At 42.9% G+C, this 233775-nt stretch overlaps 6 protein-coding genes and 1 long non-coding RNA gene across 20 annotated transcripts; 5 read left to right on the forward strand and 2 right to left on the reverse strand.

Annotated features, from left to right (window-relative positions):
• Positions 1 to 13149: 13149 nt before the first annotated feature.
• Positions 13150 to 153252, forward strand: raraa (retinoic acid receptor, alpha a). Of its 10 annotated transcripts, none has more exons than XM_069517096.1 (11): positions 13150 to 13591; positions 31060 to 31129; positions 51690 to 51811; positions 75538 to 76361; positions 137552 to 137700; positions 143923 to 144070; positions 149320 to 149480; positions 149562 to 149738; positions 149854 to 150058; positions 150273 to 150431; positions 150646 to 153252. In XM_069517096.1, exons 4-11 carry the CDS (start codon positions 76208 to 76210, stop codon positions 150840 to 150842), a joined length of 1350 nt encoding a protein of 449 aa, XP_069373197.1. In that variant the 5' UTR covers positions 13150 to 13591; positions 31060 to 31129; positions 51690 to 51811; positions 75538 to 76207; the 3' UTR covers positions 150843 to 153252. The 10 variants fall into 10 exon arrangements, with proteins under 10 accessions (XP_069373197.1, XP_069373201.1, XP_069373199.1 ...); XM_069517100.1 differs by having other exon boundaries at positions 143923 to 144064; XM_069517101.1 differs by having other exon boundaries at positions 13200 to 13591; positions 31060 to 31163; positions 143923 to 144064.
• On the reverse strand, positions 113021 to 114519 carry LOC109644346 (uncharacterized). Its single transcript, XR_002203804.2, has 3 exons — positions 114386 to 114519; positions 114175 to 114266; positions 113021 to 113151 (listed from the first exon to the last, which is right to left on the reverse strand). It is a non-coding gene; the product is annotated as an uncharacterized lncRNA (long non-coding RNA).
• A 1585-nt stretch (positions 153253 to 154837) lies between the features above and the next one.
• mki67 (marker of proliferation Ki-67) lies at positions 154838 to 164774 on the forward strand. Of its 2 annotated transcripts, XM_069517091.1 has the most exons (15): positions 154838 to 155026; positions 155410 to 155512; positions 156068 to 156149; positions 156363 to 156478; positions 156942 to 157011; positions 157138 to 157213; positions 157498 to 158148; positions 158275 to 158507; positions 158613 to 159027; positions 159273 to 159388; positions 159891 to 160068; positions 160153 to 160275; positions 160589 to 161086; positions 161207 to 161290; positions 161737 to 164774. In XM_069517091.1, exons 2-15 carry the CDS (start codon positions 155424 to 155426, stop codon positions 164511 to 164513), a joined length of 5508 nt encoding a protein of 1835 aa, XP_069373192.1. In that variant the 5' UTR covers positions 154838 to 155026; positions 155410 to 155423; the 3' UTR covers positions 164514 to 164774. The 2 variants fall into 2 exon arrangements, with proteins under 2 accessions (XP_069373192.1, XP_069373193.1); XM_069517092.1 differs by lacking the exons at positions 155410 to 155512; positions 156068 to 156149; positions 156363 to 156478 and having other exon boundaries at positions 154855 to 155026.
• A 520-nt stretch (positions 164775 to 165294) lies between these two features.
• tut1 (terminal uridylyl transferase 1, U6 snRNA-specific) lies at positions 165295 to 171136 on the forward strand. The gene is made up of 10 exons (XM_020083560.2): positions 165295 to 165516; positions 165970 to 166160; positions 166530 to 166736; positions 167213 to 167327; positions 167443 to 167570; positions 167664 to 167890; positions 168008 to 168117; positions 169016 to 169138; positions 169439 to 169531; positions 169652 to 171136. The coding sequence occupies exons 1-10, from the start codon at positions 165441 to 165443 to the stop codon at positions 170758 to 170760; spliced, it is 2379 nt and encodes a 792-aa protein (XP_019939119.2). The 5' UTR covers positions 165295 to 165440; the 3' UTR covers positions 170761 to 171136.
• A 7321-nt stretch (positions 171137 to 178457) lies between these two features.
• On the forward strand, positions 178458 to 181469 carry pyyb (peptide YYb). The gene is made up of 4 exons (XM_020083466.2): positions 178458 to 178573; positions 178830 to 179017; positions 180407 to 180487; positions 181205 to 181469. Exons 2-4 carry the CDS (start codon positions 178830 to 178832, stop codon positions 181227 to 181229), a joined length of 294 nt encoding a protein of 97 aa, XP_019939025.2. The 5' UTR covers positions 178458 to 178573; the 3' UTR covers positions 181230 to 181469.
• A 113-nt stretch (positions 181470 to 181582) lies between these two features.
• Positions 181583 to 219624, forward strand: mpp2b (MAGUK p55 scaffold protein 2b). 4 transcript variants are annotated; one of them, XM_020083463.2, is made up of 13 exons: positions 181583 to 181868; positions 189661 to 189740; positions 200990 to 201090; positions 209005 to 209157; positions 209423 to 209578; positions 210830 to 211057; positions 214790 to 214921; positions 215360 to 215462; positions 216497 to 216565; positions 216665 to 216826; positions 217173 to 217375; positions 217758 to 217886; positions 218121 to 219624. In XM_020083463.2, the coding sequence occupies exons 2-13, from the start codon at positions 189710 to 189712 to the stop codon at positions 218295 to 218297; spliced, it is 1644 nt and encodes a 547-aa protein (XP_019939022.2). In that variant the 5' UTR covers positions 181583 to 181868; positions 189661 to 189709; the 3' UTR covers positions 218298 to 219624. The 4 variants fall into 4 exon arrangements, with proteins under 4 accessions (XP_019939022.2, XP_019939023.2, XP_069373706.1 ...); XM_020083464.2 differs by having other exon boundaries at positions 181611 to 181868; positions 189664 to 189740; XM_069517605.1 differs by lacking the exon at positions 181583 to 181868 and adding an exon at positions 182283 to 182317.
• A 4963-nt stretch (positions 219625 to 224587) lies between these two features.
• On the reverse strand, positions 224588 to 228040 carry abi3b (ABI family, member 3b). Its single transcript, XM_020082932.2, has 5 exons — positions 227685 to 228040; positions 227406 to 227573; positions 225902 to 226081; positions 225755 to 225816; positions 224588 to 225227 (listed from the first exon to the last, which is right to left on the reverse strand). The coding sequence occupies exons 1-5, from the start codon at positions 227829 to 227831 to the stop codon at positions 224753 to 224755; spliced, it is 1032 nt and encodes a 343-aa protein (XP_019938491.2). The 5' UTR covers positions 227832 to 228040; the 3' UTR covers positions 224588 to 224752.
• Positions 228041 to 233775: the final 5735 nt, after the last annotated feature.

Below are 233775 nucleotides of genomic sequence, written 5' to 3' on the forward strand. Positions count from 1 at the left end.
AAGTTCACAGAAAAGGTATGGCCTCGCAGGCTGAATCGGTGCTTATCTGATGCAGTTTTAACAAAAACTCAGCAGAATAATCTTCACAGAGGCTGTGTTTATTGCAGGGCTGCTGCGGTGAATCACAATAGCTTTGTGCAGGTGTTTGTTCCGCCCATGTGTATATCTTTTTATAGCACCCAGCAGGTAATGGTACCTCTGTGTTCTTGCAGATCCTTGTTTGAGAATATTTATTTCTGAAGTTAGAGGAGGAGACGTAAAAAGTGACAGAGATGTAGGGCTCACAATGAAAGAAGGCCATCTCTCAATCCACATTTAGAGCAAAGGGGTTGGGACCTTCAGGTGGTGCGGACTCTTTCCTAACCTTGCCTGCTGCTACCAAACCTCTTATATCATCGCTCATCTGCTTGGGCAGGGTGAAGTTGGCTTGCGGATGGGAGGAGGGGGAGGAGGAGGGGGGTGGCCGTGAGAAGGGAGGGCCCGGGCAAAGACATAAAAGCCTTGTGTTGACATCTGCCGGCCTACCTATGCCTCCGCCCCGCCTGGCACTGCCAGCCCATTAGCATCATGTTGCGCCTGGCGCTAATCCAGCCAGGACAGTGCGACCTTAATCTCTGTCACTGAGCCCCTAACACATCTGGCTATCTCTGGATACAACAGTCAGGCCGGATGGCCGGCTGCTCCTGTGTGCCCTGTGGTCGGCGTCATAATCCCTGACTGTTTTCACAGCCTCCTCACAACATCACTATAGGTTAGCCCTCATTAAACTGCACTTCCTAATCAGCTCTGACATAATGAGTGGCTCAGACTTGTTGTGGATTAACATGGACACACGGTGTTGTTCCAACCTGATGATACTCGCTCACTCTGCCACTCCCTGCCTCTGTCAGGTGCATCTTCTATTCATCCATCTCAGCATCTGCACTTTTATAAATCTGTGCCCTTTTTGCCACATACAGTATCTTGCCACTCTTTGCCACTTTGCCTCTTTACCACTCTGACTGTAGAGTTACAGGAAACACAGACATCTTTGAAAGGTAACTCATGCACAGAACCTTGTAAACAGAATTTCTGTTTTATTTTCCTGCCGTCGTTCATTGGCTTAAGTACAATGTCATTAAGCTCAGTGAGTAATCCATTTACAAGTACTGTCACCTTGGCTATCAAACTGTAATGCCAGACAGACGCTGCAAGGATTTGGTTCCATTTTAGTCCCGAACCTGTCGCCCCTGGCTAACTTTAAAAACAGACACAAAGTGTAAGCCAAACAATTTAGATTTTGTCATGTCAAAAATGTTGTCATTTGTCTGGTGTGAGCATTTCCATGGTCAGAGTCCCCACATTTATATGCTGTGACTAAAACTGTAGTGTTGAGTTTTACTTATACAGCTGACCTTCACAGGGGAGCGGACTATATTCCCTGTATCTTCCTGCCACATGCTTTTCATTCTTGCTCTATTTTAATCGAAGAATCCCACAAAGTAATGCTGCCCTTCTCTTTTCCTGTCAACACTGTGGATGCGGATGTCTTCGGAACACGACAAAACAGACTTTGAGCTCTGTGTTTGGTGTGAGCTCTCGATCGCTTCAGCCGTGCGTGAGCTGAGAAGTTTATTTGTGCAGCACGGCCGATTAAAATGGGATGTGTGAGATAACACAATCAATAAAAATCTCACAGGGTCTGCCCAGTTTTAGAAAATTAACTGTCTGCCCACAGGGGACATTTTCGTTTAGAGTCTAATTGGGATAATTGCTCGGCCACAGCCCTCGGTGGTATTCTGCCAGCTTTGGATGCTTCATATTGACATGTCTGATAAAGAATTAGCTATGCAAAGAGAAACATGATGTTACCTTATGTATGAATGTGTTTTCATTTTACATTTTTGACAATTTAAATTGTCTACAAACAGTGTATGATACTGAGAAAGTCAGCAAGTATAGATAAGAAACTCTCGTCACCCTTAGACAGCCACAAACCACACGGCCAGAGAGACAAGACCAACAGAGTCTTCTGTAATTAGCCTTCATGGGTATTTCATGGGTATCACCAAAAAATTCTATAATTAGATGTGATTTATTTATGTTCTTATACTCCAGAAAATATCTTAAAGACACCTTTTTTTTCCTTTTATCTACACAGGAACATAATTAATCAGTAATTTACTGCGTTGTCCTTGGTGACAAGAGATAAGGTTAGGCAACAATATGCATTCATGCTGCAGTAGTTCTCTTGATGCCCTTGAGTTGTGTTTTATTTTTTACACAGCGAGTCAGCTTCCTCTCGACGACATACAGATTAGGATTAAATCAATTGGAGGCGATGAATTGACCGTAGATGTGAATGTGAGTATGAGTGGTTGTTTCTCAGCCCTGTGATATGCTAGAGACCAGTCAAGGGTGCACACTGCCTCTCACCCAATGTCAGCTGGGATGCTCCAGTTCCCCTACTGCCCTCAAAGGATAAGCAGTATTGATAATAGATGGATAATAGATAAACATAAAGCGTTCTCACAATAGTAAATCATTACTTTTACAAGTTTTAACTCTGGATTGACAGTGTGACTGATTGAGCTGCGAGACGTCAGGGGCACATTATGGGGAGTCTTACACAGGAAACCTAAAGAGCGAGAGAGAGCGCAAGAAATTTGGGTGCTGATAAACGCTCAAACCTCAAACTTCCGTCACCGAGTTCAAATAGTTTCTCACAAAGGAAAAACCCCCTTGATGCCCTGCTTGGCAGCCAGAGGACAAGTTTTCTCAGTTGCCTTCATCCGTCCTTAGTTTCTTAACATTTTTAGAAGCCTAAATTAAACAAAAAAATGTTCTTGCTTTAAGGCTGGACCCCTTCTGTGAGCGAGTGCAGGGCAGTTGTTTTAAAAGATCTGTTTTATTTACTCTCCAGCAGAGTTTACTTTACATTCACCGCTCTCTGAGACGGTCTCCTGCTCAGCCATGCGTCTCACCCCTCAATACTCATCACTCGCAGGTTTTCCTGTTTGTTCCTGTTGTTTCCCTTTTTTTTGTCTCAGCATGACACAGTAATCAATACGCAATTAAAAAAGGCAACATGGCAGAGGGATTACACTGTTTAGCCTCCTTAGTTGCAGTGTATGTTTAGCCTTCTCTGGGATGTGTTGCACTGTGTGTAACACATATAAGGGCCTTATATTCACATTATTGGACAAAACGCTCACCACACAGATTTTAGCTTTGGTTTCTATCATCACAGGTGGGATAAGGGAGTGCTTTTATTGACAGTGTCATATTATTCACCATTTTCCTGACATTTGAAGAAGTTGACAACTTCTTTGAGTAAGTTTAAAGCTGCAGCTCACGATCAGTCTTGCAGGAGGAGGAAGACGAGCCAGCTCAAGGTCAGTTGATTCTCGGTGGTAATCTTAACCAGGAAGAGGTGTTGAAACCACCCATCCTGTGTGTGAGGGGATAGCTGCTGCTGGTTTACAAGGAATTCAAACACACACACAGAGTGTGCACCATGCAGTCACAGTTTTCAAGCCTTCACAACATTAACAGAGTTGCAGCTCATTGCATGACATGAGCACTCGCCCACCATTACCTGAGGAGCAGAAGCATGTGTCACCTAGCGGTTTAGACTGTGTTGTCTGTTTGGTGGGATTGAGAAGTGTTTATGCAGTGAGTGCTCCCCCTCCCTGCACGATGTGTGTGAACTGTTTTATCACAATGCTGACACTTCATCACACAGACCTTTGACCCTAGTAGATAGCCAACCAGAGGACAGATGTCCTCCTTCAGTCTGATCTGGTCCAAACCCAGAACCTCTGATATGACAGAGCTGCCATCTTGGATATCTGCTGGGAGAAGCTTCAGAGGGTGGAGGTGTGTATGAGGTGAATGTTTGTATAAAGACACTTTTCCACTTTTCCACTAATACCTATTAAATCTGGCTTTTGGTTACAATGGGGATGTTTACCATCAGCATTCACCCCTGGTTTAAATGACTCTGCAGTAGACGCAGGTTTTTATCGGCTCCAGCTCCAGTGACGCAAACATGACACCTGGGTGAAAGAGCTTATTTCGCTCTCTTTATTTTGCCAGTCTAGACGCTGATTCTGCACTTTTTCTATGCCATGTTATGATGCAAATTGAACTTCTGGGCGTTTGTCCGTAAATAGCCATGAACGTTTGTGTACTTCTTGTTTGTTTTTTTACATCTTGGGGACAACATGCAACAGGGATCATATCATGCAAGATGCCACAAAAATAAACATAAAGGCAAACTCCTCTGGCAATGGGAAAGGAGTCATTCACTTTTTTTCAGCAGCTTGACCCACGTTTATAAAACCTGTGCGATACCCATTCATTTTGGTGTAAGTAAAAGTGTAGAAAGAAAAGGGAGAGAATATCTTCATGGGATATTTTGTGTGTCCTTGGAATGACTGGTGATATTTTATGCTGTTAAAATTCATGGTAAGGGTGTGTGTAAAATTCTACACTTCCCTGCATTAGAGCGAGTTGCTGGGTGTCTCTGTTTTTGCATGTGTGTGGTACAAGCCAGGAAAAGTATGAGTGTGGTATGTTTTGCATTAATGCGAGGGATGAAAAAAGAAAGAAAGAAAAAATCACTTCTGGCGAAGTCCAGAAACTTCCACTTCTCCCCTCTCTGCCTCTCTCTCTCCTCCTTTCTCTAACACTATTCCCATTTTACAGGCTGCCATTTCCACTAAATTAGTGCCCAGGGTTTTAATTGCAGTTTATGAAGCTCATTTATTGGCATGAGAGTCAGTGTTTGTGTGATCTGGCATCAAGCGAGGCAGGCCTAGTCCTCTCCAAGCCTCCCTGCGGTTTTGCATTTCTTCCCCCCTCTGTTGTTTTTTTCTCCCCCTTCTTCTTTTCTTTTTAACACCAGAATGTTGCTGGGCTTAACCGTACATGCTGCTGTTTTTATAGAGAATTAGCACTTCTCTACCCAGCACAGGCTGTGCGGCTCCACACTGGAAGTGTTGCCTTTAAATCAGCCCATCCCCTTTAAAACCGCACAGGCACGTGCCAAGAGTCGCACATTTACCATGCGCAGGCTAGCGTTTCTCGTTTCATCAAAGTACTGACACCGTTAAGTAATGTTGTGGTAGCAAAACATGATACACAATAAATGTAGCATGTCGTTTATGATGGTTACGCATGCCGTAGGTTATAGCGCTGGTGATCCTTATAGAAAGAGTCGTGGTTGTGATGACCCGTGACAATCTCGCTCTCTCCGAATTTCTCTTTCACTTCCCCACTCTCTCTCTCCTCCACAACGTCCCCTCCATGGCATTCCAGTGACACCCTGGAGGCTAATTAAGCCTTAATTACATTTGTTGGAATTGATTTGTGATTTAGACTTTCCTCTGTTGTTCCAGCTCATTGGCCCCCATAGAAATGTCATTAATGCACCATTATTTTCACGGGCGGTCTAATTAAAGGGACATACTCTCTGGGCTTCCTCTGATGAGATGCTGGGATGGGAAACATGATGGCAACTGGCACCCCGATGATTCCAAAATGGAAGACGCAGTGGGAGGCAGAGGATGTAACATAACCGTATGTGTGGGTATGAAGGCACTGTGCGGATGAAGGCTGCCAGGTGGTTAGTTCAGGATGGAAATCTAATTCATGGTGCATGACATGTCATTATCATATGATGTGTTTGTTTGGATTAGATGATGAGGAGAAGGAGATGCATGGATGAGATTTTATTTTGGTAACAGCATTGCCAGCTGTGAAGGAATAATTTTGAGAAATACGTTGGTATTTTGCAGAGAAATAGGAAGACCAATACATCATTCATCTATGGTAAACATGAAACAGGAAGAATTTGTCAAACTGAAAGAGTTTGTGTGTTTCTCCTTTTTTCTAAGGCAAGGCTCGTCTAATGACGAATTATCTTCTTCCATTCATTGTATTCCATTAACAGTCCGACTGGTTTCTTGTATGACACATGTAGAATGTTTAGTAACCCCTAACCCTTTTTGGTGGTGTTTGAGGTCCATACAACATTTTGGCTATTCTACATTCACTATCTGCATTTGAATGCAGCTTCAATTAAAATGCAGATAGCCGATGCATTTCGGTCGATGTGGTCCAACTGTTTTGCTCCCGACACGGACTGTTAACCTGCAGGCATCCAAAGGCTGCCCAAACTCATACTTAACAAAGACTTGGCAAAGGTATCAAACTTTCAGGCTCTCAACAAGAGAGTAGATGGGGGACATTCCCAAAATGAAGATAACTCCTGACCTTGAAATCCCAGTAATCTTGATCTTATTTTTCCACATGCAGCACTTGGTGCTGAATGTAATCTTATGCATTTTCAGTTTTTTTCTATATTAGATAATAAGAGCAGCGGAAATTTGATGGGAAGAGGTGGAAATGAAAGACATACAAATATGACCCTGTCGCACATTTAGCTGTATTCCCCTCTGGATACATTCCCAGGCCTTAAAAAACCCTGTCTCAATGGGCAACCCGAGCAACTGAGCATCAGACCACTTGCTAAGAAAGCGAACGCACGCTTGATTCCCCTTTGCAGAAATAAAAAGCAGAATTTGGAGTTGATGATTGTTTGTGCTTCTTTTAAAACACTGGTCTTTCCTCAGGGAGGCTTGTGGGAGGGGGAGGGGGGGTTCTGCGGTGCATTCACATGTGGAAGCTCAAAGCGGTAACAATCTTTCCCAGCCTGCTCTGGCCTCATATGGCCTATGGTATCCTGATCAGAGCCTCACAGCACAAGACTATTCCCTGTCTCTCTCTATTTCTCTGGCTGCTCCTCTCTCTGTGTCTCTGCCCACGAACACACCGCCTGCCACTCTCCCCTGCCCTCGATTTTTAGTGCACTTCTATCAGCATGTACCCTCTCTGTCTGCTATGATTGTGTATAATGAGACCCGGGCCAAAATGCTGGCTGGCAGGCGGACGGGTGTGTCAGACAACTGCTTCACAGTTGGCCAGGCTGGTGAGAGAGGGGGAAGTATAGAGGGAAGGAGAGAGACTAAAAGGCAGAGGGAGGGAATGACAGAGCTGGAGATAGAGAGGGAGAACAGGGAATGGGGTCACTTGAGTTTGTTGCTCATAGGATATCAAGCGGCTCACTCCCTCCAGCCCATTTGGTAGCTTGGCTGCGCTGTTGCCTCCCTCCCTATCTCATCAAAACCGCCATCTTTGGGAGTTTTACTACAACAACAATGTCCTTCATAAAACGATCCAGCAGCCCCGCTTCAGAATCCCGGCTTAATCATGCCATGTAAACAACGATGATGAAGTTCAAGCGAAGCATTAAGTAAGCTAAGACTTGTATTTCTTTTATATGGCATTGGCAGAGCTCAGCAGACGATATTAAATGCCCCGAGAGATGCGGCTGATAAACAAGAAATGTTCTGCTTTGTTACAGGTTGCTTTGCAGGGGATGAAAACCGCCAAGAAAACGGTCTGTTGAGCAACGCAGAGAGAAGTTAACCATGTCAGCAGTATGAACTGCCCCTCATAAAGGTGTTTTCCTTAACTTTGTCAGTTCCCTGCGATTGCTGAGTCATCTGGAAAAAGCAGCGCTCTCACATTCTTTATTCTTGGGTAATGCAGCATAAGAGGACTTCCATTTTTAGCCTTAAGGCAAATTACATTAAGCCACAGTTCAGTGAGCCCTAATGCTTTGAAAGTAACAAAAATCGACAGAGAGGGATGAAAGTTTTTTGATACTGCTCAGACATTCTCCCGGCGAGGCCTCATTTATACCTCCTCCCTGCCGCTGAGCGGGAAAAGAATGGGTTAAACCTGTCTGCGGCCCACATCTGGGAATCATTTGAAACATTCCACAAGGCTTACCACATGTTTTCAGATGGACTTAGTCCTGCGAAAGGCTCGGCTGTCAGAGGTTTGAAAAATCATCTTTTTTTTTCGCTGGGAGGGGAAAAAATGAGAAAGAAAATTAAACTGTATAATGGGTTTTCTCTCTCGCAGGTGAGATTAGGCAGGGATATGAGTGCGTTGGCAGGGCGGTCCCTGTGTGGAGTGGCTGCATTGTTGGTGGTGGCGTGTTGTGTCTGGAAACATGTGTTGTCCCGCGTGTTGGTGGCATGTTAATCGAATGTGTTCTGAGTGAAAGCTGTTTCTTAACAGCCATTCGCAGTTCAAAGGAGGCTGTGGGGCTCGGCTAAACGTTTCCATGCGGCTGATACAATCTCGTTGGCTCTCTCTTTCCTCCCCCTCACTCATTTCTGCTTTATTCTTCACAACCTAGCACCATAAAGCGAACCAACGTGAGAGCCGTGTCGCCTTTCACCACCCTTGTCCCGACACACATATGACATTCAAGTACTCCCAGGGTAGCTACTTTTGAGTCCAAAAACTTTGTGATAGGATTTTATTGGCACATATATAGAAAGTCTCTTTAAGACCAATCATGCAGCTTCCAGCCTTCAATGGTGGCAGCTTGGTGATTTCACCATTATGCTCTGGACCATGAATGACAAACTATTAAAGGAGAGTTGCAAAGTGCATGATGAATAGTTGGTCACTGGGCGTTCCAAATAAACACAAGGTTTTAAGAGGGCGGCAGCAGAATGGATAAGAGTCTCTATGGATGGTGACGGACCCCCAGGCCTTGGTACCTTCACGGTTCTCTCTCTGCTGGATTGCTGGCCTGTCTGACGTCAGGCCCCATGGTTGCATTAGACGCCCCGCTCTAATTGTCCGCTGACATTTGGGCAACTTGAAATGTTTCTCTTGGGTGCAGAGGAGCCCCCCCTCACCCTTCCTTACCCGCTTGTGTCTGCCACCCTCTTTTTTTTTTTCTCTGCGAACCAGGCCGTGACATGTGGTATGTGGCCCCACGCTGGGGGTGAAAGCATTCATCCTGCCGGCTAATGTTACCGCACTTTAGAAATAGCACTGTATTTCCACACTGGACAGTAAATAGGCACCCGATGTTTTGGAGGCAGAAACCGAGCACCTGTTTGGGGGCTCAGTGTGGGCTTTGTAAAAAAACGAAACATGAGAGAGACACTCCACTGCGGTGCTGTAACAATAACCATCAAGTGGGACTATTTAACCGTATGCTATGTGTTTTCAAAGGAGGGAATCACATGATTAAGCTCTGCAAGGCAACTGAGAACACTTAATGTTCTCCCTCTCATGGTATCTCAGAGCTCAGAGTCTGTATCAAGTAATGCTCTCAACCCTGTGAGCCAGTGACGTCTGAAAGAAATAGGAACATTATGGAAAATGGGCTGAGTACGATATCTGTACATTACTGAGCCACAGCCTGCAGCCCGTTAGTTTACTGAGAACAGAGGGGAAACCGCTGCCCTGGCTCCGTCCAAACCGTAACAAAATCTGCCAGCATCACCGGCTGAAACTCCACAAAGTATCTGCTCTCAGCCAAGAAATAGTCCAGCACAATTAGTTTATCAATTAGTGAGCTTTAACGGCAACGGTAGCCAAATTTTAGTAACCGCGGGATAGAACCAAGGGCAGCTGTTTACACCTGTTTCCAATCTTAATGCAAAGCCGAGGTAACCAGCTGCTAGTGGTGATACACAGGCATGGGGGTAGTTTCAACTTTTACAACAAACATTAAAGGAAGTACAATCCCCAAAACTTTGCAACGTCATCCCAGGTTGTTTATATTTACAGGCTGTGAAACTATTATTTAGTGTTAAAGTACTCTTGTGATTCTGTTATGTAAAAATGATGAGTTTTGTATATATACGTATTTAACTTAGTATTAACTTTAAACTGTCAACAGTTAATGTGTTAAATTTTAACTTCCAATTTGCCTCAGCAATAAAAACAAGTATATCAAAATATTGATATATGCACTCACCACATTGTGGGAATATATGCACAAAATGTAAAAGTACCTGAAAATAAATCTACCTAAGTAAAGTAAAGGTATATGAAAAGGTTAACAAAGTACAGTAGCATAGTAAATGTACTTGGTTACAACCCTCCTCTGGTATTAGACATCTTTGAAGGTTTTCCAAACTGATTATCTGTCCGTACACTCTCCACACACATACCTCATGCATGAGCCTTACAAGCCAACACTGTGTCCGACGTTTGCTTGCGTACATGGAGGGTATGTAAAGGGTTAGGAAAACGCATCACAAGACTTTTCACTATGCTTGGCATGTCCTCATGGCTGTACAGTACACGCTGAAACGCTGTCTATATCTGTATCTGTATCTAAGAGTGCAGGGGAGCTGCACCAGACTGGAGAGCCATTAAGATTCAACTCCAGTAACTTCCAGAGCAAACCAGGCTACAAGTGGAGGATGCAGCTGGGCCAGGGAGACCCCAGAGGCCTTTGCTATCCAACCTTGAGATATGTAGAGGAAACCCAACGCTACACAATACAAATCCCTGCACTGAAGGAGAGTAAACCAAGGCGAGCCAACCCAGTCTACATGAACACATGCTTTGCACACACGCATGCCGGGCCCCGCTTCCACCTGTCACGAGTCAGTGAAATAAGACAGCCCCACATCTTCAACCAGTCTGTTATGACAGCAACTATATCCACCAGTACATGCTTTTAGCGATTGACGACTCCCTCAGTCCATGGTTACTCGCATGCCTGTGCGCCTCATGCACCCCTCCAGCCCCCGACGCCCGCCCCCAGAACTGCATTCCTCACTTGTGTGGTGATGTGTGACAACTGACACAGCTTAGTGCCAGTCAGAGCTTTTGTACAAGAACGCCTTAAAGGCAGCGGGAGGAAACAAGGAGGATACTGTCACTCGCACTCTCTGTCGCAGTGTCAATGCTCCCAGGGAAAGTTGAAAAAGCAACTGAGAAGGTGACATGGAGGTAAAGTATGTCACTTGGTGTCTTGTTGGCTTTTGTCCAATCATGTGGGACTCCGGGTTTCACATCTAGCACCTGTCACAAAACTTTGCTTTCTGGGGCGGAAAGCTATTGAGTGTAGCTGCTATTTCTGAGAGACCGGAGAGAACCTGAGCGCTCCCCTGGCACACAAATCGCTCGCACGCAAACACCACTCACAGGTGCATGCACTCCTTTGCACTGACTTCTGTATGCACACGAACACGCACACACACACACACTTGAGTATACATGGGAGCATTAGGGCTGCAAATAACAGTTGTTTGAGTTATTGATCCATTTGTACTCTGATGAACTATTTATTTGTAAAGTCAATAAACTGTTGAAAATATGGAGAAATACAAATCAACAGGAGTTTCAAGTTTCTCAAAATAAACTTTCATGGGTCAGTAATGAAAAATTTGAAGGGTTTTCTCAAATATAAATAAAGTATATTTTTGAAACTGTAAATTATTTATTACCAAATGTGCAGCTAATTGATTTACAGTTTAATAACTACATATACAGACCCATATGCATACATGCACATAAAATCACCTATTTCTCTATTCTATACATCTATTTTATACAAGTATTTATACTATTTAATACACATATTCCACTACTCTTGTGAACCTAGCACTTTGGTAAACCCAATTTAAGCTTCCAAACTATTTATCCACATGAGTAAAGGTATATTTTCACAAGAGATTTGAACAATTTCTACAAACATTACAAGTCTGGTCTTAAACTAATAATTACATATTACAGAAGCAATCTAGCTTTATTTGTTTATTTTCCAGTTTTTTTTTGCGATATCATTGAACTGCATCTGATGTTTAAACAATAACCCAACGATTAGTCGAGAGCAAATGTTCACACACTGTCTCATTTTGGGCCGAATTAAAAACATGTTATGACATCCCTCAGAGAAAAAGAGGAGAGCTTTCAGACATGGACTGAACTGCTGATATTCTCCTGAAATTATCTGGAGGGACGGTATGTGAGAACGCAAATGTTCAAGTCAGTTGCTTCAGGGCGATCTCTGATCTCTGGAGTATTTTTTGCCAACCCCCTAAAATGTCTGGGAGCTGAATATTGTCTGAAAAACCCCAAAAAGAATTCAACTATCTCAGGATGAAGAGATGGGATGATGCGGGCGTCGATAGCATAAAATAAAATAATGGAAGTTCATGACTGAGAATTGCTACACAGCAGAAGATCACATATAACATATTGCAGCTCTGTTAACATGTAGATAACAAAAACTGTGATATAAAAAAAGCATTTTATTTTAAAAACAAAAACCAGCATCAACACAGTTAGGTTGCGCTTATGTATAATTTGGTGATGGAGCTGCAGCTCTTGGTGGCGTCTTTGACAAGAGACGCTGACTTCCTAAATGCAGTGTGACAAAAGGGGACAGTTCAGTCTGTGATGGAAGATATTTTAGAGGCTCTAATGGTGCTCTCAGCAGGACAGGGAGGCATAGTCACGCAACGGAGAGGGGGGCATATTGTTTAAATTTTCATACAAAGGATACATATTTGAATATTTGAAAGATCTTCAGAAACGCCCTCTGAGACGCATGATGGTGAGGTAGAATTTTGCAGTGTGTGATAAACTGTGCAAGGGACATCTGATTGTTCATAATATTACATATTTGAAACAAATCTTTGCAAACATTACAGTCCACAAATTTTAAGGGGTTGTGAAAATGGTGTAATTAAACCAAAATTATAGCAGTGTTACACCACTCACAAATCTGATTACACACACACAGAGTTTCTTAACACACATTCGCAGATTCCTGTACGCATTCGTAAGATTCTTTTACACGTTTACAAATCTGATTACACACACACGCAGATTTTAAATACACATTTGCAGGTTTCAGTGCACATTAGCAACTATCAGAACCCATCTGCAGATTATTTTACACATATACAAATTCTATACTCTCCACACACGTATACAAACGTTATTGCTACAATACGTTATAGCCTCATATATTATATTTCTCTTTGCCCATTCCTCTTCAACCCTGGTAAATAATGTCAGGGCAGGGCTGAGTTTAACCTCACATGAAAGGTTAAGCATCAGGCTGGTTCTTCCACAACACCAGCAGCTGGAGTTTTTGTGCATCTCTCTAGTGAAGCTCCGAGGAGCTGAGAGGATGAGATGCACGGTGAAAGTGCAGTAAAACGGATGTTGTTCTGCTCCTGTCGCCTCTCATCGCTCCAGCAGAGAGCACATCTGGAGGAGAGCGGGGACACCAGCCACTTTTTCTTTTCTCTTTTCTTATGTGAGGGACTGGCCCCCCCCATAAAAGGAGAGGGGCGGGGTCGGGGCTGGTGTTGGATTTCACAGCCAGAGGACGTGACTGCAATGGTTCCCTCCGCTGCCTCTGAGCAAAGCTGTGCCAAACTTGTCCCTGCGCCCTGAGACGCGGCTCTTCACCTCCGCGTTAGACCAGGAGGAGGGAGGAGGAGGTGGAGGAGGACGAGGAGAACGCTAATTTCACTCGGCGGCTCGCGAGAGGAGAGGTTTTGAAGAGCCGACGGGAAACTTTGAGGAGAAATAACAGAGAAATACAGCTGCGCGGCTGCAACTTCCAGCAGCAGCGAAGAAGAAGAAGAAGAAGAAGAAGCAGGAGGAGGAGGAAGAGGAAGAGGAGGAGAAGAAGTTTCCAGCAGCAGGAGCAGAGACAGTCCGAGCAGGGCACCGGGGAGGAGGAGTCAACAGGTCCCAGGTATTATCCACATCCACTTGTCAGTGACAGCTTGTCAACATTTGACAGCCTCGCTCCAGGTGTTAGCCTGTGGCGGAGATTAACCGTGTGAACCCCTCTGTTCACCTGGAGGATTTTAAATGCGTCGTGCTTGGTTGTGTCATGTTATCTTTTTTTTAACGCTGACAGAAACCTCAAACATCTGGAGGGAACTCCCGTGAAGTTCACGACCACTTCTAGCATTGTAAAAAAAGAAGAAACAAGCTAATGTTTGGTTCGAGCGACGTTATAATCGCTTGTTAGCACGCGAAGCTAACGAGTCTCCTGCCCTTGTAAACACACGTCCACGCTGACACTTTGTTGGGGCCAATTAGCTAAAGAACAAGCTGCTAACCACAGGGAAAGGCTGCTTCACTAAAGTTTAAATCTATGGAGTTAAAGGCGTGTGATAATGTGTCTGAGCGTGTCCCTGTTTCTGCAGCGTCAGGACAAGGGAATGTGCAGGAATTGGATTTCCACATCGTGCATTTTGCAGATTTGGGTCTGCGTTAGTTCCTTGCAGATAACGTGATGAACTTTGCTCTATTGCATGATTCAAGTGGCTGTAGATATGATATCAGGATTCCTTTCAGTCAGTGTGAGATTCAAGATAACTTTATCGTTCTACAAAGTGGACATTTTTTTCTTGGGCTCTCCACCCATGCTGCAGCCTTAAAATTACATATATGTATATGTACACATGCACAAATCCCCACCGTAAAACAAACATGGCAATCCATGACATGGTACTGTAAGGTGCATACCTGACCATATTGCACATGCATGTACATATGCATACAAGATGAATAAATAGATAAGCAACAACAAGCGAGCAAATGAGATATCACCATCCTCCAGTGCCAGTTCTGGCTTTATCAGCCACTATTTAAAGTCTTTCTCAGAACAGAGGGCAGCAGCTCACACTCTGTGTGCAGAATATGAGATGTGCCATTGACGATCTCATTGGCTTGTCTTAGGGTAGCCTGTTCATAAATAGTCTGCAGGGATATGTGCTCTTTAATGCCAATGATTTTCCATGTAGTATAAATCAACCCGGTACATTTTGGTTTGAGTGAATGAGCAAGCAGTAGCTCGCTCCACCAAGGGGGCAACCACAGCCTGCATTCTTCTCATGTGCTCTAATAAAGAGCTGCAAACTTGTTGACCCGAGACACGCATGCATTCCTCTGTTGCATCAACAACACACGTTCCTGCAGAAAAACTGCCAAACTGACAGACATCTGAACCAATTTGTTAACACCTGTGATTAACCCCTGTCAAGATAATGTGCCAACTGGAGGTGTGTGGATCCCAGCAAATAAAATGTCAGTACTGTGTTATAACATTTAATTTACATATACCCTGCAGCGCTACAGACCTGCGGTGTTATCTTGTAAAATGTTGTCTTGTAAAAACCACAGATTACAGTGCTCATTACCCTTCATTTAAGGCTGTTACAAGCACTTTACAGAAGTTTACTTTTGTTTGAGTAATCCTTTATGTCGATGCACTGCACAAATATGCTGATTGATACTTCAGAATACCACAGATTCCTCTAACCGCATCTCTGATTCTGGCTGCAGACATGACAGTGTCTGTGTGTGTGTGGCGATGGAGGAGGAACATGCTCTTTCCTGTGAAAACTTGTGACATACAGAGCAACATTCATTAGAGGCCAAGTTACTCTGGGAGATTTGGTGTTTCTCAGGATTTTCCCTCTTTGTCACATCATCTTTTGATATGATTCAACTTACTTTTACTTTTACTGAGGTCACATTGTCTGATAACCTCAATAAGTTCATACCCAGAATAAACATTATCTAGTAAAGACTTACTGAGAATTACAACTTTAATCATATTATATAGACATGTGTACATCTCAATCAGAGTATAACATCCTTAGGGAGTTTTCACAGCACACGTCATACTGCTTCACGGTACATGTCCTCGGTTTGAATGTACACAAGTTATAGGACATAATGTTGACAAGATTCATGAATGCACTATGCTGTATACTATGTAAAAGAAAATATGAATGGAATATTCAGTGAGCAACTCATGTAAACATCATGATCAAAATTATGTCTTATTGAGAATAAGGTCAATAGTTGAAGTATTGCTGTCCAACTAATTCTAGTCAATGATTAAAGGTTGTGCCATCACTGTAATTGCTTTGGTTAAATGTCAGATTTGTTTACCTGCCTGGTAAACTGTCACATTAGATATTCATTTTAATACTAACCTGTATTTCATAAGTGTTTCAATGTAATGCCTGATCCCATGTCATGCCCTTAATGAATTCTAAAATGTTTGTTTCTTTCTCAGTGGTGGAGGTGGTGATCTATCTAAAGTAAATCTGATATATTAATTTGTGGTCTGACGAAATGAGAGAAATGATATCGCCAAATCATCATTGACAGCAGCTCTAGTGACACGTTCTTCGATGCTGCCTACTCCTACAGTATAGAGAAAACTTTAGAAGAGTTTTTTTGCAACAATGTATTCAAAACCAAACAACTAATGTAAATGATATGTGTCTTTTCAAGGCGAACCACTGTTCTTCTCTGTAGCAGATTTAACGTGATTCAGTCAAACACTCTCTGTCGAGTGTCAACGGGAAGTCGGCTTTCTCTCCTCGTGCGAACAGCGCCAGTTAAAAGCCTCACAAGTTTCACATGGTACTAAATGTGTCATCGTAGGGGAGGCAGTGGCACACTTACATCCCCCGTCCCCTCTCCTTCCTCTGCAGAATGTAAAAAGTCAAGTGTGAATGACACTGGAAAGGAAATTTCTTTTTTTTCTTTCTTTGTTGAACTGTAGTTGTGAGTCAGTAGCTCCAAGCTTTGTCAGGTTTATTTGTCACATTTAATGACAGTTTTTTGTTTGTTTGCTCATCTCATGTGGAACAAATTACTTTATCTAATGAAAGACAATGACTGATGATAGGCAAGATGTATCATTTTGGATCAAATTTGTGCAGGGAATTTAAAGGTTCAATCTAATTGCATTTAGTAGACACATTCAAATTATGTTCTTTTCTTCCCTGTAATGAAATTATATAAAGTCCACTTTTTGTGTTGAGTTTTGGGTCACTTGTAATCATTTTTACAAATAAGAGAGTGAGTGCAGTTTTTCCTTCCTCCTATTATAATCAGTTCTGAATACAGGTTGTCATTTGTGCAGGTCACCATATTGAGTCTTATTAATCTTGCTCTGGACCCAGGGTCCTCTGAGAAAGCCTAGAGTGTGTCAGGTGGTGTTGTTTGGTGCAGTCTGTCGTGATAGAGGCAGCCTCACCACAGTGGCCTGCTCCCCCGTTGTTGATGAGCCAGTCTGACTCACGGCACAAACTGATCAGGCACTGACAGATGAGACATGGTCCCCACGATGGCAGGGCACCTCGGAGGTGTCATCCAGCTCTTGCTTAATAGTAAACACCTCTACCCAGTCCCACATGCTCAGTCTGCAGTAGCTTTGTTTCAGTGAAAACAACCCTGCAGAATTAAGAGTTTCACTCTGCTGTAAATAAGAAAAAACACAACGGGCTTGGTTGTTAAGGGTCTGTGCCGATTTGTTCATGTTTTGGTCCGCCAATTTACTGATGTTGCATATAAAATCCATTCGGTTTCAGCAAATAATGTTTTTGGCCTAATAGAGAAACAGTCCCACAAACGGAGTCCAGTGAAACCAAGCAGTGTAGCTGTGCACTAATAAAACCAGTCTTGACCTAAATGAAACAGGCCCCGACTCTGTCAGAATAAGTAGAAATAAATTGGGATATTACAGTGGTTTGGCAGTTGTGCCCGATGACGTAGTCATTGCCTCAGGGACTCGGGCGAGTGTGGGAAAAGGAGGAGAGAAGAAGGGTGGGAGCCGATACCAGGAGAGTGTAGTGGAGTCTGGGTAGATTTCTTTTTTTTGGGGGGGGGGGGGGGCTACTGCTGTGATGTGGGAGCTACACTCACATCGGCCAGCGGCATTTTATTAGGCAGGCTTTTGCATACTGATCTCTTATACCGCCGCTCTCCACGTGGCAAACTGGCCTGCACGGCCCTGTCAGCCACATGAGAGTTAACCCGCCCTTTCCTTTTCACACCACTTCCCTTTATTCCTCTTTTTATGGCTTTGATGGTATTAAATAATCTTTACATGTCAGAGTGCACTGCTCCCAGTGTTCATGTCGGGAGTGTGAGAGAGCAATTAGGTCAGAGTGGTAGAATAACTTGGTTTCATCCCAGTCTTAAAGTGGCAGGGTACCTCACTTCAACTTGCGCTTTTATATTCACCTCAAACCTGCGGAGTAAGACTTTCAAAGAGGTCCAAGGCCAGTGGGGTTATCAAAGCACTCAGAGAGAGAACTTTGTCTTTCCGTTTATAGCCTCATAATAAAATGTCCCAGAATGGATTATCAGTTGTGTTATTTTAGGTTTCACACTACGTTAATTTGCCTGAAGAATCAGGCCACATTTGTCTCCTTTTCTCTAATTAGGCTGAGCTAAAGACCAATATAACCTTTTATCCTGGTTATTGATTTGGGGTGTGTTTCAAGCTTCGGATTGTTTTGCCAGACCTTGAAATTATCGACATCCGTAACTGCAGTTTTTTTGAGAAGAAGATCAAGATGAAGATACCGTACAATAATAAATGGAAAGCCCTGTGTTTATTTTCGCTGTTTGTGTTTCACATAATCTGTGCTGTAAAGTTTCCCATAGCATGTTGTCCCATGTTCAAGATCTACCATTTGGCATGGGAATGTTCTGGCCCCTGTTTACAGCGTTTCATTGCCCTCTTCACAGAGTTTCATATTATTTTCCACGCTCATTTTGTACCTTGGCTTTTTATGAAAGTGTCTCTGCCCGGTCGGACTGTCCCCCAGCGTGACGGCTGACATTTCTAGTGAAAGAGGCCTATTGTTGGATCTTAATCCCCCTCCACCCTCCTCTCCATAAAACAATGGTATCAATTGCTTCCACTGAGTACATCCACAGCTCTGAGTGAGAGACAGGCTGGCCGGGCTCATTGGTGAGCCTGCCAGCCGTCCTACCAGGCAGCCAGGCCGACCTCTTAATTTCCAGTGATAGCTCTGTGCTCGGGCCCACAGATTCCTCTTCAGGCATGTGTGCTAATATTATCTCTGTAGCATTACAACTAGCCCTTGATCGTGACTGCGCTGCCACCTCATAAAGCCACAAATAATGGCTTGTGTATATATTTATTTTCCCAGGGAGACAGTGGAGCAGACCTGTGGCTTCGACACTCCCCCATTCCCCCTTCGTCTTAATGAATGGTCTCCATTCTATTTTCCTTCATTTTCCCCAGGATACTGCCATTAACTTTTGACAGATGATATGTTCTTTGACTGAAACAGTGATCCTGAGCACACTGTCACTGGAAATTGGATTCGCACACCCACCCCTTTGCTCGTTGCCTTTTCTCCATCTCTCTTTTTCTCTCTGTCCTCCTTTTTTCCTGTTGGTCTCTCTTTGTCAGAACTGGAGGACATGCTGCTAATATTCCTTTTAGAACAGCGCCATACTGCTGAGCTGCCAAGTTAACCCTCTGCTGCCATGAGTCAGACAGCGGGCCAGATAGCCGGTGTCACTTACACAGATGCCTGACTAGTCAATCTGTCCTTAAGCGCTCTTTAAAACACCAGTACTACTTCGGGCCAAGTGTGTGTCTGCAGTCAGTTATGACATCGTCTCGATTTTTGTTTAAAACCCTCCGTCTGCTCTGTTGACATTGGTGTAATTTCAGATTCTCTTTTTTTAGTAACTTGAATCTTTGACAATAGAATATATATTCAAAAGAATACAGCTCAGGTGCCAGATAGAAAATATCCAAGTAGGCAAAAAGATTAGACTTGTCACTCTGAATGGCTCCAGATTATGTCTGCAATTAATGGTTATTTTCATTATCGATTCATCCGCTGATTATTTTCCCTATAAAGAGTCCAAGTTGATGTCATCAAATGCGTTGGTGTTTCCCGCGTACAGCTGAAAATGTTCAATTTGAAGTGATACAAAAACAGAGAAAGCAGAAAATACTCACAATGGAAAAGCCTGAGAATGTTTTTTGTGGTTTTGCTTGTAAAAAGAAAATTACTTGAATGAAAAAATGATTATCAAACAAATCCACCAGTGCAGGGGTGGGTAACCTTTTTCCTAACAAGGGCCATTTTAGTTTTTATAACATCCTTAGAGGGCCATACAGAATTACACATATTACAATTACCCGTCTAATGCGATGCCTGGAACTGCTTCTCTTTAGTGAGGCGATGTCTGATGGCGATGATGTCAGTCACAGCTGTTTTGTGACAAAATATCTTGTTCAAACAAATCCTCACCTTTGGTAGAGCCCTGCATGGCTCACAAAGATAGTCATTCCTCCCTTGTATCAAATTCAACAGTAATCCTCACAGAAACATGTCTAATGGGGTCATATTTTTTGTTTATTGTTTCATCCTAGGCCAGACAGAATACTGGAATTTATAACAAATGCATCTCACCCAGTGTAACTGCATGTTTCCAGCTGTTATGATGCTCAAACTTGGCTTATTTCATCACTGCAAGCACATCCCCGAAAATCTAGGCACAGTGGCTTCTCTATGACTTCAACAAATAAATATGTTTGTATGGTGCCAAATTCTGCATCTACTTTTTGGGACCATAATGCCTGTCAGTGAAGACACATAATATCCTTGTGTGTGTGTCTTCTTCAACCTCACTGTGACCTGAATGGCATACAGCTGGAGGTGACCTGGTGGGCATGTCAGTTTAATTTACTATTTTATGTTTATTTTATTGCTGAATAAAATAATATATTTACTTTTTTCTACTTAAATAAATCTTGGGCTGGATCAAACTGTCTTGTGGGCAGGAGGTTTCCGACCCCTGCTCCGGTAGTTACTTACCACTTGGACTGCTCTTCATCGTACCAGACCTCAGCGTCCTAATTAAGACTCTTGACAGGCTCTGTGTCATTCTCATAGGCAACATAACACGTGAGTCTCCTGTGCAGTGGCCATGTCCACTTCCAAAGCACTGCACAAGGCAAAGCATCTTAACACTGATTTGAGTGGAACAAATCCTCTCCATTGTCCCTCCTGTGTGGGCGAATGTGGCAGTTGACAGTGTATTCTGCATCTACTTTGGTTGCAGCTGCCTGCATATTAGCTTGAGTTGCTAAAGGCCACATTTATCAGTGTGAAGTGAACACCAGAGTGAAGACAAAATGGTCCTGAACAAGGATGATTCAGCTATTGCTGCTGCTAGCTTGAACGGCTAGCTGGCCATAAGTGGCTCTGCACATAGCATCGTTATTGTGCTGCTCTGCTGCCTTGGCTTGTGCAAGCAAAGTCTATGCAGCTAGTGAGCCGCTGCTACTTATTCCGTCTCGACTGGCTGTCATCACAGTGCAGCCAGAAACAGTGAAGAGCCATCACACCAGATCACTGTCATGCTGCAATGTTGAAGTACAGAGTCTGTTAGATGAAGCTAAAATGACAACTAAAAGCAGTGCTGCAAAAGTTATTGGCTAATCACATTTACCCTTATGTTTGTTTTTAAAATGGTAATTAATCTCCCCTGTCTTGTTTCTATAAAAGCTACAGAAATGTTTGTTGTTTGTATTTTTTGCAGTTGACTCGTAACAAAAACAAACTTTACATAATTGTAAGGAAGTATTAGATATGCACCCAGCAAACTCAGCCTGCAGATGTTTGCCAGCAAGAAAGCATAACCCATGGGTATAAACGATACTCTTTCAGTCAGTGAGACAGTGAGACACTATCAATAATGGCACATATTTTGATTTGTTTTTTTTTTAAATTTGTGTCAACATAATTTTAATTTTCTTGGCTTTTTGTGTCGCAGTAATAATTCTGTAATATGGCGCACCAGGCAGCATATGGCTGCCATTTATGATCAACAGCCTCAGTAAAGAGGTGACTGGAATATGCAAATGCCTGCATGCTAATGAAATAGTAATGTAATGAGGCACGCTGTATATGGCCAATAATGAGCTCTGGTTATTGAGTGTTGATGGCTTCTTCTCAGCCTTTGTTGTTTCACAAGCTGCAGCTTTCTTATTTGTTCTTCATGGCACACGTACACACCATCACCCAAAACACACATGAACACAAACACATACAAACACAGACTTGGATACATGAATATTGTGTTCTAATTGATGCATGGCGTCAGGTGAAAAGCATATTGATAAATACCTGGAACGCCTATTGAAATCATGAAACTAAATTGGCCAGAACTGAGACAGATGCAGTGCAGTAAATTAAACAAGCAATCTTCGATGTTGGGTGACAGCACAATGGTGATTAGGGTTTCATGTGAGCTGCCCTACATTATTTATGGCTGTGCTGTGGGCTGCCTGCAGTTGAATAGACCCACAGTCCATTGACTGGGCACATTACAGGAGGCCGACTCGTAGCGAGAGGGGGAGTTAAAAATTACTCTATTTCTTCTTGAGGAGGTCCATTTTCATCTAAATGAAGGTGGAAGCCCCAAGCGTATTGTTTCCAGGCTCTGTGTGAGTGAAATGTGTCGATTGTGTTCCACAAGGCTTCTGTGCACAGCTCTGCTCTGTGTCCCAGGGTGATTTCTGCACAACCTCCCATTTGTTCCATCACTAGTTCTCTTAGTCACTGCCTACTCAACTGCCCATTGCCAACTCACAAATTGACTGTTTTTTGTTCACAGTCGGACTTATGGATGTTTGTTTGATCCCAGATGTTGTTGAATATATATTTGTATTTCCTACATGATATTAGATAATACTGGTGCAATGCCTGCACAGACCTGGTTGGAATGGGCTGTTTGTTCAGACTGAAGCTATGATGTCAACCTTCTATGTGAAACTGTAAAAGTGACCTGCACTAATTGAGCAAGTAAAGCCCAGCACAAAGAGTCGTTCACTTGTTTATATGACTCATTACACATTTTTGAGCGTTGGTCAGGTGTTTTTACTGATACTGGACATAACGTGAGACGATAAGTTAAATGGTTCTCGCAATATGGGTTTCACAGACAGATAGAGATTTCTGGAATAATAGATGGATATGCTAGATCACAGCCTGTTCTAGATATTCTATATCTAGATATTTTCTTCCCAGCTAGATGAGAATAATGGATATTTTAGTTCAAATTCAGCTGCTTTGCAGTTCACTCAACAGTTTGCATTAAGGAACAGATTTGAGTGTTTAGATTATAGCAAAAAAGAAGGATTGGAAGGAGATTGAGTTTTAGCTCATTAAAAATGCCTTGATGGCCTCAATCCCTGCTGGATCACTCCGGGACACACCTAGTTTGAGCTTGCTAAGCACAACAGGATCTGGTTCGTAATCCAAAAAAGATCCGCACAGTCAACAGGATTAAGGCTTGAAAACTCCTTGAGTGTATTGTGCTGTATCCACAACAAGTCGAGTTCCTGCAGCCGACAGTGACCGTCTTTGTCAAGAGAGTGATCTTTACCACATCAAGGACTTTTAGTGACTCAAAAATTACAATGTCCAAACTCAGCAACAGAGATAAGAGAGATGTGGAAGACATATACAAATATCATCCTATATGACCTTAACAAGCATGTTGTACATACATCAACACTTCCGTCGCACCCCAGTAGCAAAGTATAAAGCGTCAGTGATCATTAGTGTGAGATCCATGAAAAGGAAATAGATATTGCCCCCAGTGTTTGAGTTGTGTAACATTGGGGTAGAGATGTAGTTCAGCCGTGAGCTCAGACAGTGGAAGCAAGAATATGAAAGTTGATGAGAAAATGGTTTGCAGAGCATTTGGAGTTCTTCTCATTTTCACACCAATGAGTGAACACACTGCTTCCTTGGCTTTTGTTGCAGCACTGATCCCTAACATTACTGGGTTGGGATTAAGGGTAAAATAGTTAAACATGCAAACTTGATGCATTCACATGTGCTCATACTTGAATTTAAATATCAAACATCAATAACAAGGATCCTTTGTATGCTTCTGTGTTTTACATAAGACCTTTTTAGACATGACCTCCGGGTAATCCGGAGAATTGGCTACAGACTTTACTCAGAGTCTGCCTTTACAACAAAGCGGAAGATTTTCTGTTCACACGTTCACAACAGCATTATTCAGGCAAGAGGTGGATTAGCCTGTGCGGCAGACAGAGGCAGGAAGTGACATATTAACCCCGTTGCGGAGATCATGTGTTTCATTTTGATTACAGCACCCCGACACCTTCGTCAGCTCTTATCGCCACAAACTCTCTAGACATCTTCATCTGTGTCTTCTACGTGGGTGTCACCGCTTTTTCACCGGGAGATGTTTGTTTTGTTTTGTTTTTTCATTTTTGCGTCTATCGCATGTAAGAGGATCATCAGCTTCATCACTTTCAGTTCAGCACTGCACCTTCTGTGTGAATGCCTGAAAATAACTTCTCGGCTTTTGGACCATGTGCCTTGAGTGATTTGCCTGAGGGACTTGGAAGCTTGTGTTGCAACTGAAAACGTTTAATTTTCTCAGTGCGTGTAGGATATTAATATGGTATGCCATCTCTAATTTGTGTTTTGTTTGTACATTTCACGTCTAGTAGCATCATTGTAGATTTTCTGCCCATGCACAAGTTATTAAGTGGCTAACAAGAAGGCTATGTTTGTTTTGTTTATGAAATTAACTGTCATCTTCACTTTGATGGATGTCTTCTGCGTGAGTGTGTGTCCTAATTGTCCTTCCACACAACAGCGTGTTTTCATTTTCAGTTGGCCCCTGGCCCAGGATACCCACTGGAACTCAAGTCCACTTGTCCAGAGCAGCGACACAACACTGAGCTGTCATGGTTCTTCAGAGACAGTCCCCTGGGGGTGGGGTGTCTTCTGATAAGTCTGTGCCAAATTCAGTCCCGACATTCAATTGCTTCTTTGTGATTTCCACCATGCGAATGTCAGTGTGGCTGAGCTGTGGCTCCATGGATTCCCTGCTTTCAGATACCTTGCATGACTCTGTTCAGGACTTAGACAGCGCGGCTTGCCTCCCCCTCAACCACAACCACAGCCCCTTCATCCTCCAACCATTGTTTTCCTATCGAGTGAAACTTACTTTTTAGCCTCTTTCATGAAGCATGAAATACAAGCTTTTATATTGGCACTGGCAGGTATTTAAACTTCTGATCTAATCCAGGCTGTGCTCATTAAATCGTCAAAATGATGTAACGTTTCGCTGCCGCTTCTGTGTGCCAGCATGGCATGTTGTTCCACTTAGGGATTCCAGTATTTGTCTCTGTCATAAACACATGGCATCTGGTTGCCTGCAGTGGGCCCAGCCTTCATTTGGACTTTGACATCGAAATGTGGCTCAATTCTGTATAGAGAAGCTGCCTGGCTTCTCATTTAGCAGTTCGCGGAGGTATGATAAATGTTACTAATCACCTATTGACCTACAAGGGTCAAGCCTTTGCCCTGTTGCCCATCACCCTCCTCCTTCTCGCTGTCTTCTTCCTGCCCCTGTACACTGTGGATATCCTTTATCTTGCTCAGGCCTTAGTTCTCTCTCTCTTTACACTGCTTTTCCACTGGCAGCTACCAGGCAACATAACTATTCGCTTTCCCTGTTTGCAGTCAAATATGAAATTATTTTTCCCCTTCTAGATTTATCTCTCCAAAAATATGAAATAGATTTATGTTGTGAATGTGATTAGATAAAGCGAGTCGGAAGAGATATGCTTTCCTCTCAGTGTTCTCAGCTTTAGTTTTGACCTTTGCACTTCTAATATCACAGCCAGTTTTTAGGACCTTACTGAAGAGATAAGTAAGAAGAGGAAAGTGTGAGATTATCAGAGCAATAATCTTCTGAAAGGAATGAATTTGGACAAAATACCAAAGACTGGGAGCTATAAATGTGTATGTGCACACACAGACTGAGTGTGTGTGCTTGATGGGGTTTCTGTTCCGCTTTTTTCCACTGGCAGAGTATACAATCGAAGAAGAGCTTTTGTTCTTTTGAAAATCCACCTGATAATGTTGGTAGCTGGCTCTTTGCCTGAGCTGGTTGGATTTAAAAGACGAAATAGAAAAAAACCTTCAGCACGAAGCCCAGTATTACACACTTTACACACCCAACACAGTGGCCCAGATTTCCCACAATCCCCTAGTGGAACAACTCTTCTCTTTTGGCACCTTTCATTTTCAAGGGAGAACCCTCAGAGTTGAAGAGTGCACCACAGGTAGGAATAATAATGCTGGCAACACAATAATGGCATCAACACAATGCTAAATTTTCTGGGTTCACAGCTAGGCCCTTACTCCATCCTCCCCCTTCCACGTTCTGACTTTAATGTTCCACATGAGACTGATTGAGCCATTTCGTATATTGCTAAGCTGCGTGAAGAGTGCTACTTTTATAATGAAAGAATAATGCTAAATCAAGGCTTGACAAATCTACTTTCTCCTTGTCCCCACATGAAGAGTTGGGCGGATTAGGCTCTAATTTTAGTGCCATTTATCTCTTCCGCTGCTTTTAAGAATTAGTTCCAAATAACAAAAAAGTGTGAAAATGTGAAGCGTTATGGGGTAGTTGGATTGGAGGATGGTTGGAGTTGGGTATTGTCAGGGAAGCGAGGCTGTGAAAAAGAGATTGTCTAGTGGTTGTGAGGGCCTTTAGCATAAGAGTTCAAATTTACATACAAATCTCCAGGGAAAAAAGTGTTTGTGGTGGTTAGGAAGCTGGCAGCTTTTGGAACAGAAATGTTTGAAGGATTTTTCAGTTGCCATTGGTCCCACCACGCAGTGTCTGGAGTGGCTTCATGAGATCACAAACCCTGATGGACTTTTCAAACAACTCAGACTGTGAAAAATGTAACATCACTTTTTTTCCATCTCTTTCTCTTGTTCAGTTCTCCATAACACAAATTCACATTCTTTTTGTTTTTGAAGTAGAATGTGTGATTAAACTGTTTGTCACAAAGTTCATAGTATAGACCTGTAGTAAGTAGACTGCTGAAACAAACACAAAGTTCATCTTAGTCAAAATCACTTCTCACTTAGAAACTAAGGCCTTGATAGTTTGGACCTTTCCATACCACATGTATTTGGCTACTGGGACACATCGTCGATACCAAATACCATCAATACCTCACTGGAGGCAATTGCATTTAAAACAACAGAGGACACAGTGTTGGTGTGCATTCAGCACTTTTGAATAGCTGTCAACATATTGATTCTCCTCCAAGGTCAGCATCAATTCCTCTCTGCCCTGTTTTTTTCTGTTAGCGACAGGGAGGGCAAACATGTCCAAAAAAAAAGATAACTTGCTAAATTGACTCGGGAGGGGAAGAGCTATTAAAAAAGATCTACCATGGCATTTTCCACTCATATTCTCTTCGCTGGGAGAGGAGCCTTTGTCATTGCGGGCAGTGTTTGGGTGTGATTATGTAATCTATCAGGGTATTACCATAAAGGGGAGGGGGGTGGGGTGTCGAGAGGTTGGAAGGTAATAGCGGTGCTACTGATGATCATCGTCTAGCAACTGCCCAAGGGCAGGAATGTTTTGTGCGCCGATGTGTCCGACAGGTGGCTAGGAGACGCTAATTGATTAATGATCAGAGTGATATATGAGCCCCCGCGGCCAGCCTAAACATAAAAGCTCAGAGCATCGGTGTCGCTCTAAATCATTTCCAACCAGGCCAGTAAACCCAAAACAGTTCCCCCATTAGCATATGAAAGACCAATCAGAAGGGGGACTGTGCCTTCCAAGCCCTTTTGTGGACCGCCTATTGTCAACATCCTGAGTCTGAATTAACAGGCAAGCATTTTATGCCAGATGAATAATGACAACAAAGATGGTTTTATAATAAGGGTCACTCAGCACTAATGAATCATTAACATCTCCACAATCTAAGCCTTTGATATAGTTGGGTTTTAGCCCCTTTTTCTGCCTCTGCAGAGCTTTGAGAAGAGCAACACGTTCACACAGATGACTGTATACCGTAAGAGGAACTCTTGTCTCCTCAACTGTAGGACATGCAACCTGCTATTGTACTACAGAGCATAAGATATTGTTTGAAACCTCAAAGTGAATTCATGTCTTCTCAGTGTTTGTTATAGCAACTATAATTCCTCATGCTGAGAGGTGAGATCATTTACATTGCGGTTTTTGCTCTGTACATCACACAGCTGACATATTTTCAATTCAAGTGGTGTCAGATTCTTCCTGAATGATTGAACATTAGTGGAATTCACCTGCTCCCAGTTGGTCATATTTTGCACTTGGTGTTTCATGTCACAATGTCGAGGTGGATTAGTTTCTCTGTCTCGCTTCTTCTCTGCTTCTGTCTCGCTGAATCTCCCTCTGTCTCTTCCTCTCACTCTCTCTGGTTATTTACCATTCCACGGGGGGCCTTTCGTGACCCTCTTCATTGTTTTGTTTGGATGACTCTGAAGGACAATGGCAGTCTGGAGCCTTGGCCGGCACTCAGCGTGTGTGAATCTACGTCTTTCCATTGGGAGTGCTGTCCTCCGATGTCAAGAAAGGTTATGTGATCTATGTGCGACTGAAGGGGGTTTCCACCGCTGAGCATCAGAGCCTCAAAGAGAAGGATTTATATTGTGTCAGTGCGCGTGTGTGTGTGCGTGCGTGCATACGGCCGGTGGAATTTTATACAACCAAGTGAGTTAAAACAACACATTGTGTCTGTTTTAATGTGAGCTCATGACTCTCGCCACAGGGCTGCCATTCCCAAGTAACCACACACTTGGAGACTGCTGGTCGTACTCTCAATCAGTTTTTTACACATTTGTAGTGAGCAGCAGTGGAGGGGCACTGCTGTCACAGCGAGGAAGCAAATGTCCCAGTGCGGATGAATGATTTCACTTGAGAGTTGGACCGCCTCCCATCAAACATTTTTAACCATCAGTGCTACAGAAACTAAAATCCCAGTGTTAGTTGCCGATGCTAGGTGACCCCGCTGTATTATCCTTCCAGGCTCTCTGCTCGGTCAGACTGTGTGTCCCCGAGCAATTGAGGAATTCTAGGTGCAGTAAATTGGGTTCAATTTAAAAAGCAGATGGACTTGTCTGGCCAGGCTCCAGCAGTAAGGGCCCCTTCTTCACTCTCTGTGTGTGTGTGTGTGTGTGTGTGTGTTTGTGTGTGTTAAAGGTGAGCGTCTGCATTGAGTTGCTTTTGCCCATCAGCAAAGATAAAGATGCGATTACTCCAGGCTACTCCTGTCCACTCTCATCAGTGTATGGGCTCCAGGCTCGCACAGACACACACACACACACACACAAACACATATACAAACATTGTCCTCATTACATCCTGACTGCTGTCAAGAAATTAAGCTGTTCCTGGTCCGGTGGACTGACAAAACCTCGGCGTTCAAACACCACCCAGGTTCACAACAGGAAATGAGGGCGTGTAACAAGACAGGAAGTGAGATGAGGAGTCGTTCAGGGCCTGGGCACTGGCCAACTGATTGTCACGTTGGAGTGGATGCCAGAGGGAGCAGTATTACACATTAAAGTGCAGCCAGCTGTAATAACAAACACCATCTCATTATATCATATAGTGGACTGGGTCACTGTCAGCTAGTTTGTCTATGAATTGTCATCATACAAAGCGATGCACCAAAGTCACACCTTCACTGAATGGAGGTATTGTCTTATGCAATGAAATGAGTATTACTGTACATGTCAAGGAACAAATGCAGTTGCATTAATCACTTGGCTTTTGTTGACCTCTGTCACTGATGAATGAAATGCAACACAATGGATGAGAATTGTCAGATGATTTTAAATCTATGTTGAGAAATTGTGTTGGATATACATACAATATTAAAAAAGCCACGCATGCCAATGCAGACAACACACTAGTAAAACATGTAATGTTCAGTTTGTGGTGTTGACACAGATCTTTGTATGAAATTGAAGGATGTGGTTTGGCATTGTTATCATAATCTGGGCAGGGATACACATTAAATATTAGGTTGTGTTTAGTACAGGATATTTGTAATTGATTGGGCTGAGTTGCAGCTATTCATGGCGTATTTGTTCATACCCAGTGGTTAAACAAACTTACGAACAAAGCCATAAATGAAACATTCATCTGGCTAAAAACACACTGGAAGTGTGTCACATGGAAATGGAAACCAGTCTTTATAGTAAAGATTAATGCTTTTTATTATAATTTTTAAAAAAATACTATTTTTAAGTTTGACTACCCGCGGGAGCTTGTGATAACAAATTAGTGTGAAATTCATTTGCTCCTTGTAAAATGGCACCGAGGCCACTATGACCTGTAGGGAGGGGATTTTTTTCTGTGGTGGTATCATGACACATCTTAAGAGCAACCATTACCATGGTTGTCAGAAAAGCTCTGTCCTGATATAACTTGCCGCATTCTTTTGAACGAACTAGTAAAGAGCCTGGTGAAGTGAAATAAACTCAAATAGACCATAGTTGAACATGCGTTTGGAAAAACTTGGCCCGCTCTAAAGTTCTGCAGTTAATGGCAGCTGGAGGGATCCTGTTGCCAGAATCAGCTAAAAGGAGATGGTCTGTATTCTCTGTTTTACTCAAACAGAAAGACAGTGTGCACTCACTGCTCTTGAATGCTTTTGACATAAACCAATTTTCTATTCCAATATTATTGACAATGATTGTGTAGCTTGGCATTCATGTTGAATGCATGACATCCAACAAAGTGCCTTTTTACATGTGCAAACCACCACCCTGTAATTGCATTCCAGTTGTTTTTGCTTTAAAACAATCCCACAAAGAATTTTCCATGCTTTCTGCAGCACAAAGGTGGCGTTTATCAGAGATGCTAAGTACCATGTGACTCTTTAGACTCTGAATTTAGAACTGCAAGCGTACATGTTGGTAAATACTTCTGATATTTTCGCAGCATGCATAAACAAGATGACATTGCTCATACACTTACTCCAAACCAGTGTTGCTAGATCCTTGAGTGCAGCAGCCATTCATCTGTACAGCATCAGCCAAGCTGTCCTTCTATGAAAAGATGACACGCCACTTTAGTTGGTCTCCATCTTGGCAATGAAGGCGCCTCTGTGTCCCTATTTGTGCATCAGGCTGAGGGGATTTCTAGGCAGCCACCTGATTCACATTGCTGTAATTGAGTTGTGGCCATAAGCACTACTGTGCCTGCTTGGGCCCTAGGTAATTCTCACACCACAAAAGCACTGTTTTACTCCAGTTTTCACATGATGTCTGAGGCACAAACATAGTGAGTGAGAAAGTCCAATCTATCGGAAAAGGGCGTGGAGATTACAGGCAGTAAGAGAGCGAAGGAAGGAAAAAGAGTGTAAGAGGTTTTGTGTAGTGAAAGAGTTCTGAGCCAGAGAGGCTAGGGAGTCACTGAGTCTGCAGCACGTGGATAAGGACCACAAAGCTCTCGGTTTCAAATATCTCTCTCTCTTTCTTTCTCTCTCCTCAGAGCTTAGGAGCTGCAATCGATTCAAGGGGAGATTTCCTTGGACAACGACAGGGAGATTGACGTTTTTGGGGTAAGCCCGAATTTGTCACTCCTCTCATCTCTGGGTAATTGGACTTCTTCACACTCCACACGTGTGTGTGTGTGTGGGTACCAAACACCATCTTGCTCTCTGTACAGTAGCATTGTTCCTCATCATGTGACTGCCATGTTGGGTTTGAGGTCAGATTCACACAATGTGTGGATCATGACTGAGCATTTTGTCTGTTGTGTCAAACGTTTTGCTTTTCACTTGTAAAACTTACTGTTTGTGTTCAGCTGAACGTCTTCGCAAACCTGTGGAATCATTTTCAATCATGTGTACACACATACGCCGTGTACTGTTTAGAGGACGTACTGAATCTTGTGGCCTGCGTGCTGCCAGTGGTGGGATCAAGTCTAATCCCAGATCTGTTGCATTAGAGCTGGAGCTGGCAGCTTGGAGATTTGCTCCGTCATGTTAAAGTGACAAAGACCAAACAAAAACAGCCGTTCATTGTTAAGAACTGGCTTGAAGAACTAGGACCATCACTCAGTGTGTATAGACGTATTTATTGTGTCTGATCATCTTACTTGTATCAGCTGCAAAACATTATGGCAGCTGAAATAATAACACTATTGATTTTATTCTGTCATTTCCCTGTATTTCATTTCATGCTGATTTGCCAGGATGTTGACACAATAATGACTGACAGAAAGGAGCAGAAAAAGGTCGGTCAGTTCCTTTCGGCCGATCATAGCACAATGTCCCCAGGACTGAAGACATAATTTCTCCTGTCCTGTCCTGTCTGGTCTTCTCCTGTCTGTACAAACTTGCATTTATCCTTTCCTGTCCTGCTCTGTCATGTCAGAGTTTGACCTGTCCAATCCTGTCCTGTCCTTTCCTTGTTGATCTCTTACCCCAGAGAAACAACAACCACCCCCATACCAGCCTTCAAGCTAAAACAAATAGGATGGTATGTGCACCAAAACCCCAGCCAATACTCGGAAGTATCAGCGGATTGCCATGCCAGTGAGGTTTTGTGTTTTTTGCGCACAAACGTTTATTCACACCCCTACAAGACATCCATGTGTCGTAACTGGGAATGACAAGTGGTCTGGCAGATACACCGCTGTTAGCAACCGGTCTGGCATACAGCTGTCCTGATGGACTAAGGCTGACACTTTGGTCATATATGCATACAACTCTGATTTCCTGTCTCTTCTTTTGTCTTTCTACACCCTTTGATTTGTGCTCTTGGAAAAAGTAAAACTACTGTGTTGACTTAGCTCTTGTGAGGTTAGAAGTTGGCAAATGCAGCCAGAAAGACATGGAGGAATAAAAGTAGGGCAGCTTTCGTTCCAGTTTCACATTTCCTTTTTAACTTTAGCTGCTCGTGATAAAACATAATGGTTTTTTTTTCCAGAATCAAGCAATTATTCAATTCATTTCTTCATTTATTTATTGCTGTCTTATTTTGTGAACGGGCAGGAGGTATATGCAGTACTTCTAGGCAGTGCGTTTCCAATTTCTCTTCCTCTCCGTCTCTGAGTTTGCAGGTTTAGGTTTATATCTCCAAGTTAAGCACTATTTAACCCCCCCCCCCCCATCATAATTTAGATCCAGTCTCATAAGTGGGTTGGGAAGCGGCCCCAGCAGTTGATGTGGAACACATGCCTTTAATGATTCACACTCTGCGTGCGGTAGGTCGGTGGTGGCTGCCGGGCCCGCAGCCTCTCCCTCTGTCTAGAATGGAACTCCTGTGTTTTCCTTTTTTTTTTAAGTGTTGTGTTTTTCTCTACTCCACACATGGAAACTTCAGGGAAGTTGATATGTGTTGTTTATGCACAGTTGTTCGTGTGTAATGGGGCTTCTTACTCCCTGTAGAAGCTGGACAGAGTTGAATAATCAGTATTCGACACCTTAGCTGCTGCAGCTTTCCTTCAGTTTTTGTACATTTCCCCAAGTTAGATTAAACTGCCTTCCTTGTGTGGCCGTGCCAATTTCTCTGAAACTCCAGTGGCTCCTTAGGCATTTCTGTTGTGACAAATGTTACTGTGGTGTTTGGTGTGATTCTGTTCGTCATGGGGGCTTTCCAACACTCACATCCTGAATAACCAATTTGATTTGTTTGATTTACACGAACCTTCAAATCTGGAGAGTTAACAGTTGAATAAACTACTGAAAGCTCAGTTGGTGTTAGTTTATATATGTGCTGTTGAGCTCATTTATTGTGAGGCTTTTAAATAGCAAGATATTGTGTGGCATCTTACTTCCTCTGCCTCAGCGGAATAGCAGAAGTGTGCTGCAAGTACTGATGCTCAATTGATTTTGAGTTTTCAGTAATGTGCTCTCCACCTACTGGGAAAAAATAGGGAAGTTTACTAGAACAACAAGAGTCTCATTCAAACAAATGCGTTTCCACTGTGCCCTCTCAACCATTGGTGTTGATCTCATATCGTGCGTAAATAGGAAGTTTCTGTCTGCATGGTTAAGTAGCAGTGAAATGTGCCTGCATGTGAGGAGGAGAGAGAACTGTCCATCCAAGTTGATGGATAAATTGCTTCCTGTTTTTGCCTTCACACAGTCCCCCCCAAAACTCTTTCCATCCACGCTTCCATCTTTTGTTCTTCTCCCCTTCTTCTCTCCAACTCTTCCTCTGTCTCGCCATCCTGGGTCCCACGCCCCTTTGTTAGGCCTCGTCTGACCTCTCCTTCCTCCGCTCACACATATGTACATCTCTCAATTTCCTACACACACTCCACATCACACATGCATGGTGTGAGTGTGGACAATTTCTTGTCCTTGACTTAACTGCATATGTGGAGTACTTTCCTTTTTGTGCAGAGCGAAACTTTCGGGTGGCTGCAGCACTCAAAAACTATACTAACGCACTTGCTGACCTTGCTTGACAGAAGAGCTGCTCATGTGCAGTGAGATGACTCAGGAAATGGCATGTTCTGTAAATGCCAGGCTGAGGCATTGTGTTGCTGTGCAAATGTGATGCAGTCATTGTTTCTCTGGCTACAACAGATCATATTTTTGTCACGATTCAAAGACATGTTTGTGTGTGTCGTTGGAAGCGGGGAATGCTTTGCTCATTTTGATTGTAGCTCTTTTTCCCCCCTCAAGTGGTTGGTTTGATGCCCATGAGTTTACCAATTTTGTTTATTGTGTTTTTATGTGGTGGTGCTCAGTTTTTACAATACCCATAATCCAAAGCAACAAAGTGCCACTCGTAAAGTGTTGCTTTTATAAAACTATGCCTTTGTGCTTTTTTATGTACTGTGTTTTGAATAAATTGGTGTTAATCTGTTTGGGGTCATAAATTAAGCTTTCTGTTAGAACTTGTTTTATGAAATTTAGTGTTCCCAAAGCTTATTTTGGAGCAACAGTGTAGGTGCTTGAAGTGTGTGTGTGTGTGTGTGTGTGTGTGTGTGTGTGTGTGTGTGTGTGTGTGTGTGTGTGTGTGTGTGTGTGTGTGTGTGTGTGTGTGTGTGTGTGTGTGTGTGTGTGTGTGTGTGTGTGCTGAAATTGATGAAGAGACCTCCCTGGATTTGAGTGTTGCTATAAAGCACCACCCGATACAGCCTGTAGAAAACCCCAGCCACTCTAGGCGAGAGGGCGTAGCTAACTGTACTGAGCAGTCTGTAGTTCCTCTTCGGGGCGCCTCCTGACAGGAACTTGGCAGTAAGGAAACATAAACAAATTCCCTGTGGTGGGCAGGCAAGCTGGGCGGCGCGGTTCCCCCCGCTACCATACATGCACAGCTCAGCACGGCCCGGCTCGGACTAGCCCGCTCAGCTCAACAGCCACAGGCTGTGCGAAATACATCTTAAAGGGACAGTTGCCGTCTGCGCTTTTTCAGGGGGCACAGGCCCACTGCATCTGCAGTCTGATTTCCCTGTAGTTGTCACGGTTGCATTGGCCGACCCTTTTGCTTTCCACTGTATTGTTTCAGACTGACAGTGATGTGTGTTACTCCTGGTGCAATAACTTCTCAGAGGTTTCCTACAACACCATTCAAATGCTGCCTGGAGGTGGGAAACTGCTGCCAGGGGTCCCAAAATGGTTGTTTGTGCTGAGACAGCAAAAAACTGTCGCAATGATGTAACGATGGAGGTTGGGGAGATGGGAGGGAGGCCTCTCAAGCCACTATGGTAGAGGGTTGTGGGGGGCCCTAATAGTCATAATACACACACATGCACATGCTCACACAAAACATACATGCTTGCACATACACTTCTTTATACCCGTGTGTGTGACCATACTCATGTGCTTACAGTTTTCTCTTTCCCTCTCTCTCTACCTCTTTCTCTCTTGCTCTCCAAACACAGTAGTGTATTGTGCAGCCTGACCTGGTCCCTGTCCAAAGGCAAAGAGAACCCAGATTGCTGAAACAGAGCACCCACTACTAACATGCCGGCCAGGCTGTAGTTGTTATAGCCTGCTATGGCCTTCCAAACCAATGGGGACTGCTAACTGCGGCCCAGAAAATGTGTGTGCATATGTGTGTGTGTGTGTGAATGTGCACACACATACACTTTCTTTTTGATCAGCCACAGAAGGGTTTTTTGGACAGCGCATGCAGGAGCCGACATGGCACCTCAGTGCAGTTTCATGAGCACTGGTAAAGGCATTTGCCTGACTTTTAATAGTCCTTAGTCTCCACAACATCATCCAAATGCACTATTTTCAGCCGTCGTTTAAATGCGCTGCTGGTGGAGATGGGCCGCAGATTCTGCAATTCTTACAAGATGGTGATTCAATGTCAATAGTGAATCTCTTTTTTTCGCTTTTTCCTTCCAGAGTAGTGATGGAAGCTTGAGCCAATTCACAGTCTGCCTCATTTGCTTCAGTCGTCTGGTTGACTGGCTCATCTGTGTGAACTTTACGTAATGGAGAAGGGAAATTTGGCGATGGATACCAGAGATTTAGTATTTTGGGTGTAAATAGATCCTCAAAATAATTTTCTTTTCAACATGAACTTAACACATTTGTGTGACCCACCTAATCTCAATACACCTCAATAACACGTCATTTCAGGCATGTAATTGCATTGGACCATGAGTAAACCTTTATGCAAAAATCATTGCCGACGTCTTAAGAACATGTAAAACTAGAAGCGGGGGGGGATTATGTCACTGCCACACAATTTGTGGAAGTAACTGTCGTTTCCCCAGCACTGTCTATGTGTGTTAGAGATAGAATAGAACAGTCAGTGCTTTCTCTGTGAGCAGCAGAGAGGTGGAGGAGGAAAAGGGGGTGACAGAAAGTCTTAGGATCAAGCCGTTCCACTGACAGAGCACAGCACAGGCAGCTCTGGTGACACTGCAGTGCACAGGAGGAAGGAAAGCTGAGGAGGAAGTAGAGGAGAAGATGGCACCAAAAGTGAGTTAGAGAGATAGAGTGAAGAAAACTGCAGACGAGGATGATGAAACGGGCGATTTAGAGACAAAGGTGAAGGTGAGCGCTCCTAGTGTGGCAGCAGGTCTCCTGGGATGCCATTAGTTGCTGTGTGTGTGAGCAAGCGATCAAATGCGTGCACAGTGCGTAACGTTCTCTATTGAACTCTTAATGTAAGTCTTCCTAATGCACGTAAATCTATGTTCTACTGCTTGTATATGTGTCCTAGCACTCACCCGCCCACCGATGAGGGAAAGAAGAAGGCATCAAGGGCCCAGATGTATCTTCACCCCACCTACACCTCCTCTCCAAGGTCCCACTAGGCACATCTCTGTAATGGCTCCTTATCGATCCTGAGTCCTCCTTGTCCACACTCAATGCCCATCGATCGGCACCTCTCAAAGAGTCTCACAGGGCTGCTTCATATTCTGTGGCTTGCAGGGTAGATAGATAGTAGATAGTCTGGTGTGCATGTGTGTAAAACAGTACCTGTTAATATTTTAGAAAAGAGAGACAGGTGTCTGATGCCTGGGCCTTCATTCATCTGTGCACTTCTTTGTGTGAGAGAGCGGGAATGTGCGTCTCCATACCTCTCCGACAACCTTCCTGTACCCTATTAATGTAGCCGGAGACCTCCAGTGACATAAAACATGAACAATGCAGGCCTCCATGTCTAGAAACTTTGCAGCATAAAGACATAAACACCCGACATAAAAAGACTTGCTCTGCCTCTCTCTGTAGTCTCCCACAACAGGGACAAGACAGAGAAGGAAGAAAAGACTCCCTCGCTTCCCATGTCAAAAAAAAGCCTGATTAATCAGTCAAGCCACATGAAAACTTTGCTTGTTATTGTTGCTGCTTGATTTATTAAAGGCCTGGATCTGGGTCAAGCATCCCCCTTCTCTCCCTCTCTCCCTCTCCTCTCTGTCTTACCCTCTTTGCCTTTTTTTTTTGTACCTAAACAAGGGCCCACCCCCCACGTCTCTTCCCTTTGTCTCTCATCTGGTTTTCTGTTTTTGTTAAAGGACAGTTGATTAATGATGCCACAGACAAAGCCCACAGTCTGCTCTCAGCCCGGGCTCAGATAGAGCTCCGCTCTAGGTAAACCAAAACACATGTGCTCTGGACAGCCACTGGGAACCCCTGAGGAGCGAGCGGGAGAATGGGAAAGAGAGGAGAAATTAACGACAGTAGTCACTGATGTATTATATACAGGCATATACTTTAGGCTCCTCCCTGCACTGGAAAATGTGCAGCAAGAGGAAAGAGAGGAAGGATGATGGAGTTGTGTGTAATACGCTCAGGGTGTGGCCTTTCTACAGCGTTTGTGGTTAAGTAAGATTTAGTTGCACCATTCTGGTCCATACGTGTTCATTAAAGTGTAAAGTTATCCTTTGTCTCAGGCTCAGTTTCACCTCTCGTGGTTTGAAATTGCACATATTTACTGATTTTAATGTAGCAAAGAGACACTTCAGTACCTTAGTATTGTTACCTGCCCGCAGGCTCCTGAGAGTCTTGTAGAGGAGAAGTGCCTTATTCAGTTATAAGGGAGCATATTATTCCCGTGACTGAATTGAGAGCTTTATTGTCAGTTGTCTTCATAATGGCGGGGCTTGACATTCATGTCATACTCTATCGCTACATACAGCCCTAAGTTTGTGTATGTGGGTGCATTTATGTTTGAGTGCTGACATGCTCTAATTGGCTGTGCTTGCCGCCTACGGTAAACATGTCATGTTGGGAATTATTACCCAGAAGGTCTACCGGCTAATGACAATTATGTGTTCACTTTTACTACATGGTATTAACCTCTCCTTCAGTTCAGACCCCTTCATGTAACCATAAGCCCATAGCATGTCGATTGTATTGTGTTATGGCGATGTGCCTCAGGGCCTCTCTTAACCAGAGCAGTTTGTGAAGTGCTGTTTCATTTGAACAATGTCTATAATCCATATTTGGAGTGATTTTCTTCCATATACAAACAAACTATGCAGCTCCTTTTAAAATTAGTTGACTTGATAAGTGTTCGTATTGGATTTTATTTGTCTACTTATTGACAGTAATGTTTGCTTAAAAGCTGCTTTGGTTAGTCGACACTTTTTTGTATTTGATTTCTCAGAGAGAGAGAGATATTTTTTCAGCATTTATCGCAGACATGCAGTTACAATTTTTTTTACTCTGTTGCTTAGGTCTCTCATTACATATATGCAGTGTAAACAAAAAAAACTAATGTGGAGTAACACATTGTTCCAAGGTGTTAACCTTAGTGCTAACCCTTTAGCTGCTTTTGTTGTTTCATACACTGCATTTATAGTTTACAGTTTGTTGCCTCTGCCAATGGGGGTTATGTTTTCACCCCTGACTTTTTGTTCGTTGATTGGTTTGTTTGCAAGGAAGATGAAACAAAAACAATGGACTTGGTGGAACAATGCAGTGTGGATCAGGGAAGAACCCATTACATTTTTGGTGCAGATCCAGAATTTTCTTTTTCTCTTTTTAAACATTGTGAGATCAATTTATACCATTTATCCAGGAAGTGTTTAATGGATTGATGCTATATACTGAGTGTTTGTGCAATTTGATGCAGCTTAATTGAATATAAGGGACTGGCGAAGGTATGCCCTCTACTGAGTGCTGTTCTAAATCTGAGGTGAAACCAGATTTCAAACAAACACTGTGTAGCTCCTATAACATGAGCTGGATTAATGGTAGTGTAGTATAGTAGTGTTAATATAGACAGTGCATTAGCAGACAACAGTTTGATGACATGTCTGCAGAGCAAATGTATCTCTGTCAGAAATTCCCAATGCCGCAGACTTGGAATTAAGTCAGATGCTTATGAGAAGGAAGCGGTTTTTACCACTGCTCATTATTATGGTTGAACATGGTATTGAATGATGATATTCTGCAGCAAGTATTACAGAATGGCCACTGGCATGCTAATCTAAATTATTTTGCCCATCAACTAATTCAAACATTATTTTCTTTAGATTTTTAACTTCAATAGAAATGACCTTGCTCTGACACCACCCAGACTGTAAAAATAAGCCGTTCTTGAATGTTGGTTTTGAGGCAGAGAGATCCAGGAGGAGTCTATCTGGTCAGCAAGGTCACCATCCAACAGCAACATCAGCAGCACTTTACATAGCTGTGGACACCCAGGGGATGGATGGAGCTCTCCTGACAAGTCTATCGCAGTCATCCACTGCCTCTCACCCAGACGATATATGCCTACCAGCTTCCTGTCTTTTCCAGCTCACACATGGGATGATCCCAAAGGCTTCCTGGGGGTCTATGAGGGATTAGCAGTGGCATGTGGACAACCGGAAGAGGAGGCAGGCTGAGAGCGGCTGAGCACCGACTGTGGCCCCAGAGCGACATTGTGGCAGAAAAATGAATCTCCATCTCCTCTACCTTGTCTTCTGTCCCTTGGTCTGAATTTTGACAATAAAGAATCATCGGAGAGAAGTGCTGGTTAAACAACACTTCCACCACTGCTACTGTATGTAACAATGAAGAAAAGTTTGTTAACCACTGTGTTAAGGCTTGCTAAAGATCAAGGTTAGGCAGTGTGAAAAAATATGTCTCCCCTACTTCAGGTCCCCAGATTGGCATGATTTTACATTTACACTGGGGAATGTTCACAGGGTAATTGGGACTCACTGTGAAATGGGGCTGAGTTGGGTCATATATTCGCTTCAGAAAAAAGGGCCCTGCACTATAGATCAATGCCATAAATTGTGGTCAGCAGGTCAGCTGAGCCTCTGCTGATGGGTCGAAACAAGCTAATGAAAATGTGTGTTTTTCCTCCTTTTCATTGCGCTTCTTTATTTGACCAGGACGCCACTAAAATCCATTAAACGCATGGTTGACATTGTCATGTGTGGACATGGGGGGGTTATGCATGACATCTAAAAAAATGACACACATCCTGGTAAAGTAAATTTTTCCTAGATAACCAGAGGTATTCAGAGCACAGCGTAGGCGACATGTCAGTCTCCTGCTGTGGGGCCTGAGCACGACCGTGATTGTCCGCTCTGATCATCGTGGAGCCAAGCTCATCTCCACTTTATGAGACTGAGCACCTGTTAATAATTTATGCCCCCACTTTACCTAGAAACCAAACCATAGGCTCAGCTGTGCCTGTCTGTCCGCTTCCTTGTCACCAGACATTTAAGCCTTTTACCCCGTTTTGGACTTGGAGCTATTTACTCAGCCATCCCCACCCCCTCCCCTAACCTGCAATATGCACCAGCCTGAATGAGCTGATGATGCTATAGTGCTAGAGGTGCAGGTAGAGCAGTTTTGACGTGTATATATATATAAACTGCTTATTTTTATCTTGATTTTTGGGGGCTTGTTTTTTTGTGTCTGTCACAATCTCTCTTCTCCAGTATTGTTTCTCGAAGAGGATGTGTACCCAGTACCCGATGTACTGTCTTCCTCTCTCCCTCCATCCTGAGGGAGTATCTGTTCCCTTTTTATTTCAGTGTTTTTTGCCCCCACCCCACTCCCTCCTTGCTCATCGTCTCGTGTTGCACGGCGGTGTCAGATTCAGTTATGTATGCACCCCATGTCTTTGATCCCCCCCGCACTCTTCTGTTGTGTACATTGCATAACCCCCTGCTGCTAAACCTAGAGGTGTACCTCTGCTCTCTCTCCTCTCTCTCTCTCTCCTCTCTCTCTCTCACACACATTCTCTCATACCTCTTTTCCTGAAACCCCTTCTTCATCTTCCTTTTGCCTTTTTGGCAGCAATCCAGGTCATCCCTCCTTCCCTCTCCCCTTCATCCTGCCTCCCCTTCCTCCGATCCCAAAACCTTGAAAGTTTGCTCTCTCTCACTCTCTCCGTGTATTTGTCTTTTTCTTGCTATCGCTGTTCCTCTCATTTTCCCTATCCCTTCCATCCCATCCTCTCTCTCTCCTCTCTGCACTCATCTCCCTCTCCCTGCCTCCTCCTGCTCTCCACTCTCCCAGTGGTCTCATTAGGCGTGAAGGAAGTTGCCTAGTGTTTGTGTGTGTGTGTATGTGTGTATCTGTGTGTATGTGTGTGAATGTGTGTTCTCTTAGGCAAGGTCTCACTTGACTGAGCATGCCACTTGCTCTAGCAGAGGGCCAGGCTCCATTATTACCACAAAGCTGTCACAAACAGTATATAAAGTAGCCTCCTGTTGCTGAGTTGTGGGTGAACACAGGGCACTCTCTTAACAACAGTATAGCAACCACTGGTCTGCCTCACCCGTCCTATAGCTGCAGAATGTGCATGTGAAGAATGTAAACAGAACTGTCAGAAATATATGCATAACCATGACCTGCAATAATGTTACCAGCACATACTGATCCTGACACTGAAAATCACATACCAGACACATCTGTCTCGTCTCCGTAATGACACCCCACCTATGTGGTCCAACCTGTGGGATGTCTGATGCCCCTCTGTCTCCCTCTGTACTGAGTCAGTGAGTAATTGTGTGTGCGTGTGCGTGTGTGTGTGTGTGTGTGCGTGTGTGTGTGTGTGTGTTTTGCTAGTGTCTAGTTACAGGTATGGGGCCATCCACAGGAATGAGCCCCCGTGCTGCCTCGCTGGCAGGCCTGACCCCGATAGGTCATCGTCCATTACCACATGAAACCTAAATGTCAAGCAGGGCCCCCTGCTTCAGCCATTTGTCTTTCTCTGTGGGTCAGCCGGTCTGGATACACACACACAGGCAAATACACTCACCTGCTCTCCTCCACAGCATGGAAATATCCCTTTGTCATGATTTTCCCGATGCATAAATAAAACAAGTAGTAACAGGCGATCTTTCTTTTTCCTTTACTCCTCGAAAACACCAGAGATTCTTTTTTTCTAACAAGTTTTTTTTCTTCTGTTGGCTGACAGTGGTTGACTGGACCCAGCTGGTGGCCAAGTTATATTTAGCTTATCTGTGAGTAGGCAGAATAACCTTTGTTGCTGATTCTGGCCACGATGGACACAGAAAGCAGTAAACCATAGACATGGGGGCTCAGATGTAGTTCGAAATGTATTTTATTTTATTTTATCTGCTGTCTGATGATTATTTTAAACTGCTGAAAACCATAAAAAGGCAAAAAAAAAAGTAGCTGAAGCATCCTCGAAAAAAACGCAACACTTTCATATCTCACTAGCTCTTCATGGTCTTTGTCTATTGAACTTTTGTTGCAAGGTCACATCATGAGAGCGGTGCATTTATTATTCAAGGGTGTGTTATCATCTTGAAAACATCTTGAATAACTGAACGTTAAACCTAATTTGTTCCCAGTCACCTTGTGCATTAAGACTTCTTCACCAGTGGAGAGAAAAGCACTTCTCCTCCTGTGTTAAACAACCTCAATCTCTGGATTCAGTGATGAGTCCTTACCGCTGTTATCAGAAAGAACACTGGCCAACTCCATCACTCGGTCCCCACATTACTGAGCCGCAGCCATCCATTTTAATAGATAAAGGACAGAGAGACCACGCACTTGGGTGTGTGTGTGTGTGTGTGTGTGTGTGTGTGTTATGAAAGCTGTTATAAATGCTACAGTGAGTGTACGTACACACACATGCACATACATAAACACACGACTTGTTTACAGGAAGCTGTCAGCCATGTGTCCTTATGATAAATAAACAGGGAAGCGTCCCCTTTTTAATGATGGCATATACAGGCCTGCACGCCGAATATTGACGGAAAGATTGAAAGCATTCTCAAGGGCCTTTCCAACATGACGTATGGCTCTTGCTCTGTATTTTTTCTCCGCTGCCCTTCATTTTTAACCCCCTCCCCCCCACCACCACGTTCAGCTCTTCTTTTATTTATCTTAAGACGGCGGCTTGCACAGGCGTTTGTTGACATGAAGGATGCTATAAACACATTTATCAAGGGGGAGACTGTCAATGGGGGAAACTTCAGGTTTGTGAATGAAAGAATGTGATAATAAATGCATAACAATGAGCTCCTCGGGGATAGCAGAGGGGCGTCCACGTAGTACAGTGCCGAGAGGGAACAGGTTGTTTGCAAGTTTTGTACAAACACGAAGCACCGTAGCTCATTGTCTTTGAGCAGTGGCAGCTCAGGATACCACAACAACAATGCCACCTGCATTAGCAGTCTGCCCGTGCAGCGAGGAAGATGCCGCGCTCCTGGCTTTGATAAATGTTTCATTGTTTAGGCTGTCTCCGTCTCTCTCCTTTCTTCTCTCGTCTGTCTTTCTCTCTCCTCCTCTCCATCCTACATGCACACCGGCGAGTCTGTTCGAGAGACTTGAGACAAGCTTTTTGCCAAGTGTTGTTTCAGTGTTAGTCAGCCGTTTGATGTCTGTCTCAATTGTTGTTCATCGGCCTCCCTGAGCTGAGATCACAAGGCACATTTATTAATCTGCAGGTTCAGACTCACAGCCGAGGGGCCGCAAGCAGCAGGTCCTCCACATGCCTGCTTTTTTTTTCTACTTAAAAACTGTACGCCACCCCCACTTTTTGACTGTTGGCAATTGACCTACTTTTTGTATCTAAACTTAGCTTCACTCAACACAGGGCAATGGAGTTTTACTTGTGAAAAGGAAAGTGGGGGGGGGTCAGTGTGTTTTGTACACTTCACAAAGACGCAGGGTTAATTGATGCACGCTGGTGTCACTGTGCTGATTGCTCACTTTTGTGCCTCTTTTTTTAAACTGTTAAACTCCTTTATTTGATTATCTGTATGTGTGGAGGGCCGATGGTATTTTTGAGCATGCGTGTGTGGTTGTCTCACAAAAATGAAGAGCTCTCTCTTTACCTAAGGGGGATGGGGTTTGACAGTACTGTAGCGCCCCTAGCCAACCTCCATCCTTCTAACAAAGACCCCACCTCCCCTCCTCACCCACCACCACTCCACTGCTGATAAATGTGTTTTTCTTAAAGGAAGGAGGTGGTTGGTTGAGAGGAGTCTCTTTCAATGTGTGTGTGTGTGTGTGTGTGTGTGCTTGTGTGTGGCTTGCTAATGCAGTGCAGGGCCGACGTGGCGCGACTACAGGCAGGCTGACTCGAAGGCAGGCCCGCAACCTCGACCCCAGCATCATTTGTTTGGACGAGGGCCGTCAGCGCCTGTCGCGCAGCCCATGATGAAGTGTCAGTCGGTAATTGTCCCCACGAAGCATCCACATCTCAGGGGGTGATGGGGGAGGGAGGGAGGACGGGGGAGGCAGGGAGCTGACAGAGAGAGAAATGGCACCCTGGGCTCCTCCTGTTCTCCCTCTCTCTCTCTCCCTCTCTGTCCTTTTCACTCCCCCCTTTCTTTCCAGCTTTTCCCTCCAGTCCTACAGCAGCAGCTTATTTCGAGGTCTGCCTCAGACCAGTGGCCCCCGTGGAGCTTCAGCTGGGGCCCAGTGGCAACATAATGTGTGCTTGTGCATCTGCTGTACATTTGTGTGTGTGTGTGTGTAAAGTTGCTCAGAGCAGGACGGAGTACCTCTGTGTATGCACATTATCCACAGTGTTTAAACCTTGCGTATGTTTCTTCCTCCATTATCCATGAACCACTCCTCCTCCTCATTCAGCCCTCCATTTTTCCTATCTTTATGCTCCCCACATTCCAATTAGCTCATGTGCCTTGTACTTTAAATGGGCCATTTATTTTGGTAGGCATCCTTTTGAAACCTCTTAGGTCAAAACAGTGGCTGCCTGCGCTTCCCTAACCATCCAAATACATAGATATTTTTTAGCCCTGGTCGTTTTGGTAATTAGATTTAGTGTGGGGCTTATATTGATTGAACGATGTCTCTATGTAATGAAAAGCTTTTACAGGACACACAGTGGCTATATATAGTGAGATCCATAAAGTGTTACCATACAGTGGGGGCCCTAATGCTCTTGCCTGGGCTCTTGTACATAAATTGCCAGCGGAGGTTTGACTTCAGAGCCAAATATAAGTGGCTCCATGATGGAGGAGTGGGGGTTGAATAGACAGATAAGACAAGAGAAAGAAGATATGTCGTAGCAGAGGAGATTAAAGGAAAAAGGATGAAAAAGGGCAGAACATGACGAACAAATGAATACTGAAAGGTGGGCAGGGCAGGAAATGGACGTGAAAAAAGGTGAAGAGAAACGAGGATATGAAGGAAACCACCTTGAGATACGAGTTCTTTATTTCCTTTTTCCTCCATAAGACACCTCCACCCCTCCCACCATCACCATCTCTTCGGTGATGGGATGAATACTGTAATGCATGCTAGATCACTGATAAGGCTCCCTATAGAGGGACGGTGGTAAAGCGAGGAAAAAAGGCTGGAGGATAGGAGGGTAAAAAAATAAATAATGAAATATGGGACAGAAGCAGGAGAAGAGGAGCGGAAATATGATGCAGAATGACAGAAGAGGGAGACTCCATTGTTTTGGCGTGTGGCTCCCGATGACACCCTGAGGACAGCAGGTGATTTGGGAGGAGGCAGACGAGGGGGGGGGCCTCGTGAGTCTTCGTGCCACTGTCTGTCTGTCTGTTGGTGGCAGGTGGAACACAGCCTGCCACTCCTGCTGTCTAAATGAGGAGCCACGCTTCTATCTCTCCTTCTCACACTCTGTGCCTCCCGCCTCTCCCTCCCTCCTCTCTCTCTCTCTCTCTCTCTCTCTCTCTCTCTCTCTCTCTCTCTCTCTCTCTCTCTCTTTCTCTTTAATGGGGTACTGGCCTGAGGCGCTGAAACAGCTCCCTCCGGAGTGACACACACACAGCATGCACACACACTGATCATACATTACAGACACTCCTGGATGCCCTTGCACATGGTGTGATGTGCACATGCACACACATACACACACACACACACAAGGGAGAATCAGGAGCAGGGGAACCACAGCCCCCCCAAATTATGCCAGAGATGATGAATCTGGTTGGTGATTAGTTACTTGAGGAGAGAAGCTCACTGCTTAGGCCCTTTAATGGGCCATAATTTGGAAGATAACTGTATCGTACTATCTCTCTTGACATTTAAATCTAATCAGACCCTGCTGGTTAGCACTGTGGTCCAAGACGAGGGAGCCAGGGACGGATGAAAGCCTGCTAGCGGAGAGGGATTGGCCCATAGAAGAGCATTCATCCTCATGGGCTGGGGATAAGCAATTAGAAAACAAGTCCCACCCGACAACACGCACACACACACTAACACACTACTTCCTGCATTTCTATTTTATTAATTTTTTTAGTTACTGACAATCAGTTTGTGGAGCCTTAAATTTAGTAACTGAGTAGCATAACAGATACACACAGCCACTCTCATATCACTAGGGAGCCACTCCAAGGCCTCTCATGCGCTCCTTATTACCACAGATGAGATGTTCAGTTTGATTAACACTTCTCTTTCATCCTCTTCATTAGCAGAGGAAAAGCCACTGCAGCAGCCGCTGCCCATGAAAACGGGGCATGAATTAGAATCCACTTATTCCATACAATGGTGGTTAATGGTGGGGAGTAATAGGAAAAGGGTGTTTCTAATTGTTTCTTTGGACGGTGCCGCGCGCGCTGCAGCAGCTGTTTCCGTACAGCGGACCCAGTTGCTCAAAGGGCCTGAACAAAGGCCAACGCCGGCATTGGAGGGCCCAAACGACTCTATTCGATAGAGCTCACAAGCAATAAATGCGTGTGGAGGAGCCAATTTCCTCTGGCAAAGCATCCTGCTGAGTGGAGGAGCTGGGCCCCAGTCAATGAGAACCACCTGGTGCTGAGGGAAGTGATTAGGGTTGGCACCACAGTGAGCAGAGCTGTTTTGTTAAGGAGGAATGAGAGGGGGCGCTCACCCGAGTTTGGTTTGTTGGAGAAATATTGACGCAAGTTTTTTTTTTTTTGTCAGAGTGAGATCTGAGATACAGTGTTGTTTTGTTGGTGCTCAATTAGAGAGAATTATTTTGGTTACAGCACATGTTTTGGGTTGTGACGCTGGTGCTGATTGCCAAGTTGGTAGGAGTGAATTGGACATGCCACAACAGTGGCGTTGTGGGTTCACCCCCCATGCAGACTACACACATACCAAGCAAGAAGTCAGACTGGCTATAACCATGGAGAGGATGATCACTTTGTCTACTGTGATTGCAATTTTACTGCAACCATAAAAATTATAATATCTACGTGGTAAAACGTTCAGCTGCAGCAAGCCCAAAGCAAACAGACTCTACTGAAAACCACCAAATGGAATATCCTGTCCTTTATCACACTATGTCACTGCTAAAATTAAGGCCTTGTCTAGATATTCTTCTCAAGGCTTCTGCAAACTAGAGGATTTTCAACTCTTGACCGATTTTAAAAAAACGTGGGAGTCCACAGACTTAGTGACAGATTTAACCGATTTTTAATCTTTTAATCTTCAGAACGCACATACTAGATGATTTTGCCAGAACGTAAGACCACACACTGTGATGTCATCATATCCCAAATGTTCAGTGTACACAGATAAACAGAAAACCAGACGGCGTTTGCGTGACGATGAGAGATCCAAACACAGAGGAATAAGTTTGTCTTGCAAATATTTGCATTAGTGTGAATATGTTGTGAATAAAGAGCCATAATGAATGTTTATATACTGCATAGATACATCTTTTTGTTTTTATTTATATAGTTTTGTTCATAGTTTATGTCTGTTACATAATTACTGTACTCACCAAAGTAGCAAGAACATGGCAGCAGTGCTTTACCAAATTAGATGATGTTTGCAAAGAAACCAAAAGGACAGTTTGGGTAGTAATTTTACTGCTTCCCTACATTTCATCATCTGAATAAATTTGACCACCATGGGGGTTTGTTTTAAAGCCAGATAATCATCTGACTGCTTGTGTTTCCTGCTCTGTCTGATTTCTTTTAAGTGATGTGGCCGCGTTCCCAGATCTCAACAATTAACTCGGTGAGCACAGTTTTGTTATTACCCATAGAAACAGCAGCCAAAACTATAAAAACGAGACCCAAGTTGTAATAAAGTGGAATTATCCTTTAAATTATACAATAAATTATATTCTAGTGCTGCTCATTTTCGTAGAGACAACCCCCTAGAGCTCAGCCTCTGAGGCGCTGCACGGCTCACTTTGATGTTTATTTAATTTATTTGACCTTTTAATTTAACCAGGCATGTTACATCCTTCTCTGCTACCTATGCTGCTCACACAGCGCTCACCCCCTGTGTGTGTGTGTGTGTGCCGTGGGAGCGTTATCACAGTTGAGTGAATCTTGGCTCGTGGATCGTAGCGTTGATCACATTTGATGATGGAAATGCATACCACAGGGGATTGTGTATGTGTTTTTGTGTTTTTGCATGTGTGTGTGTATATGTGTGTATACAAAGGCAGAGTGATGGCAGTGACATGAAGGAGGTCATGGCAGCCCTGGTTGTATCTCTGGCTGGCATTTATCTATTGTCTCTGCTGGATCTACCATTCTTGTACCACAACCTCCATATCCTTTATTTTTATTTTTGCATTTCATCGTCCAGTTCCCAGTTTTCCATTTCTATTAGGAGATCTCCGTATTGTCCACATCGCTCATTTCTCAATTTTGGCCTACTTGTCTTCTACTGTCCTCCTATCAGCCTCTGTTCTGTGTCCTCTTTGTTCCCCTCTCTGTCTGTTTCTCTTTTAATCGCTGTTCATCTCTGTATCTTGGCATTTAGGCCTCTAATTGAGCTGGCGTCATTTGAATACTTGGTAAAGCAGGAACAGCAGAGAATCGCATCATTGTTTTCTGTGTCCTGCACTCAGAGAGAGGGCAGGGCTCCTCTCTCTCTATGTGTGTTTGTGTGAGAGAGAATTTTACTGAGAGGGAAATATAGAATATAAATTGAATTTAAGACTGCAGCTTTATGGAGATGAATTGCATGCCTATGTGCGTTTTGCATGTGCATATTCATTCCACAATGGCAGTTTATAGCTTTGATTTTCTTTTACATTTTCACAGAGCTACCCTGTGAACTGAATGCACTTTTGCGGGGGACAATACACCCACAGTAACCTTTATAAACAGATAATCGCCATAATACATTTTAAAGTTTTGAAAATTGTGAAATACATTGCTGCTGGGTTAAAACCATCAGCAGATTAACTGATTAGTAGATCGACAGAAAATTCAATAATCTGCCTTAAAAATAAAAGAGAAATGTTTTGGAGTTGTAAAACTACAAACAAGACAAACGTGGAACCGCACTACACTCTGTGATGTCTGAATGGAGATGGAGAGAAAGTGGAAATTAAAAAAATAAACAGAAAATCAAATCCATACCTGCGTTTGTTCAAAATTCATCAAAATCATTAATCGCAACTCACTTTCTCCTGCTTCAGATAATAATTCAACGTCCGTGTAACATTTCTTGTGATAAAGTAGCTCAGAGCACAAAAACCCTGAAAGTGCCAACCTTCACTGTTAAATCACTGGTTGTTCCGTCTCTCAGCTGACAAATCATCCCCAACCCTGTTTCCAAAACGTGGAATGAAGCAATAGCCTCCTTCTTTTCCAAAATGTGTTTGACAGCTACCTCTCTCCACTAACAAATCCCAGCACACACACATTGGAACACAACCTTGGCTCGCTCCAGTGTGCTGCCGAGTCACTGATCAATCAGGGTGAGGTTGTGGGCTGTTTATTGATGCAGGGCATATTGTAGCCAAATCTTCACTGTTCGCTTTCAGCCTGCAACACCTTGGGTTAGTGTGTGCGTGTGTGTGTGTGTGTGAGAGGTAGGGGTTGCTGTACTTGGGGCTCTCAATCTTTCAATGTGTTTGGAGAGGGAGAGGAGAAGAGAACGAGTGTGACTGAGAGAGAAAGATGGAGAGAGAGAGAAATGGCCTGAGTTCTCAAGTTGCAAACAGAAAAAGGAGCCACTGCAGGATGCCCTACAGGCAATTAATGTAGCCAACACACACACACACACACACACACACACACACACACACACACACACACACACACACACACACACACACACACACACACACACATTGAAAAACCTGGTGGAAAAAAATAGAAATATGAAACAGTGACAGCACACGTCAGCACATAAAGTAAGAGATCACGTGCATGTACACGCACGTTCACAAAGCTGTGTGTGTGTGTGTGTACATGTCTTTGTTCTGTCTGGCTGTCCTCTTGGCACGTAAATCATAATGGATCTCATTATCCAGCTGGGTCGCTTGGTGGGGCCTGTCTGGCGGGAGATGATAGCTGGATGGCTGAAGGGCTGCCACCACACACACACACACATGCACACATACTCAGCATGCGTGTTATTTAGCTCCTATTGCTGTAGGTGTATGCACTGCTCATTCTCACTCTACACACACGTGCACATTCAACCGCACCCGCACACTCGCAGCCCATCCAGACACAATGGACATTAGTGGCTCAGCGTGCCGTCAGACAGAAGGCGAAGTGATGCAGAGCAGAGGGTGTGACGGATGAAAAATGGAACTTATCGTCTTACTCCCGCACTCTTGTCACCCCCCCCTTTCTTTCTTTTTTGCTTTCCTTCTTGCTTTTCTCCCCATCTCCTCTCTGTCACACGTTTGGAGGACAGCGGCAGATGTTGGTTTGTCCCTCGAGGTGAGCGGAGTTTGTGTGCTGCCATCTTTTTCCTCCTTATCGCAGCGCAGTCTCCCACACAGGACACCAGCAAGTCATGAATCACTCATACAGAACTCATCGGTTGTGCGTCTGGGGTAAAAAAAAAAGTCTTGCCGCAGTAAATCACATGTGTTGTAAGTGTTGTGCACAAACACATATGTGCACTGCAGCCATTTGGTATCCGAGCTGCGCTGGCTCTTATACTGTGAGCACAGGCGGAGCAGTTGGTTGCTCGTAACACGGTTAGGGCCTACACCATTTGTCTGGACATGACCATTACCCAAGCCAATTACTGACTGGTGTACAGGCGACTCGCCAACAGTCTAATGTTTTCCCGTCATGCCTGCCCCCCCCAAACACACACACACACAAACAGAAGGAGGGGTTGTAGCTGGGAGAAATGGATAGAGCGGAAGGATGGAGGGCCTAAGGCAAAACCCCCCCGCCCCACGCGACTGACTGACTGACTGACTGATACAGCTAATAAACTTTCATTTAAGCTAATGTTTTTTTGTTTTCTCTCCCCTCCTTCCCCCCCTTTCTCTCTCTCCTTCCCTACTTTTCTCTCTCTGCTCTATTTTTATACCTATAATTCCCACTTTCCTCCCCCTCAATGTCTCTCTGTATTTTTATCTGTGGACCAGAAAAGGGGCTCGACCGAGCAATCGATGCGGGCGGTCCACCTGCTGAAAGCCCAGTCGGCCAAACAGCACACCACTCAATCAGTCTGAACTGCAACACAAGGGGCTGCTGGCGACCAACAGAGGTAGATGCACTCCACATACACAGCAGTAGATCCTGAGCTGAACTCACGTTATAAACGATGCACACACCTTGCAGCGGCAGTAAAAGTGATGCACTGGTTTTATAAATCAAAACAAAACCGACTTAGTCAACAGCAGCACATTAAAGATTCAAACCCATCTTTAAAACAGCGCTGACAGGCGGGAACATTTTGGCTCACGTCTCCTTGCCACTGCCAACACTTCTATCTTTGCATACTGTAGGTGCTGTGCTAATTAAACTTCCAGACAAAGCAACCGCCATGTTTCTCCTCTGTTTATAGCAGCTGAATGGGCTTTGTCTGAGACCACAGTGAGTACACGAGTGGTTTTCCCTGCCCTGGTTTCCGTGTCGGCATGTGTCGACAGTGATCACGCTCCGTACAACCACACTGCTTCTAATTTCCCTGGTTTGGTTGAAGTGTGTTTGCAGCAGATGTAGTATGTGTGCTGTCTAGGATTTGTGTAGGGTTTCATTTCTTTGTGTATATGCTATTGTCATAATACATGTGATGCCTATGTACACCAGTTGCACCCATAAACCGCAAAGCGGTTTTCTGACATGAACTCCTGAAAATGTCAGGGGTCTGGACCTTTTCCAGCAGATTATCACAGTCAGATGCGTTCACAACAATAGGAAAATATCCAGAACATTCAGACGAGGGGTTACACCTGGCTACAGCATGCAGCAGTGAGGACATTACATGTCAATTCTGATGGGGAGATCCTGTGTTGTTGTTTTCAGCACATCGACACCAGCTTTGGCTCTTATGGCCAAAAGCTCTCAAATGTTGTTTTCTCTCCGAGTTGACATCTTTGTCTTCTATTTATATTTTAGCTTTTTTTCATCCTGAGGCTTTTTATTTTATTATGTTTTTTTTTTGTTTTTTTTAGTTTTGCATCAAAATACATCATCAACACGCCCAATGATTTACTTTGGGTTTTCCGGACATTTTCCTGCAATATTCTGGTCTCACTCAGACATTTTACCAGGGGTCTGACAGGAAAAGTTCCAGAACATGTATTTCTCACGTACATCCCCTCCGCAAACTGCCAGAAAAATGCCTGGACAACAGAGCATGTCTGAAAGCAGATTTAAAAAATCTTCCCTTAATTATTGTGTGGTGTATCACCCTGCAGGTTCATCTCTGCCTTTTTCCAACACCCAACTTTTTTTTTTGTCAGAAGAGCATCTTAAACCAAATCACAATTGATCTTCCCCCATAATCTGATAACAAGTGGTTCTCCAAGACCTGAGTGTTTAACAACGTGCAGGAGTATCCATTTAGAAAAACAACAACATCCTAAGTCTCACTAATTTAAATCATCTCCTCATTTGCCCCAAGTCCGGATCCGTTAAGACCGATTATGCAGCAGTGGACGGTAAACTTAGGCAAATTAGGATCATCCTATGGCGTGGCCAGTCGGAGAGTAAAAATCCCTCTGCACGTGCTCTCTGTGGCAGAAGGACAGCAGAGATGTGTTGTCAGGGAGCGAGTGGCACCAGTGTGGCTGTTAAGTACGCTGTCGAGTTCACTCCTGTCAAGAGCCGTAACGTTTGATATGTGAAAGGAGAGTGTTTGAGTGCACAGCAGCCTGGAGTAGAATTGCCTCTTTTCCCTCCTTACCCACTGACCTACCGGCGACGCTCGCCCCTGTCACTCCATGTGCTCTATTCCTCTCCCTGAACTGCTCCTGATGGTTGAAGTGAGAAAACAGAAATGCCACACTGTGTCCTTCCTGGAGAAGAGAGGAGAGAGAGAGATGTCCCTGTTGGGAAGTCGTATGTTTTTGTTCTGTTTTGCAATTTTGCATCCAAGTTTCCTCCCTGCAACATTCATGTGGTGCCACCCTGCTGAGTCCTCATCCACCCAGAAGTGTGAGAGCCCTATAGAACTCAACAGTGTGGTTCTGGAAACAAAAATCCAATTATTGATTATTGGCTGTAATATTGCAACCATTCAGTGTAGAACTACCACAAGCTACCGTGCAACAATGTTTTTGCTGTTGTTGAAGCCACAAGCGTGTATGTTATCAAGAAGGACTGCACTACCCACAATCCTCAGATGTGGTAGGGATATCTCTGATTGGTTGAACTTGCTGTTGCTATGGAAATGTTTACTACAACTGCGAAAAATAACGACTGCTACATTAGGTTACTATACTATACACTATGAAACGCCATATACACACATACAAGATACAAAGTACAATATATTGCAACACTATAACAACAACAAGGTAAAATTTAAGAAGAAACTCTGGAAGTTGTTGGAAAGGGATCATTAGCAATGGTTCCTTCACTCTTGAAATATTTATGTGCACAGTCTTTATTTTCTGATATTTTTTAATCTGAATCAAATGTTGAATGATTCATCTTGTAGCTGGTTGTCGTGGTTCAATGCTTGAAACTCTTTTTATAAGGATTTTCTGAAATGTCAATAGAGAAAATTAATGGGAAATTTACTTTCGATACCAGAAAAGTGGGCGGTCACTGTTACACTGGTGTGCTACAGTAGTCGAGGCAGACAGTCTTAGTATTTTTTAATAAGACAGGCAATAACAATAAATCCTACAGGCTAATCACCCACTCACCACCCCCCCCCCCCAACCCAGAGCAATGCAGCATTACCCTGCCGCTGCGTTCAATTACGCCATTCATCATGCGTCTTATCTGGCCGCCGCTTTGATTGAGTATGCAATGGGAGGCGTCGCAATCCCCACATTCTCTACACAAGCGTGTGTGTGTGTGTGTTGGGAGCACTGACGGGAATGGAAAACTGCATTGAGGGAGGGTAGGGGGAGGTAGTGGGCAGTGAGTGTATGTATCGGGATGTATGGGTGTGTGAAGAGAGGTTGAAATATAGAAGTGTGTGTGTGTGTGTGTGTGTGTGTGTGTGTGTGGCCACATCTACAGGAGTGTATAAATCAAACCAGATGATCGTCCCTGACTCTGATCTGCTCCGTCTCAGCAAGAGCGCCCCCCCCCCCCCTCCTACTGTCCCTGTACTTCCTTTCCTCCCTCCTCCCCCTCCTCTCCTTCTTCTCCTCCTCCTCCTCTGGAACAGATTTGTCTGGGGGCCCCTGTCTAATCTCCAGCAGTGCCGGGTGTTGGGAGACGGGCGACAAATTTTAATAAGCAACTGGGCGCTGTAATTTAGCAGCCTGGGAGGGAGATTAGGCTGATTGATGCCGGGCTTGCCTAATGGTCCAGCCTACGGCTTCTGGCCCAAATTGGTGGTAATGAAAGTTTTGTGCAAATTGAGATGGAGGAAAATAAGGCATCCTCTCATCTTCCCTCACACCCTCTATCTTTATTCATTCTCTGCATAGCTCTCACTGCTTTCTGTCTCCCTGCTCATTTTCTCCTCTGCTCTTTCAATCTTGTTGACAAGGTATGACTTCCTCTCTGTCTCCCTCAATCCCATCCTCTTTCTTTCCTCCCCACTCCTTCTGTTCTTCATCTATTTCGCGTCCTCTCTTTCATGTAGTTCTCTATTTTATCCATCCTTGTTCATGCTCTCTTGCCTCTTAATCTTTCTTTCTTTTATTCGTTTCTAGTTTTTGTCAGGCACTGAGAGTCTGTCAGCCCCTGTTGAACTTAATGGAGAAGGTTATTTACCTTCACCCCACCACCCCTTTCTTAGCCCTGCCTGTAGGAGGTGTATATGTGTGTGTATGTGTGTGTACAGATGGTGCAGGAGGTGTTGTCTGAGTCACTTCTGTGTTGTCAGGACAAATTAATCTCGATCTACAGAGAGATGGGACAATGGGGCTGATGACTTGTCTCCCTTTACCTCCAACCTCTTTTTCCTTGTATTCCCCCTGATTCACTCTCACTTTCTCTCTCTCTGCTTTTTCTCTTCATCTCACCAAATTGTTTTCAGCAGGGCTGCCACTCTGACAAGCTCCGCCTGCCAGGTGTTATTAGGCTGTGGAGATTTTCAGGACACCTCAGGATGTGGCAATTGCATGTTGATGTTCAACTAAACTTTGTATTATTCCGTGCATCTGCTGCTCTCTCTTCTTGTAACAACGGCCTGCTTTGAATGAAAGGATAACATGGCATCAGAAAAAAAAGTTCCTGCAAAAACACAAACATTATTGAAGGGAGAAATCATTGTATCACAAGATACGGCTATTGATCGTTGTGCTACACTGCAGCAAATGCTCTGCAGCACAGACATCAAAATAAAATCAGTGGAGATTTCTCGCTTGCGGCACAGGAAGCTGAGATTTCTCGCATGAGCAAATGAGCATCCTTACTGAATATCCTACTTCCTTTGACCACTGATACGTCAAGAAAGACAGAAACAGACAAAACAAATCTCATGAGTACAGAATGCAGCGAAGCCAAGAAAGTGACTTTAAGGAACAATAAGATTTAGTTTGTAGAGTGGGTAGGGCTGGTCGTCATTCAAAAACATGCGATACCTTCACCTTGATACTAGTTCCTGAATTGAATGATACTATTTTCAATCCCAAATCTTTAAATAACATTCGGGATATAAATCAAAATGATAAAAATACATTGCTCAATACGGTACATATTTACTCTTGACGTGACCTGCATGCCTCTGACATGTTTGGGTAATGTTATGTTAGACAGCCAGCACTGTTAGATCTTAGTAGAAGCATGCTGCATGCTTCCTGGCATCCCAACACTGATGAGATGTACTTGTTACCTATTAGGTTTTGAAATGTGTTAGCGAATGACAAGGCATTTTTTGACACTCAAGCAGTTTGGTTAGTGGCATAAAAAAGTTTGCTACTCATCCATAGGGGTGGGCAATGCTTAGCCAGGGGTAATAGAAGACAGCACTCTGTGTAGCATTTGATATTCCGACTATTTTAAAATCCCCTGAGAATGGATTTGATGGTGTAAACTCGAGAGATTTCTGGCCCTCTAGGAGTTCCGCTTATGCATGTACTGAATAAGTTTGTGTGTGATGTGTGCACTTGCATATTGGCTCATTTGTGTCTCACATTTCCCTGTGTGGGTGCGTAAAGTGTGTTAGCCAGCTATCCAGCTCTGATTCCCTAACAACAGAGCGAATGTCTTCCGGCACTTTTCAGTCCCCTTTTCTCTTAACTCCCACACAGCTCTCGCTCTGGTGTTTTTTTTGTGTTTTTTTTTTAAAGACGATGCTGCTGACTTGTCCTCCTCCTCCCTTGCTGCCACCTTGAGTTATGCACTGATCTATCATTAATAGCTTCATTAACATTTTTATCCCTCTGAGGTGCTGGTGTATATAGTTCCAACCGCTGCATGGATGTTCACATCATTAAACGAGCTGAATTCTTTCTATAACTAAAGCGGAGGTGGATGATAACACCAATACGCTTGGAATGTTTCCAGTATTCTGTGTGTACACGCTCCCCAAATAAGCTTTCCCTCCTCTGTTCCTCTTCAAGGCCTCCTGTAAAGTGTGTTTCCTAACTCATATTGCACAACCTGTGTCTTTTTGCAATATCTTGGACAAAATGTGAACAAGAGGAGCGATTATTTCAAACCCAGTCTGCACTCCAACCCAGGCTGAAGAGAAAACCATGTACAGAAAACCAGTTTGATGCTCATCAGCAACAGTGCAGCAGAGTTGAACAGCCGAGCCTGCAAATGAATGGCAGCCGCCTGTGAAGTTTATCTTGGCGAGAGGCGGCCCTTGTTGATTGCTCACCAAAGTCTGTGGTTGAAATCCCAGACAACACAATACAGTCTTGCCTCCGGAGTCTCAACAACTGTCGAAATGCAGTTTGGTCAGAAAGCTGGTGTTGGTAATTTTAGATTGGATGTGGCCTCTTTCCTCGGGAGCTGTTAAGCCTTTGTATGGTTCACACTTGGCTGGCCAAAGTGGTTTGTCAGAGTTGATTGTTTATTTTTTTAGGGAGAGAGGGAGAGAGAGATGGAGGGAGGGAGGTTTGTATGTACCAGATGGATGACGGAAACATCGAGTGTGGTTTGGACTGTAAACTCGTGGGAATATTTATTTCCTGGTTTCCCCTTTTTACAGTTGTTGTTTGCTCAAAATGTCCGGTGGTCAGGCATGCAGTAATTTGGCTCCGTTCAGCATGTTGCACAAGTGTCTCTGCAGGCCAGTGTGCCGAGCTGTTTCTGGGAGAGGCAGCAAGACGGGGCCATTTTAATAAATATACCCATGGGGCAGCAGGAACAATGGATAATGCTTGGCTGCTCACTCTTCTATTTTCTCCTGCCTTTGCCTCACTGGATCTGGATTTCTGCATGGTGCGCTTGAAGGTTTTTAAAGATATGGAGCCATAATAGATAATCTACCTCCCATGATACAGGCTAGTGGAGGGGCAATAATGCAAGAAACCGAGAGCGTATGAATCGCCTCAGTTTGCTGAATGCTCTCCTCCCACCTCATAGTTATATGGTGGGTGATGCTGTGAGATATTAAATGGGCTGACAGAGTGCCCTGATGTTCAAGTTCCCCTTCATATGATAGTGGGATATGTCTGATGGTATGAGGTGCAGGGGAGGGGGGTTGTCTGCTCTCCTCGCTGGTTGCGGAGATGTGAAGCATGGGTAGGGGAAAAATGAGGGCTGTATGGTGGAGGAGGGAAGGAGCAGGGCGAGGTGCTGATGGGAAAGAGACAAATGGCGTGCCAGTGTCAGAAGTGGTCATGTGCCGAGGAAAGAGTGGGGGAGAATGAGAGGGAGGATGGAAGGAGGGCTTGACTGATTAACCTGTTTACCTCCCTGAAAATGCTCCAGGCGCCATTCTGATTAAAGTTCAGTCTTTCATCTATCATCGCCATGGCTGGCTTGAACCTTCAGAGCTGCCGATACCAAACACTGTCAAAACGATCGAGCCTCCGACCTGAGCCACCACCACCACACCCTCCCAACAGCAAACCCCATGCTCTCGACCAACACCCTTCATTTGCATCTCAACCTTCTTTGTCACTTCTGGATTTTTCGGAAACCCACCTCCCCATAATTGTTTTTCTTCCTGCCTCACATGCTGAGTTTGTATGTATGTATGTATGAGTTTTGCATTGTCTCCTCCCACTCTGCTTCTAAGCATCTTGCTCTCAAGACTCAGTGGGAACAGTGCTTGTGTGTCAGTCTGTTTCATCCAGTGACGTGCTTTCCCAACTCAAGGCTTTTAGCACCTCCAGCATAATACGATTACACCCGTTTGGGGACGTGATATTGTCAACGGCTTTCTATAAATATCCCTCCAGTCCAGTTGCAGAGGCACAGCAGCACTGTGAGTGGACTGGAAGCAGCGACGAGCAGAGGCAGCGCTGCACACAATGTTCTGGCCACTCAAGCACAAATGTTTGCCCTTTTAAAAGCTTTTTGTAACGTCAGAAGTCCATTGTGCGTGTGTGTGTGCGCGTGCGTGTGTGTGTGTGTGTGTGTGTGTGTGCGGGTGTGTGTGCGTGTGCGTGTGCGGGAGGACAGCCATATGGGAAAGTAGAAGACAGGAGTTGGCAATTAGATTGAAAGGGGCAAGTGAAAGTGTACAGGTGCAGTGGAAAGGCAGGCTTCGTTCTTTCAAGAAAAACAACAGCAACAGTTATTTCTGCAAAAACTCAAAAGCAACAAAACTGTATGTTTTAAGTTCAAGTGACAAAGCTCGCTAGCATCCGTGGTAATTATGACTCTCAGGAAGAGAAAAACAGCATTTAAAATGCTTCAGATACATCCCATCCTCACCCATCAGCCCTGTCGTCAAAGCTACGCCCCAAAAACACATGAATTCCATAAAATTTTGTCAAAGGGTAGGGCATGACCCAACATATAACCCAATACATTTTGGTGTGCATCAGGATTAGGGGGCACATTCAGGAATTGGTTTTCTTATAAATGGCGTTTTTAAAAATTGTGATTGATTTTTTTCGGAGAATAATTCATAGATAATTCATGGATCTTGAATTATTCATGTTAAGGGGACAGATATTTATGAGCATGTGAAATTTGGTGTAGATCCAAATAAAATGTTTTCATTTCAGATGGGGTGATTGATTGATTTTGATGACGTTGATTACGTTGACACGTCGTCCCAGTCCTAGTTCACTTCTGCATTTCAGCACCAGTCTAGACTACTGCTGAACTGTCATGTGGTGCAGAACAACGTGTTAGTTTGTTTCTATATGGGGCTATTGATTATTAAATGGTAATTTCATGTTACTTTTATTGGTTTTTATATTGGCTCCATAATGTAAATGTACAGAGGATGTTAGAAACAAGCCCAGTTTGGTTACAGCCCAATAAGAGAGTAATTCAAATTTCACTGGGGTTCTAAAAAATGTAGTGTAGGGTTGGGTTTTCCTCCACCACCTCTGTTGGAAACGTTTGCTAATGTCCACCCTCCTGTGTAAAACTGTGAAATGTTGGCCTCCTCCAATTTCAGCTCCCTCTCTCCAGTGTTGAGCTTCTTGGATCCCTTTCTCTTCTCCCTGCTTCTCTGCGATGGCAGAAAATTAGGTCAATGCTGTGTTTGATCATGCTTTCGCTCATTCCGTGGGAGCCTTCCCTGCATCCCTTGCCCAACGATCTTATATTAAAACTGCCTCTTTGTTTCCTTGCTCATTCTCCGTCTTTTTCCCTAAGCTTTGTCTCACTTTACTTTCCATGTTCTGTCTCTGCTTCTCCCAAGGAAAGTTTACTGAAAACACATGGGCATGGGTCCGCCTCGCCATGCCTCAACACACAAGCCTTCAGTCAAGCCAAACAGCAAAACAGAACCACTAAAGTCATGCTTCTTGCTCAGTTTTTCCCAAATGCAGTGGTTTTTGTTGTCTGTGCTACAGTTAGAGAGTTTCTGATACCGATACCAGTAACGGAAATGCTTCTGAAACTGCCAAAAATGCTGGGTTGGGCATTGATGAATCTATGTAGGCTACTGATCCGATAACACGTCATTAAAGTGTATGAGTTTCGCCCAGATTAAAGTGCAGTTTTCTTTTTCCGCTTATTCTTCTCCACTCCAAAAGAGCAGGGTTTAACCTGAGCCCGGCTATACAACAATGATAGCAATCATCACTTCCATACAGGGTTAGTAGCATACAGCTGTAAAAACACGTTATATAAGTTGTTGTTTTTTAAATGCACTGGTATCTGATTGGTACTCAGTATTGGCCAATTCGTAAAATCCAGGAATTTGAATCTTTATCAGGAAGAGAAAATGGTATCAGAACATCTCTAGCTACAGGGAATGAATTACATTTTCAAATAGTTGGATATGAGAAGCAGAATTTAGTTGTTTGTTTTGTTTGTAACATACAGTTTTTCCGAAGTGATTTAATAAGTAGGTTGTATAAATGTTGTTCAATTATATTTGGCTGGGATTTTGACTTGTGTTGTTGTAGATTTCTCTATTTATCTCTTTATTTTCTCTGACTTCCATAACCACACACAAATGTGGCTGTGCTGTGCATGGCTTTTGTTCCATCCCGAGCCAAAAAGCACATATGTCCACGCGTATCCACATCTGTGTACACAAAATTAGCTTAGATAGTGCTATTACTGGTCTACGTGGACCCTAACCCTGGGGGCAACTGGAAAGGTTTAGGTGATTTCACTTCAGCCCAGACAGCCTATATGGTGTTATAGCAGCCTGTGATGGACTGATTTAATCCCACTGATGGTGCTCATAAGACACAGGAAGAGGGATAGACACGCGCACACACACACACGCATACATACACACACAAAGTCACCCTTCAGTCATACATGTGAACATAAAAGGGGTTTTGGACGTGTGTGTGTGTGTGTGTGTGTGTGTGTGTGTGTGTGTGTGTGTGTGGGTGTGTGGGTGTGTGTGTGACAGAAAAAGAGAGGTCAGCAGGGCTAACACAGTCCCCTGGCTGTTCTCAAGGTTAATGTGAGACTGACAGCGGCTGCTATTAGCGGCCTTCAGATGGCTTCCACCCCCATCTGCGGAGCTGATTCATCCCGGTGGCAGCGGTGCATTAAGATGTAACAGCTCCACTCTCAGGTGTCACTCACCCCTTTAGACAGTGCCCTTCATCATAATTTTACATTTCCTATTAACTCCCATTGTCTACCGCTGTGCACTAAAAGGATAGGTGCTGCCGTTACCACCTCACTCTCACATGTCACTCAACACTTTCTTAATGTCATTATATCATGTCACACCATTGTGTGTTAATTGAAATACCTCAGACATTGTCTATATGGTCCATTAAAGGGACAGGAGCCTTGTTCTTACGTGTCACCAGTGCTTTGCATGTTCATTTATATAGTCAGTGTTTCACTTCTACTCGCAGTGTAGCTCAGGAGATGGGGGGAAAAATACCATCAAGAAGAATTGCACTCTGGCATGTTGACGTCTGCACCCAAACCATCTAAACCTCATTTACATTTTAATTCAAAGACATTAAGCAGATGCTCTTATCAAGTGCAGGTTGATGTTTAGTGTCTTGCTCAAGGACGCTTAGGTGAGGAGGGTTGTGCAAGTTAAATGAAAGCAATCAAATAGAGCTGTTGTCTGTTTTCATGCATAGTCGCGTTTTTATTTTTATTTTTTATGAAAGTACCCAATTTGTCGTTATTTCATTTTATCTAATGACCAAAGTGGAAGCTTTAGAACAAATAAGGATTAAGCCTTGGTGGGAAAGACGGAAATAATAATTATACTGTATTTAGAAAATACCAGCCAACAGCACACAGGCCTAACCATTAAATGAATGTATAAACACTATTTAGATGGATTATTGTGGGTCATTTGGAGATACTGAGGAGTATGTGTCAGAAATGCCGCTGTTTCTTAAATAACTAGGTCCACACTACTACACTTTTGTTTAAAAACACATCAACTGTGCATCAGGGGATTAAAACTAATGGAGGACAGAGATTGTTTGAGTTTGGAAACGCCGTTTACAGACAAAAACGTAGTGGTATGGATGAAGCCTAAGTGTTTGAATTTAGTAAAGCATCCTGATGAGCAGGGCTGGCAGAGAGTGGAGATGAGGTGGGTGGGGGGGTTGCCTGGGCCCATATGAAGAGTGATGATGTTGTTGACTCACTGTCGGCCAGATGCCAATCAATCAATTAACCAATCAATAGTCATCTGGTGAGCGCCTAAGGACTCTGGGGAAAATCTCCCAGAAACACTGGAATCAATTACTTTTCGCCGCAGCCACAGGCTCACACACAGGTGCACGGACCCATACACACATTAACACATTTCTACACTTATGCTGGTTTACGTGTTAAGGCCACTGCCTACCGCCTTTTCTCAAGAAATATGAGAAAATTCTGTCTTTTCCCTCGTTCCTAATCACTCATCCCTTTTTGCCTCCCCCATCTCCTCTTCTCTGTCTCCCTCCCCTTAATGGAAAGCAGCATACCCCGGCTGTCGTCAGCAGCTATATCCAGCTACACTATAACACAGTTAATAGATAGGCCTGGCAGCTTATGGACCCCATGCATTTTTAAATGTGAGTTTTATGACTCCTGGAGAGCAAGTGAGTGAAGAGAGGGAGGACTATGCTTGATATTTGTTCCTTGAGCGTCTATATGTGAAAGTGTGCCTGAAAAGAAAGAGGGAATATGGAGGACAGAAGCAGCGGAGAAGTAAAGCATCAGTTTTGCTTTTGTTTGCTTTCTCTCTTTCTCTCTCTGGGGGGAGGGAGGAGAGATTTTTTCTTTTCTTTCCACAGTTTTATTTTTACCTCTCCCATTACTTATTTGAAATACTCTCTTTCTCTTTCATTCTTATTTAAGGTGTAGGACGCACACATGCACTCAAACATACAGGCCTATCTATAAGGTCATTGTGGTCATGAACCCTGTTACTAAGCAGTATATAGCTGAATCCATCCAGCTGTTGTTTTCATTTTTTTATATTGTCTCGCATGCTTCCAGATGTCACATGGATTTACATGCGTTCATATACTGCATGTATGTAGCGTATGCATTTGGCTAATGTGAGTTTTTTAATCTTGCAGCTCTAGATTAATACAGTGACCTTTGGGAATCTGCAGGCAGCTCAATCTCACACACACACACACACACACACACACACACACACACACACACACACACACACACACATGTTGTATGCTGACATATGCGTGTGTCCTAGAGAGGTCATAGCATGTTGACCACCAGTCTGTAGCGTTCATCTGTCTGGCCTGACCCACAAACCCCTGCCTCCACTCTGGTGTTGCACATAAGCACAAACACACATGACTACACACACACACACACACACACACACACACACACACACACACACACACACACACACACACACGACTACACACACACGACTACACACACACACACACACACACGGCATCATCTTTGAGTGATCTCACTGTGCCCCACATTCTGACTCTGTTGGCGTGCTTGTCTTGCTCATGGCACCACTGGTGAGCTGTGAAGATATGCGTTTCCCCTCCGGGGGGGAGAATGGCATGCGGAGTGAGGCGCAGTTTGCTCGGGGGTGTTAAACACAGACCAGTACACTGCAATAGGTGATGGCAATTCCATTCCATATTGACATGTGGGTACAATCATTACTGACGGCTGAATGACTGCACTGTACTGAGATGGGTGTGTTTGATCGCTGACATGTTCTCGTTCACAGCCACACAGCTGCAAATGATGCTGAAGTTGTGACCCTCAGAGTTAACAATGTCAGAGCTTCATTCTGTTGTATTATTCATCGTAAACTGCTGAGTGTGATAAAGGTTATAAACATGAAATGCACTGTGAGGCCTATGAGGTGATATAAGGTAAACTATGCCTTATGCATAAACTACCTGCAATGTAGTAGGGACTGCAGTATCAATTTTTAAACAGTGTAGCATAAATATCTATGGTATAACTTCTTCTTTCCAAGGGCCCTGATACGATATGAATCTCCACTTTGTTTACACTAAGTGCCTTTATAAGTGATAGCTAGTCATTTAATTTAGAACAAAAAGTTTATTGCTATTTTTATTTTTAGTTACGATGAACTGTATGTATGTACCTGACTGGTTCCATTTTGCTGGTGTTGCAGGACACTGTAAGGCATCCCCTGTATCCTGCTCATTAGGGCTAGGGTGGAGGAGGTGGCTGGTCAAGTAGGGTATTTCAGACGGCCCTCTCCACAGTCATGCTTGCCAGCTCTTCCTGGGGCGTCCCCTGGCCAGATGGGATATGTAGTCCCTCCTGCAAACACTGGGTCTAACCCAGGATCTCCTCCTGGTTTGGTGTGCCCAGTAAATCTGCAACGACAGGTGCGTAGGAGGCATCCTGACTAGATACTCGCACCACCTCAACCGTCCCCTTTCTGCTCTAAGTTCCCTCCAGATGTCTGAACTCATTTCGGCAGCTTGTGTTCGCAATCGCAATTCTTTCGGTCACTACCGTCAGCTCATGATCATTGGTGATGGTTGGTTGATCATCAGATAAATTGAGAACTTTATCTTGTAGCTCAGCTCCTTCTTTGCCAAAATGATCCTTTACAACACCCTCATCACTGCTGTGTCGCAGTCGGATACACGCAAGTAGACATTTCTGGCAGAGCACTTCGTAACACAAACACAATATTTCTTCTGTTTACCCGGTTATTTTCCCAAAGAAAGATAAAAAAATTTATTTGTCCAGAGTTGTTATTAACTTCTGTGGATTGGTATTTGAGTAAGATTCATTATGTGAAAAGCTTATCAAATCATGGCTTTCCTGAACTGACACCACTTGTGTTGCCCCATGTGTAGTCGTGCTGGTCTTTTATTGTTCTGAACGAAGGACACCAGTGCCAATAGATGTAACATTTGTGAGTCCACTGCTTCACTGTGCTGCTCATAACTGCATGTATTTTTCACATCTTGCGCATTGTAGCTCTAAGTCTATAACAGTAAGTTTGCAAAGGTCATGTTTGAACAAATGAGCCCCTGGTTTGGTAATGTGGTGTGAGGTGAGTTATCACTTATCACATGCAATAGTACCTTTTTATCCAATTGCTCCTGTCAATGAGAAACACAGAATATGCAGATTTACACAGTTACGGTGGATGATTCAACTTATTTGATTTAGCCTTCTAAAAACAAGACACTGACGAGCCCTCTGGAAATGAAGTGACATTTAGGCTGGTGACACACACAGTAACATACATACACACAATGGTTAATACAAACACATCCACACTTCCACAATCATGGCTGCAGCAAACATCAATTCATATCTTGAGGGGCTCATATGGGAACACACTGCTGCACAGAATAGTTGTCACACACTTGTCCACACATACTTACAGATACACACTTGAACAGAGGAAAACATCAACCCATACATACATAGACAAAAAAAATCCTACCAAAACAGACATTTAGTTTTACTTAGTTTCGTAGTATAACTATGTGTTAATGTATTCTTAGTAATACTGGTATTATCAGCAGGGGCTGCCTGGAGGAACCACACACTGTCCTTGTTAAGAAGGCACACCCGCTCAAAGGAGCAGATCTTGTCTGATCCTCTGGCGGGCGAGTGGCGGCATAAACAGGAAGGGGCCCTGCACTTCAGTACGTCATTCGCTCTCGTGTCATTGGATCTTCTGTGTTGAAATGTGCTGAAGTGTTTCGCATAACATTGTTAGCCCGATATCCTGAGTCGGTACACAAAGGTGACACTACCTTGGATGTAGACACACATGCACAGTTAGTTATTGTGTTGGCTGCGGAAAAAAAGAAATGTCCTCTTGAGCCAGTTGTGTCCTGTTCCCTTTGTGAGGATAGAGAGTGACGCACATAACCTGGTACAGGTTTGCATGCACCCATCGAATATGACAGCGTAAGTGTTCTGTGCATTTGTGTTAGCTGGTGGGGGTTGTTGAGTCTTTTGGAGGCTCTCTGACCAGAAATATGGACTTCATTTGTGCCGGGCCTCTCCCAGTAACGGGAACAGAGTTAGGGGTGGACTGAGGAAGACACGCACACACACACACACACACACACACACACACACACACACACACACACACACACACACACACAGACACACACACGCATTGACGCATTCATGACACATGAGTTTGGGCACACTCAGCTCCTTATCCTTGTACAAAACTGTATTTTTACCAGCTTGTATGGAGTGGACCCTCTAGTTTTGCAGTAATTAAAAACCCCATTTTCAATTTTCAGATGCCCTCCATTCTCTCTATTTCTGAATGGGATCTAATTTATTTTATACACACAAACATTATTGACAATGGAGAGTGTCCTTTGCTCTCATAGAGGAGTGCTACTTCGTGAAGCAGTAGTTGAGGATAAGGCCTCAGCTATAGATGAGTATGTCCTGTGTAGAGTATCCATAGTTACGTATTATTGTTCGGTGACCCCCAGCAGCTCTAGTAATTATCATGGCTGTAAAGGAGGAAGTCTGTGTTCGGAGAGATTGGATGGATTTAAACCCAAACCATTGACCTAACTGTTTATTTAATAAACAGTGTCAATCTTGGCATCCTAGTGTGCGCTTTCTTATTTGGATTGATCCTGCACCAGTTGGAATTTGTTTTTCAGAAGAATTTGGAAATTTGGCCTTCAGGAAATTGTAATGGACATTTTATCAATTGACAGACTGAAGAACTTATCAAGAAAATCATCTTTAGATCTTTAAAATCAGAAATAGCACACATAGGTCGTGCACAGGCCGATTTTCACAGTAATATTGGGAAAACTAGAGTGTAGTTGTGTGGTGCTTGTCTGATGATTGTCGGGCCGCTTCCCTTCAAAGAGAACACAAGTCTTGCCACTGTGATACTGTAAATCGTCATCCCTGGGCTCTGTTGCTGCTTTTGTGAAAAAACTCATGAACCCACCACTACTGGTTTTTAGAACAAGTCCAAATAACACATCAAAGAAACTTTATAGCCTGAGGTTTTGTCGGATAAATTATTAAAGTGGGCAAGTGAAAGACTTAAGGAAGCGAGGGATCATCAGGACAGCACCAGAGGGCTGGTGGAAGGAGCAGAAACGGTGTGTGACTGTTGGAGAATGAATAAAATGCACTACAGACCCCAGACCGCAGGAGGCATGACTCCTTTACCACCAGGAAACCTCAGGGCTTTCTGCTCCATGCTCGGTTTTCTGTCACTTTACTTCTCATTTAGTTTAACTCTTCTCTTCCTCCCACATTTAGTGCTTCCATGTTATTTCCCTCTTGCTCACTGCATTGTTTCCTCTAGAGTTTTTACCACCTTCTCTCCCAGCATGCTTCTCTTATTCTATAGCCCCCTTTCCACCACGAACTTCTGGCTTTTCTCTAGAATGGGAATGGATACAAACAGCATTCACTCCTGGGTCAAACGATTCTGCAGTAGACACAGGTTTTTATCAGCTCTGACTCCGGTCGCAAATTTCTCCTTCTTCTTTGTCTTTAATTTGGCAATCTAGAAACTGACCTTTCGTGACACTACGTCATAACGCACATTCAACTTCAAGGTGTTGGTGCATAGCCATTTAAGTTTGTTTGCTTATTGGTTGTTTTTTATTTACACCCTTTTTTTTGTATTGTGCAAGATGCAGCACTGGCAAGACAGGGAGGTTAGAGAGCTTCTCAGTTTGTATGACATCAAACATGACTCACTGAGGGAAAAACCAACAGAAAAAACACAAACTCATTGGAAAGGGAATTGAGTCAACCACCTTTATTTAGTGTGTTTAAGCATGTTCAGAAAACCTGCTTATACCTGATAATGCTGGTGTGAAAGAGTTACTGTACATCTTTATTGCTTACTTCCAATGTCGCCCAATCCAGAGCATGTTCAGCCTTTAACTCCCTCTCTGCGTTGGCCCTTTTATCTCCTCCCACCCCACCCCTCTCTCTTGGCTCCCTCGGTTTTTTTCTTTCCAGCTCTCTTGCTCTCACCTCTCCACTCTCTTCATATTTCATATTAAGCAATCCTTTCCATGGAGCCAGCTGTGTAAACAATAGGGACCGGCCCTCCATGTTTTCTCAGAATGAGAGAAAAATGCCAGAAAGACCTGGATGCAAGGAGCTCGCCACACGCCGTCCACACCGATGATCTATAGTCCTTTGTCTCCTCGACCTCCTTTGAGCACGAGTGGGACTTTCTGGGCAGAGTGTTGGTTTTTGTGTGTGTGTGGGGCTGAGCGTTAAGCATACAGGGCAGTGTGTTTATGCGGGTGTGGGAGCTTATCTGTTACCATAGCCCCCTGCAAATATTGACCAAGCTGAATAGCTACAGTGAGCAGCTCGAAAGCAAATGCTGCATGTCGTGCTCTGCCAGAGACGCCTGCAGTTTTTTTCAACAAGGCATTCTCACCGGAAATAAACTGGCTTGCTTCATGGAGAATTTTGCAAGAACACCCCTATACCCCCATTACTGATAAATAAAGCAATCTCAGCTGTGCTTCACATTCTGCAGCTGACCCATATTTAGCAGAAGCACTGGTTCATGCTCCTCGTCTATGTATAGGTCTATAAACCGTCTACCTATGCTGCAGGCAGCCTATTTGTACACGGATGTTCCTAGAAGCTGCTGGTGTTCCTGGGATTTAACACTCTTCATCTGATACTCTTTATTTAATTGGTGGGTTGGCAGACTTACTTTGGTGGACACGGTTAGCTATAGTGTGGGTGAGCATCTGTCAGGGGTGTGCTGTGTGTGTGCGTGGGTGTGTTTATGGGTCTACACACATGCATGCGGGTGGGCAGATGGTCCAGTTCTGCACCGACAGCCACAGCAGCGCTCATTTTGTGTGTGGGAAGAAGGTTACCATCTTACCCTGACACACATACACCACTCATCCCTGGGTTTATTTTTTGCAGGTGCAGTGCTTGTTGGCATTTGAGATCATTAAAGGCTGACCTTTCTGAGGTGAGGCAGAAATGTCACCTAGCCTGCTTTGCTGACAAGTGGACTCACCCCATAGGGGGCCTTGGCAAAACGGCTGAGGATTCTCACCTCCCTGGATGTGCACTTAGCACCCTTTAGCCCTCTAGCACCACACTGTCTGGCTGTCATCGAGAAGTAGCTCCCACCTCCGGCTCTCTCACCCGCAATGCCTCAACTCATGAGGATTCTGACCATCTCGGAGCAACGCAGGTGGAAGGAGCATCGAAGTGGAAGTATTGTTGGCTCAGGTAGTTGCAAGGTTACCTTGCGAGGCAGCTGCATTATCCGACATTGGCAAGATCATGTGAGAATAACCCACACCCCATATAACCCACCCCATCTGAACTAGTAACTTACAGTAAATGCAGTGCTCTTCTTTAAGTCTCTCCCCCAGGCACATAGATGACATGCACATGTGGTTTAGGATATGACACACACAAGAACACACAAAGGCTGCATGCACGGCTACACACACCACCCATTAACTCAGACACTTGTTGATACACAGTTTACAAACTATACAAACAGTATACACATATGCATATGCACACATGCTCATTCACTCTTGCCATGTCCTGTCTCAATTGTGAGGTACAGTATATGTCCACCCACGCTGCTGTGCTCATAAAAGGTTTAGTGCATCGTGCTTCAGCGACTAGCATCATGTGTACCACTGCAAATCCAGCCAGAGTCAGAGCTCAGTCTGTGCTGTTAAAGACTGACAACCCACTGCGGGTAGCAACTTTTGGTCTTACCTGTGGAGAGATCTTTGTACAAATCCATGAGTTTTCTCCTCAGGACATTACAGTGAAATTCTTAGGTCATAGTGAAATGGTGAAATACTGTCTATTGCAGGTTTTTCAGTGTACCGTCTGGGTTTATAACATCGCATGATGCTGTTACAGAGCAATAACATTTCCTTAAATAACAAACAGTGACTGTATTGTTTAAGCAGCTTAGCTTCTCTTATCAGCAGCTAACGGACTCCACAGTCACGCTTTGTGTAGCATTAACATCACCATGTGACTAGTTTTACTGAACTCATTAGCACTGAGGTGAAGAGCTGCTGCCACGGACCGCCAGCTGCACACATCGGTGATATGTAGCACTGGCAGCACCTATATCAGTAATAATTGATTATATAGAAGAGATGTGTGTGTGTGTGTCTGTTGTTTTTATGTCATGCATTGCGTTGTGCTTTTTCAAGCTATTGAGTGTGTGTTAAACTTTCTGCCACTGACCTCTCTAAAACTTTGACAGTATGTGTGCACACCTGTGTACATGTATGCATATGTTTGTGAGTTGAACTGCGTGGACATGTGTGCGTTTGTGCTTTTTGAAGCGTGTGCACATCCAAACATGCACGTCTTGTCCATTTACGTGCACGCTGGAATGTGTATGCCACGCGTTGCATCTCCCGTCCCCTGTGGCTGTGTTCGCCGCGTTATCTGCCCATCCACCGCGACCTCATGCTGCCATTTGCTGCTTTTCCCGATTATTAATTCAGCGTTTGCTGTCACAATCAATTACAGTCTCTCGTGCCTCGCGACCTCTGACTCTCCCTTCTCTCGGCCCGTTACATGCCAAACACAGAGTTAAGACCAAGTGACCCAGATTGTTTGTTTATTTTTTCCTCCTGCTGTAAGTGATCACATACATTCCCTCAGGAGGTGCCCTCTGTACAGCACCTTGCCTGTTTGCTCTTGAGTATGTTGAAATGAATTTGGCAGATATGGGCTAGCTGTATAATGGTAAAGGGGATGAATAAAGCTATACAAGTAAAGGCTGTAGAGGAATCATTAGGAACTCTTTGAAAAGATATACATTAATGGCTCCATTCCAGGCCCCAGGGTCCCTGAGCACTTCTATAGGCTAGGCTATTGCATCACCTCGTCATCTCAGACTCGTGTCTGTTTTTAGTCTCCAGTGTGTGCATAAAGCAAGTCCGTGAGTAAATTTTTTAGACGTACATGTATCACAGGCGTTCAGAAAGTGAACATTCCTGTTGGTTACGCATGTCTTACCATCTTCAGTGTTTGTACTCATGCATGTTCATATGAGATGTATCATGTCGGCCTCGACAGCACTCAGGGACATCTATACAACAAGGGAGACCAGCAGCTGCACAGCATTATACACACAACTGCTCCAGTTTGTTCTTCTCCATAACAACGACCTTGTGTGTCAGCCGCACCATATAGAACACATACATCATACAGTGGGAGGCACCTGCTGCAGAGATTCGAGTGCGCCCTGTCAGAGGAAGTGATGAGAGATTAGTGTGTTTGCGTGAATGCAGTTGTATGAGTGGGTGTGTGCTTTTGCATGTGCTAGTGTGGGTTAAGGACAACAGGAGAATAGAGATGTGTGCACAGTGAAAGGTGGAAAATATTAGATGTCTGCTCTTGTGTGTGTGTGTCGGTGTGTGTGTGTGCATGCATATGCTCTTTATTTATGCACATATAAACATGTGTATGTACAAACTTAAAGTGCGTGTGTGTATGTGTGATTTGACATGTTGCATGTTTACGGTTGTGTGCCAGCGGACCCTGTCAAATGCAGGATCAGAACATCCAGCTGTTTGTGGGAATTGTGATTGGTTTGTGTGCGTTGACAGGAAGGAGGATGTGAAGTGCGTGTCAGCAGCTTTACCAGCTTTGGTGTTGCATGTGCGGTTTTCACAGCAGATTATATTGACCCCCCAGTTGTGCCATGATTCCTCATATAGTGGTGTGTGTCTGATCTTTGTGCCTCTTATGTGAGTGTGTGGTTTGTCCTTAATGCAGGTAAAGGGATTATACAGGTGCTCAGTTACACGTTTGTGTGTGTATGTGTGTGTGTGTGTGTGTGTGTGTGTGTGTGTGTGTGTGTGTCCGCACGCCTCTGTGCATGTGCAAAAAGTACTTCTGTTTGTACGCCGTGTTTGAAATGCTTCAGCTGTACCACTTAAACATTGTTTACATCATGCATCAGAAAATGTTTGTCTTTTCCCAGCTGCGGACACTGGGCCTCATTCATGAAAATCTCTGATGCAACAGATTCAGTTTGAACTCATACAGATGTTTTGTGGAATAAATCAATATTTAAAAATGTTTAAAGGTAATAAAATAATAAATGGGCCCACAGATGCAATGTATGCGCCAATATATAATAAATAATACAAGATCAAATTTAGAAAAATGCAACACACTTACAACATTGTTTTACAAATATTTGCTCATGATATGGGAAAGATAGATATTAGATGTGATTAATTTAATCTTACCTGCCGGGTGCTTTCCCACACAGACATAATGTTGATGTTCTGTCTTCATGCAGCAATTTTGTTGGCAGTGTGGACATTTTTGGGGGATGATTTTCTGATTCTAAGTGCAGGGTGAAATTAAAATGAACCTGGTCAATTGTAAACAATGTAACAATGATGCCAACTTTGGTTCTGACCATGGTCCCTACTTTCAGGTTTGAAAACACCCTAAATTTAAATCAAAATGTGAGTTGGAACTTTGGCTTCCTTTAAGTCCGATGTGTCTGCACCCATCCCTCACAAAATATAAGAGAAGCTGCAACAGTATCCCTCTATCTCTATCTATGCACTCTGACACCAGTAAAAAGAATCCGTTATGGATGCCCCACAACAAAGTTACTGCTGGTGTAAGTGCATGGTAATGTGTGATGCTGCTTATCATTCAGAGTAGCCTCTCATGGTGCCCGCACTAGATGCTGTAATGATAATGATGAAGGAAGTGGCCCATTTCCAGCCAGTCGGTCCTCTTGGTGTCCCAGTGAGTGGTATAGTTCCTCATTAAAAGACCCAGTTCACCATCTGTAGCCTCTGGCTGGTGCATTCAAATACATTTTATATGGTTTTACATCACTTCACTTCTCTATATTTTTGACAATGCTAATGCATTTTACATGATCGTGCAAGTGTACAATGTGGAGTGTGTCCAGGCTTAAGTTCATAATGCTAATGATTGTGTATCACTTTGTATTGTATAGAACCAGAAATAATATTGTTATATATCCTCTTCGACTCTTAACTCTCTTCTGGTTTAATGGGGAGGCTGTTCAGGAGAGAGAGAGAGAGAAGGGAGGGGCTTTAAAAGCAAATAAAAATATACCCAACTCCTGTGGGCTTTAAAAACGCTAGTAAAGCTTTCGCACTAATACAAACTCATGCAGCTCTCAGTCCTGATCACCACACACACCAGCTCTCTGTGACAGGGTGACGACAGAGCAACAATCAATAAAAACTAGCGTCTAATAGAAGGCCAAGCCAATAAAATCCACTCTTCGTCTGATAAAGAGACATATTGGGGCTCCACATCCACTACCTGCACTGTACACACACCTACAAGCACAAACTCACAACTCTACTGCAGTTTGGTGCCTCAGTCCCATAAGTAGTTACTCATTCTCCTATGTGTAGGTGTATAGTTACACACACATGCACACACATGCTCACGTCTTGCACTGAGTCTCTATGGAATCAGCTTTCAGACAGTTCCAAAGAATGTCCCTGCAATCAAAGATGGTTATGATGAACCTGTGCCACTGCTTAGACAAAGACTCACACCACCAACTTTGTTTGTTGAAGGACAATGGTTTCATTTATAGCTTCTGAATGTTTTATAACACATCAAATGCTCTAGTGAAGATGGTGTTCAGTGACAAATAATGTCCACCCTGTTAAGTAAAGATTTCCAAGTAACCACAAACAATGATGCCTGATCAGATGAGAAAGTTGTTCCTCTTGGTGATATTGAGTTATTTCAGGGCTTTTAATGTTTTTTGGTCTTGTGATTTTGGACCTGCCCTCTCCATCACATTATTCAAGCACCAAATGATGCAATATATTTTGTAAGAACGGTGTTAATCTCTCCAGTAGAGTTTCAGAGGCTTTTAGAGGCAGAGATAAATCAGGCTTTTTCCTTTCATTTGTCACCCATCTACACAATGCTGCCACCAGCGCTCCCCACTCCCCTGTCATACCCTGATGCTTTATGTACATCACACAAGTGGGAACAGGCACACAAACATATCTGACTTGACCCCTCACTCTTTGCAAGAGTTCATCCATGATGTCCTGGTGTGATTCATGTTAGAGTAGCACATTCCTGAGCAGCAACACTGCTTGTGCAAAGACACATTCCCCCTGCTTATTCAGTGTGTGTGTGTGTGCAATGAAATGCTTCTTAGTTTTACTGCTGTGCATTGCATCCACTGACTCTTAAAAGGGTCATTACAGTAAAATATAAGTTATGCTCATGTTATGACAAGCTGTTCGGAGAAATAGCTTCTCTCTTACTACTGCTTATGTTGCGGTGCTTGCGATGGGCTTTATGATAATTGTGCTCTCAGGGTGTTTGTCAGTGCTGTTGTGTGAGCTCATGCTTTCTCTGATGATTACAGGTCTGTTTGTACATGTCTTGGTCTTAATTTGGAAGTAAACTCTGCTGCAGAAATCTCTAGTGGTCCCAGAACGGCGCTTTGGGTCTCACCTCTGGCTCCTGCAACTGGTGTAATTAGCAAAGTTTTCTTTCGTGTTGCTCCCTTCATTTATGTTTTGGCTTGTCTCCTGCAGTATTTGTAGTCTGTTACCGTTAATGAGCGCACGTATGAGCACACAAAGCGGCGCTGAGACATCAGACGCCCGCTGCTCTCCTCACAGTTTTAACACTCCATTAGATAATTAAGGCGGATGGGGTGTTTTTGTAACATTTCTGATGAGACATTACCATTAATTAGCATCAAAAGAAAAGAGCTGCTTTGCTCAAGTGCTTCAGTACAAAGGCAAGTGATCTCTTTACCTTGTCACTGCAGCACCAAGTGATCTCTCTCTCTCTTTCTCTTTTTTTCCATAGGCAGAGGCTGTGCAACTGCAAAGAGGAAGCCCGTCCAAAGAGAAGAGCTTTGTTTTGGCATCATGTGATCTTCGCATTCCGTACAAGCACGCTGCAGTGGAAGAGTAAACCTACGCTCCTGTGGAAGCATCGCAACCACTAGCGCCCCTATCACCACTATCACCCCGCCTCACTGCAGTCATCAAAGTCACCTGTTCTTGACTCAACTTGCCTTCTGTCTCTCTCTGCTCCTTCATCTTGAAGATAAGGAATGGCCGTGCTGCTTTCCAGCCTCCCCAGCGCCTCTCGCAAATAAGGCCTTTCAGCTTGTTTCACAATACCAGAGAAAGGAAGGTTAAAACTCTCTACAGTCCCCTTTCATACCTCTACCCTGGGTCTCTTTTTTTGAAATCTTTGTGTCCTTAGTAACTCAAGCCTGAACACACAGTCAGTAAACCAGCAGGATTTTGGACATCTTCAACAGCCGTTTTTAAGGACCCGCTTCCAGACCATAAGGGGATTTTTACAAACTTCATCTGACAAGTCTTTTGGAATACCTACTCATGCCGCCTCCCTATGGGGGATTAAATCTGTACAGGAATACACACTGACTCCTCTTTGGCGCTTTTGGTATTGTTAAGGTGTTTTTTTTGTGAGGTCTGTTTGTGACTGGAGGGTGGACTGAGCCATCATGGCTGGGAAGGGCAACCCGCTGCCGGGCCCCCACCTCAACGGCTTCCCTATGCCCACCTACTCCTACTTCTTTCCCCATATGTTGGGGAGCCTATCGCCTCCAGCCCTGCCAGGACTGTCCCTCAGTGGGTATAGCACCCCTTCGCCAGCCAGTAAGTAAACTCTGTCTTTTCCCTTTTATTGCTGGTTCATGTCCTTGCTGTCGTTATTGTGCAGAAGTTTTACTTTCCCTTGTATGTGTCCTCATTTGCTTGTGAGACTGTGGCTCATGTTCCCTGCATAACTCCCTGACAATGAGTGTGCACGTATATGCGTGAGTCTGCTTGTAAAAAGACACTTTCATCTCATCCTGTTTGGATCATTTCTAAGTAAAAATGTGTCTGTTGGTAACAGAGAGTGGTACACGCACATCGCCTCCAGCACTGTCCTTAATTTACACGCCCACACACATCAACACACACATACACGCTCAGAAACATCACATGCAAATGAGGCAGGACAGCCAGAAAGGAGCGTTGTTTATTTGGGTAGCACAAATTTGGCAAGTGCTGCTAAAATAAATCTCACAAATGCTGTCTCTGAATCCAACCTTCATGGTGCAACTCCTTTGCACAATCAATCAAAAGCTCCCTTGCAAAGTTACTTATTTTGTATTCAAAGGAAAGAGAAGCTGCTCTGTCATCTATTATTTATACTCCAGAACATTTGTTTAACCATGAACAGTTGTGGAAGAAGAATTCAGATCAGATTGGCTCAGGTAAAAACCGCAGAACCCGAAGTGTTTATTAAGCAGAATGGTCCTTTTCAGAGTTGTATTATTGAAAAGTATATCACATATTATTTCCATTATTGATGTTATGATCTATGAGCATTATGTTGATATTATGGCTGGTCGAGCTTTGTAATAAGCAATTGTATCTACCTTATTGTATAGTGTACATGGTGCAGCATGGCTTTAGAACTACTGCATTATAAGAAAATGTTTAAATAATTGTTTCTAGTTTGATGAATTTTCTGGAGATTGATTTTCATCCCATGAATGACAGACTGAGAGATTACCTAATAATCTTGCTGCTCTGCCACATCTTAATGTGTAAAAATGATGTTGTGCTGTCCACAAAATTTTTCAAAAAGTTGAAACTCTGCAAAGCAGCTCTTAATTATAGATAACACAAGTAGTGGATAATTAATTCAAATATTGCAATTTAAAATGCAGTGGAGTGGAAGTATGAATGAATCCAGTATAATATGAATAGCACCACTGCCACTGACTGCAAATCAGAATACCAAAAGTGCTTTGGAACTCGCTGGTACAATCCCTGCCTCTCACAGCACACTGAGTAACACCGACAAACAGGCAGATAATCAATTAAACGGCACTGGCAGCAGCAGAAATATGAACTAAGGGAATGCAGTTAGTGGTGCAGATGTACAATCAGGTGGTGTGTATTGGCGTGGACAGGCCTGGCAGACTGCTGCCGCACTCTCACAGGTTCAGATGGGGTCAGTGTATTGACTTTCTATCTGCTGGAGTTTGTGTTGGCAGCCAACGTGGAGGGAAGTGAAGAACAGTTAGGGCCCAGCCCAGTCACTCCCACTTCCCCAATAGCATATACCCAGCCTCACTCACAAAGACTGGAATTCCCATCAGGTTCCTCTTTTTACACTGCTGCAAGAGTGTGTGTGCTTCTGTTTATGTCTCTGTGTGTGTGCGTGTGCGTGTGTGTTCACTCTCCCAGTGTTTGCCATGCAGGGCGGCAAGGTTCCTTCCCTCTTGCCTGGACAAACATTTCCTGTCTGTAAACATTGGAGAGCCATGGACACCACAGCTTCCTGACGAGCACGAGTACACACACACTTACACACTTACACATACACACACGTGGAAAACTCCTGCTGGCTCGTTTTATCTCACTCCTGCTCCTCCTCGCATGCAGATAACTGCAAACATAACTCACATATGCTCTCTCTCTCACACACACACACACACACAAAGCAACAGAACCACATGTGTCTTCCTCCACTCACTGTGACACGGACACACCACCTTCGCCACTTTCTCTTCCTCCTCCACCTATCCACTTTTCTGGCAGATCATTTCTCTCAGCCTCCCTCTTGCTCAAACACCTCGTTTTTTTCTTTTCTTTTTTCTTTTTCGCTCACATTTTCACACACTCACACTTGAAGCCAAGCCATTACCCACTCCGTTCAATGCCGAGCAGTGACGAAAGAGAGAAAGACAGAGAGTGAGTATGTGCTGAGGGAGGGGGGAGAAGAGAGAGAGCGAGAGCCAGTTTGTGTGGATCTTACAGAATGTCAGATTAGAGTCAAGAAAGCCAAGTGTCTTGATGGATGTTAATGTGGCAGAGTTTTCAGTTCGGGTAAATCCACATGACTACCTGCATGTGTTTGTGCAGAATGAATAATGTAGCTTGACCTTGTGATTGTTGTTTCTTCCTGTGCAGTTAAAAAAAAGAGGATGATTAAATTAGAATGAAATTTAAGTTACGGGCTTGGGATATGTAGGAGACGGTGATGGGGAAGAATGGAGCACGTAGTTGGGACAACTCATGAAGGCCTCTGATGGTTGAAGGGAGATGACCGGTTATCGAGAGTTGAGGTCAAATTTGTTTGATTGCTTCCGTTACTTCAAGAAACGTTGAGCTCTGCAACACGCCCCAATGGAACAACAAGGCATGTACAAGAAGAAAGTCTTCCTCACTGAACTTTCTTTCAGCTTTATTTTTGCTCTAAGTGAGCGAGACGTATAATGGATAATGGAGTTGAGATGCTGAAATCCTTTTCCATCAATATCAGTAGAAGACCCCTTTTTTCTGTCTTCTTCTCTTTCTGGGCTCTCTCTTTTGTTCATACTTATCTTCCTCCAATGTGTTCTCAGAGTCGTCCACCTCTTCTTCCTCAGCTTCTTTTAGCAAACCACAATAGACCAATTATTTGGACCAAGCAGAGCAGAAGGGTTCATGTCAGCGTACAACACACTCTCTTTCTGTGTGTGTGTGTCTCCAGCTAGAGCCTCCTGGGTTATGTCTTCACATCACATTATCTGGAAATCATAAGGTTAGGTTACGCACCAGAGCAGATCAGTTTCAGATATTGATATTACATTTATTGCCTGCAGCTTTATTAGTTAACTGAATATTATCACTATGGATTGATCTCACACACACACATACAAACGCGCACGGTGCTGCATTGCACAAATATCCACATCCAGCATCCGACAATATGGGCTCATTACGCCCACACGTAGATATGCACAAATTTCATTAGCGTTTTTGAATAAATCCTTGACACCACGCGCCTGTGTGAATACAAAACTATCTGGCCATGACAGCCTAACTATTGATCGTGTTATTATCACTAAAGCCCTCTGCTGTCTGTCACCAGCTCGAACACTGTGCTATTACATTAGCATGGTGTTATGAGGGATCATAATGAATGGAGCCAGCTTGCTACCTGCTGCCACAGCGGACTAATTGGCTTTTCCCCACAGAGCGCTCTTGTTTCAGCAGCCACAGTAATTGCTTGGTACAGGAGCGTTTCCTAGTGTGGCTAACACACATAAGCACCATCGCCTTTGACTTATTAGGGGGCACAAAATGGCATTTATGAATGTACTTTTGGACCAGTAGGAGAGATATGAAGGGATATTTTCAGACCTCAAGGAAGCTTGTGTGGGTGCGTGTCACCTATCCCGTATCCCATTAAGCAGCCGGTGGTGGAATGCATTGACCATTGGTAAATATGGATATGCTAATGTTGGGCAAAGTGTGTGTTTGTGAGCGTGTGTGCGCTGGTTTCTGGACAGACAGGTGGTTCCTCTCTGCCCCGGTGGTCTGCAGGAATCAAGGGTGCATGTCAGTACACGCCATGGGTGGCAAAAACACACACACACACTCACACTTACTTCAACATACACACACAAGGCTCGTGGATAAGGATAATGACATGAGGAACACTTGCGATGTGCTCCCCTTTGGCAGCAATCCAAAGTGTGTGTGAATACCACGCAAACATGCACTCTATTGACTGAGGCACTTTTTTTTTTCAATCAGGCTACCAGGTACCAGCCGTTTAGCCACTTCAGAAGGACGCACACACACTCACACACAGAAACAGCACCTCTGGGGAGCTGCTTGTCATTATTGGAAAGTCATTTGAGGGGTGCCGATACTCTTGATGGCGAGGATGCAGGCTTATTAAACATGGCATGTAAAACACATCTAGCATGGCAGCGTAGCACTCATTCACCCGAGCTTAATGACCTTGTTAATTAACTGCAGAGCACTGGGAGGCTGTGAAATGAGCACAAGGACTATCCTATTCTTAAATTTTCAAAGAAGTAATTGTCTCTGATGCTACTTTGAGATAATTGCCAAATCACAAGTAGCTGAAGCAGTTTTATCCTTTGTGTTGAACCAGATAACAAATAAGTTAGTTTCAAAAGGTTAAATGCATGTCTTCATTGTAATGAATCAAACAGTGGTTACATAAAGGGTACAACTTTCTCCACCAACTATTTAAATAATTCTGTTCCTGTTTCTCTGAAAGCACATACAACTATTTCCTTTTAATGTGACCTCTAATTTTTTTTTCAATATGTAGTTTTGAAATAAATTGATTTAAGAAGAACATGATTATTATTACCATATTTCAGTTAAGTTATTGTGACTTATTGTAGATGTATTAGAGACATTTTTGTACACTTATGCACTACACATGTAATTGCAGGCTCAACCACCGGGAAATTATAGCAGTTAGGCAATTAAGTGAATTATTTACAAATAATTAACAATGTCGAGACAATGTTTGCATTTTAAAGCCGACGCGATACAATACGCTTTCAAAGTCGGCTGATGAGTGTGCAATTGTCATTGGCGTGCTTGCAGTCGTGCGTTTATATTGCATGAATTACAGACGTGCAGTTCAAAAAGAGCTCCGAAATAACGCATTTTAAGTCGTTAAAAAATCACGTAGTGTGAATGAGGCTTAAGAGAGCACTGTTCCAAAACATTGTCGTTCTTTTGCATATGGCTTCTAGATTATAGTTACAGTCATTATAGAAGCAAACTTTAATTAAAGGTCTGTATCATTTAAGTCTGACTCAATCCCTGTCCATCCACCTGCCCAAACTCTGTGCCCCTACTTCCTAACTTGTGCATACAGGGCACATTGCTCAAAACGGATGTAATTATAGAGGACACAAGGCTGAGGCAGGAAAACACACTCCATCTTGTGCAGATATTGAAAAAAGATGCAAAGTGAATTAGACAATAACTCAGTGCTGCTCTAATCAATACTGATGCTCGAGTAATTACAAACTATGTTATGCTCCTGGCCTCACATCTTACTGGCAGCAACAGTCCACCAGGATACACCGGTGTCACTATACATTAGGTGGAGCGGGTTTATGTGTACATCTGATTGTGTGTGGCCAAGATGGGGATTCTGTTGTGGATCAAAGTGTGTATGTAGGAACACGCCTGGCAGAGTGAAGAAATAGGGTGAAAGCAAAGCGGTGAACAGAAATATGAGAGAGGCCGACAGAGAAGCAAGATAGAGATGCAAGCCTTCTGTGCAGATGTGACAGAAGTGAGAGCCCTGGGCGCACACACACACACACACACACACAAACACACACACAGGCTTGGCAGCACCCGTGTGCTGTGCCAGCCTCGTGCCAGCAAGCTCTGCCAAAAGGGGCTCCCTCAAGAAAACACATCACCTTTTCCACAGGCCCTCTGGTCTTCCCCCATATCTATCCCTCCTCACTCTTTCTCTTTTGGCCTCTATTCTTCTCTTGTTCCTCCTCATTTTTTCAGCTCCACTCTTCTTCCCTCCCTTCATCACTCCTCTCTTTTCTTGCCTCATTCATCCACACTTATCTTTCTTTCATCCTGTATGCCCAGATTACGTCTTATACTTTCAGCACCAGTACACACACGAAGGTACAGAGGTTTTCTCCAGGTACTCTGGATTTCTCCTAAGACTTACAGATATGTGTTTTAGGTCAATTGGAGAACATCGGTAGGAATATGAGAGTGAATGGTTGTTTGTCTCTGAATGTCAGCCCTGCATTGCAAAGTCAACCTATCCAGGATGGAATGGATAGACGGAAAGGACAAAGCTTTAGCTGTCACCGTACATTCTGATTAGATTTCCATTACAAAGGTTCCAGTTGCACATGAGCTGAAAAACAAAAAAGGACGCTGAAACTGAAGTGAACCCATGTGAGGAGATCTTTCACTTCCCTCAACAATTCATCTTTAATAGAATATAAAGACATCAATGTCTTGGCAGGTGCACTGGTTTTTGGCCATGCTTTGATCGAAACTTGACTTGATTCATAGTGTGTATGCTTAGAATATATACTGTCCAGTAGACTCTGAACTCCACATGTGTCATGATGTCCATGAAGTCAGCAGCTGTTTGTTTACACGTCTGCAATGGAGTATAACCCAGGCCTTACTCCCCACCTCTCTCTCTCATTTACTATGATCCCTCTTTCTTCCCACCCTCCCTTTCTCCACCTTAGGACTTGACAGAGCTATCATTACCCTGCCACCTATTTACTCGCAGCCTGTTATTTTCCATTTGCTTTGAGGAGACCCAGGGCCAAATCGCTGCCCAGAATACTAGATCCCTGCCACAGGATTTATCCCAAAGTGGCTTGGCAAGTGTGGTCCACTATCCCTTCAGCCCCCAACCCCCTTTTTTCTCATCCCCTCTCTCTCTCTCACTGCCTGTCTTTCTTTCTATAGGCTTTTCCCTTCCATGGCTGCTTATGCAAATACAGTCCTTCCTTTTTTAAAGAGCTGTCTACTCATAATCCGATGGATGGCTCCATTTTCAGAGTACTACACACACACACACACACACACACACACACTCAAAAACAGGCAGATTGCACCACTCGCTCTATTAGGAATACAAGGACACACGCTATCTCTCATAAACATTCACACTAACTGGCATGTACATGCACACATGTGTTACATACACACACGCTGACACAAGAGCACAGACAGAAAACCCTCCTCTGCAGCTTGGGTGTTATGTTTGGAGCGGCGAGCTCTTTAAGCTGTGGTTGGGCCATAACAGCTTCAAAACTAGCAGACTGTCGCCAGCAGCCATGCAGCACTCAGTTGGGTAAACACTGGCATAATCTAAATCTCTCTCTGATGTGCCAGCGTATCTCTATTCCGGCTCTCTTCAAAGGCCCTGCAAGGAAGTCAAGACAAGGGTAAAACGATAAGAACCCCCCCCCCCGTTTTTTCCCCCCTCTCTCTTTCTCTATGGCTTTCCTATCCTTTGCTTCAACCCACTCTCGCACTGACCCTCTTCTCCTCCCTTTTATCTCTTTTATTCCCTACCCCAAAATACACACACACACACACACATGCAGGCATACAGGCACACATGCACACACACAAATATATCTATCTTCTTATGCCCTTTTTGCAGCACCCATTGCACACAGCCATAATTCACATTGCTGCATACATTCAAATGTCAATGGCTCTCTCACAAGCATCATTCCTCTATTGTCCTTTGATAAGCAGCAGGAATGACAGCATCTGTAAAATATAGGGCAGTTACCTAATGGAAGGAGATGAACAAGGGAAGGAAAGGAGGGAGCTGAGGAAGTTTCTCAGAGGTTATGCAGTTTTGCTCTGCACAGCTCAAAAGAGTGATTGAATTATCAAGCAGAGCTTTGCTTGTTGTCCGAGGGGGTTTCAGAGGAAAAGCCCTTTTCTCTGCGGCTAATGTGCTTTTTCAGCCTAGCACAATGGCTAGCTGTGTTGCGCAAAGGGGCTAAGAGAGCTCTGTTCAGCGAAGGCTTATGGGGCCACCAGCTCTCTTTTGGCACCTCTCTAAGGGGCCCCTGGCTACACTTAACCTCAGGCTTGTTTGCTAGCATTAGCACATAGCCACCTTGGAGTGCAAAGATAATGCACTTGAGGCAGCATTAGCACATTGCAGGGCTAAGCGTACCACCGAACCAATGCAAAATGAATTGTGCTGTGTTTAGATCATCATTAGTATTCCAGAGACTACAGAACACATACACATGTAAAGCCGTGGAACCTTCTGAATTAGGCTGGTTTACTCATTAATCTTTTCAGTTTTGGGAAAGACAAGTCTTTGTTACGGCACCTTTTCACACAGCCTCGGGCTCCTGCTGCCTTTTTCCGTCAGGATGTGAAGCATCACATCAAGTTGAGTAGTGAACACCTCGATACAGAGTGCTTCAAATTTGTTCTACTGTGTTTCATTATACTGGGTTAAAGGAAACCCTCAAAGCAAATAAAATGTCAACTTTAGAAACATTTCTCATTCGATGTTAAGAAAACACATCACTGTCCTCATACCGTCCATTCCTGCACCTCTCTTTTTAGTCTGAAATGCTCTATTCTAGCTCCTGTCTCTTTAAGGATATATATTTGTTTCCTTTTTTTTTCATTTTTGCGTCTGTCACACGTTAGAAGCCTAATCAACCCCCACCCCCATTCTCGATCGCTGTGTTCACACATCAAATTCTACAGAATTTCTACGGACTTATAATGGGGGCCAGGCGGAGAACGCGGGTAGAAACACGCATACAGGCAGGATGTGATTAGTTACACATCTTTACTCTCCATTTGAAATTGCCTTCGAAACAACTGGTTTGCATTATGCCTTGATTAGTCCCCTAATTTGGCCTGTCCCATGCAACAAACAGATGCTCACACACTCTCACGGTCGCAGCAGCTTCAGAACTGTGTACCATGAGCATGCTGTTACTGTGGCCTTTTAAGTCCTAGGGCTGTTTTTATTACTGTCATAACCTAGTTATTCTGAGCTATATAACAAAAGTGAAGTGAGCATGATATACTGGACAGCACAGAGCTACCAGTCATCTTCAGTGGTAGCCTCCCTGCCATGGATTATATCTTGATTATCTTCTGTTTTTATCCCAGTGTTATGTTAGATGGATTAGACTGTGAGGGATTTACAGTGTAGCTCTCGCACACAAACTGTTGATGGTTGTGAAACTGATCCGATCCGGTGGAGCTGCCGAGGAATTCCTCAGACATTGAAAGAGATTGATCACTGACTACCAAACATTTCTTTTGTCTTTTAACTCAGACAAACCTGCGGGAATAGTCAATAACAGATTGTCCAACTTGGAATTGCTGCAGAAAACCAGCACGTGGTTTTTGCATATTTTTTTATTGTTGAAGCTTACAAAATACCCATTGACGAAGCACCAGCACCACATAGTTACACAACAGCAGCAATAAGCCTTTTGATCAGCCGCTTGTTTTGTGTACACTGTGCACCCAAGAAAAACCATAAACAGGCAAAATATCCCATAGCAAGGCATTTAAGGAAAGCTGCAGTTTGTCATCGGAAACACTCTTCTGAGGGTTCAGGAGAAGCCAAACCAGCCGCACTTGGTCATCCGTCAGGGGTCAGCATGCTTCAAATGAAGTGCTTGTTGGAGGATTCGAACAGCATCTGAAACCTCTTCCCCTTGAAAGAGAACGAAACAGTGTCTCAATGTTTGCTCAACTCCCCAATTTTAAATGATTATTGCTTCACACCACCTCCAAATGTGGCTGTTTGAAAAAGCCATAAACACATTATCGTTAACCAAACTTATTTGGAAGAGAAAACAGATTATCTTTATAGTTTTGATCCAAGCTCTCTAATAAACATTCATGCTTTACAGTACAACTGGCTAATGCTACACAAAAAAACCCCACTTATTCTTCACTGCTCTAAAAACAGTACTTACTAGAGACAGTGCAGCACAACTGCTGTTTTAGAGCGGTGAAGAAAGTAAATCATTTCTGGGAAAATAAGAAAATAATGTACTTTAAAGACTTGTATCAGATTGATACATAGATGTGCATACTCGCTGGCATTTTCGGAGTGCTGGTATCGGTATCAGAACATCTCTACTTGAAATCTGACTGATGGAAAGAATAATAGAAATGATGGCTAGAATAAACAAAGGTCCAAGTTATATTAAGTGAGCGCTTGCTCTCAGGCTCTGACTCACACATTCTCATGTTTGTGAGTCTGTGGTGTGAGAGGACATCTGAAAGGTGACTGATCACAGAGAAAGTCACAGAGCAACACCGCATACCTAAGGTCAAACTCAAGACCTGCCTCTCTGACCCTGAGCCCCCTCTAATCGTTCATTCTTTGAAAGAAAGAGACAGGACTGAAGACACGGTTAGAAAGAGGGAGAGAAAGATCAAGCGCGGATGAGGGAAGTAAATGGCCCCTGCAGGCATCTTAAATCACAGCAGGCCCAGACATAGCCTTCACCAAAGAATCAGTAGCAGATTCACATGGTACACAAATGACCACTGACTTTACTGAAATACCTCCAGCCAAATGCAGGTGGGGGGGATTGCTTTTTAACTTTTATCTCTCGACACAATCCTGAATACTTCTGTTTCTTAGAAGTGCAATTGTGCATATGCAGTTTTAAATGATGCCAGCTGACTTGTTTATGCCCCAGACTGTACGTTCAATTTCTGTGTTTACAGTTAACACAGAGAAGGAGAGGAACAGAGGGAGGCAGAGGTCAGGCTCTGGTGGAGATGGGATTTCGCTGATTCAATATTTACTCATCAAACAGGACTATTTCCTGTAAGCACTTGGCCAAACTCTTGCTCTCAGCACCTCAGATCTCAATCTACCTTTGGTTTTATCCCACTCAGGTCGTCTTCCTGGCCTGTTGTAGACTTTCAAAGTACTTGTTTTCCCTCCCCAGCCTACGTATCTTCTTTCTCCTCTCTATCTCCCCACAGTAAGCCCTTCATCAGTCTCTTCCTGTATATTTTTCATTCTTTCCATCTCCATCTCCATCATCCAAAAGATATTAGAGCAGAATCCATCTTTCCACCCACCCACCTATCCAGCCAGGCATTCCTAGAGGCTGTGAGATTCAAATAGGGAGGATAGTTGAGCTGTGTACACTGTTTGTCAGGGAGTTGGTTTGACTCAGTGTACCAACTGAAGTTCTCATGGGTGTGTGCAGGACAAGTGTGTTTTAGCATTTGATTAAGTCAAGGAAAGGTCCACACCTTTATTAATTTAAAAGTTTGCTTGGGTCTATTATGTCCTTGAGGTTTGGTTGTCAAACAAAAGTGGTATATACTGTCTTTCTGTGTGCATGTGCCACAGTTGTGAACAGAGCAAAGCCAGTGAGTGCATGTTTCTGGACTGCATTAGGTGGTTTTTTGCTGGGAAGACAAGTATATGGCCTCTCGGCTCCTCCCACGCCCAATGCTGAAAAAAGAAAGCACTCAGTCCTGGCAGATGTGTTGTCAAAGCCAGCGCCTCTCAGACCTTTGAAAAATAGCCTTTATGTCAAAACCAGATCACTTGGACAGAAGGTGCACATGGAAAGTAGTGGAAGAGCTCCAGGGGAAAACGTTTTGAGGAGAATATTTTAAGTCTTTATCATGAAGGTAGTCGTCTGTCTGTCGACACATTTGCTCTGGCTGCTCATACTGTATGCCCAGAAACTGACGTAGTTTTCCTTTTTGGTGCTTTGTGTGCGCGTGTCTGTGCGCGGGCATGCACATCTGTCCATTTCTTACTTTGTGTTTGGCTGTGGACTAAAAAAAACCCATCCCGCCCAAAGTTGAGCCATGTTGCTGTAGCTGAATAAACTCCTCGAATAGGCCTCGAACAAGAAGGAGCGTCCTTGGACATTCATTTAGAGACCTCTTCTCTTTTTCTCTCTATAATCTCTACTGTTGTTGTCCTCTCTTGGGAGATCAAGAGCTCTTACTGCTCTTAGCCCCCGCTCCCTTTATAAATGTAAATATAATTACTCTATAGATAGCAAAAGCAGTTTTGTGACGCACAATTGTAGTTGTACTGGAAACAGGGAGAATCACCTGAGCTTAGTTTATGCTCACCATTCTTGCTAGTGCACAGTGGCCCACACAATTCACATAATTCACAAAAATTAGCGCAACATGGATGGAGCATGATTCTGCAAACAAGACCTGGAACATAGAGAGTCACAGGTGGTTCCTGGAGCAAGGTTGCAGAGACTGTCGATAATGACGAGGCATTCTGCTGAAAAATTTGGAAAAACAACTGCGACTGGTGTGTCTAGGCAAAGAAGCGTCCACAAGCCTGAAGCATTGCTCCTTGAGGAAACAAGCCGGTGCCAAAACATTTCTGTTTGTGTTTTTCCTCATTTTTGTCTTTTTCTGCCTGTGTGGTTTATTTTTCTCAGCGGCGACAACTATTATTTAGAAAAAGACCTCACTTAGCGCAAGTATGAAAAGGAGAGGCATTGTGTCGACATTACAGTTGGCACGTGCAATGACAAATATATCAAGCATTTCGACGGCTTCAGCCTCTGTACAAGTTCACAAAGTCCACATATTAGCACCAGAAGCTCACTAATTACTGTGTTATACTCTACACATCTGCTGACTGTAGCTTTGTATTTACCAAACAGACATGAGACTGTTATCAATCCTAACAAATAAGCATATTTCCCAAAATGTTTAATTATCCCTTTAATCGTACATAGCAATGAGTCATGCTCTTGTCTCTCTTCAGTTAAGTTATGAGTTGGTCTGAGGATTGTTATTGTTGTAGCCATGAGAAATATTGTTGAGAAGAATTTGAATGTGAGTTTGTTTGTATCGTTTTGATGTCTCCATCGGCAGCTATTTTATATGCCGGAGCTTCACGTGGCTTTTACTTTGGTCAGGAGCACCTCAGGTGTTGAGTTTCAGGACTTTGTGAAGGCAACGGAATGAATGCTTACACACAGACACACACACACACACACACACACACACACACACACTGAGGGAAGTTCGCTCCTCCCCTCGCAGACTTCAAAGCTAGCTGTCCCTTGAGAAACTTCAAACGCTGGGGAGGCCATTAAAAGACAAAAATTATTTTCTGTAAGGTCTTGATTTATTTGATTGAAAAATGAAACCCCTAACCCAACAGACATTATTTTTCCTTCCCAGAGCCTGCTTTACCAGGCACAAACTAAATTGCTACCAGGTGGGAATCCTCTTAAGAGCAGAGAGGCTTTGCCTGAGGAGCTGGAGTTTTCTTGCTTGCTCTTGTCTTCCAGCCTCTCCTTTAAATCTATGTCCCTTTCTTCTGTCCCTTTCCCTCTCCATTTTTCATTAGGATGTCATTCCCTCATAACTGAATAAAGCAGATTTAAACTGAATTTACAAACACACCGGAACTTGTAACTTTTAAGCTCTTTTGTATGGCGTAGTGTCAGTGAAGTCTTGGCCTGCAGTGCTTACAAACAGCCCCCCCTCCGCGACCATCAGTCAATGGAAGAAAGATAAAAGAGGTGGAGCAGGAGTGTGCTGAGTGTGTTTGAGAGAAATGGGGCGGCTGTGAAATTCAAGCGTGTGAGAGAGCAGTGGACTTGATGGAGTGTGTATTGTGAGACAGGTGAAAAGTTTGAGGGATTGAATTAATAGAGTGGGTGGGTGGGTGTCGAGTGTCCTCTCAAGGAGAAGAAAAAAGTTGGGAGGAAAGAGCACTTGAAAGAGATTAGAGATTGATGGGAGCAGGGATGCAAGGGGAAAGGAAAAAGGTAGATGATAATAGGCTCAGAATGTTGAACAGAATCCTTGCTAACTGAATGTTAGAAGACACTTATGCTAATAAAAATTGTAATGTATGGCTTTGGAGCTACATTTGAAATAAAAACAATTCATACTCTAAGGACATGTCTTCATCACAAGCAAATATGTGTCTTGCTTCTCTCTAAAGACTTTGTAGGCAACTGTGTTTCTAATGTTCTGGACGCCTGCTTAAGGCTTGGTTATGCTGGCTTCAGTTCTAAACCTGATATTGCATGTGTCCTTTACGTTGATTGTAAAGCAATACATGCAATAGAGGGCAGTGCAGAGGCGAGACAGAGTTTCCGACAACAAATGACGATGGAGGTGTTTGTGGTAAAAAAGCAGCCACGTTGTAAACAATGGTGGTGCGTCAAAAAATTGAATACATCCCAACACAGCATCCCAGCATGGTCAAAGTGACATCATAAATATGCATGTAGTTTCTTATCCTCTCGCAAAGTCAGTCTCTCTCTTCGTAGCCGTAAGCTTTTAGTGCACATTATGGACAAAATGAATGCAGAGTATGGACAGACGTTTTTTCACAGCACAAGAAGACATTGAACCAACGAGATGAGTTTGTAGGTGTGTGTGATCCAGCAAGACACAAGGCTAGGTTGTGCGGCCTTGTGATATATATATATATAGAGATATATATCGATAGTACAATGTAATCTATAGTATGCACACTTGCATGAACAACAAGCATAATGCCAGAAGGCTGTGCCTCATTGAAAGAGGCATATGCTCAATGCAGAACAATAGGTTAGTGATTACTTTGTGTGTTAGTTGTGGTTTGTGTTTCTGTGAATGTAGTCTTGGCTTTATTTATATGTGTGTGTTTTAAAAGGGAAAAAAAATCTCTCTTAGATCTTAAAGGCCGATATTTTAACCAGATTTCTTGCGGTCTGAGTGCACTGGCCACTCATCACATGAATCGCTTATTTTCAGTGTGCTGCTGAGTCTATTTTATCCTTCCATGTGGATGTTCCCACTGTTTGTCTGTGAGTGAGCCTGTGCGTTCCCTTGGTTTGTGTGCGTGCGCCCCACTGATGAAATTGCGTCCCCCTCCTCCCACTCCTCCTCCTCCTCCTCCTCCTCCTCCTCTTAATGTTATCTCACTTCCTCTGGGCCCCCCGACAAACCCACCAAACAGGGAGAAAATAGAGCGCTTTATTGGTGCGCCTGTCAGGACTCCCCCTGGATTTATGGCCAAGAGACAGCGTTTATCACTCAGTGGAGAGAAGTGAAGTAAAAAGGGGTGTGAGCGGTAGAAAAAAAAACTTGAGTAAGGCAGCAGAGCACTCGAATCAGCCATTTGCATATAGTCTTGCTCAAACTGAGTGGAACCAGCTCTGAGAATGGATCATTAAATGATTACACTGTTGCTGTTACACATCTTGAACACATTCACAGGACAAACCAATGCCACTGGAGATGTTTGTTGAATCTATTATGTCAACTGTTCACCATTGTTGAAAAGTAATTGCAAATTTTTGCTTGTTTGCAAAAGACAAAGCCAGGAGAATAAACATTATCTCTGTTGCTTTGATTTATCTTTACTTGAAAGTGCTAACAGAGATGGGATTCATGAGGTTTTTAATTAGCATCTGTTGGGACTTATGATCGTATCGGCAAGACTTTTGTCCACTTCACTTTGTGTATACATCCCCTCTGCTCCTGGATGTCCTAGCAAACGGCTTGGGACGTTACTAGTTAACGAGTTTCAACCGCAGTAAATCACCTTTGTAAATAACTTTGAGATGTGCTGTGACATTGTGTATATAAATTTTATTGAAACAAATTCTCCAAACCAGACTGAAATGATCATGTACTCAGAACTCTGGGTTACATTAGGTGCTTAGAAGTTGTGCTACCGCATCTCTGTCCTGCATGAGCCACTATACAAACAATGTCAGCAGTTTAGTTTCTTTATTTAAAAATTAGTTATTTAGTTCTCTGAATTACATTGATATTTTGCTCATGATCCAGTGGAAGCTGGTACTCATTTGAAATATGTGCTTACTGCTTAGCAAGCTACTGCTGACCTCTTATGCATCGGTGGCCGATTTGGATGATTGTCTCTGTAAGTTAACCTGTGTTCACCCAGTTTGCTGTTATGTGGGGTCTGTCCCCATGCAGTGCTGCTTCACTGATTTTATGTCATGTTTCTTTTTTAAAGATATTTTTTAGGCATTCCGCCTTTATTGATTGGATAGTAAGCATGAAAAGGGGAGAGAGAGAGATAGAGAGTGAGAAAGTGATGGCAAAGGGCCGGGTCGGAACAGAGAAAAAAAGTTCTTGCGTCGCACATGTAAAGAATGGGTTTCAGAGTGTAGAGGTACTACTTGTCTATGTCTAAATCAGAAATGTGTGGCTGCAAGTAAACTGTATGCATGGACCTGCTCCTCATATCAAACCTATATGAATATGCACCCAGTGTGGTGTAAACACAACTGCATGTACTTCCACTGTTTGGCTCACATTTTGCCAATTAAAATTGTCTTTCTATAAATATATTGTAGTATAATGTACATTTTTCCTATTTATATGCTTCTTATTTATATTTTATTTTTGTAATCATTATTTTTCTTAGGTCGATGTGTATATTTTTGTATTGTTTGGAGCCACTGGAGCAAATCCTAATTCCCAGAGGGATCAATAACGTACTAGGTTTCTGATTCTGATTGTCACATATCAGTACCAATATCCATCCTGCTTAACATAACAACACCATCTGCATTTCTGCTCAGTGTAGAAGACACGTCATGTTCTAACTATCCATTCACCTTGAAATATGCCAGCTAACCTAACAATACTCAATGGCACATAAGCATCAGTGAACCTGTCACCCTTCTAGTCTGTGCTACATGCTAACTAGTACCTGAGAGAAAGCAGAAATGACAGCTGAGAGTCCATAGCGGCAACACAGCGATCAACCAGAATGACTCACTCTGACATTGTAGTGAAGCTGAGATCTTATTGGCAGAAACTATTTCTAAAAGAGTCTCAGGAGAGGAGTTCACAGCCCTTCATCATCTACCTCCCTCCACCGTCTCAAACCATCCTCTTTCTCTGTCTGCCGAGAGGATGAATTAGGGATGATGGAGCCTCTGCACCGGCTTTTAGTGAAGGGGAGAGATGAGGGAGGGGGGAAAGTGAGTTAACAGAGTCATTAACACATGATGATTTAACTGGTTTGATTTAGTGCTGCGTTCTGCTTTTCTGGCATCTTACCCCATCCTCACATGGATTGGAGAGGAAAGAATTTTCTTTTCCCTCACTACATCCTTCCTCCATGCCCCTGAGGAGTTCCCCTGTGTGCACTTATGCAGCTTCTCCTCGCTTACCTTCTCTCTTCCTGCTCTTTTTTTTTAGCATCTTCATCTAACACAACTCCTCCTTTTTATCATGCGCCCCCCACACACTTTTTACTCAGACTCTCATTTTCTCTTTTTCTTCATCTCCTCCCCTGTGTTCCTGTGTATTAAGATTTAATGCCTCCAAACAAGCTTTCTGTGTCATCCCACTGAGAGTGTCAGCAGGGGCGCTCTGTTTCCCCTTCTGTCTCTGCTGTGAGAATCACTCTGAAAGCTGCTTAGGGACACACACTCACTCACAGGGCACTTGTGTTGTGGGCATGAACATATGCACTCTCAGTCATACATGCATTCAACCCCGCTGACTTCAGAGCGGTGTTTTTCTGCATACTGCGTTGGAGGATGGTGTCGTGCAGCGTCTGACCAGGCCTCCATTCCTGTGTGTGTGTGTGTGTGTGTGTGTGTGTGTGTGTGTGTGTGTGTGTGTGTGTGTGTGTGTGTGTGTGTGTGTGTGTGTGTGTGTGTGTGTGTGTGTGTGAGTTTGTGTGAGTGTGTGTGTGAGACCAATCAACTACCCCATGGTTCCCCTCTCCATGGGGGGTGGGACTCCCTGCATGATGATCAGGAATTAGATCATGCAGTCTCATGATAGGATTTGAGATTTGATACACACACACACACACACACACACACACACTCCTGCTGCCTTGGCAAGAACCTAAAGCCCCTTTTCCACTGGTCAAAAAACCCACTAACACTCACCACAACGCCACAAAAAATTGTGTACTAATTGTTTGTTTTTTTTACATCTTGGCTACAATATACAACATAATTTTTTTCTTTGCATCATGCAAGATGATGACATCGAACATGACTCTCAGAGGGAAAAACCAGAAAAGCAAACTCCACTATTGGAAAGGAGTCAATCATCTGTTTTCAGCAGGTTTATCCACGTGCATATACTCGCTACTTTTGGTTGAAAAGAGGAATAAGTCTTCGCCATGCATATCCACGTGCTGCCCTGACTACTTGCCTGTTTCTCCATGAGTTCCTAACCTCACACATACTGCTGCCCCCCCCACCACAACTACCACCACTTCCTCACACGCTAAAAAGAGAACAAGAACTAGGGCAGGAGGTGTAGCCCTAATCTCCTTCTACATCTCCTTTCTTCCTCTTTGCTTATTCTTCTTTTTCCCTTTTTGTTTTTTTTCCTTCCCAAAGCCCTTAATCAGAGGGACCCCCGTCCCTCCCGTGTTCCACCCGCGGGGCGTCCCTATTCACCAACCTGGTGAATAATTAATGCCGGCAGGGCAAGTTGATTAAAATAACACATCAGGTCTCCTTCATTCAGAAGAGGCATGGCTCCACTGTGATGTTGCCGGTGGTGTGGGCAGAGCCACTGCAGAAGGGAGAGTTATTCTTCATATTAACTTTGATTAAGATTTTATGGGTGTTAGACCATATGTAGGCCCCTGTGATTTCCTATGGGGGTTTAGGCATCTTGATATAGAGTTTAAAAAAAAACATGCTCTGGATTATTGGTAGCAGATTTAAAAAATATGATAGGAATATTTTGGCCAGTGTTCTTTTTCCACCTTAAGCGTTTGCTCATTTCTGATCCTTTAAATGTGTTTATTCAAAGTTATGAGCTCAGAAATGTGCTGAGAGGAACATTTTATAAACTTTCCAAATTAGAATGGCACTTCGAGCACATACCTCTGCTACAAGGCTGAACAATCCTAACTGTCTAGATCTTATATTAGAAATATGAAATACAGAAGAAAGTGGTCTGATAACCTAAATGATTTATAGAGTCGTATCTCTCCCTTCTCTTCCTCCTCCCTCACTGGCTCCGCCTGTGTTGTTCCTCTCTTCGTAATGTTCTAAATTGAAGCAGATGGCATTCATGGGTGACACATGATGCAAGTTCATGTTGGCTAATTATGTCTTTGCTGTGCCATTGGCCTGTCTGCTTTGATTCCCCTCGCTCTGACAGCTGTACAGATGTTCGCTCACCAGTGTCTGTTAGGGCTGATTTACAACAAATGTGAAATATGGAAGAAGGGCAATTGCGCATATGAGTGTGCGTACAGCTTTAATAAGGCATGTTCCTTTTTTTTTTTGGAATACTGTCTCATACCAACAGAGGCAGGGTGTTTGTGTGTGTGTGTGTGTGTGTGTGTGTGTGTGTGTTATTGTTGAGTGTATGCTCAAGTGAACTTGTTTACGATTCTTCGGTGCTGTGAACTGTGAGGGACTGACTGACCAAACACTCCTAATAAGATGCACACACACACATGCCTACATGCATGCACACACACGCACACGTACACACACACGCACACACACTTGTCTCTACTCCACTGACACATCAGTACATCCACTGGGGGTCATTGTTTCCCATAGCTCCTGCTCAGACTCATCTCTGCTGTTGTTCTGATGTGTGTGTGTCTGTGTGTGTGTCCGTGTGTGTGTCCATGTGCGCAGTTCACACCAGCATCAGTGCTCACCAGTCTCACACTGTTCACCCAAACAGATTAGCACTTATTATTAATACATAAAAACACACAAGGTTGTGAAAGGTCTGAATAAAGGAGTGACATGAGGTCAGAGCTTTGTTTAAATTATTTATTCATTTTTGACCTTGTTTTTCCAAAAAGCACATTCTGATTCTGAGCATCTTCACTGTTTTTATTCACAGTGGTGGTTCACTTCGATCCTCTTTTTCCAGATCATTCTCCTTCATCTGTGTGTTTTCTCTCATTGAGATGCAGCATCTGCTCTGTTCTCTTTCCTTCGTTACCTCTGCTTCACTCTTTCATGTTTCTCTCTTTTGTTCCTCTACTTTTGTCTAGTTAGCCCTCTTCGTCAGAATGGGAATTCTACTGGTGTTGACTGCCTTTGAAATGTTCTCTATATACACACGCTATATGATTTTAAGCTTGTAGTGAGACTGCCTAAAAATCTTATATTGAAAGTCTTTCATTGGTGCTTAATTAGCTCTGTATAAGTGGCAGTACCTGGTATCTATAATACTGCTCGACTGCTACTCAGAGTTACCTTTGAGTTGGACGTCCATACCACCTGTTAATGGTATTACCATTTGACCTTTGACCCCCATCGTTATCTAGCTAAGCAGAGAGCAGGCACATGATGGCTAGCGGATTAATTCTTCATCCCTGGATGTACTAAAGCTTATTTGGTCAAGAAACTAACCCTGCATTGGCATTGGTCATATAGAGTGCAAAGGCAGGCACACACAAACATGCACCCCCCACCTCTTCCTCCTCGCTCTCACTCTCTTTCTCTCTCTCTCTCTCTCTCCCTCACACACAAATAGCCAGCCAGGAAGCTAACTGACACCAAGTGACCGTGCGTTGTTTTTACTGTCAGCTTTCTCTGGATTGCAGCTCAGACAGGCCTCCTCCCCATCCTTCTCTCGCTCTCTTTTCATCTCTCCTCTTCTCCCTTGCTCCCTCTCTCTCTTATCACAAAGAGCGGCTGCTTTACGAGGGTCTGGCTGCAGTAAAAGCTAAGGGTTGTAGGGGGGCACAGAAGGCTGTCAGAGAGGATGTAAATTACACAAATAAAACTCCACACTGGCACTGAGCTTCCCCCAGGAGAGACAGACAGAGAGAGGGAAGGGGGGATGATGTAACAAGAGATATTTACTATAACTTCAGAGAGGAGGGGGGGGGGGGTCAGAAAAAAGAATGAGAGGGTATGCAGAGAAGAGGTGGCATAAGTTAAGAGAATCGAGGAGGGAGGAATGGTACCACAGAAAGATTTGAACTGTTCGAGGAGAAGAAAAGAGGTGGAAAAACCATGATTCAGCAATTAAATATTACTGTCTGAGCCCTGTGCATGTGTCTCACTGGCACAGTCGCCCGTATCTATGGCACCTGTCTTCCGATCTCTCACCTCCTCCCATCCTTCCCTCAGCATCCCTCCCTTCCGTCTTAAGGGGTTTGACTCATCTCCTTGTTGGTGCACCTTTTATGCAAGGAGGGCGTTGTCGCTTGCTTTGTAGATCTGCCGTTTTAAAAACACAACATACTTCTCCAATGCAACAGAAGCTGTCACCAAAGAGAGGATGTGACTGGTGAGGTTGAGTAGGAAACCACACGGCATGCATTTTGATATAGGCATTACTTTGTAGCTTGGCAACATTAACAGTGAGAGGAAACCTGACGTTAACCAGGGCTTCCTCTGTCTCAATGTAGGAGAGTGGAGACACACACACTATTTTGTACAGCATAGTCTAGTGGTAACGCTAATGCTACCAACTGCATTTTGTTTCTACAACAAATATAACCATTTTATTGGTGTTAAATATGAAAATAGTCACCTTTTAATTGCGTCTTACTTGCTTTAACTGTCACTGCTATAACTTCCATGTCAAACAAAGTATGACGAAATAAAAACACACTGCCTGCCAGATAGCCAGTCAGCTGCTTTTTCTGTCCTCTGTTTGTGTAGGACACTCGTAATGGATCACCATTATGCATCTCTGCCGCATGAAAACAGACCTTTAATACATTACCTCATCAATGAACATGATTTGCGCCTGAGTTGCGTCCGGTAGATTTTCATTGATAAAAAAAGAATGTGGACGTACAATGTTGAATGAAGCCCATTGTTGAGTAAGAAAATCTTTAAACTTATTATCAGAGTGATGCAGTCAAAGTGAGCATACAGATGAAAAATAATTTTAGAATTTGGTGAACTTGATGAAAGGAAAATATCTATATAATCTGTTACTAAAATACATGCATCTATTGAAAGACACTATACATAGCCACAGACGAAGTCTTCTTTTGTTAGTCACTCAGTCAGTGTAACCAGCAAAAAGGGAGAAATGAGTGGCAGCTGGCTCCCCTCACACTGTCTGCCCGGGCCTCTGGCTGCCGCACCATGCACGATAAGCTGCAGGACTACTGCCGTGTGAGCAGCTCAGCGTAGTGGCAGACGGCAAAGCGGTTAAGTTGATTATATAGAGTTGTACATTTCCTCAGGGAGCTAAGGGAGGAAGAGATCAATTGGGGGATGGGGGAAAATCGATCCAGTATAAGATATGCACAGACATGGACGAGAGAAGGAGGGGGAAATTATGTGTATATGTTTATGACAAGAGTTCATGACAAATATATAGAGAGAGGACAGTCAGGTAGAGAGAAGTAGAAAAAGCATCTAAAGCAGTGCAGATATGAGTCAGTACATTTCTGTAAAGTAGATATAAGATGAAGGAAATTTGCAAATTGGCCAACTTAAACCAGCATCTCTGCAAACCAGGCAACGAGACATGACCTGTTGTCTCTGATACAGACATGCTGCGTGGTCTGGATGACAAATTCACAGTCTTAAATCACAATACTTGTGACTTCTTGATGACTTCATCAAGAACTTTACTTTGATGTCCAGGGAAATGGTCTCTTGTAAGGCCCCATTATACCTCAAATCTCTGCTTTGTTCTGTTTTTTGGAATTAAATGCTTACTTCCTTGAAAACAGATGCTCATGCCAAGTTGTTTTCTTTTTCAATTCACTCTAAAAGCTTTTGTTACCATGCCAACAATGGTCTTTTGCAGGAAATTATTTGTTTTTATTTTTGTATTTTTGATTTTCTAAATCTAAAACCATTGACGAACATTCTAATCAGACACCGAAGGACTTACTCCTCTTGACCTAAGCTTTGGGGACGGCTGAACCCTCTCGTGACGCATCCGTGGAATGACTCATTTTCTAAAAAGGAAAACAAAAAACTCTCTATGCACAACATCTGTTATGTCAACCAATCAGAGCTAAATAAAAACAGATTTTTGTTCATGTCATTTTTTGTTTTCAACCCGGTCCATTGGTTTGTTTGTTTGTTTGTCAGCAAGATTACACAAAAACTATAAAAGGATTTCCAGGACAGGAAGGATGGGACATGGGCCAAGAATGAACCCATTACATTTTGGCATGGCTCCGGACAAAGGGGTCGATCTTTAATTACTTTGTTTAACATATAGAGCATTTTTTTTGACATTTTCACCAATTTCCCCGGATAATAATTCATGGATCTTTATGATAAAAATCTGGCACAGTTAGGAGATATCTGTAAAGATTCTCTGTCATGTAGGTCATAGTATCTTTAGAAGTTGTTAGAAGTGTACATAGGCAAATAAATAAAAGGAAGTCCAGTTGGCTATGTGCACATGTACAACTTCTGATTATATTCAAGGGCGGCTTGATTGAATTTAAGGGGACCATTCTAGTAAACTTGAATGAGCCTCATGTTCCTTGTTTTCAGTTGTGCCATCCTTTACACTGACTCTTGTCATACAACAGTTTATTTTATGAATGTTAAATGAAGTAACCTTATTATTTGTTAGGGTTAATAATTTGTGTTAGGGCCCCCAAAATTCAAATAACTTTTCACATGTATTAAAAAGTAAATAGCAATAATTTTACACTTTAATAGTAAAACTGTTGATTATGAAGAACTGCATTTTTTCACTGGGTGAAACAGGCTGCTGTGCCATTGTTGCTGCATGTGTGTGTGTCAGCCATATTGTGTGGCTCTGCTTTGGGACAACAGACATGCCCTGGATGATGTGTCCCACTCAGCTGTTTTGCCAGACGACTGGGTTGTTGGCACACACACACACACACACACACACACACACACACACACACACACACACACACACACACACACACACACACACACACACACAGAAAAAAGGGTGGTTTCCATTGTTGTTACTTGCTGGAATAATCTTGCACCTGCATGTTGCTGATGGTGGGGTTTGCTGCATGTATCTGTATGACAGTGGTGGACTGTAACAAAGAACCTAGTGTAGCTTGATGGCTGCCATTATCCTCATCGAGTTGCCAGCTCATTTCTAGGAACTGTAAATCTGTTATTAGATATGAATTAAAATTAAAAACAAGTGTAACATTCTTTCAAATTCTTTTGCTTGAAAAGTATATTGTGAATATGTGTGTTGCTCTTTTGGTAAAGGGTCAGAGCAGTTAGTTTCTAATTCACATCAATTGTTTAAGCACATCTATTGACTCAACCTGTTTAATTAGCCTGAGTCTATCTAGACACGTGGAAATGACTGTGTGTCTGTTTACAACCTGTGTGCCTCTGCGTCTGACTCAGTTTGTGTGTGTTTTTGTGTGTATTTTGCTCATTAGGTAGCATTTGCATGGTCCAAACTGTTGGCGTACCATTCACACCATCATTGGTCTCATTGCATTATTGGTCATTGTTATTCAGTCAGACACAGATTATGATTATAACTCTTGGTTCAGTCCACAGCACTCTGGCCAACTGCCTGGGTTTGACCATTGAGCCCTCGGGTGTAGTCTAGCAACTCCTTCAGCAGCTCTAGGCCTGCAGGGCATTGTACATGTGTGTGTGTGTATGTTTGTGTGGGTGTGTGTGGGTGACGCATGAGAGACAAACAGAGGTAGACAGGGAGAGAGTGTTTTGTGTACAAGCTGGCTTGTCAACCTGCGTCTTCGTATGATCATAGGAAACTGCAATAAAGTGTTCACACATGCAAATACATGTGAATCCATTGCACAAATATTGCTATAATATACGTATGCACGTTTATACATGTTCTGCGCACACGTCTTTGTTTTTAAAAGCTTGTGTATATTTCGTTTTTTTTTTTTTTTTGGCCTCCATTTGTGTGTATCTGCATGCTGCTCCATACTTAGTGTTATTTCATCTGAATTTTTGTGGGGACAGTTGAATGTTGGCAGATCCAATCTCCTCTATCTGAACTCCCTAAAGCAGAGATAGAGATAGAGAGAAAGAGAGAGAGAGAGGATGAGCCTGGTTGAGTAGATGGATGGATTGATGTCAGTGTCTTGTCGCACACTCCTGTGTTGCTCTCTGTAATTCATGAATTATTCACCCACAGTCTCTTCACTTGTGTCAAAGTTGCGATTCCCCTGCATTAGAAAAGCCTCTCTTACACACACACTACACTTATATATATATATATATATATATATATTTCTTTTTATACACTAAAGGTAGGACAGTAATTGTTATTTATATTGTGATGTATTATAGATGACGATCTCGCAGCATGTTGCATATTGCAGCACTGCCGTTATTGTGTTACTATTATTGTTGCGGTCAACATATCATAATAATACCATGCGGTACATTTCCCTGGTGTTCATAATGTGAAAAATAACAGTACAAAACATGCTGTATTAGATCCATAGAGGATTTGATTGGCCATAATCCTGGCAGGTCTCAGTTATTTGTGTGTATACTGCAGTGCCCGTTCTAAACCTACTTGTTAGGAATGGGCTGTGCTGATGGCTTTCTTTCTGAAACTGTAAAAGTGATCTGCAGTAAATGAGCCGTGGGAAGTAAAGAGCGACGGTAGGGCTCAGTCCACAGAACCCTGACGCTGAAACAGCACCAAGCCGCAACTGTTACAGGGCATTGGTCCCCTATTCAAAGTTTATTAATATTGAATGAACCACGTGTACAAATTACACCAAAATCAACGCTGTTCTTTGGACTCTAAACTATACAAATGCCAAATGTAAAGCCGAGAAGATGAACTGTTCTCAAGAAATGCAAGCAGATACAGACAAGAGTTCCTCAGTAATCAGATAGACCTGTGAAGCAAGTCCATTTGAGGCTGTAGACTAAAGTGGATGTGCAGATTGTTGCCCTTTGATATGACCGATCAGACAGTTAGACAGTTCCCGGCCTCTCGCACCAACAGAACAGTGGAAGTACATTGGGTGGAATTTCAAACAAAGGAAACATAGAGGACATTGTGGCTGACCTACTGACATTAACCATTTGGCAACTCTTACCACACACAGAGGAGTTGCATGCAAATATACGACATATCAATGTCAACCATTTTGCAACATAGAGAAGTTACATCAAAATGAGAATTTGAGAAACCTTTATCGTCACTGTTATTGCTCATGTGTTTTTTTCTCCATCACTATATTGCCTCTGGGTGATCACTGCTGTTGTGTTAACGCCGCTGCAGTTACCGGGTTGCAAAATCAATTTCAAAATGCTTTTATTAGTAAAGATCGGAACAGTCTACTCCCTTTTTACTGATGAGTTGAGCTGCGGGGATCCAGTTTAGAGGCCGAGGGGTGATGGTGCTAGGGCGGAGGAGGGAAAAGGGGGAGGGGGCAGCACCTCCCATCACAGATGTTTGGTTGAATTGGACCCCCGGCACAGACCTGCAGCAGTAGATTCTTTTATCTCTGAACTCTTAAACCTTTTCGACTAAAGTGACTGTTAAAGTACGACTAATGGTTGTGATGTTGGAAGAGAAATCTCCTGTATCCCTCGTATCAGATCGGCCCTCCTGATAGACAGATGGCTTATGCATCAGTGCTCAATTTCGGGACCATTCATCTGTCACATATAGATGCTGAAACTCAAACACAGAAAAGTCTTTATCTTGTGTCAGGTAAAGATCCCAGCATGATAACTGTTAAGAGAATAACTGTTGTCTTTTTTATGACCTTGAAACTGCAACCATCTCTTTTTTTTCTTTTCTTTTTTCTGCTGTTTAAGTCATCTCATCTTCTTTCTATAAGCAAATACTCATTTTCCTCACTCTATATAAGACAAGCTTGAATCCATCACGTAACAACCGTTATCTTTATTAACAGCTGTATTTGTGGGGCTAATAACGTAATGCTGGAAGAGAGAGGGAGTGTGTGATGCATGATCCATCCAGAGAGAGAAAGAGATGAAGAGAGAGACAGATGAAGAGAGAGACAGGCTTTTGTTCAGTGAGGTTTTGGTGTCGATGTCTGCTTGGTTGCATAGTGACTGCCTCACATATACACTCAGACCTGGGAGCATGCAAACCTTACCTGGTCAAACAGAGTCTAGACAGTCTGACGCTTAGCCTATGTGCGAACTGAAATATGTATCATCCCTTGTTTATTCACTACAAACACATCAAAGACTCAATATGCGTAGGAAATAAACTGTAGTGTGAGAGAGAAGCCACTGTGAAGTGGGAGTTTAAATGCAAAAAGCACCACGTTGTAAAAATGTATAAACTCAGTGAGGAAGCTTAGATGAATTTTATTTTAAAATCTAAATGTAAATTAGATGTGAAGCCACAACAACAATAGAGTTGAATGTTCTAGTCATGCACCGAACTCTGGTCATTTTCTTGAATTGTTCCTGAGGTGCAGTAAATGACAACACAAAAGTTAAAGTCAGTTGCTCCTGACATTTTCTGAAGCTTTTCCTGCCACTCTGGAAAATGAGTGAGCAAATGTGAGATTACAGCTTGAATATGTCCACAAAAGCGAGCGAGTTGGTGTGTTGATGACACTTCTGACACACCACGAATGCTAAACCTGTGTTGATGTGTAGTAAACAAAAACACAGCAGAAACGATCATGTCATGTCCTGCCTCCTGCAGGCTCTACCCAGGTGCCACCCCTCACCTTAATGTTCTGGACATTTTTTAAATGAGTGTGAGCCAAACAATCTTCTGCTGCTTTCTTCCAGAAAGGCCCCTGAAAATGTCTGAAAAATTGGTTCCGGAGTTCATGTCTGTAAACAGCATGTGCTATGTACAGGGTATTGAGTAAAGCATGACAGCATCTCTGCAGGTTGAGCAAATGTGCACTATTGTTCTGTTATCAGAGCTGCGAAACAGAAAGGACGACAAGTGGAAATGGTGAAAGACGGGAGAGGATAGCTAACGGAATAATGACAGGTTTTTCTGATAAGCTTTGACATGCCAGGCTTCCCAGCAGCCCCTGGCACTCCTGTTCTCACCTCTTCACATGAGCAAGCTCATCTGTCAACTCCTCCTGCACCTTTTTACACGTTTCATGATGGCACTTTCTTTTCCTGATTAAACATGCAAACGCTGATACAAAAGGATCAGTGCCAAGGACCCAAACACACACACACACACACACACACACACACACACACACACTTACATTGTCTATGAAGCTAAGCCTTCACTTTTCAGCAAGGATTTTTGGCAACAAGGAGGGAAAGACAGGAAGAGCTCCAGAGACAGAATGGAGAGAAAATAAGTAAGGGAGGCAGAACAGATCTCTCCATCATGCTGCCAGTGCAGGTGCAGCTTTTGCATTAGCAGGGAGTAAAGAATGTTTTTTAAAAGGTACTGCGAGGCGCAGCAAAAACAAGTTGGATAAATCACTTTTCTCTTTTTCATTCACCCCACAGGGTCACTCTCTGTGTGTGTGTGTTGCCTTTCTTTCTCTGTAGAAGATAAATATATATTTTTTTAAAACATGGTCAAAGTCCGTACAAACATTTTAGCTCCATATCAGAAATAAACGGTCCGCACTTACACAACTGAAAATTATGTATCACATGACCATTCACATACATCGAACTGTTTTATTGTAAACAGTCAGCTGACTTTCACTCTACTGTAGTTGTTACCTTGTTGCAGAAAACACTTGGAACATGGAACAGCAATAGTGAAAAAGAAGAACAAGGATTTCTGTTCTTGGACCAGAGTAGTGTGGTTGCCAAGCATTAACGTAGCAATAATTTTGCGTTATAAAACTAAAACACATCAGTGTGGATGTAGCCTAAGAGTGTGTGTGCAAGGCGAGAAAGTGTGTCAGAGATTGAGCTTGAGAATGCGTGCCAAACCCTGACTTTTGCCATGGCTCGCTGACGTTTTTGTTACTCCTGACACTATAACATATTATGGGGTTTTTTCTTTCCTCTGGCTGTTGCCCATCTCCTTTCACTGCTGAGTGGGAAAACTAATGTAGTTCAGGGGGAGCATGTTAGGTGGAACAATAGCTCAAAAATATTGAATACGGGGTGAAAGGGAGCCTGGGTTTGAATGACAATAGGCCAGAGCTGGGGGTGAGGACTGATGATGGTAGGAGGGGTGGCGAGTCCAGATTGATGATAGATCTCCACTAGTTAAATATTATCAGGCTTCTTTTTTCCATGTATCAACCGACCCCCTCTGCTCCCCCACCCCCTGGTATCACACAGAGAATGGTAAGATGTGGACAGCTAATGATCTGCCCCCCTGAGCCATTCACTTTTTGTATTATCCTATTTACTTACTATTGAGACAGTCTCCGCTCTACAGGCTCACAACACAGATGGTTTGCGTCACCATAGTGACTGCCGAGCTTTGTTTTTATCTGCCCAAAGCCCTTCTGTGCTTTTACTTTGAGAACATTTTCACATCAGATGGATTGCTCGGACAATTAGTCCAACTGCAAATTCAAATTAAGTATTTTTTTTCTGTTAGCTTTCCGATCGTTGACATAAGAGGTCTTTTCCTTAACTTTTTCTCTAAGAAAGTAAAAGGAAGAAAAGAGAAAAGCCTACATCCATACTGATATACTTTTAAATGTTGTTTTAAAACCAAAACAATCTCTGTCCACAGAGGTTATCTGTAGTAGTAATTATCCCCATCCAAACCAACACACTTAAAATCTCATATCATGTGACTATTCTTGGTCACATGATATTCACTGGTCATGTGCATGCCAGTGTACAGGAAGCAGATTGTCTAATCTGCAACCGGTTGCTTGGTTACAGAAAAAACTGCAAACTAGAAACAACAATGGTATGAAGTAGGACGAGGTGGAACTGTTACTGACAATAGATGTTAGCAACACTTTGTATTCAGCGAGTTGTGGCTGATAAGAACCAATCAGGAAGTGGATGCGGGTGAATGTGACATTGTCGCCAAACGTTTTCTGTTTTTGCTACATGCTAAAACACAACCCTGGCATTTCCCACATTCTCTGTTTAGGCCCTTTTGAACTCATGCGTCACCAAGATTGCAAGGAAATGTGTAACATTGTTAAGCAACAGATCTGCATACGCGTATTTTGGCAAATAAGTGATGCTGGTCATGTTTTCAGTACTTCCCTATTATCCACTGTTTGTTTTTGCATTACTTCCTAAATATCAAGGGCAGGGCAAGCCAGGGCCCGAGGGCAAAAGGTTTGATATTGACATCAGTTCACTGAGCACTCTGGGTTTGTTATCTGAGACAAAATGACGAGTCTCTTCCCTGCTGCCTGTGGCTGAGCTGAATGAATACAGAAACAACCACAGCGCAGGGAAAATCTGTGCACCAATAGGGCACTTTTTACTGTCAGGGTTGTCCTCAGCTTTCAGATGAAGCTGACCCATATGGACCTCTGGGACTTGTGGGTAAAAAGGGCTGCCTCTCATCCAATTAACTCCTCTCTTTCATACACATTAATGCACATGCACACACATACACACTGGAGCTGGCGGGTGTGTGGTGGACAGTAACAGAGAGGGTGAGAGCTTTCAGAAAAAGAGCAGCAGCTTCTCCATCTACATTCCCTGCACCCCACTCTTTTGAAATGCTGATGACTCCTCCTCCGTCACCCTCCTCACTCTGCTCCCTTCTCTTTTAATGTGGCATGAGTCATCTATTCCATTAACCCTCCTCCAGCTCCCCTCTGCAGGTTAGAAGGAGGCAGATCCTCCACCCTCGGCCTTCCCCCACCACCATATAAAAGGCAGGCCAACAGGGGCCACAGTAGTGGTGATGGCAGTGGGGGCATTTGTCATGCTCTGAGCCCTCAGTCTGTTGCTATATCCCAGGAGCCTTTGTTGTCCCCAGCTCCCAACTTGCTAAGCAGGGGATTTCACATGTTTCATTAACATTTGAACCAGCTCGGCACTTTGAAACAGCTCACATCGCTTGGCGGGACCGTGCACGAACACGGCCATGCGCGCACTTGAAACATAAAAATCAGGATACCAAAAGCACATGTGCCCAGGAGAGAGCGATCGGCCTTATTAAGATCGAGGGCAAGATCAGAAGTGTGTCACACACACGAGCACACGCGTACACAGCTGTTTCAATGAGTGTTGACATGCACATTCCCCCTGCAGTTATTCAACCTCTGCGTGGTCCGTGGCACACATTCGCTCTTTGTAGTAAGCACAACAATCAGCGTGCCCTGCCCGGCGCTGGTGTTAGGGGCACCACTCAAGTGGAGGTCACTTGCCGAGGCGTTATAATGCTTTGGGCCGGGCACAACAACACTGAGGGCAATCCACTTAAAGCGAACCACCGACCCCACCACCACCTCCTCCTCTGGTATTCCCTCCAGGCCACCCCAAGCATCACACTTCTGAATGGAAAATGGGAAATAGCCCCACTGCAGCACTTCAAAATCTGGACAGAGAAAGCAGCAAGAAGGAGGGTGGGAGAGAGGAAAATACAGTGTTTGGGGGCTGGAGGTGGGGGGAGGGGTCAAGTGAGTGATACAGAGCTGCCTTTCAAACACGGAAACTCGCCACCCAGACAGCAGTGCCCGAGATCTCTGTTAGAGGGAGATGAAACAGTTTGAAACAAGCTACATAAGCAAGAATCAAAGCTTGAAAGATGATGATATAAGATGGCTTTTTTTATTTGTCTCGTCTGTGTCTTGACACTGTCTCATCTGCCTTTACTTTTTGTAAACTCAAACCTAAAACCTTGAGGGCAAGGCTGTGGTCAAGAATATCAATATGGTCAATATGGGAAATGGAATAATAAATGGCATCATACATATAATCAGCCTTTAGCAACAGCAACAGCATCAGAATCAGAAGTACTTTATTAATCCCCGTAGGGAAATTCAAAAAACAGTGGCCCTGTTCAGACCTGGTATTAACATCTGTGATCACAAGTGGTCAGTTCTAAGTTCATCTGTTCACACCTGACATCAAAATGCATCCTGAATCTGTCTCCTGTGACAACTTGTGATTGATGTCACTTCCCCTCTCAACATGCCAGTAATCACGTACGTCATTTCTGTTTAATTTCTCAATTATGTCATTGTTACTCAAACTGAGTTTACAGATGTGTCTGATGACATTCATTTTGTGTGTGTTGGTCTGTGCCTGAGTCACAAGGGGCTAGGATAATCCATCAGCTGCACGTACATCTCTTATGAAGAAAGATTTTATGCATTTGAAAGAAGATACAAATCTTTATACAGTAATCAGTGTTGATATCATGATAAAACAAAAAAGACTGGTTCGTTTTGAAACTCTAGAGGGTTAGAGGTTAGAGGTGTTCAGAGGAGGTCAGCTGAGTAGGCGCTCTTTCATATGTGGGCCGGGACGCATTTGCAGTGAAAAGAATTAGGCCATATGTGTCCCAGACCACCACTGACTGTGTTTTGAGTGATCGGCTCTCAGGATGCATTGAGGATGCATTTTGGTGCATTCAGAACTGAACTTAGCGCTGACTCCTTGTGATCGGATAACTCAGTACGGATGTTAATACCAGGTCTGAACAGGTCAGTGATGGAGATGTGGTCCAAGCACAGAGCTCTGACAGCCTCCACCATCCTCTTCCTGCTTTCCTCTTCACATCCTGTTCTGGACTGTCCCTCCCCCCCTCCTGCAGGAGGTTATCTCAGCCCCTATCAGACTATACTCTATGTTCCCTCTCTGTCCCTCTTGTCTTTCCTAATAGAATTAGTTGAGTGTCCATCCGTATGAACTGAAAATCTCCCTGTCCCTGACAGCTAATGGGGGCCATTCCTGGTACGGGATGACTGATGTAGGGATATCCTTCCTCCAGGGTAACATCCATAGCAATTTTCCCTTGATTTGCTGAGTGATGGACTCAGTGCAAAGGAACATAGACCTAATGATCATTGCTGAGATCGGCGCTCTAACTCAAGGCCGTAGAGTGTGGATGATTACAAGCTATACAATAAGCTATGTCTCCTCCCCCCTCCTCTCTCCCTTTCTCTGCCTGTGCTGAGGTATTTCTAGAATGCCGCCGGCCATGATGGATTTATGAGCAGGCCATACTTTGGTAAACACCGACGGTGGGCAGCTTTGTCCTCCCCCCTGTGATATAGTGAAGGTCCCCATAAAAAATGGGAAAACCAGGTTACGGCCACCATAGAACTGGGCTAAACAATAAAAGGCTTTATGGGCAGATATAGGCCTATACCATAAATGCTGGAATCTGCTGTCGGAGGGACATTAAAGGGATAATGACAGGGGGGGGGAGCTTTCACAAAGATGCCTGCAGGCTCTCAGAGAGCCTTCAAGAAAAAAAAAAAAGACACACGCACAAACACAGATAGCAAAGCACTGAGATCCATAGAACAGTTTAACTTTAGGTCAGGCCGTGTGTGTTTGTGTGTTTATGTAGATCCAGCAGATTGACAGAAAGGATGTGGATGTGGTGTAGCGTTCATCGATAACTGCAGCTTGTTCTCACATCGAAGGGTCGGGCCCTCATTACACGTTGGCTCGCTGTCGGGGAGCACAGCTGTTGGGTTTGGCTGGTGCTGCCTGTACGGTCTGCACAAAACCAGCTGTGCAAACAAACACACTCATACACACACACAGAAACCGTAATGGCAGTGAGGGGAGCCGAGTGGCAACAGACAGGTCGGTAAGCGTTTCAGGTAGCAAACACGCACGTAGACACAGAAGTGAGCAGAGAGTGGTGGGAGGAAGGTGGCTGCTGGGACCATGTTAGTGGTAGAGGTGGGGATGGGAGGGATTAGGGTACTCATCATCACAGTCATGGGATAATGCTGCTAACATGCAGACAGTATGTTTTGTCCCACAGCGTGACAGAGACCTGGACAGATGCAATCGCTATCTTATCGTCCCCTGCTGCCGTTTAAAATAGAACACATTTCTAACTCCTTAAAGCACTTCCTCTCTGAATTTCTCTTCTGCGTCCGTCCCCGCTGTGCTGCGTTATTAGGTCGCTGGGAAGATTTAAGAAAGATAGAAAGCTTTGCGGAGGTTTCCAAATTCTTTATCGTCTGGGCATTAGCCATCTGCTGGCACATGTGCAGGAGAGCTCGGGGGGAGGAGTAGCTTTGTGCGCCTGTGTTTGTGTAGTAGTCGCTAAGGCAGACAGGAACTCTAAAATTAGGCCCAGGCCATTTTAACTCGAACATGTCTGCCCTTATCTTGTCAGGAGATAGCTATTAGCTGAGCCAAGTGTTGTCTGAGCGATACAGCAAGTCTGATCTCTTTTTTCCTTTGCCTCTTTAGGCTGTTTAGTGTTTCCAGGCCAACCAGTGCTCAGTCGACTTTTCCATGACTTATAGACAATTTGATTTCTTGCTGTTTTGATTTGACCGTCCACTCTGATAAAGAACACACTGTACAGAATATACTCATAACCATGGTGAAAGAAAAGATGATTTCCTGAGTCCAGGAACACAAGAATCGAGGGACAGCTGATCGCAGATGTTGGTGGATGGTGTCCAGAATCGGCCTAACATTCAACAAAAGTTCTCCCTCATTAGCTAAACCAAGATCTGCTCTGACTCTGTTTGTGTGTTTACAGAGAAGGCACTCTTCCTCCTCTCTTTTATCACGCACAATAATCCAAATGACATAATGACCTATTGTTTGTTCTAACCTGTCTGCTCATCTCCTTGGGGGAGGAATGGCAGGGGGAGCAGCGTTTACTACTTCCTAACACCCCTGATTGGGCTAAGAAAGAAGGAGAGTGAGGCAGTAAAAATAGTTTGACACCCTCAAGGTCCAGCCAGCAATCTCCTCTCCGCCCTTGCCCATAAAACTCTTTGAATTCCCTCCTAAAAATCTTCCCCTCTCTCCCTCCCCCATCTCTCTGCTAGACTCTTAAGGTCCAGCTTTGCTCCAAATCAAGGACGCGTTTACTGCTCGCTGCATCCCTCTATTGTATTTGTACTTTCATAACCATCTATAATGTGGCCTACAAATAATGTTGAACTATTTTGTAGACTATGTTGTGATACACAATATATATTTTTATTTTAAAACCTGCTCTTAAATGCTCATTTGGTGCATACAAGTGTTATAGTTCTAGTGTGTCTGCATTAAAACAGTCTTATTTTTTATTCATTACTGATTTCTATTTTATTCATTCTAAAGTTGCCTGCAAAAGAGGAAGATCTCAACCAATGTAATTGTAACAAAACAGCTCTTGATCAAATTCAATCCAGGAGTTACACATACGCTTTTAAATGAAAATATATAATGTAAATGAATAATTACATATAAGTAATTTTTTGATATCTTTCTCTGGGTTTCTTAAAAGCCATAATTGTAAATGGCTCCGTTGAGACCTGAGTGATCCCCTCATGTTGATTCTGTATTTTTACAGAATACTTAGTTGTAGGGCTGTGTGAGTCTCAGTAATTCGCTCAGCCCCTCCTGACACTGTCTTTCTCTCTCTCTCTCTCTCTCTCACACACACACACACACCAATAAACAAACACATTGAAAGCAGACCCATCTGTAGACTATAAAATCTGTATCATTTGGTCTGTGTGATCACAAATGCAGATTTATCTGTATATCGAGCAGGGGCATGACATCTGATTACAAGTTGTCACAGGAGATGCTTTCTAATGCCAGGTGTGGACTGACGTACTTGGAGCTGTCCACTTGTGATCGGATCACTTTAGATGGATGTAAATACCAGGTATTAACAGGGCCTTTGTTGAGCTTGAGCGCTATGTAACTAGGCCCACAGGCCTACATGGTGCCATTATTTATTTTTCTTTCAAAGATGTTAAAAGCCTATGTGTGCTGTTGCCTTGTTTGAAGAAATGTGTTTCGTTAACCGCTAAAGAATATAAATAAGAAGGTTTTAATGCAGTCACATGCTTATTCAACAGTTTGTGCATGAAAGGGAAATGTGGACATTGCAGGCCTTCTTTTGTAGTGGGTAGCATTTCAAACCATGAAAGAAATATGTGGTACTTCTACCTTTTGTGGCAATGACTTTGCAGTATATTTTGCATTTAACTGTTGTTCTTGCTTATGACACACAAACCACTGGCAGACGGTGGTTAAGGTGCTATGTGCACCGTTGCTGAACACAGAACAAAACAAGACAGGAACTCACAATGTCCGGAAAATTGTCCTGGTCAGACACATTCACAACAACAGAAAACTGTCCAAATCATTCAGGTGAGGGACGGTGCCTGGCATGCAGGAGGTGTAAATTCTCTTGCAGAAGTACATTGATACCAGCACTGGCCTTTATTACCACAAGTTCTCTAATCTCCAATTTTACATTTTTTTATCTCCTCTTTTTCATACTGATATTTAAATTCAGTTCTGTATCTGTCACATGTCAGCAACACACCAAATCGCTTTCCTGTTGTATTCTCACGTGGACTCACTCTGACTTGACCATTTGTGTTCTCTCAAAAAATAGCCCCTCAGGAAAATTCAGTGCATGTATGAGAGCAGCTTATATGTCACACAGGAGAGTGTAGGTGGGTGGGTGAGTGTGTGTTAAGTAAATGTATCTAAATTTTAAGTTTATGTCTGAGAGGGAAAGAGCTGTAGGAGAGAGCCAAATAGCTCAAAACCCTCATGTGACAATTTGTACTCAATGTGTGCGATGTAGTCATTTGCAACATATCACATACCTCATGCTTTTATAAATTAAATCCTGAGAGGCCTCCACATATGAATGTTGCCAAAATCAGGCCCCCGGTTGGTTTACATCAACTTTATGCAACAAAACTTAATTTTAAGTCTCGAGCCACAAAAGTAAGACTGTCCTCATGGTGACAAGTTAAGGGATTGAGACACAATCTCATTCTCTGTGGCTTTGTATGCATGCCAGAGTACTTTTCCATGTTCTCAGCAGTGTGGCGCTTATTGATGCTGGAGCAAGAACAGCCACCTGGACAAGTGTATTAATGTGGGCTGAACCTCCCGTGACTCTCGTCGTGAAAATGCAACAGAGACCTTTAGATCACACTCACTCCTCCTAAATTTACAGCACCAATTGTCATGTGTGTTGTATGTCTTGTTATGTGAGCACAGTGACGAGCAACTCTCATGTACAGACTGGACACCATCTGGCACTAAAGCAGTGCTCTTTTTTTCCACTTATGTAATGGCGTACACCTAATTCCCAAACTGTCTGGCCTGAGGAGCCCTCTGTTCCCCTTTCTCTCCTCCTGTGAAATAAAAAAAAACATTTATTTAATCTTAGGCGCCTTGATATATTAGGTTTTATTAAGCGAGACGAAGTGACTTTAAAAAAAAGCAAATGGGAGAAAGCTGATGTGGGAAAGGGACGTTTTTCAGGTCTAATCTTGTATTCTTCCCTCCCCCTCTCAATAAGCAATGATCAGCAATCCGTTATCTCTTAGCTTGTTTTATGCAATCACAGGGTATTACCCGAGGATGAATGCTCCCCCCTTGGAGAAGAAAACAGAGCCTGGAAAATTAGCATTTTCTGACAGCCATTACTCATAGGGCTAATCCTGTCAAGGAATGTGTGGCTGTGCTATCAGCGCAGGCAAGGGGTCGCCACGGCCCAGGCCTGCACACTGGGCTCTTATCAGGCAGGGTAAACACACAGGGGTCTGCATTAAATAAGTGTCACAGTCAGTGGGAGCGGAGCAGGCCAACCCCCCCTCGGCTCCACACAGATAATCCCTCTCAAAAACGGTGTTGGTCAGACCCAGCTGTGGCCTGTGGATCAGGTACAGGCAACGTGGGGGAGGAGAGGCATTCACGGAGATGGGCACATTACAACACGAGTCACACTGGTTTTTGGTCGTGTCATGCAGATGTGTTTGAAAAGGCACAATGAGATGCCACACCAGTAGAAAAATTCTTCAAATTCCACATCCATTATAGACAGCTGAACGATCATAGACACCGCCCTCTCCTCCTCTTGACCTTGTCTCAGGCTTCCGATGCAGTCATGATTAAATATACTGGATATGTTCAGATGTGGGCTTCTATTTTAAGAGGTCGAATTCAACATTTTTTTCACATAATATGTGATAAATCCTAACAAAATTACATCCAGTGGTTTGTCCTTAATCTCTACCACTGCAGGCAACTTGAGGTCAATGTTTATGGAAAGCTGCCTGTCACCACCACAACACCAGACATGATGTTTGAAAGTGTTTTCTGTGTGCCACTATATTCTCTCTGCATTGATTTTTGCATCAGTGAATCATACATACCATACGTTTGCGCTGTGTTAGCTCTGGCACGGCGTCACAGATGTCACAGCTGCATGTTGCCATAACAAGCTGCAACAATGTTGCATGGAATGCTGCAGAGTAAAGGTGGAGTAACCTTTTAAAAGAAGGCGATGCAGCTCTGAGGCAGAACAACTTCCTAGACTTTCTTGCAGCTGTAACTACACTGTGGGAAAAGTTAAGTGTCACTTACCATGACTGGGTGACTTTGCTTTTGTTGCTTTGTGTGTGCCGGGTGAACTGAGGCGCCTCTCTGGGCCGCACTGGGGTGAAATGGTGTTACACTGAGAGTGTACAAGGTGGGAAATCTTGAATAATGTGGGATGAGAGCGAGCCAGAGAGGCGAATCCGAGTCAGCCAGTGGGTCACCAGGAGGTGAGGCTGCCTACTTCCCTGGGTTCAGGAAAAGTTCAGCTGCATAGCATTAGGCAAATTAGGGAGACAGCGGCTGGGGGAGAAAAAAATCAAGGGGTAGGGACTGATGAGAGCATGGGGGAGAGGGTCGAATTAGAAGGAGGAGCCCAAATAAAGAGTGTGAACATAGAGAGAACTTCCAGGAAAAAAAGAGGGGGGGAGATACAGTGTGATGCAGCATTCATTATGCTCATGAACTCTGTGTAAAGATATGAAAGACTCATTACTGAGCTTATATAACTTAATCGTGTCCTCAAATGCATTCCTATTTAAAGTCCCCGCACCTAAATTTGAGGGAGGCCCCCCCCCCACCCCTCATCACAGTCCCATGCACGGCCTGTGTGTGGAGAGAGGGAGATCCACGGTGACGTCCCTGAAGGGGTTAAACGGAGGAGGGGCCACGCATGAAAGGAGATCGAGGGAAGGCAAGAGCAGAGGAAAAAGAGAGCCTGGTGGAGGTGGAGCTAAATCCCTCAGCTGCTGAGCCTTGTCACATTTCTGCAGAACATGATAGCCGCTCGGTTTGGTGCGGGAATGATTTAGCCTCCTCTCGCTCTCCCCCAAACACAAATATCGGCGGCGGTGCTGCGCGTTTCGTGCGGAGCTGGATGTCAGGGAGCGGGGCTGTGACCGAGGGCAGCTGCCGGTCGTTGTAGCCTGGCGCACGGAGGGAGGGAGACCGCTTACTCCGCGGAGCTGACGGGAGTCCACCCACGGCGGGCGCAAACGGGACGACCGAGCGCAACCCAAAGGAGAAACTGCAACCAGGGCGGAATTCCCTGTCTGATATCTGCGCCTTCTCATCCATCGATCGTTCGTTTTTCTTTTCGACTTTGGAGATTTCTCTTTCTCTTTTTTATTCCCTGGGATTTAATTGGCGGCTTGTAGTGGATTCCAGCCCCAAATGTTGCCGTGTGCGTGCGTCCTGAGCAAGGCCGACAGGAGCGAGATATTCTGCTGAAGTTATCCAGGGTCGTTTAAGATTTAATTTTAATATTTTTTTTATTTTTATTTCCCCGTGCAGTCGTGTCCCTGCGTCGGACACCATGCTGCAGACTGTCCCCTTGAATCATGTTTTCAAATTGAGCGCAGCAGATTAGGTTCTTTCCAGACACTGATCCTCCTCCTCCTCCTCGGTGCGCTCTTTTGATCAATACAGCTCGGTAAGAAGATGCCAAATGTTCAGATGTCCCCGCTGTGTTTGGATTTACCACTTTTCCTTCGATTTTAATGCAGTTTACCCTCCGTTTGTCCCCAGTCACTTTCTACCTCTTGCTGGCGGACAGCTGAAAACCAACCAGGCTCGTGCGTTGTCGTCCACACGCCACTGTTATAGTTGGTTGTGTTTTTTTTTTTTTTTGCAAATAACCCCCTGCTGTCGTCCTGCGTCGTATGATGTATGAGAGTGTGGACGTTGTGGGACTGAATCCCAGCCCGAACCCGTTTTTAATGATGGATTATTACAACCAGAGCAGAGGATGCTTGATCCCGGAGAAAGGACTGGTGCCCGGTGCGCCCCATCCTTACAGCACGTCCATCAGGAACCAGCACTGGAACGGCTCCAATCACTGTAGGTGCCTCCTCAACTTCATTTCACTAATTGGTGCTCGAGTTAAAACCACTATGTCCTCGCTTATAGGTGCATATTCTCCCTGCTATACAAAAAAAGATTTTGCTAATTCAACCAGGCCACAGAATCCTTCAGATAAGGCCTTTAGTTCCGTGTTATTTCAATCATTTAAAGCCCATAACGTGCTCCAAACAGCGCTGCATGTTCCCACCATCATTGAGCTTCATATCTGCATAATATATACTTGACCCACTTTCAGTTCCCCCTCTTCTCTGCGCCCAGGTTGGGTTTTTCTTCCTATTCGGAGGAAAACCTCTGTGTGACTGCGGCGCTCTGATCCAGGCCACGTTATCCAAAGCTTTTTGTGTTCCTAAAATATGCGCTAAATACAAACAAGCTTTTGCAAGCCATGCCAGCGTTAATCAGATCAAACTTTCCTGCCAGTTCTATCCCTCGGCTCCCCTGGTTAATCTGGATAGCTGAACCCACAGTTTCCTGGGCAGCCGCGGCCTTTTAAACAGAACTGTCTTGTCCATTTGATGCTCTAATCAGGTCCTTGCGCGAATTAAATGTATTTTTAAACGAGTGATTAATGTTAAGTCAAGCTGAAGAAACAATTCTAACAGTGTGTTGTGAGAATTCATTTCAAATTGTAGTGTTTAAGTCATATATTTCACCCATTTTTTTGCTGTGTCACACATTATAATATTGGAAGAAATATTTAAACTCATAAGCTTAAAATAATTTTGGGTGGCTGATGTGCCCATCAGTGATGTCTAAAAATAGCACGGTGGTTTATAAATCTCAGTAAGACTTGGATTGGATAAGTGATTTGGTGTGCACATGTCCTTCTTTGGTGTGTAGTTTTCCACCCCCTGCCCAGCCAGGGGATCTCAGGTCTCAGATCTCAGGCTCACTGTTACTGTATCTGCTGCAAAAAGCGAGAGTTTTATTGCAACAACAAAGTATCACAGAGGCCTTCCTCGTTCTTAACCTCAAAGGAGCTGCACTGCACAAAGCTCGGAGCAGGCCTTTATAGAAGAGATGGCTCTGTTGTCTTTCACAGCTGAAGGAGCGTAAAAAGGCAGGAATCTCCACAGGCTCTTAAGGGCCAATTTCCTCCTCGTCTCCAGACTATAGAAACACGTGACAAAGGGAAACTTAAACAGGAATTTCTGATGTTTGGCAGTAACAACAAAAGCGTGCAAAAAATGGTCATGTTTGCGCTGCAGTCTTTCTCTCTCTCTCTCCCTCGCTTTCTCTTTTATTACGCCGCTTGTTTTTCAAAGTCAGATGAGATTAGAAATTCCTCTCGACTAATGGGACAATTCGCATAGATATTTGTTCAAAGCAGATATCTTGCAAGCTTGATAATATTTATCAAACTGGCTCACTTAAGAGCTCTAGTGGCAGCATTGATTCAAACCATGTGAGCTCGTCCGAGAGAGACTTTGTGTGTGTTTGGTGGGGGGAGATGTAGGCCCAGGAAAAGATCTCTGATCCCTCACTCGACTCCACATTGTTTTGCTCAGCGGCAGGGTTGTAGGTTGGGAGGCTCGGTGGGTGAATGGTGGTGGCATATCTGCTCTTTGCCTTACTGCTTGAATGTAATGAAAAATTTAGTGCACAACCAGAGAGCAGTGGCAGTAGGGGGTTGTAGAGTAGAGAGAGAGGCACAACATCCGTTAGTGTCATCACGTGGCTCGGAGGCTTATTGGATCACAGGGGCAGAAAACAACACAACAGGCAAAACGGAGCAAGATTTTGGTTTTTCACCCCTTGTTCTTAAGCAGGATTCCAAACCAGCCAGGCTCAAAAGCATGAGGCAATCCCAAAAGCATCTGCTGGCTTTATCTTTTCCTGGTCTTTTTTTCCTTATAATACTAACTTCACACAGACAGTGGTCTCATGGTGTCTCATCCTCTGCACGTGGGTTTAGAAACAGATTGCTAGTGGAGTTTAAATTATTTTTATTTTAACCTCCTCAGTGCTTTTCCTTTTTGGTCCTTTTTTAACCTCTCCACGTTGGATCTAACTATTCATTATAGGCTTTGCAGACGAGCTCTCTGGCTCTTAGAGTGCACTCAGTGACATCCTCGCCTCAGTCAATCTGGCCTAAAACAGCCTCCCGAACCCATTAAATGGCCGGGCACACATCCAGATCATATGGCGGCTTCATCCCTGACTTTAGTAGCTCCTTAAAGATGCTGCAACTGTAGTTGTGTGGCTATTTTCATGCTGCTGTTTTCTGCACATTTGCTTAGCCACACGCAGTGTCAGCAAGCCACCTGTAATCCAGTTATATTCAGAGAAACAATGCTGAATCTTTATGGTGAAAAGGCCCTGGCCCTGCAGATTAAACACACTTGATTTTTCACTGAGCGCCTGTCAGAATCTTTACAGCAATTATGGGCTCATGCATGAAAGAATGTGCATGGCCTTGTTCACATGACTGTCACACACTAAAAAATGGGGGTATGAAGGAAAGAGGGATTGCATGGTGCGCTCAAACACTCACTAGCATACAGGTTTCTTGCTCTTTTGTTTTTTTCCCAGGCTCTACAGTACGCAAGAAAGTGGTCTTTTTGGGGGTCCCCAAAGAGAGAAGCAAAGAGAAGCCAGCTTTAACTGGTTTGTCTTCAGAAGACAGGGCATGCCAAGTGGGCTATTGGACATTGAGTGTCTGTGGGTTCAGCAACTGGTAGCTTAATCTGACTCATGGTATTTAAGTACATAATTCCTTTTGCCTAGCAAGAAAAACCAGATGGTATTTTATTGTTTTTCACTGCAATGGGCTGTAAAAGCAGGAGCAATTTTGGGCAATGAGTGGATTTTTGTGCAAAGAAAAAAAACATGAAAGTTTGAGCTTTCCCGGTGAAGCGTAAACCCATGTGGTTTCTCTTTTGGCCTTTTGAGAGGCTGCAGCATCCGACAGCACAACAAGAGCATGTTTATGCTGTTAGGCAGCAACATGGAAAACTGTGGGTGATGCGTTTGGACTTTGTGCAGGCCAGCAGATTGGTGTTGGCCTTGCGAAAGAACTGAGTATATCACTTCCTCCCCCTCTTTATTTATATATGCAGATCTTATTTGGCAAGTGTGTGCTGAGAATTGGGAAAAACACGAACAACGTTGAATAAACAGAGAGGGGCCTGTCCTGTCCCGGAACAGACTTGGCTTGAGTACTGTCATTTTCTGACAGTGAAGGGGGGTTGCTGTTGTAAACAGCAGGAGAAGGGTCACCTATGAGTGCAGAACATTGAGTACCACATTTATTTTCTTGATCAATCCACTCAGGATTTCTTGGCAAAGCTGCTTACAACTTCAGTAAAATTACAGCTTGTGACTTGGTTGACCTGAAGCAGTAATTCAAATCCCAGTTCTTAATACACTGCAGTGTTTGTACTTTATGTCAATTCCCTGTCCCTGAGCATTATAACATTTTTTGCATTCATGAACATCAGTGGTTTATGGACAGACGGATGAGAGATTCCTCCTGGGATTTTGTTGATCCCAACTTGATGGAACTGGCAGGATGGATGGACAGCATTTAGGCAAGGTCCCCTGTTCAAGGGAAGCGTCAAGCAGGCTTTGTATTGCACCACATCAGCCTCACCCCTTTCAGCCATTGGCGACAGTGATTTAGTACCCTGAGCGCCTGGAACGCTACAGCAAAGTGTGTTTGCGTGCGTGCGTGTGTGTGTGTGTGAGAGAGCCGTGTGTCCACAGAAACACGTCTGCTTTCACCTTCAGGTGAACATCAATAACACATTTTGTCATCAAGGTATGTTTGTAATGTCAAAGGGTGAAGGGAGTTCAGCGCCGCTGCCGCCACTCTCCCGGGAAAGGCCGCAGGGCAGCATTTCACAACCTGCCATCACTCGCTCCCAAAATGGCAGCGGGCCACCACCCGCCAGTGCAGTTGCTGCCGATTTAAATGCAATTCATCGTTTACTAAATAGAGATGCCCTCGGACATGGATGTTCACCATGGCACAAGGTTAACAGGAGCAACAGACGGACCTGTTTTTGTTTGATAGTGATCGTCGTTTCAAAGCATAATAAGTGGGTGTGGTCCATCACCTCGAACACTGGCGGAACAACTGCCTTTTGGACACACAAACAATGCTATAGCTGACTAGCACGTTTATTTTCTCCTAGGGTTGACATATTGCAATGTCATTCCATATTGAGCATGTCAGAAATTCAGCATACTTTTGTTGGGGCAGTTTTTTTTTGTGTACACATGAACACATGCTCAAACCCACTGATGGGCCCCAGCTTGTTTGTAGAGAGAATTAGCCGGAGGCATCAGTCAGAGAGTACTGTACGCTGTACAGTTTGGTTTGACGCTAAATCCCCAAACAAGGGACAGTGTACACTGCAGAGCTCAATTTGATGAACAAAGCAGGGGAGGCATAAAAGATCCAGGCGGTGTCATTGATTCATCAGGGCTTAAAGAAGGCAGCTGATTGCAGACATTGTCAAAATAGGGTCATAATCTCACTATCAATAATTGCATTCTCCTCTGTTACATAGTGTGTGCACTTGCTCACATACACACACTATGCTCACATACACACTATATATATATATATATATATATATATACACACACACACACACACAGGATTGGGGGGGAAACACTTCAGGTTAAAGGGAGGTTCTACCCTTTAAAATATTCATAGCTTCTTCATTTAAATCAATTCGGCTCTACGGGGGCAGTCAAGCATCAACTGTCAGAAATTGAGCTGGGCCTGTTGTAATCACTTCTTTACTTATCTCTACAGATGGCTTGTTCGCTATGGGCTCTGCATGGCTAGCTCAGCAGCACATTGAGAGGGGCTCTCTCTGTCTCTCCCCCCTTCCCATCTCGCAGCTCTATCTCCCATGTTTCATCCCCACTCTCTCATAATAGAGCACACATAAATTCATCTGGGTATTGAACCAGGGACATTCATCACCCTAGAATTCATCTGCGAGCCATTTTCATTCCCAAAGTGTCTCCTTTCTCTCCCCCACTTTATCTCTATCTCCCTCTCTGTTTCCCATCTCCATGGTGGCATTCTCCACATGGCAAGCCCGAGCAGGGCAGTCAGTGTCACGATTAATCTTTAATGCTCGCCTGCCCTAATTTTTCCTCATATTTTACAAGATTTCCTGCCCTCCAACCCCCCTTTTGCCAGCATCCGCTATATATAGAGTGATTACATGGAATGTTGCCTTGTTTCATCAGATGCAGAGGACCACTGGCTGCCGCTGCCTCTCCTGTGCAGTCAGCCACACTCGCTCTCAGGCCACTAGCTCTAGGCCAAAGCACAGAACCTCTGCTTTCACCGGCACACTCATCCCCAGTCTGCCTCTGGGGAACTGTGTTAACATCTCATGGAAGGCAACTGTGTACACCTCAAGTAGTCTCACACACATACACACACACACTACAATGGAATGCCCGCCTATTTACAGAGTGGGATAACCGTGAAAATAGGGTAGAGGTTAGTAGCTAAAAATACAAGAGGCTGGCAGTTCTCCTGCTGTCTGGGCAAAAAATAGCACCGTGTTGCTGCCGTCTCAGTCAGCTTTGTTAACTAAGGAAGAGAGAACACTCTGCCTTTGCGCTTGTTTGTGTCTCATGCCAGAATAAAAGAGAGGGAGCTCGAAATCACACACACCTACTTTATTTATTTTCGCACACAAAAAACACCCCTCGGCTACAACTGTGCTTTCAAAGAGGTAGCGGGCCCAGCTCCTAAGATAGAAGACATGTTACAGTGTCTCAAATGATCTAACTGTGGTTAGTAGATGGAGTCCTTATTTGCCTGGCTCTCATAATACTTGGTGTTGGTGTCTTTAAAAGGCCTCCAGGGTGCAAACAAGGCAATTATTTTGAGGGAGACAAACCCTCTCTGTTTTATTTTTGATTTATGGAAGCTTCTTTCTAAAGTAACTTTAGATATCCATATTGTGTATCCTCCCCTCTTTTATCTTTGCCCAGGCCCGCTCAGACCTGGTTCAGTCAGGTCCCATTTGATGACTCCGAGCTCAGTCTGTCTGGACGCCACTATCGTCTCTTTCCCACAGCTCCTCTGAATCATTTCATACTCATTGAGTGTCTGGCTGGAGCCTGGCCTATGACATTTGACTCTTAAAGGCCCACCTGGGACTGGGGATGGAATAGACTTCCAACAGTACGGCTGAGGTGGGAAGAGTGTCCTGCTGGATTGTGATGGATAGGACAACATGCGAGACTGAAGTAGGCAGACAAGCTCAGGTTACAGGCCACTTGTTCCCTATAACCCTGTTTGTGGTATTAGTATTGTGTGACCTGAGAGATGCCCTGTAGCTGAGCAGCTCCTAACACATGTAGGTTAAGAGAGGTGATTGAGAGGAGACTGAAACAACTGGATCCTGTTTGTTATGAAAGGAGCCTCTGTGTTTTGAAAGGGAGGTATTCTGATATCAGGAAGCCCCCTTCTATACAGAGTGGTGCATTGTCTAACCTCTGCAGCGACCTGTAGTGTCTTATCTGGGCCATTGTTGGTGAAGTACCTCGGCTGAGAGAGAGATAGTTGCTAGGTAGATATCACAATAATTAAGTGGTCGTGTCAGATTCTGAGGAGCTCTCATTGTTTTGCGACAAATAAATAGGCAACCCTCTTGGCTAGGGTAAGAGCCCTGGTAGGGTTAAATTGTTGACCTACTAGTGTTTGTTTCTGAATGTTTCAAATACGGAGATAATGCTCTGGGAGAGAGGTGGAGATAAAGCCATCAGGATGGCATGGGTCCTCTTCTCTGTATGAAACCAGACACAAAAATGTCTTAGTTGATTCTTCATTCCTAGTAATCTTTTTTAAAAGCCCTACTGGCCTGGATGTTCCCTCAGATTGGATAAGGCAGGCAGGCCGATAAGAAAATATGCAGCCATGCTGGACTTAGAGTGGAGGGAGCACATTCTGATAATCCACAGGATTTTTGACTGTAACCTGAGAGAATGCTTTTCATAGTTGGCTAAAAAGTTGAAGGGAGACTGGGAAAGAGATGTCTAAATTACTCTTATGTTACTATTTCGTATTACTTTCCCCTTCTGATTGATTTGTGCTCTGATGACAACTATGTGGCCGAGGCAGAAGCCTCTGCTGTGCTTTGTACAGATAAAAATGATAGGTACAGGGGATACATTCACAGCAGGGCTTTCTCCTCCTCTCCGTCTCTGCTCCAGTCGGAGAGCTGACTAATGGAAAAGGTGGCAACAATTTGAACCACAGTTGTCAAGTGACACAGCATGGCACCGCGTAGTAACAGTGACCAGCCCCTTCACTTGTCACGGTGCTGTTCTGTGCCACCGCCACGACGTGACACCCTTTGCCCTCGCGCCATACGTGGGAAACCTTTGCACAGTGCCGCTGCCACTGTGGCGGTTCCACAAAAGAGCTGGATTATTGTGTCTGGGCTGTCAGCACCGCTCAGCTGAAAGAAAATGAGAGAGAGAGAGAGAGAGGGGAGGGATAGGGGTGTCTCAGGCACCAGGAGAATAGAGAGGGGGGGTCTCCAGGAGAGCTGGCATTTTCAAACAATAATCTCTGTGGAGCCTTTTAGGGGGTTTAATGTCATTTTTGGCCTCTGGATTTTTGCCCTTTTCTCCTTTGAACAAAAAGCAACGGAGAGCGACTGGGGAGGAAAAGAACGAGGAAATATGTGAAAGGAGACAACAGACAGACGAGGTGGGGGGGGGGGGGGGGGGCTTGCTTGGCCGGGTGACTGATATTATTAGTGTTCTAGTGTGACTGATGGAGACTTGGCCTGCATCCAGAGGCTGCCAACAGGCCAGCATTGGCAAATTGAGTCTGTTACTGAATGACCTATATCCCCCGTCCTATTTAGTATGTTACAGCATTTTGTCGTTATCGTTTCCCTTCTCTTCACCCATTCTTCACTTCTTTCATGTCTTTATTTTGTATCAAGTGTCGTGATGAGACAAAGCTCTGTATGATCTCAGGTTTCCAACAGTTTTTTTCAGTGACCTGTGTATTGTCCAGTTGCCATGCCATCACGGCCCGGGCTCATCCGTTTTTATTTTACTCAAAACAGAGATATTTTAGCTTTGAGAGGTTAAACAATGCAAGGTAGATGTGACAGTTTATGCAAGGACACCAAGTGCTTTTTCCCTACCTTGCATGCAATCTGCATCACTGACCAATTTTTGTCTTTCCAGCTGCTGGCAAGAGTAGCAACCTTAGTCCTCTATCCCCAGTGTGAATTATGAAATGGATGTAATGCAGCAACTAGACACACGCACATATACTCATGTCCCTCTGCCGAAGTGCTGATAAATTAGGTTCCCTCTTGCACCGAGAGAGGGTTATCCTGGGTGCATGAAAAAATGTAGCCCATGCTGCCACCCAGCTCTGGCTTCCCCGCACTTCTCACCTCTAATCAACCTCCATGGCTACATACATCCTGAAGCTACCAAGAGAAGAAATCCGCTCTCGCACATATGCTCGCTAAAGCCTTTCATGGTTGTAATCCCCAACGCCAGGAGGAGATGCATGGGAATCTTGGTCAGCTGACTTTAAATATGCAGGAAAGAAAGCAAAGGAAGGAGTGAAGAAGGACTCGCAGCAAGGTTGAAGCCCCCCCCCCCCCCCCTCCCTTCCGAATTCCCTAAAGCCTGCTGGGATGCTCCTTGGGCTTGACATACCCAACCCCACCTGCCCTCACTGCTCAGCGGGATGCTTCATCACCGGCTTCTCCTGAGCTGGCCTACTTGAGACTGTTTGATCTCATTGTGGAATCAAGCGAGCTCGCCCCGCTGCCTGGCAGGCAGAGAGAGCTCCTTGATGCTGAGGGTTGAGGAGGTGGAGCAGGCTTCAGTGGAGAGGCTTAATAACTGTATTAACGTTGGTGGCTCCCCCAGGACCTACGCCTACACAGCAAAGGGAGGAGGGGGTATAGCACTGCGAAGCTGCCTTCTTTCACTTTTAATACTCTGCTCTAATTTTCTCTCCTTTCCTGCTCTCTTGAAATCAGTGTGATTTTTAAAGCTGTGTGAGAGTAATAAAATAACATGTCATCTTCATCACATTCTGTTTTTTTATACCTTTTTTTAATTCCTTCAATATGCCACATTTTTTTACAAACGTCTTGACTTCTCCTGCACTGCAGTCTCTATTTATCAGTTTGTTGTTAATACCTCCCTGTGACCCCTAATCACTTAATTTTCTTTACTCTAATTGTTCACCCTTCCCCCGAGTTGTTTATTTATTCATTACAGATTGACATTAGTATTGTTGTGCCATCCCAGCTCCCCTCTCAACACACTATGATGTGTCATGTTGCCCTGCAGATGGCAAAATTACAATGAACTTGAATTGAAAGTACCGTACTCGTTCCTTACCTGTATGTGTCACCATTCATGACAGTCCTCCAAACCCTGAATTATACATTGGAAACTGCTGAATAATTGATGAGCCCCACTTAGCGTAATGGACAGAGTTAACTGTGAGAGGCGTGCATTCCTGCTCGCAATGGAACTGGGTCGAAATATACGGCACCCAGTCACCCCGAGGGTCATAATGAGGCCCCGGTCACGAGGCCAAGAGACGGAGCAGTCGGCACAGGCCAGCCAGGGTTAAATGGACCCCAGAGGGAAAGAGGAGAGGAGGGAAGCGTTAACACCAGGCTTACCTGGGGGCTCAGCTCAGGTTACTTCCACTCATTGTTTTTGGCAGGCGTGCTTGCTAGTGTGTTCATAGGCAAGCAAGCATAGTCCTGCGCATGCATGCAAACATACATGTTGTCTTTTTATACTAGTATGTTTCACACACACGTTTGTACTTGCAGACAGTAGAGGCATGCTAAACTCTTCCACATGGACACACATGGAGTGTTTCATTCATGTTCCTTATAAATAATGACCTGCTCTGTAAGTTCACTCCTTGAAAATCAAAGTTGCAGAGTTATTTATGCATAGAGCAACACTGCCTTACATAGATTGGGGCCGTATTTGAGGTGTCATATTCAGCACATTTAAAAAACAAACTACAGTAATAAAAATCTTGACGTCACATTAATGGAGAAAATTAATCATAATTTGGAACCAGAATTGTAGTGATGAATGGCACGCATAACATAATCAATAAACCAGTGTTTTTATTCTTAGCTTTGTCAGTATATCGGAACAGGCCGCTGCTTCTGTGAACAAGCCGACCAATAAAATAGTCAACACAAATGTTTGTATCCCATTAATATAAGAGGTTTAGTTCTATGTGTAAGACCGTCTGTTTAGTTTTTTTGATGGTGGATAATCAACATAGTCTCACTAAAAGTCAGTCCAAAGACTGGTGGGTCAGCCACATCACAGGAAATGGTGTGTTTTTTGTGTGTGTATGTGTGTGTTGTGATCAAATGGCTCCCCTCAGGCCACACTGAAAGGTCAGGGATCCATGCAGGAAATTAGTGTCTGTGGAGGCATAGACAACACACACACAACACACACACATACACACACACACACACACACACACACACACACAAACACATAGAGACACAGAGAGAAGGTAGAAGCACAAATTATAGTCGAGGAAGCTAAACATATCCTTCATTAAATTCTTGATGACTCTGCCTGCTTTCATCAGCCATTTTTCCTAAGCATGGAGCAAACTTAACCTCCTGGTGTTATCGACAAGCACCCACTCCTATTTTTTTAATCTTTTTTTGCATTTGCATTTGCGCTGACACTAAAGACAAATGAGTCTGCCTCTCCCCCGCCCACCCGGTCTCCCCCTGCCCTGCCCAAATCTTCTACTAAGGAGCCCCCTGACATTACACATCAGACAGCTGAATCAAATGTGTGTCATCAGTCATCATTAGGGGGCATGAGTAGGGGAGCAGTGGCTGGCGCCGCAGTGTTGAGGCGAGGATGTTTAAAGCTACCACTATCTTTTGGTGGATTCAGCCACCTTGCAATACAGCGAGGACTCTGATCAGGTGTGCAGCCAAGTTATAGACGGCAGTTTCATATGAAGAGTTAAGTCCATATATGTTTGAGCGATGGACGGTCAGAGTGGTTTTTTAGTCAGTGACTGTCTTATCGATCTAAGCTAGCTTCTTTTCCTCTGCGATCTCGCTATGCTAAATATGTCAACTGTCTCCTAGGGGTCTTTATGCCATTTTAACCCCTGTGCTGACGTAGCAACCCCTTCGAGTGCCAGTATTACTGAGCTCTGAAACAGATTAGTGACAGGATAATCACCTCACTTGCTGCGTCTTCTTGTCGGCACGTTTGCAAATACCTCCACTTACCTCAATAATATGTTTTGAACTCCTGGCGTTGGTACTCTGAGCTAATTTACGAAGGGAACCAGTGTCATTATGGGTTTCATGTACAATAGAGGAATGCACGTCAAGCCTGTCGAGGCTTGAAGGCAGAGGTAAATTACAAGTGAGTTTTACTATTAGCTCTAACTCATTTTGACAAGTACATGAAGTGACAAACCTAAATGGAGCTCTGGATTTTAAGAGAAACAGCCCTGACGAGGAGGCACATTATTTAGCATCATTGAACACACACGCGAGTCATGCACACACGCTGCACTTGCGACCTCTCCCCCACTTCCAGTGCCATGCTCCTCCTCTGAAGTTGAGGAGATCAAACCCTTGTAATCCATTCCCCTGTGATTGACTATTGTGTTATCCACAGAGAGGGAGAGAGGTGGGGAAAGAACATGGGTCGAGAGGGGCAGTTTAACATGACAAAGCCTGTCCCTGGTGATCCCTCTCTTCTCTTCCCCAGATCCTCATGAGCCTCTTCTCTTTCTACACTTTTCTCTTGATCCCTTGTTTCCCCTTTTTTCACTCCACCACCTCCTGGCTTCTTCAAGTCCATTTCAGTGCTATAATGCAAATAGCTCTTTGCTCCCCTCCATATTTATGACCCTCTTCCTCCACTGCTGAATATGCGCTTAAGAACGGAGGGCCTTGAATGCTGGCAGTCACATTGGATTAGCGGGTATCAATGGGTAGATAACCTCTCTGTTAGAGTGAGTTAAGAGCAAACACTCCAGCATAAGCATTCATGAAGGGCCTTTGGCTTTTCAGACATTAGCTCCCTTTACATAGCCTGTTCAAGGCGGGAAGGTCGCGCCTTTATTCTGCATCAGCGTTCTGCACAAAAGGTAAGAACACACCATCCGTCATGTCACAAATTCCAGCGTACTATCTGTAATCATACCCCAGGTTGGCAATATGCCAGGTTTTTGTAAACAAGCAAAGGGAGGATGACGATTGATATTCTTAATGGCTGCGGGATCTGAGTATAAAAGGGGCTACTGAGGCCCTGTGTGTGGTACTCAGCCCATTAAAGATGAATACGGTCTGGTTAATGGGTATGGATGTCAATTCAGTGCCAGCAGAATAAGTCATGGTGTATTTAATGCACTTTCCAGTATTTCTTCACCTGTGATTGTTGAAATGCTGAGGGCAGAAATGTATTCATGATTTCTCCACTAATGCACATCATCTGTCCCAAATCAGTTAACTACGCCGTCCTTTATAGACGGACCTCACAAACCCTGTTCTCAGAACATTTTTATGTCTTGTCCAGCACCAGATTATTTGTAGACCTTTTATTCTTGGACTCCTTGTTACTGGTTGCTTGTTATGTTGTTAAACCTTGGACTTTACGGGAATAATGGGAATTGAAGTTTATTTGCTTGTTGCACTCAGTCAGACAACTAAACCTTCAACGATTTTGTTAGACCACATGGTGAGTTTCTGCCCAGGAAAAAGCATGCACACGGTAATTTTATTCACGCACAACTCTATAATTAACCAAGAGAGGCTTAATGTTTCATGAAGCCATTTTCACAGTCAGAGCAGTTAACAGTTTCACACTGTGTGTGTGTGTGTGTGTGTGTGTGTGTGTGTGTGTGTGTGTGTGTGTCCGCGTCATGATCCAATGACTTGATCCACCAACCTTGATCTTGAATTATGTGTCATGAGGTATCGCAGCTGTAAGTCACTCCAGGAAGGGTGTAGTAATTCACCCTGAGAGAGTTGACCGAGGGAGGTTATGCTTTGGTTACACTTTCTCTCTTTCTCACTCTGAACACTGTCTACGAGCAAACATGCCTGCATGCACAGCTTTTATTTGCAGCCAGCTTGCAAGTTGTTTGTCTTGTCTGTCATCGTTCTCCACCAGGCGTGTCGCTCAGCTCCTCTTTCTCCTTAGATGCCCCCCCCATCACCCCCTCTTCCTCTTGCGACTTGTCTCCTCCTGCATCTCACTGTTGCCCTCCTTCCAGCTCTTAAATTTAGCAAAAGTGATGCATTTTAAAACTAAAAGGTATGAACGTGGCCACAGCCTTAATGTGGGTCTCTTACCCCATCGTATTCAGCTGCTGTATGCGTGTGATCTGCTTCCTAACCAAAATTCATAATGGCAGGTCCACTGTGGGCAAACACTGCCTATATTCATTGTTTGGATTATTGACAGAAAACGCTTGCTAATCGTTGGCTTGCATCTCCAATTAAGTTACACTCCTGTCTATAGATATTTTGTTGTTACAAATCTTTTAGTCTGGCCTCAATGAGGACATTTATCCTTGCACAAGAAAAACACAAACTCTACAACCTGTCAGATTATCTCTCTCACACACACACACTCTTCCACCCAACTTCTAGTATAACATGTATTACAGGTTGATGATACACACAGCTGTGACTGTCCACATCCTGGCATCCTCTGGTCACCACGGATCGCCTTTTGCCCCCTTGTGCCCACCACCATGTCCCACACCATCAGCTCATGCCAAATATCTGCAGTCGCCCGGAGCAAGTGCCAGCTCGCATAGTACCACTGTCAGTCAGCAGACGCAGACAGCTGCTGGCTAAAGTTGCACCATGTTACTCTGTGTTGCAGGGGAGTGTTGTTGCTACGGGAACTTGTGGTTCTTTTCTGCAATAAAGCTGTCTTCGGGTGGATTTTTAATGTTTTTATATTAATTCATTTTTTCCCAATTAGATCCATAAACATTGGATTCCTCCTCAGACTTATGACATTTATTTGTGTTTTAGACATCCACTGCACACTGTATTTGTCAGGAAACTCATAGCTAATGACCAGCGTGTGACAGTACAGAGCAGATACTCTGGTTAAGGTAGAGTTGCCGCTCAAAGTCTCGAGCCCCCTGTAGATCTCACCTTTGCCATCTGCTTGATTATTTGCGGCCCCTCCCCCCATTCTCTAGTTTGTCCACACATGTTCTTAGTTCGGTCTCCATTTGCCAGAGTTGCGCTGATAGGAAAACCTGGTGTGTTGTTATTTCAGAGGCCTGGCAGCATAGAGAGGGAAGTTATCTTGAGCCCCTGGAGAAGGGCTGGGGAACATGTGGGGGCCGTTGGGCTGATAAAAACCAGGCCTCACCGAGACAAGAACACAAACGAGAATCCTGCACATAAACAGAGCAGATATCCCAAGACATGTGCTCAATTATATGAACAGGCAAATGTACACATTTGTTCAAACATGTTCATTTTCGTTGGTTGTTTCTTAAAGCGCTCAAGGAGAAAAATGCATTTATCGACTGCCATATCTTAACCAGATGTAAAGATGACATAAATTACTTATACTAAACACAGCCTGGTGTTTTCCCCACCTCTGGCCCAAGACAAACACCACCATTTCCTGGTGCTGAGGGGGGAATCGTCATAACAGGCAGGAAAGACTCCTTACTCTGCACCACCTTGCCCTTCGGCCTCTGCTCGGACCCTCATCTATCACTTGCGTATGTGTTTTTCTTGCTGCAACACTCTACACAGGGGAGTTATTTGGCCCCAATTTGGAGCGCTATCCATCAAAATTTTGTTTCAGACTCAGTTTAGCCTTCAAACACAGACTGCACAGCTCTTAAAGAACTCAGGCTGTCACATCCATTTCTGCTCCTCTTGCAAAATTTTAATATCTGCAATGGTTGCGAAACACTCAGCTGTCATTTTAGTGAAAAGTAGACCAAAGCATACTCCCTGAGTGTAAGTGATGTGTAATTTGCCACAGAAAATTATATTAGAATCAGATTAAATGCTCAGTTCATTTGTGCCCATATCGTCTGTAAACCAGGAAAGCCATGGTGTCAGATGTACAAATTAAAAAAATATTTTAAGATGCTCTTAAAAATTGTATGTCTAGCTGGAAATTGTTTTTTTTTCTCCAACTGCTGTTACTTTTTTACAACTCTGCAAGTATGCAACCTTCACCAAACCGCAGCATTAAGAAGGTAGACTGCACCATCGACATGGAGCAGCTTAGGTGGCATACAACCAGGCAGGGGAATCCTCTGTAATCCTCCTAACTTGCCAGCTCTGAAGCAAACACACACATTTCTGCTCTTCCATATCATGCATGGTATTAATTGAAGCAGCAACAATAAATGTCTGACATTTGCCTCTTTTAAAATCACGTGGAACATGAATCTGATATTAACAGTCGTCTTCAGAAGGACTTAGGCTTCTGGATTGATTCTTTCAATTTAGCAAGCTGAGATCGTTAAGGTTGGACGTGTAATTTCAGCTCAGTGTGATATATATGAAGACATCTGATTTGGCAACTGTAGTCAGGTCTGAAAACTCACTGCCCCTTTAAAGGGAGTAGAGGATGGAGGGAAGGATTCAAGTGCCTTTCTGCCTTGCATAGGATTTAAATTGTAGAGAGCACTAGGAATAGAAAACTGTCAGGCTCAGTAACAGGGACAGGCAGGAATAAGGGGGAGATGACGGCTGAAAGTGGCGGGAGATGGGGGTTGGAAAGCCTGGATTTAGTTACAGTGAATACTGGAGGCGTGAGGCTCGCTGTCTGCTCTCCTGCCTCATGTTAACCTCCACGGGCTCTCCTTCCCGTACGAGTGTGTGTGTGTTTTCACTTATGCCTGTTTGCCCTGCCGCCAGATTCCTCCCCCTCTCTCATCCAATAACTGTTCACACTCTGTTTGAACACAAACACACCCCACTGTCGCTCTCCTTACAGCTGTCAGTCTGTGCACGCCTGCCTTGTGTGTGATCACGCATGCCTGCCGTCACCCCGGCTCACATTCAGATGGCATGCGTTGCGTTGCTGCCAGTAATCGGTGTAAGGGCAGCGAATGGAGTCACATCCATTTTCAGCAGATAGCTGTTATGACGCTTTGTTAGAGAATGGCAGGATTTTCCTGTAAGTAAGGAAATAGTCCCATTTCCGCCTTCAGTAATTGAAGAGTGCTGACAAAGCATTCTTGTGTGTGTCTGTGTGCCTGCATCAATTTCCTTGCTGCTTACCATTTCTGACATGGAAAACAGAAATAAAGCCTGAATTTTAAGCAAAGTCATTGCACATGAAAGCACTCAAGTCGCTGCCAGTCGTTTTTATGGACATGCATGATGCATTGGCCTACAACTCCCAGGGTTTGCAAAGCGGTCTCTGTCCCTGGAGCTGTTCCATTGGCCGTCCCACTTCATTATTTTAGGTCGACTTCAAAGAGAGCCTTAATGCAGCAGTCTGTGGCATGGTGGTCTGTCTGGTGTCTCTCCTGCACACTCACTGCATGGAAAGACAAATGGACCTTTATATGCTCTTCTATGTATCATCATCATGGCAAGTGTGCGTGCGTGCGTGCGTGCGTGCGTGTGAGTTCATCCAAATAACCTAATAGAAGCCAGATGAACACAATGGCCTGTGATTGAGTAGGATTCAACAAAGTGAAAGACACTGTCAAAGCCGTCCTTCTCCTCCTTCATCCTCTCTGCCTTCATTTTCTCCAGCTCCCTTTACCACAAACCAGCCAGCCTGCTAATGTAGTTAGCCTCCCTCTAATGATGGTGAAATCTCATTAATATGCTTCACAGCTGGGCACAGTAACCAGTGGGGATGAAGGTAATCAAATCTCCGAGGACTAACCTAGAGCTGAACCTCAAAAACTACTCGGCAGCTCTGTGCCGAGGCAGCCCAGTGTCTGGAGGCTTGATAATAGCCGGTGGGCTTTTATGTGTGTGTGTGTCTTTGTGCACGCAGACACACGCGTGCACACGTGTGTCTTGGTCTATGGTCTTTTGGTTGTGATGGCTTTGAGGTGCAGATGTTTGTCAGTACTGCAGCTCCGGCTACTTTATCATCAGAATAGATTTCATTTCAGTCTTGTGCATATTTGTCCATTTAAGTCTAGCCATGCGGTAATTGCTTATAGAGGATGTGGCTGCAATAGCGCAGCTCTGCTCTAAGTGCACTTGTGGCTCATGATGTATGTAAAGTGAATCTGAAGAGCGGCATTACAGACCACTCACACTTGAGCTTAATTAAATCACCGGTGCTTTGGCTCTGAGTTTGAGAACACCACACCATGGTACATTAAGATATTAAGATATCTTGGGGCTGCACACACACACACACACACACACACACACACACACACACACACACACACACACAGACATGTTTAAAATGCTTGTGTGTAAATGTGACTATCACAGGAGAAATCTAAATAAATTAAACTTGTTTATTACACACATTTGTCAGGCAGAATTGGTTTTATGAGATAAATCTGTTGTTAATTTACTACCAACTCGTGCATTGTTTAGACCAATTAATAATAAGAACATTCAACTCCAGATGCAAAATAATTTTTGATACTTTACTACTTGAAAAAGGCCTTTCTGCCACAGTCAGTGGTCAGATGTTGCACAGACACAACTTCCTTAAAATGGACTTCTGTTGTCTGGTGTCAAGTTTGTGTTTGCTGGTTACACCTGAGGCCTGGGGACTGGACGGGTCTGACAACATACCTGGCTGACTCGTTGCTGGTTAACAACCATTGTGGTGAGAGTTTGGTTTGTGCGGTTTGGGTTTCACCTCGTCATGTAATTACGGTAGATTCCTTATCAGTAAATCCTCATTGTTTTTCAGTTCAGCGTTATTTCAAGGGTTGCGGGTTCCTGCGCTTGTATCCCTGAGCAAAGCAAGGCATTATTGTGTCTCGATGCTGGCTCTCTCTTGGCTAAAAGAATGATATTCTAGCTATAGCTCATGTATTAGTTACTGTGGGGATTTTTGCCGGCACTGGATGGGCTCTGGCCATGAAACCTGGCCCGACTCACTGATTTCCACTGTTAACATGTTGCAAGGATATCGAGAGAAGCTCTCCAGGCGAGTGTGACTCAGTTCCTCCAGTGTTTGAGCGTTTATAACTTCGTGGAGCACAAAATAGACAGTGATGGTTGGTGTTGATCAGAGTTTGGATGCAGGTTGGTGTTGAATAATGCCTGGGTGAGGGCTGCTGAAGGGCTAAGTAGCTCCGTCCTCTGCTGAGCCACGCTGCCTCTCTGTCCACAGGCCTGCCATTGTTTTGCTCCATGCCTCAGCTTGACAAGGCTCCAGAAGCCAGCCATTGTATTTAATTACAGTCGCCAGCCCCCTCACAGACTCTTGTCCCAGATTTCCATGGGTGCTCTCATTAGGAGAGTGTATGTGTGTCCAACGAGGCTCCTCTAATGGCTCTAGGAAAACCCTCAGCTTGCGTAAATGTCAATATGGATGCCATTTTTGATTTTATGTGTATGGGTGGCACATCTGTTTGTCTATGTGTTTGACTGCACCTTTAATGTGGACAAATAGGTCCGTGGTTGCCCTAATAACACAAGGCTGTAGTTGGGCTACAGCAAGAGAGGCACTGAATATTGTGAATGGTTTCTTTTTTTGCTAATGAGAAAATATGCCATGTTACGTAAAGGCTGCTCTATTTACATTTAATTTGTTTGACATGAGTGTGACGATGGCATCACCCAGGCATGAGGCAAGATGAGAATTCAAACTGATTAGAAGCGAACTGCCTACAGTGTGTCCTTGTACTCACCCTCTTGTCACGTTGAGACCAAATCACAAAATCACTCCCAATTGTTCCTCCATAATTCAGTAGTAATTTAAGTAAAACATAGGCTTTACATTGAACCCGGACAGGTGTGTGTGTGTGTGTGAGAGCTAAATACTACTCATTTCTAATTTATGTGATCCAGTTGATCCCAAACGGCTTAAACTACTCTCTGGATCTCATTCGGCAGTATCAAATCTGCTCTGAAAACATAAATGACAAGAGTTGATGTGTCGTATTTATTAGAAAACGTGACCTGATGTGCAAAGACTTGGATTTGTGTGCGTGTGTAAAATAAGTGAATATAAAAACCCGGGAGAGAAACATGAAAAAGTAATGCAGCCTTGCTTTTACTCCCTGTGTGTTCCAGTTTCATCTGTTTTGTATTTTTGTGTATTGCTCAAGCATCATAGTTCTCTCTCTCCTACGTCTTTTTTTTTGCATCCCTGTTTTCCTCCCTTCATTTCCGCCCTCCATCGTCTAAAAAAGCTTTCCCCCTGCTATTACTGTATAAAAAGCTGTTTTCACAAAACAAGTCGGTTGAATGGAAAAATAAGCTTTTGGAAATAAATAGTAAGTGGGTCTCACTCCAAGTTGTGGTCCTTATTGTTTCAATTCTCCTGTCATGCCTTTTCTCTTCAACATTATTAAAAATCCATTCTGTTACAACCCTTAATCCCCCCGTTCAACTCTTAACCCATATCAGGCCATTTACACCAAGAACTTAAAAGGCTCTAGCTGGTGTGAAAGTGACATCTGACATCTGGGCCTCATAAATGAAATGTCTTAATATCCCTGGCCTGATTGGGTGTCACTGTAAGGTGTTGCAATGTGAGCTTTATTGCTGTTCAGCTTAACTGTCCCTGTCACCTGAAACCCACTTGGATATGCGGTGTGTTTTCCTGACGGCTGAGATAGCAGGCTAGTTCATAGAGGCTAGATTTTTTTTTCTGCTGCGCATTGCTTGCCATTTATTTTTTCCAGGAAGCCTATCTGCTACCTGTGCATCAGGTTGGTTTATTTTGGTTGTTCTGAATGTTATTTTCCCCAACACCATCTGCTGCATGTGCATGAAGATTGTCAAACTGAGATCTGCATACCAACACTGCAATTGGAGCATAGTGTGTGTGAGAGAGAGACTTCATCCTTGCCTAATGTGGAGTGCGATTACCCTTGTGTGCGTTGAGTTGAGATCCAGTGCAAGAGCATGTGGAGGTTGTTCTCGTCTGTAGTACAGTCGTGCTGCACCAGCAAACTCTGCTTAAATATAGATGACATATTTACACATCAGCTCTGAGCTGCTTGTCAACCTCCCCACTCCCTCCTCTGCTGAGCTGATGATGCTGGGTGGGGCAATGGGGCTGCAAAGATGCACACAGGCATATAATGTTCTTGTATGGACATGGTCTGAAATCGCACATACAACACTTGCTGACAGAATTGTGTATAGTATCAGGTAAAGTATTGACATTGACAGATTCATGGATTTAATAGATTCAATAGATAGATAAGACACATACTATAGATAGATATATATGATGTGATACTGTAGGATATATACTATGTGATAGATACACTATGATAGATATAAACGATAGATAAGTCAGATACAGTAGATAAATACAACACAATAGACCTGATATGATACTATACTGATAGGGTAGATAGATATAATACAATAGATACACTAGGTTGATACGATTCGATGGATAGATAGAGAATACAGTAAAAGCGCATTATTCCTCATCTGTTTTCCTTCAGACCACATGGTGCTGGTCTGCTCTGTGAATGTGTGTGTTTTGTATTTGATTTAAGAGCCTTGTTTTGTAACACACAGGATATTGAGGTCAAAGTCCAATACATATTACATGAAGGCAACAGCAGCAGTTTACTTCCCCGCAATCCCAGCCCACTTTGTTTACCGTGCATAAGTGAACAAAATGCGGACACCTACAAAGTGCTTGTGTTTGTTATGTCGTGTTGTCTGTTAATTGAGGAAACGAGAACATAAGCGGCCAGTTTGTGGTCAGAGGCAGACAGAAGCTTTGCCTTCTCTGGCATATTTGCTGCTCACGATTTGTGATGATTTGTCCTTTAAATAATTTCAAGCACTCATCCTGCATGATTAAAAAAATAATAACACAACTGCAGGCGTTGTATCAGAGAAAACCTTTGAACCTTGCCAGCAAAATATCTCATATCTGTTACTCACAGACACACAACATCCACTTTCAGAAGTAAAAAAAAAACAGCAGAGGCTGCTTTCATTGCTGCTTTGATCATTGCTGGATGTATGCGTGTTATTATAGCGGATCTGAAAATGCCTGATGAAGAAGTATTCCTTGTTCTTAAAGCTTTTTCTTGCCCCGAACACATTGTTAGAAAGAGAGTTACTTCCCCTCTTGTTGTGATTGAGATGTCGTCAGCAGTGTATCTCTCTGGATATTTCTTCGCTAACTCCCCTCTTTTTTGCACCTTCCTCTCCACAGCAATAGAGACCCAGAGTACCAGCTCAGAGGAGATAGTGCCAAGCCCGCCCTCGCCTCCCCCGCCGCCCCGCGTCTACAAACCCTGCTTCGTGTGCCAGGACAAGTCCTCAGGGTACCACTATGGTGTCAGCGCCTGCGAGGGCTGCAAGGTGAGACTCCCGGCCTTTCTCTGCATCTGCCAATAAAGCAAGATGTTCGTCAATCTTGTTACACTAATGTGATTTGCACTGGGGGGAAAAATTCACAACCAAGGCATAGGTGCTGAAAATAATAAGTAATTTGCTAGTTTAATGTATTAAGTCAAAATTGTCTTTTTCTTCATGGAGAATGATTTACCAGCATTATTGATTGCTTTATTGAGCTGCCTAATCACCAGTCTGACCTTAACGAGTTGGAACAGCATCTTATGACACATATACTGTATGTACGTTTAAAAAGAAGATAACTTGTATGAGGGACCTGCCCCGTATCATGTACAGTTTGTGAAACTTAGTCGTCCGTGCAGGTTTTTTTGTCCTTTTCGAGTCTTGTTGCTACACATATCTTTGCTGACGTGTCCACAATGGTTGTCTGTTATCAATACAGCCGTGTTACACAGGTGCTGAAGAGGCCTCATAACCCCCATCTGCTCCGTTATCAGTCGATAGTTCTTTTGTGCATGCATACATGCTCTCCTGTTCATGTGAGCACACAGGCCTCTTTATCTCACTGCTCTCGACTCTCTGAGCCAGAGTTGTGTAAGTTCAGAGGAGGATAGGAATGAGATCTGTGGAATCTAATGTAATGTTACCGCCAGGTGCACACCTCATATCTCTGCAATGTCAACATTTCTGAAACCACCTTGTTTTTTCTTTGGTTCTTTCTTGGCAATCATGCATTCCTCAATCAGCCAAAGAGGATTTCCACAGTTGAAGAGTCTTAGGCCACATCCACACTTCTGCATTTCATTTGAAAACAAATAAACCCTGCTACGGATATGCATGGCGTTCACACTACGCTGGAAACGCAGACGTTTGGAAATGCTGCTCTGTTTGCTAATAATTGTTGTGCAGTTAATTCTGCATTTCACAAAGATACAACTGCTTCAATGCATAGGAGACGAGCTGTTATTCGAGCGATTCCTGTGTACACTGCCACCCACATGCTTTTCCATGATGTACAATCTATGCAAAAAAAACGATTTTCAGCCAAAACGCTTGTGTGAACAGGTTTGAAAATGCAGTAGTATGAATGTGGCCTTACCCAACAGCACAGTATGTAAATCATACTGTTCTCTGTACACCAAGATAGGGGAGGCAGTTTGTGGTTGGATAAATACGGGCAGGGTGTTGCTGATGGTGACAGGTGCCTACTAGACCCTCTGACTTATTGGCTTCAGAGCCAATACTGTGGTCTGTGTTTCGATATGTGCAGGACCAGGAGCGGTGAGGAGGAAAGGGGCAGTGGGGAGTAGAGCAGAGAGAGAAAAAGCCACAGAGAAGAAGGCAGGGGGTAGTAGCAGTAACAAACAATATGAAAGAATAAGGAAGGGCATGGACCCCAGGGGGGATGTAGAAATGCAGACAAAATGATACAGAGATGAGAGAGGCTGCAGGGAGAGGGGGAGAGGAACGAGTGAGAGGGCAGACTGAGAAAGAAAGAGAAAGAAGTGAGTAGCAGATTAGGCAGACGGGGTTACAGCTGAACCCATTGACACCAAAAGAAAGACGGTCAGTGCACCAGAACACAGGGGGGGGGGGAGAAAGGAGTAAAGAATGCACAAAGGGAGGAGAGCACGGCAAAGCTCAGAAACTGGCACACACACACACACACACACACACACACACACACACACACACACACACACACATACATACATACATACATACATAGATAGATATTATACTTAACACAAACCCTCTGAGCGCTCTGTGAAACTTAACCTGCTCCCCTAATGTGACTTTTAAAAATTTAACAAAGTAAATAAAAGCTGACCCCTGTGCTGTTTTATTGGGGCAAACCAAACTGCTGCTGGCTGCGCTGCTTAGTTTCCTCTCTGCAGTGTGTGATGGGCCACATTTTTCCTGAAAATGAAATATCCAGTTTCATAATAGTCCGTCTTTCTAAACAAGAGTTTAGCTGCTTTTACTTTAGCTTAACAATTTAGTATTTCAAAACAGTTCAAAAAGGTAAGAGAGTTGGTCATGAGAAATCTTGTAACTTTGAACATGTTTGTCTGCATGTGTGTAAGGATGTTCCCCACCTAATGCATAGTCTCAACCTGAAACCATTAAAACATGTATATTCGCTATTTTGCACAGTAACCCTAACTAGCTGTTATGCATCACGCATTCAAAAGCTTTGAAAGTCTGCAGCCATTTCAAGCTCTAATCTGCTTGTATTACTGCCACTGAACATTGCTCGTCATTATCTAAACAGGGTAATAAGTGAAATAATACGTTTAATCTCAACTCCTGATTAGAGCTTGTGTGTGATTGTTATTATGCAATACACGTATCTCACGTTGAGCGTAAATGAGCCTGTAAGCACATCTAAGCAGAAGTAAATGTTATATATTCAAATTAATATTCATCTTTTATTGATTTATAGTTTAAAAATTGAATGCATGAGGCATCACAGTTGTGAGTGGAAGGTAAAATCTCTGCAACACTGCGATAAACACAGAAGGAAAAGCAGACAATAGATGAGCCGTAAGCTTGAGTAATTAATTGTTTCTCCTTTGCGATCACGGCCTTGTTCCCTCCGACAGCACAGAAATCGTGCCAGACTTGACAGTGTAATTAGCTTTTTGAGGCTATTGTTCATCGGGGACGTCGCTGATGTTTCAATCTTTCAGCCAGTAGACAACGTGCTGCACAGATTATTTAAGAACAATGACAAACAATAATTTGATACATAGGTTTTATCACCAGTTGTTGAATCTCTCTCTCTCTGCCTTGAAACATTCACATAGTGCATCTCAGGTTTAAAATAACAATTTCAGCTACATCAGATTTCGGTTTTGATTTTATTGACATTTTTCTCCTCAAACCAACAGCGTGTTCTGCATGTCTCCCCAGCTGAATATGATTTGTTTCCAAGATATATTATGGCTGAGGTTGTTTCTCTTCAACCACAAAAAAAACTGGATTCACTTTAATGATAAACTGAATATGGAATCAGATTACACAAATTAACTGCAGAGGGAAAACGATGAATGTGAAATCAAAGTTGATTAATGCAAAACTGTCCATTGTATTTGCAGCGTGTGTGTATCTGTGATAAAGTGTTTCAGCTCAAAGATCATGTTGACCTTTCTTTTCATTGCTAAATAAATGGTTTAGATGAGTTGTTTTAAATCTCTGTCCGCACACGTCTTGCCCCACTGGACTCTGTTATCCTGGTTAGTAAATAGCTCATTAGGAGAAATCGTTAGAAAATGTTGGCTCCAATTACGAAAACATCCCCAGTCAGACATCTAGCTGCTAGTGCGCGGTCCATGAGCCGTCTGCCGGCCCACTCAACAGCCGCAGTGCTAATTTGAAAAATTCAGGATGCCTTCACCGTATCTCTGACTTCAGAGGAGATGACTGGGCATAGCATGCTCAATAATTCAACACTACAGGCATGTGAACGTATATGGTTGCCTCATCTGAGACCGGGGTAAGTCGAGGGTTAGCAGCGTCTGCTTTTGCTGCAGCATGCCAAACTACAAAGACGTTTCTTGGGGGCTGCAGCGAACAGAGGAAACAGGAGGGGGATGTTGAGCTCTGCTACTGGGAGACAGCTCATTGGTTTGTTGTTTAAGTTTTGCCGCCTGCACATACTCACAGCGTTGCATTTCTTTTGCCCCTGCAGATATTAGCACTTAAACATTAAATTTGCATGGCCACCCTGTCGTGTTTATGTTTTTGTCTTAGAGGCACAGGAGCATGAAGCAGACAAACCTCCTGCTTATCAGCTGCAATGGGAGGCAGGCAACCATATTTCCAAAACCCCTAACTACCACCTCTTACATAAATGTCTAGAAATGTTTTTCTGATGGCCCTTGTACCAACCAGCCATCTTTATGAATGTGTTGGCTGTAGCCGTTTCTGCATTGTTGCTAGTATTAGTGGAAGGGGCACAGACACACACACATGCACAGACCCAGTAGGAGGCTGGGAATGCTGTCTTAATCTGAGTGTAGTGTGAAAGTCATGTTAAGAGAGGATTCCTCCTGTGAACTCTCCAACCCCAAACCCCCCTCACCCCACCCACGCTTCCCCTTTAATAAAGCAGTTCCTTGCACACAAGCGATCAAGAACTCGCTTGCTAACAAATGCATGAGGCTCATTACGTTTTTCAGGTAGTGGGCTGAGAATTGAAGAGCAAGCGGCACATGCAATCACATATGTACTGTTATTGTTTCGTGCTCTTTTTCATCCCTCCCTCCCTCGTGCTGCCTCTCTCATCTCTGAACACTGCAGGGCGGCTGACAGGCCCGCTGAGGGCTCTTGTCGCCGGGTGGATTAAGCGGTGATACAAAAAGAGGCTTAAGGGCCGCAGGAAGCAATGACTCTTAATAGAAGGAGGTGGATCGGTGGCGAGGGGGGTGGTCAGGAACAATCAACTGGCCCACGAGCCGGCGGCAGCAGCCAATCAGGAGGTGCTTTGAGAGGGCACCTGAGCCTCATGGTGTCAGGAGGGAGTAGGTTAATCCCCTGGTGACATTGGGGTCAGGGTCGGGGCACTGTTGGATCAAAGAGGACATGATACAAACACACACAAATACACACAGGCACACACACACACACACACACACACACACACAGGCACACAAAGGCTGCAGACTTGCCCCTTAGCATCAGCAGCTGGAATTAATGTCAACCTACAGGTCTGGTTCTTTCCTCTTTATTCTCCGGGAGGTTTTCTGAAAATAGTTTGCAGGTATCTGCTGTTCTCCAACATTAATAATGAATGGAATGTGACAGCAGGTTTTTAAACAAATGTAGGACTTCAATGATGACAAGAGGAGAAGGTTAGATGAGGTGACCGTCTTAGGGCCGAAACACTTCCTCCACCAGCTGGAAACAAAGTCTGCCATGTGTGAACAGCGCCATAACACACACACTGGCAGCACCAGCTCAAACAGATGCATGAAGAAGTGTACGCACTCGGAGTTCAGCACAGGCCGCCTGAATCATCTCCACAGCTCGATGGCGAGTGGGAGGCAAGGCAAGAGGCCGGTGATCCGGGAAGGACAAATTGCGGGCTTAGGTCCACCGGCCATCTGTCGGCTAGCAGAGCTAATCCCCGGCATGGGATGGGGCTCCGTGGCAGCCACCCCACCGCACCACACTCCGCACCCACGTCCCTCCCACCCCGCAGCCGACCCCACCCACCCTCCTACCCAGCAAAACATAACCCATGTCCCAATGCGTCACATCAACACTGACATTGACCTGTATAACATTTGTCCCCGGCCTGTGCTTGCTGAGAGCTCACTCGGTTGTGGTTGATTTGCTTCAACCTCTTTTTATCTTTCTGACACACTAGGAATGTTAAACAATAAGGGCACAGAGGTCAACATTGATTTTATTGGGGTTGAATGGAATTGAGTAGAATTGTCATGAATGGTGTTCCAGCTGGTTTGTTACTGCTGTTTATATGCAACACACTTCTTAGTTCTCGATATCATAAAATCACAAAAGACAGGTTACATGATTAATTTGACGATATTGTGATTTTATTTCCTTCCTGTTAGAAACCCCACTTCAAATTTTCCTCCTCAGTTATTTTATGTCCCAATCTTCTGAGCTTATTTTTGGCAGGTGGAGCCGCTTTTAAAAGAGAGAATTTTTAAATTATTACTAAGGGATGTGGGTTTTGTGTGGAGGCATATTTTTGCTCGGATCCTGTCTCACTTTTGTGCAAAACATATTTTGTCTTCCAAAAGAATCTTTCGTTTCAGCCAAGTGACCAAACATAAGCTCATTAGAATTTATCCTTTGCTTCATATAACCAAACTTTTAAATGTATTCTCTGATTTGTTTTGATCCAGTTATATTGAAAAAGGAAATGTGGGGTTTTGGTTCTCCTTCCACATCATATGGCCTGCTATAATTTAATACATTTCAACCTCGTGAGTCAGTGAGGAGTGTTTTGTTTGGCACTGGATGAAAGGGGAGACTGTAAACATGGGCTAGATATTTGCAAAAGGTAACCAAAATACATAATGAAAGCAGTGATGTTGGTAGATAACTGGCGGTTTCAAGTGGGTAAACAGCACAATTATATTTGCAGAGTAATTTAGCAATTGGCTGCTCTGTTTGCAGTGACCGTCAATTTGCTGGCCATTTTTCTTTCTCTTTCTTCTCATCGCCTCATCTCTCCATCCTTCTCTCACACAGGGCTTCTTTCGGAGAAGCATCCAGAAGAACATGGTGTACACTTGTCACCGGGAGAAGAACTGCATCATTAACAAAGTCACCCGCAACCGCTGCCAGTACTGTCGGCTGCAGAAGTGCCTGGAAGTCGGGATGTCCAAGGAGTGTGAGTGTAAATACCCCAAGTTATCCATAATGCCCTGCTCCCAGGGCGCTCTTATGCATGATTGTTTTTGCATGATGTCATTGCATAAGCATGTCATTAACTTACAAAGGCTTTACTATTCTAGTAAATTATTTTACAATCAGATTCCATATGTCTTATTAGACACTGTTGAAAATCCCATCTTGTCATGTTTGTATTATAAAATTCCTTGACTTCTTGGTGGCTATCATAACTGGTCACAGTAAAACCAAAGCCATTACTATTAACCATCACTTGTCAGCCATCTAGGTGACTGTTGAGGTTGTGAGGTTTTAGTTTAGTTTGAAGAGAATATCTGCGGGAAAAGCAAGACAAAGGGCAGCCGCGGTGCAGACTGTCAGTAACAGTCAGGGTGTCGCCAGGGTTGGCAGGCCTCCGTGATGAATATGTTCTCACCTGCCGAGAGTGAAAGAGCAGGCGTCTGCTTCCATCATTGCACCCCGGGGGCTGTGTGAACATACACACTCGCACACACACAGACACATACGCACAAGCAGTCAGACTTGATAAAGTAATTGGTAGAGGTGTGACCGCAGAGAACTCAGAGACCAGCAGGGTTTTTTTTTTTTTTTTACGTCAGTCAGGTCACATGACACTCACTAAATATGTATGGGACACATTTGTGCCTATACGTACTTTAAAACACTCATTAATAACACATGCAGTATATTAATAATAGACATTCTACTAGAAAGTGTAGCCTCTCCTCCTCTCAATGGCTCACACATGTTAAAACACACATGCATACATCCTCCCTGGCTCCATATCTTGCTGCCTCCCGTCTTCCCAGCGCTATTTACCTCATCTTTCTGGTACGGTGAGTGCAGGGAGTGCTCCCCATGCCACAGCACTGTGGTTTACAGTAAAAGAAGTTATCCTCCAAGCTCCTTACCTTTGAATGGGGCCATTAATCATGGTTAGAAGGATCACAGCAGCCGGCTCTTTTACACACACACATACACACAGAAGCGCACACATTAGAGGAAAAGGCAAGTGTTGGGGAGCCATCTAGTGGTGAAGATGCAGTACAGCGTAAGAGAAAACAAAAAGGGGTTTCTGACAGGAGTCTAGGCTCGATATATAAAAATGGGATGGATATTTACCCTTTACTTTTTTATTTAATATTTAATTCTTTTTTCTAACTGTGGTCACATATCGTGCACAGATTGTTCATCAGCAGTGACTTTGACAAGTGAAACTGGTCTTAGCTGGTGAGGAAGGAGAGACTGACCATCTGGGGCCAGCAGGGAGTCTCTCTGCTCCCCTCACACATGCACAGACAAAAGTACACACACATTAAAATACATGCGCGTGCATTATTTCATGCACACACCAAAATTATGCGCATACAAGGTGACTGACACAAACCGGAATTTAAAAAAACTGCTTTAACCTAAATACATTGAGACAGCTCCACCGAAACACCATACACTCTCTGTCAGACACACACACACACACACACACACACACACACACACACACACAGAAGGTGGACCCCCCTGCTAGCTCTTGGGGGACGTCTGGGTGACCTTGCGTCTGCCGGCAGACAGCTCCAGACAACAGTGCCCAGGCCTGCTGCCAGGTGGCAATGCCAAGCAAGATGGCGTATAGGAGAAAGGGAAAGGGGGTGTTTGGAGTAATTGGAGGGTTACAAGGAAACGCCTGTCGTGTAGGCTGGTGCCACATTGTTATTAACCTGACAGTGTGTGGTTAGACCAATTATCTTTCCATGAATAAATCATACGTTTTTAAAACTGTGTCCATCCATTATCTATACCGCTTATTTTTAAAGTGAAGGAGAGGAGCTGGAGCCAATCCCAGCTGACATTGGGCAAGAGGCGGTGTACACCCTGGACAGGTCACCGACACACACAGACACACAACCTTTCACACCAACATTCACTTATTGATTATCCCAATCTGCATGTCTTTGGACTGTGGCAGGAAGCCGAGCACCAGGAGAAAACCCAAATAAATACTTAAAGAAAACTCAAGATTTATATCTAGATAGCAATAATTACAATAATGTTCCAAAGTAAGATTCATGCTCACTTTGCCCTCAGGCCAGTGAAGTAGTTTGCAGCATGAATGTGGTCATGGGATTAGTAACAAGTTGGGAACAAACACTTCTGCTACATAAAACAGCCAGACATTTGTTTTGATTTACATTTTACTCATCAGATAGTCTGTAATGATTTAAAATTTGAATATGTAGGAGGAATCTAATTCTGAGTGCTCATAGAAATATAAGACGTTGCAAACCAGCTTTGCTTTGATAAACACTGACCTAAGTAGACTCTGCCTATACTATGCCACATTTAATTTAAAGCACAGTCATACTATAGTTAGTTAAGTAAATTCCCCCTGCGTGCATTTCTCTATTTAAAGTTTTTTTGTGCCTGAGGAGTGATCACATGGTTCAGTTGCACAATCCTCCACAATGTGTTCATGATACAGTTCAGAGCAGCTGTCACCCCTCAGTACCTCCCTCCCTTCTTCATCCCCTCCCTGTTCGTTCTTTAAAGCTCTCAAAACTATATCCCACTAGTTCCTCGAGGACGGTGTTATCCAGCGATTGAAAAAAGTAATAAAAGTAAAATAAGATGAAGCAAAGAATGATGTAGAACTGCGCAAGGAGGAGGATAACATCAGCCAGGAAGGCAGGATAGTGGAGCGAGATGAAGGCAGAGCAGTGAGAATGAAACTGAGGAGTTGAGAGAGGGAGAGAAAAAGAGCGGAGGGAGGGAGGGAGGGAGGGAAGAGAGAGGCTGGAGGACAGAGGGAGGGAGGGAGAAAGTTTCATCACTGTCGACGGTGGCTCTGCGCTTCGAGCAGCAGGAGCGGGGGGAACATTGACATTTTTATCTTTCCATTGAATTTAATCTGTGTGATGGACGAGCTGCCAGTGCTTTAATTTTCCTCACACGAATTATCCCTTTCTGCCCACCTCTCTGTCTTGTACACAGACGCAAACACACACACAGAAATACATACACACTGAGGCACTAACAGAAATTGTCTATTAACTGCACGTTGCAGCTGAAATCCACAATGAGAACAAATGATTGAGTGGTGTGTGTGTGTGTGTGTGCATGTGTGTGTGTGCATGTGTGTGTGTGCGTGTGTGTGTGTGTGTGTACACATATCTACACTGTTACAGTATTCCGTTCACGTTACACACTGGCTCGTGTAAATCATTTTTATGCAATGAACATGTAACCACAAACAATTCAGGATGCAAGTCCCCCCATTAGCATTCATATTCTCATAATGCATTTTGAAAGATGCATTGCTTGAACTTAACACCCACACAAACATAAAAATGCGCACACACACACACTCATGCACATAATAAAAAACCAAAGGCAGTATTTCTTTCATTTGAGCTCCCCTGCCACAGTCCCCCCCCTCCTCCAAGTTATTGCATGTGGCAATTCGCCATGACAGATCGCCAGTCGTGCCTAATAGTTCTTTAATGACTTCATTAAATTGTGTTGTGCGGCTTATGATTGTGCTGCCAATTTGTCAGTGTGGGTAATGTCTGGGCACTAGGGATGCCCCACTTTTATTTGTGAATTAATTGGACATCGATTGTTTTGCGGCCCCTCCGCCCCTCCCCTCACGACAGACAGGACGCAGATTCCCAATCAGTGCCACAAGCAGAGCAGGCCCAGATATGTTCAGCAGCACTACTACCATTTTATGCAACTGGCCTCAAAAATTTATGGTTGTTTACGAGGGTGTTTTGTCACTAACTAAGTCATAATTAGCTCATTACAGTAAATGGAAGTGGAAGGCTTTGTACTGCTTGTTTTCACTGAAATGATTTATGTCCTTACATAGTGTCAAATATTGGTTATCACACTTTACTGCTGTGTTTTCCATTGTAAGTCCACATGCGTTTTCGTGACTATGGTTAAGCTAACCTACCACAGTAGCAATAAAATGCTGGAAAATAATGCATTACCATGCTCTATATGCTCAGCAGGGTCTTATCCATGTCTTGTTTTGGCGAACAGTGCTTAGCAGTAACATAGTGCAGCATCAGACTTCCAGCCCCCACCTTCCTCCTTCCTCTCATGTTCTCCCAGGCAGGGAGGCCTGTCTGTGGGCTGATGAATGAGCAGCAGCTCCAACTAGTGCATCCCTGCCTGGCCCCGGGCCAGGCCCCCCTGTCACAGACACTGATCTCCCATCAGCCTGAGCTCTCTGGCCCTTAATGGTAAAGGTTAGGATTAAGACGAGGAAAATCTGATCTGAGGTCAGCTGCTAGGGCGAAATTCAGGTACCCTGAGGGGAGGTAGAGATGAGAGAAATGATAGAGGATTTTAGGGAGGGCTGGGGTGGGGATTTTAAGCTAAGGCAATACAATTTTAAAATGGAGACATAGCGTGCTTCGGCGAGAATGGAACAAAATGAGAGTACAGCGAGAAAGGCGAGCGCTTGTTGTATAACCAAGAGAGAGGGGGAGAAATGTGTGACAGAGAGAGAGAGAAAGCTGGAAGGTTTTTTTGAGCTGAGCAGCCGAGCCCTTTAAAACCATTAGAGGCAGGATATTTGTCATATTATGTTATTAGATTAGCCGGGAACCCCTAATGAAAGCTGTGGCAATTTGTCAGCCTTATGGATAGCTCCATCCCCCACCACTATTTATCAAGTAGCACCCCATCTCACCAGACCCCCACCCCCCACCCTCAACACACACATACACAACCAAGTCATTGCTAAACTGCACCCCAGTGTGGATAGGCCGGGAGAAATGGATGGAGCCTGTAATGGGATTCCAATGCTAAACACCCCGCCTGGTGTTTTTTTGTCATTTTGGGTGAACAGACTATTCTCAGCCAGATTGCCCAGAGGCAAACACCGCTGGATTATTTCAAGTTTTTTCCACCTCCCTTCCATTACCATAGCTGTCTGACAACATTTATCTTATTGCAGTAGATAAGACACATGAAGCTGCAGTTGCTGCTGCGTTTTGACAAAGACGGAACATCCTTCCCCACTGATGACTTTGATCATGATCTCAGTTTTCCTTGAGGTGGTGTCAGGTGGTGCTAATGTCTGACACATAGTAACCAGTTTGTGGTTGCTACGCCCTTTAAAGCAATCTCATTAGCATTGCTGTTTTATTGCTTGTGATAACCACTCTTTATAAATGTAGATAATTAAAGCTTAGGTGTTTTATTTGACCGAACCTCTTTCTCTCCCTGTAGCCGTGAGGAACGACCGGAATAAAAAGAAAAAGGATGAGAAGAAGCAGGAGTGTACGGAGAGCTACGTGCTGAGTCCCGACACGGAGCAGATGATCGACAGGGTTCGCAAGGCACACAAGGAAACTTTCCCCTCTCTCTGCCAGCTGGGCAAATACACTACGGTTAGTGTTGTGACATGCACACAGTTACAGTAACCTGAAAATCTGTGGTCAGTTGTAAATATCTAAAACCCCTTCTTACAGAGTAACAGCTCAGAACGACGTGTGTCTTTGGACGTAGACCTATGGGACAAGTTCAGCGAACTCTCCACTAAGTGCATCATAAAGACAGTGGAGTTTGCGAAGCAGCTGCCCGGCTTCACGACGCTCACCATCGCTGACCAGATCACCCTGCTCAAAGCCGCCTGTCTGGACATCCTGGTAAGAACAGCCCAGCTCACAAAATGTCACCGAACACTGCCCAGATTTGAAAAAGGAAATAGCGGAGTGGTTAAAAAAGTGTCTGAACAATCTGTTCTGTCTCTGCTGCCCACAGATACTGCGGATCTGTACACGCTACACACCAGAGCAAGACACCATGACTTTCTCAGATGGACTCACGTTAAACCGAACCCAGATGCACAACGCCGGCTTTGGTCCCCTCACCGACCTGGTTTTCGCCTTCGCCAACCAGCTCCTTCCTCTGGAGATGGACGATGCAGAGACAGGGCTGCTCAGCGCCATCTGTTTGCTGTGTGGAGGTACAAAGCCCCTTAAAAACCTACACCCAACATGCTGCATGTGAATACTCTTAACACCTTGTTGGAGGACAGGATGTCACCTCTGTATGAAAATGAAATGAAGTGACCATGCTGTGCTGTACTCTTTCAGTGAGCACCACCTAGTGGTTCTTTCTGATCATGACAATAGGTAGGAAACTGACACACATTTTCTGTACTTGGTGTTCGTCCACAGATCGTCAGGACTTGGAAGAGGCAGAGAAGGTGGACGTCCTGCAGGAGCCCCTGCTGGAGGCGCTCAAAATTTATGTAAGGAAGAGGAGGCCCCACAAACCGCACATGTTCCCCAAGATGCTGATGAAGATCACTGATCTGAGAAGCATCAGTGCTAAAGGTCTGTGCTCCACACTTGTCTTTTGTGGTTTATCTGTAAACTATTGGTTTATTTCGGCTTAAACATCATTGATAATTCTGAACATGTTGACATTTTAGAAATGCATCTTTCTCTCTATCATGTTTAAATGGTGTACAATGGAAAGAATGAATTGATATTTAAAACGTGTTTGGTCTGAACTTTGGTTGCTTATATTTTCTTGTCCCTTCTACAGGCGCTGAGCGCGTCATCACCCTGAAGATGGAGATCCCCGGCTCCATGCCCCCTCTCATCCAGGAGATGCTGGAGAACTCAGAAGGTCTGGAAAGCGGGGCCACAGGCAGCCGGCCGAGCGGTGCCCCCCCAGGAAGCTGCAGCCCCAGTCTGTCCCCCAGCTCTGCCCAAAGCAGTCCAGCCACACAATCGCCATAGTAACGGCCCACCTTTTAAACGTTTTCCTCACAATGCTCTGTCTCCTCCGTCGGTGTTCTCAAGAGGAGGAGTGAAGGGAGGGGGGCCTGGACTCTGACTGCTGAACACAGGAGACTGGCAGAGCCAACCTCCTCCTCTCCTACGTCACAAAACCCCTTCACCTCCTGACCTGCTTTCCCTCACTCTGGAGCACTGTCTTGACTCGAGGGGAGGTAAGGCCGGGCCAGGGCAGGCCGGGGCGTCAGGATGCCTCCTGAGAGACCACACCGTAAACACTGCTGATGACTCCTCCGTCTCCCTCCACTCTCCTCTCCATCGCTGCTCCTCCCCTCTCCACCTCTCTCCAAAAGACTGATGAAATGGAATCTGGATGCAGTGGAGACCAGTGTTGAATGGAACTGAGACTGGGTGGGACATCATGGGACAAATATATGGACAAGGACAGTGCATACAGACTGATTTGACGAACACCAGACACTTTTTGTTGTTGTTGTACTCTGAGGCAGACTGCGAGCTCGGGACTTGTCATAAGACCCCCCCTCCTCCTCAAAGACTTTGGGTCTTTTTTTTTTCTCTTTTTCCAACTTAAAAAAAAAACAGATTTCATACAAAAGATATATAAATATATATAGAAAAGTTAAGGAACTATTGTGTTTGACATGTCCAGAAGAGAATGAATGGCAGGTTGAAATGAGGACATGTTTCCTGAGATTAGAAACTGTTGTACTGCTTCACTGTTTGAATCTTTTCATACCCATCATGAGTATTGAGAGAGATGTTTCCGTTTTATCACATTTGTACATCAATTCAAATTAACAAAAAGCAAAAGATGATGAAATGTCTCTCCAATCTACACACACAGTACAAACACACACACACACACAAACATACACAAACGTGCACAGAAAACAAGTCTCAATGAATATCACCTACTATTCCAGGTTGGATTTGTTTTCCTTTTTCTTTTTTTTTTTCTTTTTCTGTCTTTTTTGCTTCCAAGAGAATGGATAAAAATGATTGTATGAACTCGGTTGTATGATATGGTCACAGGTCCTTTCAAGAAATCAAATTAATGAAGATTCATTATTAAGGTGTATTTTAAGTAGCCTTTGAGTTTGTGTATATAAGCTGTATTCATTTCTTTAAAACTATGAAGAGTTTTAGGCTTCACCTGATTTTTTTTTTTTTTTAAAGAATACCTTTTATGTGTTTTTTTTGTTTATAGGTTTGTGATTCAAGAAAATGACATTTTGAGCACATTTTACTGAAGGAAGTTCTTTCGTGTTTTGTGTCCTACTAAATACTGGACAGACCCTTAACCAATCACTGGCTGTTCAGAATGTGGCTTTTACAAACAATTTCAACCTTTGCCCCCTTCCCCTTCACTTTTAAATCATGTTTTTACGTACAGTAGATAACAGAGTAGCACTCCACCCGGGGCAAAGCTTTTTTTTGTTTTTTTTGGCCATGTAGCAGAAAGAGATGGTGTTTCATGAAAATGGTGGCCACATGTAGCCGGCCAGATTCACGTGAGCTACAGCAGCCCAGCTTCAAACGAGAGTTAAAATGTGAAGAATGGTGTACATACACACTGTATTAAACACAAGTGATTCTCCGTAGTCTCTGAATGGATCGATAATCTGTAGTGGCTGGGGAAAGACTAGATAGTAGTGGTCCCTCTACGCTGTCAGTGGTCAGGCAAGTGAAGGTCCCAAATGTGATGTTTGTCAACCAAGTCCTCACAAATCTCCCTGTGGTAGTAACCAATATGTGACTTTTTTGCCGGATCCAGAGCAACCTCGCACCCTGTGACTCACTTTTTACGCCAAAACGCCTTCACCGTCAACACACGTCATCGAGACCATCATTACTGTACACACGCCAATGTCTCAGGAAGGAATCATTTTTTGTGCTTGGCCTGTTCTTTGTATTTGTTCTGTGCTGCACCCCGTAACCCTTCAATCACAGACACGCACACACATACAAACACAGACACACACACACACACACACACACACACACACACTCTCACACTTCTGCTACTGAGCCCCTGGTTTTTACTTCAATCACTCACTTTCGTTAGGCCTGGCAGACCAGGACTTGCACAGAGAGATTCTGACCACGCAACGTTACGACATAGGATGCCAGTGTGGAGTCTCTCTGAGTCGCTCATGTGTTACTTTAATTTGTACGGTCAAAGCTGCTTTCATCATTTAGGACTTAACATGTCCAGAACGGCGCACAACGTTTTCCCTCCACAGCTAATCTGGAATAGCAACAGACACACCGTCAGTTTGAGAAGTATGGAATATGTTGCAATTTTGTCAAGATTATCATGCGACTTTGAAAAAAAAACAACAAAAAAAAAGATAAAAAAAATAAATAAAATGAACATTTAATAATTATGAAATGTGTTTGTGTTGTCCATGTGTCCTCTGTCCTCTTGTCCTTCTCTGCACCAGGGGTGTCATCCAGGGTGCGTTTGTTGCACCATATTCATATTCAGGAGATGTTTGGAGACATTCACGTTTAACTTTCCTGACTCTTCCTGGAAGCCTTGGAACCACTTTCATCATGCGAACCTTTAGCATTGAATAGACTCATGACAAACACTGGAAGATCCACAGATGATGGATGAATTAGAAATAAAGCTGGAATCAAAGTTCAATGTTGTGAATTTTAAATATGAAATAAAACATTCTTTCTCCTAAAAGTTGAGCTCCTACACCATAAAACACCTACGCACAACTGAATAGTCTCAGAGCTTTGGAAACTACTGGTTTGGTTCAACCAAGTTTATGGCCAGCTAATACAAGCAATGTCATGGACCTCAGAGATTCAGTTTTCAATTTTTTTTTATCTCATGTTTTACAAATTGCCATTATCCTGAAATTGCGCTGTTCAGCAATTAAAAACTGGAATGGCATTCAGCACCAAGGGTGAAGAATCCTGCTCATGCCCGTCTGGTTATTGTAGAAATATAAAACAAAAGATAATTAAAGAAAGTGAAAGAAAATCCACCACCTAATTCCTATCTATAGCAAAATGTGATGGTTTCTTTCTTCACAGTTTTTGGGTGATATTGCCAACAAACAGTTAGTTGTGGGTGAAAACACAACCTCCATGTATAGAAGGTTTTTAACTGGGGTAGGTTGAGGTATTTAAAAAATATATTTGATAAATCATACAGATATATCATATAGAATTATTATAATTGGTAGTAGTAGTAGTATTAAAAGTGGTTGTAGTAGTAGTATCACTATCATTATTTGGACGATGATAAAGCTGATGATGATGATGATGATTGTTATTATTATCATTAGTAGTGAAGTATCACTATGATCATTATTATGATGATGCTGATTATTATTATTGTTATTATTATTATTATTATAAGTAGTAGTAGTAGTATAACCTTAATATTATTATTATTATTATTATTATTATTATTATTATTGGTAGTAGTAGTAGTAGTACTAGTAGTAGTAGCATCACTATTATTATTATTAGTAGTAGTAGTATTATAATTGTTAGTAGTAGTACTAGTAGTAGTAGCATCACTATCATTTATTATTATTATTATTGGTAGTAGTAGTAGTAGTAGTAGTAGTAGTAACATGATCTGTGACTTATGGCACAGATCATTGAACTCATTTTCAAGAAGAAGCCCAGTGATTGGTCTGCCCTATGACCCGCCTTCCTCAGAGATGATGACGTTTAAACCAATCACAACCCTTCGCGCGGAATTTCAAACCGTTTCAAATGACCGTCCCTCCACCGAAGCGATATCTTTCCGCCATATTCCAAAACAAAATAGTCCCTTCTATACAAATACGCGTAATGTTTCATCCAAACTCACAGATAAATATTAAAACACACAGGAGGACACAACAACACGAATACTGAATTTCAAAACACGTGTTTTTCTGAGTATTTGTGGAGTTTTTACTGCGGGTGTGTAGATCAGCGGAGTGATACCACAGTGCAGCTCAGGAAGAGGCGACGAGACTCGGCCGGTTAACGAAGCTCATGTTAGTCGTTCGTCCATGTTGCTTTTAACGTACGGTAGAATATCCACGGTGCTTTTAGTCTGACATGATATTAGAGTGAAAACCCTCTTCGACACATCCCGCTCGATGTTTATGGATGGTCCGAAGTCAACGTGTCTTTGAACGGAACTACAGGTAAGACTGCAGTGTGTGTTTATTCATACAGGATTTATCACTTTATGTCTCAGTGGGTTTTATCTCATTGTTGTTGCTAATGCTAATGAACGAGTTTTTACTCATTGACAATCTGTATGTGATGAGCTAATGTTTTATATCGTGACCACGGGGGAGACACGTGTGTTTAAACCCACAAGCTAATATGAGAAGCTAAATAACGTCGAATCACACGCACTAAACATGCAGCTAGCTAGTCAACGTTAAATACCGTCGCACACGTTTCCCTCAGTTTGTAGCGTGTTTTTGTTGTAACGATGAAATCCCATGTTTGCTGTAAGCCCACCTCTGTGCTGCAGCTCTTTAGCTAGCTGTTTTGACACGTGTGTGCTGTGTACCCATAGGTAACGTAACGAAAATGCCTTTACACGGGAAAATAGTGGTGATCAAGAGGAGTGGAGGCGACGGCACCGAGTTTCCTCTCACTGCCACATGCTTGTTTGGAAGGTGAGCTCAATTAAATGTGTTTGGTCGAGATCGTCTTGTTTTCAGCCTTTCTGTCACTGGTTTGGATTTCACATCCAGATGTTCCTCTTAAGTGTAACAGATAATTCAAGCACACGATGATGCAGTCAACATTTTACTGCGTGTGGTTTGATGAAGGGACCAAGTGTTGTAAAAGTCCTCTGTGGTTTGGAGGCGGGCCATCAGCTAGTCACGTCAGACTCCTACACACATGTCCCCTCCTGTTCAAACAGGAAGATCTGCAGACTCCTCCAGTTCACTACTTTACGTTACATGTACACATGTTGGAACATTATATTCACTTTACATAATAACAAAATGACTTGTGTATTAGGTAAGATGACCCTCATACATGAATTGTTGGACCTCACATGTTCAACAGCCACAGCAAGTAGCAGTTTTACAGTTCAGTGCCAACACACCTTTAGTGATTGTGTTGCTTGTTTCTTTTCTCCAAATAACTGATGGTTGTCAGTTGCAGGTATCATGGTGATGTTTAGATTACATGTTGCTAAATGTGTCTCTTGCATCTTACAGGAAACCTGACTGTGACATTCGTATTCAGCTTCCTCAAGTCTCCAAGGAGCACTGCAGAATTGACCTTAATGAAAATAAAGAGGTAACATTACTCAGTACTGAGCATGACAATATGAACATATGTGTTATAGCCTAAATTGTGATAGAATAGTTACAAGTCATTTAATTGTTTAATTTGTAGATATGTAAGATAATCTTAGATTGACAACTGAAAATAACTCTGATAAACAGTATTCTCCCTTTAGCTACTTTGCAGACAGTGTTTTGGAGTGACCTTCATTTTTCTGTCTTCCAGGTTGTTTTGACAAATTTGAGCTCAGTGAATCCGACCCGAATCAACGGGGAGGCTCTGCAGCAGTCTGAGCGTTTGAAGCATGGAGATGTAATAACAGTTATTGACCGTTCTTTCAGGTGAGTCTTGCAAATGGTTCATTTGCTGTCCTGTTTGAGGGACAGCAAACCCCAGAGACATATTTCCCATTGCTTTCACTGTTGAGACGTAACTCTTTAAATGACTTGTGTATTATAGTATTTGCCATTAACTAATATATGACCCTCACATCAACACAACCTCACAACAACAGCTGCAGATACTGTTTTTATTGTCACTAAAGGAGTCATGCGACAACTGTCACAGCAATTACCAGTTTTACAGTTATGTCTGAAGGTTCAACACACACATGTATGTTTTGTTGACTTGTTTCTTTTCTCCACTTACCTTCATGGTCATGGGTATTTAATCTAAGAATACAAATGTTTTTTTTTCTTAAAGAACATATTCTGGACAGAGTGGACTCTCTGCTCAGGCTTTAATTATTTTAATGACCAGTGTAAGTGGATCTTAGTTACATTTTATTGCACTTTGTTGTTTCAGGTTTGAGTATCCTCCAGCCCCAACACCAAAGAAGAGATCCACCACAGGAGGCAAAACTGAAACCCTCAAAGTAAATTACTTTTTTACTTTAACTAACAGATTATGACTTCAACTTTCAGCGGTCAGAGCGCCTCACATTGTGCCTTTTCTGTGCATAGATTGTATAAATGTGTTAAGCACAGTGTCTTTTGCCTAGGTTCTTCAAGATCAGCAAGTGGTGGACACTGTCACTGTTGAAACAGGAGAAAAGAAGATCTCTGAAGTGTTCACAGGTGAGATTGTCCGATGTTGGTTAATCTGATTTAGCACAATGAAAGTGCAACATTAGAACATAGCATGTATTGATTAGTTTACTGAAACTGAAAATTGTTGCATAATTAATGCATTTAAAGGTGAATAGCATTTAATGTTTTTTATGTACAGTGTGTCCCAAGGGCAGGGATTTGATGCCTGTTTTTTCTTTAGCCTAGGACCTCAGATTTTTGTTCCAGTTATATTTGGACTGTTAAGTGTACTGGCCATTGATGCAAAATGTTTTGGTTTATCTGTTTGTAAGATGGAACAAATCATGACAACATCCAACGAACCCTGGACAACACAGTGGAGGTGGAGTCCAAGGAGGATGCCACCCTGCAGCAAAACAAGACCAACTCCCCATTCAGTGATCTGTATCAAATGATCAAAAAGTCTCTGGATGTCAAGACCCCACGCAAGTCTTCTGTCAGTTTGCTTCAAACTCCTGCCTCAAAGTTTTGCACCCCAAAACCTGCATCTGTCAGGAAAAGTGGTGTAAAACCTGTCATTTTCAAAGAAGACAAAGACACCTCTAAGATTGAGAATGAGGCTGAAGTCATTCCTGAAGCTGAAGAAATCAAGGGGCAAGATGAGAATTGTGATACTGGGACTCCAAAGTCTGTCAAGAAGCAGAGGAAGTCCTTCCAGAAATCTTGTGAGAATCCCGGACCTGCAGCTGAAGGAGTTGATCATGCGATCAAGTCCGAAACAACTTCACCTCAGAGGAGAAACCGTGTAACCCCCCAGAGGTTTAGTGCGGCAGAGATTGTTGAGCAAGTTTGTGCTGAATCTCCAAAGTCACCATTGAGAAGAAGCAGCAGAGAGACCACACCAGTTAAATCTGCAGTGACTGCTGTCAACACTGAACAAGTTCAAAGGAAATCACCAAGAAACTCTGGGAAAGCTGAACAAGGTATTGAACACTCCCGTCAAATTTCCATTAAAGTGTTTTGACTCATTTGCAATAATTATTCATTCATGTGTGTTAAGTATTCAGTGGCTGACAACATGACCAGTAACCTTTTTTTTTTTTTTTTAGTAAATGAGGTGACCAAAAAGCGCAAAAGTGGAAAACTTGCAGCTGACTTGCCCACATCACAAATGAAGAGGAAGCGTGTTTCCTTTGGAGGTTACCTGAGCCCAGAGTTGTTTGATAAACGACTTCCTCCTGACTCTCCATTATGCAAGGGAGCCTCTCCACGGAGAAGCTTGTGTCTGCATAAGCCCAAACAGTCACTCCTGACACGAGCATCAGCCATTGGACTCTTGAAGGTAAGATTTTAACAGAGATTGTGACTCAAGTATCAAAATGTGACCATAAAATGTGCTATGACTCACATTATCTTATTTAAAATGTATCTTCTTTCAACTAAAAAGCCATCAAGCACCAAGAATGCTTCACCTAAGGGCTCTACAACTGGGAAGAAGTCACCAAACTCAAAGTCCTCTTCTCCCAAGGCAGCATCTCCTGGAAGGAAATCACCAAACTCAAGGACTTCTTCTCCCAAGGCAGCAACTCCTGCAAAGAAATCGCCCAAGACCCCATCTTCTGTAAGAGGAAGTTCTCCCTCAACTCCCACAGTGCAAGGGCGCTTCTCTGTGTCCCGCATCAGCACACCATCCCCAGTTGCAGAAGATTCTGTCACTGACCAGGTGCCTTTAGTCATGGTTACCCCCAAAATACCTCTGAAGAGGAAGAGCATGAAGAGCTGCTCAAGAAAGACCCCAACTATTGCCAAGAGCGCTGTAAAAGTGATCCGCAGGAGTGGCATCTCACGTGCCTCTATGAAAGGTACATTATACCCTGAAGTCTGTAATATCGTTTACATTAGAAGTCTTTTCTTTTGTCTTCCCATTATCAACAAAAGCAACATCTACTGTGTCAAATAGACTGACGAGTGAAGAGCAAAGTTATAAAGGAATCAAACTGCATTTATCATTCACGTATTCTTACATGACTTAAAGTATGTCACCAGTGCTGTTTATAACTATTGAAATGATAAACAAATATAAGCAGAATTTTCTTTCTCCTTTCAGTGAAAAATTCCTGGGCAGACATTGTGAAATTTGGTCAAAGTAAGCCTCAAGTGGTTGCTCCAGCTACAAAGATGGTCCCCAAAAAGAGCACAAAGAAGACTGTGTCCAAACCACAGGTAAACTGAGATACCATAGCAACAACATGGCACACAACATCATTGCTTCTTTCCAAGTCTTGCAACAACTAACTTGTTGGATATATTAGTAGTTCACAAAACACTGGCTCATTGTAGTTGATCATATTTTAACGTCAGTTTACCATGAAACACATTTTGTGAGGTGGTAATAAGAATCTCATACTGTTGCAACCCTAGTAACAAACACCAAACTCTTTGGAGATTTCTATTTTAGGATTTGATGCTGAATATTAGCGATAAACCCTGTTTTTAATGCCCGCTAATTTTTAACAACTGTTTATAGTCTCAGTTGTTTATAATCAGTTGGACACGTCTTGTGGTAGAGTGGACATGCTCACCACAGGAAGGGAGTGGGAATAAAAGGGGCACCTTTCTTCCTGTTACAAAGTGAATTAACAAAGTTATTCTCGTGGAAATTGTTGCTCTTAGTAAAAAAATTAATGAATAAAATCTCTAATAACTGTATTTATCAATTTCTTAGACACCCGCAAGAAAACTCAAGGGCCACGTCGGCACTGGACACGCAGATTCACCCGCTACCATTGTTGTGGGCAGAGCTCACAAACAAAGCATCTTACAACAAACTGGTGCGGCGCCAAGAGTGGTCACCAATATTGTACTCTTGAAAAAGAACATGAAAATGGATGAAGACTTGACTGGTATTAAGCATTTTCTGGTCCAATGAATTTGATTTGATAGACTTTGTCCTTTGTTTTGGCTTATGTTGTGCATTGTGGTTTCAGGAATTTCTGAAATGTATAAAACCCCAGTAAATGAAAGGAAGAGATCAGCCATCAATAAAAGTGTCCCCGAAACACCAGGGGGAGTGGTCGAACCATCAGTTCTGAACACACCGGAGGGGCCAGGTAAAGTGTGATAATACTGTTTCTCTTGAAACAATCTTTCCATTTCACAAAGAGGAACTGTTGTATACAAATATATTAATGATGAATTTAATGTCTGGAAAACAACTAAACCGTAGAGCTGAATTATGTTAAGTATGGGACAAGAAGACACGGTTTTAGCTTGTATTATATCTTCATTTTTATGTTTTTTGTATCTTCACATGGGCTAAATACTGCGTGAAATTAGCAATTAATCTTTATAATTACAAACACTAACAGGGTGTCGAATTAGACTAAATACATTTATAAACTAATGAAATGTGTTTTTTTACAGGGGAAATGGTTGTTTCTCCCCTGAATGTGGCATCTACAGTGAAAGACAGAAGTTACAACAGTGAAGCAGTTCAACGCCTCCTGAATGAAGATAAAGACTCCAGCTTTGTCAGTGTGATCCCTGCGTTAGAGACTTCCTCTGATGTGAAGACAAGCCCTGTAAAAACTCCCAAACAGAAACCAGAACAACCCGAGTGTCTGACTGGGGTGAAGAGGATCATGAGGACCCCCAAACAAAAACCTGAACCTGTTGAGGACCTGAGGGGGAAGATTTTGAAAACTCCAAAGCAGAAACCTGAACAACAAGAGTGCCTCACTGGAGTGAAGAGAATCATGAAGACTCCCAAACACAAGATGGAACAGCAAGAGTGCTTCACCGGAGTTAAAAACATTTTCCAGACCCCAAAACAGGAAGCTGAACCTGTTGAAGACCTTAAAGGAAATCTTGAATCTCTTGATGCTGGTGATGTCAGCTCTCCAGTGCTGTGTCTAGAAAAAGGTCAGTTGGTTAAGTTTTAATAAGAATAATGTTTGAGTCACAAATGACAGTGGTTATAAAACTGCAATACACTGATGAGATCATTATTTAAAGTTTGTATGTTTTTTTTCTTTTTCTCAGAACTAGACTCTGTCAATGAGGAGCTACAAGAAGACAAACCATCAGAGGTGATCGATGATGTTCCCCAGCTTGACTCAGCCAAAGGTAAGTTTAATGAAATCTTGTAACCTGGAAACGGCTGGGAATTAATCAATTTTAATAATAATCTCAATTTTATTTTCATCATTAGCAATACACCCAAGTTCTAATATATATTAATATATCTTTGCTCGTAAAGAATTTAAAACTACAACTTCAATTCAGAAGTCGACTGATCACATTCTTTATCATTTTTGCCATATCATCATCAATACCAACAATATTGATTTTGACAGATGTGTTTTCAGAAGCTGAGACTTGGAATGTCTGCATTGCTGTTGATCTTATGGAATTAAGTCTTGATTGGTTATCCACACCGAATATCACGTTTGAACCCCAAAATATCCAGAACTATAAAGTTGTTTCTCCCCGAATATGATCCTTGCTGTGTAAACCTGATGCATGTATATCGGCTAGAAACTCAACTTGATTTTGTGTTTGTCTTATTTTAGAAGCTGTTTCAGATGAAGTTGTCAGTGACACAAAAGAGGAGAAAAGTGAAAACTATAATGACTCATCAGAGGTCATGGAACCCATCTCTCAGGCAGCTGAAGATGAGGGTTTACCTGAGGAGCAACCCGAAGTGGACGCAGTTGTTGAGAATCTGTCTGAGGAGCAACCCCAAGTGGACGCAGTTGTTGAGAATCTGTCCAAGGAGCAACCCGAAGTGGAGGCAGTTGTTGAGAATCTGTCCGAGGAGCAACCCCAAGTGGACGCAGTTGTTGAGAATCTGTCCAAGGAGCAACCCCAAGTGGACGCAGTTGTTGAGAATCTGTCTGAGGAGCAACCCCAAGTGGACGCAGTTGTTGAGAATCTGTCCAAGGAGCAACCCCAAGTGGACGCAGTTGTTGAGAATCTGTCTGAGGAGCAACCCCAAGTGGACGCAGTTGTTGAGAATCTGTCCGAGGAGCAACCCGAAGTGGAGGCAGTTGTTGAGAATCTGTCCGAGGAGCAACCCGAAGTGGACACAGTTGTTGAGAATCTGTCTGAGGAGCAACCTGAAGTGGATGCAGTTGTTGAGAATCTGTCCAAGGAGCAACCCGAAGTGGAGGCAGTTGTTGAGAATCTGTCCAAGGAGCAACCCGAAGTGGACGCAGTTGTTGAGAATCTGTCCGAGGAGCAACCCGAGGTGATCGAGACTTCACCTGACCAAGTCACAGAAATGGAGACAGCTGCTGTGGATCCTGTTCAAAAAAAGAAACCTGTTCGAGGGCGAAGAGCAAAAACTGTGGAACCTGAGACAGCAGAAGATAAACAAGAGGCAGCAGAACATTGTGAGGAGCCTGTTGCCCCAGCTCCAGTCAGAGGAAGAAGAGGGAAGAAGACTGAAACCACAGCTCCATCTACTGTTCGACAGAAGACAAGAAACACAAAAACCACTGATGCTGATCTCACAGTGGAAGAAAGTGCCCCTCAACCTCCGAAAGATGTCCCCAAGACTAGAAGAGGAAGAAATGCCACAAAGGCTTCTGATGATCAAGCTACAAGTGCAAATGAGGTCTGCGCTGACCAGCTAGAAGGGGTGTCTAATGGAAATGATGAAAATAAAACATTTGTCGAGGAGACTGTTCCCCTGGCACCTGTAATTGAGAGTTTACCTGAGGTGGACACAGAAACAGACGCAGCTATCAGTCAGAAGAAATCTGTTCGAGGCCGTAGAGCAAAAATTGTGGAATCTAAAACAACTGAAGACAAACTTGAGGCAAAGGAGGATACTGTGGTTTCTGCTCCAGTCAGAGGAAGAAGAGGGAAGAAAACTGAAGCCACTGCAACACCTGCTGTCCGACAGACGACAAGAACCAGAAATGCCAAGTCTCAAGGAAACGCCTCTGATGATAAACTTGAAGTTGCCCCAGAGAAATCACTGGAAATGCAACCAGTGGCTGAGATTCCCTCTGAAGCTGTGAGTGACCAGACTTCTCTGATCAACACCAGCCAAGAAGAAAATGATACTGCTCCCCCTGCAGAGGAAGCTGTAGTAAAGCCTGTTCGAGGGAGAAAAACAAAACAAACACCTGTTGCGCTGCCTCACCCAGAGCCAGAGAAAACTGAAGTGAGTGAAGGGCCTCTCATGACAGAACCTCAACAGCTCATTCCCACTGTTGTGAAACCCAGAAGAGGCAGAAAGATCAAATCTGACACCACTGAACAAACTGGGACTTCAGAAGATACGGCGATTACGGTAGAGCCCAAGCAGGAGTCTCAGCCTCCAGTCAGGGCTAAGAGGGGAAGAAACGCCAAACAGGGGGAAGAAAAGCAAGAGAATGATGTCCAGACTATTTCAGCTGCAACCTCTGATGTCCAAGAGCCAGTTAAAAAATCAAGAAGAACCAGGAAAACTGAGGAAGAACATGTAAAACCAATGGAAGAAGAAGAAATCCAAGCTGATGAAGCGGTCGTCCCAGAGGAGGCTGAAGCTTTGCCTGTTGCTGAACCACTGGAGAAAAATGAGCCGGTTCCTGTGACCGCAAAACCCAAGAGAGGAGGACGAAAAGCCAAACTAGCTGCTGAAAGTGAAACACCTGTTGAGTCCACTGAGGTTGAAGAAGTGCCTGTTGTCAAACCCAAACGAGGCAGGAGAGGAAAAGAAGCTACTGAAGAGGCTGAAGTACCAGAGGCAAAATCTGACCAGGAGCTGGAGGAGAAAACTGCTGAGCCAGACGCTCCAGTCGTCAAACCTACAAGGGCAAGAGCTGTGAAAAATCAAGTCTCACAAGTCATTCCAGCCAAAAGAGCACGTCGAGGTGCTGCACCTCTCACTGAGGACACAAACACAGAATCCACCACCCTGGATTTGTCTGTTCCAGCTGCAGAGCCAGCTAAGAGGGGGAGGCGGGCTGCAGCAAAGCCCACAACAGATGAATTGACGGTTATCAGTGACCAGGTGACTACCTCAGAAGACTTAAGCAGTGCTGTTACAGAAGATGTCAAAGTGTCCAAAAGATCAGTGAAGTGGAAAGCAGACTTGGAAGTCACCCAGATTCCAAAAGCAACACCCGTAAAAGCTGTCCGAGGAAGGAAGACAAAACTTGATGCTGAGAGCAAAAACATGTCGAACGATGCCGACAAAACTGAAGAGAAGGATCTCTCAGAGGAAGTTATTGAAGCTCAGCCAGTCAAGAGAGCCAGACGAGGAGCAAAGGTCGCTGAAGAAACGGTGGATCCCAAGAAAGATGCTGAAGCTGAGACACAACCAAAAACCCGCAGAGGAAGATCAGCAAAGAAATAAAGGCATTTGTATATATTTCTAGTCAAAAAGACCGATTTTTGTCTTTATATATGTTTTGTATTTGATGTTTTAGATCGTTTGGCATTTTTAGAAACTAGTTTTATCTACAGGAAATTGAGCACTAGATTATTTTTTTCCTCTTAAAGTCTGCAGGGAATCTTGTCTTAATCATTTATACAAGTTGTATGCTATTCATTGCCGATCTTGCAACTATTTTAACAGTGGGAAAAATGTCATTAAATTTTTTTGTATGATTCAAAAGCTCGTGTGGATTTGTCTTTTTTAACATTCTTTTATCTGAACATTTAAAACCTGGTCCTCATTTTTAAAAAGATTCACAAAGGTATCAAAAAGATGTCAACACCTAAATATGAAGCACATTGTAGATTCTCTTTCAGTTTGCATTCATTTTCATGTTTTGTCAGTTTCCAAAGGTGAAAACTATTAATACAGGTGTGATTTGTTTTATATGCAGAAAAGGAAAAATAATTTTATTCCAGCCATTTGTTTATAGTTTCTATGGGATCAGGTATGAAAGTCATTTGTTGAATGGATTAAAAGACTGATTTTAATGAACAATGAGCCATAAACAAAGAATAGTTGGCTGCTGCCTATTATAATGTGGAACAAACAGTCGGTTTTATATTAATGTCTATATTTTATAAGCGCATCATTTATTTAAACGTATTTAAGTGAGTACAGTTTAACAGGAGGCATTTAAGCCATTATAACAAACAGGAACTGTGTGGTAGAACAGCAGTACTACCCGGACCCATTTAGAGGACGGACCGGGAACAAACGCAGGGTTGTCGCTGGAGGGAGATTTAAGCAGCGCGTGCAGGACGCTTGGCCAACTTCACAAACTTCAGCCAGATCAGAAGTGGCTCCATCTTCTCACGTTGTCGTTTTCTATTGATACTCGTCATCATGGAATCGAACAGTGACATTAAAACGACACCGAAAGGCTTCAACTGCCTCCTGTGCAACGTCAACTTACCAAACTGTAAGTCCCGAAGCTAACTCACAAACTGAGGACACTTTGGACGTAACTCTGTCCAGGCAGGAGGAGAATTAGCTTAAAGCTACGGAGAAACTGCGCTATTCAATTACTGTACACATTCTTCTTCTCTTTACACGGTATTAGTTTTTATTCCATATCTCCTTACATTAAGTATTATTATCCTTGAGTATTCTGTGTTACTTATTATTACTTACAGATGCATATGCAGATGTACACAGTACACACATACACTCACGTATACATAGAGAGGAAGGGCTTAATAGAGCACTATAAGGAAACATATATAGGTTGTTAAACAGGTGAATAGTTGTTTATAAACGTGACTATATATGTAATGTATATACCTACCAGTGTATTTAGTGTACTTCATGTTTAACCTCTGCCTCCTTGTGATATGTTGAGTTTTCTTTCTGCTCGTGTTGTCACGTCCTGCAGTGTCCAGTCTGGACCAGCACGTGAAGGGGAGGAAACACCAGACGCTGAGCTCGGTGCGGGACACCAGGAAGAGCCAGGACGAGCACAGCGTGTTCGTCAGCGGCATCAAACCTCACATCTCTCAGACTGACATCACCGAGCACTTCCAGCAGTTCGGTCCGGTGGCAGATGTCGTCATGGACAAAGATAAGGTCAGGCTGCTGTGACACAGTGAGCTCATTGAGGAGAGCGAGGACCTCCACCAAGACCCGGCAGTCCCCTTATGGAACCTCATTTAAATTCACCGGATCTGGATTTTTATTTGGATCTGCACCAAATTGCACATGCTCACAAATATCAGTTCTGTAAACATGCCTGCTTCTCAACATAAATGTATCTGAATGTTAAAGAACGTGAAAAACACAATCCTGATCCACAGCTACACCAAATTTGAATTCTTTGAAAACACAACTTCCTTGGCGGAGTTAATGACAGCACTGACGCTCTGCTTCCTCGCAGCGTGTGGAAGCTGAGTGATGAGAACCTCAGTGTTGTCTGACGGTGTCGCTCTGCACTCACAGGGGGTGTTCGCCATCGTGCAGTTCAGCGAGACGGAGAGCATACGGGCGGCCCTCTCCTGCGTCGAGCATCAGATGAAGGGCCTGAAACTGCGAGTCAAACCCCGCGAGAAGAAGGACTTCAAGTTGATTCCCAAGAAAAGGGGCGACGCAGAGAAAATGCAGGAAGTTCTGGACCGTCTCAAACCTCACCTGTGTCAGATGGTGTCTGTAAGTTTCCTGCTGTCAAGTATGAAGTGTGGCTTCGGGTGATGAATGTGTGGGTTTGTAGAAATAGTGATTTCTCTTTATGAAGTGGAGCTTTTTAGATTGTTGTCAGTTCCACACTACGTTCAGTATATATGATGTTAACCGTAGTTAATTTATTTTTACTTGATCGTACGTAACTATCTCATTGCAATGTTTTTATCACCATTTATTTAAAATAGATATTGCAATTATAAATACAAAAATAAATGAATTCAATATTTCTATTATTCAAGCACTTTTAATTAGTAAACGTCACATATTTTAGTTTAGTTGTTTGAGTAATAATGTAATCATGCAACAGAGGGTTAATGTAGATAAATGGTGCTAAATATCAATCGTGCTTGTTAGATTGCTGTATATTTGGACTTATTATAGCATGTTTGTATGTTATCCAGGTGGTTTGTTAAATGTTTCTGGTTTTGTTTTTTTCCCTTCAGGTGGATGCACAGATGCAGTGCGTGGTCGATCGGTTTCAACTGGGAGAGAATGAAAAAAAGGCCAGAGGCCTCCTGGTTCAACTCCTGCAAGAGGTTTTTGTTGAATTCTTTCCAGGTGATGTTTGCAAGCATAAAACAATGAGTCAGTTTCTATCTTTCATAGTGATAATTGTGCAAATGATTGTCATGGATTGGTTTTCTCACTTAAAACCTTTTTTGCTGGGTTGCAGACAGCCAGATTCTGCCATTTGGTTCATCCGTCAACACTTTTGGAATCCACTCCTGTGACTTGGACCTCTTCCTGGACCTGGAAAACACTAAAGTGTTCCAGGCTCGTGCTAAATCCACCACAGAACAGGTCCGATGCTATAATGTACAGCAAATTGAAACATATATTATATGATTTAACTTCATTTCAACCATCCTTCTTTTATTCTCCCTCTTTCTTCAGGCAGGAGAGGGCATGTCCGATGACGGCCGTTCTGAGGATTCCATCCTGTCCGATATCGACTTGACCACCGCGTCTCCGGCAGAGGTCCTGGACCTCGTGGCGGCGATCCTGAAGCGCTGCGTCCCCAGCGTACATAAAGTCAATGTTGTCAGCAGCGCTCGTCTCCCTGTGGTCAAGTTCCATCACCGGGAGCTCAACCTGCAGGGGGACATCACCATCAACAACAGGTCAGTCGACAGTTTCTCTCGACCGCGGAGAGTCTTTAAAAGTAGCGATAAAATGTTTTATCTTGAAAACTGTGCAGACTGACTGTATGTCTTTCTTCAATCTGTATCTTTCACTAGACTGGCTGTAAGGAACACCCGCTTCCTCCAGCTGTGTTCAGGGATGGACGAGAGGCTGAGACCTCTGGTTTACACCATCCGCTACTGGGCCAAGCAGAGACAGCTGGCTGGTAAAAAGAAATGACTCAGCACATTTTATGTCACTACAGGACAAGTCGGTTTTTAGTATAAAAAAACCAGATGCACTTTCTTTCCAAAAAAATGGATGTACTTAGGTGGTTATTTCACATTTTGGCCAGTAGATGTCACAATAACTTGTCCGTTGCGATCGCGGTAACAGCTGAGACACTGATTTGCAATAGCTTTCTGTACTTAAGTGTTTTAATGAGTGTTCTTCACCGTAAATTACATTTACTCCTGGGAGGTTTTTCCTCTGTTCCTGTGATGAGCAGCAGCTGGTTCAGCTCTCAACAAGCCTCCTGTGTAGAGTGATCGGCGATAATCAAATATTCATAGAAATACAATGAAAGCAAACACATAAATAACCTTGAACTACACACATACACACATTAATTATGTACTCTAACAGTTAATTAAGATATCAGTGTTCTCCCATTAACTCAATGAAACATATAAATAATAATAAACCCAGGATTAATAACTAAAGGAGGAAAAAACGACATTAAAACCTAAAGTGATTGGGTCATTTGTGGCAGATCTATGATCAGTTTGCAACATTACTGATATTTTACACACACAATGAATAACTAAGCTGGTTCCAAATAGCACTGTGCCATTTCGTGATTATAGGAAATCAAACCCAAGATATTATGTATTTAGAGTTTTAGGATTTTAAATGGTAGAAAGAACTAGACTATTGTACAAATGCAGTAATTATCTGAGAGCTGGCGACACTTTGTTTTAACGTTATCTCTTTGGTATCAAGAAATCCAAACTCTGCTATAAAGCCCGCAACAGATGTTCAACTCTTCATCCTGTATATACACTCTTCATGTCCTCATACTTCTGGTCTCATCCTGCCACACACACATTCTCCGTTGTGTGTAGGTAACCCCAGTGGTGCTGGTCCTCTTCTCAACAACTACGCTCTGACGATGTTGATCATCTTCTTCCTGCAAAACTCTGAGCCTCCTGTCCTCCACACAGTGGAGCAACTTAAAGACATGGCCTGTGAGTACAACATTACTGTTCCCTGACAAGATAGATTTACTATTATCACTCTTAACTTTGCTGGGGCTTAATTTATCTGTGAGAGATCTGCAGAGGGTTTAAAGTAGATTTCTGTAGCAGAGTTCTCACTGTTTAACATAAGGTCCTTTTAGGTTTCATAGGATTTTCAGAGTCAAATCTTTGGTCCTGCGCAATAAAACTGATTTATGGAGTTAACATGTATACTTTGCTGCATGCAGATGAGATGATATCCATTTACTTCTGCTTGTTAACCTCATTCATTTGTTCACGTCCTCACAGGTGAAGAGGAAGAATGTGTGATCGAGGGCTGGAACTGCACCTTCCCCAGTCAGCCCATTTCTGTGCCGCCCAGCAAGAATACACAGAACCTCTGTAAGTAATAGAAATTCAAAAAGCAAAGACATTTATGTGATTCATTGATTCCCTGTGACAAATTAAACAAACATGAATTTAAAGGACAGTTTCATCTAACCTGTGTGTTCTCTCTTTCAGGCACCCTGCTCTCCGACTTCTTCTCCTTCTATGCCAAGTTTGATTTTGCCAGTAGTGTCATATCTGTCAGGGAGGGTCGTGTTCTCCCAATCACTGATTTCCTCTGCCAGAAAAAAGAAAAGGAGGCCAAGCAAGAGAAACAACCCACCAAGACCCCTCACCAGAGTCCCAAGCTGGCCCCCCTAATTCTCCTGGACCCTTTTGAGCTTTCCCACAACGTAGCTGGAAACCTGAATGAACGCTCGCAGCGCTGCTTCCAGAGGGAGTGCCAGGAGGCCGAGAAGTACTGCCGCAGCCTGCAGTACCAGCGCAAATCCGCCAAGGGGAAGCCGTGGGGGCTGGTGCGCTTATTCACCCCCCATGGCGAAGTCCCACACAAAGGGGAGTCGTTAATCATCAGCATTCCCTTCAAGTCAGCGGCACTCCCTGAAGGCCTGCGTACTCAGCTGCACATGGCGGGAGATGACTTCCGGCGGCTGTGGTTTCAGAAGGTCTGCGCTGCTGTGGAGGGAGTTCTCACAGGTGTTCTCAGGTGTCACCTCGCTCCCTCCACAGGTGAGGAGGACTCAGCGGAAATGGAAGCTTCCTCAGCGTCCCTCAACACGTCGATGAACAGCAGCTGCGGCAGCATCGAATCCCAAAGCGACACCAGCCCTGTGGGCACAGCGAAGGTCGGTGCCAAGAGGCTCCTGTCATCAAGCAGTGACGCCTCTGTGTCACCTCAAGGCAAAAAGCCAAGACTGGCGAAGCGAGGCAAGCCGGATTTCCCTCCGTGGATCTGCGTGCAGAATCACATCGTGTGGGCCGGCAGGAGGAAGGTGAGAAGGGAACTGATCAAAGATACAGACACGAGGCCAGAGGGCAGCTGCGTGGAGATGGAGTCCCAGGTCACAGCTCACATCATTGACAAAGAGCCGGAGCTCAAGGAGCCCCTGGAGTTCACGATCCAGCCGCACATGGTGGGCGGGACGGAGAGCACGAAAGCGGTGCTCAAGCTAAAGCCGACCAGTGACAAGACGGGAGTTTTTAACGACTTCTTTCATTTCCTGGAAGCGTTTTTACCCAAGATGGTGGAGACATTGCTGGAGAAGGAAATAGGTGGAGTTTAAAATGGAAGCTATTTCAGAAACGTTGCACTGAAGTCTTTGGGTTTTCTTATTTTCAGAGATGACATCATTGCTACAACCTTTTGAGAGCGGGACGTGAAAAAACATTTACGTGATGTTGCCAGCCACCTGTTATACTGTAACACAGTGTAAAGGCTTTGTCAGAAAGTTTTTGAATACTGTATAATACCATTATACTATGAGTTTGTTTTTGAATAAGTTTTCCTACTTTTATGTTTGAGACGTGGCTTGGTTTTAGTGAACCTCTGTTTATTTAAATGATGAAGCTCTGAAGGGAAACTGCAGTGGCAGATATTTGTTGTACATAACGCCTGATGTCATCTACAAATAAATAAAAAAACGCCATGTAAAACTGTGATTGCTCAGGATTGTAAACACATTCATTTTACCTTCAGACGTTTTTCATACACATGGATGCTGGTGTCATGTGCGTGGAGCTCTCATCCAGGCAGGTCTTCTTTGCTCATAGCACTGAGACAGATGAGAGTAATTACTCAGACAGGCTGCTTTATTATGGCAGGACGAGCAGGAGCTGAGGGATGCACACAGCTCCCGAGATTAACATCATTCATCTTGATTTTTAAAGGGAGGTGCAGATGGCCAGCAGGTTATGTGGGGTTAGGGAGGATGGAGATGAGTGTGACGATGAAGACGTTAGAGACGATGTGGTGCTGGTTCACAGCTCTGAAAGTTTGCTGTGGCTATAAAAACCAAAGTTAAGACCTGATGAAAAAACAAAAGTAGAAGAAACATTTGTGATGCAGCAGAAATCACGAAAAAAGCAAACTATAAACTGAAACAGTTTGTTGAGTATTTTTTTAACGGTGTCTTATCAAAAGGCTGAAAACATCTAAAATGTAATAATCTGAATTTTAGGCTTTTATAAAGTTTAAAATGTGTATTTTATGTCGGTCTTAATTACTCAACACTACTTCTCGTTCTACTTGTAACGTTAAAGTGAATCTCTCCATAGTTTGTAATGTCTTTTTGAATTGTAGCTCTTTCTGGAAGACACAGATATTAGCTCGAGACTGCTGCCTACAAACGCCTGTTCAGAATTTATGTCAGCACTCTCAGCTCGTCTGTGGCAAAGACTGGATACCTGCTGTCTCTTTCTGTTTGAGAGACAACGTGACGTTCTCAGGTTCATTTCTTTGTTCTTTTTTCTTTGCTGACGCCGACTGTTCTCATTCATGTGTCTAATTTTCTGTGGATTTGATGCCACATCACTTGAGCATTAGCCATTTTCTTTCACATACTCCAGGCCCCTCCAATATCACCAGCCCTTTGTTTTTTCTAAGGTGCTGCTGATATATGGCCTCTCACACACACCTTTAAGCCACAGAGTCACAGTGATTGATAACAAAAGTGTGTGTGTGATTAGTTTCTTTTCTTTTTGCCAGTGGCCAAAAAAACAAGAAAACAAATCGTTTTCTGATTTTCCTTCATCAAGAAACACAATCTAAGGTCAAACCTCTGTAAAGATGCACAGCAACACATGGGAGATGGTTTCATTAGGTATTGATAACCAACCAGTTGAAAAACATGTAGCTCATTTGCTGTAATTGTGATTAAGAATTGATTCTGGTGGGCGCTGATGTGAGCTGTCTGTGGGATTGGGATGAGATCCTGAGTCACACCCCCAGAGACATGAAATCTCCACAGCTTGCCTTGTTGGCCAGTTCACCGTGACGCATACGTGCATTGATTCACATCTCGGGCTGAATCATCTTGTTTTGTAATGTCATGCTGAAGGTTCACTCCTGGTTCCAAGAATATGGAGGAGAGGTGAGTAAGAAAGCCTCTCCATCATTACAGAGGGTGGTGGGTGATTTTAATGCATAAGGAGCGCACTGACTTCCCGGCCCTGTTGTGACTTTGAGAACATGCTGTGCATCGAGAGTCATCAACCTTTCCTCTAACACACCTCGTCATCCATCTGAGTTACCTGAGGCTGCCTCGGCCGGCTCGCTCATAAACACATCAGTCGCTGGGATATTGCTGTAATTGGTCGGCTCTGCTTTTTCCCCAAAAGACGGATGGCCTGAGTGAAGCTGCTGCTCTCGGCTGAGGAGCTTCAGTCTGCTCGGAGCGAGAGAATCTCATGAGGCATCGACGGTTTGGAGAGCAAATTAGCAAATGAGAGGAAGAGTTGTCTGCCCTTGTTTAGAACTGACTGCTGTTATGTTTGTGCTGTTAAGTGTAACCATGCCAATTCTTTATTTATCTACCTTCTAATGCCACAAATGTCTGTCTGTATGTGGAACACATATCTCACGAATCATTCATCTTTTCGGCGTCACATTTGGTATGTGTATTCTTAATGGCCTGAGGAAGTGCAGAGTCAAATTTGGTGTGGTTTGGACAATATTAATACATTGTTTTATAATATATATATGGATGAACAAGGTCGGCCACTTGGTCAAACCTCGGGTTAAAATGGCTGCTGGATTATTTTGTTGTGATGGTTTGATTCGTTTTATTTCCTCATATCTGACACAGACATTCACAGGTGTCACAGGTGCAGATCTCCGTCAAGGCAACAACATTCACTGAATCACTTTCTGTCTACAAAGTACAGCCACAATGTTTGTTTTGTTGTTTCAATGCTTTATATCAAGCTTAATTATAGAGCTTTTGTTTTGAATAAATGTGAACTTGGGTCTGTAGATCCTCTGAAATAGCCGTCATGCAATGTACGAAAAAGAAGAAATCTCACACGTGAACAGATAACGAATTCACTTAAACTATAAAAAAAACTATACAATCTTCAGTTGCAGATAAACCTGGAATGATGAACATAAAATAAATAAATAAAAGTTAGAACAAGCTCTGCAGTTGTTGTTATTATTATGCAAAACCTTTGGACACAGATGATAGGCCTGCATTGTCAATGTGGAACGTTTGGTAAGGTTCCCTTTACCCCCCCCACCCTCATAAGTGTGTGTTTATAAACTGAGATCTCCTCAAAAGACAATCATGGTCCAGCCTCTTCTTCAACCAAAATCACAACACAGACATCGAGGTTACTTCAGTGTGTGAAAAATAAAAAGTCCTAACATTAAATCAAAAAGAAAGACGTTATTATTTTACTCTCTAATCATGTGTCGAGATTCTGACTGACACTTCGTGGCTCCTTTTAGAGCCAATTATGTTCGTGGTTTATCGCGCTGTGGAGGTGGGCGGCCATCAACCCCCCATTTGGTCCCCTGAGCTGTGCAAACAGACCCGGCTGCACTGAAAAGCACTCTGTTCATATTAGTGGCTCCCCCACTCTGGAGATAAGGCTTAATAAAAACTATACTCATTTCCCCCTTTCTGTCTGCAGTGACAGGAAGGAGTCAGACCCTCTCCTGGGAGATTGCTCTTACACCAGAATGGACTTCTGTGCAAACGTGTGTGTGTATGTGTGTGTGTGTGTGTGTGTGTGTGATCTTCTTTTCATATTTGGACTCGGCAGTGTGTGTGATGCAAATGGAAAACAGAGGTGGTTTTACTATCAAAGGTGGAAGCAGAGGTTCAGGAGAAAAGCTTTTAGGGCCACAGGTAGATGAGTTCTGTAAGTACACCTCCTCCAGGTGATGTGTTCAACTTATCGCTCGCAGTGTAAAATCTTGTAATGTGTCTCTCCTAACAAATTCGCAGACATCAGCAGCACCGGCATGAGTTGGAAAAGTTGTTAAAACTGAATAAGATGAGAGGGAAAAAAAGGGTTTTGAAAAAGTACTTTCCCCCTCTGTAGGAGCCCACACAGCTCTTGTGGAGAGCATTAGCTTGGGTTTATTGGACCGTGAAAGCTTGAACTGTCTGCTCTTCCCTTTATCTGAGGGGCTGTTACTTTCTTAGTGTTTACCTGCAAACACTGGAGCAAGTTAATGAGTTTGTCTTGTGCATGTTGTTGTTTCTTGTCATTGACTTTTATGGCCAGTCGAGTGAACGCAGAGAGGTTGAATACTGGGGTAGAATAAACTAAATGTTCAGGATAGCTATGGGAAAAAAGAGTGATTACAACACAGACGAGATGATGTGTTCTTTATTCAATCCTTTTAAACTCGTCAGTTTGTTGTTTTGGGGCTGTGCTCGCTAACTGTCCCTCGATATCACTTTGAATTATGGTACAATAATTGCTGAGAAACGGACAATGCAATCTAGGTGTAATACCACAATCCACTCACAGGCTTTATGATGCGGTCATATACACGTTAACTGCGTGTTTATTGGCAGCTCTCCTGCCGGCGTCCATTGGGATTTATGTCCAAATCAAGTTTTTGACAGGGATTAAGGGACAGACAAAAGAAAACCTCACTGTTTTTATGACTCTATAAACAGCACACGAGAGGAGCTTTCATGGCGTCGTCAGGGAGCCCAGCAGGGCGACATGCACATGTTATGTTGTATATGACAACATGATCATTTTCTTTGATTCATGCATGAGCCTGAAAATAGAATTATTAAGTCTTCCTTTGTGTTTCCTCTGCCTTCTAGATAATAATCCATTCTCTTGAGTATGAGCCCTTGATGTGTCCCTGCAGCCCAGTGGCTATAGATGCATATTCCACAGAGTGCTGGGACGGCTACATCCTCAGTTGATTAGAGATCTTTGTCACATATCTCTGTCATGTGTCTTCCATCACTAAAAGCTAAAATACCCACAAATACAATTAAATTTACTAAATGAATAAATATGAGCACACTGAGTGTTACAATGTCTTTCCTGATGTTTCTGCTGTCAGTCACCTTAGCTTTTCAGAATTGACTTCATTGGTTCAATATTTTTAAAAAGACAAGGTATTTGACTCTGGTGTCACATTGCTGCAGGGGACGAGGACAACAAGAACAAATTAGTCAAAGAATGGTACAAACATTTGTAAATTATTGAGGTGGATGGTCTGGGCCGTTCAGTACAATAGCATGTAAAGAGAAATTAGGAGAATATACAACATTCTGGAAATACTAGTAGAGCAATGAAATAAATCATAAATACTGTGTAACTACATGGACAGGGGATGGATGTGTATATTCTATGCTTATAAAATCTAAAATAGAACAATATGTTCACCATGTTCTTTGCTGCAGTTTTATTAGCTGCACGATACATCTGCATGTAGATTAATAGGGCCTCATTCTCACATATATGCAGGGTGTGACTCAAACAGTATAAGATCCCCTTAGTTCGCGATTAAAGACACACACACACACACACACAATGAATACTATGGGAACATTCCTCCAAAATTTATTTTTTCAGGTAGAATATATTGTAAAAAGTGGAAAATAAATTGTCTGATCATACAAAGCAAAAATAAGAAACTAAACATTAGCAGGGTACATTTTTTTTTAAGTGATTCATTCAAAAACAGTCAAACTAGCCCTGAACTCCTCAGGATGATGAGGAAGGAACTAATTCTACTTCTCCCTATTCAAAAATGAAATGTAAAAGAATAGACTCTACAGTTTTGCAGATGACACAAAGTCAACTGCACATCTCAGTCCTGTGTGCAAACACACATCAAACCCCTTGACGTGTGCACACAGTCTCAAACAAACGACTGCACCTGCACTGTGGGATAAGGGACGACTTCAGGCACCGTGAACTGAACAGTAGACCGTGAAGATCCGAGATAAACAGGAGCCGCTGCACCGGTCATAAACGTGGGCGATCACATTGGCCCCGGCACTCGAGACCTGAAAGGTATTTGTGGACACAGTGTCTGTGTCATACGAGCGTCATTGTGCTCTTCCTCAGAGTCTCTGCAGTGACATGAACTTTGAAGAGGCATCATGTGAGGGGTTAATAAAAGTGATACTTGATCCACCACAGGGAATCATTCAATTCAATCATAGGAGAATTACTGAAATGACTTTCCCTGACGCTGCTGCTGTTATTTCAGATCACACGTGAGTGAGAGTGATCTGTGACCTCTACCTCCAGGCCATATGACCGCCTTCATCATCATCCTCATCTGAATAATGCATGCAGGATTGATGAGCACATAGGAGGCTAAAGGTGTCCGGGGATAATGATCAGACGGGAGCAGGTATTTCCCATAGTGCATCCTTTGTATCTAGGGTTAATGTGTTTGTTCATTACCCACCAATGTGCAATTAACACCACAGTCAATAAAACTACTGGAGGAGTCTGATTACAACCGGGAGAAATTCTCCACAACAAATTAATTGAGAAAAAAAAAAAAATCTTGTCTAGTTTTTACCCTCCTTTGTATAAAACGTCCTGTGGTCAGTTTTCTATTTAATATAATGGAGTTATCTTGTGGAATAAAAATTGGATTCAGTTATTCATTCTGTATTTGTACCACATATTCTTCCCTCCCTGTATTTTTCTCTGTTATACTCATATATACCTTGAATTTAATTATATTTGTGGTTTTCATAAAAGCCAACACTGGTTTCTAAAACTATTTTTAACATTGAATTTATGTTTTTAATTGTTTATGTTAGATTTTTTTAATGTTGTGTGAAACAGATTAAACTAAACTGAACATGTTTCCCTGAGCTCATTGTCTTCACATGCTGGATGGTGTTTATCACAGGGAGCTGACAATCTGTCTCTTACTCACCATTGTGAACTTTACTCAAAAGCAAATTGGATTCCATCATGTGTGCGTTGCCTCAGTCACTGGTGTGTTCTCATACACAAAATCACTCAGGGCAGAATTCATTCTCTCTTCTATTAACTGGAAGTATGGAAGTCATAATATAACTTTAATGGACATTTTGCGATGTTGTTTCCAAAGTTCTGACTGATTTAGGTAAGAAAGCTTTTACGTTCACGGCACCTGATGCATGGAATACCTACAGACTGATTTTCAATTTAAAGCTCTGGTAAAAATCTCTTGAGCTCAGGTCATTTGTGTGCAAGTTTTAACGTTATTAATCTCTTCATTACTTTTACTGTGGAAACTGTGTTGCTGGTATTCTCAGGCCAGAACATTTTAAATCAAACAGCAGCTGCTTCTGAAGCACAGTCCAGACTTTAACTCTTATAAAACAGAAAACCCACGACAAGAATATTTGTGCAGAAATCCTGTTTGACTCAGTGGATCGCTTAAAACAAAACCCCAGCAATCCTGAAGAAGTGATGAGAGTCTCCAGCTTCTGACTGTGATACCTGATGTAATGTGTTTTCAGATTGCTCTCCAATTGCGGATGCACTATGGTTTCTGTGCTGGCTTATTAAGTCAACGTGTGTGTAGCTGGTGTGTTGTGCTTTCTGAGCTGTAGTCTGAGCCAGGGTGCAGCTCAATAAGCCCCGTTTACTGGAAGGAATAACTTTAATGTGGATAAGCGCAGGTTGGATTTCCAAGTGTAGACATGAAGCTTACTGGTCTGAGACTATAACACTGGGACTATGGCTGCGCCCTGGAGCTGTTGGTGGTGCTGCAAGAAGATAAAACCTTTCTCACCCATTTGTTCCTTTCACCATCATGTGCAAAGTCATCTTTTAAAACAGCATCAGTCTACAACAGAAGCCAGGAAGCACACATTTAAAACATGATACTGAAGTACCTTATATTATTTGTGGAAAAATGAACCTCCACTAAGCCAGAGAGTGAAGTTCAGCTGTCCGCTCGTCCTCCAGCTTCTCTCACAGATAACTGACCCACTGATCGATGGTAGATGGAGGAAAGACCGAGTGGTGTGGTCACGTGTGGCTCAGTGCTCATCAGGTATCCGTCCCACACCGTATAAAACCCGGAGAGCCGAGAGGAGAGCGACACGACAGGGGACCAGCGAAGAGAACCGCACCGAGAGACAACTGTCAAACTGTCAAAAAGTGAGTCTGCTCACTTTAATATTACTTTGCTGCGTGTTGAATATTTAACCGCATCATTTGATGAAATTCAAGTCGGCTAGTGTGTTTTTATAATATTTGGAACACTTTTACGCACGAAGGTATTTGCGTAAAATGGAACGGAATCCTCACATAAATTCATGTTTTCTGTAGCTAAAGTTTACTCAAGGTTTTTTTCTTTGTTTTGAGTGTTTCTTTAAAAGTGAAGTCATGTCCTGGTGTTTCTCTTTCTCCTCAGATGGCCAGCATGTTGAGATCGTGGATGATGCTCGCAGCGCTCGTCCTGTGCCTGCTGGTGTGTTGGAGCAGCTTTGCGGACGCCTACCCTCCCAAACCGGAGAGTCCGGGGAGCAACGGCTCACCGGCGGAGTGGGCCAAGTACCACGCAGCTGTCAGGCATTACGTGAACCTCATCACCAGGCAGAGGTGAGTCAGACTCAACAATTGCATCTCACGTCTCATATTTCTCAATGTGTCCAGTGAGGTACAAGTTCAGTGTCTGGGTTCAGAGATGATTTGATATTAAAGCCACAGCAGCTTCGTGAGCATCATGAACTGAATCCCCTGAAGAACTCAGTGAGAGACTATTAAATGATGGAGAAGATGCAGTGCTTTTTGAATTGGTGAATTGGTTCTTCACCCTAAGACTTCACCTTTAATGGTCCAGAGTTCGTCCGTCCACAGAGCCAATAATGATCACTCTTGGCTCATTTTACTAAGGTTATAAGGCTTCGCTGTTGTCAGGAGAAATGATGAGGCAGAGGACAGGAGGCTGGTTTTCCTCTGATGTAAAGTGCAGACCACAGGAAGTAAGATCCTGTAGAGAGTCACAGGAAATCATTTGATTCTCTTTGTTAGCAGCTGAATCAAGACTGGACCATTCATACACAGCCTCCATGGTTGTAGGTTTGACCTTTGACATGTAAACTTGTAATTAAATCTCAAAGGTTGTTTTCTTATTTGTCGTGCCTAAAATATGGTTTTAGTTTTACAGTTTTGACAAGGTGTATGAAAAAGCTAGTTTCCAATTTGGACCGGGCAACTTATTGCATATTGTGCTGCACTGTGAGGAGTTATAACACATAATTGATCTACCTCAGATTTGTAAGATGTTTTGCTGCTTTCTCTGATAATGAAGAGTTAAAAAAATATATTTATCGTGATAATTATCAATACTGACTGATATTGATGTTTTATGTTTATGTAATTTATGGCTATATGCACGATCCCCTCTGTGTGGCACCGGGTCTTTTGACTTCGGTTGTTTCCACTGGAGAAACTACAGTTTTCCTGCAGTGATGGAAGCTGATCACAGTTAACCCACCATTAACCCTCCTGCTCTGTAATTAAACAGGCTTGATTTGTCATTAGACTGCGTGCCACATGGTGCAGCCCCTCACCGCTCAGACAAAAGAAGGTTGACTCAGTGACCAGGCATTGATTTTGCATTGAAGTAGGAGCTTGTTTTGTTGTTTGCCTCGCTGGACACTGTGCAGTGAACTCGAGAAGTCTCAGATAATTGCACGGTTGACTTTTGGATTGTGCTGCAGAGAGGGAGTGCTGATAAAGAAAAAAAACCTCGACAGGGTGCATGCAGCTAAGTTGTCTTCTTCACAGCTGGACGAGTTTAAAAAAAAAAAAATAATCTAGTGGTTGAAATTCATAACATAGGCAGGTGGGGTCACACCAGAGCAGCCAGGGAAATGCTTACTGAGTGACTCCTGAGGCCACAGAGGGGGATTTCACGTGAGAGAGTCTCCAATTAGTGTTGCACTGTGGTCATTACATGCTGGTGTTTGTGGGTTTTTTCTGCAGGTATGGGAAGAGGTCAACCCCCGAGCAGAAGGTGGCATGGCTGCTGTTTGGAGGCGATTCAAGCCAAGACACTGAACCAAGGTGAGAGAAGCAGATCAGAGTAAATCTCTGGTGAATCACTATGGGTCATTTTTTTGGATCCTGATTTCTCGATGCAGATTTTATGCTGAAGCTGTCAACTGATAGGATTTTGAGGCTGAAATGAAAGAAAATCTGTTAAAGCTCGAAAAGCCAGTGCAATAAAAATCACAGGGTGAAACATTAAAATTCATAGAGAGATTTAATGTGGGTTATATATATGTATATTTTTTATAAAGAAATTAAGAAAAGCAATACATATACATCATATATGCATCTGCATCACGCGCAATTATCCAGTATTCAAGAAAAGGCCCATTACCAGGGTAAGAATCTAATTATCTGTGTCCTACGTTATGATTTGAAATGTCACAGTCATCAGTTTGTCATTATTGATTAAGGAGGAAGGTGCAACTTAATGAGATGAGACCTATATAAAATCAACCAATACTTCATCTCCCATGAGCAAACAGTTTGAATTTAGGATAATACATATAATATAAAACTGATTTGGCTAAATCAGCCTCCTCCACTATTTAAACTTATTTGTGGCATATACAGGGCTGAATGTGTATATTGGTCTAAAGGTGTAAGTGCAAGAGTATGAATATGAAGAAGTTCACTGTTCTTTAAGTGAGTGTTGGTTGGCATCTCTTCTCACTGTGGCTGCACAGCAGATTATTGCCCATAATTGCATGACAACATCTCCTCTCTTTGCAGCTCGGACTACAGCGATCAGTGGTGAAAGACTCCAACGGTTCGATTCCTCAACAATCCAAGAAAAACAACAACACTGGGACTCAAGAGACAAACGTGCACTGGACTTTGTGACTCTGCATTTTCAAAATTACTTACCGTGCATGCGTGTCCCCCTGCCTCCCTTCATATACGTCTATTTGTCTGTTGACCAAAAAATGTAAATAATTTGTATGAAAATCAATGACTTTACAATAAAGCCTGAATGGAATAAAAGTATTGAACATACACACACGTGCTCCTCTTCCTTTATTCCGCCTTCACGAGCTTGCACTCGCTCTCGCTGCCGCTGGGTGTCGCTACACCACCAGGAAGTGTCCGTGTGCACCTGCACGTTGGCTCGATGTGACCGCTGCTGCTGTGTGGGCTCACACGCTGACGACAGGAGACGGACTCGAACTTCTCACAGCGGCGGACGTGTCTCCTCCTGTCGCCGGCCGTCGTCCAGGGGCAGCAGCGGATCAGACAATTAGCCGAGAATCAATGGAGCTAATTGTGAGCGCACGCGAGCCGTTCTAGGTTAAAGATAGCAGCGTGTGTGTGGGAGTGACACACAAACACACGCAGACCTGCCGAGCATCGAACACCACCGCTGGAGGATCCACGTCACTCGGACACGACAGAACAGGTGAGCGCCTCCACCTTCATTTTATTTCTCACGCGTTCATGCTCCCGAGGTGTTTTCCCTGAGGTCCGCACTCGTCAGGTGGCCACACTCAGTTATTCCGTGTCTCCTGAGGGAGACTCATACACGACGGTTCACTCCACCTCACTCCATTTCTATTGAGGCTATCGAGGAGAGCGAGGTAACGAGCCTGTATGTGTGTGTGTGTGTGTGTGTGTGTGTGTGTGTGTGTGTGTGTGTGTGTGTGTGTGTGTCCTGAGGCCTCAGGTGAGCACAGCCACCATGTGTGACCCACTCAATGTGATCTCTGTGTGAGGAGAATAAACATGTCATCAGAGGAAAGTGATGGTGTCCAAGGATGGACGTCTGTTCACTGCGCATGCTCACTATGTCAGAGAACACACATGTGGACCAACACAAGGACAGAGATAGATGTGTGTATGTATCTACATGTGAGTATGCTTGTGTATGTCCTTCTAATTGTTTGGACAAAGTAATATCTGATTATAATTTCTTTTATTCTTAAAGTTGCACTCACTCACGTAAACAATGCTGGTGCTGCTCAGTTGTCGCTGTGTATTAGGAGGTAGAGCGGGTCATCCACTCACCAGAGGGTTGGTGGCTCGATGCCTGGCTCTGCCAGTTCCACTGGATTCTGTGTCTTTGGGAAGGTTAGTGACGGCTGCGCTGACAGTACATGAATGAATGTGATAGAAAAAGTGCTGCATATAGAAGCAGTGTGTGAATGTGACTGTAAAGAGCTCTGAGAGGTCGATTAGACTGGAAAAGCTCTATATAAACAAATACAGTCCATCTATGCTCAGATGTCCGTGGTGATTTTGTGTCTTGTGTCTAACTGTCTCACTGTGAGGAAGTTTAATCACAGTGGAGAAAGGATTTAAATGACCTCTGCCAGGGAGGGAGAAGTTACTGTATTTTTAGTGATAGTAGACATGTTCAACATCAGACTATAGAGATTTAATGTGTACCTGGTCGGGGATTTATGTCATTGAAATAAAAACCTTTTTCTAGGTTTGTGCCCTCGACAAAAGCGTAGATACAAATAATAATAATAATGATTCCTAAACTCTGTTAAGGACTGTGACAATAAGTTATACAAATGAACTGAATGATATTGTTATTTTTTTGCAATCATATGAAATTAAACCTCTTATTGTATTTATTACTGTTCCCCCTAAAGAAGCAGAATTTATAGTTGGAACAAAATGAAAATCCCTCAGCTGGATTTATAGGTCTCATTTCCAAAGGCTTTTCATTGGGATTAAAGAAACTAAACCTTCGTATCAGTTTCTGTTTTGGAGGTGGGAGGTTTACCATACATTTCCCTGCTTCACAGAGCCTTGGGGATTGGCTACGAGATCAGCAGGTCAGGTTATACCTCAACAGAAACCTTGTCAACGCACCTCGCGATGGTTTAAGAACCCTGCTGGAAGTCAGGCTCCTTCGACTTTGAACAATGTGCTCCTTACTCCAGATTCCCACAGGAAGATTTCAATACATTTTGTATGAAAGATGAAATGCATAAAATAAAAATAGCTGCGTGGTGAATGAAGACCACTTCTTTACGGTGGTCACTCATCCAGAAAAAATGTAAAGAGCTGTCCCCGTGTGACCCCTGATCCTCACCAGGACATCCCGGTTTCATCTTTCATAAGAACACCTCCTCTGGTGCTTGACCATGACACTGCCTCAGTTTTACTGCTTTGACGGACTTGAGTGATTCATTACTGCATCAGACAGGAATCATAATCCACTGTAGCTGTTAGAGAGGAAGGCTGTGGAAGTTGAGCCCGTCCGTGCTCGATTCGATCGGGAGATAAATCAGCAGCGGCTCATGAAGCCTCAGCATCTTTTCAACACTAATCTCTGTAGTGTCATTCATAAAAATGAGCGGTTCATTTACTCTCACACCTGCCACCTCACCCTCATGGGCACCGATCTCCATATACAGAGGCTGATTTCTTAAAGTAATGACTGCATAATGTATTTCATTCTTCTGTTCACATGAGTGTTTTAAAGGTACACCAGATATTATACAGCCACGTGGCTCTAGGCATCATCATGCTGACGTTTTGAGCATGTGTACATGCTAACATAAGCATTTAGCTCAAAGTACCACTTTACTACTTAACAGAACTGCTAGCATGGCTGTAAAATCTCACCACTCACTAGCGACTTTGCCATTTCTTAGCACTGCGCAAATCTTTATACCCTCTATAGTGATCTCATTGTATCCCACAATGCACTGTAAGATGTATATTGTCACAGAGGGCACGGTCACACATATGTGAATGCAGGTGAATTTCGCCCTTCGAAGTTATTGGACGAAAAAACTAAAGAAGTGGTCTCGCTCCAGATCAAACTGATCAATGGTTCAGTTTGTTTGCAGTGTGAATTTTTGTGTGTCTGAATATTTCACACTTTCAGACCAACTGCAAGAAGTTGAGATGGCATTAAACAAGAAGTAAAACCAGCAGAAGAGGACGTTCCTTTTACTGGTTGTAAGACCAAAATAAACAAAGAGAACCGGTTGCATTGTGCTCGTACTAAATGAATAACATGGCCGACAAATGAGACAAGAAGGTTGTATCATTTAAAAACAAATTTGTCTGAATAACAAGCTTCAGTTTTGACTCAATTGTAGGAAGCGGCAAACGGAAAGGCCTTGATTAAAAAGAACTGGAATTATAGCAGACATTAGATTAAATCACGTGGGAAAATATGCTCAATACAATGTGCACCAACTCTTTATCCAGTGTATGGTACCAATCAACTTTTTTCAATGACATACTTACCGACACAGGAAAAAACCTGAGTAGTATCCGGAATGTTTATTTCATTTTGCCATTGAGCTCACTTTATAGTCCTGTACGAGATAGTGATTCAGATATAACCTTTGTCATGTATTTAGCTATTCATCTGAAAGCACCTACATTGAAATATTACTTGAAATATTCTGTACATAATAAGAGAGGGTATTTTCTCTGGAATATTTGGACTGTAACCCCCCTCCAGAGAGATTTAGTGACATTGAAACTGTGACATTCATTGTGTTTAGTCCATCATGGAAACTTCCTCAATAAAAAAGAAACGAAATAGGAGAGAGGACGTTTAATGAAATCCAGGCAGGGTTTGTGACTGTAGATGCTTCCCCAGAGTGGCCCTCCGCACTTTGCCTGAGTACTCACCCTCTCAGTGGTATGTACATGACATTTAATTCCAATTACACAAATTACACAATCTGTGTAGAGCCGAGGGAGGAGGACGACTCGCATCACTGAGACAATCAGATTTCATTAGATGTCTTTGTTCTCATCTGGGGATAGTGGTCAAACTTGTATCATTGTGCTTCCTTTGAGAAAGAAAATAGCCAATTCTTTAGTCAAGTTGAATAGAGAAAAGATACATTATTAAAAACAGGAGATAACAACTTGACTCTACTACTGTTTGAGGATCTCTGAGTTGTTCATGTGGGTCATGAGCTTTGACGCTTTTATTGATTGGTAGTTTGATTTTTAATTAAAATAAGGTTTCCTGGTAACTTTATGCTCAATCTGCACTGACATCAGTGAGACTTTTCTATACTGAGTGAATGCAGACCTTGATTTCTGAAACCTCTCGACCATGCTGCACCGACTGCTTTAAACTTGCTTTTAAATGTATGCCATCATTCACCATACAGCAGTGTGCAGTTTGGATCTGTAGAGCCATTTGCAGCGACTTGTGTGTTGATGTACACATCAGCAGGCGAGATGGAGTGAACTGCTTTGCACTGTCTTTTAGAGAGGGAGTTTAGATGGAAGCATAAACATTGTGGTTCTTTCTACAACATATTTAAGAGGAGGTACTCAAACAGCTCTTATGTTTCCACAAAGCCTCTTTAGTGACATTTCAATATTTTTGTTAGAATAGTGTAAACTCTGACAGGATTAACTCTCTTTCTAAGGAAGCTATTGAATTGGCACATTTTCTTTAGCTCTCAAATTGTACAGTTCTGGTATAAACACAACAGGTTTGAACTCACAGTTGAAAATATTGCTTCCTTGCAGACCTCCTCTGTAAATGTGCTGTAACAGCACATTTACAGAGGAGGTCATTTACTCTACTTTTGGTTTGTCAGCTGTTAAATCTGATTCCCTGACGTGTTGTGTGACTATTTCGTGGATAGGAAGCCATTTCCTCAGATAAAAAGCAACTCTGTATTGAATTGTAGCTCAAACCTTTAATAGATCCAATTTTAGCTTCAACTTATTATTATTTTACGCATTTTCCCTTGTTGCCATGGCAAAGCGCCGGGGGAAAAAAGCGAGGAGCTGCTCATGGTTGTCTTGGATACAACAGTTTTCCCTTGTAAAGTAATGAGAGGAGCTGAACCTGTGGGAGCACAGGGTTATTTATAGGCCTGACGCCAGGCTGCATGTATGGATTAAGACTTGTTTGGTCACTGGTGTGTGTTAGTGTGTGGTAGTGTGTGTTAGTGTGACTGTGAGTGTGTAAACATGGTTACAGGGTTTAATGCAGCCTCACTGTGGGAACAGCTTGAGGCGTTTTACACTTACCATACAAACACCTGGGCTGCCACTTATGTCATTGCTTCAGGGCAAAATGTGCTGGAAGATGCATTTCTCCCTCCATAAAAAGGTCTTTGGAAGCAGGTTTTAATTGCAGCTCTTTGCTATGTCTGCCACTTCAACCTTGAAGCAATAGATACCATAGCTGGGGATCCTGGCTAATAGAGAAATACACAGTGCCTGATAAAATCATTGACCACAGTACATGGGTTTCTTTGAGTGTGGGCTTGTAGTCCTACGGAGCAAAGGAAAAGTATTTTAAATCAAATAAGTCACAAAAATCAATGAATAGTAGAAAGAGATCATCCAAGCTCAATGTGAAAAAACACAGGTTGAATTTCAGTTATTTTTTAAGGCAACAGAACCTTCACCTTTGCCTGGTTACATAACACTTGGCCCTTATTAGGCGTATTGTTACAGTGGTAGTGGATATTTGAAATCGAAAATGTGTAAAAATAGAATTATAGATCAGTGTTTGTGCACACACACACCAAACACATGCACACCCAGCTGGACTCTTGTTTTAACAGATTGACTGTAGAGATGATCGCACGACTGCAAATGTGATGGGATGCGTTCTGTTCCGATACCATCTTTCTCTTCCTGATACCGATTCTAATGCCTGGACTTTGCTCATCAGCCAATACAGAGTACCGATAGAAAAAAAGAACCTATTTCTTGAGTGAAAATCATAGTGTTTACAAAGACAAGATATCAGAGTAGAGAAAGACTGAACAACTGCAGGGTCATTTTCCATCTGCAGCAGAAAAACAAGTAGTGTGAAAATAACAATATGAAGGATCTCTCAACAATAGTCTTAATCATGCTTTTGAGAATACTTCCCTGATCGTAGATCTTGATTTCAGGTTGCAAGCCCACACTTTTCTGCCAGAAATTGTCACCAATCACTAAGTAAATGCCACCACCGGCGATAACTGCACCGTTATTTGATGTTTCCTAATTTCACCCTGTCAATATAGGAGTCATGTGTGAGTGGCAGAGGGGATCCTGCCCCTCCTCCAAGTGTGTCGGTCCAGCACTGGCACAGCCAAGTCCCGTTGCAATCGGCTTTGACTTCCTAGCTGCCGTGTGGTCTCTGCATACTTTTACCAAGCTCATTTCACAGTGCCACGGATAAGCCCGGGGGACTGGTATGCGGTATTAAGGTCCTGATCCGCGTAGATCAGTTTTGTAGAAAGCGCTGGGTCCTTCAGTGTCACAGCGGCGGCAACAGTTACACATCTGTTAAACAAGTTATCGTCTATCTCGTTCTATCATGGAAAATGAAAGGAAACCATGTTGCTCAAAGAACTTTCATATCCTCAAAAATATAATAAAGTCATCTACACCTATACTTTGAAAAATGAATCAGTTACCCTGAGTTTATGTTTTAATATTACAAACGTGACATGTCTGTGTGTTACGAGAAATAGATTAACTATTAGACAAAGACATAAATTACCAAAAACCATGGCCATGATCAAAACTTATGGCAGAATAAATCAGGTTATTGCAAGAATTAATGAATGACGGAAAGTAGCATTGCAGAGGAATAAATCTATAACTAAGCTGTCATTAGAGTAATAAAGTTTATTAAATATCCTGAAATGAACTATCCCATCCTTTATTGGGATGAGAGTTTGAAGAAGTAGTTCCAGAACTCTAGTTCCAATGCATCCCCGGGCATCCATGACTGAGGTGGATCTTTGGATCATGACTGAAATATGTCTGGGAATAAATATTTAACTGGTGCCCCAGGAGGTGTTGATGAAATGCTTGGACACAAAACCACGGCCCTTCAAGTATCTGAACAAATAGGATTTGGGAGCATTTCTAAATCGAGAACAAATTATTAAGATGACTCACCACTGGGCTTGAAGACCTTTTGATTTTTGTGTTTAATGACCACTGAGTGGCTGCGGAGAAGAAATATGTGAGTCATTAAAAAGAATCTGTCTTCATGAAAAATGTCACCCAGCACGCCAGCTAAGGAATATGATCTGCTCTGTAGTTAAAGAGAAATGTGACTCCATCTGAAGGAATAAATAAATTCATTCAGTTTATTAAAGAAGTGACATCAGAGGGCAGACAAGGCATTTGGAATACAGCAGTAATTTTGAACATTAGTGCCCCCATTTGGCCATTTGATGCTCCAACGTTACAAATCCAATCAGTGATAATGAGGTTGTCAATCACACACATCCACACACAGTGACCCTGTGGTGACATTGCAGGGTTTCGGCGACCAAGGCAGCGGCTCCACCATAGATAGCTATTGTCATGGCAACCATGAATTAGCATCCTTGGATACCAGTCTCCCTCGTCAGCTGCACTCCTTCCTCACCATTGTTCTTGTTGACATAATCCCCCCCCCCCCTCCTTACACACACACACACACACACACACACACACACACACACACACACACACACTGCTTATGTTTCCTCACAGCTAAACGCTTCCTGCCTGACAGTTTTCTCCTCATCCATCTTGTATTTTCTTCTGCCTGTCTCTTTCTCTTCACCATTGATTGCCGGTTCTGTCTGTCACCAACACACTCTCCTTTAGCCCATATTTGCCATTCACTGTGTGTGTGTTTGTGGGTGTGTGTGTGTGTTTCACAACTCCACTTCACCTGATAAGCCAGTTTTTGATCTGCAGGACAACAGATGCTTAGTCCTCCTTTGTTTCGCCTGCAATGCTCGTTTCTTTCTCTCGCAGCCTCATGTTAAATAGATCAATTAGAATCAACAGAGATCCTCTTTTAGCTAATGTTAGCTGGCCTGCCCACTCACTCACCCGCCTTCTTTCCAACTGTTTCTAATAATATCCCTGACGGACGCGATGGCTTAAACTGTTTGGATCTTTCCAGAGCAACTGGTTATTCTATTTTTGGGTATTAATAAAGTTAGATACCAGTTGTTGTGTGTCGGAGCTTGATTAGACAAATTAGGAATGAGCTGTGTGCACAAGTCCGCTACTGAGAAGGATTTATTTTATTTTCCATCGCTGCATTAAGACTTCCACTGATCCCTGTGTGTGGAACTTTTAGGGCCTCACCCTGACAGCACAACTCTACATTCCTTCTCTTGTTTCAGCCTTAATTCTGCCTCTGTGTGAGGTAATCCATTCATATTTACAATACTTCTTGAATGTTTTCTGTACAACTCCCCTCACTCTTCTTCTTCTCTCTTTCATTGCAGTAGATCGAACACTTTTTGTGGAGGATACAGGGAGGAACCAATTTTCAAAATGCCTGTGGCAACATCCAGCTCCGACTCGGGTAAGTGACTCTGTCTCACTGAGATGAGGGCATCGTTGGTGTGTGTTTGTATTTGTGTGGAGACACTGAATGGTTTGTGGTTATTCCAGCACCCAGGACATGTATCTCATCTCTCAAGTTCTAATGTGACCTAATGAGCTGGCTAATAGAGTGCTAAAACCTCAGTCTTGGATCAGTCATGCCTCAAAGGATTTGTTGTTGTATCCTTCCTTGTCCTCCACTCAGACACAAATGCCCTTCAGATCTGCAGCAGTGACCAGTAATAGAAAAATGCATGCAAATGCACACTCACACACACACTCATTCATTCATTCATTCAAATTTTTCTTTGGCAGCATTTAGTGAGTCGTTTACTATTGATAATGAGTCATCAGAGTTAATTATCAGCCTGTTCTACAAAGCAAGTTCAACATACACAGGATATCTTTCCTATATCCTGGTGAACTTCACCTAACAATCACAATCAGGCTATGAGGTCACACAAATCTGGTTAACAACTTGTCAACCCAGGTTTGCCTCTTCAAGATCTGAGCATGTGCACATAAAAGGGTCTGTGTTTACTGCGTATGACCAATCACAGACATGGACTGACAGCAGAGCAGCATAATTCACAATGAGGAGACCGGTACATTAGAAAAATACAAGGAGAACAAACGGCTGCTAAATGCAGGAATGAAAGCTGGTAAAAAATCTGTAACTGTGTGAATGTTTAAGTCACAGAGCCTCCTGGGGACATTTGGGGGAAAAATATTACATAAACATGACAACATAATGCGTGGGAACAAGATAAATAAATCAGGGCCATGAGATATGATTCTGTTCTTTACCAGTTGAACTTAAGAAGCCTCTTGGATAAGAGATTAAACGTATCACTTAATCACATGATCTAATGGGCTTTAGTTTGACACACACTGCCTGCACTGACTCTGAGGACACCGTGGTGGAAACGTTTGCAATTTCTAGTCAATAAAAACATAGGGACCACCATGGCCCACGGAACATGACTGTGCACATTTTGTTTTTCGGTGACAAGATGCACCTAAAGCATCTGGAAACGGAGAGATTGAGGTGTACTGGGTTTGTTATTAGCAGGGATTGACCGACCAGACATTCTTCAAACTTCCCTTTAAGAAAAGAGTGCGCACCGCACAACAGTGTCTGGTTATCCCACTGCTAACACACCCAGTAGATCAATATCATAGATCAATGCACACAATCTGTGGTACTGTGAGCATGTTGCTCCTACGTGTCAGGTTGGTTATGACTGGTTCCAGCAGTTGACAATGTAATATAATCTCAATGTCTCTTGTTGGCGTCATATCAAAGGGAATTTTTCACGTGTCAGCCTTGGCAGTGACATCAAAGTTAAAACTGTGATATTTTTACATCAGTAGAATGATATTTTTTTTGTTTAGGTGCCAAAAAAAGGTGCCTGCATTAAATTCTCATCTGGCACATAGCCATGCTCCCATGCATTTCCTCTTCTCTCAGGGCAAAGAGCACTTGATCCAGTGATATAAAAAGATGGAAATGCGATGACCAGATGTCTGGAAAACAAAGACAGTAAGAGTATTGGTTAACAGGGGGTCAGATGTAGACCTTGAAGCTTCATAATATTTTATCAGGATGTAATGAATTGCAGCAATCTGCTGCTGGATAGAGGGAGAAATCAACCCTACGGAGAGTTAAAATGTGTCTGGAGTTACTTTTTTCGGTAACTGGGCTGTCAGTCATTGATTTGTACACTAGCCGAGGGCTGAGTCTGGATGACTGGTGTTTTTTAGTAACGCACAGTAAATAATTTCCTCGAACCAATTAATGTCCGTGTTCATGTTTTTGAATTTAAAAAGCAGCATTTTCAGCTCCGCTATTTTCTTGCAGGCTGGAAGAAAGAAAGGTTAGAGAGGGGTCAGTTTTGATTTGAAGCAATAAGTTATTTTTCAACTCCTATCAAAGAAGAAGCTCAGATATGCGTTTCCCCGAGTTATGAGCAGAAAGGACAAATATAATCTGCGGGGTTGCCTGTGTTTGTTCCTGTGTTTTCGATAAAGAGGATATAGAGGGTCCTCACTCATACTGTATGTGTCTGACCGATTCCTACACGCCAACCTTCTGCTGCTATTTCCTCCCTTAACCCCCGCAGGGAAACCTGGAGGGAAAATCTTCCTTCCTCCTTTACTCCCCCCCTCCTGGAGAAAAGCATAATACACCTCCCCTCTCTCTCTACACACACACACACCTTCCTTTGCTCATGCACTCAACCCTCTCTCATCTGCATTCATTCATGCGGAGGAGAAGACGCTCAGCCAGGCATAGCTTATACACATTCACGTCAAGAGCAGGTGGAGAGGGGGGGGGGGGTAGCGAGGGGCCGTTTTTGGCAGAAAGTGGAAAGAATCGGGGATAGAGAAAGAGAGAGAGAAGGAGGGAGAGAGAGAGGGAGATCTCTCAGTCTGCCTCAGATACTGTATTGGGTGTGTTGCTGTAAGCACTGTAGTGAGGTGCTGCTCACCATGGCTGGCAGCCTGTTTGGAAGGCTCTCCCTGGAGGAAGGGGACTCAGCCAACTCCCTGGAGGGCCTGGAAATCAAGCTGGATGCAGACGGTAAGAACACAGGTCCCTGCCTGCTGGGCGTGACAGGGATGCAGGATGGATAAACAAACAAACAAGTTCTCCGGTTATGTGTTTTCTTACAGGTTAGGGAGGATGTACTGGGCAGAAGCTGTAATTAGAGGTTGAATCAGTTAAAATACAACTAAACAGGCGACTATGCCTATGTACATGTTGACGATTGAGCTGTTGTTTTATATTCACATTGCACCTGCTTCTGATGTGCTGGTTGAAACCTCCAGAGGGTGATGAAGATGAGCAGAGACAGATTAGGACCCAGGGCAGCATGTGATGCGCAGGAATCTGAGACAGCAGAGTACAAAGACAGGAAGGAAGACGTCAAAAGAAAAGACAGCAAGGTGTTTCTAAATATTCACTAAGGGATGAAAACATGCCACGTTTTTTTTTAATCACAATGAGAAGTACAGAGTGAGAGACAGAAGAATTGAACTCTAAGCTGAACAAAGAAAGCAAACATGATAAGAAGTCATTAAAAGAGGAAGAACCACAGTAAAAAGAAGAAGTGCATTTGTTTAATTGAATGACAATGCACAGAGAATGGAGCGGGAAGCACCATACATCCAGTTCATAATTGATGGGAGTTCATTAATATTGCATAGAGATGCATACCCCCCAGTATTATGCTCTGAGTGTGTGTCTGTATCTATTTATGTATTTTAACTTACTTACATCATTTCACATGAGTGCTTTGACCCATGGGTTGCATGTGTAAGTTAAACACACACATGAAATTACTTTTGGACTCTTGATAAAAAGAACTAAAGCAACTCATTTATAGTGTCATATTTAATTTGTCAAGTTTCGCAGAGTCTTTACATAATTTCTGAGTCTAGTGGATGTCAGACAGTGTGCTGCGTTGCAAGATATCCTCTGCTCTGTAATGTAGCCAGACAACACAGCAGTGACAGCCATAGTGAATCACATTTTCTGTCAAAGCATTTGCATCCCGTCTATCAGCTCAGAGCGCACGTGTGTTGTGTGTAAGAGAGAGAGAAGGAAAGATAAAGCGAGACCTCCAGCGCATTATACATTCATGATGAGTAAGTACGGGGGGGTCATTCATATGCAACAGTGTTCTGATCAGAGACGGCAGGCTTAAAAGTGTCAGACTCGCAACCTTCAGATAATTGTCAGGCTGCCTCACTTTCACCCCACCATCTCTATACACACACTGAAGCCCCATGCTATCAGAGGAATACTGTGTGAGTCGACCGGACTAATGTAGTAGTGTTCAAACACAGATGATGGATCATTGAGTACAGTGTGTTGGTAGGATTAGGCTGTCAAAGATAATCGCTGGGTTTCAACAGAATGGGACAATTTAATTCTGTTCTGGCTGAGGGTATTCGATAATACTGTGACACCGGCAATTACTTTCCTAACGCACCCTGACAATCTCTGTTTGCTCTTTCATTAACTGGTGCGTGGAAACAGATATACACTCAGAGTCTAAATGTTTACCTCCTCACGGCAAGTTCAGTCTTTTTTAACTCGTTCTGTTTAAATTTTCCTCGTTTGAAAAAACTTCACGTTAAATGATCTATCCCCCATGGCGCTCTGCGGCCGTCGGTGTAATGGGAGCCACTGCCCATTTGCAAAATGTCAACAAATATCACAAGTGTTGTCTCCAGTGGTGACCTTCAGCAAGCTAATAAGGCGATCGCACCCATACCAGTGAGTATCACCATGGCGATGAGGTGGCTTAAATGAGGGCTTTAAGACGAGGGCTCATCTTGCTGATTGGACGAGAGTTACAAGGTCCCCCAGAAATGAGGCCATTCTTGGGACAGTCAAGCACACTGCTGCATAAAAGCAGCACAGAATAGATTTTAGTAGTTGATCATTATTAACTTAATAAAAAAAATTATTAGGTGTACTTAAAAGTAATATTCAGGGAAATTATTGCTCAGCAGCTTTATCTTAATGATTTGAAACAAACACTATTAAAATGTCAATGACTAGAACTTCTGTAAGAGTCAATATAGCTAATGATAACTAACTAAATAATAACTAATGAACTGTGAATGTTAATGGAGCTATTTGGAGAAAACTAAAAAGTAAAGTTCAAAATGTTTTTTCTCAAAGATGGTTTTGTGATTGATGTTAGTTCTTATCACACTGATGTTTGTTCAAGTTCTCATGTTTCTGGTGAGTTTGGTCTTAACTAGTTTGATGCCATAAAAATGGGATGAAACATGATTGACAGCTAAGACTGAGCCATGATTGGTCAAGCGTAAGTATCAGTGACACCTCACGACAGTTCACATTAATTAATTAATTAATTAATGCCCTCACAGTTGTGCAAGATGGTGGCATTCATACATATGGGATATACAAAATGCAGTAAAGTGTATGCTCACCAGACAACGAGAGCGTTTTTTTGAAGACAAGCATGTTCAAGTTACATACGCTCAAAAACACACCTGCAGATTTACCACCAAAGTATATTACTCAATAGATAGGCCCACACAGGCTTAACACAACAGTCTCTCAACTTGTCATGAGCCTGTTTGTCTTTTCTGTGACACTCAAGGGGGATGTTGACTTCAGTATCCAGAGTTGAGCACTTGTAGACCTGAGCAGAATTCACATTTTAGCTGTGACAGTTGTCAGATGAATATAGGAGAAGAAAATACTCTACACAGACATTAAGTCTAAGAGTCAAGAATCCAATAGTATCAGACCAAAGTTATTATGTACTTCAGTCGTAAATGATTAATCAGGTCTGGTGCATAGCTCAGTGGGATATACTCCAATCCAATATACTTCACCCCACTGTCTTAGAAATTCATCTTTCTCTACCTGAGGGATTGATAGTAATTATATTTGCTGCATAGCAGAATCAAATCTAAGAGAAACCTTTAAGCATTTAATAATGTCTGTGGAGGCCCATGAATGTTTTATTATACAGAGGTGACTTTGGTAATTTGGAAGCGTCTCACTGTCCTTGTCAACATGTTGTTTTTCCGCCATTTTAACAGAATGATAGGGAATAAAGTTGAATTAACTTCCAGGACAGAATGAAAATATAATTGAGGACAGGACTGCTCAGATATCTGTGTGTGTTTTCCCAGAATGTAGCTGCCGTTATGAATGCAGAATCACTTGGCACACTGAATAGCATAGCATTGACCTTATCCACTAAAAGTGCCAGAATTAATCACCACCAGGTCTTGGCTGAGGCTGACTTTCAGTGTTCTTTCAAGGCTTAGTTTTGGTGCTAAAGTAAATTTGATGTCCATTTTTCACATTAAACTGTTTTGTAGTAGAACCAGCATAACACAGGAAGGGTGTTAGAAGAGTGCATACCTCCACCAAGGCTAATGCTCTATCTACAGGAAGTTAAAAAAAAAAAAATTGTATCCGCCTGCTTATCTAGATCGACTCACACATGTAATGGGTACTTCCTTTCATGGTTTTTGTGTAATCCTGCATAAACTGACAAACACAGGTTCAAATGGTACTCAGTGGAGCTCATACCTCTGTCAACCCAAAAGTTAACTTAAATTCAAGCTGCACCAAATTCCAGCACCAGATTTTACATCAAAATTCATGCATTATTCCCTGGGAAACCTGACAATGTTAAATTTAAAGAATCTTCTTTGTACCATACCCCACCTCCCACCAAGTTTCTATTAGTTCAATAGTTTTTGCATAGTCTGACTAAAACACAAACTTACAAACAGCAATGACAGCATAACTTTTTTGGTGGAGGTAATACTGAAGTTTAGACATGAGTGTTTCTCATTGTTAGGTGAGAGGTGTGTTTCAAAGCAGGATGTGAATAGTCACAGACTTCTGTGATAAACATAGCTGAGGTAATCACGTTTGAGAAGTTTTATTAGCAACTCTTCTTTTAATTTGATTTATTGACATTGATTCGATCAAACCTGCTGCACCTTTGTTTTCTTTGGATTTGGGTTAGAGCATTGTGATAAAGGGCGTAGATTTCTCAGAGAAGACTTCATAGATCTTAATGAACATTTTTTTGGGGCATATTTAGGGGACTGATTTTAATGAGTTTGTACAGTTTGGTGCAGATCCCAATAAAAATCTGCATCTAGAGAAATTAATGTGGTTTCATAAAGAGACTGTTGGGCCTTGGCAGAGTTATGTCTACTGAGTGCCATTCAAGTTGCCTCTTTGCATGCATCTGTATTTTAAGACGTTAAGTTTATGTCGTTAAATGTCTGCAGGTCAGACTGTTGATAGCCAGAGATTGGAAGTGTTGTCAGCTGCACACTGCACTCCTCTGTGCATAAGACCTCATGGGGCTTCAGCATGGAGAGAGGCCAACACAACTGTATCTCCCATATCTCTTCCTCCATTTTCCACCCTCCCTCAGCCTCTCCCCAACCACCGCTCCATAGCAACAGACAACCTTCACTAAGCGCCAGCTAAGAGGTTGTTGTTCCCCCCGCTGTGCTGTAAGCACAAACAATAACTACCCGATAGTTTGGCTGTTCCCCATGGCATTGAGTTTAATTGTAACTCTCCTTGGAGGTGAATTGGCACTCAGATGAGACTTTAACCGACAAAAGCACCTTTTAATTTCGTTTCCTTGTGATTACATGTCCTCTGTTTGCACCTAGATGCTGTTTTTCTGGGATTGTTTGTTGGGGGTTGATACAGAGGACCACCACTGTTGTGTTATTACTGCAAATTGCAGCTGAATGACACAGTGCTGACAAAGTAGATCTCCCACCCTCTTGGGAACGTCAGATTTTTGTCATGATTATCTCTCTGCCTCAGTGGGACTCCTCTGTCTCTGTATACCCAGTTGACACACACACGGGGGAAAATGCTGTAAAAACAAGACTTGTTTAAGTACGGAAAGCTTGTAAGTTTCGCAGCATTTCCACAGAAGAGAGAGGTGTGTGGCGTACATGTAGCTGCTTCTCTGTCTACACACCTGAGTCCCTTTTGTGCTCTTAAGCCCTCACCTGCTAAATGGAGTTCTCTAATGGTATTAAGTTACAGGGTATAATGTGGGGAGTTTACGTTCACTGAAGCGAAAAATGACTTCCACCTGAGTTCTCTCCTCTCACCACATTTCTGCACGTGACTTTCTCGCCAATATAAGACACGAGCAGAAGAAAGATAAATACTGTTAGTGATAAAAGAAGCTGTTTGGTTCTGGCTGTGCAGTTTTATTGGAAGTTTATGCAGGCTTATGCAGGGGAAGCTTTGGCAGTATACAAGATGAGATACTCCACCTGAATTCTAAAGTGGATGTTATTTTCAAGAGAAAGTTGCAGTTTGACGAGGAGGGAATAAAGATGGTATCTTAGCTTGACATCCAGACCTCTTCCTGTGTGAACTTTTGACCCGCACAGCCCTGTTGTCTTTGCTTTGATGCACACTAAGGAAAATGAGTGGAGGGACCCTATTTATCTATACATGTAGAGAGAAGAACGGCAGCAGGACCCAAGAAAGAGGACAAGTTGGTTTTTTAATAATCTCTATGAATAATAGAATGACCCTTGGCATACTTAGTGCTGGAAAAATGGGTATTATTCTCTGGTTCTTTTTCACACCTTCTCTTTATCCCTTTGTGACTTCTAAAGAAAGAGCAATATCATAGACTATCTAAATGCCAGTCAAGCACATCGCTTGCTCCAGATGTTTGGGTGAACATCTGCAGTTCACTGTGGAGAAAAAAATGATCAGTGAAATGTAAATATATTAAGAGAGTGTGGACATGCAGGGAGCAGCTGACTTCAGCTAAAGGCTCAACGTGGCAACAACACTGCCGGGCAGTTGTGGTGATTACACAGAATTATGCAGGACCTGTAAGCTGATTCTGCCGGTCCTCTGTTCTCTGCCAGGCACAAATCTGGTAACTCTTCTGAAGGAGCAGAGCTGGTGTTAGAGGGAAAACTAGATTTCACAGTGGAATTGTGTAATTATTAATTTAATTTACTTATCAAATTATTCAGAGAGGGGACTGTGTAGTCACTGAGGCTGTCTTCCCCTGGCCTTCTTGCCTTCATAGCTCTCTATCTTTTCATCTTTTTCCAGACTGAAAGACCTGTCTTGTTTTCATGGTTGTACAGTAATTGTAGATGTAGAAACACTTCAATACCAAAGATAATTCTCGACTTCTTGAAATATCTATTACCTCATGGAGAAAACTCCCAGAGAGCTAAACACAGTATTATCTGCTAGGTAGTTGACAAACCTGAACTTCACACAGAACTACCACAGCTTGTGTTGTGGCTGCTACTGAAATGCTCATATTGTTCAAATACACACACTAGTTTCTCTTTCCTAACCCATGCCCTCACTCCTGCTTATAGAATATCATCTTGAAACAAAGAGTTTGGTGATAAGAATTAAAACTTAAGAGTTGATACAGGGTTAAAATCGAAAAAGTAGTTTTGTTGTCTGTTGTCAATATCACAGCCTCAGGCTGCACATCAATGAACCACTGAACAGAATCATGCTCCCCTGAGACTTATTAATCGTGTTGTGAAAGTGAATTGTTCCAGTAAGTGACATTGTGTACATCACTGAAAACCTTGCTGACTGATTTTTTTCCCTCTTCATGGTGGTGTATTTGATGACAATGTTGTTCCTTTAGTTGCTCTATCACTTCGGTCCAGACTGAAATATCTCAACAGCCGTATAATGTTGTACAGGCTGTATGGTGCAGACATTCATTGTCCCCATATGATGAACCCTACTGACTTTCTCAAGTGCAACCATCAGATGACATTCTTGATTTTTTGTGACATTTCTTTACCACTATTTGGTGGAAATTCAGCACAAACATTAATGTGAATGAATAAATTGTCGTCAATACGGTGTTTCCTTAGCTTCTTCTGTAGCACCTTCATCACATCACTTTTATGATGAGGCTACACCAGTACTTTGTCCAGTGTAGCTGGAAAAACTAAAACTTTCTCATCTGTTAGATGATGAAGAAGGTAAACATGCTAATCATCAGCATGTTATCATTATCATTGTGAGCATATTGTGATGGTAGTGATTACATTTACTTCAACACACCACTGTAACTAATGGCCTCACAGAACTACAAGCATGGTCATGGTCATTCGTGGCTTTTGGAACGTTGCTGCATTATTTTAATGTGTCATAATTTATCATTCATTAACCTGGATCAAATCATTGAAGTCATTTCTACTGCTACTAAGATTAATGCTTGTTGGTAGCCTACATGCAGAACATTGTACCACAGAGTTACCGTCAAAGATGCATGTACTATAGTGCACACTGTACAATATTAATCCATAATACTCTATATATACTATACTATACACAAATTATGTTGAGATTGTAATGTTTTGGCTCGCAGTAAAATAAACCAATGTACTTTATATAAAACATGATAAACATTGATGCTGCTTGATGCACCAATAAAGCTGCAAAGTGTTGAAAACCAAAATAGCAAATAGCAAAAAGCGAACAGATATTTTTCACAGGTTTATTATTACGCTTAATATTATTATTATTTCCATGAGCTGCCCCTCCACCATCCATAATGTCATTTTTTACAGCTATGTGTATGTCATCCATGTGTTGCAGATTTCATTGGGACAGTATTTAACTATGCACACTGGATATTCAGTCCTTTGCAAAGGTGTGGTTAAATAAGCCCTTTGAAAACATTTGTGACAGAATTATCTGTTTACCAAAATAAGACCTTTGATGTGTGTCTCTTGTAGGGATGTGGTGGATGGTCTTTCAAGATAAAGAAAGCTTGGAAATAAAAGCTTTGGTGTTGTGTCCTGTGAATAAAGATGACCACTCCTCTGACAGTCACATCTGCTGTAATTAATGCTGCTGGCAGGAGATATCAGTGTGTTTGGCATCTTAATTCATCATATTATAAGTCAGCTTTAAAGCCAGACTGAACCTCCCTTGACCTCTATTGAGTCGTTGACATTACCTTGCATCAACTGATTGATTGGTCAGCTCCTGTGGTTTAGCAGTTTGATTTTTGCATCTTTCGGGATAAGTGTGTGTGTGTGTGTGTGTGTGTGTGTGTGTGTGTGTGTGTGTGTGTGTGTGTGTGTGTGTGTGTGTGTGTGTGTGTGTGTGTGTGTGTGTGTGTGTGTGTGTGTGTGTGTGTGTGTGTGTGAGAGAGAGAGAGAGAGTGTATCACCGATTCTGCTCCATGAACCAGCAAAACAGGGAAAAACAAACTGCATCATTGACTTGGGACACATTCACTTTTAGTCCCGGCCAGCCTGCCAAGTGTATTTCAGTACCAGCATCCAAACTGATGAATGGTAAAAAAAAAATTGTAAAAATGTTTATTTTCTCTGCAGCGACTTTATCGTGGTTTTGGATGGAATGTGTGTGTGTATGAACGTGTGTGGTGGGGGTGGAAATGAGGGGGGGTTGTGGGAGAAAGATACTGTCGCTTCTGTCAGACTTGAGAGGAGGGCGAGTGACAGAGGTTGAATTGCTTGGGAAAAAATGTGAGGCAGCTCCCATTCCATTTTCCTCTCTTTTCTTTCAGCCGTGTAGTGTGAACTGCAGTAAATGTGCTCCCTCTCTGTTTCTTTCAGGTGATCTATTTAGTTTCCCATGGGTCTGTCAAACAGAGAGTGTAGTGAAATAAACTCTGTTCTTTCTCTCTGTGTGTCTAGCCATGCATCAGGCCCTGGACACACTGAGTGACAGCACAAGCTCAACAACAGCCAACGACCTGGACCTCATCTTCCTCAAAGGCATCATGGAGAGCCCTGTGGTGAGAGCAACTTTATGTGGTACTGTACTGTAACATGTAGGAGGAACTGTGTGTGTGTGTGTGTGTGTGTTATGCAAAATTTGACATTCAAAGTTTGTAATGGACGCTTAAATTACAATCAATTTCAAAGAACTACTTTAATATAAATTACAGTTAGATTGCAACAACACAGGCTAGTTATAGTAATTTGGATGCCAGTTGATATAACCACTGCAAAGTAGTGGATATTTGATGCATCCATGTTTACGCTTCAGAATTTTTAAATAGGCAATGTAGTCCTGCATTTTGCATTCATGCCTCAACATTAGCATTTGTTCAACAGTGATTCGTGATGCAGAACAAATCATAATATTTTCATGCATTATGAGAAGCTTTATTAAAACGATCCAAAAACAAAAACTTAAAATTCACCACCACTGTTGCATTTAAAATTAAATTATCTGCTTGCAATAATTATTCCCCAAAAAACAGATTAAATTCATCAAGTGCAATCACATTAGCATTTTAATGGCTGTGCTTCATTGTTTTCTCATAAGTTGAAAATGCAAATCAAAGAGGCATCTGGTTTCTTTTTTTCTCTCAGTATCATGCTGTAGAAACATTAAAAAATGTTAACAGAAATTTAAAGAGGTGAATCTCTAGAGAGCTGCTGATGTTATTGACAATGTTGTACAAACTTAAAGATAGATAATAGAAATCACTGGCTCGTGTACCTGAATAACAGGGTTTCTATGAGGGCACAGGTTTATTGAATAGTCTATTGAATATCATTAGAATGTTGTTGTCATCCTGATACAAACATTCAGAGAAATGTATTTCCAGCATGTGTTCGATATACAACAATATTAAGTGAGACAAAAAACGCAAAAAAACATCTTTGTTTTTATTGGACTCTTAACATTCCCACCCGTCAGTCATTTTAACAAGGCAATAAGCAAAAGGTTGAAACAGCAGTCAGTGAGCTTCACAGTTTTCCTCCATGAGGCTGTCAAGCTGACAAGTACTTTATAGTAGTATATACTCATGCCTATAGGAGAAAGACTGACAGTGTTCCCCATTCATTATCTCAACTGTGGCAGCCCGCCATATTTCAATTAGTCCTGCCAGAGTTTCATAATGAATTAAAACAAATGTTTACACCTCTTATAATAAAAGAAGACATCTCTAACTTGATGTTTCACGGCATTGCTGTATTGTATAGCTGCATGCAGCAGTATCTGCAGCACCATTTGCAGTGGGCTCTATCGCTCATGAAGTTGTTGCCTTCCACACAGACAGTCAGACTCTCATAGTCGTCAAATACCTCTCTGATGCGGGAATTTGTCATTCGATCTCTGTGTACTTGTCATTGTGAAATGTTGAGCATGAGAGTGAAGTTTGTGCACGCGCACAGGCACCCCCGCTACTGGCGTTGACTGAATGAATTCTGTGGTGATTGAACTCTGACTGACATACAAGCTTGTGAGTGCCACAAAAATGCAATGGATTCTTCTCCTGACTTATACCACATCCTTCCACCAAGTGTCATGGAACTGTGTTTCGTTGTTTTTAGTGTAATGGCGTGAAACCATCCTTTGACAACAGTCTTCAGTAAACTTTACAAACCCAGAATCAACTGCACCTAGTTCAATACAGTAAAAACTCAAATCCATGCCATCATAAACAACTTGCATTAGACTGAACATTGGACTCATCATTGGACTTGATATATACTTGTATTTTTCCTTGTCTGTATATGTGTAAGAATGAACATGATACATTTATAAATCCATGTTGTAGTTTTACAGAATTCTTTTGGACAATCGGCCAATCTTTGGATTAAGTGAGTCCTGTGTGGAAGCAAATGAATTAATTCCAAGGACATTCTAACTTTCTCCAAGAAATATGTGAAATCAGCAGCTTTAAATCATTAAATATCTTTCGTAGAGCTGATTGAAGACAGTGACAGTCAGTTCTCTCAACACATCTCAGTGAAGCTTGTGACTGGACTTTGACCTGAAATCCTTTAAAAGTTTTAAGTATTCAAATGAATGTAGACAATCGTAATCTGTTTATCAAATTACTTTGCAGAAATAACCTTAAACCCAATCTTTAGCACTCAGACGGTGCATGACTCTTACTTACACTGGAGACTTTATTAGACTCCTACAGATTCCCAGAACCACTTCAGAAGTACATTATGTGCGTAGAAGCAGATGTTTGAATCTAATTTAAAACTTCTCCTGTTGTAAAGTCCCTTTTATGAAGCTGATCCAAGCTAGTGCTTCATATTTACACGGAGGAGAGCGATGTCATTGTTACAGAGTGCAGCTTTTTGCTGTGAAGATTGAAAGAGCTTTGCAGTGGAAGAGTCTTGTCAGAGTTTCATCCCACTTCTCTCCTGTCAAAGTCCTCCTCCCTTCACTTCTCGCCAAGAATAGTTTCACATGTTTTTTTTCAAAACAGGAAAGAGAAAGAAAAATACACTGCAATGCACTGCAGAAGAATGCAAGGAGAAACAAAAGATGCAGTTTATACACTTAAAGTCATTCTTTTCATTTATGCTGACAACATTCATTAGTATGGATAACCACATTCATCTTTTGGAGATTGTTAACTGAGGTGGAAGCTGCTTGTGTTCAGAAAGATGCATCGGTCTGCGAGCTTCTTGCCACACCGAAGGTAAAGAGCCGTGCAGGGTCGCTCAGTAATTCAAAGGCTGTTGTGTTCAGGAAATTTGGAGATGGACTATCCACAGGGAACAGTAGGGGAGTACTGCATCAAAAACCTCCCATATTGCTGAAAACAGAAGCTCTTCTGCTCCTTTCAATTCACATTTTCTCTCCCTCTCACTCTCTATTGCTTTCTTTGTTTTATGGTTTCTTTTCCACACAGTACTGATGGATCTTTCCTCTGCAGAAAACTGCATATTGTATTTCCCTTTAATAGTGGCCGTGGGCTTTTATTTTCCTCCACTGCAGAAGGCCTTTACTTGAGTTAGAGGCAGGTCTTTATTTATTCTCGCTGTTTAATAAGCACAATTGGTCATATTGTAGTAGGAAGCTTGCTTTTTCCACTACCATTTTCAATTGTTAAAGTTGCTGCATTATGCTGTTAATACAAATGCAACACACAGGCATATGGAACAACAGTCAGAGAATAAAGTACGACAAAGGAAAGCGGATACACACATAGCGACTGAAATATTATAATAACACTTAGATGACTAATCCATGACAACAAAGTGTGAAAATAGCATAACTGTATTATTGGATTTATTATATTAATAGAATATAAATGTACAGTATGCTAAACTGTTGGCACATCATTGAATCCCCCAAATGTTTTCCTCTGGCCTGTATTTGGAGAGCTGTCCTTTATTTGTTTATGTCACTGGCAATTATTGGAGAGCTGTCCTTTAACTGACTGCCAGCCTTTCTTTTTGTTCGAGGAAATACAGTTTGTAAGTGTAAATGCCTGCAAGAGCATGACACCGGTGTTTGTTTTTGTTCTGAATGTCTGAGGCAGTTCATGGTGGTACCGGTGTATTGATGAGCACTCTCATAAATATTGAATGTGCTGATGCAAGCTGTGAGTAAAGATGCTCCGCTGAAGGATGTGAAAAAGGATTTGCAAGACGATAGCATCTCGTGGATCTTTAGACACTTCATGTGCTGAGGGAGGAAAAGACACGCTGACACAGAGGCAGAGTAAGGAAACACGAGTGCATGTCTGGAAATGGTGACTTCAGTGAGTTGTGCTGATTGCACCACACTCACCACTACAAACCCACATTTATGTAATGACTGTGAATGATGATTAGACTCACAATGAGCAGATATTGACAACAGGCATTATCATGCAAAAGAGCTTCTGCAGTGCTCCATTAATATCAGTTATGACCATGGCAGAGGCTCAGTGATTGGCTCTGTAACTCATTGAGCAATGAGCATGATTGAGGTACTTATGAAAGCTAAATGACCTGACACTGCTTTTAGTTGTGTTCCCTGTGTCTTTGACTCCAGCTTCCAATCATCACATTTTACGTTTTCACACTGTAAATGAGAAAAGGTTTTTGTAAAGTAGCATAATTTGGTTCAAAACAATCAATTCTCATAATAAACAGCCTGTGAAAAACAATTTAGCAATTCTGTACGTGCCAAGCAAGTAACAATTATTATCCAGTTTCCTGCCAGTTATTGACATTTAGCTTATTGAGTGGAAACAGAATCATTATGCTTAAATAGCTTGATCATATTCTGTAGTTCATCTCATTCATTGTGGTCATAGTTCTCAGGAAAGGGATCCAAGCGCACGACCCAGCGCATCCGACAGCAACTGTTTTAAATGTTGTGGCTTTCGAGGCTTATATATCAATCTATGCTTCACAATGACAAAGTGGAGACAAAAATTCTTGGTTCATTAATAAAAAAGTAAAAACAAGAAACTAGAAAAGACCAGAATATCACCGAAGGTGAGGCCTTCCTAAACACAGACCAAGTGATTAGCATGACAAGGTCCAGTTTATTGAAAACTCCAACACCTTGGAGCAATGTCAAAGAGATGCATCGAATTTGGAGCCTGTTTTTCACTTACTGGAGAACTTGATAATAGATGCAGAGACAAAGGGTCTTGTCCTTCTTGTCAATAAAAGAGCCTGTTCCTGCTTTCAGGTGAAGAAGGACGAATGATGCACAAATGATGCAAGACATGCGGATGTAATTCTCCATAACCTGCATCTTAGGAACTGACACTTAGGGGGGCAAGGTGTCTGTGAGGAGGTCTGTGGTGCAGTCACACAGCAGTATTCAAGCAGCAAATCCTGGCATTTAAGCAACACCTTAGACAGGCCCTGGACTCAAGAGAGGAGGAACTAGGTAGTGAGGACAGAGTGTTTCTCAGACAGACACAGTGCTCACTCCAGCCTAACATCAGTCCAGGAGCCCATTTGGGGATTGTGTTTAGCTATCCAGGGGTAACCAAGAATGACTGGAAGTTAAGAGCCGTGAATCAAGTGACTCATGGCCAGTCACACGTTAAAAACACAAAATGTACTGCGAGCTGGCTGACGAGTCAAGCCACCCACAAAAAACTCCCACTAACCAGAAATGATATATCCTGAATTCAAATGCTGCCATTTTACGCATTTAGAGAGAGAGTCTGCCTCATATATCGATTAGGAGATGGAGCCGTGGTACCAAGGTCCCACTGACACAAACACTTGATCAATCATAAGTCAATCACTCCTGTCAATCATGATGTTCACCCTATTTTTATCACATCAAATAACAAAACCAAACCTACCAGAAAAAGCACCTCAACATGAATCTTTGTCATGACAGAAACTATCTTTGAGAAAAGTGTAGTTGACGTGTCAGTGTGCAAAATCTACATTGCAGCCAGCCACTAGGTGGTGATAGAGATGCTTTGGCCTCACTTTAGGGGAATACAAGAAAATTAAAGGAGCAGAAAGGCAATGGTCACCAAAAAAAATCTCAGGAAGTCACAATAAGCTTAATTATAAAGCAGTGACATTTTTTTAAATTTTATTTTAAGTATTTTATTTATGCAGTGTGAAAGAGAAGATAAGTTCTAGAAGACTAACACAAACAATGAAATCAGCGATATCTCACAGAGAAACAAAATACAATTACAACACTGCTTTTGCTTTTTGCCCTGAGAACAGCAGTGCTCATAAGCCTTTATAGTAGAAATTTCTAGAAGTGTCTTGTAATGTGATAAAAATTTAGAAAGCCAATGATTGTGTTGTACTTGGCAGAATAATTGTGTACTAATTGCTATCAATGATAGGCTGCTTATCAACAGCCTCAAACTGCTTTTTAATGCATAATTGGACTCAACATGATTATCTCTAAGTCATCTTACATTTTGATTTAATTATCTTCAAATGTGACCAACACATTTAAAACAGACACATTCCTTTTTGTATGTCTGTCCATGGTTTTCTAAGCAGTGTAATCACATAGCAAAGGGACCATGCTGGCAGGTTGTCCAGAGGGACAGGGGCTGACAGATTAGAAAGAATTCTACCAGAACCACCAAATGAGCAAAGTGCTGCTGCAGTACCATTGAACTGTTCGTGTGTGTTCAATTCATGATCAAAAAGCTTTGTCTATGTGGGTATGTGTGCTATGTATGTATCCATGTGTCCATGTGTGTGTAATTTGTGTGGAAGTGTGTACATGCAGGAATTTGCGTGTGTTTGTTTGTGTGTGTACAATATCCTGTCTCTCAGCAGGGATTCTTCCTCTCTTCCTCGACAAACAAACATCATGGCTGCCAGATTAGTCTTTAGTCCCACAAGACGAATCCTCAGTGGGATCGCCTGATAATGTCAGTCTTAAAATACAACATTACTTGGTGTGCTGTTGCAACTGGTCCTACTGTAAACTGTGTAAATGGCTTCATCTTTATGTAGTTCAGAAAAGTGGTTGATATGTAATGAAGTTCTGTGGGCTTTGACATGCTTATACTGTATACATTAATGTCTAATAAGATGAAAAATTAAGTGATGGCATTTTATTGCTAAATCATCAAATGTCAGCTTAAAGGCAGGTTTTGTAAGTTGTTTCTGAAACACTTTTTAAAATCGTATTTGTTGAAATCCTTTGACGTCCTCATAGCCATCAAGAAATCAAATTGTATCTGAGGCCAGTCATTATATTAGGCCTATGGTACCTGTCACTAACAGACCTGCCTGCCTGCATGCACCTTGTCCATGCTCTCACTGCACATGACTGGGTCGCTCAGCCAGAGACACACACGCTGCTGAAGCTGAGACAATAATCAGAAGCCAGCAAGCAAGTCACAGAAAAGAAGGCTTGAAGCAGTCGTCAGGCAGTGCACGTTCATATGTTAAGGGGCGTAGCTTTGGCAAGAGGGTTGATGGGAGAGGGTGAGATGTATCGTTGTATTTTTGTGTGCGAGTGTCTTGGCTTTTCAGTGATTACCAGCTCCAGCTTTAACTATGACAATATACTGTTCTCCAAACACAACATAACGCAGGAACAGAACCGAGTTTGTGACCTCATTCCTTCTTGACCCGTTGGCAGGGACATAAAACCATATGATGGTTGTTCTAGTTTTCATATAAGGTGGCACAGAGGTGCCTTACAGCAAGATGGTTCAAATCTCTGTTTGGCTTGGGGCTTTCTTTGTGGAGTTTGGCTTTCTCCCACAGTCCAATGGTTGTTCATATGCTTCCCCTATGATATGTTGGTGACTTGTCCAAGTTGCACCCCAGCCTTGCTCAATGTATAGATAATGGATGGATTGATATTGTTATATAGAAATTTAAGATGTTTTTATTCTGAATATTATAAATTTGTCACAAAAACAGAGCAGAAATATCACAAACGTAAATCCAGGTCTTCAATTGAAAATGCATCAAAACCAGACAGGAAAGTTTGAAGCTATTAATTTGTGTCTGTGACCTTGGACCAAAGGTGTGGAAGCATTGTCCAATAAGCAGAGACTCCTCTGTCCTCAGCAGCAGAGGAAAGCAAAGTGAAAAATGAATGTTCCCTGAAATATTAATGCTTCACCGCACACACAAAAAAAAACTACAGGGCCAAAGATTTGACTCAAGTTTGTGCTTTATTTTCTTGTTTTTTGTATCTTTCAGTCAGGATTTATGAGTGCAGACTGTGTCCTCGGTAGGGGCTTGGTTTCGGCTGTTTTTGTTGTTTGCTCCTGTGACCTTTAAATCAAACAAAGTCAGAAAACATTGCATTGTAACTCAGCTAGGTGCTATTCACTGAGAAGAAGCATGAATGGAACTAAAAGTTAAGAATTATTTTTTGAAGACAACATACCTAACCTTTAGAAGCAGAGACACACTATTAGGTAATCAGTCAATCCTGGCTTTTATTGTGGGAGAGGTAAGCAATCTGTTTTCAATTCTTTAAATCCCAGGCCCATGAGCGATTCGAGGAGCCCAAGCTGGAGGCTGTGAGGGAGAACAACGTGGAGCTGGTCCAGGACATCCTCAAGGAGCTTGGACCGCTCGCACAGAGGAGCCAGGCCGCCGACGAGCTGGCCAACATACTGAAGGAACCCCACTTCCAGGTAGGGTTAACAGAACTTACATCTTGCAGCAAACGGTAGCTTTAATTAACAGGCAAGGAAAAAATCTTTGATTACGTTTCAAAGTGAGGTTCATGCTTAATGATGCAATGCCGTGGTTTAATTGATTCAGAGCTACAATAATGTCTGTGTCATAGTCCGTGCACAGACCAGAGTGAGACCATGTAATTTGTGAACTGCAGCATGTTGCCACCTCTTTCATCATCACCAGTGTTGTGTGTTTGTGTGGCCTGTCGTTCGATCACAGTCGCTCCTGGAGACCCATGATTCTGTGGCATCCAAGAACTATGAGACCCCCCCTCCCAGCCCCTGCTCCTTCATGGACGCAGCCCTCAACAACCAGCCGGTGCCTCCAGATGCAGTTAGGATGGTGGGGATCCGTAAGGTGTCCGGTGAGCACCTGGTAAGTCTGCTAAGTTTGATATATACCTTCTGCCACTATAGGGAATTGAGAAATCAATCAGAGGAATAACAAAAAAAGACCTAGTTTGATGACAGTGTGAAGCAATCATGTTCAAGGATGAGGTTACGTTTTAAAGATTTAGTTAAGTTAAGCAGCAAACGGCCATGAATAAACATGATTCGTCACGAGTCACCAATACAAACAGTAGAAGGTAAAAGCAGCTGGCTGGCAGTGTGTTTTTCCTTTTTAATTTTCCCCAGAATATAAAGCGGAGATGGGCAAAGCCACAGGTAAAATGGATATGATTCAATTAAAACGCAACAATGAACTGAGGTTCTTTGGGTTTGACACAAGTCAACAGTTGTTTATTGAATATATTGTGTTTCTATAGAGCTGCACATGTAATTATTTAATTACTATAAAGCTCCTCTTAATTTTACCATCCCCAATAAATGCTTTGATTTATGCAACGGAAGAAGCAGATGCACTCAGTGTGATTGGATTATTTTGTTAGATTGTTTAAAGGAGGAATACGTCAGATTGAACCTGTTTGTAGCACAAACCAGGAGTGATTTATTGCACTAGGTTGACAAGTAGTTAATTTTCACCACAGACCAGGTGCTTTATTGTGTTCTCCACTCAAACTCCCTGACGCCTCTGCAAAATCATTCATATATTACTGGCATTTATCAGACACATAACTCCCGTCACCATGTCACCGGTGCCAGAAAATCCTCATTTTTATCCCAGGCAGCATAAGTGAACTCAAAATTCAACAACACAGACTGGTCAAATTAGGCTTGCTTACATGTCAAAGAAGCAAACTCCCCTTGTAGTGTATCTGTATTTAATCCTAAAGATCTACTTAAAAACAGTTGGAAATGTTTGCAGCCAACATCTAGAGGCCATTTCACTAATTAGTTTAAGACACGTTGGGATCAGCTTCATCCTGTAGCCATTACAGGCTCTGGGCATACATTTAGTTTTGCTGTTTTGCAAAGCAAACTACATTTGAGGCCTCTTTATTGTGAATTGATCACCAGCTACACTCTGATTACTTTACTGTAAGAATCCCGTTATCTCCTTCTTTCTGTTTCTGCCTGTGTAATTGCTTCCAGACATAAACTATATGCTACAACTGTGCGAGAGGCCGACCAAAGTTTTTGACACGGGAGAATTCATCTGACTTTGAGAGTTTGAATTTCTGTTGACCACAAATAAATGATATTTGAACTGTGCCTGTTTGCATAGGGAGTGACATTTCGAGTAGAGAGTGGCGAGCTGGTGATTGCAAGGATCCTCCACGGGGGCATGATCGACCAGCAAGGTCTGCTGCACGTGGGCGACATCATCAAGGAGGTGAACGGCAAAGAGGTGGGCAATGACCACAAAGTGCTCCAGGAGATGCTGAAGGAGGCCAGCGGCAGCGTGGTGCTGAAGATCCTGCCCAGCTACCAGGAGCCACACACACCAAGACAGGTGGGCCATGAGGATACATGAATCAAAGCAACACATGGTGCTTCACATCTGTGCAGTCACACAGGCACACAGGTTACACACACTGTTACAACTCGTACCAACCACTCAGGTATAGGGCACCAAGAAAAGATACAGAAAATATTTCACAAATAAACATGAAAACCAAGAAATGTATCACTAAAGCAAAAAAGGAAAATTAAGTTTATAAACAAACAGGAAAGTATGAAACAATGGAAGAAAATTCAGTTCTAAAGCGTTGAGTCTTGACTGAACCTGAAATTGCATTCTCACACACAGCCCCTCCAGAAAATGTCAATAAATGGTTCAGTTTACAGATGAAATGTTCAGGAAAATGTCCTGAGTTCAGATTTGTTGATGTGAGATAGCGTGCATGACTCACACAGCACAGCCATGTGAAAGATGGACTGTGAGAGAGAAGGTAAAAGATGGAGGGAGAAAAGAAGGAGAAGAAAGAGAGGAGGGAGAAGGGAGAACAGAACAAAGTGATTGTGGTTGTATTTAAGCTTCGGTTTGGGCTGAAGACATCATCTGTCGGCGCATCTGAAAATAAATCTGTCTGTGCAGCTGTCCACGCTTGTATTCCTGTCCAAGTGTTTTTCTTAATACGTATTTCACTGTAAAGTCCAAACAATCTGCTTGTGTTTAATATTCTCGCACTCAGAAGACAGTTAATTTTTATATTGCATACACTCTTTCCTGTTCTCCATTACTCACTGCTGCACACACACACACACACACACACATGCATACATGCTATCTATCTATTCTCCAAGGATTTTAATTTTTTCCCAAAATGGCAAATAGATAATCTGAATTTAAATGATCTGTCTCAACATCTGACATGTGCACAAAACCCCATAATTGTGTGAATACATACGTGTGTGGCTCATGTGCTGTGTGTGCGCACCACGTTGTGCATACTGAATCTCAGCTCTTTCAAAGCAGAATAACATTTTTAAACACCAATCCTGATGTAAATATTGTACAAAAGGTTATGATGAGTTTGAAAGGTTACCTTCATTTTCATCAGTCAATAAGCAACGCTCTCTGTCCTCGCTGGCATTCATCCTGCGACCTTGTACACCGTGCCAACACTCGTACATTTATTTCTATAGCAGGACTTTGTAGATGACATTGGCCGCTTGGCGAGAGTGTTTTTCTGCTTGTGCATCAAGGCTAAAAACTTTAAACCCGTCAAGAACAAGATAAAAAGTGTGATCCACAATTCACTGTTCACAATTCGTTACATTATTAAATATTTGTAGGGAATGACTCAGTGCAGTATTTTGTACAGCTGAACGTGTGCTTGGCGTTCTGGCTGTAGGTGTATGCCACATAATGAACAATAGCTTCATAAGAGCCAGAGGAGGCTCGTCACAGTGAGAATGTGACCCAATTTACAGAAGGTGCAGCCAGACAAGTGTCGGGCTCAAGGCTCCATGACTGATGAGCCTAAAGGAGGATCAGTGCAAATTTAAAAAGCTCTGATGAAGACCAAAATATACCATTGAATAATCTACAGGAAACAAAACAGAGATGGTTTGTGTGCTACAATTATTAGTGTAGTCATGGGCATTTTGTTTTTGGGTTGTCGGCCTGTCCGTTTATCCCAGTTTTGTGAGCATGATATCTCAAGGATGCTTTGATGGAACTTCTTTAGAATTTGTACAGTAGGATAAACTGATTTTGTGTTCAAAGGTCTAGGTTACTATGACCTCTCACAACATTTTTGCTTCGTGAACATGATATCAAAGGTCAACGTGACCCCATGAGTCATAGAAAAGAATGTTTGTAGACTGAAACTGCAGTGGCTGGTTCAGGAATACAATCACAGGGAAGTAATTCTAGTAAATTCTTATATATTTCTGTTGGTTGAAAACTTTTTACCTAAATTTCTGGGAGTGAAAATGAGTTTTACACTGTAAATTCCTTTGCAATCATGGTAGCAATATTCATCCACCACTTTGTCCATAGTGAAATATATGAGCCACTGTCAGATGGATTCCCATGAAATGTGGTGCAGATATCCGCGATGCCCAGAGGACGCGTCCTACTGACTTTGATGATCCCCTGACTTTTCCGCCAGCACCAGCGATTTTGACATTTGTGCTTCTGAGAGAAATGTCTCAACGATTACTGGATATGTTTCCATAAGAAAAAGGATTCTAGCATTAGCATTCAATGTAGCTCAAAGCACTGCTGTGTTTGAGTACAGCCTCACAGCGCCACAGGCCCCTGCTGTGTTTATGTTATTGTTTTGGCTTTAAATTAGCTGGAGCGATGAGAGAATTCTTTCAGCCTCTAGACAAACAGTGTAATGCATGAAAATGAAATGAAAGCATGTAATCTGCCAAAACTGGAGCTGGGATGATTGTGTCTGAGGACAGGAACGTGGTCTGTTGTAAAACTTGTGTTTCCAGCTGTGTTTCCTTCCTACTTTCCAATCTTGCAGAAAGTAGGAAGGAAAAAAGAAAAATTGTCCTCAAATAAACTTAATATCCTAATTTTTGGGGTTTATTCACGCAAAAAGAGTGAATTTAAAAGGTGCAAACATTCTGTATGAAGATTTCTCCACACAATGTAGTCTATAGACTTTTGCTTTGTCAAACCAGAGGGTAAAAGTTTTCCTTTTTCCTGTCACGTCAGCCCCATTTATCAAAGTGTCTCCTTGGACACTAAATAGAGACTGTCTGTCAGAGATATTAAGGAGTAATTTTTCATCGCTCACATAGTTAAGAGTTGTGTAGGTGGACGTGGTGCTGTGCGTTGATTAAAGTTGTTCCCAAAAGTTCTCTCTGAATGTAATCCAGCGGTCTGCGTTTCACACCTGGAGCTCCGCCACGGCTTGGTGACTAAACTGAGCGGACAGATCTCTTTGGCCGATGGAGACTGTGATTGTGCATCTGCGTGTCTGTCCACCCAGCACGTCCTTTCAGGGGAATAATACAGGCACGCACACAGTGGTGTCTCCGTGACTTCAGAGGACATTACATTGTCTTGCATTGATTTCCTAGATACTAACTATAACCTTAACCATAGTTACTACTTGCCTAAACCTTCACCTTATCTTAACCAAAACCTAACCCTTACCTATTCTTAACCTAAACTTAACATTAACATTAACCCTAACCTAAACCTAAACCTAACCCTTACCAAAACTTAACTTGAACATAAACCTAACCTTGCTTTTTGTCCCCATAAGGAAGACAAGTCCCCATAATAGATTTAGGTCTCCACAACATATGTTATACCTGGACCACACACACACACACACACACACACACACACACACACACAGTAAGGGCTTTTTTGTGTGCTTGCATCAGATCAGTACAAGAGAAGGCATCAAGTGCTAGGGGGAGGGGATGGTTGCCATGACTACATGTTTTGGCGCTCTCTCTCTTTCCCTCTCTATTTCTGTGTCTCTCCCTCTCTCCGTCTGCCTCTCAGACTTCTCGTCCTGTCAGTGTGGGTTCGGACTCAGAGTTTGGTTTATGAGCTGAATCCCATTTGCCTTGAGATGTCGGGAAAGTGAGGCGACAGATGGAGTAGGCTTAAAGTGGGCAAGGCTGTTTCATAGTGATGGGCACTTACTCACCCAATACATCCACCACAGGTCACATCCACAGCAGAGGCAGCAGAAGTGCACAATTCATGTTACAAACACAGTGTCTCTGACATGGATGTTTCCTCTTTTCCTTTTCCTTTCAGGCCTTCGTCAAGTGTCACTTTGACTACGACCCCTCTCACGATAACCTGATTCCCTGTAAGGAGGCGGGTCTCAGCTTTAACAGCGGAGACATTCTGCAGATCTTCAACCAGGAGGACCTGAACTGGTGGCAGGTCAGTATTCCTACACAGCTACACACCATTGTGTTTGGCTTTTAAACAATAACAGCCACAATGGGCAACTGTAGAAATAACGCATGTATACACACCAAATAGAAACACATGAGAATAAAGCAGTTAGGAAATAAATAAACCAATGCTGAATGAATGTATAAAGAAATAAGGGAAATACAAATTACAATGTCAGTGAAGCTGTTTGCATATAAAATGGCTGTTACCTGATTTTAAGAGGATTCAGGGCTTTTCTGTGACTTGGGTACGTGTGCCATTTCAAACTATATCCATCCACCTGGTTATGGATTACTGACATCTTCAACTCCAAGCTTTTGAGCGTTTTCTCGAAGTATAGAAAGGTTGCTCAAGCATTCTCTGCTTTGTTAAGTTGATCACTATTCTTTTGTGTTTGTGTGAACATGTGTGTTTCCATCACAGGCCTGTCACATAGAGGGAGGCAGCGCAGGCCTCATTCCCAGTCAGCTCCTCGAGGAGAAGAGGAAAGCTTTTGTGAAGAGAGATCTAGAGCTTGCTACCACAGGTACACCTCTCAGCGGCACGCAGCCGAGCGGAGAAGCACTCCTCATTATGCAGATTCTACACAGACTCCTCACTGCACAAACACACCGGCAACAAAGGCAACATCTGTTCCTCTCCATATCATACGAGCGTTTCATCTGGCGCTGGCCGCTCATCCTCCTCTCACCTCCCTCAATCCTCACCAGTCTGCTCTGCTCCTCCAGCGAGCAGTGGAGAACTGGTAATGAGCATCATCGTGACTCAGGCGGTGTGATCCAATCTGCTGCTTATTAAGCTGCAGGGCCTGACATTCACAAATAGCCCTCCCTGAGAAGGAGCCCTGATTGAGGAGAGGTGATAAGACCTCTGTAAATACAAACCCGATCGATAAACATCTCTTATGAGACGTGGGGTGAAAAAGAGACTCTGTTCCTTCAGATTTATCTGCTGGGGACAGTGTCCTCAGCAGAAACAAAACAGGTGGTGAGTCGGAGACAGCCTGCCCTTAACTTGAGGAAAATGACAGCCTGACTGTACTGTCCTTGGAGCCACAGAGGGCACATCTGTCTGCTGGCACGTGTTCCACATATTATACCAACTGCCAAAATGGTTTATTCAAAGCATTTGAATACTTGTGGACAGGGAGGTCAGAAAATTGTTGATCTAATCCATAAATTGAGGAAATCATCACAGAAACCAGTCACAATATTTGCCTGCCACAGCTTGATGAGTTGAATTTCATCATGAAAATGAACAACTGAGCCCATAGCTGTGTATGTGCCCTTTTTTTTTTTTTACATGAAGCAGCCAAATAATCAGCCATGTTGAACCGAGGGAGAGCAGACCTTAGTCGCAGGTGTTCACTGGCACCAGACATAGCTGCATCTACATTAGTGCACACTGCCACCTAGTGGTGTTGTCTCCCTATAACACTTGTGACCCAGAGCTTTCACCTTGATGATGATAAATAATTTTTGGCTTTGTTGAAATGGTTTGCAGAGACGAGCACCAAGGTTGGAGGTTTCATTGTGTTGTGTGTGTTGCTGTGTGTCTCAGGTCCTCTGTGTGCTGGGATGGGCGGCAAGAAGAAAAAAAAGATGATGTATCTGACCACCAAGAACGCAGGTATAAAAACCTATAACATCCCAATTTGTTTGCGCTTTAACTCCACTGGACAGAGTGATTGCAGTTTGCCGATCTCCCTGATTACTGGTTTCTCACTAGAATTTGACCGGCATGAGTTGCGGATCTACGAAGAGGTCGCCAAGGTCCCACCCTTCAGGAGGAAGACGCTTGTTCTGATTGGTGCCCAGGGGGTCGGCCGTCGCAGTCTGAAGAACAAGCTGCTGGTGTCGGATCCCCAGCGGTACGGCACCACCATACCCTGTGAGTGCAGCCATTCATCATGACGCTAAACCACATACAACATCCATCGATCTTACAGTTACTGTGGCCTCCTTTGCACCTTGTAATATTAATGTTGTCATTATTTTGTACTTCAAACATTTTTGTTAATTATTTTTAACAAATTCATGTATTTTCATACATTTTTCACATCCTTGCATTTTAAGTGTCTGTGTTTACTCAAACAATTAAAGCTAAATTAAAGTATTAAAATCATAATGTTTTTTTAGATTCCCCCTGAGGACTTCAACTTTTAGTACTATGTTATATGATAAGCTTAAATCAAATACTAATCCTTCTCTGTGTTTGGATTTATCTTATTCCTCAGTCACCTCCAGAAAACCAAAGGTGGATGAGAGGGATGGCCAGATGTACTCCTTCATGACCCGCAGTGAAATGGAATGTGACATTAAAAGCGGCCGTTTCTTGGAGCACGGTGAGTACGACGGGAACCTGTATGGGACGAAGATCAACTCCATACACGAGGTGATAGAAACGGGAAAGATCTGCATCCTGGACGTCAACCCGCAGGTAGAGGAAGCTCTCATGCACTCTCATCTTCTTTCACTTCACATCTAAACTTGTTTTCCACAGTACATGACTTACATGTGAAATTCTATATTCAAACCAATTATGTACAGCTCATTGCCTCTGAGGAGTTTTCAGTCTAAGCACATCATCAGTATTTATCAAAAAGGAATCTCTTAATGATCAGCATTACTCGCTTGAAACACCCCGCTAATCTTATTTACACACATTACCTTGATGAATTTGTTAAATTAAAAACAGAAGCTGAATTACAATCAATTTCTCAGCTTCATAAAATGTGTGTCAGTTTCTACAATCCCACCATTGCTATACCTCATTCATACATCTGTTCTTTTTTACCTTTTTTTTTTTTTTTTTTACAAAGGCTATCAAAGTCCTGCGGACGTCAGAGTTCCTGCCTTACGTTGTTTTCATTGAAGCCCCCGACTTTGAGGTTCTTAAAGCCATGAATCGGTCAGCAATAGAGTCAGGAGTCATCACAAAACAGTTAACGGTGAGATGAACTCTGTACTTTCTTTTTGTCTTAGACACGGATTACATTCTCGGCTGAATTCTTCACAAGAAAATTCGTTGAATGTTAAAAAGAAAGAGTTAGTTATATGGAAACTCACGACAATTCAGCAGTTTCACTGTTTACTCTTAAAGTGATGAAAGTAATCACCTGTTCATCAGATTTATTTTCGCTTGTCTCACTGTCCTGCTCTTCCCCCTGACTTTCTCCCTGCAGGACTCTGAACTAAAGAGGACTGTGGATGAGAGCGAGCGCATCAAAAGAGCCTACGAACATTACTTTGACATCTGCATTATAAACGACGGCCTGGAGGCAGCCTTCCGAAGTCTACGGCTGGCACTGGAGAAACTGGCATCAGAGCAGCAGTGGGTGCCCGTCAGCTGGGTTTTCTGAAAGTCGTCACCAAGAGCTCAACGGCTAAGGTGTCAAAACCCACAAGGTCAAAGGTCGGAGGACGGTTTTTAAATTCGCAGCTCCAGGGGGGCGGTGTCCGCACATCGGTGGTGGAGGCCTGTCGCGAAGGGCCGAGCGCCGCGTTATCGTGCAAACGAGCAGCCTCATGTAGAGCGTTTCTTTTGTAAAAACTAAGTGTTCAGCTGTCGAGCCTCACGTCAAGTTGTATTTTATTTGTCAGAATTGGAATAATCATTGATATCGGTTGAGAAGGATTCTGGTGATGAGGTTTAGTGCACTAGTGTGAGTGAGCGTGTGTCATCATAAACGTGGAACTAGGCTTAGAGTGTGTTTTGCAGATAAAATGCTCAGTTGGAGGTTTTACATTGAAGGATATTAAACTTTTTAGCCTTTTCAAATCTTAATGACTTCATGTAGTGTAATGTTTACATCAGATCGGTACTAGGACAAATTGAGGAAAGATACCAAATGTCATGTTTGTATTAAATTCTCTATATTTTACCATTTGATCATAAAGTATGATTGTACGTGTTCAGAAATGTGCTTTAACTTGTATCTCCACTCATTTGAAAATGAACAGCAATAGTTATATACAAAACATATACGTGCAATCCATCTACTCACATGCACTGATACATAAATATATACACATAAAACACAGTGAGAGCAGTGGGAAATAAAACTGTCTTTGTTGAGGCATTTAGAGTCTAGTCTCAGTTTCCTCTTTAATGTGGGTTAGATTGTACACTTCCTGTCTGATACTGGTAACGCTTTTTGGTTTGTAGCAGTGAGAGGCGTCCAACTGCTGCCTGCTTAAATCTGTCAGAGTCATATTTGTAGCACTGACAACACATAAACCCTATTTATTAAAAAAAACAAATTAGTAGCCTACAATATGTACTGATTGTATGATGATGGTAAACGTGTTACTCAACACCACACTTGTTATTTTTGAACTAGTTAAATATTTATCAGTGGCTTCGTCATACTTACTTTTGCCTTAACATAGTTCGAAAGCCAAGGAAACACTATTTTTTCATCAAGGAATATTTTCACTTCTGTCACTGTACATGTTCCTTCTTAGAAAATAGGAGTAAAAAAGATCATACTGGCAACTTATTTAATATTTATTTTATTTTTCCCTAAAACTTGTAAGTACTGTATTGTAATAAAGAGTATATAGTATAACATAGAGAAACACTTGGTGCTTTGATGATTCTGCTGGTGAGTAGATGCAGTTGGATGACTATGTACACACACTGTAGTTTTGATGTTCGTATAAAAATTAAAAATGTTCAGAAAGTTACTCTGTGGTCTACAGTTCATATTAATGCAAATTCTTTTTTTTTCATTAAATCCACGCTATGTTAAATAAAAGTTAAAATACACAGAAACAACAGGAGGTGCATCCTCAGTGTTTGTGGTCAGTTAAAAATGGAGTTCAGTGTCTGCAGGAACCTCTGAGGCTGTCGTCGTCGTCTGTGGTGGGTGAGGTGATGGCGGAGGAGGCCAGAAGTCCTGCGGGTGTCATTCAGTGAGGAGGCGCCAGAGGCAGCATTATTGGATACATCTCGTAGGCAGGCAGGGAGCCCGCTGGCCAAAGGCTTGTAAACTTGGGGTCAAACTGCATGGAAGTGAAGTTCAAAGTAAGTCAGTGTTTTTAGTCATATAACACACAATGCATTTAAAATTGTTAAAATTTTCATCCCAGTGTTTTATACTTGAGATTGGAATCAAACCTCTGATTTAAGTTTTGGGAAGAAGGTGAAAAAGGTGGATTTTTATGCCTCTGTTGTGAACATGATATCTCAAGATGACCGTGAGGGAATTTCTTCACTTGGGACTCAAAGATAAACTGATTAGATTTTAGAAGTTAAAGGTCAAGGTCATGGTGACTTCATGTCCTTGTGAATGTGATAAATCAGGAACATCAGACTGGCACAAACATTCACTTGGACTCAAGGATGACCTGATTACAATTTGGAGGTCAAGGTCACTCACAAATCCTTTTTTGCCTCGTGAAAATGTTTTCTTAGGAACACCTTGAAAGGATCATTTCACATTTGTCACAAATGCTCATTTAGACGGATGAATCCATCAGACTTCTGAGATCAAACCTCACGGTGACCTCTTGGTCTGACAGATAAATGTATTTGACTTTCCCAGGGGAGGCGTACAACCAAACTGCGGAAATTCTAGTTGATGTACAATAGATCTGATTGTAGAATTGTTGCTCATTTCCAGAATCATATTGTTCTTTCAAAGCTAATTAAGACTTTTAAATGAATGTGTGACTCAGTCTTAATACCAATGTTGATTTTTGTGCGACACAATATAAAGAATGACAGAGATAAAAGATTCTCCCATGTGAACAACAGGTCAGATAAATCTTTGTGCTGCGAGCCAAAGACAGTGACTAACGCACCAGTGAGTATGGAGGTGGGTGATCCAAGCTGCTGTAGGGAGGAGGATATCTGTCATAATGTCTGTCCTCTTCGTCTTCTGAAGAAGCTATATGCTGCACGGCAGCAGGGTTGTTATCCTGTGTCGTCGGTGTGGTGACATCATACGCTGCTCTTTTCTTTTTTGCATGAAGATAGAAGCAGAGGAGTACCACAGCTATGGACACCACCAAGACTGGGAATCTAGAGAAACGATTCAATCATTTTCAAGGCTTTTCAAGTCAGTAAATCCCCTCCTGCATTCAGAGACTCATCTTTCATTTTCTTTCATTACTTACATATATTGAAAGATATTCAGTACCTCAGTCATGTCTGGGATTATGTCAATATGCTGACATTACTGGGGACAAAAAGGAATCGGATTAGTTTTTTTTCATCTTGGTTCAAATCCACAAAGCAATCATGTGGAGCCCCATCAATTTATGGTTTGACTGATAAAATTGGCCGATATGAGCTTTTAACAGACATATCTGTGTTGGTTTTGTTTGGTGATATGAAAACGTATTTTACATAACAATGCAGAAAAGATGCATTTATGTTTACATTTGAAATAAAAGTATTTTTTATTTATGTTACTAAAAATGATTTTTTGTTAAACTGATAGTTCTTTAATGGAGAACTATCTGTTATATATATATATATATATATAATGTATATTTTGATATCGCCTCCAAAAATGCACATAGATCTGATACTGCAATTATGTTTAAATGTGATTAAATTAGTTTTGTAGTTATGAACAAGCCACTATAATTTGTGTCAGATTGTAGCTAATGAATTTTTTTTAAAAAGACAATCAGTGGATCAGTCACTGAATATCACATGTCAGCATTTACATGAAGCTAACAGAAACAAACATTTGCGTTTAAAAAAACAAACAGTGACAGGGTTCTGACCTGTAACAACCCCTCTGCGTTTCAGGAACAATAATGACATTTCTAAAACCACTGAAAGCGGCTCAGCAGTGTTCAACAGGCCAGGTTAGAACAGTTTGTTAGCAGCAGGTAAAGTAACATAAGGACAGTGGACCTTCATCCTATAAATCTGCTGCTCACGACAACTTTTATTTAAAACATCTGTGAATCCATGTTATTCAAACAAATCTATCTGATGACGCAGAATTAAATGGTAACTGAATTCTAACGTTTTTACAGTGTAATGATCCTTACCTTATTTAAGGAACCGAAAACATAGAAAATCTGTGCTGACCTGTGGGTCGCTAGCAAAGGATAATGTGTCACTTATGGGGAAGTGAACATGAGGAGGTTTTACAGCATTCTTTTATTGTTTAAAGACACAGGACTCACTGGTGCGCTCCGCATCTCACATATTTTTATGTTGAGTGACATCATTCACTATTTACTGAGCTCAGAGTTCATCTGTTAGACCACTATAGATGTGTCTGATAGATAGCAAACAAATTATATATTCCACCTAAGTAGTGATGACTGAATTCTTACCTTTATTTTTTTAACTTTATTCATTAAAATATAAATTACTTAATCTTGTACAATACATACATTTTGTAGCCCCAGTATTATTAAAACACGTTGATTAGTGCAATTAGTTATTATTTCCTCCTACCTCTGTCAAAACATACATTTATATAATGTACAAAAGGCACAGGTACAAACATTTAATTTACTAAAGACACAGCAAATTTATTCTATAAACATAAGTCCCAAGTAAAACATATAACCACATATATGCACTGAAGGTTACTGTAACCTGTAAGGGCTCAAATAAGGTTGAAAATGATTTAGATTTTAGAAATGTTCGGATAGACTTTCAAAATCTGTCTTAGCATAGCAGCACCAGAGAATGCAAAGACATTTGCAGTTCTAGAGCAAAGTTGTGAATGTGTGCTAAAAATAATTTGAGTTAAAAGTTACAGGAAAAAAAACCCCTCTGCTTTTTAAACATCTGGGTACAGATGTAAAGCAGAAAGTACATTTACAATATGCAAAACTCGAATCCCAGCCCCATGTGATTTCGTTTTTAATAGCAATGAAATGAAATTGTACCTGTGTCTGTTTTACTTTCAGTCTGCTTTGAGTAACTTTTGATTTTCTATGCACGTTCACAGTCTTGATGCACATTTACAAATGCTCATATTCACGTTTTTAAATTATTCATGAGCTTCATCTCACAAGCTCAGACTTCTATTGATCCTTCAATTCCATAAGGTTGCCCTGTAATCAAAAAAAAAAAGTAAGTCATGTTCAGACTGTAGAGAGGGTTTAAAGTGCAGGAGGTGGAGGGCGAGGAGGAGCAGAGCTGCTCTGAGGATGCTGGAGGGTCTGCGTGTGGCGGCGGTGGGTCTGGGTACGACGGGGGTTCGAGCTGAAGAGGAGAAGTGAATACGTTTGATTAGAGAGTGAGAGAACTTGAAGGCCGCCATGTCTACTGGCCCAGATTAGAAAAACTAAACACTTTTTGAGTTTTTATGACAACTGAATACTACAACAGGTTCTCCTTCATGCTTGGAAGGGGAGGGTGAGGTGAGGGGTATTCAGCTACAACATGCAACTTCACCACTAGATGTCACTAAATTCTACACACTGAACCTTTAAAGAAATGAGGAGAACAGGACCCAAACAGTGCTGCACCCTGCACGGAGGCAGACTGACATGTACTCAGACAGAGAGTTACTGGGACTCGGGGGGGCCAGCCCTTGCTTTCTCTGCGTTTCTTTGCAAAATGACAACAAACAATCCACAGAGCGACACCAAAGCACATGGGAATCCTGAAATAAAAGAACAGCTTAAATACCATAATAACATGCATTCAATGAAGTAAACAGAATTAATTTAATTTCACTAAATCTAATACTTACTCAACAGAAGAATATTAAAGGACTGTGGCAGTTTTATTTTCTGAATATGGTTTTTAGATCTGATTTTAAATCTGAAGATTATGAATCTTTGTTTGTCAGCGTTGCTCTGTTTGGATCCTCACATCACACGACATTAACAGATTGACATAATGACTGTTTGTGTGAAAATAGCACAAAACTGTAATTTTCATGTGACAAGCCGTAGATTTTATTCTCACAATGACAACTTTGTCTGCATTCTGGAAACACAACTGTTGGAAGATAAAGCTTTTTAGTTTTTATTAGCTGTTGCAAACATATACGATTATAGATTTAAACTTTTGAAAGATAAACACGTCAGTAAAATAAAACAGTAGCGAGACATTTCCTCTGCATTGTTGATGAATATAAAATAGGCCTTGTGTGATCAGGCTTGTCGATACTGTACACAATAAAGTACAGTACAGCAAATGAGTTAATAAGTTGTCCCTGACTATTGTGATATTTTCCATGCTGAAAATGAAGCTTACCTTCAAGTGGCAGCCGTGTAGCGCGGCTCAAGCAGAGTGTTGACTTGCAACACACATTTTATAGCCTCATTGACCTGTTTAAAGAGGCACCTGACATAAACAACTTCCCATCACTGACAGTGCTCACCACACAGCAGAGTGACAGTGTAAAAGTCCGCCAGCTTTTGATATCACTGAAACTGATGAAGAAATATTGTAATAACACAAAGACGTAAAGGAAGGGAAATCACATTACAGGACACAAAAAACTGATAACACGAAAATGCAAGAATCCTTGTTTGAGCTTGTTTCTCAGGAATGCAGTGCAGGGGCTGTTGAAACACGCTCAGCAGAGCAGCGTTCAACGCAGCAGTGTGTCAGTGCGAAGGAGGATTTTCAGGACCAGGAAAAATATATAATTTGAGGTTCATTTTGTGCTGTTCAACACAGATGAAACAGCTCGAGGTCAAACCGACACACAGACTATTTCCAGCTTTTATTTGCACATGATGTCGATGTCAAAACAGGCCTGAAAATATGTTTTACACTTTCATCTGATGGCAAAGACCCAGCATGTCTGCTCAGACTTGTTACCTGCTTTACTCTCGCAAAAGTGAAACCATCCAACATCATGACCCATATTGTGTGTTAATGTAGGGGAGGGGGAGGTGGTGGAGGAGGTGGTGGAGGAGGAGGTGGGAGAGACGCAGCTCCTGACATTGGAGGAGGAGGAGGCGGAGGGGGAAGAGGTCCAGCTCCTGACGATGGCGGAGGCGGGGGCGGAGGAGGGAGGGCAGCGCCCCCTGACACGGGCGCGGGAGGTGGAGGAGGGAGGGCAGCGCCCCCTGACACGGGCGCGGGAGGTGGAGGAGGTGGGTAGGCTGCGTTCGACAAGCCAATAGTCGGCGGAGGGGGAGGCGGGGGCAGACATGTGGGTGAGGTCATGGGGGGCGGAGGGGGGAGGCTGTCGTCCATGGAGGAAGAGAAGGGCGGCGGGGCAGGCAGGCCGGGGTCTAGGCCACCGGCCGGGGGAGGAGCAGGGGGCAGGCTGACGTTGGAGGGGTTGGTGGCGGTTGGCAAGGTGGGGACTGACGGTGGAGGCACGGCGATGCCGAGACTGGTTCTGTAAAAAAGACAAAAAGAAAATAGACCCTCAGCTACTGTGAGCAATAATAACATCCTGTAGATTCTTAGAGGAATAGTTCAACGTTTCACCTGACTGGACTGTTAACAGGCCAGTGAATGAACACACGTATGGTCCGTATGGACGAGTAGGGGCCTTCTGAACCTACTAGTAGGCAGAGGTTGGAAGCAACAAAGTACAAATACTTTTCAGGTATTCAGGTTATTTACTTGCTGCCCCTCAGCTGAATGTTACAGACAGTTTCCCGTAGCTGTGAGTGCGACTGACTCAGACAATCTCCTGCTGCCTTCTTCATGGGTGAAAACCAAAAAATGTACAGACCCAATTTCCTGGACATTTTCTGGAATTCATATCCGAAAACAGCTTAAGAAAAACATAAATTGTCGAACTATTTCTGCAGAACCAATTAGAAAGTAATGTTAGATATTATCCCCATATAACACTTATCTGTAATGAGTTTAATTATAATTAGTGTTGTTATTAAACTGTGGACTGTGTCTACGTACACAGAGATGTCTGCAGTGCTCAGTATGCTGTCTGCTCTCTTTCTGGGCTGCTCCTCAAAGACCTGAGGGGAGAAGATGATGAAGATGAAGAACGAATGGGGTAAATGCTGTGTTCAATTTTCTCACTCAATGTAATCTCCGATTTACCTTAAAACTGTGTCCAATAGAGTCCAAGACAGAGTAGGATATTGGCACCCTTGAGTAGCTCCTCTCTGGCTCCTTGCCTAAAGGCGGCAGAGCCATCAGCCTGGAGCGACTCCTCTCTTTGGCTGTAGTATAAACACCAATCTCTCTCCTCGACACCTTCTCAAAGTGGATAGCTGCAGCCTGGAGCAGAGCACAGGGAGAACCAGCCTCAGTCTACAACACGGGCAGATTAATTTTCTTTCAAAATGCATTTAAAGTTACTGCATGGACAAAAATGTAACAAGTTGCTGACGTGAAACAGAGCAAGAGAACTGAGCACAGATTAAAAAGTTATGAAAAATATACAGTAAAACAATTTTTTTCTCAATTTATTTACATGCAACTAATTAAAGACCTTAAATAAAATGTATTTAATGCCATAAAGTTACTTTTAACTCTTTCTTGCAAAAAGTCTTACTTGTTCATCCATTATTGACTCCCACGGCCAATTTTTTCAGGAGTAACTTTGCAGAGCTCAGTTGTAGTGTTACTACATAATTGGCCTGATTGTGTGCAACTGACCAAAGGCGTCATTTGTAGTTTAGGAAGTAGATTTGTTGGTTTAGTGTTTTATTTATTCAGAGTCTTTTTCAATTCTGTGTAAAGATTCATCAATTTTGAATAATCATTTATTTTTAGACCACTCACTCTTTCCTGTTCTTGTAGATCAATTTAGAAATAGTGACTGCAAGACCATCGTCTCTGTGAATTCATAATTTGGTAGTTTGAGTATTGAACATCGTCACGTCGTTTGTATGGGTACTCAGATAAATACATGCGTAGTCAACAAGTGCTACTGTATGTGGTTTTAATTTTTAAAGTAAGTAGAGAGCACACCTGACAAGGCCAAACAGTTCCTCTATAAAACCACATGTAGATGCTCTAGATCCGCATTTTATCTGGATCTGCACCAATTGTACGAACTAATAAATGTTTTATTAAAATCATTTAAGAAAGTGAGAAAAAAATCTTTGCTCTGCCCTCTGAGCCGCACCAAAAGTGTTTTCTTGTTCTTCCCTGATAATCTGAAGAGTGGTTTGATTCTATTTAACAAAGAAACAAACAAAAATGACACTCAGTGGAGTGCATACCTCCACCAAGGTCCAATAGGCCACTTTAAATCAATCAAGCTGCATCAAATTCCATACACTGACACCAGTTCCCTGAATAATCCAGATTTTTCCCATCAAGATCCATGAATTATTCCCAGAAAAATTTACAAAAATGTTGCAAAATCTTGCAAGGAAGTGAACATTTCCTTGATCCTTCCCCAGATCCAGATCCACACCAGAATTAAATGACTTCTTCCTCCACCGTCACCTGTCCAGTAGTTTTTGCATAATCCTGCTGACAGACAGACTGAAGAAGAAAGCATAGAACGGGTGCCCCTTTTATCACTTGAGCACCTGGCCCCTAAAACAACTGTGAAGGGCCCTGGTGCTTGCAGGTGAAAGGTGTTGCTCACCAGTGACAGCAGGTTGACTGAGGACTCCATAGCTTTGATCTGCATGGCCTGAGAGTCCAGCAGCCTCAGCACGGTGGTGGCCAGACTGTTGATCTGGTAGGTGACACTGGCCAGAGCCTGGGCGGCCAAAGCCTTGGACTCATCTATAGCCTTGGCCTGATCCTCTGCCTGCAGAATACAAAACCACACAGGACAGGTTGTAAAATAGAGAAAATATTTAAAAACTAAATGAAGTTCTGACGATGAAGCAGCAGCGAAGTTCTCATGTTGTCCACTCACCTGGAGGTAACTGCTCTCGCAGTAGTCCGCCACTTGCAGGAGGTTGCTGTGGTTGTCAACAAGGTGTTTCCTCGCGTCTGGCGCAGTTTGTAGTATCTGACTAATGACTTCAGAAAACTTCTTCTGCTCCGTCATTTCTCCCGTCATGGCCGCAGCTGGTGTTTAAAGCCTTTCGGAGCCGATTTCGCAGATCGAATTCACCGTTTACCTGCGGCGAGGGAGTTGCAGAGAGTCGCTGGAAGAGGTGGGAGGGGGGTGAACGCGGAATTTCCGCAGGGTAAAGATTTTTCAGCAGCTGGAGGGAGGGCAGGGCTGCACAAGGTGGACGTGCACTGAGACTACTGCAACATCTGTCTGATGATGAAGATGATGGTGAAGATGTCTTACACAATGTTCTTTGACACTGACAATAACATGATTCATACAATATATTGTATGAAATCAGGAGAGTGTCTGACAGGCACGATTTATAACATCCACTAGAGGGCAGTGCTGTGCAGGGAAACGCACGCTCTCCATGCTCTATGCACTCTGGTTGTTGTTCTTGATGATGGCGATTTATTACATAATGTTACAGTCTATTGTTAGACACAGATTCATTATATAAATATTATAAATGATCAATTCTTCAGTCGTATACCAGGAGAGTGTATTGCAGCCTTGTGTACTATTTATAATATCCACTAGAGGGCAGTGTGCTGCACAGAGGCGCACATCTCTCAATGCTCTCTGGGGTATCTGCTGCTGCTGCTGATGATGATGATTGTTATAACCCAGAGTCACAATTTGAAAATCTATCTGTGTCTTTTGTTGTTGCTGTTCTCCCTCCCTGACTGAAGGTGGTGTCGTTGAGCTGGCCTCTGCTCTCTTCCAGTCGGTGGCTTGAGTCAGGCAGCGGTTGTGGATTGGATGGTGGTGACGAACAGGGAACACTGACTGGTAATGTTCAGCATCAGTTAAACTCAGCAGCAGCTGGTCATAGGTGATGTTTTACGTGTGATTACAAAATGTGTTGTGTTGTCCAGGATATCATGTGAAAACAGCTCAGGGCATCCTCGACTGTGTGTGTGTGTGTGTTTGCGTGTTTGTGAGTGTGAATGCAGTCCACAAAGTGCACATGGGCCTGATTCCAGTTTTCCAATTGTCCACTTGTTACGAACGCAGACTGTATATAAAGATGTACGATGCATCTCCACTTCCTCTCACTATCCAGATATGAAGCCAAAATATCCAAGATACGAGCGCCGCCATCTTGTGCATGTGGAGCCTGAGCAGTAGCGACCCACCGATAAGTCAGCAGTCGTGAGTCAGTCTCACCCCATTTTTATGGCATCGAATAAATAATTAAAACCAAACTTTCTAGAAAAAGATAATACCTGAACATACATTATTGTGATTTAAAGTAAATACTTTGACCTTTTAATTTGGATCATATCTCATCCACTAACATGGATGAGGCAGAATGTATGTACCGTACTGTAGCCAGCTACCAGGCAGCGATCGAGACGCTGTGTATTTCACTCTGGGGGATGTGTCTTGTTGTCCATCTTTATTTACAATTGTGACCAAGTACCTGAAAAAATACATTCAAACGTTTTCTCTCCAGTTCTGCCTTTTTTTGGTGAAATTCGTCTGTTTCTTCCTCCATTAAATGTCAGCGTTGCCAAATATCCAAATATTGGGCAAACCAAGTCGTGCTGATCTTTTACCCTTTTATTATATGACTAATTAGAAAATGATTAGCTCGTGTTCAATTAAAGCTCTGATAAAAGTTTACTTAGACTTTGAGAGGGATCCAAGCTTTCCTTCAGCCTGGGTGTGACTGATTCTGCTTCAGTACACGAAGTTCAGTTGACATAATCAGCAGGATCTTCGTCTATTGATAGGGGATAAAAGATTTTATTTCTTTATTGAAAATTCCTTTTCTCTGTGCTCAGCGCCACCTGGAGTCATATCTTGTTTATATATTAACAATCAATTTCCCACTCAGGTGTTTTCACGTCTGGAAAACGTGAATCGCTATTGCCTTTTGCTTTAGTTTAACAAACCCTATACTTTCTGGAATGAAGAAATTGATTAAAAGATAATAGATTCAGATTCATTTTTATTACATAAATTCTGTATCTGGTGTTTTATTTAATATTCATATTGTATATTATGCAGCGTTAGACTTCTGCTGTAGTCCCTGGCAATGACAAGTAGCTCCTTGTTCTGCATGATTTAATGCATAATGTATACTCACACAGAGACTAGTGGGATTCAACACACTCTCCACACATGGCCTGATGATATGAAATAGAGTAGAGACACCCGCTGTAGCTAAGGAAAGTCTCCAGTAATAAACAAATTAATTATGTTTATCCTGAACCGGATATTTTATTGCTGCCCCCCCTCCTACTGCATGCACATCAGTCAAGGACGGCATGAACAGCACGTTGCTGTTTTATGGTGTTGTTTACACAGCTGACCCATCCATGTATGTATGAACCCAGCTGTGATCTGCTTGTAGGGAAACGTGACTTCACCATCAATTATATTTAGTGGAAGATTTGGTGGAAATTATTCTTTTTCAGTCATGTGAAATATCAAACAGGCAGCCTTGTTGTAAAAGTATTGAAGACAAACTGTGGCTAATTTGACAGTTTTAAAATATTACCTCTTTATACAAAGACAGAATTATGTTACAGTATTTATTTTCTCCAGTATTAATGCATCTTGTGTTTGGTAAACCTGCTTAACAGTATTATTATTATTAATGGTATTATTAATACCACTTCTTCTAAAAAAATGAATAATAATAAATACTTCTTTCATGGCACCTTTGTAATAACCCAAGAACATCTACATCACATCTACATCTAACCCAAGGTTATCTACATCATTATATATAAGTAGATGAATAGGCGAAGAAACTTAACAATACTCAAATGTAAACACAGCCATCACCTAAACACACACAACATTAACCTTCATGTGTCGTTCTCTTTCCAAAAAATATTTACTCTTTTTAAATTCTCTCTGCAGATGCATATCTGATGATTCTTTCAGTCTTTTCACTTCATATATTCATTCAGAGTGGAATATCAGTAGTTGGGTGCATGGAATTTAAGACATTCAGCTGTTCATTTTAGCGTGTCATCTTATACCCACACACACACACACACACACACACACACACACACACACACACACACACACACACACACACACACACACACACACACACACACACACACACACACACACCGCCCCACAGCATCTGTGTCCATTGGTTTGCAACATATACCTGTTTGTGAAGATTGGATGTTCTGGGCTATCACAGCCTCTCCACACTCCACAGACTTCCATTAAAGGAAAAGCCAAATTCAATTATTGTGCCTGAGTGTGCAGAAGAAACTACATTCTACACACACACACACACACACACACACACACAAAGGCAACAGTTAACACTCTTTGCAGACACTTTTATTGTCTCTGGCAACACACAACTTTGAACTCAATTCCAATTAGTCTTCAGGCACCTGCTACCCTTTTCTCAAACTTTTCTCAGTTCCTGAGCCACTGGCTTTACAAAGCAGAACACATATATATTTATTTGTTTGCTCATCCCTTATATGAAAGTCTTTTTGTCCTCCAATGTATCTTTCTTCACCCTTTAGACAGATAGTTCTGACGTGACATCTTCGTGACCGAGCTTCTTTAGCCGCAGAGGAAAGTGTGTGAAAATCCGACCCACCACTGCCTTATCACTTCCACACAGTGCATCATCCATTCCTATCAGACCGGCACGGGTGTATACTCTGTCAATAAGCAGCCAGTCCACTTCAGCTCACTCACATGTTTGGCATGGGCCTCACGTTCTCCAGAGACATGAGCATGTGTGTGTTCAGGAAAACATGGCGTACAGTGTGATCGATGTTGACTTCCGGCGGCCTGATTGTGGAAGGTCTCAGCACAGTCTGCTGGACAGCGTGGCAGGATTTTAATCCAAGAATGAATGAACCATGACCCTCACTGTGAGGTGATGATGACTCCTCCTGCCTTGACCTGACAAAGACCACTCAGTTTGACAGATTGAATCTCTAACTGATCGAGTGGAGGTTGTCTCAGCTTCAATCAGTGGATTTTGAAGCGTCAGTGTGAACTCACTCGTCCGACTGACTCAAAGTGTCTTGCAATGAATCATAATAAGATCTGAGCCTCAACTTCGTGCATGTCTGTGTGCATTATCGGTCATTATCATTTACTTTAAAATTAAACTATCAGCATCATTAGAAATATAGCTTTATCTCATGCAGAGAGAAAATCCTTGTCAGCAGAAACACCATCCAAAACATTCTGTTTGATAAGGACATATTGAACATTATAAAACAATTAAATAATTATTATAAAAGAACTGATAAACTGCAGTCATGTGATTATCAAGGTAAATAGACACGTTGATTGTCTCCTGACTATTATTGGCCGCCATAATCAACAGATTTTTTTCATTAATACTTAACAAGTTATATAATCGATTCACTGGAAATTCTTAAAGATAAAGGAAATTAAATCCATCCCACTTTTGCTTAAGTCATTTAGATTTATGTTGATGTCCTTAGGAAGACATTACTCATTTAAACATTATCATATGATATGAGCTTATTCAGTCACTGTTTAAAGACACACCATTGTGATAAATAATTTCCATTTGCTTTTTGCTGTGGATCCGGATCAGGGGTTTTTCACCTTCTTTAACATTGTGAGATAGGCCGTCTTGTTGATTTCTCAGAGAATAATTCATGGATTTTGATGATAAAAATCTGGTTTAGGGGACTAGTTTCCAAATAAAAATCCAGACTAGTGGATTTATATGTGGTTTTATAAGGGCACTGTTGGAGGTATGCACTTTATTTTAGTTTTTTGAGTGTATTCTGGTCTTTTCATGTATTATATATTTGTATATTCTAGCACAAAACTCATATAGATTTTGTTACAATGTCTAAATATTCATATATTAATATAAAAAAGTAACAAGTTTCATTTCTACATAGCGTAATATTACAGAGACACGAATTGGGTATTTTGCTTGAAAGGAGTTACAGAAAATATCAAGAGGAAAGAAACCAGGCACATAAAATCTGTGGACTCACCGTGGCTTCGTTTATAATTCTTGTTCAAAGTGTAACTGAGTCAAGTTATTTTAGTCCAGTTAGGGTCAAGGATCAGGTGAATAATCACCTGGTTGGCAGTAAAACAGAAAACCGCTGAGGGATTTTAACAGTAGGTTGTGAAACATAAAAAAGATCATAAGGTAAATGTGACTGGAAGCCAATTAAGTTGTGAAGAGCCCTATTTTGTTTGTGCTGAACCAGTGACATTGGATAGTCTCTGAATGAATGTAGTGTTTGTATGAGCGCACCTATAGAATGAATCAGGTCACATGGTTCATGGAGTGTTTAGGAGGATAAATGCAAAGTAGAGGTGAATGTATCTGCCATGTTAAAATAGAATAACAGTGTGTGATAACTTCTTCATATTCCTGGACTGATGTTAAAACACATAAAGCTGCTGTAATCAGTATTTTATGTTAACATTGGCTCAAATGACTGTGTAATGTGAAAGCTGCTGCTTGTGATGAGGATCCCAGGGAGAATAAGATTTGTACTTCCCCTCAGCTTTTTTCTTTCTTTCTTTTCCTCTGATTTCCCTCGAAGGCTGGTCAGAGCCAGTTCTAGAGATTAGCTCTCAGTAGAGTTCATACTTCCGGCCCAGTCCAAAACATGACTGTATTTTCCCATCAACATGCATGAATTATTCTGTGGGACAACTGTGAAAATGAAAAAACACACACACCCTACCTGACAATGTTAGAGAAAGTGAATAAATAAATCCTAGATCCACCCCCCTGGTTTTGGACATTTAATGGAAATTTTCCCTGACTCACATCCCATCCTTTGGCCAAGTTGTGTCGAAATCTGTTCCATAATCTTTTGTGTAATCTTGTGTCCAATCAAACTAATTAAACAACAACGCTAATGGCTGATGTGAGCTCCTGCAACTGTTCACCCATGGGTTCACCACACTGACACAAGGATCACAATGTGTC

Source organism: Paralichthys olivaceus, chromosome 21, assembly GCF_024713975.1.
Source record: "Paralichthys olivaceus isolate ysfri-2021 chromosome 21, ASM2471397v2, whole genome shotgun sequence".
Classification (NCBI taxonomy): Eukaryota; Metazoa; Chordata; class Actinopteri; order Pleuronectiformes; family Paralichthyidae; genus Paralichthys; species Paralichthys olivaceus.

Coding starts and splice junctions, on each gene's coding strand:
- raraa (XM_069517093.1), top strand. CDS start 115,999: ATGATGTATGAGAGTGTGGACGTTGTGGGACTGAATCCCAGCCCGAAC. Junction 137,701..143,922: donor GCGCCTGCGAGGGCTGCAAG/GTGAGACTCCCG, acceptor TCTCTCACACAG/GGCTTCTTTCGGAGAAGCAT. Junction 150,059..150,272: donor CATCTGTTTGCTGTGTGGAG/GTACAAAGCCCC, acceptor GTTCGTCCACAG/ATCGTCAGGACTTGGAAGAG.
- mki67 (XM_069517091.1), top strand. CDS start 155,424: ATGCCTTTACACGGGAAAATAGTGGTGATCAAGAGGAGTGGAGGCGAC. Junction 157,012..157,137: donor GCAAAACTGAAACCCTCAAA/GTAAATTACTTT, acceptor TCTTTTGCCTAG/GTTCTTCAAGATCAGCAAGT. Junction 160,276..160,588: donor GAACACACCGGAGGGGCCAG/GTAAAGTGTGAT, acceptor GTTTTTTTACAG/GGGAAATGGTTGTTTCTCCC.
- tut1 (XM_020083560.2), top strand. CDS start 165,441: ATGGAATCGAACAGTGACATTAAAACGACACCGAAAGGCTTCAACTGC. Junction 167,571..167,663: donor CTAAATCCACCACAGAACAG/GTCCGATGCTAT, acceptor CTCTTTCTTCAG/GCAGGAGAGGGCATGTCCGA. Junction 169,139..169,438: donor GCAACTTAAAGACATGGCCT/GTGAGTACAACA, acceptor ACGTCCTCACAG/GTGAAGAGGAAGAATGTGTG.
- pyyb (XM_020083466.2), top strand. CDS start 178,830: ATGGCCAGCATGTTGAGATCGTGGATGATGCTCGCAGCGCTCGTCCTG. Junction 179,018..180,406: donor AACCTCATCACCAGGCAGAG/GTGAGTCAGACT, acceptor TTTTTTCTGCAG/GTATGGGAAGAGGTCAACCC. Junction 180,488..181,204: donor AGCCAAGACACTGAACCAAG/GTGAGAGAAGCA, acceptor CTCTCTTTGCAG/CTCGGACTACAGCGATCAGT.
- mpp2b (XM_069517605.1), top strand. CDS start 182,298: ATGTGTGTATGTATCTACAT. Junction 189,741..200,989: donor AACATCCAGCTCCGACTCGG/GTAAGTGACTCT, acceptor CTGTGTGTCTAG/CCATGCATCAGGCCCTGGAC. Junction 216,566..216,664: donor TCTGACCACCAAGAACGCAG/GTATAAAAACCT, acceptor GTTTCTCACTAG/AATTTGACCGGCATGAGTTG.
- abi3b (XM_020082932.2), bottom strand. CDS start 227,831: ATGACGGGAGAAATGACGGAGCAGAAGAAGTTTTCTGAAGTCATTAGT. Junction 225,817..225,901: donor CTATTGGACACAGTTTTAAG/GTAAATCGGAGA, acceptor TTCTCCCCTCAG/GTCTTTGAGGAGCAGCCCAG. Junction 225,228..225,754: donor AGCACTGCAGACATCTCTGT/GTACGTAGACAC, acceptor TCTTTTTTACAG/AACCAGTCTCGGCATCGCCG.